A 288,358-nucleotide genomic window follows, 5' to 3' on the forward strand; every position below is an offset into this window, starting at 1 on the left:
CTGCTGCCATTTGCTTACCATTTCCTCACTGTTCCCTGGGAATTGACAGACCTTCCGGCTCCATTACGGGTGGTTTGGGTTCCTGAGCGATCTCGGGAGGCTCCGCTTCCCCTGCGTCTTCCAGGGCTCATTCCTCGGGAGGAGTCTGAAAAATGAAAGGATTCACATACCTGGGTTTAGTTTATGAGTGGCTTTAAGTGAATCCTTTTGTAAATGCACACCAAAAAGAAAAAAAAAAAAAAAAGAGAGAAAGAAAAAGAAAAAAAAAAAGAAGATGAAATCTCTTGCTATTTGGTAATATTTCCCCACAGTATTACATGCACGGTTTTCATTAAAAAACACTATCTAATACCCATTTCACTCTCTCCTGCTTCTAATTAGCTACTCATTGATTATTACATTGCAAGCCCTTGATAATTAACCAAAGGAAAAAACAATTCTGAAACAACACAAGCAGAAGACATCTCGCGGGGCGCCTGGGTGGCGCAGTCGGTTAAGCGTCCGACTTCAGCCAGGTCACGATCTCGCGGTCCGTGAGTTCGAGCCCCGCGTCAGGCTCTGGGCTGATGGCTCGGAGCCTGGAGCCTGTTTCCGATTCTGTGTCTCCCTCTCTCTCTGCCCCTCCCCCGTTCATGCTCTGTCTCTCTCTGTCCCAAAAATAAAAATAAAAAACGTTGAAAAAAAAAAAAAAGAAGACATCTCGCAACTGCTCATATAGGTCTTCTTCCATGAGTTTACATACTGCATGATGATTCAAGCAAAATAGCCTAATAAATGGAAGGAGAGGAAAGAATGACAATGGGTTCATAAATGGGTGAAAAACCCCTACTCATTGCTATTAAGAGAGGTGGGAAGGAGTTATTACAAACCTGTCCTGCAATTCTTTTATTCTCATACTCTGTAAATATATTCCAAACTACTGTACCACGCCAGCTGGGACACTGGAGCCAGCAATCTGCCTAAAGCCTTTCTCTTTGTCCTTTTATGGTATTATCTTCAGTTAGCAGCTTAGTAATCAGAATAACTGATGTACCTATATAGTTTTTAGTGTGTGTGTGTGTGTGTGTGTGTGTGTGTGTGAGAGAGAGAGAGAGAGAGAGAGAGAGATTTTCTCTGGTTTGGTTCTTCTTCATTTAAATGCATTTGCTGAGCACCTACTATATCTAAAGCACAAGCTAGCCCCTAACGGGGTCTGGGAATCAAAAGGAAACACATCTAAAGGCAAAAAACATGGGGTCTACCATTAAACAATGCATGATGTATTTCTACTTGTCCTTTAAGATTGAGTTCAGACATCACCTCTTCCAGGAAGCCTTCCCTGCACCATTCTGGGCTGGACAGCGCTCTTCTGCTACCATCTAGCAGAGACCTTATTATTTTTTTACTCTTTTATTATTTTAATAAAATTTATTATTTATATTTTTAAAAAAATAAGCTCTACTCCCAACGTAGGGCTCAAACTCACAACCCTGAGATCAAGAGTCACACGCTCTACCACCTGAGCCACAGAGTCACCCTGTAGAGAGCTTATTGTACGTATCTTTTATGGCTGTCCGTCCTCACTGGACTGGGAATACCAATTGTCTCTTTCTAGAGCTAAGCACTGGGTCTAGCCCATAAGAAGCATTCAACAAATGTTTGGAGAAGGAATGAATGTTAAGTCCTTGTATATATCCATAGTCATATCTGCCATTATCCCACTACCTTGAACAGCCTTGGCAAAGGACTCTTCTCATCCCAGTTCTGGTTTCTTCCCCCTTGTCCAATGTCTCCATCCTGTTTACTCCCATTTGCTGCCGTCTTGGACCAGCAGGCTGACTTGACCAGACTTCTACTTCACGGTGGCTCTGGATGGTTTTCCTCTTACCACTATCAAACCCTCTTGTCTTCTGTCCCGTTCTCAATTAGGGGGCTGTTATTTACTGGGAGAGAAAAGGGAATCAGATAAGAGAATACATGTTAGTGGGGGTTAATGTTACCTCTCCCAAATACATTGTTTTTTATGTTAATAGTAACATTTTATGGACAATATCTTCCTGCTGCAGGTCTCAAGCAGGGCCCAGGTGCTCCCTGGGTCATGCACAGGTATACCAGGAATCCTATAAGCCCGAGTCTGGTTAACAATGCACAACCTGAAGGTCTGGGAAAATAATTGCATGTGAAGGTAAAAAATGGATATCTTAGGGAGAATGTCAAATTTTCATGAAAGTACAAAGTTAAAATGAGCCCCTGAAGGCCCCAGTCCCAGGGCATACAACTTTATTCCCATTAGTGTTGGGGTGAGTTCTGGGGAGAAGTTTGGGAAGCACTAATGGGGTTCACCTTAGGCTATACGCTGGATCTTTAAGTCCTATATTGAAGACTGGTGACCACACATTTGCAAGGGGGCAGGGCTAGCACCTTCGGCGGCTCACGGCAAATCCTGGTGTGCTCAGCACGGTCCTAGATCAGTGTGTCATTTGTAGGTCAGCCATTTGCCCCACTAGACGTCATCACCCACTTAGCCACCATCCATCTATCCAACATCTACCATCAGCTCCTCAATGCTCTCTGTGCAGGGAGAATGATGGTGGACCAGCTAGGCGTTACCGTTCCCAAGGAGTTCACAGTCTGGCAGGGAAGATGCATGAAAAGGAGAGTCATATTATGAAGCACATCATTAGAAGAGTAGTAAGGATTCTGGAAAGGAGCACAGAGTTCTGTCTGCTGGGGGAGCAGTTGTTTCTCCCTGATCACATTCCCCTTAGAATAGTCCCAGCCAAGCTGGGAAAACACTTTTTTATTCTCAGTCCTCAGAATCTTAAAAATAAAGGCATATCTTCCCCCTGCCCCCCATGGGATTCTGAATATTCTGCGTGTTCAAAAAGAATGAGGCATGATTTAGGAGTTTATTATGAAACATTTCTGAAAATATAGGTATATATAAATTATGAAGGTCTATTTGATATTTCAAAGATATTAAAGATAGATACACATTTTTCACTGTTTTCTTCTCTTGCGGTTGTAATCTATTTTTGAGAATTAAATAAACATATATTATTGGCACTTTCTTGTTAAATCTGTACCCCACAATATCATTTTTAGAATAAAACATTTTTGAGCTTCCTTTCCCCTACCCCCAGATTATTTTTTTCTCTGCTTCCTTCTTCCCCCCTCTCCCTCCCTTTCTTCCTTCCAGCATATATTCTGGACAGCATAACCGAATCCCGACAGTATAGGAGATAGCGGTAAGAAAGGCAACAAAAGCCATCTAAACCTATTAAAATACACTTTGGGAACAAATCGACCAAACACCGTTTTATCCAAATAGAACTTGTTAGGAAATGCCCATTCCGTCAAGTGAGGCTCTCTTGCCCTGTGCGCTGATGCAAGAACAGATGACATCCTAAATGCAGGAGGTCTCTGTATCCTGCTGAAAACCTTACCTTCTTTCAAGACTCCTGGAAGAACCATTCCAATTAGTGCAGTATACATTCTTAAGGTCCCATAGGAAATTTCAGATAAAATTTTGCAGCTCCAACGCTACTAGAAAAATCCTCTGGTGCCAAGATTTAGCCACAGGAGGATTCCTGTCTTTCTCAAGGCAGGTAAACACCCTCGGGCACTTGTCAGAAAATCTTCAGTAGTGTGGCTGTATTTGAGGGTTTATGAATACCCTTCACTTTTCTTGGGGAACTGCCTGGCTCCCCATACACCTTTCTTTGCCACGACCAAGTCAGAGCCAGATGCATCATTAGCTTGGGTCTACACCCTGACACCCTAACACGCAGGAGGCCCCGCATCCACTCCTGGCTCGCTGGCCCTCCCAGCCCATCAGTGCACCGTGAACAAAGCATCGCAGAGAGCATGAGCCGCGGTGAGCGTGGCTGAACGGAACTCATTTTGTCACATTTACGGTGTCTGAGCTTTGTCAAGTTGCCTTCTCCGGTGGCTCTATTATTTGATTTTTAAGACAGTAAAAAGAAATAGTTCGTTAGGAAGTCCCCCTCTGCAGTCCAGCAATGCCAGAAGCCAGCTCTCCCAAGGGAGCAGAGCGGGCACTTCTTCACTACCAGGTTACTAAAGACAAAACACTTCACTGGCACTTGCTGCTAAGGTACGTTTTGGGACCCAGGCCTACCTCGTTTCATTGCACTTCGCTGAAACCGTGTTTTTTTACAGACTGGAGGTCTGCAGCCACCCTGCATCGACCCAGTCTGTTGGTGCCATTCTTCCAACAGCATTTGCTTCAGACACACTTCACGTGTCTCTTGTCATTTTGGTAATTCTCGCTGGATTTCAAACTTTTTCATTATCATTCTATTCGTTATGATGATCTGTGATCAGTTATCACAGCTCACTGAAAGCTCAGATGATGATTAGCATTTTTTTAGTAATAAAGTATTTTTAAATGAATTGTTTTACAATGCCATCGCCCATTTCATAGACTTGTGTGGTGTAAACACAACTTTTATATGCGCTGGGAAGCCAAAACATTCGGCTTGCTTTAGTGAGAGGGTCTGGGGCCAGAACCTGCACCCTCTCTCTCTGAGGTAGGTCTGTATTTTTCGTTCTGAAAAAGAGAGCTTTCTGGTCAGTGGATTTAGTTTCCTCGCTCCAAACGTCTACAGCTTGTGAGGGACAGAGGCTTCTTGGCATGTGTTGGGAATCGAGGTAGTTTCATTTGCCTGGACTGGTCTACCTCAGGAACATCTCCGGGTAGCACATTACTGTTAGGAAGAAGGAACCTGAAAACATCTCTGATTTCTCTGTATTCATAGCTACATTTTTACTTCTCCACTGCAACCCTACAAAAGATGTTTCAGCGTGCCACGCTGTGTCAGAGTGCCCTGGGGTCGACCCAATTCTCGGGCTTTGCTTCACAGGCGAGAATCCATGACAAACTCAACTGATGAATTAAAGGCTATACTTTGGTTTGAAGAAACTAAGTTTGTTTTCTAGAAGCATCTCTTTTCAAAGCAGGGTATATAACTTTTTCGTTTTTTTTTTTTGTTTGTTTTGAATGACTGAATCAAAAACACACAACAATCCTCCAGAGAATATTTGCCAATTATCCAACCTAGTGGGACGTGAGGATTAAAAACAAAGTTGTCTTTAAAAATATCTCGAACGTGTTAATAAATTGCCCAGTAATGTGATGGTAATTGTAGAGATCTTTGAAATTTTATCAATTTAGCAACTGCATCAATACCAAAAACAATACCATAAAGACTTGCTTGATTAGCCAGAAAATCCCTTTGTTTTATCCTTTTTTTTTTTTAAACGTTGGAAACCCTTACTAAATATAAAGATTATTTCAGCAAAAAAACTCTCCTTGTATAATCCCACGATAGCAGTGATCTTCGAATCACAGGGTCTTAGATCTGTAGGAACCAGCTGCAAATCTCATCCGACCCCTTCATTTCTGCATTCAGGACCCTAAACAGAGGTGCCAGATGGCTGTTCGAGGTCCCACAGTTGAATGAGCGCAGAGCCAGGCCTGGATAGTAGGTGCAGTCTACCCACTGCCCCTCCTACCACACCAGGTTGCTTCCCTGCTTAGCGACATGCTTGCGGATGTAGAGGGCCACTGGGAAAGACATATACTGACTCTAGGGGAACAGTGCTTCTTCTTGAAATTGTCTTTCTCCTACAAGCGGGATACAGAAAATTCCAGTTAGCCAAAGTGTCTGGTAGATGAAAACATTAAAGTATGCTTAATCTTGCTCTAATGATCCTCTGAACTAGCTAGACCACAGCCTAACCCTTCTGGGGGGCGGGGCAGGGCAGGGGGAGAAGTCCCCACTCTCGGTGTTCTTTCTGAATGTTTCTGTCATTTGGAAATCACTGCACAATGGTTAAATTCACCAGGTAGCTCCTTGCCACCTGGCAGGGGGGCAGTGTCACTGTTCTAGTACCTTCCATGATTTAAACAAATGAACAAAAAAAAAAAAATTCAAATGTAAAATGCTCTCTTTTTAATTACTAAATTAAGAAAGTTAAACAATGTAAAAATGTAAACTCACAAATAAATCATAACAAAAAAAGGAATTAAGATTTCAGAGTTGCTACCCAGTATTAAAAACTTAATAGAAATAGGTTTTTTGATTTGTTGTTAAACATGTAATTCAAGGTTGGTACAAACAGCAACTAAAAATGTAGTACTTTTTTTTTTTTTCCTTTTTCTTTTTTTTTTTTTTTTTTGGTGCATCCCCATGAAATGTAAAGTAGTGCATAGTTATTCCACTGGAGACTTCTCGGACATATAGAAAGTCATTTCATTAGCAGTACAGGATGTTTAAACCACTTATTTTACAATGGGAAATGTACAACCCCCCCCCCCCACCAACTTTTAGTTGCATGAGAAAGTTTAGCAGGTTGCCAAGACTATAACGCTATGGGTTTTAGACCATTTAAATGTGGTTACAAGGTTTATTAAATAAAAAAAAAAAAAGTTTGAAACATTTCAGCATTCATATTTTTGTACAAGAAGTATGTGTGGTTATCCACCTTCCAGTTCCCCTGGTGGTATTGGCCGTTGGCTTGCTTAAACACGCTTTTAGGTTTCAAGACCAAATTGCAGTTAAGTCAAAGCAAATACTGGAAACAGAACTTGTGAATCCAGCTCTGGAGCTGCTTTTGAAAAGAATCAAAGTAACAGCCATCTACAGGTACAATCATGAACCAAAAAAGTGCAATCTAAATTAAAAAAAAAAAAAAGATCATGCTTTGCAAAAGCCAAAAAGGATGCCACTGGTGTGCAGAGTAATACCAGGGCTTTTATGCAGATTTGGCAGTAAAATCCTCACTCTGGGTCCCGAGGCTTTATGGCCTGGGTTGGCCATGGTCTCCACATTAGCACCCACGTGGTGTATGTACAGGGACAGATATATTATATATATATTCATATTTATAAAAAAGAAAAAAAAAACAAACACCTGTCCTGATTGGTTTTTGTTAAAACATGAAAAAAAATTTTATTGTTTTAGACAAAGAGGCCACTTTTGGAAAATAATACTTTTTTTTTTAGTTGAATCAGGTGAAGACAGTTAAAATCACATAGGATTTGCATTTTAAAAAAAGGAAAGCACTAGGATTGTTGGCACTGGAGTAACTATTTACACTGAACAGAGGTTTGGCCTTTTACATAACATCAATACAATGCATTTTCCAAAGTCTGAGAAATAACAAGGTTCTGTCTCGTATGCTTCACAGAGGAGGTTCGGATTTGGGGACAAGTGTCATTAATGAGGGCCATGGAAGTTCGTCAGCTTCAGAGTCACATGCAATCTGATCCAGGACGGCTCTCGCTGCTCGGGCAGCAGCCGGCTACGGAACTGAAAGCTAATGGGGAGGGGGCGGGGAAGCCTCTTGGATAAGGCCTCTCTCTGCAGACCCAGGTCTCACAGGTTTTCACCAGGCTGGTACTGGGGCTCTGTGGCGGTGAAGTAGTCTTCCAGGAAGCCCTGCAAGTACTCGAAAGTGGGCCGCTCCTCCGGGTCCTTTTTCCAGCAGTGGATCATGAGCTCGTGGAGAGAGATGGGGCAGTCCTGCGGACAGGGCATCCTGTAGCCGCGCTCCACCTGCTCCAGCACCTCCCGGTTGTTCATGCCTGCAAGACAAGGCAGTGAGTGTGGGCCCTGCCACTCCCCTTCCTTCTACCTTGAGCCTGCACGTGGTTCAAGGGGCACTGCTCCATTCAGAAATAAACAGGAAATGTGCAACTGCTACCGATGAATCTCAAAAGCATTGTGAGTGAAAGGAGCCAGACACAAAAGGCAACATACTGTATGATTCCGTTTCTGTGAAGTTCTAGTAAAAGCAAAGCTACAGTGACAGAAAGCAGATCAGTGGTCGCCAGGGGTAAGGGGAGGGGAACGTCTGCACAGGGGCTGCAGGGCACACTGAGGGGTGATGGGAACCTTCGGTTTCAGGGCTCAGCAATCAACGGCTGTAAAGGCCAGATAGCAAATGTTTGAGGCTTAGTGGGCTGCATACGATCTCTGCCGCAGATTATTTTTCTTAATAGCCCTTTAAAGACACACGAAAGAAAAAAACAGGTGGGAGTTGGATTTGGCCCACAGACCATAACCTGCCAACTCCTGTTCTAGATCTCGTACGCAGCGGTGTGACTAGTTCATGTTTGTCAAAACTCATTGTGCTCCCAAAATGGTTGAATTCTATTGTTTGTAAATTACAATTCTGTGAAACTGATAAAAAAATATGAATGAAGCAGGCAAAGAAACAGAAATCCATGGAATGAAACATACACTGTCCATGTTGATAGCATCTAGAAGCTCCACTTACGAACTTCATAAATTCGTTTTGCTTGTGCCCGGGCAAGCTTCTGGTGCCCCCCCTGCCCCCCCCAGCCCACACCCCCAGCTGAGATCTGCCATCATGTCGGCAAGGCTGGGTACCATCTGGCCCAGCGACCCCGAGGTGCCCTGGGGTTTGGTGACTTTCATGGGGAGACAGGGCGCCTCCGGGGGCTGTGTTTACTGATGACCTTGGACAGGCCATCTATCATTTGAGACCTCTGTGACCCTCTGGGGGAACTGCCTAATGTTGCGAGCTCAGGCTGCACAAACAGGAGACAGTCGGGGAGACTGCTAACCCTTTTGGAGGACGCAGCCTCCCTGCACGTTGGCCTTCCTGACAAGAGCAGGAAATACCATACGTGGGGTGAGGGGAGCGCCCTGACCCTACTCCAATCACTGCCAGACACTATCCTCTAGTTTTCCTTCCTTTTCCTGCCATATCGCTTTCTGCCATCGCCTGCCAAGCACTTGTATGTTTTGGCTGCTCCCTTGGCCCCAAGTCTAATTTGGAATCCTTTCCAACCTCTGACCTGGTTTGTTTGTTTGTTTGTTTTAAACAAAATATGGTTTCAAGCCATGCAGAAACCAAGATTTTTTTCCCCCTATCTCAGGGATACAATGAGAAGACCATAGCATATACACGAAGCAGTTTCCTTTAATTCTGGAGGAGCTGGGCCCAGGGCGTAACCTTGTCCTGACTTCTGGGGTCTGTTGCCATTCTTCTTGTTTTGGTGTTACTTTTGGACCTGGGTTTATCCTGTGGCCGCCAGCCATGGCCCCGTCAGTCGCATGCCTGTACAAGCCCTTTTAGGATGCTTTCTTATTCTCTGCCACTGTAACTTCTTGTGATAAAATCCATATATTATTCCTGCTGTGTTGAAATAGGCCTTCAATTTAATTATTCTCGCATAACCTTGCTCATGTTTTGGGAGTGATGCCCCGTTTAGTGCGAGAGGTTTAATGAACCAATGTGGGCCCCCTGCCTCCATGCCATGCCTGATTTCACAGGTGCCCTCTTCAGTTGGGTGTTCGGTCAGCTCTGTGGCTAATTAGCTTAAATCCTCCTCCAACTGCTGAAAACTCATTTTGAAAACTCGGGATGGGGTGAGGAGCTGGAAGCAAGGGGAAAAACATGATGCTGCCAGGAGAACGTCCTGCAGACCTCTGGACAAATGGAGTGAGGGGAAGGGGACAGCATTTCCTTATCCACTGTCCCTAAATCCCACAGGATCTGCAAACCAGAAGTGCTGGTAATTCACTTGGCAGCAAAACTGATCTGAACTGACCTCATTCTGGCCATAAAACCTGAGGCTATTTACTATTTTGGTTGATTCATACACACTGCTATAGAAATAAGAATGTATTTGAGTACAGACTTCTGCTTCAGACTCTCCTGGGATGTTATATAATGAATGGTCCATGCACTGTATGCATGTTCTTTAAAAAAAAAAAAAAAAAAGTCTGACTCTGAAGCACATATGGGCCCGAGAGTTGTGGCTGGGAGCCTCTGGCCCGAGCGGTGGCAGCAAGAACAAGTACATCCCAGGCCAGAAAGGCGAGGAAGAGAGGGTAATCTCTTGTGAGGACTGGCATTCTCTAAAGCCTCTGCTCTGTGTTTTACTACGATCCTTGGTTTCATAATCTCTCAGAAGCCATATGACCCAAACCTGCAGAAATGCCCCCTTGTCTCTGCCCCTGCCAGGAACCTGTAGGAACTGGGAGGAAAGACAGGCAGAAGGTCTGAACGTCAGAAGGCCTGACAGGCCCCTTCCGGACATGGTTTCCCCACTACCCGCCCCCCCCCCCCCCGCCCCCAAACGCCTTCTAATGCTTTATTCTGGCATCGAGACTGTCCAAAATGGCACCACAGAGTTTAATTAATCATTCTCCAATTGCTCTGTGGGGTTTAGGTCAGTAAATGTTTCGTTTCATTAAAAAACAAACTACTCAAATGGAAAGATTTCATGTATTTCTTTAAATTCTTAATCCAATCTCTGCCAATGGAAAGTTTAATTGGCCACTTGGGTCAGGCCTATTTTTCCAGCGCTCTGCCCAAGTCCCAGACACAGCAGATAGAATAACTTGACCCGGGGCGCCTGGGTGGCTCAGTCGGTTAAGCATCCGACTTCAGCTCAGGTCACGATCTCGCGGTCCGTGAGTTCGAGCCCCGCGTCGGGCTCTGTGCTGACAGCTCAGAGCCTGGAGCCTGTTTCAGATTCTGTGTCTCCCTCTCTCTCTGCCCCTCCCCTGTTCATGCTCTGTCTCTCTCTCTGTCTCAAAAATAAATAAACATTAAAAAAAAAAAAAAAGAGTAACTTGACCCTATACCTGTAGCATCCCCTGAGACAGCCTGCTTCCTGGGCGGCTGTAGCCAGGGGACCCACGTAGGCCACCAGCAGGCCCATGCCGGCAGTCATGTGCCTGCTCCTTGTCTCGCTCCTCCTCTTTCTTCTCTTCTCATGCCTCCTCTCCCTAGGCCTCTCAAAGCGCAGGGACCATATGTAACCAATTCCACACACTGGGCCAAAGTGAAACATACCAATGACAGCTTTGCCAGAAAAGCGGGAAACAAGACAATACACCGGCTGGTGACGACAGCGTGAGCGGGATCGGCTCTTTTCCAACCGTCCGTAAGCCAGAGCCCACACGGCTGACCTGCGGACGGCACCTTCACGACCCTGCACAATCGAGAGCTTGCCCGCCAAGCAAGGCTTAGGCTAGTTTTTACTCTACAAACAACTGCCGGATTAAGGGGGTTCATATTGAAAAGAATAGTTTCCTCAGCAATAAGAATAATTTTGAAAAATCATCTCAAGAATTTGTTTTTCTTTTTTCTCCCTTTTCAGTGGGGAGAATGCTAGCAGAGAAAGAGAAAAGACAGAAGCTTTAAAACATGGCATACGGGCATGTTTTAGGGAAATGCGGTCATCAACAGTTTGGGCATCCGCGTTTCCTGGTAGGGGCTGCAGTACAGACCCTTTTTCAGTGGGAGGGTGGTCTCCACCACCAGTCGTGGCTGACTGTGGGAAGTGTCATATTCACAAAGCAAAGCTGGGTGTGTGCCCTGCTTCCCAACCTCCACATCGGAGGAGGACCTAGGGGCTGGGGCCTCAACCCCGTCCTCTTCTGACCCCGCCGTGCGGCCCCTGTCCTCTCACGGCATGGGAAAATGGGCCACTGTCGCGGCCACCCTCACAGGGTACTGCTTAATGGTCCTCAGTCCACGGAAACCTGTGGGGCCTGCTGGCTGTCCCAGGGTTTGCTTTCAGATTCCTCTTCCCCAGATCCTCCGCCGGGCCTCCTGTCACCACGGATTTCGGGCTTGCCCAGACATGGTCAGGGAGAGAGCATTGTTTCCAGTCGGTCTGCCCAAAGCACTACAGCTGAGACTCTCCAGCCAAGTGGACTGTACTCACTTCCTGTTGTTAGGACTAGATTGTCCTTTCTAAATCATTTTGCCGGCTTCCTTCTGATTTCCGAATTAGGGTCAAGCTTCCAACTCTCACTATCGATTTTCCTGTGTGTGTGTGTGTGTGTGTTTTCTTTCCCTTTGCTCTTTGTTGTCTTTCTCCCTCCTCTTCTTTTAAACTTTCCTATTCTTCTCCTCTAAGCTACATATTAACTGAGTAGAGCCTCCCTTCCTTCTTTTCTTTTAGGTTCTTTAGAGAAGGAAAAAAAAAACCCAACCCTCATTTTCGCTGGCAGAGCCGCTGCACTACTTCTGACTCTGTATCCTCTCACGGGGTCTCTCAGCAGATGACCTGACCTCCCCCGGCCTCAGTTTCTTCATTTGTCAACAAAATTGTCAACATTTGTCAACTGTGCTCTTAGCTGTTTGAAAAAAAGACAAAAAATGGTCTTCTATGACAGAAGAGGGTTTTGCTTTACGGCTTCCCGTTTGTGCAGCCTCCTAATATGGATCTCGGAGGGGCCGTCTCTGCACCATCAGGGATTTTCGCTGTTACCGGATCAAGGCTGCATCTGGATTTGACCATGGGTTGCAAGAACCTGGACTTTTGTGCCATGGAAAAATTAAGCACTTTAACAATGGGCATGATGTTAGGTTATCAGACATCAAGATTACTTTTGCAAACTGAGCTTTTCATTCCAAGGACATTATGCTCTATTGTGCATAAGGCTTTCGTCACTCCCCCTTGCTTCTCTGCATAAACCCTGTAAAAATCTCCTTCTGTTTACTCGTCTGTGTCTGTTGAGCAGTGCTGTGCTAATGCCAGGGGAAGGAGAGCTATGCTAATGGTGCTTGCTCAGCACGAGCCTGTGCTACCAGACCGTCACGTGCTCTAGTTGTCTTACTGGGCGACAATCGGGATGTGTCACGTCAGGTCTGGTGAAGGATCAAAGTACAAATTTAGGGCAGGCAGATGCTGATCAAAGAGCAGAATGAAAATAAAGGAGTGACATTGAGAAGGCACAATAATGAGTGGTTTTGTTTCTCTTGCCCCATTTTTACCAGATACCCTCAGGGCAGCTGCTTTTATTATTTAATTTTTAAAAAATGTTTATTTTTGAGACAGAGAGAGAGAGCAAGCACGAGTGGGGGAGAGGCAGAGAGAGACAGGGGGAAAGAGGATCTGAAGTGAGCTCCACGCTGACAGCAGAGAGCCCAACGTGGGACTTACATTCACTGAACTTGAGATCATGACCTGAGCTGAAGTCGGGCGCTTAACCGACTAAGTTCCCCAGGCGCCCAGGGCAGCTGTTTTTATTAAGTCTGCTATATTAGTAAATACAGAAGTGACAGCTACTCAGGTGCCATGATACACAATTTTAAAGCTGATCACGCAGTGCTGAGAAGAACTCTTTTGTCCCAGAAAAGAAGTGAGGAAGGGGGTGAGGGCGTCCATTGGGAAGGCCATGGAAACACAGCTGAAATGAAGGGCAGCAGAATGCAGCGCTCAGGAATGGAAAGTTCCTCTCCGGCTGCCCTCTCCACCTGCATTTTCCTCCCCTCCTTTCTTCCCTCGCCAGCCACACTGGCTGAGAGAGATCTTGTAAGGATAGGTGGCAACATGACTCCTGGGCATCCAGGCAGGATTGCCTCTCTGGGGGAACGTCATGAGCTGAAAGGAGAAGCCCTGGGGACTGGGGATGGGCATGGAGAGGGCAGAGGGCAAAGCACCCCTGGCTGACAGTTTTCATTCTGCTTCCCATTTTCCTGCTGGAGAGTCTAATCACTTCCTACCCCAAGAAAAATCTGCTCTGTCGGCATGCTGAGCACAGCAGGAATAGTAAGAGTGCAGGTGATGAAAATGGGCTGCTGAACACAGAGGAATGTATGTCTACGATCCAGGGCATCTGAGTGGGGCAGAGGGAGGAGAAGGGCAGGATTTCTAATTCTCTAAGGAAGGTGGCTTCTAGTTTCACTAATTTCCTTTGCCTCTTCGAGCCATCGTCAGGTGACTGGATATAGTCATGAAAGCCAGGCAGCTGTCACTTATTTAAAAGATTTGAAAGTGCTTCAAATGCACGGACAAATGTGATGTGCTTAAGAAAATGATCCTGCTTTGCTAGATCCTGCCAAAGTCACAAAGCAGGTGTTCAGTTGAGAGCCAGGGCACAGGATGGCCAGAACATTCTGCCTAGAACAGGGTGGAACATGGTGTTTCAACTGACCACAGTGTCCATTTCCCAGAACAACTCTGAGGACAGAGATTATCTCGTGGCTGGGACAATACATGCTATATTTACGTGTGGAGATGATGGAATAGAGTTGGAGGCTTTAAAGGTTCTCAGCCAAACTAAAAAATCTTGTTTCAAAAACCTCATAGGCATAATCTGTTTTTTGGATTTTTTTTTTTTTGCTATCCCAACTATCCGTCCATCAATCCATCCATTGATACATCCAGCCATCTACCCATCGATCAATCAATCCATTCATCCATCGCTCCACATGCTTACACTTATTGAGAGTCTACTATGGGGAGACACTGCTGAGCACTGGCAACATATAAAGGAGCTCCTGTCCCTTGGCCGCTCAGAGCTGCTGTGAAATACAGACACACGGTCAGGGGCTCTGACAGAGATGTACCAGGTATCACGGAAGTGAGCACAAGGGGCGAGCCACTTGGTATGGACACGAAGAAAGCTACACGGAGGAGGTGATGGCTGGGCTGGGCTTTGAAGGATTCTGAGGCAGGCAGTGAAGCCGAGAGAGCGACTCACAGGTCAGAGGGAAGGGCTGGGGGTGGCGAGAGAGAACTCACGTCAGATCACGTCACTCCTGCTCAAGCCCTTCAGTGACTCCCCATCTCACTAACGGTGAAAGTTAAAGTCCTACTAAGCACCTAGGAAGGCCCCATCTGATCTACCTGGGGGCCTCTCAGACCTCCTGTTCCCTCAGCTCCAGCTGCACTGGCCTCCTGTTTTCAGGGCCTCGCTGTCTCTGGGATCCTCTGAAGAAAGACTCCCTGCCACACAGCTACCTGGCTAGCCTTGCTTCTTTCCAGGCCTTTCCTCAGATGCCACCCTCCACCCCCTTCCCCGCTTTATTTTTCTCCATACTTATCACCACCCAGCCAATACCAAACATAGTCAGCTTATTATCTTGGTTCATTGTCTGTCTCTTCCAAGAAGAATAAACACTCGTGAGGGCACGAGTTTCTGTCTGTAGGCTGAGTGCTGTACTCCTGGTGTGTGAGCAGTTCCTGGCATACAGTAGGTGCTCAATAAATATTAAGCATGTGGAGCATGTGGAATGACTCCGGGAGATTTTTTTTTCCCCCTCAAGGAAAGGGTTAGTAAGGACTATGCAAAGCTAAGTCTTCTGGAGTTTCTCTGGAAGGTGAAGGGAAGCCACAGACATTTTTAACTGGGAGAGTAAGATAACCGGGTCTCTGTTTTCTAGGATAACAACCTGGTGGTGACAGTGACAGAATGGGAGGAGAAACTGAAGCGGAAGTCCCATGAAGAGGTCACTGCAGAGTGGATGACAGCCTGACACAGGGCAGTGGAGGCAAAGAGGAAAAGGAGGTGGTGAGGGAGGTTTTGAAGGTGACATGACGGCTTAAAATGCGGAACTCTGATTTTATGCATCAACCCCAGAAAACTCCTTTTACGTGCGTGTTTTCATTTCTCACATAAACAACCCCATCGGTACAAAATCCATTCTAATCTTGACGCAAAGAATGGTTCTGCACCTTGGCTCACAGAAAAGCAAGTTATACTGCTGGGCCTAGAATGCTTTCAGGTCAGGCTGCTCCCAGGGAACCTGTAAAACTGAGTGGTTCTTTGCAACCGTGTGCATCTCTGTGGCAAATCTCGGAAGCAACCTTTGTCTGGGAGGGTGGTGTGTGGGACTCCTGTCCGCACCTCCCTGTTAATCTCAGCGTCACACTTCCGTATTTTTTTCTTTGGCTCCAAGGCTGTCATTCAGTTTGAGATTGTCCTTTTAATCCATTCCTTTTTCAGAACCAGCTAACCGACCAGGCGGCCCATGTTTCATTGTCTCCTCAACCCTTCTGCTCTTCATGGGGTCACACCTCACATACTCCATTCTAAGCTTCTTCTCTGATTCTCCCTTCTGGAACTTCTCTCGTGCTGGGCAAATATGCCTGGCAAGCTTTATGAGCCCACAGAGAAGTCATCTCCCCTCCCTTGACCTCATCCTCGTCGTGCAGCCAAAGTACCTTTTCTCTGTGTGAAGGTGACAGAAGGTCATTCTCAGGTGTGAAAGAATTCAGGAAAATACCGCCACCTACCGTTCTTGCAAAAGGAATTGCTTAAAAATATACCGTAGCCAACTGCAAAATTTCTACATTGCGATGTCGGCACGAGGGACAGGCACTGGGACTCTGTCCTCGGGTACCACCGACAGACACGAGGTTTCGGTGCGGCAGAGAAGCCATGCCTTGGCACACATTGACTCGGCCACGCCAACACCGAGGATGTGGACAGGAAGGTCCTTCCTTGCACAGTGACATCTGGATGAAGCTTAATGATGCTGTGCCTTAGGAACTGTTATCCTTCATTAAGGTAATAATCCTGTAATTGGAATTCCTCTGTAAAAGCCTCTCCCTCAAGAAGAGTTTACTGTAAGATACAGAAGTCCAATTAAATAGGATTATAACTACGTTAAAAAACAACAACAAGAAAAACACCCAAGAAGCACCCATGGCTAGGAATGGGCCTGGGAACAATCTTCTGTGGCTGTCTGTGGGCGAGGGGCAGCTCAGGCCACTCGCCTGCTGACAAAGCTCCCCTGGCCACTGCTGCCGACCAGCCAGGCCCCAGAGCCTCCCCGTGGTAGCACATGAGGCCCTCGCCACGGGACTTTCCAGCCACACTTCCAGGCTTCACGTCATGGCCCTCAAATCCCTTATTCCTGCAGCTCCTTGAATAAGCACCGTTGTCCCAGGCTTTGCTGCCTTCCCGCATGCTGGTCCTTGTCTGGAACCTTCTTCCCTCTTCCTTGACTTGAGGAGGAGGCCCTACTTGCTTCCTTCTCCATGAAGCTTCCCAGACAGAACCTGTCCTCTTACCCTCAGACTCGGGGCAGCTCTCCAAGCCTTCCACACGTCAGCAGCTGCTCAGAGTACAGAACTATGCATAATAAAGTACACAGTTCTCGTTTCAAACTCCTTTGCCACCCTCACAGGATTCTGAGGGAAAGGTCCCTCTGTAGATACCTGGATCAGGTGCCCCTGACCCCACTATCAGAATTAAGATTCGAGGCCCACAGGGAGTAAATCCAAGTAATCCACTCCTTGAGGATCATTTCCTCTAATAATAGATAAGTAGCAGGAAAGACTGATGTCTTCCTGGATTTGATGCATCTTTTATCTATCTGACTGTAAATTCCATGAGTGCTGGGACTACATTTGTTTATTTCCTCATTGTTCTATCCTAGGCAACCAGAACAGTGCCTCACTCCAGGAAGGCTTTAATCAGTTTCCTGAGAGTGTGAAATGTCTTATTTGTACTCATTTCCTAGGTAGAGTAAGATGCCCGGTGCAGTTCACACTCACCGACGCTCTGCTGAATGAATGAACCCTAGTCTGAGTTCTAAAATAAGGCCGTTTTCTTTATGCTAGAACCAAACTTGGTAAAAGACTCTCCCTAGAAGCACACACCTGCCTGCCTTCCCTGAGGCCCCAGCCCCTGCGCCTTTGTCTGGGTTTCTGTGTGCAACCCTGAGAAACAAAAAGCGGCTTTGTATCACTGAAAGGAAAGCCTTTACGAAATGCAAAACAACATTAACCTTTTCCCCTTCACTGCATTCAATACACTGGCCAACCATAAACCTGGGGGATTCAGGGAGAAATTGGTTCAAAATTCAGGCCAAAAAAAAAAAAAAAGAAAAAGATGCCTTTTATCTTCAAAATCCCAAGACCTGCACATTTTCCCCCTTGAGAAGCAACTCAAAAATGCCCCTGCTGTGCTCCAGGCCCCTCTCGGGAAGCCCTTTCTTGCATACTGCTTGGCTCTCTTGGAGAGCCTGCCCACTGGTGCATGCTGGGAGGAGCCGCCCCCGCAGCAGGAGAACGGACTTCCACCTGCATCTCGAAAGGCCCAGGGCTGGCGCTTCAGAGACACGGAAATTTGTCCATTTTGTCTCTGTGCCAGCCTGGCTCTCCTAGGAGTCTCAAGGCCACGCCAACCTGAAAAGAGATCCTCTTTGCTTCTCTGCATTCTCTGAAAATGACCAGAAATAATCATAAAAACGAACAAAGGGATTACAAATTAATCTGCCCTCGCTGTCTCCTCTGACTGCAAAGATAGAATTACAAACCCAGGATTTGCAAAAGACCTCAATTCCTCATTAATCTCCACTATCGTTTCTATCTTGGCTATTTTTTTTTTTTTAAGCTCCTTTCTTAGGCAGGGAAGGAGGGGGAGCTATGTTCTTTCTTCACTCAACAGTAACTGAAAAATATGTCCTTAACATTTCAGAAAGCAGATTGTCCATGTGCTGTAATATAACCACTAAAGCGTGGAGGTGAAATGGCACGAGTGTCCTTTATGTCACCATCTGTCGAAATTAATGAATTTAAGTGTGGAAAACCTAAACCTGTGGTTTCTTTGAAAAGCATGAATCTGACAATCCTGAAAAATTCCAGGGCCTAAGAATCTCTAATTTCTTTATGTTGTACTTGTTCTTCTAGGGCATATTTTGACTGTTCAGCACAGGGCAGTGAGTGGCCTCTAAACTGTGTTTCGCATGTGCCTCTGCTCTCTATGGCCATCTGGAGCTGGGGCCTGCAGAGAGAACAGGTCCAGGCATTTTCCCGCCAGGTTCACTCCATGGGTCAATGCTACAATGTAATCAAAAAGCACATCTCTTTCCTGGAAGTGTCTGCAAACTCAATTTGGGTTGAGTTTCTGCCAGCCACATTTCTGCTCCTGGAGCCACGGATGCACACTCCTACTGAGAGAGGAGAGATTCCATGTACTGGGGTGGACTGAAACCTCATAGTAGCTGCTGTTCACATGACTCCTGGCATACAATGCATGGTAGCTGCTTGCCTGCATGATGTCCATGGTGGCTCCCAGTTCTGCTTTCCCATGGCTAAATACCTGTTCGTGTTCTTTAAACTCGTGCACAGCAGAAAGCTGAGGATGGGGCTTAGAAGGCAAACTGAGAAGTGTCCCCAGATGGTGCTAAGACAGCATCCAATCGGAGGCCCATTGCTGCCAGGTCCCGCCCTTACCTGGGTATGGCACTCTTCCTTTGGTGACCAGCTCTGTGAGTAAGATTCCGAAAGACCATACATCAGACTTGATCGTGAACCTCCCGTACAGGGCTGCTTCGGGGGCCGTCCACTTAATGGGGAACTTTGCACCTGCAGAAAGAACATGTGATTGATTACTTGGCAGGCAGAGAGCATATGGCACCGGGTATGGGGCTGGGGAGGAAGAGCGCTAGGAACCACTTTCACAGAGGCAAGTTCACAGAGGAGGAGGAGAAAGTGGTCAATAAGGAAATGGAGTACAACTGACTACAATTGAGCAGCTGTGGGGTCTAGTGCTGGCTCTGTGACCTTAAGCAAGCTAGTTTAATGTTAATTTGCCCACCAAAGGGTTGGGAGTTCAAAGCTCCTTAAAGCTCTGGTTTCTAGAAACTGGAATCTATGATCACACTGAATGTCACAGGTTTGGTCTGGATAAGGGGCTGACCTGCGATTTAGGGAACTCATTTCATATGTCTTTTCTTTTGCTTTGAAATTATGTCATATTTTAATAAATATATATGGTATTAAATCATAATGCTACTCTCATGAATTCTTTGATATAGAAAGGCCAGAGTGTGTTCTTCCGAGGTACATAAAAACCAAATCAAACCACCGTGATTGTCTCAAGGTGAAGACAATTTACTGTAGCCCATGTATTTTGTTGAAATGGGCTGTATTTCCCAAGGCCTCCTATATCCACAGCAGAGAAATGATTTTGCCTTTGGCTACCTCCCTCCACCTTTTCTCCCTGAGAGTGGCCGTCTTTGCTTCTGGGATAGTTTTTTCTTTTGTACTATATGATCTCTTGTTTACCGCCCGACCTTTCTCCTGCCAGCCCGAGAGGGTACTATTTAATAGTGTTTGCTTTCAAAGAGCAGTCTTGCCTCAGTGACTATCTTAGGAGTCTGATTTCTCAAGACCAAGCAGCAAATGCATGCCAGTCAGGAGAATCTTTTCTTTGAAATTTCTCTGATCATTAAAAGAATCTTCTCTCCAATCTAAAAGGAAGGCTGTTCTTTATAAGGCCAGTTGTGTGTATGGGGAATTAAAATTGATTCGGCAGCCTGTGCGCTCACATATTAGGCTCAGCAATTATAAAGCAGTTCTAGAGATCTCATCAAACAAACTGAAAGAAAAACACAAGGAATTTTTGTTACTGATATAAACACAATTATATGTTAAAAGCATGTTAATTTTACATAGGAGCTCCTAAAAAAAAACCATACAAAGGCTGACAGAATCAGAAATTTTTGTGGTATCTTCTATGAAAAGTCACAATGTGCAAAAGTGGCAAATAATTAAAATCTTTAAATTAGTATGGTTTTAATAACCAGAGGTATGATAAATTACAGCAATTAGATTTTTGTTTTAAACACAGTACATGATAACATCTTTAGCAAATCTGCCCTGGCATTTTCTGGCAATATAATTTTCCTCTCCATCTCTTTTATGCCAGTGTGAAATGAAATTAAAAAAAAAAATCCTACTATTTCATTATGTGGCATCTCACATTTACACTGGAGCAGAGAAGTTATTCTATGGTTTTCTTTTCCTTTTATGCACGGAGTTATTTTTAATTAGCTGTGTTTCTCAAGCATAATTATTTCTATCTTTCCTTAAGTGCTGCATGATTCCACACAAGGCCTGGTATTCTCTGAACAGTCATTTTGTTTTTAAAGTTTCTTTCAAAGCGTTCTTCTGTGTGAGAACCTACCCTCGAGCATTCTGTTCATGCAGCTTTGGACTCTGAGCCGCTGGGATTAATGTGATAGATTTTCTTCAGTGTCGAGAACAGACTTTGCCCTGGACCAAACCTCAGCTGGAGTTCTCTTATTTCAGAGAATTAAAGGTATATTAAATTCATTCCTATTTAAACTATCTCTTGAGCCAAATGGCTTGGAAATCTATGTCCATCTCTAAAAGCAAAAAGAACTTTTTTTTTCTCCCTTGTGCAGATACGACTCCCGTAAATAAAATGACAAACAAAAGGAGCCTTTCTTCCCTTCTTGGAATCATTCAACATTCGTGAAGGTGTGTATGATGCTAACAGTAAACCGTTCAAAATTTGGATAAAGTCACTTTGGATTTTCTGAGAGAAGATTTCATAATGTGAGCTTGAAAAAAAAACCAAACCCAAATGTCAATATATCAGCCATTTGTGCTAGTCGGCTTTGTTGTTTTCTCATTACATCATCTACAGCAAGAATTGTAATATGTAAACCTTCAACAAGTAGGTTCAGACAAAGGCTGTAATCGATCTCTGATAGGAAACCATTTGTGGATATGTGCTCTGAGACTTAGTAGCAGGGGCTTACGTAAATAAACTTATTTTGCATTAGTTTTCTTTCTGAGATAAGCAATATGTTTACTTACACCTAATACATTTTGGAAGAAAAAGAAAGAATATCTTTGTCCAATTTCTCCTACTTCTTTTCAATCTTAAAATAGCAGCCACTGTTGACAAAAGGAGCTTCTCTAAAGACAACTCGTATTTTCCTTTTCAAGGCAGACAAAAGGTTAATAAATTAAAGCAGCGATGATCTGTTAGTCATTAACTATGGTTTCAACAAAAGAACTGATTGATGTTCGCTCTTTTACTCAACTCATTACCTCTATTTCCGCTCACCTTGGTTTCCCACCTCCTGAGGGTACAGATGTAGTCCCCAATTGGGGAGAGTTCAACCCCCGGTTTGTGGCGGTGGTGGGTGGGGGAGGGTATCTCTAAGGAGATGCAGCCCCAAATGGGAGAGAGTTCAACCCGGGGTCTGTGGTGGGTGGGGGCGTGGGGGTGTCTCTATCCAGGCAGGCTGCATGTTGCAGACCCCGGCCTATGAGAACAGCATTGCTGGGGCTGTCTGGAATACCACCTACACAATCCCACAGGCGGCCTTGCTGGGGGCTGCGGTAGGCTCTCTCCTCAGGTGAAGTCAAGAAAGCTCAGAAACCTGGAAGGAATTCCCGATCTCCTGGGTATAAACACTGCCTTTCCCTTGAAAATAAAGTTCTGACAGGCAGAAAGTCAGGATCAAAGATGTCTTCTAAGCAGTACAGATTTGTAGAAAAAAGGAGACAGTGTCCAGAGGCCTATACAATGATGAACTTGGCTCTGTTATGTAACCAGCTGATTCGCTCTTCTTGAAATTCTCCTGTTTGGGAGCAGGATTCAGATGCCAATGCAATTTCCTTTCCTTTGCGTTTTATTCGAATAGCAAACTATGGCAGGTAGGATAATCTGTGTCACTGGTATCATGTAACACTCTGTGAACTTGTTCAATGTTTAGATGCACTAAAAAATACAGGAATTATCATTCATCATTGCTCTAGTTTTTACCTCTTACTGAATTTACTCTAACAGTTTAGGATTCTTTTAAGCCAACACACAAAATGGTGCATGTAATATATATGTGTGTAATGCATGGACTTGAAACGCCTTTTCCACTGTTTCCTAGGTAGTGTCTGCAGATTTTGTACCTCTTAGGATAAAGCCCTTGCTGAAAGTCTGACCTGGTGTGCCACTGGGGCCCATGTCCTGGAACCACCTTCTGGGTAGGGTGTCTCTGCACTTGCGCCATTTACCTTCCTGCAATCGTGGTGAGGACCGGTGAGCCTCATGCTGAGCCATCAGGCACCTACCTCTCAATCCTGTTTCTCTAAATTCTGTTGAGATGTGAACCGACTGGTCATGAGCTCGGTGTGACAACAGGGGATTGGACTCCCTCTCTTGGCTTCCACCTCTCTCGTGACCCCAATGTCACCTGCGTTTGTATCACCTGCTGGGCCCTCCCTCTTGAATTCCTGACCTGTATATCGGATTCTCTCCCCAGCCTCTCCACTGGGAGGCCTCAAAGGGCCTTTCAATGCAACATCCCAAATTTACCTTTCCCCACGGTTTGCCTTGTCAACTGCCTAGCTGATGAGACCAGAATGCCGCAAGGCCCCCTCATTCAGATGCTGCGTATATCTGCCCATCGCCATACATCTTCCCTGAGTCCCCTTCCACCTCTGCTGCTTCACCACTTTCCATGTTGAGTCCATTTCACTCCGGAGAGTGCATCTGTGTGTCTTCACTACCCCCACTCTGGTCTGTGCCTGCTCGCTCACGGTCACCTGTCTGGACTCCTGCAATGGCCTTCCCATTGGGCCCACATTTACAGTCTGGTCCCTCCTCCCTATCTGTCCAGCCTCTTCTTGTTATCCTGGGCCTCCCGCTCCTCCCTATCTCCAACCTCTCCATTGCCCCTCTCTGATGGTTCCTGCCTGCTGCAGGGCCACGGGGCAGGCTGTTCCCTTTGCTGACGTCCCTCCCCCATGGCGAACTCTTGCTCCTTTGCTCTTAGCCTAAGTGTTATTTGCACAGGGAACCTCCACCTGAACACTAAGACTGGGGTAGGTTCCCTGGTACTGTGCTGCCAGAGCGTCTTGTTCTTTGTGGCTGCTACTTTTCAAGGGCAAATGAATACGTTTGAAGTACTCCTCTCCCAATAGATAGAGACTGTCCTTGAGGGCAGGAGCAGGTCTTTCTGGATGGCCACCTTATCTCTAGTACTGAGCCCAGTGCCCGGTGCCCGGAAGAAACTAAAGAGGTGGTGAATGACTGAGTAATTGGACAGATGCTTAGTCCTCCCAGCCTTCCTTTCCAGCCTGAACTGACACAGCTCCTTACTTATTATTAGCTCCCTGCTCTCTGGAGGGTCCTCTCCTTGTTCTCAGTGACCAGTGTCACTGTCTGTCTCCATCTGGATGCCCTTATAAGGGTCTAACAACTGCTGACTACTGTAGAAAAGCATCTGTCACAAACTAATGACACTTAGAAACACCCGGAAAAACCTGTGTTTTTAGTGCCAAATGAAGGGTGGAGTGAATCTGTCTCAGACGGAGGGAACCCCAGACTTTGCTCTGTGAGGAGCAGGGGGTCTAGATCCCTGGAGTTGCAACTCCAGGTGGGGGTTATATCAGCAAAAAGACAAGGTGGCCAGAGGCCTTGGGAGCGTTCACAGCAAAACGCAGCGGAACATCTTTTTCCGAAAAGACTGAACAGGAAAGCGGGTAACCGGACGCCAATCGCTCACACTCACAGGCCCTGGTCTTCCTTATGTAAAATCAGGTTAATAGTCTTCTGGGCTTTAGGTATGAGGAAGGAGAGGGTTGTGGATTTATTCGGTTATCAAAGTTGGACCACAAAATAACATCGAAACCCCACTAGTGCTGGCTGGTTTTGTCTTCTCTTGTTTCCTACCATGAGCACTTCTGAGTTCTTCCCCTGTGGTCGGCACCGCACCTCGTTCCAGGGAGCCACCAGTGAGCTCAACCCCTGGCTCTCATGGAGCATGCGGCTTAGTCCGGGAAGGAGACAAAATAAACGAGTGGCCATGATATATGTCAGACGGTGACAAATGCTATAAAGAATGACAGAATGGGCTACAAGGACAGATTTTATGGGGCTCTGCAAGGCCCACTAAGGACGTTGGGTCCCATCCTAAGTGTGATGAGAAGCCACTGGGGCTTGTGAGCAGAACATGATGACATCCCACCTCACTGTTTCTCCTTGTCTTTCAAATGTAGCAGACAATAGAGCATTACCTCGAGAACGATTTACGAGGAGAAAGAATGTGAAGAGCATTTTGACTTTTCAAAACTCTTGAGAAGCATCATGACGTTTCGAGGCCCATGGGCATCTATCAGCAATCAGTATCAGATAAGTTATATTTCTGTTGTCACCTCTGACATCATATTTAACTAGTGGCTCTGGTCACATTTGTGCTATTGTAGCACACTTTTCAGGTTTGAATAATACCAATAATCTCAGCAACAAAGGAGTAAAATAGCATACTCCAAAACTGCAAGGCTCAAACATTTTTATGGGAAATGAATTACTTATCTTCTCTGAGTTTATTCTTCCCCGATGTCCCTCCTTCCTTCCCAAGCCTTTCTTGTGTCTCTGCTTTAGGCTCTTCTTCATACTTCACTTTTTTTATTTTTTAAGTTTATTTATTTTGAAAGAGAGTGCAAGTTGGGGAGGGGCAGAGAGAGAGGGAGACACAGAATTCGAAGCAGGCTCTGCACTGTCAGCGAGGAGCCCCATGCAGGGTTCAGACTCATGAACCGTGAGATCAAGAGTCAGACACGTAACCGACCGAGCCACCCAGGCGCCCCCATCCTCGTTTTCTAATGGCCTCGGTGTTGTGGACTCCTCCCTCCCTGCTTCCTCCCTTGGGGAACAAACACAGGTTCTCACGACTTCCGCTGCCCATCATCTCTGTATGAACAGGGCTGGAAATACTACACAGACTGTTTCTCCTTGGAAGTCCCAGTTTTTGATTCGCAAACATCTAAGGGACAAAGCCTCTAGGCTGTCTCACCTTTATCTCACATGTGGCAACTAACTATGAATCTAAATTCATCATTTTACCAACTCATCTTACTATGAATAAGATATTTTATTATAAAGGATATTCTTGTATTAGGTAAAAAGTTTTACTAAAAGACTGACCTGACTTAAAAAGTTTATTCTCACTATAATATTTTAGGATGGAAATGGAGTATCTTTTTTTTCCCTCCTACTATCCCTTTTCTTTTTTTTTTTTTTAATTTTTTTTTTTCAACGTTTATTTATTTTTGGGACAGAGAGAGACAGAGCATGAACGGGGGAGGGGCAGAGAGAGAGGGAGACACAGAATCGGAAACTGGCTCCAGGCTCTGAGCCATCAGCCCAGAGCCCGACGCGGGGCTCGAACTCACGGACCGCGAGATCGTGACCTGGCTGAAGTCGGACGCTTAACCGACTGCGCCACCCAGGCGCCCCCCTACTATCCCTTTTCTGGGGGCCACATCATCATTCTGCCAGGCTGCAAAGCAGAAAAAACCTGAAAGCCAGCTGGGACTTTTCCCTTTCCTTAAACCTCTGAGCTAATCCATCACCAAGGTTTGTTTGTTTGTTTGTTTGTTTCTTTCTTTTCTTCCTTCCTTCTTTCTTTTCTTACTTTCTTTTCTTTCTTTTCTTTTCTTTCTTTCTTTCTTTCTTTCTTTCTTTCTTTCTTTCTTTTTTAGTAATCTCTATGCATAACATGGGGCTCTAGCTCATGAGTCACATGCTCTACCAACTGAGCCCGCCAGGCACCCCATATCACCAAGGCTTCCTGTTTTCTTCTTTGAGATGTCTCTCAAATTTTCTCTTTCTTATTTAAGCTCTTTGCTGAAACCTGTCTTGGGTCCTCATCCCTCTGATCAGTCCTCCTGTCACGGTGCCCTGCCTTTGGATCACTGTCCTTTCAATGAGTCACTTAAACCAATGAGTTCATAACCCTCTCCTCCCCAACCTCATTGTGCCCCCCTCCCCCCCTCCCCCAATTGCACGAAGGCAAACTCCTCCACCTGTTTTTCATACCCATGTATCTGTTCCACTTTGGCTCTTGCTACCCCAAACCCATCTTCTAGTCTGGTTTGCTTTCTCGGAACCTATACCCTGCACTTGGCATAACCATACCTATTTCTTGTTAGCTTTTTCTAAACATCTCCTCTCCTTCCACCTGCATAGCTGAAGCCTACTCATCTCAAGTCCCACCTTCTTCATAAAGTCATCTGTGATTACGCCAGCCTTCAGTGATCTCTCCCATGCACTTGGAGCCGATGCTATGAGTAACGGTTTAATGCTTGACAATAATATCCACCATAATGGCTAAACATACTGAGGGCTTGCTAAGTGTCAGGCATCACGCTAAGTGCTTTACGTGCAGGAGGTGCATACCAGTAACAGTCCTGTTCTCCAGATGAGAAAACTAAACAGAAAGGTAAAATGAGATGCCAAAGGACAGGTGGAAATGGTGAACTGCGATTTGAACCAGGGAGCCTGGCTCCAGAGGCCGAGTGCTTAAACACTATACACCGTACGGCTGTGTCCACATCTCCAGCATGTCTTTCTGCTAGTTCTGCATGGGTTATTTTTTTATCTCCTTAAATAGAATGTAAACCCTGGGAGGTCAGAGACCATGTTTTATACTTAGATTCCTCGACAGGACCTTGCCTAAGGCTAGTTAAAGAGCAACTGCTCAACAAATCTTTATCTGGCTAAAGGGTCAACCTAGCAATATATCTAACACTGTGACGGCCAAAGAAATTCTCTTCCTTTACACAGATTCAAATCAAACCCAAACAAGAGAAGAGTAAATACACGGCAGTGTAACAAACTAATAGTTGTTTCCACCCTTAGTGTTATAGGAATAAAATCATCCTTACCATACTCTAGGACAGTCTGACCAGATGCTCTTGGTGTGTAAATGAAAACAGGAAGGCCAGCTAAACTCATTATGTCAGGATGGCGCATCCTAACCCCGGGCTCCATTCCAGTTAATGACGGTCCTATATCCCTAGTGGTCAGGCAGTCTATTTTCTTTGTCTCAAACAGAAATAGTTCTTACTTGATTTGGTTACTTACTATACTGTATGCATCTTCATGCATTAAGATGACGGCAGTGGCATTAGAAATGTTCAAATGAAGATGGCAGAGACTTCTGCTCCCAAGTCTACCTCCTGCACTAAGTGTATGTAAGCTGGCCAGGGATCAGGGAGAAAATGCTCTTCAGTGACAATGCAAAGGGGCCCACCTGTGGGCTGCGCTGGGATTGAGGGGTCATTTGTGGAAGGCCCAGGGTGGCCATTTACGAAAGTAGTTTCTGAGTCAGCGTATCTGGGCTTGCACATTCAATTTACTGGGTGACCACTTAAAACCTCCGCCAGTCTCAGTCTCCATGGCTGTAAATCGGGACAATGATAACCTCATGAGGTTGTGGTGAGAATTATAAACAATGTAAGGGGTCCAGCACAGCATCTGGTGCCTGAATAAATGCCAACTATTATTTTATTTGGACAGTAATGCAAAGGCACTGAGTTGCATCAGGTTAGCCAAAGCTCTCCAAACTTTAAGAGAGGAAAAGAGGATGAAGAAAACCCAGTGTGCTCATCAATCAAATACTGAGAACTTACTGAGCCTCCAGTTAGTCCCTAGTGCAGTGGGAGGGGCTCCTGAGACAACCAAGCATGGGTCCTGCCGTAGGCCTTTCTAGGCAGCCAGGGAGACAGAGCTCACAGGCAAATCCAACAGAGACTAAATAGACTGTGGTGCTGGCTTTGGGAGAAAGAGGGCTCAGGAGAGAGGGAAAGAATGCACAGAGAATGGGGTCTCTGGGTAGAGGTGGCCACGTTGAAATGCTGCAGTGTGCCCCATGTTGCTCCCTGGGAGAGGCTCAGCTCAGGGGCCAGGACAGGCCTGGGTGGGGCCCAGCTCACATTATTGGCTCTTGGTGGAGAGTTGGACTGTTAAGCCATGCCCCCCCCCCCCCCCCCCGCCCCCTCCCCCAGCTGATTCCATAGCCCGGTTTCAGAAAATTTCCCCTCTGGCTAAAAAACTGGGCCAAGGTAGAAAAGGCAAAGCCAGTGTGGAATAAAAACAGCCAAATCCTTCCTGCAGAGAATACATTGGTGCCCTGATAGTGTTTTCAAGGGGAAAAGGCATTAGCTTCAACCACAGACATGGTTTTTCTGAACCAAAGATCCATCCAGCGTCTTCTTTAATTATGAAGTCACAAGCTCTGCAAATTATGGCGTTCAACGTTAAATAATATTCGGTACTTCAACTTTAAAGTTACCCTGAGGGATAACGGAAAAGAAATCACAAATCAGGCCAGTAACAGGAAGCTGATTACATTGGTGGGGAAGGGTTACAAGGCAGGACTAGGACAGGATATCCTGTAGGAGAGGTGAAATCAAAGCTGACCCGACCTGGAACTCAGTGGTTATTCAAACAAAACAAGGATTTCAAACCCAATAAAACTGGGCAAAGCCAAAACTCAAGATTTTTCATACTAGGCCAAAGGAATGACTTTCAAATTTCCCAAACGTGTCTGGAGTAATACAACTGTGTGTTTTCCAGCTATTCCTGCTGACACATGCTGTTGAAATTTCTACTATAGATTCATAAGGTCTTATCACCATGTTTTAAAAGTAAAAGTAAAGGAGAAGTAAAGGGTACAATGAATTCATATGATGTAACCTCCGCAATGCATACAGTGAGCAGGGAATTTCAGAAGGAAGGAGGTAAGGAGGAGGGAGGGGAGTGCTGTCCCATCAGGGGTGTGGGTGGAGGAAGGAGGAGTTCGGCCCAGGAAGACATGCATCAAGGGCCAGCGGCAGCGCCTGAACATACCCCAGAGACAAGGCTTGGCTGGCTGGGCACAGATCCAAAGTCTGGTGTGGCTGCCTCCACGGAAGGGATATTCAGGCTGAGAGGGGTGAGGAGAGTCCCAAGGGAAGCCCCAAATGGAGGACCAGACAGAGAAGGGGTACAATCAGAACAACTAGACAGGGGGGAGCAAATCCAGCCTCCAGAGACATCGGGTTTGAGGTTGCTGCCAGGGCAGGAGTCCTGGCATCTTGGAGTTGAGGAAGGAAGGGCAGGCGGCTAGATGGACTGGGAAGGACGGCAGAGCCTCGTGCGGAGGAGAACAGAACGCAGGCTGTGACAGTTCTTTTACCATCTGTGGGGGGGGGGCAGCCAGCAGGGTGGGGGCCAGTGGCAACCCAGGATAATGCTCACTGGGGGCACAAGAGAATGAAATTCACTGGCCTCTCCTGAAATCACGGGCATTTGGTCCTCTTACTCTCAGGAAGGAAATCTAAGACCCATCCAGAAGACTCTGCTTAAAGTACAGACCGGGCTGGGCCAGCTTGTGGAAGTGGTTATCTTGGGTGGAACTGAGGAAAGAAGGAACCTTGCTAGCTATTCTAGAACACCAAAGCTCTGAGTAATTCCAATGATCCTTCCAGCTTTCTGAGAGCCAAATGAGAAGCATCAGAATAAAAATTCTGACTCACAATTCCGATAGGACGGACACTACCCTTGTGGACTTTTACTCGGAGTGAAAGACAAGAAAGCTGTGTGTAGGGCTTTGGAACCACCTGTATGCTGCTGTTCAGGGTGGTGAGAACTCAGACCTAAGTAAGAAACACGTGTCTGGGATGCAGCTCAACCCAGAAATCATTCCAGGAATCCAGCTACCTCCAGAAGGGGCAGTGGGCCTGGTTCAGTCTGACATCATTGCTGCAAAGGCTGTGTGCCTTCCTTCAGCGGGAAGAAACGGAGGCTTCACAATGTGGGGCAGTTTTCATCTGCACTGCCCGTCCCTGATTATCCAGATGATGCAAATGAAGGAGTTCCTTCTGCCAGCAAAGCAAGATGAGGAAGCCAAGTGACATTTTTGATGTTTGATGGCAGTCTGCAGTTCCTATTTACACACTTTAAAATCACAGAGGGTGACCATCTGCTTCCTTCTTGCTGATTACTAAGAAACGTGGGATGCAGAGACTAAGGACATGCTCTTGACCATTCAGAAACAACCGCCAAATTGCTCTGCCCAAGACAGCACAAAGGGGAAGACACCCACACGGAATACAACACGTGACTGCCCAGTGTGGAGAACGAGGACAGATATTGAGGGGAGCGGGCTCAGTGATCAGGGCCTATCGCGGTACCATCTGAACCCCGCCCCCCCCCCCCCCCCCCCCCCCCCGGGACTGTCAGGGAGTAGAAGGAGTGAGAGCACCCCCTTCCTGCAGTTTTAATCTTGAAGGAGAGTCCGGGGTAGCCAAGGGTGCGTTAAAGTGCCTTTCTTTTCACTGTAATCTTTGGCTTTCCGCAAGTCCTTTCTACGAGGAAAATGGACGGTCAGATCCGTCTCCCTTTCCCGGGCAGAATGACCCACGGTGGCTCCGCAGATAAACAAAGCACCCCTCTCGGAAATGCCTCGGAAGCCCTAGGCTGTAAGCGGCAGAATACAAATGAAGGCGCTTTTCTGCCTAGTGACAGAAATGTACCAAACTAGGCAGAACCGGCTCGGTGCAGGCAGCAGGGGTGCGGGGTGGGGGGGCTCGGCGGGGAGGGCTGGCTCTGACCCGGCTGAGGGCCGGACGTTCAGCCCGGAGGTGCCCCAGGCTCTCCCCAGACAGCCCCTCGGGACAGCCCGTAAACTCCGGGGGGGGGGGGGGGGGGGGCGGGGGCGGGAGGGTCAGTCCAAACAAACAAGTTTCCTGCTCAGTCCTTAAAACAATGGCTGCTTTGGAAAGGGTTTGCTTTTCGTCAAAGGATGGTTTGCTCCTCTCGTCTGGGAAGAATTAGATTAAATTCAGTGATTAAAAGGGTTCCCCGCCCACCTCCCCTTCCCTGACATTTGCCGTTCAGGTCACGGCACACTGTGTGGGAATTGCAGTGCTGTTGTTGACGGAGAACAAGAAACGCATGTGCCGACGGGGGCAGAGGGAGGGCATCTCATGGCGAGATCAGCCTTCATGTGCCACTGGATTACAGAGGCCTCAGATGAAGCTGATTAATAATTCTGCAGGAGCCCTTGAGCTGGAAAGCTGGTGTTCTGAGTCTGATAATCCCCAGTCATTGTGATACAAAGGAAGGACAGAAATTGAATTCACAGTTCTGAATTGTGAAATTCAAAATTTGAAAGAAACCGGGATCTGCTTCTTCCTGACTGTGTTTGTCAACCTAGCTGCCTCCTTGTTTGTGTTAAATGGCTACTGTGCTTTTTGAATCCAAAATCTGATTATATTTAATTAGTACAGGCATCTGGGATTTCTAATACACAAAGAGTTATTAAAGTAACAAATCTTTCTAAAATATGTTCACCATGAAAGAATGTGTTAATTTATGCAGTAACAATTTTTTAACATGAAATAATTAACATGAAAACTGCAACAATTATGAATTCTTCGCAGTCTAATTTATATGTGAATTTTCCTCCAGATAATAATCTATTCAACTTAAACCCGCAATACTGGGAGCATTTGAACAGACGCATTTTTCTTCTTCTATTTAATACACAAACCTAAACTCACAGCATGTCTTACACAAAGTCACGAAAGCCCCGGTTTCTACATACATCCCAAAGATCCAAAGATTAAATTGCCTTGACATTAGCTTCCTCAACAATGATCCTGTCATTAACTTACACCTTAAAAAAAAACAACACAAAAAACCAAGACACGGAGCAATTCCGTATTCTTGTCTTTGTGATGATTCAAATCAGGAGAGGAGAGGGCTAAATAGGCAGGCGACCTGGCTGGGAGCGGTTAGGGAAACATCAAGTGGGTGTGTGTGCTGCATGTGATATGTGTGCCTGAGTGAGGGGTGGGTATGAGGAGGACGGAGGGAGGGAGGGGCAGACACACACACACACACACACACACACACACACACACACAAACAGCTACTATCAACCCACTGGATCAATAGTAGTGATATTACTATCACTACTAATAACTACAACTATACAACTATCAGCTTAGCATTTTGCTTTGTGCTAAGTGCTTTTTATGTATTAAGCCATACAATTCTGTGATGTAGATAACTATTATTATCCCTGTTTTCAGAGGAGGGAATAAAGGCTTAGAGAGGTTAGGTAACTTGTCAAGGTTTACAGTTAATTAGCAGCAATGCTAGGATTCACACCAACATCAATTTGATTTCATGGGCTATGTGTTTTGTTTTGTTTTGTTTTTTAATTTTAGACAGTGCAAGCTGGGGAGGAGCAGACAGAGAGGGAGGTTGGGAGGGAGTGAGGGAGAGAATGAGAGAGAGAGAGAGAGAGAGAGAGAGAGAGAGAGAGAGAGAGAGAGAATCTTAAGCAGGCTCCACACTCAGCGCAGAACCCCACACGGGGCTCCATCCCAGGACCCCGGGATCATGACCTGAGCCCAAATCGAGAGTTGGATGTTCAACCGACTGAGCCACCCAGGTGCCCCAACATTCGTTGTGCTCTTAACAATCCAGTTCCTCCTATCTTTGGGAGGGCGTGTGTGTGTGTGTGTGTGTGTGTGTGTGTGTAGAAGGAAATCGGTCTGGCTATCCAGAAAGACATAAAGCTAAGTGCTTCCAGGAGCAGCAGGAAGGAGTGAATAATAACAGCTTCTTCTCTATTCTTCTCTAATTCTCATGACCTCCTGAAAGGTGACCAATACCAACCCGACTTCAGGATGTGAAAGCTGAGGCTCACTGAGGCTAGAGCTTATGCAAAAATCCACGAGCAGGAAATGGCAGAGCCCGGATCTGAACACAGACCATCTAGCTCAAAATTCTGGTGGTTCCTATTACCCCAAAGACAATCTGTGCAGGGAGTGCTAGTGTAGCAAACCATCCTCTCCGGAGCGTCCTGCTGTCACCACAGGATCTGATTTCCAGAGAGCCGTGACCGGTTCTCAGAGAGCAGGAGAGCATGTGAGGAGTGTGGAATGGTGACAGTGATTTGGGCTATTTTCACTCTTGTACACGAGTATCTATTAAATACCTACTACTGCTCTGCGCTGTTCTTTGGGCCAAATCACCTCTACAAGGAAGCAGCAACACTGGGTCCATAGGTACTTGGGAGAATTGCCACAACAGTGCTTGTCCATGTATGTGTGTGCACATGCACATGCAAACACAACCATCCGAGACACTGCGGAGAATGCCCATCAGATACTCAGGTTTGACAAGATTAAAAACAACAGAGGCAGCATGGAGGCAGGGACAGTTCTCAGCAGAGAAGGCAAATAGGAGAAAAAGGAAAGTCGGTGGGGGCCCTTGGGGCATGTAGGTGATGCTAAGTGCTGACTGCCTAGACAGAGCTGGCTTATAAAATAAGGAACTAATTTTTTTTTCTCTTAGAAGATTGATTCTTCTTTATTGATTACTAGCAGTCTTTTTCCTAAAAAAAGTTTTTAGGCAAGAAAAAAAAAAGATACTTTTCAAGGAAAATATACATCAAACATGAAAAGTTTGGGTCATAAGAATGGCTTTTATATTCCACAACCCGCAAAGAGCTTTTATAGACAGCCCATTTAATCCTCACACTAATTATGTGAGGTAATTATTTTCATTATCACCATTTCACAGATGCTAAAACTGAGGCTCAGAAAGGTTAAATGATTTGTCTGGGAACACCAAACTTGTAAGTGACAGAGCTCATTCAGATCCAGGCCTCATAACTTCCTCATAACTTTTTTTTTAATTTAATTTTTTAAATGTTTATTTTTTAGAGAGAGAGAGACAGACAGACAGACAGATAGAATCCGAGGCAGACTCCAGGCTCTGAGCTGGCAGCACAGAGCCCAACACAGGGCTCGAACTCTTGAATGGTGAGATCATGACCTGAGGCGAAGTCGGACGCTTAACTGACTGAGCCACCCAGGCACCCCGAGGCCTCCTAACTTCTAACCCAGGTTCCTCAGTCTTACCAGGCTCCCTCAGTAGCCCAGAGGGAAGTATACCACCAGCAAATAACACAGTAACCATGCGTTGTACCTTTAAAGATACACCCACAAAATACGCTGGGTGGTATTTATAAATGCTAACCACAGGCTTGCCTTAAGGGTAACAGTTCTAGTCCTGGGATATATCCAAGAGACAGGAGGACATATGCCCACTAACCACAGCAGAATTCATAATGGTACCAAATGAGAAATACCAGTAGAACAGATAAACTGATATATTTGTTTAACAGAATGATGGGAAAGAAGCCAGACACAAAAGGGTAATACTGTATGATTCGCTTATATGAAGTTCAATTATAAGCAGAACGAATGGCTGGTGACAGAAGTACAAACAATGGCTACCTCTGCAGGTGACTACTGGCTGGATGGGGGATGAGGTGGTCTTTAGGTGCTGGCAGCATTCTGTACCTTCATCTGTGGGTGGTTTCAGGGGCATATACATATGTAAAAATTTACTAAGTTGTGCCCTACAGATCTCTTCATTTTAGTGTTATGTATATTACGGCTCAGTAACAAATAAGTGTCCCCCCAAACAAGTCATGCTTACACACAAGCCAAGTCTATCTGAACTTGCTAGGTTTAAGTCAACACTAGTCAGCACTGAGCTTCCTGAAAGCTTATCAAGAAGGCAGTCTATCAAGAATTCTCCCACTGCTTCCTGTTTGTGTGAGCTTTGAAGGAACTGATGGTTGCAGGGGCTGTGGGTTTTGGAAAGCAAGGCTTGGTGACAGCCGTCCATGCTGGTGGTTCTTGGAGGCGAGGTGTGGATGTGTGAGGACAACATCCAGACAGTGGACCCTTAGGGTGCGGTGTCCGTGGCACAGGCAGGGCTGGACTGGCTCTGCAGCAGTGCTGGGGTAGGGAGGTGGCTGACATAGGACCTCAGGTGAGGGTGCAGGTGGGGGTAAGCTGACAGGAGGGAACGGGGGCACGTGCCTGGAGGCGAGGACCCACGGCAGTGGTACTGGGTGAGGGCTTGCACACCGAGCTTGGATGCACCAACCACAACCTCCTCAAGCTCAACAAATCTGAAACCAAACTCACCCTCTTTCCTCTGGAAATGAGTTCTTCTTCTGACTCGCTCATTTCTGTTGCTGGCCATTCTGTTCTCGCGATACTTGCATCTGACTACATGGGAATTCTCTTTGCCTCCCCTCTCCCTTATCAGAACAGCGTCTGAGCCTTTCCATTATGTCTGCAGTCCATTCTTGCGTGTATTTTTATTCCCCAAGGACTTAGTCTTGTACAGGACACAATAACAGCAGTATTTATATATCACTTGCCATGTGCTGGGCACCGTGCTAACCACGTCACATGTCTTGTTGTTAGGTATCTTGGCAAAAATTAAAGCGCAAAGCAGGTAAAATGTATTTCCACTTTAAGCAAACTGAGGTGTGGGAAAGTTAAATAACTTGGCCAAGGCCCCGAGGCTGGCAGGCCATGGTTCTATGTGGCTTCAGCGCCACTCGTGTGTGTCCCTTTGCACGCTTGCAGACCGCCCCGGTGCAGTCTCAGGCTTCCTTAGGTCAGGAGCTCCTAGCAAAGTCCCTTTCCCAGACAAGGCATTCAAATAATTAATGCTGGCATTACTTGGAGACCCTGATTGGATACAATTTAGCAATGAGTTTATGACTAAAGAAGATGTGCTGGGATTGAGGGAGGCGTACAGGCAAGAGAATGAGCGATAACAAATAATTTCTAGCTGCCTCTAGAGTGCTGTTGACAGGGGACCACCCTCACAGGCTCTGACCCTGGTCTTGACCTTCTCCCCGACAGGGGCTTCTGCTTACAGTCCAGTGGGGTAGGGGGTGGCAGGAGGAAAGGAACACAGGGAGGGCTGTTTAACACATGTCCAAATTTCAACTCTACTTGTGCCCTGGGAAATGTCACCGCATCTACCCAGGGCAGGGGGGGATGGTATCAGACATTTGTGTGCCCGTAGATGGGAAACCCACAATGGTGTTGAAAAACAACTGTCACTCACAGTCCCAAAATACCTGTGTTGGGCACTTGCTTCTGAACGTGGCCCACACTTCCATAATCAAGCTTTAGCCTGACCGTGGCCTCTGGGTATCATAAAACCCGACTTGTAAATATTATCAGGCACATGGCCCAGCTGTCTGGAGGAGCTGATTAATCCCCAGCAGAAACTTCAGCACGCAGCACGCATGCCATCTGTAGAGCACACTAGCAGATACATACCAGGCCTTTCTGTCTCGTTAAGAGGCCGGGGCAGGGCAGACCCGCGGGAGGAATTTTATAAACAGCTGGGCTGTCCCAGAACTGGAAAATGAAGCTCTTTCAAACTCCCTCACACATGCACATTAGAAAGTGCCCCTTAAAAACTTTCCCATAAAGAGAAAAAGGGGCGTATGACTAACCTCAATTTTTATTTTTTGTTTTTAAATCACTGTCTTGGTAAGAGGCCACTGGTGTAGCTTAAGAGGGATGCAATGGTGCCGGCCACACCTGGATTCAAATCCTGCCTCTGCCCTTGTACTAGCTGTGTGACTTTGTACAAGTTACTTAACCCCTCGGAGTCTATCATTTCCTTCCCCGCTCCTCACATTTACCCTCTCAGGCCTGGCTCTCGGTAGGTAAGCGCCCCAGCTCCTTCCTTTCCTTCTGCTGCAGGACAGCATTCTTGTATCCTCCTTGTAAATGCTGGAGCTCCCAACCTTTGTGTCTTTCTCCAAGTTCAGTTCTCCACTTCATTTACTTCTCCTTACTCATCTCTTTCCAGTGTTTGTCATGGATAGGTAAATATTTGTGAAAGGGAAGAGAGAAACAAAAAGAATTTTAAGAGGGAAGGGTGGGACCATTTGGAAGTTAAGCAGAGGAAACACGGTACAAAGGGTATGAAGCTGATCTGAAAGGCGTCAGGACAGCAGCTGGGAAACTGATGGTGGGGGGTGAGGAAGCCACCAGAAGTGGACAGACAGCTGAGTGGGGAGGAGGGTGGGACTTGATGCCCAGGACTGAGGGTGGCCACCCGTGGCCCTGCTCCATGGTGGAAGCATGCGGTCAGGGAAACCAGTGAGGGGCTCTCACACGCCTTCCCCTATGGCGCCAGTCACCTGGGCCACAGCCAGAGGACCGGACCCCAATCCATGAACTAAACATTCAGCCTTGTCAACAGCACCTCCATGAACATCTTCAGTTTCTGCCCTGCAGCCTTCTCGTTTGTGGATGGTTCAAGGCGCGGATTTGTAACCACAAATTCCGTGGAGTCCAGAGTGTGGGAGAAGGGGAGAATCAAATCCTGGACTACCCCAGTCGGCACCAGGACTCTACTCACACAGGCAAGGACGCTTACATGATGGATTGCCAAGACCAGCTCCAATCTCACCCCTTCCTAAATCAAATATTCATGTCCCCAAACCTTCACCTGCTCCCCCTCCTTCTGGGTCTGTGAATTGGGATCTGAAGGGTTTGCCTCAGGGTGAAATCTCTCATTTAGGGCCAGGTCTCAGACCCCAGTGGCACTGCAGACCCTCTCAGCTCACGCGGACTCAAAATCATGTTCACATTTCTCTCTGGACTGCCAGTGCCAATCATAGCTGCCCGTGTGCCTCTGATTAGGGACGTGGCCCGCCGTCTGGCCCCACAGGAGTGTGTGCGTGCTCATGCGTGTGCGTAATGTGTGGACATGCTCCCTGTGTGGGCGTTTGGCTCCAGGACAGGAACTGCCATGTGTTGGGGAAATTCAAATAGCCGAGCTGTCTGACCAACATGGAATTGAGCACTTGGACAGTATCTGCACCAGCCAGGGTCTCAGTTTAACTGTTTTCCTCGTCACTTGAGAATGATAAAAGGAGGGAAGAACTGGCATGAAATGACAGAATTTAGAAAGAAAGGACAGGAATTCCAAGGTGGCTCTTACAAAACCCAGTAGAAAGCACTGCCCTGTAATATATTCCAGTCACCGCTCAGCCCTGCTCAGAATGCCTAGGTTTGGTTAAAAACAACAGTCATGAAGGCTACCCATTTCCTTCAGACGTGAACATTATATTCTACATGAGGAGCCTACATTCGACTGCAAACGGCACACTCAGTTTCATACATTTACCTGTTGACTGCTGTGTGCAGATCCAGGAAGATCAAAAATAACCCTGGGAATTCCCTCCCTGGCATCTGGTGCTCTAAAAAGCATCCCAAAAGCTCCCCACTGGAGTGGTTGCTCGTTTGGGATGTATTTAATCTAGAGTCTAATTTCTACAAATCTGTGGAGGAGGGAGAATGGAGGGAGATGATTTAGAGGAGGTGGGGCTGCTTAGGAGACGCCGCTATTTTCTGTCCTCTTGCTACATGATCCCCCTTCTGCTCTTCTCCCTGCTCTGGACCCAGCTGGACCCATCAGTGGGCTCCCCTGACCTCTGGCTTCTTGCTGGGTTTGGCAGGATCTCTGGAGGAGGAGCTAAGGTATGAAGCCCCTGATCCGTGCCTGGCCTCTGTCTGCCAAAGGTGGCCTCTGGTTCTTAGCTCTGGTGCCTGCCTATTCCCTTCCCCACTGCCCTTCTGGCCTCGGGTCAGGTCCGTGGCTGTTGCTACCTCTGGGATATCACCTCCTGCCTTGTTGGCTTTCCTAACTCTGCCCATGCCTTTATAAAGAACTCCTTTATTCAAGTCTCCAATGAGCGTGCTTTCTTCATTCTGCTGAAACTCTGATGGAATGATGCGCTATTATTTGACTTCTCTTTTGGCCTTCCACAGCCCTCTTTCTCCAAAGGCAAAGCGTCCCAGGCCTGGACACTGTGATGAGGGTAGCATGAGTCAGGAAGACCACATTAGAGGACATTCATTCACCAAAAAGCAACATTTGTCCATCTACTGGACCCACCACAGTCTCCCATCTGCAAAGCTGTCAGATTCCCGCCAGGTTAAGAAGAAAGCACTTGGCCAAAGAAGGCCATTTCAAGTATTTTCTGGAGGAAAGGAAGGGAAGGGGAGAGGAAAGGTCCTGAAGAAGCTCCTGTTCTCGAGGCTGAGGTCACAAGCCCTCCTATTTAAGTGCCCACCTTGTCGTGCTGTGTACTCATTGTCTTCAATCAATCTGGCTAGTCCAAAGTCAGCAATCTTGCATATGAGTCCGTTCCCCACTAGGATGTTTGCTGACCGCAGATCCCTGTGGATATAATTCATGCGCTCGATGTAAGCCATTCCTGCAGCAACCTGTGGAAACCGATGAACAGGACACGTTACCCCACGACTCGTACTGATGTGGCAGTAAACCTGAGGCAGGAACCAAGGGACCATGCGGCCTACCTGTGCGGCCATATCCACAAGATTTGGTAATTTCAGAGCTCTTCCTTCCCCATCTTTTAAGAAATCAAGTAAACTTCCTATGAACAAAAGAGAAAACCATTTCAATTTACTTTGAAAGATAAAAATGCCTGACAAAGGGTTGGGTTTGGTTTTCTTATTAGAAATAATGAGGTGATTGAATGAATGCCATCAATGAAGAAAAGACTTATTAAAAAAAAAAAAGGCTAGAAAAAATTCTGTTCTTTGAAAGGTAGCAGTTTTATCTTTCAGAAACAAACAATAGTGACTCCATTTCTAAGGACAACAAAAATCTGACAAACCTACAAGAAATGGGATGCAATTCTCTTTATGTCATAAAGAAGGACATATGAGGAGCTGACCACTTTAGCCTCATCTCCCATCAGCCCTGAATGAAGGAGTGACATAAGGAAAATGCCACCCAGGCCAAGTGGCTCCCAAAGTGTGGTCCTGGGACCAGCAGGAAGAGCTTCCCTTAGGGAATTTGTTAGAAATGCAAGCTCTCAGGCCCCACCCTAGAACCAGAATCAGAGACTCTGGAGGCGGGCCCAGAAAGCTGTATTTTAAGAATACCCCTTGGGAATGCAAGCTGGTGCAGCCACTCTGGAAAACAGTATGGAGGTTCCTCAAAAAACTAAAAATAGAACTACCCTACGACCCAGCAATTGCACTACTAGGCATCTATCCAAGGGATGCAGGTGTGCTGTTTTGAGGGGACACAAGCACCCCCATGTTTACAGCAGCGCTATCAACAATAGCCAAAGTATGCAAAGAGCCCAAATGTCCATCAACTGATGAATGGTAAAGAAGATGTGGTTTACATAAACAATGGAATACTACTTGGCAATAAGAAAGAATGAAATCCTGCCATTTGCAACTACGGGGCTGGAACTGGAGGGTATTATGCTAAGTGAAATTAGTCAGAGAAAGACAAAAATCATATGATTTCACTCACATGAGGACTTTAAGAGACAAAACAGATGAACATAAGGGAAGGGAAACAAAAATAATATAAAAACAGGGAGGGGACAAAACAGAAGAGACTCATAAATATGGAGAACAAATTGAGGGTTACTGGAGGGGTTGTGGGAGGGGGGATGGGCTAAATGGGTAAGGGGCACTAAGGAATCTACTCCTGAAATCATTGTTTCACTGTATGCTACTTTGGATGTAAATTAAAAAAATAAAAAATAAAACAAGTTGAAATTAAAAAACAAAGACTAAAGCCTATAAAAAGAAAAAAAAAAAAAAAAAAGAATACCCCTAAATGATTCTGATACACAGTAAGGTTTGAGAATCATTGGCCTCGCTTATTTACAGATTTTAAATCAAGAAAAGAATATCTGAGGAATACAGGGTGGGGCAGTTAGCTCCCCTTTTTAAATCATGGCCAGCCAGGCCTTGAAGATATCGGAAACAAAACAGCTGAAGCTTCAGAGCCACTGTGATAACAGCCTAGGGAGCTCAGGACCAACACCAGGGTGGAAACAATCATGTGCCGAGGCTGGATGGAGGCTCATGATGGTCATCGGTGACTGTTTCCATGCTTTAATCACAAAGTTATTTACCAAATAACCCTGGATACAAGGGACAAACAATCTGCCAGGGAAAAAAATTTCCAAGTGTATTTAAAAAGAAAGTATACGGACAGGAAAAATTATGCTGGTGCCCCCTCATGTACAACATATTACCTTTTAAGGCCGTTTCTTGTTTGGTTTGTCTATTTTTCCAAAACAAAGTGATTCTGGGCCTTATCCTTGGCAATAGTGCTTTGATTAGAAAGAGGCAGAGAAAGAATGAAAATAAAACGGGCTCTTTAAAAGCACGTCTTTCTTCGTCTGATGTTTAAGAAGAGAACTGGGAAAGAAAAGGTGCTGAGAAGATGGAGACTAAGCTGAGCCCAGAGACCGGTGTCCGATACTAACTGTTCAGCCCTGAAAAAGGAAATTTAGCACAAGCCATGGCATTCAAAGTAGCAGCAAATGATCATAGCCCTCCAGATCACCCCGGGTATTAAATATGAATGCTTTAATTATGGAGAGGAGCTGGGACTCCTGACATGTGCAGCGTGCAAAAGGTGTTGCATTTCATAAGGATCTGGGGGGCAAACTCAAGGTCATGGTCTGTTCTAACAATGCTTTCATTAACGAGCACATGATTTGTGCTTCCTGACAGGAATGCCAGACTCATGCAGAAAGCAGAACAAAAGCAGGCAGGCACCTCCATCTCCCTCCCCGAAATAACCCCTGTGGGTCAACCGCGAGGTGGGGCCTGACCTTTATTCATGTACTCGGTGACAATGTAGATGGGCTCCTCGGACACCACTGCGTAGAGCTGGACCAACTTGTCATGTTTCAACTTCTTCATGATCTGTGCCTCCTCAAGGAACGACTCGGGGGACATTGTGCCTGGTTTAAGAGTCTTTATGGCTACTTTTGTGTTTCCATTCCAGGTACCTGCACACATCCCACAACATTAAGTCAAACCGAGGATCCTCTTTTGATGGGAAAATAAAAAAGCTTTTAAATCAACAGCTACTTGCATAAGGTTAGATTTTAACTTAGAAAAACTTAATATCCTTTTTTGTTGAACGAAGACAAGCGAAAGTAATAAGGACTCTGTCCAATATCTTCAACGGGAAACATGAGTTTACTTATAGCTGTGTTACGGTTTGTAATTCTTTTAACTTTTTTCTGATTTTGATACATGCCACTTTCCTTTTCTAGCTCGCGCATGTGATTACAAATTGGTACCCAAAGTTTTGGATGCTTCTTTAACAAGGCTGAAGGTTCAAAGGTTAGAACAGGCCTGGCTATCCCACCGCTATCCCTTAGACAGTAGAGCAAGCATGGAAGAAACTAGGATAGTTCTGTTGTATGAAGGGTGCCATTTAAAAAAAGACGGCAACACACCGAGGAAGTCTGGAAGTTACCTTTCGACTTTCCACCGTGTGCGGTGGGTGAGCTACTTGACAGAGACCTTGAACAGCTGATATATAAGTGAGATTACAAGTATGCCAATGGGCACTGGCAAGAAGCTCACGGTCTACTTGCCCCAAACTTCAACCAGGTAAGGACAACTCCTCAGGTCAGCCACAAGAGCGACAGCCTCTATCGGACTGAAAAAATCAAACAGCAGCTAAGAGGGAACAGAAATATTTAGGCTTCACAGGTGGAGAAAGTCAAGTAGATACAGAGACAGGCCTGGTTTATGATCATTTGTTGCCTCATCTGTAGAATATAGGAGTAGAAATGGATTATCTTTTGAATCTCTTTCAGCTGCGAAATTAAAAAAACAAAAATCCAGGTTCTATGTGTATTCTGTTATTAGTCCTACAACTTCGGATTAAAACTCTAAGGGAAACAGAAAAATCTGCTAAGTTAGAGCGTGCTTTTTCTGTTTGGAAAAGAGAGCTGGTTTAAATGAAGATTCATTTTCATATTTAATGTAATTGACTTCAGAATTAAATATTTCTGTAAACTTTTGTTACCCTGTTCAAAACATGGTTCATACGATTACAACATGAAGCTTACAAACATCTAAGTCATGAAAGAACAGTGGCTTAAAAAAGAGTTCATTCAAACCTTATAAAATATCTGACCACTAAATATAAATGGAAAATCTGATAATCTGGAAGTGGTCTTTGCTATTTGAGTGCTATTAGCATCCCAAAATTTTAATTTTTTTTTTCAACGTTTATTTATTTTTGGGACAGAGAGAGACAGAGCATGAACGGGGGAGGGGCAGAGAGAGAGGGAGACACAGAATCGGAAACAGGCTCCAGGCTCCGAGCCGTCAGCCCACAGCCCGACGCGGGGCTCGAACTCGCGGACCGCAAGACGGTGACCTGGCTGAAGTCGGACGCTTAACCGACTGTGCCACCCAGGCGCCCCAGCATCCCAAAATTTTAAATAGAGATTTTCCTGTCTAATAACAACCCAGTTACTCTCACTGGCATTCCATCCTGATCCCGAACTACCACGACATAATGTTTTATGCTCAGTGGGCAACAAATTCTTAATAATGTGGTATAATGATTTAAAGTTGATAATCATAAAATTTGAAAACAAAATTTTGTAGAATGTCCAATTCTTCCTGATGGTATAAATGACTGAATTGAAATTCTTGGCACCCACAACTTCAATTATAAATTGGGCAGATGAGGGAGAGGAGGGCTACATGAAGATATTTTATGATACTTGAGTTAAAGTACGGAGAGAGACACAATAATGTGGACTCGAAAAATGAGAGCACTTATTATATAGTAGCTTATACATACACAGCACATATAGGTGTATGTTTGAATGTCTATCTCTAACCTTATCGCTACACCCATATCTATGTAATATTTATTCTTTGCCAGGCTCTGTTCCAAGTGCTTTCACTGTACTAAATCTTTTAATGCTGACCACCCCTGCACACCTACAGCTACAATGTAAAAACAGGTACCTATCCATATTGTTTTAACTGAACCTAAGAAAGAAGGTAGATTCCATAAGCACCAACACTGCCTCACTGACAGATGTCTTTGGGTGGCACCAAACCCATGGATTTTCTCCAAGCAAAGCTGTAAATGACCCAAAGGGTGTTATAAAAGCGGTGGGACGGGCCCAGTGCAGTCAGCCTCATCAATGAATGACATGACAACCGAATTAAGAGAAGTATGTGTGCCTACTGAGCACGAACTGCGTGCAAGGACTCTAAATATATTGTCCTATGTGATCCTCAATCCTATGAAGTAGGTATCATTCCAATTCTACAGACGAGGAAACTGAGGCTCAAGGAGGTTAAATGAGCCCCTTGGATATGGTTAATCAGCTAGTAATGATTCAAACCCTGGCCCACTGAGCATAAAAGCCCATGGTCTTTCCCTATAGTAACCCATCTATAGTATCTTACCTTCCTATGTCTCAGGAAGAGGAAACAACAGACACTTATTGTATTGGTGTTTCTTCTATGTGCGTCTGCTTCACCAACCATATGAAGAAGTATAGAAGAGCACAGCAAGGTATCGCCGTATTCTCAAAATCTAGATGGCCTGCATCTGTCTAGCTTCAGGTTAAGTGTCTTGGTCCCAGTGACTGTGTGTGTGTGTTTGTTCAGACTGTCCTTTTAATTGGCCTTGAGAAGTAGCCAAAATGAAATGTGCCCTCTGCCTTACCAAGCCACACTTCAGCGAAACACCCCTGACCCAGCTTCTTCTCCAGAGACAATGAACCACGTGCAACTTCCCAAGCATCTTTAGCCAATCCAGAAGTTTGTGGGGTACAACTTGATGCAATCACAGTTAAGTTAAAACACAAACCATCAGCTTTCTCTACAGGAAAGGGAATTAATAAAGAAAACACAATCCTTATAATCCGTTATCATGCATGCACTAGGGAAGATGGAAGGTGACTTACCCTTTAGGGCAACACTGAGTTCACTGGGCAAACGTTTGCAGTTGTAAAGGAAGGGCAAGGCATTTGTGCAAGCTGGAACATTCCTTGCACTGTTTTCTGGCTTATGAATTGAGATTCATATAACGGCATAATTTGAGCCATCTGCCAATCTTGACCACTATCTCTCTTCTAGAAATTCTGGAATTTTGAAATCAAAATCAAATGTATAATTCTCTACTATGAGTAACTTAAGCCTTCTCCCTGGTCATAAAGTCTTTATTTTCACCTTCCATCTTCGCTGTTTGGGACTTCCCAAACGAGAAAGCTAGTAATAGAATAATTGAGTCTCAGCATACCCATCCATACTTCCCCAAACTGCCCATTTCCCAGTCTCTTGATCAACTGCAGGGATTCTCGAGGGATTTCCCAGACATCTTTGGTTTTGACAGACAGATCGGTAAGCCTTGGCATCCCTTTATGACAGGGAACTACGAGACGGCAGCAGAGGCCTGCGGCTCTCTCTGATGGAGCGAGGACAGCGGCAGGAGAGGGAGAGAAAAGCACAACACGTGAAACAACACTTACAGTTGCACAAACCCAGCGAGTGCACAGTGTTGCTGAAAACAGTGCTACGTCGGCGGAGAGCTGCGCACATCTTGGAAGATTAGACACCACACATTGAAACATGGTCATTGGAGGTAGAACAGAGGACATTTTCAATGCGGACTGCTCCATGCCTCCAGGTATAGTATAGTTTACACATATATACAGGTACAGGTATGACTGCTTTGGTTTCTAATACTCGCTAAGGAAGAAAAACATTTTCAGCAACTTGTGCTAATAACATGTCTCTGGAACCCTGAAATACCTCCGCTGATTTCAAAAGGTACATCTGGACTACTGAATGTCAGCACGACTGTCCTTAACCCTCTCTAATGTCAAGGGTTTAGGGGCTTTCTTTGGTCTGAATATATTGAAAATTGTAGCTTCAGTACAGGATTTTTCTCTTCAATCTTAGACTGTTATAAACTAGTAGGGCTGAAGATTCTACCTGGCAGGGGGAAAAAAAGAGGTCACATTTCTCTAGTGATTTCTTTGGCATTTTAACTGACTCTATTCTACCAGTCAGATGCTCTCACTTCTTTGATATTTCCCATTAAAAATAAATCTTTTTAACAGTCTCCAATGTATAATTTAGAAATCTGGTTTCAAAGCAGAAAGACAGGAAACCGAAATCTGTACAAATTCAAGGATGTGAAAGAACTGTTTCTTATGAAAAAGACAAAGGAAAAAAGTTATCACTTATAGGTTATTTGGATTTTTTTCTTTTGTTCTCTTTCTTTTCCTTCCTTCCTTCCTTCCTTCCTTCCTTCCTTCCTTCCTTCATTTAAAAGAATATACCTTTTACACTTTTTAGCAATGGTAAGGGGGAAATTGCCTAAATGCCAAGTGAAATCTCTGTCAGGTAAGAAAAGGTAACAAAGAACAAGGAATCAGGGCAGTGACAAAAGCTGTAGAAAGCCTGGCTTGTGAGGCAGAGCCTCTGCCCCACCACACCCCCTGAAGGCCCCTCGGATCCAGGAAAATCACATGTAGTGCTCTCTTTTCTCTAGGAACCAGCTCTTAGTTTCTTTTTATTCCTTTCTTTTTGGTAGACTCAGGTTCTGAGATGTTTAGGCAGGAAATTATTTATGTGTCAATATTGCAAAGGCATTTTATTGTGTGAGAGAGAGGAAGGGGGGAAGAGGAAAAGCCAATATAAAAACAAATCTAACTCGAGATGGATTTTTTTTGAGATTAAAAAACGTCTATTGCTCTTCATATCCCTTCTCTCCTTCCAGCTTTACGATGTTATTAAGGTGCCCTTTCCAACACAATATTTTCAAATGATCCAAACCCTGGGGATCCTGCTGATGTTTGCCTGTAATGAAATATATTTTGGCATTTGAAAAATTCTGACACATGCAGGCATTTTGAGTGTATCACTTAAGCTCAGGGAGAGATTCTGCTCCATTTCTCCCAAATATTTCATTAGAATCACGTAAACTAGAGCTATCCAATGCCCTAATCAACGAGTACTCCAAGTGTTGTTAATTTTCTCACTTTTTCATTAGTGCCTGGGATAAATCAATAGGCATTTCTTATTTCCATTTTCAAAAGACTGCTTTTTTGGGGGGGAGGGGCTAAAAAATTATACACACATTTTTTTAAAATGAATGTGCATAGAGCAAGTCATGCACTATTTTGGGGTTTTGTCATTGTCCTGAAGAACACACATATATAGGTCACAGAAAAAACTACTGGGTTTAATGGGATACAGATATATACCTGTATATGTGTATCTATATAAAAATCCACCTGTGTGTGTATGTCATATAGCAGGGTATTCTTGCTAATCTTGGAAAGAAAGAAATCATTTTAACACTTGTGTATAAGACCACAATCTTTACTAGAATGTACCAACTGTACACCTAAACACCTCATAAGTGCATATTTCTAGGAACACACTGATAGTGACAAATGGGTGTTAGGACAGAGGCTGTTCCACTTACTGTTCACAAGTTTAACACAATGGCCCTAACAGATCTAGGAGGAGCTGTGGGTCACAGAGTCTACATCTAGTTAGGAAACAGCAGTATTGGTGGATCAGTAGAACATGATAGATGGGTTGCAAAATTCTTCTGGTCATGAGAATGAAAAGCACGTGTGGCTATTCCTGTGAGTACTGAGTGAGAACTGGGGGGTCCCCTACACGATCCCCCAACACTCCGTGTGTTCCCGCCCAGACACTGTTCTCTCTCCTGTCATGGTTTCTGATGACAGACTCCAGGGGAACAGGAAAAGATGACAACTTTTACAATTTAACCTACTGCTTTGTATCTGGGGAACAAGAACGTTACAGAATTTTTTGACAAACGTATGGAACTAATAATAACTATGATAGAAAAACATCAACAGATCCTATGCAGCAAAGTCCCACGTTGAGTGGCGAGCAAAGAAAACTGTCACTGCTGCCTTTGTGTGTGCTTGTATCTCTCCCCCCACCCCCTACTCAGTGCCTACCCACTCCCTCCAGTGTCCCAGTGGTTAGTAGCGAGTTGGCATTAGGGTTACCTGAGTAATGTTGTACAAGCTGCTGAAGTGTTTCAAACTGGGCCCGGGTGGTAATATAGTATCCACCATTGTCAAGTTTGCGAATTTTATAATGTTTGACATGGTCTCCTTTCATATCATCCCAATCTCGGATCGACAGTGAATAGGCACCTGGTAAATATGCAAGGCATTAGCAGCTCCAATCATTCTGAGAGCTCATTCGTTTCTTCGGTCTCATTTCACTTGAGTATTCTGATTAATAATCATCAAGAGGACACACACACACATGTATGTGCGTGCGTGCACACAAACACGCTCTCTTCCACTCAGGAACAGAAGAAGAAAACACCTCTTTCCCACAAATGTCAGAAGATGTTAGCAATAAAGTGATTTTACTCGTGAGAAGGAAAGCTTTCTGGATTTTTTCCTATTCTCTTCAGTACCGTCACCCGCACGTTGCCTAACACGGGGTAGACCCAACTCTCCCGCAGGCTGGGGGCGCTCTCCTCGTCTTCCTCACCCATGGAGTGTCGCAGAGGCAGGGCAGCGTGTGCTACAGAAGTCGAAGGAGTGCTTCCCTACAAGGGAGCCTCCTGTTTCTGATTTGCCACACTTTCTCGGGAGCAGATAACCATGTCTGGTAGATCAAGGTAGAAAGTCCCTTCCCTTGGCCCGGCTCCTCTTGTGGGCTCTAATGAGTGTTTCAATGATGAAAGGGCCAGCAGTTGGAGGAAGAGCAGTGCTCAGTTTTGAAAAAATAAAAGGAATGCAAAAACAACCTGTAGGACCGGCGCCTGGGGAACTAAGAGAGATTCAGAAAATCGTAATTCTAAAGAACAGCTGAAAATTCTATGATCTTGTGCGCCTGCAGGAGCGAAGCTGCCCAGCTCCCTGTTTCAGGAAGAAGGGCTTTGCTTTTGAGCCTCTGTAGTCCTTCCGGAACCGTGTGCAGTTCTAGAGCCTGGAGGGAAAAACTGAAACTCGGACTCGCTCACGAGGCAGGGAGGGTATGTGCCATTTAAAAATCCTTGCACATTAGAGATAAGCCTTTCATCCCCTCTGACTAATCCACGGATTTGAATGACAACCAACATCTTCAACTCCTTATCTTACCTTTGGTGGTTTCACTCTCACGGATAAGAAAGGTACCTCTCGGGTTTCCAAAGGACAAAAGCTGTCGCTCAGCATCTTTTCGGCCAAGTTTTCCAAAGTACCACCTTTAAATGAAATCAAGGGAGGGGAACATTTTGTAATGATCATTTACAAAAATGGAACAGCAACCCCCCCTTCCCTCTGATTTCATCCTTAGCCTTCCCCTATAATATTTTTTCCTAGCTTCATCTAGCTCCCTTTCAGTCTGTTCCTGATTCTATCCCTAATCCACCTCTACCATTCTTCAAAGAAAAAAAGTCAGATTTGAACGGTGGGTGACTTTCCTTCCCTTCAGAGGTGACAAGAACTGGTCTGTGTTAAAACCGCCACCTGCATTTATGAGAAGAGAAATCTAAGACCTCGTTTTGAAATGGCAACTGCAGGAGACCCTTCCCACACACATCTATGAGACCCCGGATTTCTGAGCATAATTACACCCCCTGGGAAATAACAAAGCACAGCCTTAGTCTATACACAGATCATTAATCAAGCATTAAAAAAAAAAAAAAAGCCAGTCACAATGGATACAGAACAAAGACATGGTATTTTCAGTCACTTTGTACCTACGGCAACTTTGAAAACAATTGTCAAAACCACCCCCGATTTGAGATGGCTGTGGACTGTGGATGTCAGGTTTCAGTCTCTTCCTGTCCAGCAGGGTGATGACTTAGGTGAGCGAAAGGATCTGCCTCGCGGGTGGGTGGGGATCTGCACACGTGTGTTTTGGTGCCGCTGCAGGAACAGGTCGCTGTGCACAGTCAACGAGCACGTCCTGAGAAATGACTGGGTGTACCGTGTCCCACTCTCCCCGTAGTGACACTCCAGTGCCATGAGGAAGGCATCGTGAAGTCATATCACAACCTCTGCCATTCACCTTTTACCTTCCCCTGCACTCTCCAGCCCTAACCGTGGCTTGGCAGGGAGTTAAATGGGTCAGCACGAGGTGCTGCAAGAATTCGCAAGCATTCGTTTGGAATCTGTGCGTAGAAACAATTTTAGAATATTCAACTGTGAAATAATCCAGTTTCTAAAATGAAATTTTAATTCCTTATACTTGAACATAGCTATTATGCGTGCGCTGTCAAATTCTTTTGTGAATGAAAGAGCTTCACCGATCGTAAGAAAAGACACACTGCAAGTTAGCTCCTCAGTGACTTTTAAAGGCACCAGACTGTGCGACAGTCCTAACCTAGCACTAGATGGTATGAAGAGAATTACAGCAATTATTTATGAGAAATGACTTTCTGGGTTGGCATCAATCACCCAATTAAAATGCAGTATAAACACGAGCAGTGGTGAAGAGAGAACAGTTAGAACAATGGATTGAACCAAAACAATGGCATTTTAAGATAATGGCAATTAATTGTCTGTGTAAAACCATATGCGTTATCTTTTTAAAACGCTAATTTATTCTTTAAAAACAAAGTAGTTTAAAAATTGATCATTATAAATAGAACTTCAATATATAGTGGGTATGTTCCCAGTTAAACCAAAGTAATGCTACCTTTTAGTGGTACCTTTTATTCTGAAAGAACACAAAGATGTTTGCAAATCTGCCCTAAAATAAAAATTCAATACAGATTTCTTTACTCTTTGATGATAAAACACACTCACTAGGAGAAAAAACGGAGTGCAGAACCACTGAGTATTTGAGAGTGGGGAACAAAACAGATCTTCTTAGAGAAAATACAAAGGAATTAAAGGCAAGACAGTGATCCAGTTGGGGATTTGGCTGGGGTGTGGCGTTGAATCTTCCTTGCAGTGCTTAAACAAATCCAGGGCAAAATGCAATATCAGAGCCAAAGGCTGGGCTTCATGGCTGACTCTTCTCGACTCCCTTATTGGTAAGGCAAGACCACTAGGAGAGGCAGGTCCTCAGGGTGTCAGGGAGGAGGGCAGGTCCCCAAGTTCTGGAGTCACGGGCCAGTTTTCTTCCCCTTAGTTCAGAAATGGGGGTAACCACACACAAGCCACTCTAATAGTTCCCCCTTTTGAAAGTGCCCATGAATCCCCACAGGTCAGGAGGAAGAACAATGGTTGTCCCTTCTAGAATCCCCTCGGCCTACGGAGCAACTTCCAAAACTGGAGCCAGTGAAATCCTTGGTCCAACTAACTGCGAGTCACGATTTCCTATCAAGGAAACCAACCAAGAAGACCCCAACTCAACGGAAAGCAGCATTTGAAATGCATCACGAGAGCTTCCTGAGTTGTGGAACATGCTGTATGTGAGACACTTCTACCTGGCACATGGAAGGTAAGTCTTTTCGGTGCTCCTTTAATATTTCTGATTACACTGAGAAAGAAAATCTCCATCTCATCTTTAATAGTTATTTGGCCCCCTTGCCCCTTACTCCCCGCCCCCCTTTTTCTTTCCCTCCCCACTCCCATTCTTTCTCTCTTCCTCGCTCTTTTTTATTTCCCAGCAGACTATAGGCTTAAAACCTTGGGTTCACATTACTAAGATGTGCCCTAGCCAGAACTTCATCACGTTTTTCTGGTTACTTTCGGTCTACGGCAACTAATATTGGGCTTTCATTTAGGGTTCTGATACAAAGTTCCCTTTCAAAATCAGTATGTTTTTAAGATACAGTCATAAAGAAAAATATTAAGTTAATAACAGCACAAGTATTACACAGGTATGGCAAAACGCAGAGCACAGTGCCTGGGGCATGCGGCATCACTTATCTTCTCTCAACCCTGAATCGCTCTAGTGAGTTTCTTGTCCCTCCTGCACAAGGTTAGTAGCATGTTACTGTGACAACTAACTTTTAAAAGCAAGTAGTTGAGCGAAAACAACAAAACCTACTCTTCTGCCTGGATAGAGTCAACTGGAGCCACATAATTGCTGGGAATGTAACCAGTCTCTCCGGTGGTCAAGGAGCGGGCTTCCCACCAATCTCCTTCCCTGCAGAGAACAAAGAGAAAAGGAAGTGAATGTGTTGACCATTTCAATGTTCTGCAGTTACAGACTCAATATCTCCGACTCATTCCACTGCCTGATTTCTTCAAACTCCAACCCAGCTCTTTGTAAGGGTCACATGGTTACTCTCTGAGTCAAGTGTGAGTTGAATCCAGTGCGGTCTCTCATTTCTTATCTTACTTGCCAATTAACAATGTAGGACCCTGGCCACGAGAGAACTCTCTTGGGGCGAGGGGGCATTTTGCTTGGTAAGTGTCCCCAGTTTGGACAGAGGGGAAGGGAACCCAGCCTCAGGCTACTTTAGAAAAACCCTGTGACAACAAAAAGAAAATGGTAATTATGTGAAGAGAAGAATGCATTATCGTGGTAAACATTCACAACATATTCGTGCGTCCACCCATCACACTGTCGACCTTAAACTTGCAGTGTTACGTGTCGGTTACATCTCAGCAAAGCTAGAAGGAAAATGAAGCATGTGCTAATACTGCTAATTTAACCGTCTATGTCGTCTCACATCCTGAGGTAACAACATCCTTTGGTACTGCTGGAGAGAAGCAGACCGTTTGTTGGCTTTAGTGTCATTCTGTTAGCCGTTACAAGATGCACCAAAAAAGAAAAGGAAAACATTAGAGCTGCAGAGCATCTGAGAACGGAAACCTGTCAGGAGGCCCAGTAAGGGATGAAAGCCTCCTCTGAATACCTGTCTTGCTTGTTCTCAAGCAAGTGGGTAGAAGAATAAAGACAACAGGTTAAATCTTGTTCAGAAATTTTCAACCTCAGGTTCCTTCATCAACTTGACCCGAGTCTGGTGGGCAGGAGAGGAGGGCTGGGGGTAGCTGTGTGTGTAACAGTGTGGGGAGAGAACAAAAACTGGCCAGGGAATGGGATTCTGAGTCTCACCACATGGTATATAGCCTGGTGTTCCATGCGATCGCCTGTCTCAGTCTGGGGTGGGGGTGGGGACTCCCAGAACTGTGGGCAGGAGGACATGGTGGGGGGCTTATATAAGCACCACTCTCAGCTGAAAACACATGGGTCTATCACATGGTTAGAGTTCATGTGCTTGAACCCATGGCGCTGCATCTGTGACAGAGAGCAGGGGTGGAGCGTGTGCTTCTCTGCACACATACATGTGGGGCTGGGGCCCCAACACGCACGGTGCCCATAGAACCCTGCACCAGCCCGTGGCCAGGAACGCGAGGGCTGGGGAGGATGCTACTGTCCTTGAGCATACGGAGACCTCTCACACTGCTCTTCGGCAGGGGTCCAGTACCTTTTCTCCTTCCTGTTTTGGTCCTTGGAGGCAGCAAGAGGAACCCCAGGACTTTTTTTTTTCTTTTTTTAAAATCACTGTGGCTGGACTCTGTCAAAGCCCACAGTCAGGGAAGAAAGAACCCACCCCAGACAGCAAGTAATGAAGCAGCCAATGGTGACAAGCCCACATATGCTCTGGGTGGGACTGTGGGGGAGTGTTCGGTGGCACAAGTGACACAAAATAGCCCATGAGAAAATGGGGTGCTGTCAGAGGCTTTTCACCCTATTAAACAAATGTGAACAGATAAATCAACCAAAAGAGGAGATAACTGTTCTCATACGTAGGAAGTCCTATCTATCTATCTATCTATCTATCTATCTATCTATCTATCTAATGTTTATTTTTGAGAGAGAGAGAGAGAAAGAGAACGTGCAGAGGAGGGGCAGAGAGAGGAGAGAGAGAGAATCTCAAGCAGACTCTGCATTATCAGTGCAGAGCCCGATGTGGGGCTCGAACTCACGAACTGGGAGATCATGACCTGACCTGAAAACAAGAGTCAAATGCTCAACTGACTAAGCCACCCAGGTGTCCTTAGGAAGTCCTTTATTAATAAATCTTAAATTTAGTTTGTGTCCAGATTTTTCTTAGGAAATAACTGACACATACCAAAGAATATATGTGTATATGAACACCTGTGCATCAACCACCCGACTTAAGAGCTGGATCTTTACGGATTGTGTGGAATTTACTCTTGTGCTGCTCCCCTATTTTCATTCCTCTGCCTTTTGGACTCAAATCATGAAATTAAAATGTTAATGTTTGAACAGTTTGCATTGGCTTCATTTCTGTGTCCTCTAAAAGAAATACATGCACTTGTTAAGTATATCATCTAGGAACATATGTAGAATTTTTTTTTTTCCTCTGAACACATGCAAAAGAAATGGCTTTGGAGACTAAGATGGTGACAATGTTCACTGCTCTGAAACTCCACTAGATGGAGACATTTCATCATAAAAAAACAATACCCACTATCTCCCCGCCTTCTTTCTTTCTTTCTTTCTCTGTCTCTACCCCCATACCCGACACCTGGGAAATGCTCCAAAATGGTAAAAAATTAAGAGTTTTCAGCAGAAGCTTATCTTTTACTGCAAGATAACCTTCATCAAGTTAGTTCTAATAGAATTAAAAATTTTTTTTTTTTCATTTTAGTTATTTGAGACGGAGACAGGGAGGGAGGGAGAGAGAGAGAGACAGAGAGAGAAAGCATGTGTGCTTTTGAGCAGGGAAGAGGAGCAGAGGGAGAGAGAAAGAGAATCTTAAGCAGGTTCCACAGTCAGTGCAGAGCCTGACTTGGGGCTCAATCCCATGACCCTGGGATCATGACCTGAGCCAAACAGATGCTCAACTGACTCAGCCACCCAGACACCCCCAAATGATTTAAATTAAGATGAAGAAAGTCTAGTATCAATGGTGGGGTACAGGGAAATGTCACCTGGGCAGGAAGCCAATACATTTTGCTGCAGGCTGGGACAAGCCCAGTCCTATCCAGACGATCTGGGATGAATCAAGTCTGGTTGACCCTTGAACAACATGGGTTTGAACTGCACAGGTCCACTTATGTGCAGATTTTTTTTTTTCAAAAAAAATTTTTTTTTTCAACATTTATTTATTTTTGGGACAGAGAGAGACAGAGCATGAACGGGGGAGGGGCAGAGAGAGAGGGAGACACAGACTCGGAAACAGGCTCCAGGCTCTGAGCCATCAGCCCAGAGCCCAACGCGGGGCTCGAACTCATGGACCGCGAGATCGTGACCTGGCTGAAGTCGGACGCTTAACCGACTGCGCCACCCAGGCGCCCCCAGATTTTTTTTTTCAATAAAAACAGTACAGTAAATGTACTGTCCTCCTTATGATTTTCTTAATATTTTCTTTTCTCTAGCTCACTATATTCTAAGAACACAGTATATAATATATAAAACATAAAATGTATGTTAATCGAGTGTTTATGTTATCAGTAAGGCTTCCAGTCAACAGTAGGCTATTAGAAATTAAGTTTTTGGGGAGTCAAGGTTATATGCAATTAAAAAAAAATTATTTATTTTGAGAGAGAGACAGAGTGAGAGAGAGAGAGAGAGAGAGAGAGAGGGAGAAAGTGACCGCGTGACCAGAGGAGGGGCAGAGAGGCAGAGAGAGAGAATCCCAAGCAGGCTCTGCACTGTCAGCACAGAGAGAAATGTGGGGCTTGACCTCGTGAACTGTGACATCATAACCTGAGCCAAAATCAAGAGTGGTATGCTTAACCAACTAAGCCACCCAGGTGCCCCTCTATGCAGATTTTTGACCCCATGAAGTTGGGGGAGCTGGCGCTCCTAATCCTCTCCTTGTTCAAGGGTCAACTACAATTTCCATTTCAAAGCCAGCATCAAGTATCTCATTTTGGTGCTGGCACCTAAATAGTTTAGAACAGATTAGAATCCAGCTATGGGCTCATTCTAAAGTCATGTATCAGGAATTCATGATTTTCTCTGAAGTGACTCCATTAATCTCACAGGGATTTTCAGTTATTCATGAGAAAGATAAAATCCTTTTCTCTTTTTCTAGGCCATCTAGGGTCACTTTTTCCATCAGAGGAGATATGAGGTGACAAGGAAACAATGTATTGTGTAGTAAGCCTCACAGGTTTGCCCAGAGAGGCTGGTACACACTCAAAGCATCTATCAAAAAAATCTTTTGAGCAAATGAGTAATCATCTCTCTCTTTTTTTTTTTTTTTTTGGTTAATGTTTGTTTATTTATTAGGAGAGACAGAATGTGAGTTGGGGAGGGGCAGAGGGAGGGAGACAGAATCTGAAGCAGTCTCTAGGCTCTGAGCTGTCAGCACAGAGCCCGATAGGGGCTTAAACTCACGAACCGTGAGATAATGACCTGAGTCGAAGTCAGACGCTCAACTGACTGAGCCACCCAGGTGCCCCTTTTTAATACACTAGAAGCTCAATTCACCCATAGATAAATAATACTCTTCTTTTAATTTTTTTTAAAGTTTATTTCGAGAGAGAAAGAGAGCGAACGTGAGCATAAGTGGGGAAGGGCAGAGAGAGAGGGAGAGACAGAATCCCAAGCAGGCTCCTCACTGTCAGTGCAAAGCCTGACTCGGGGCTTGAACTCATGAACCGTGAGATCGTGACCAGAGCCGAGATAAGAGTTGGACGCTTAACTGACTGAACAACCAGGAGTCCCGATAAATAATACTCTTTACGAATCATTCACCTTGATTTAGGAAAACAGAATTTTTACTATGCTACTTTTTATTTCTTGAATTATTGTGGGTAATTAACATTATTAAAGCTGCACTTAAAAAAAACCAGTTCTTACAGTTCAGATATTTCATTACTTTAGAGTTGGTGAGATTTTCTTTAATGTTATCAGGCTCTGGTCTAGAATAACTTGTGAGTTTTTATAACAGCTGCCCCTATTCCTCCCGTTTAAAGACTTATTAATAGAGCCTGTTGTCAATCCCCAAAATTGCTTATAAGGTTTGTTGGTCCCAAGAGCCTAGAGCCCTGATGCAGCCAGGAAGTGGCATTGGCAAACAGAAGTAAGGCTAGATCTGTTGAGCTCTGGAGCATTTTTTTTTTTTTTATTTTAACGTTTATTTATTTTTGAGACAGAGAGAGACAGAGCATGAACGGGGGAGGGGCAGAGAGAGAGGGAGACACAGAACCGGAAGCAGGCTCCAGGCTCTGAGCCGTCAGCCCAGAGCCCAATGCGGGGCTCGAACTCACGGACCGCAAGACCAACTGAGCTGAAGTCGGACGCTTAACTGACTGAGCCACCCAGGCGCCCCAGGAACATTTCTATTATAAATGCTGTATTCTTTCTAAATTTGGTTACTGCCATCTTACTGTCAGAGAGCATATCCATAACAATTTTATCACATGCTTTTCTAGGGCTCTAAACCAGGATTTGTCCTTACCAAGATGAAAAGAAAGTAGTCACTACCCTAGACACTATTCCAGTCTGTGTAACATGTTTATTATATTTTAAAGAGTCACTGTTTCTAGCTGGTAAATCACTAGTCGTGAAATGTGAAAATGGGGTATAAAATAGAAGAATTTAAACCTTTTGGAAAATGGGTTCAAGTTTAACCATGTCCAAATACACTACACTGAGCACCTATAACAGGTCAGTGAAGAACCCTTGCTCCCATGCCGGGCAGCAGCGCCGCTGGCTCTGTGCACACGCGCGTTCATGCACTCGAGGCCCCCACGCCAGGCAGCAGCGCCGCCGGCTCTGTGCACACGCGCGTTCATGCACTCGAGGCCCCCATGCCAGGCAGCAGCGCCCCCGGCTCTGTGCACACACACACACACACACACACACACGCGCGCGCGTTCATGCACTCGAGGCCCCGATGCTGGGCAGCAGCGCTGCCGGCTCTGTGCACAAACACACGCACATGCGCGTTCATGCACTCGAGGCCCCGATGCTGGGCAGCAGCGCCACCGGCTCTGTGCGCGCACACACACGCACACGCGCGTTCATGAACTCGAGGCCCCGACGCCGGGCAGCAGCGCCGCCGGCTATATGCACACGCGCGTTCATGCACTCGAGGCCCCCATGCTGGGCAGCAGCGCCGCTGGCTCTGTGCACACGCGCGTTCATGCACTCGAGGCCTCCACGCCGGGCAGCAGCGCCGCCGGCTCTGTGCACATGCACACGCCCGTTCATGCACTTGAAAACCCAAAGACCACTCCTGCCGTCTCCTGTTTCTGCCCCCTGACAGGGGAAGGAGTGGGAGGGCACACACGCTAGGTGTGGCAGCTGCCCCAGGGAGAATGGGGTGCCATCCCCCTCCTCTCTCAGCGGATGACAGCCAAAGGCTGGGAGAGGCTGGCAGAGGGGGAAGGAGACGCAAGCCATCTGGTTCTGTATTACTGCTTTGTTTGTCCTTCATGATTTCCCCTTCCCGGTTATTACCCTTGACTTCAAGATATTGCATTTGTTATAAGAACCTTATCTTTTCCCCCATAACCTTGAAAATGGGCACTTAAATGACATGTAGGTTGAGGAATTCCACCGGCAAGAAGGAAGAACATTAAAGGGGAAAAAAAAAATCTTTGTAATACTTTCTTCTAAGAGAACAGGGCCAGAGACTCGAACCCGTAAACACTAAAGGCCATGCATGCAATCGTAAAATACTGATTGAGATAGATTGGATTTTCTTGGAATGTTTCTCCAAAATTTTAACTGAATGCCACTGTAGATCCTATCCAGGTTAACAAAGGAAGAAACCATGAATGTGACTTTGGCAAGGACCGGCTGTGCAAGTGGCCTATGTATCTGATGCACAGATCCCCTTGCAGTGTGGAGAAAACCTGCAGAGGAAGAGCTGTGTGTGGTCCTGCCCACTCCTTAGTTCTCACCTTTTACAGGTTGGTTAACAGTTCTGGCCAACTTCGGGACTGAGGGAACATTACACAGAATGGGGACGGGAAGTGGTGGGTATTTCAGAATTCACATTAAGTAGACTCTGACAAGAAGGCTTCATGTGAGACTCCAACTAGCAATGAGGAATCCTCCTATAAATCGGAAGAGATCAAAGCCAAATTCCCTTCTCCCCACCTCGCAGCCAGCGTTCCCAACCTTCACGTATCTTGAAAGGTTCGGTCCCCTCTGAGCGGCGTCTCTGGGCCTTTCCACGACCAAACCTGACACTGTACTCAGGATGCCATCGCCACATGTCACCCCTGGCTCAGCCGCCTGCTCGCTCCGCTGTGCACCTGGGCAACTCCCGGACTTGATGAGCCCCCCGGCTCCTCGTGTGTCAAACAAGGACCGTGAGACACAGCTCAGACAACTGCTCATGGCTGGCACACAGGAGCCTTCAACAGATGGCAACTGTGTGCTATTTAAAAAAAATTCCTGTGGCTATGAGGGGGGCGGGCTTACAGGGGGCAGGTAATGTTCTTCTTGAATTGGGCGGTGGCTGCACAGGCACATACAGTTTGCGAAAATACAGCAAACCATACGCTTTTAAAACACTGTGGTAAAACAAGCATAGCAAAATTTACCATTTCCGCCATTTTTAAGTGTGAAGTTGAGCAGCACCAAGGACATTCACATTGTTGCGTGACCACTACCACACACACTTCCACTACGTGGAATTTTCTGCATGTATTGGAATAGTTTAAAAAAAACCAAAAACCTACCCACACCCATTAATGATGACAATACACATGATAATTAAAAGAAACCCCAACAACCCGTGGCTACTATATAGAGCCTGTCTTCTCATGTCCGGAAGAGCTACCGGCCCCCAGTGGGAAGGATCCAGCTCCTGCCCTTCTTGAAGGGTGGCGAATTCTGAGAGTTGGGGGCGGTTTTGATGCCTGAGGGAATTTCCTGTTACAAGGACCGCTTCTCTTTTCTGGGACATGGATGCACTGGCCCACCTCCCACTCCTTTCGCTCGAACTCTCAGGAAAGACAAAGAGCCAGGCATGCCGATCCTTCTGCCGTCACAGTTTGCTCAGGGGACAGAGTCCAGAGCACGTGGCCCTGGAGACACAGGAGAACGTGCTGGTGGGCCCTCATCCCTGGAGTGGCGCTCTCCCCCAGTCACTTGGGAGCACTCACAAGGAAAACTTGAGGTACAGTGACTTGCTGACGGCACGCTACCTTTTTCTCCTTCTCCTATCTATCTATTTATTTATTTTAAAGTAAACTCTATGCCCAACGTGGGGCTCGAACTCACCACCCCAAGATCGAGTCGCACGCTCTACTGACTGTGCCAGCCAGGCACCCCCACCACCACACCACCATTTTCTTCGAAGCCTGAAGTTTTCTGGCAGGCAAACTGCCTTAACCTAATAGAGGCAATATTGAAAAACTACAGGGAAAGGGAGCCTGGGTGGCTCAGTCGGTTAAGCGTCTGACTTCGGCTCAGGTCATGATCTCACAGTCCGTGAGTTCGAGCCCCGTGTCGGGCTCTGTGCTGACAGCTCAGAGCCTGGAGCCTGCTCCAGATTCTGTCTCCCTCTCTCTCTGTCCCTCCCCCCACTCAAAATAAACATTAAACATAAAAAGTACAGGGAAGTATGTTTCCCTATATATGATGCCACATAGACCTATAGTTACTCTTCTTAGTGGAAGTATTAAACGTAGAATTTGAAAAGTGAGTGACTCTTACCCTTGACATTTCCCCACTGTCTGTTTAACTATTGCTCTTACTGGTCACATTTAAAATGCACACATTGCAGCCATTCACAAGTGGGCGAAATAGCTTCTCCTTCCCATCTCACAAAGATTTCAGTCACTCGCAAATTTTCACTATGGGGAGACGCCTCCACAGGCTTCTCCAATCGGAGCAGTTAGCAGTTTTGAAAACAGAAGGGACTTGTTGCCAGCCGTGAGTGAGGGCTCGGCTAGCGCAACTTGTAAGATGCAAAAAAAAAAAACAAAACAAAAAACCCAAAACCCAAAAACCAAAAAACCCTCAAGCAGAGAGAGGGTAATGCGAACGGCCAGCCACGCTTTGTGCCAATCGTGTGAGGATGCAGCTCTGTAGAGGGCGATACTGGATCTTGGCCAACCTTGAAACCCCAAACACCAACGCTGCTACTACGGTATCCTCCAAAAAGCTCCTTGGACCCCAGAGCCATAAAATACTGTCCTGGTTCGTCTACCCTTCATTTCTTAAGTTACATTGCCACAAATCAATGAATTTAGCAAGTGCTCTTTTAGCATTTCGGGTACTGAAAAGGCACAGACTGGTAACACCAGTATTCCTTCCCAATCTGAAAGACACGCATATTTCCCCTTCCCTCTCCAAACTTACGAGCTGTTCAATATTTGGAATTTTTCTCCTTTGTGAAAACTCAGGTCGTCTTCCGTCCGTGCTTCATAGTCATAAAGGGCTACAAACAGGGTCACTCCTGACAACACGAAATCAAAAGGGGAGAGATTATTACACAAGGGGAAAGTAATTCCAAGAAATTAAATCTTCACTGAAGTCTCATTCTGAAAACCTACATCTAATCGGCACTGATAACAGGATGCGGTGATGTGATTCACGTGTGAAACCAGAGTTGCGGGGCTGAATGTACGCCTTGGTCTTTGTAGGGGAAGCATTACGCGATCCGACTAAAACCTAGAGTTGAAGGTGCACTTTTCTCTATGCGCCTCTGAATGAGTCCTCGGGAAAAGACACGTATTAATGTCATGTGCACAGTGAAGGGGCAGCAGTGGTGGTATGGTTCACATTTGCAGAGGTCTGCAGCAGTTACAGACACCTTTTATCTGACACACATTCTCCTCCTCTCAGGAGCCCAGGAACAGATCACTCTTTTCCCATGGTGAGAATGAGATAGGAAACTCCTTCCTCAGCCTGGGATTGAGAAGACCCTGTCCAGAAATGTTCACCCCAGTTAGAGGATGTCTTCTTGCTCTTGGTATCTGCTATTGCTCTGGGCACTCCCTCTCTCCTATCACAAATTTGCCTATCTTTGCATTGACCTATAGTACTTACCCTTCCTCATGCCCGCCCTAGGTTTTCTCATCTGGTGGACTCCCCACAGAGGCCTTTTCTGCTTTGCAGAAGTCTGCTATCAATAGTAAGAAATGGCCAGCATCCCATTTGGCCTAGGACCTCCTTCACATAGTAAGCAGAATTCTAAGATAGCATCCTCAGTGATTCCCACCTCCTGGTATTCATGGCCTGTGTCATCCCCCTGCCTTGAGTGCGGAAGAACCTAGTGACTTGCTTCTAACCGAGAGAACATGGCAAAGGTGATGGGACGTCCCACAGGTGATTAGGCTTCCAAAGATTGTGACTTCTGTCTTCTAGCCACTCTCTGAACTGCCATTTTGGCTTGAACACTCTGATGAAGCAAGCTGCCATGTCGGAGAGGCACACACGACAAAGAACTGAGGGTGGCCTCTGGCCAACAGCCAACGAGGAACTGAGTCCTGCCAACACCACATGAGCTTGGCAGCAGATCCTTCTTAGTTGGACTGTGAGATGACTAAAGCCCAGCCAACACACCTTGATCGCAGCTGGTGAGAGATTCTGAAATAGAGGACCCAGTTAAGTCATTCCTGGATTTCTGACCCACAGGAATTGTGAGACCGTAAGTATGTATTGTTTTAAAGCTGCTAAGTTCGTGGTAATATGCGGCAATCGTTAACTGATACATCCCATTTCTCTGCTCTTTGGTTTCTTACTTTGCTGTCCACACACTTCAAAGTACCTGATATGGTCTAAAGAATGCACAACATGGATTCCATTCTTCACCAAGCTGCCACTTTGCTGTGTCCGTAGTTCCAAGGGAACAGATGTGCCTGTGGGACCACTCAAAAACCAGAGCAGGAGGTGGGGGCTTGTCTTTCCACCTCATCCCAAGTGGGGTTTCCCAGCAGGAGAACTGGTATTCAGAAGATCTGACCATGCACAGCAGCAGGGCTCGTTTGGCAACTTTAGATTTCTTTGAAAGGTTGGAAGAGAAGACTGGCTTAAAACAAAGAAGTGGAAGCCTGTAGGTCATGCCTGTTCTCACTGAACACTCCGTTAACAGATTCCTTTTGTTACATAATTTGAAAACAAACCCAAGCTCCATTGTGTGGAAGACAAGGCACAGGAGGATGGATACTTCCATTCTCCCTCTCTCTCCCTGCATCAGCCTGCAAATTTTCACTGGGACTTTTATCTTCTAAGGGTGGAGGGGAGAGTCAAAGGAGGTCACCAGGGCACACAGACATTAAAGCACTAAAAGCAGTGGTGGAGAGACAGACCTGCACATGTAAGAAAGCCAAATAATACAAGGTGGTGGGGTGGGGTGGTGGGAAGCTGGGTGGCTCAGTTAGGTTGAGTGTCCGACTCTTGATTTTGGCTCAGGTCATGATCTCACGGTTCATGAGTTCGAGCCCGAGAGCCCCACGTTGGGCTCCTGGCTGATAGTGTGGAGCCTGCTTGGGATTCTGTCCCTCCCTCCTTCTGCTCCTCCCCTCTCTCAAAATAAATAAATAAACTTAAAAAAAAATAATAATACAAGGCAGAAAAATCTACCAACATTTGGGAGTGCCATGTTTGAACTTTGAAATTTTATAAGGTGGTCTCTTATATATATTGTCCCTGACGATAGTATAGACTCCTATGTTTAATGCCAAGTATCCCCTCCAGTGACTTTATGAATGATACCTGCAGGCACACGGATTCGTACCCAGCATTCATGAATGAACAAGGTCAATGTCTGCGTCAGTAGAATTCAGTCTGGTTGGCAAAGAACTCAGCAGGCACAGGAAGTGTGTGTCGGTGCATTTTTGGCCCTCCCCCCCCCCCCTTTTTTTTTGCTCCTGCATCCTCAGAGACAGACTTCCATAGAATGCCTCTTTCCTTCCTCCCTTCTTTCCAGGTACCTTCCGGGAAGGTAGGAAGGATGGGTGAGTGTGCTAACATTGATTCACTCATGCAAAGCCTACCTTAAAAGAAAGCTGGATCCCTTACAACACAATGCTATAATGCCCAAGGCTCTGGGTCAGGTCCCCTGGATATAACTACACTGCCTTGTTGCATGCAGAGGAAAAAAAAAAAAATCCCTGCTAATGCCTCAGTAGTGCCAACTCCCCAGGTAAAAAGGCACAGTGGTTCCTTATGTAAGACATCGCTTCCCAAATAAGCCAAAAGCATAATGGTTGATGTATATCTCCTTAAACTTTTGCAATAAACAGAACAATCTTAGAATAATGTCTAATATCTAGTTACCATGATTCACATGCTGGGAGAAGATTTGGAAGGCTAAGGATGCATGAGATAACTTACAAATATTTTGCAAAACATATGTCTGAGAACGTATGCCAGACATTTTACAAAGTATTAGCTAAGTCAGCAAATGTACATGGCAGTAAAACAGAGTCTTGTGGTGGGAAAGAGAAGGAAACTTAAAAAAAAAAAAAATGAAAAGGATCCCTTAAGGATACATAAGATTTTATTAAAAAAATTTTTTTTTTTTAGTTTGAGAGAGAGAGAGAGAGAGCACGCAAGCAGGGGAGGGGGCAGAGACAGAGAGACAGAGAGACAGAGAATTTCAAGCACAGAGCCTGATGCAGGGCTCGATCCCACGACCCTGGGATCATGACCTGAGTCAAAATCAAGAGTTGGACGCTCAACTGACTGAGCCACCCAGGAGCCCCAAGATTTGGCGCCCCAAGATACATGATACAATTGAGGGTTGGTAAACTCAGTCATATGGAAGGTGGTGGGAAGGTCAGAAAGAATTAACGAAGATCAATGGCCATAAACTAATGCTGCCAAATGTTCCCACTAGCTGGGAGGTGACAGGCAGGCTGACGATCAGGAAGATGAGGGAGAAGGTTCTACCCATGCAAAGTGGCTCCTAACTGGGCTTTGGGAGGAAGGAGTGCATTGATATCTGGAGAACTCAAAATACACACTCAGATCTAGTCCTGGAGCTTCTGATTCAAAAGATCTTGGCTGGGACTCAGTATTTTGAAAAGCTGCTCGTCATTCCGAGTCAGCCAGCCAAGCCTGAGACCACTGGTTGGCAGAGAGTACCTCAGTGGAAGCTGTACCTCCTAACCCACGCAGGATCCGCACAGAGCAGCACTTGGGGGTCACCTCATACCACTGTGGCCAGCATTTTCATTTGCCCATCAAGCCTTATGTTCTTTGTGTGTTTTTTGTTTTTGTTTTTTTTTTCTGTTTTCCAGCCCCTCATCTGGCAGCAGGTGGGTGGACACTGATGAAAAACTTAACGCTAAGTCCTTAGTCAAAGGGAGCTGACGGGAACACAGATGTTCAATTGTCAAAAGAATTAAGAACAGCTCGATTCTTACCCGTTCCTCCCCTGGTACGCAAGGTCCCAGTGTGAGATGAAGAGTTCACACCCCCAAAGACAGTGAGTCCTTGGCCCCCGGCTGCATGGAAGTTGTTGTAGTTCGGGATGGAGGTCACGCCGAAGCTGGGGTAGTGCTGAGGAGTGGGGTCTGTGCCATAGCGGTACCCGGAGCTCTGGTTCAGGCTGCCATCCCTCTCCTCCGTCAGTTTTGTTGCTTCTTTATCCTTACATTGCACACAGCCCATTATCTAAATTCCTGCCGGAAACAAAAAGGAGGCATGTGAACTTGGATGCTCCTTAGTTGCTGGGTGGTTGGATTAAAGAGGAATCATTTATAAGGCTCATCCCTGGATGCTTCAGGCCTGTAAGGGACAAGAAGAAAAGCAGCGGCTAGACTTTACGGTTAGAAGCAATCTCAGTGCCCCTGACAACCACATTTGTTCCCCATGTGCTCTGGGTGATGGGATCCACCCAGAGTATGGTCACGAGGCAGCAACTCCCTCAAATGAGGTCTACACCCCTTAAAATTCTGTAACACTACATACCTGCCTAAAGATAATCTAATACTACTTCTTATGCTTTTCTTTAGTCACCTAAAAGAATAGTGTACACTCTATAAAGTGAGCTTTTGCAGTATTAGAATGAAAACCTATATCATGGCCCCCCCCAAAAAAAATCTAAGGAAGAGCAGGGAGGAGTGCTGGGAAAGCGAGAACACAGCTCCTACAACAGCTCACCATACCTCTTCCCTCACGGGTACCCATTCTTGAGACACACACTTGGTAAATTTTAAGCAGGAAGAGTGATATGTATCAAAATTAGGAAATAGTTGCCGGATGAAAAAGAAAATTGGCAGTAATTAAGAGGTCCGAGTATATTTGCAGGATGTCATCATAGCCTACAGTAACAAAATCATTTACAGCTGCTAATTAACTTTTCCAATTTCCATTAGCTTTTGACATCTTTCAAATATTAAAAAAAATCAATCCCATGTTTGAGAGTTAGTGGTAGATTAAAAACTCAAGTTGCCGTTATCCCACACTCCTCCAAATCGACTTCTCCTCTGCTCATCTCAGACACACACCACCAGTGACTGACTTGCTCAAGTCAGAATCCTGAGAAGCGACTTGATTTGCTTCCTTTTTACTTCTTACTCTCCCTGTCTCATGCCCTACTATCTAAACATGCCAAACTTCTCAGTTCCTTAAAGGTTCCATTTCTTCTGCTCTCCTTCAGGCCTTGGAACATGGCCTTGAACATTCTTTCCTGATGTGCAACAAAGCCTTCATGTTCCAGGTGAGACCGCTTCCTCTGCAAAGCCTTCTCTGACCCCCGTACCCACCCTCCACATCTGGGGTGATGCTCTTCCTAAGTGCTTCCACGGCATCCTGATTTCCCCCATCATGGCACCTCTTGCGCCATATTGGAACATGGTCTGTCCACCTGTCTCATTGCCCAGTGGACTGTGGGTTCCACCAAAGCAGGGCCCTGTCCATTTTTGTCATAGCTATAATGCAGTGCCTGACACGTAGTAGGTCTTTCTCCAGTCCAGTATGTTTCTCTTTCACCCTTTCTCTCTGCATCAAGACCAACCCTTCTCTCAGTGGCCTACACTAGCACTTGACCTTGCAGTTCTGAATCTATTGGCATGTGTGACAAGTAAGGAGGATTCAGAAATACAAGGTTAAGTTGGTTGAATGGTCCTACTTTGGACTATAATACCCTGTCAAGTTGATGGGGGTAAGTACAACATGCAATGGATGGCCCTGCCACAACTCTGAAAAGTGGCCCATATGAAACCAAAGGCTCAAATAAGAAACACATTGGCATCATGTGTAATTACACGTGTTCACTGGGGAGGGCAAAGCTGGTACAGGAATGGAAGGGACTTGAAGTAGTGGAGGAGAATGAAAGAGCCAGTTTTTCTTAGTATCTTGCAATCCAAAGTGGGAAGTGCCACATCAGATATAGACTCTTGGGAGGGGCGTGGGGGGTGGAGGGGGGCACTGTTCTGAACACTGCTTTTCTGGGGAACAGGGTCATGAAAGCAGCATCAGACTGCTCTAATGTCCTCTCACATTACACATTTCAATAAATACCTATTGAATTCAATGAATTCAGTTGAATTCAATGTCAGTTCCTGAGAATGGAAACGTCTGGAAATGAGCCGCCTACTGCTTGAGCTGAGATCACCAAATCTGGAACACATTTACACGTAAATCATTCGAGATGAACTTACAGTGTACTGTGTCCAACACGCTAACTTATGGTAGATGGATGCAATTTTAACAAATTTCCAATAGGAAATGCAAACGCTGTCCGAGGCATGATTTATGGAAGGAATTTCATCGTTTGTTGTTGCTATTGCTTCATAAGATTGATAAATATCTTGCTCGCTTTATATTAACTCTTTCATGGCAGAAAGTTCAAAGGTGAGACAGAAGACAGTTCTTGTTCCAGGCGCCTTTTTCAGGGATTTCAATGATCTACTATAATTAGAAGATGTAAGACCTGAATCACAGAAGCACATCATTTACACCAGTGGTTCTCAGCCGGGGGTGACTTCACTCCCCTCACCCCACCCCCTTTACTCTCCAAGGGACATATTAGGCAATGTCCACAGACATTTTCGGTTGTTACAACTCAGGGATAAGAGGTACTACTGGTACCCAGTCGGTAGAGGCCAAGAATGCTGCTGATAAACATTCTACAATGAACAGGATAGTCTCCAATAACAAAGAATTAACTGGCCCCAGATGTTAACAGCATCAAGGTCAAGAAATCCTGCCTTATGAAGGAGAAAGAACTTACATCTATATCTTTGAAACAGCATAACAGCTGTTTCCCTTACATGTGTGCGATCGGCATGCAATCCAGAATGATAGGCACTCTAAGTAGAAGGAAGCCATTTAAAAAACTGACACAAAATGCTGATTCTTCTCTAGAAGCTTACTCCTTGGGATAGAGAAAAGAAGCTAGAACCAATGAGAACTCCCATTACAAACTACTCTTCCAACTCCAACAAAACAAAATGCTACATCAGAACCCCACTGAAAACAGGACTAAGGAAAAAACCAATCTTTCAAAATCTGCTAAGAAAAGGTATTACCACTGTAATAAACAACTAATACTGTCCATATAACTCTATGAAATAACGAAAGGAAACAAACAGTAAGCTCCTTGCAGGCAGGGATACTCTTCAGTTTGGTTTTGTTATTGCATCCCCAGGGTCCAGAACAGTGCCTGGCACGCTGTAGGAGCTCAATAAATATTTGTTAAATGGTTAGAATGCTAAAAAGCAACACTCAGTCAAAAATCATTTGGAAGAAAATGATTCTTTTTTGTAGAAGGGGCAGCTCTGTTACCACTTCATGTATGTGCAGTTTTGAGTAGGAAATGTTTCTGCACGGATCTTGCTTACTCTCTTCCTTTCACTGACAGACATGAAGAAACCAAAGTAAATCAGTAAATGCAGGCTCAAGACATTAAAAGTTAATTGCAATGAAAATATTTTTGTAAGAACTTGTGGTTTTCTTCCTCCCACTTGGGGCAGTCAGACCAACCATCTCCTGATGGAAGAGTCAGAAGGTGCTCCATGAGCCGTACTCAATATGACTTCAGGCTCCTTGCCACAAGGCAAACCTCTGAGCATTCGAGTTAAAATAAAAACATCCTCTCCACATATACAGTTCTGTGGTGTGGCATTTATGGCCAACGGCCAAGGCTGTAGGTCCATTATGAACATATAGCGTACTAACAGACTTGCCCTAGGTCTGTGGGACACTGGGAAACGCTGAATACTGCCATCCCAAAAGTGAGGCCCTGGAGTTACTCTGATGAGTAAATCATATACTATGAACTCATGACCATCATTCTCTGCGTGTTGCTATACCTAGAGAAACTGACTGACAAGAACTCTGACCAATAAGATCCTATGACTGTGGTCGAGGTGTCTGGATTGTAGCCGTGAAGCTGCCCAACCCCTGCGCCCCCCTAACTCCTGCCATTCTTCAATCCTTTGGCAAAACTAAAGGGCTCTGTTTCTATTATGCAAGTAAAACCCGATTTACATAAAATTTCCTGAGTGCTGTGGATCTTGTATGCGCCAACGGCATTACGCAACTCAGGAAAGAGTTGTCGAAGAGAGAATCCAAGGATCGTCACACCCTGTTCGTGTGAGTCTGGCAGACATTGTCAACTGATCACAGCACTTTCTGGTGCTATGCCACGTGTGGCCTCAGAACCCTTCTCCATATAGCCCTTGGGTGATTGACTGAAGCTGCCATAAAAGATGGAATCTATCCGCTACTCTGGGCATAGGCTGCTTTGATCCAGAATGAGTCCGGTTGAACATCTATTCCCTTCACTGATGCCACAGACCATAGTCTGGTTTGCTAAATGCACGTTAAACACAGATAAGCTCACACTTCCTTGTATGCCAACCAATAAAGCAACACCTGTATACTCAGGACTTCTGAGAAGATTTCTGGTGTGTACGAGAGCTACGTACCAAAAAGGGGAATAGGCTACTGGCAGTTGTCTGCAAAAGCAAATTACCTTCTCTTTTTTAAAAAAAATTTTAAATGTTTATTTATTTTTGAGAGAGAGAGAGAGAGAGACAGACAGACAGACAGACAGGCAGAGAGAGGCAGGCAGAGAGACAGAGAATCCAAAGCAGGCGCCAGGTTCTCAGCTGTCAGCACACAGCCTGATGCAGGGCTTGAACTCATGGACCACGAGATCAGGACCTGAGCTGAAGTCAGATGCTTAACCAACTGAGCCACCCAGGCGCCCCACAAATTACCTTCTCTTGAGACACATAAACTCGAAGGCAGAGGAGAGATGGCAGGAGGAAGAGAGGCGAAAATAACAACCAATCATTTTAATTTCAGCAATGTGAGCACTTTTGCCCCAGAAACCAACCCAGGTGGATGTGGAGAAGTGAGAGGCCTGAGGCAGAAGTCCATCCTTGCTGTTGACAGCCCCGACTTTGAAGAGTGACAGGTGGAGCCACACTGGCCTGTACTTTCAGGTGGCATGTCTCCTGGTGGTATCCCTCACCATCCCTAGAGCTGGTCTCCACTTTGCCTGGGTGAAAATCATAACACAAGCGAAGGAACAAGGAAGGGCACCTAGAAACCAAACAAGCAATGGAGATGGGGACAGCTGAAAAAGAACTCAAAGCTGCATTGTAGATCAACTGCACAGTCTCATACACTTCTCTGGGAACACAGCAACAACTATAGTTTAATGAGCAACCATCCTTTTCTGGCCAACAATAATAACATGAGGCAAAAGGAGAAGATGTGGCAGAAAGCACTGGAAATGACTTCTGGATAGAAGATTCATGACAGGGGGTTCTTGATCCTTTTCAAATTGGAAACACCCACAAGAATCAACCTGAGGTATCTTGTTACATTCTCCATAGAGAAAACAAATCCCTTGAAAGTCTAAAGATTGGTCTATTTTATTTGGCATGGTTGACTTTAACAAAGAGTATCCCACGTGGATTTGACCTCATCAAGTGAGCCCTTGAAAAGGACTGGGCTCTCTCTGGAGAAGTAGATACAAAGTGTAAGAGGCATTCCAAGGAAGGGATGTTCTCCAATGCTGGTTTTGCAGATAGAGGGGGCTATGTGGCCAGAAACATGAGTGGCCTTTAGGAGCTGAGAACAGTCCCCAGTTGGCAGAAAGCAAAGAAATGGGAACCTCAGTCTTAAAACTACAAGGACCTGAAGATAGATTCTTCCCTAGTCAAGACTCCAGAATGCTGTTGGCCAACACAGCTTTGGGAGCAGAGAGAGGTCAGCCACACCATACCCACACTCTCAGAACTGTGAGTTAATAAATGGCGGCTGTTTAAGCTGCGACGTTTGGGGTAATAGTTACACAGTAAGAGAAAGCTAGTATATATTTTGGTGGCATGGGCACCACTGAGATGAAGGCTCCAATCTTGGTAGTGATGACCAATATCAAAGGAGGGCTCCCTGCCAGCCAGGTACTATGCTATGTACTAGAACATGCCATCTCACTAAATTCTCATGACAATCCTAAGACGGAGGTATTATTTCCCCCCACTTTACAACGGAGGAACGGAGGGTTGTGAGACTTTGCCCGCAGCTCGGTTAGGGGTGGAGACGGGATCTGAAGCTAGACAGACTGATCCCATGGCTGGCACATGGAGCCTGTAGACCAGAGTTGCTTTCTGCCCCATGGACTCCTGGCGGCTCCATGCCAGGGTTTGGGTGTGAGGTAAAAGGAGGGGAAGAGGGAGAGGCCTGTGGGGATGGCCCCCTGGTTCTACAGAACCTAGCTTCATGTGTGTGACCAACAGGGGCCCTGACATCAGAGACTGGGCCACATTCCCCACATTCACACGCTGCCTCAAAACTGTGGACTCTGTGAGGGTGCCGGGCCCATGCCAGGCCTGGTGAGTCACCAGCTTCCTTCAGGTGGTGTGTGTGTGTGTGTGTGTGTGTGTGTGTGTGTGTGTGTGTGTGTGTGTTGGGGGGGGGGTGGTTCTTAATGAACGTTTGAGCCAATGCACTGAAGCTCCCCTTAGTTTCCTGATTACTTCCTACATGTGGCGAGTGTTTATATACACCATGGAGGAGTGAGCGAACACCGATTTCCTTGCTATAAGTGAGCTTTCCTACCGCATTCAAAACATGATTTGCTTTACAGGCAGAACTTTCTGGAGCATATTTACTGCATAACCAGAGCACATGCAACGCCTCCTCCAAGCACAACATAACAGATTTCTGCTCTTTGTGGCACCGTGAGGGAGAGCCTCCCCCACCAAACACGAGCAATAATATGTCACATCTTTGAGGTGAGAAAACTGAGGTGAACTCAGGAACATACACAGGGTGGATGGGGCAACATGCAACGGTGGGAGGAAGGAAGGAGCCCATCTAAAAATCAGATCGAAGCTTTGCTTTGGAAATGAGAAGAGGTGGTGTTGGATGATCATTTGTGCATTCTCACAAGTATCACATTACTTTAGGAAAAACACCGCCTTCCTGGCACCTAGAATATTTTCTGGCTGCCCCCTCCCCCACCGCCCCTATGGCCTGTCTGGTCCGAATGACCCCCGAGACGAGAAGCAGCGGCTCACACCCCTTCGGCATGTTCTCTTTTCTTTTCTGTAAAACCTTCCATCCCCCCGCGCCCAGAGATGCAAAAACACTTAAATAAAAAAGAGATGGAAGCATTAGACCCCAATGGTGAGATTTAACACTGCAGTCAACGAAAAGCTGGAGCCGTTCCCAAACCCAAATGGCCAAATGAGGTTTTAACACCAAACTGTGGAAAGGCTCCAGAAGGAGGAAAGAACATTTTCTTCTTACAGTCACTTCACTTTAGATCTCAGGGCTAAGACAAGGGTGCAATGGTGATAAAAAAAAAATAAGGATATGTTGTAACTGTCTACGCCAGAGGGTTCAGAAAGAATTAGAACACAGATTGTCAAGTTTTTCAGACCTTCTCCCACCCTTTTTGGGAGGGGAAAAAAAAGTTCCTTTGTGGTTACTATTAACATTTTATCTTATTTTTATTGATACATCATTCACATACCATAAAATTCACCCTCTTAAAGCCTACAGCTCAGTGGTTTTTAATATATTTATCGGGGCGCCTGGGTGGCTCAGTCGGTTGAGCGTCCGACTTCGGCTCAGGTCATGATCTCACAGTTTGTGGGTTCGAGCCCTGCGTCAGGCTCTGGGCTGACGGCTCAGAGCCCGGAGCCTGCTTCGGATTCTGTCTCCCTCTCTCTCTCTGCCCCACCCCCACTCATGCTCTGTCTCTCTCTGCCTCTCAAAAAAAATAAACGTAATTAATAAAAAAAAATTTTTAAATGTATTTACAAAGGAAACCATTGCCACTGTCTACTTCTAGAATATTCTCATTACCCCTCCAAAGAAACCTGTACTCCTTAAACAGTTATTCCTCATTTCCTTCTCAGCCTTACCCTTGGCAACCAATGATTTTAGTTCTCTATGGATTTGCCTATTTGGATCTGCCATAGGAATGCAATCATATAATATGTGGCCTTTTGTGACTGGCTTCTTTCGCCTGGCGTAACGTTTTCAGGGTCCATTCACTTTGTAGCATGAATCGGTTACTTCACTCCTTTTTATGGCTTGAAACTATTCTGCTGTGCTGATATTCCACTGGTTGTTTACCAATCGTGGGCTGATGGACATTTGGACTGTTTCCACTTCTTGGCTATATGAATAATGCTGTTACGAACATTCATGCACAAGCTTCTGTGTGGACACATGCTTTCAATTCTCTTGGGTTAATATTTTAATATGTAAGGAATTTATATAGATAAGAAAGACCCTAAGATTAGGTAAATGGGAAAGCATGTTAATTGGCAATTCAAAGAAAGGAAGAAGAGCTTGTGAAACTTACAGAAAATGTTCCCTTCAGGAGTAATCAAAGCAGCACAGGGTAGACTAACGAGATACTTTCACCTCTCAATTAACAAAAATTTCAAAAGGAAGTCTGCCCAGTAGTGATGAAGGTCCCCTGGAATGCCTGTTCTCATATACTGCGGATTGAAGACCAGAAGCTAGTGTTTAACCTTTTCATAAACCAATCCAACAATACTGTTACAGAAACCTTAAAAATGGGCCTGTTCTTTGTGAGTCTGGGCTAAAGAGATGCTTTTTGACAAATGACACAAGAAGAGGTCCTATGATGTATTTATAATTTGAAAAGTTAGAAAACTTGAACAAGAAGGTAATGGCTAAGTAAATTGTACGGCATGCCATGATGTAAAGTAAAACAGAAATGAGAACTTACGTTTACAGAAAATTATTAGTAATACGGAAAAATGCTTGTATTATATTAAGAAAGATCACATGATTGTGACTATATGACAAATGCCTAAGAAATTGGAAGGAAAGACAAAGATGCTTGCTTGTGGTGTGCAGGGGACTCTTCTCTCTTCTGTTTTTCTTTTCTTTTTTTTGTTCTCAGATTTTTCTTCACTGAGAAAGCACCATTCTACAAGAATACATCACTTTTTTCAAATAGGAAAGATCCCTTTAACCTTATCAATCACTGATTCAATTTGTATGTAAGTTGACCACAACCACACATTGAGGAGGTACGCTTTGTGAACTGAAGAATTAAGAGAGGGAGAGAGAGTGGCTGATTCTAAAATCTGTTAAGAAGTAACCTCTCCTCCTGGGAGGTTTAAAAGATGGAAGTCACCCAAAAGACAGAGATTTCTGAGTGGGTTTTCATAACGTCGGGGCAGTGAAGGCACGCTGATGGGCAGCCACAGAAATCTCATTAAGGGCACAGATTAAGCAAAGCCATAACCTACAATCAACTCAGAGGACCACGTAGGTGGCAAGTGGCAGAATCTGGGATAAAAGAACCAGAAGTGGGGTGGCTGGATCAGTGGCTTCTTGAGAACCTTCAGGCTCCAAGCTGGTAGGTACCTGGGGAAATCCAGTAAAGTCGGAATGACAGTGCTCTGAACAAGTCAACCTTGGAACACAACCCACCAGCTCTGGTTATTAAGGCCCCTGCAAGACCTCTCTGTGGGCAAGGGCCTGAAGACCACACACTGGCACGGTGCTAAGGGGGTGAGGAGAATGAGGCAAAGCATTTTTGTTCTCTGGATGCTTGCTGTTGGTGGAGACAAGGGGACTTACTCAAGGTTACCAGGCAGAAAAATTCTGTACTTCCCTCTCGCTTTTCTTCTCATTGCCCTTACCCTTTTCTGTTGGAACATTCAGCCTGGCCATTTTGATGATCTGACTTCTGACTCTGACTAGAATTCCCCGTCCCTAGAATTTGGCACAATCCAAGCAGGGCATAGAATAGTAACCAACACTGGTTTATGCGACCTAAAATTTTTCAGGAACATAGAAGACACAACAAAGATGCTTCTTTCTGATGTCGGTATTTGGTCAAGCATCTTTCCACTCTCCTTGGCCCTGTTACATTAAAACAACTAGAGGAAGACAAAAATAAAAATGTGGGCTTCCTCTCGTGAACTGGTAAAAGGAAACGGGAGAGTCAGTGTCACATCTGGGCCACAGTGGCAGAGAGTGGCTTTCTGGGCTGAACTGGCCCAGGGCCCGAGGGTCAGGGTGTCACCTGGCAGAGCCACAAGAAAGCACATTAGCACAAAGCAGCTGTGTGAACAGGCGTCATCCATGCCCCCTGCCCACCGATGTGGAGAATGAAAGCTGAGGAGGTTCGCTCTCCAAGTCCAAACAAAAACCCTCTCTGCCAATCTTTCTAGTCTCTGTGGAGGTTCCTTGCCAGATGATTCTGCAAATGTGGCCTCATCCCTTCAGAAAACAGTGAATTCTCTTTCCCTTGAATTCACCAGTTCCAGTCGAGAAGATCTATCCATTCCTTTAAAGAAACAGAATAGACTTTGAATAAGGAAATTTTGCCTTTCTTCTTTTTGCCCTCAAGCTCCTGTTTGTGTTCCTGTCCCCACGAGACCTCCTTTCCACTGAGAACTTCTCTGGTTATGAAGTCAGAGCCCATCAAAATCTACTTCCCTGAGAATTTGGTTGTAAAGCCATGTGCATTGTGTTTTTGGCACTGAGGCAGATGTCTTTTCTTTGAAGACTGACATGAAACCCCGTCCGCCCCTCCCCTGGATCTTTATGTTGGCACTTTCTCAAGTTGCGAGGAGGAATCGGTAACACTGGCAGACATAACTTTTGCATCCCTTGCAGTGGTTTAGAATTTCAAAGCTTCTCAGCAGCTGTTTTGGTGTGAATGCTGATAAGAGTAGGCCTTCAGAAAACATGCCCCTAACTCCGTGGCCTTTACTGGGACAAGGAACAACAGTGACAGTGATAATGGGAACAAAGGGAACACAGAGGCCGGCTGCCTCTAGCCAGCCTCCCCCTACCACTTCCTCCCCGAAAGGGAGTGATGAGTGTCTCCGCCTTCCCTTCAGCTCACTTTCCTCAGCCCTGGTGAGCCCAGGTCAGCTGCCTAGGCGGTGGCTGCGTCAGAGAGCCCCGCACAAGAGCTCTGCACTCGTGAATGCAAGCTGAGGGCCAGCAGAGACGCAAGGACATTAAGGAGGGAGATATCGTAAGCAAGAGGAAGAGAGCGTGGAACTCACTGAAGGCCGTCAGTGATGCCTTCCCCAGCAGCATGTAAAAATGGCATCTGGAATGACAAACTGTGGCCACTCTGTGTGGGAGGAACACGTGTTACTAGACCACGTGTTGACGACCTACTTGGCACCAGACAGAAATCCTGTCAACAAATCTGAAACGCAAAGATGTGGTTTATATACCAGTACACATTTTGTAAACACTAGTGAGTTTTCACTTGACATGTGAATGAGGCAGAGGATGATTTTTTAGCGTGTTGTCTTGCACAGTAATTGGACTTGAGGTTTTCTCCTTAGAGAAGACAGCACAGCAGCTGACTGTCCCCTGGCAGATTCTGGTATCAGATAGGGCTGTCCTTGGCCTGAAGGGCAAGGGACGCAGCCTTGCAACCTCGAGGCCCAAACCCACATCACTGAGAGTGAGTAGTGGGAGGATGAGGCATGTGAAGGGTGTGGCGGAATGATAACTGTGCCACCGGATCCACCCCCTTCCTCCCGGGCAGGGCCTATGGCTATGCACCTGAAGATGCCACTTTCAGACTCCCTTGCAGCTAGGTTTGGCCATTTTTCATTCTGGCCAACTGGTTGAGAATGGATGTGATATATTCAACCCCCGTGCCTTTAAAAGAGAGTGGGCTGCTCTCCATTCTCCTTCCTACTTCCTGTGGGTTGGAAAGTGGACGGCGTGCTGCTGAATGGGCTTCAACCACACGGAGGATGGTAACCCAACAGGAGTGGCAGAACTGTAGGACAGAGGACCCTGGGCCCTAGATGGTCTTGTGGGGCACAGCTGCTCACTCTTCCTAGAGTGTTGATCTCTGACCCAACACGGGAGAGGCATGAATGTGTACCTTGTGTGAGCCACTGGTTTTTTGGAGGGAGGAGTGAGTGGGGTCTTTTTGTTACAACAGGTAGCCTGTTCTCTAACACAAGGAGAAAGTAAATTTAACACAGAGGTGAAGGACGGCTCTGATGGTCACTTGTTTGGTTTTTCCCCCACGGCCTCTAGAACCAATAAGAGCTTCTGACCTCCTTGGATACTGACAGTTAAACTTGTATTAAGATAGCTTAGTAGTATAACGACAGTAACAAATTGCAACAACAGCTACCATTTATTGAGAACTTATTTTGTGCTTGGCACTTCAAAGATGGTACTTCGTTTAATCCTCAGAACAACCTTGAAAGGGTATTTCACAGTTAAGGAATCTTAGGCGCGCAGAATTTAAGTTAACTTGCCCGGGGTTACCCAGTCAGTGGGACCTGGATCCGTTTCTAAGGCAATCACATCCTCTTCCTACTACCCCATGCTTCCTCTTGAGAAGCATGCCTGCTCCTAGCCATTTTCTTTATTCTGTTTGAAAAGAACAAAGATTGAGAGATTTAACAGTGTGATAGGAGCTGGGCATTGCTGTGTCCTACCGTTATATTATTGTTCACACTAGGGCTGCCAAGTGCTCTTTATGTGTTTTTTTTTTTTTAAGTTTATTTTCTGTGAAAGAGAAAGAGAGCAAGCAGGGGAGGGACAGAGAGAGATGGAGAGAGAGGATCCCAAGCAGGCTCTGTGGTGTGAGCACGGAGCCCCATGTGGGGTCCGAACCCACAAACCATAAGATCGTGGCCTGAGCCAATACCAAGAGTCAGATGGCTAACCAACTGAGGGACCCAGGCGCCCCTAAGTGTCCTTTTCTTTACAGTGATCCAGCTTAGGACTGGCTCCTAAGTCTTCAGGCCATTTCCATCCTGGAGTAGCAGGGCTCCTGGGTTAGAGAAGGTCTGGGGGGAGTGGCACGGCCTGGGAGAAGGCTGTGAGTAGCCACGTGGTGCACAATCTATCACCTGACGCCGTGGAGCTCAGCTTCCTTCTCGCTTGAATGAAAGAAGGCCTCAACAAGGAGCTCTCAGGAGTCATACCAAGCCTAACACTCCTAAAGGAGCCCAGGGCCCTCCTGTACACATTCGAGCAGAACTGAGTCTATACACACGCACAGCCCGGCTCTCCACTCTCCACAGCCCTCGATGAATGTTATCAATCATGAGGACTCACTGAGTGATCTGACCAAGTGGTCAGGTTTGGCTATGAACGCTCAGATATCCCCCCTGCTACTACCAGAGCCTGCACCATGCATATTATGAAAGCTTTAACGATGGGATAGGACCTAGGCATTACTACACCCTACAGCTTTGATTTCATTGTTTGCACTATGGCTTGAAGTGTTCTTTCATACTATGGTTCTCAGAAGACCCAACTCGGCCCTCCACTTCCCTTTGCTGCTATGGTGAAGAACAACTTATGGTATGGCACAACCAGCTCGGGTATTTGAGACCTGCTTTTGACCCACTTCCCCCTCCTTACAGGGAGGCTCCAATTCTGAGTCTTCCCTTGGATTGCTAGGTATAGCTGTTCTCCTGAGTTGCCAGAGATGAGGAAGTTACAAAACAACAACAACAAACCAATAATAAGAACAAAGAAGAGTCTCCCACCCCTCTCAAGTAAAAGTTAATCAGAAATCACCATAGTAACAAATCCCCAGTTTTCAATGATCTCATTTTCCTCGCATTCTTGTCTTTCTTTTTATTTACAGTCAGCCTTACCTCCAGCCTTTATTCAGTAAACATATTTTGCTTATCTCCTCTCTGTGTGACAGGCACTGTGCAAAGGGTTGTGAATATGGAGTCAAGTAAACAAGCCCTGCTCGTGAGGAGCCTCTATATACTTAGGAGGGAGACAGCCAAATCTGCATTTGGGGTGGGGAGGGAGCACAGAGGACCCTGAATTCATCCAGGCCAGCAACCGTGAGATAACTGGTCCAGGTGAGGATGGGATGGGACAGCACATGAGAGCATAGAGGTGTGATACAGCATGGTTCCATGTGGTTTATTGGATTTGTTCCCATGCTTAGAGAGCACTGAAACACGTGCATGTCGCAAAGCTCTAAGAGTGAAGGGGCCAGGTTCCTGCTCAAAAGGAGCTTGTAGTTCAATGGAATGGATATAAGCACCAGGAAGGTGGCTGGAAAGGAAGCCAGATCATAAATAACTGTGGGTCCACTCTCCTGAGCACTCACCATAGTGCCTGAACTGTGCTATGCACAATAAGCAAATGATCTTTGATCCATCAACAACAGCCTTGTGAACTGGGTATTATTATATTTTACAGATGGGGGAAATGAGTATAGGGAGGTCGAGTTACTTGACTAAAGCCCCACAGCTAGGTTGAGCTGGATTTTAACCCATGCCTGGCTGAGTTGAAGACATAATCTTAACTATGCGCTAATAGGCTAAATAAAGTACTTGCACGTTATCTAGCTGATACTCGGTATTAAGTAGGAGTGGAACTAGGTCTTGATAGACACATAATGAAATGGGGAAGGGAGAAGAGAAGTGTGGGGTGCCAGACAGTGAAGCCAAGAGTGGGAAGAGACTGCACGCAGGTGGATGGAGGCATCTGAGTAAGATGTGACTTCTTCAGCTGGACAAACAACTCCATCCATTCTAGCTACCTGTCTATGCCTAATTCATACCTCATAAATCATCCCCAACTGTGACAACACTGTAGCTTTTGTTGCACGTAAGGATAAAGATCTAGAACCGAATTGCTGCAGAGGTGATTTACTGTGGGACTACGTAAGTTACATTTTCAGAGAGCCCTGTCATGAAAAGAAGCCCAAGATCTTTTGAGGCTGGTAGGAATGGGGGATGTGTAGCTGGGTAGATGGCTGCCTAAACACGATAAAGACAGACAACAACAGAGACAGACATCTGCAACGCACCACACCCGGAAAAAGATAACTGTCCACTGAACAGGGCGCGTAATAGCTAATACGCAACAATGGACTGATGACCGCTGAGGTCTACAAGAGGAGCCTGAAGAAGGGACTGGGGTGGAGGTGCAGGTGGGTAGAAGACGAGCAGGGGCCTGCTAATGGCAGTTTACTCCATCAAGCCAAACAGGAATGACTTTTGGCAGAAGCAGCACTTACACTGTGGCTTTGCACGGAATACGTAATACTAACCAATTCTTTACGCTAGTGCCAGAAGACGGCTTATATTTTAGTCCTGACAGCTCTGCTCACACTACAGGCTTATCATAGTCAGAGGGTGGAAGCTCTGCCCATCTACCAGCACGTCGTCAGTCAGCAGCCCTGAGCAGCAGCCATTTATTTGTGCCAGCACTAGGCAGAACTGGCCTGTCCCAAGGGCTCATGCAGAGCTCCTGTGCAGCTGCCTTACAGACTCCGGGTGACAATGACCCAAGCGTGGCTTCATACTCTGCCCCAGTTCTGGTTCAATACAACCCCAACTCACTGGGTGAGTAACAATGATACATACTTGGAATGAGCCTGGGCAACAGCTTTGTCATAATTCTTTTTGACAAAGGCTGACCTGACATGTTGATCATCAGCCCAGGCAGGAAAAAAAAAAAAATGTCCTGTGATTAACCAGCCTACACGCCCTTGGTTTCTGCCAGGTCTCATCTTTAATCTGGACACACATTTCCCGAATGCACTCTCCACTAAGCCTCCCTCTTCGTTTCCCATGCATCTTGCTTTTCTCTTAGGATTTCCATTTTCTACACAGGTTCCATTCCTAAAATTAAAATGTTGCTAAAAATTAGTGGATCTCTGTATCTCTTATAGAAAATTGGTTATTTATAAATAATATATATATATTTCCTGCCTTTCCAAACCCACTAAGCTGTTTACTAAGTTTGTTTTTCTTAACCATATCTCAGTTATTTCAAATCTGTGTCTGTCTTCACATGCTGGCTGCTTAGTCTTCCCTTTCATTTTTTTCATTATTTCTTTTGTGCCTAAAAAATTTGTCTCTTCTTTAGCTTACAATAATGGCTCGACTAAATTTCTCTTTTTCACTTTTGGCTCTGTTTGCCCGTGGCAAAACAAACAAACAAAATGTATCACTTTTTTTGGGTACCAGAGCATTTTTGCTTTCTCAGTTAGGCCAAGTAACAAAATATCATTTATTTTCAAACCAAATCAAAACAAATCTACCCCAAACTCTCCCCCTTCATTTCTCTGTTGTAATTCCAGCATAAAGAAGTGATGCTATTTATTGGCAGAATTTTCAGTCTGCCAGTACCAAGGACTGGTAAAAACGTGGAACAACAGAATTCCCAAATACTGCTGGTAGGATGTAAATTGTTACAGTTACTTTAGAAAAACAGTTTTAGAATTGTTTGTTCTAGCTTCGAGAAGAATGCTGGTGCAATTTTGATTGGGATTGCATTGAATGCGCAGATTGCTTTGGGTAGTATTGACATTTTAACAATATTTGTTCTTCCAACCCATGAGCACGGAATGTTTTTCCATTTCTTTGTGTCTTCTTCAATTTCCTTCCAAAGCTTTCTATAGTTTTCAGCATACAGATCTTTTACAACTTTGGTTAGGTTTATTCCTAGGTATTTTATGGGTCTTGGTGTAATTGTAAATGGGATCAATTTCTTGATTTCTCTTTCTGTTGCTTCATTATTGGTATATAGAAATGCACCAATTTCTGTACATGGATTTTGTACCCTGCGACTTTGCTGAATTCATGTATCGGTTCTAGCAGACTTTTGGTGGAGTCTTTCGGGTTTTCCATGTAGAGTCAGTATGTCATCTGCAAAAAGTGTAAGGTTTGACTTCTTTGCCAATTTGGATGCCTTTTATTTCATTTTGTTGCCTGACTGCTGAGGCTAGGACTTCCAACACTATGTTAAACAACCATGGTGAGAGTGGACATCCCTGATGATGTGTTCCTGACCTCAGGGGAGAGAGCTCAGTTTTTCCCCATTGAGGATGATATTAGCTGTGGGCTTTTCATATATGGCTTTTATGATGTTAAGGTATGTTCCTTCTATCCCGACTTTCTGAGGGTTTTTATTAAGAAAGGATGCTGTATTTTGTCAAATGCACATGTACCCCAATGTTTACAGCAGCACTTTCAACAAGAGCCAAATTATGGAAAGAGCCCAAATGTCCATCAACTGATGAATGGATAAAGAAGGTGTGGTTTGTATCTACAATGGAATACTACTTGGCAATGAGAAAGAATGAAATCCTGCCATCTGCAACAACGTGGATGGAACTGGAGGGTATTATGCTAAGTGAAATAAGTCAGAGAAAGACAAAGATCATATGTTTTCACGTACATGTGAACTTGAGAAACTTAACAGAAGACTATGGTGGGAGGGAAGGGGAAAAAATTGTTTCAAACAGAGCGGGAGACAAACCCATAAGAGACTCTTAAATGCAGAGAACAAACTGAGGGTTGATGGGGGGGTGGGCAGGAGGGAAAAATGGGAGATGGGCATTGAGGAGGGCACTTGCTGGGATGAGCACTGGGTATTGTATGGAAGCAATGGATCATGGGAATCTACCCCCAAAACCAAGAGCAGACTGTATATACTGTATGTTAGCCAACTTGACAATAAATTATATTAAAAAAAAAAAAGAAAGAAAAACAATTTTGTATTATTTAGTGTGAAAATGAAGATGCATCTATCCTAGGAGCTCCACTTCCACTCCTAGGCACATATCCTAAGGAAACATGCATAGACTCACGTAGGTGAGCCAGAGGATATGTGTACCTGCAGGTCTGGGAGAGGTCCTGGAATCTGTATTTCTTATAGTTCCACAGGCGATGTGGGGGCCTGACTCCACAGCAAGGGTCTGGGATTAAAGGCTTACAGTATCAACTCAGATCTGTGTTTGGAGCTGGGTCCCCTCCAAGGCCTGCGGTCACAGCCACAGGAAAGTTCACTGAAGAGGAGTGATTAGAAAAGGTACAAGCCTGCTAGCTGAGTAACTATGCTCTGGGTGCTGATCTCTGGTCAAAGAGAACCAGTGTGAGGACCTGGGAAAATTCATGGTCATTTCCTCTTCTTCCTTCTCTGTCACCCCTGGCTGCCCAGGCAAGGTTCAGCTTGTGCGTTCCTCATGCAAACTCAACCTCATCTCAAGAGGTGCTTGGGGTCGGCATGATCACCATCCTTATCTTTAACTCAAAGCCCTGAAAGTGCCCACCCAGACAAGTCATCGTTCTGAATGCGGTGTTCCCCTGCCAGGAATGAGGAAACATCTAGGTGAAGCTTCAGGAGAGAAGGCTGAGCCCTAGTAAAGAACCATGGTTCTTCTCTTTTAATAAGAAACATATTTTCTTTGGGGCGCCTGGGTGGCTCAGTCGGTTAAGCGTCCGACTTCAGCTCAGGTCACGATCTCACAGTCCGCGAGTTCGAGCCCCGCGTCGGGCTCTGCGCTGATGGCTCAGAGCCTGGAGCCTGCTTCCGATTCTGTGTCTCTCTCTCTCTCTCTCTGCCCCTCCCCCGTTCATGCTGTGTCTCTCTCTGTCTCAAAAATAAATAAATGTTAAAAAAAAAAAAAGAAACATTTTCTTTAATGTTTTAATGTTTACTTATTTTGAGAGAGAGAGAGAGAGAGAAAGAGAGAGGACACGTATGAGAGAGGGGGAGGGGCAGAGACAGAGGGAGACAGAATCCTAAGCAGGCTCCGTGCTCTTAGCACAGAGCCCGACGTGGGGTTCCATCTCACTCACCAGGAAATCATGATCTGAGCTAAAATCAAGAGTCCAATGCCTAGCCCACTGAGCCACCCAGGCGCCCCTAACCACAGTTATTCTTTAACACACAGGTGGTGTCTCTTCTCTGTGTGAGCCTTTATGTGGACACGCACGTTTTGTGATTCGTGGTATCCTGAGTCCAACATAAGTACAATGTCGGATGCAACTTGGCTTTTAATAAATACCTTCAAATGGCAATGAGCAGAAAGTGAGATAAGAAACCTTGTCTAAAGAAGTGAAAGCAGCTTTGTGCCTTCCTTAAAGGTGCCCTCCACCTTCCTGCTGCTGTCTGCCCTCATTCAGGGAGGCTGTATAATGGTGGCTCCCTGTCACCCTCACTTATGTTCATTTCTCCTCCTGATGCCAAGAATGGCTTCCACCATCCCCCCCCCCCCCCAATCTCTAGGTGAACAAATAGGGAAAGAACATGAATTGGTCAGATGACCTCCCTCCGTTGGTCCATTCCCATAATCCTCCTATTTTGAAACTGAAACATCCCTGGGGCAAAGTACCAATTACCATGTGGCCACTGTTCTTTTAGGTTTAAAAATATCTTCAAGGTGTCAAAAGCTCTACAGATTCCACTGGGCATCTGAAACCTGCCTTGTTACTCAGCGCCAGTAATATACTGAGGGTGGAGGCAATTTGTCTAGTTTAAATATTAACTCATACTAATACGCAGTTCTGGCAAGATGCATATGTGTGGGAGATGATGATGTTATGTTGGGAGGAAATGAAGATGATGATATGATGTAAATATAAATGGACTTTGGGCTGGATTTCAGGGAGGCCACACAGAGCCCATCTCTGCATGACTTGGCCTTATTCCCACAGTCCTGCCAAGGTTCTGTCTCTCACTTAAGGCCGTGGTGGTCCCCACTGGAGCAGCCTGCTACCCACCCGGCCAACTGTCTCAGGAGAGGCCCCGGCCAGGCAGTTCATTGCCTGGGCATGTAGGAGAGAGACAGGAGTGATTTTCCTTTTAATGGTTTCAATTCCACTCCTTCAGTTCTAAAATGGGTTGCCTTCTCACTCTCTCCTCTTTGCCTCCTTTCTCATTGCCTTTGGGTGTCAGAAGGGTAGAAAGCCATGACTGGGGGGAAGAATTTACATTTTGAGTAGGTGGCTAAAAGTACTCTGGTTTCTTCCCTGTAACATGTGGATTATGCCAATGCTTAAAAGAATAGGCATTCTACCGTTATGTACTACTAGGATGTTACTGATACCTGACCATCTTCGGTATGAAAAAAGGAAACATCAACTTCATATGGCTCAAACAAATTAGTAGATAACATCTAGACCACTGACTGGCCACATAGTAGGTGCTCAATAAACCACAGGTTTAATGGGCATGTGTATGTGAAGAGAGGAGGCATGCTGGAGCCTGGGGGTTCTCCTGGGGAGCTGGCTTTCTATGTCAGGCACAAACGACATCCAGTGATGTCCCGTCTGCCCGGGAGATAGCCGATCTGCCATTAAGCGTCCATAGTGTCCAGCTATACTACCAAACTTATCATTATGGATTCCTGATAACATTTAATGAGTTTAACTGAAGAGACAAAATGAGTTATTTGGATAACAATTAAGAGGAAATAAAAAAGAAAATAAAGAAGGGGGAAAGCTGCATTTGTCTAATCTTTATTTGGTTTCAACTCAAGAAAGAATCCACTGCTTAGAGTTTTCAAGAGGAACCACAACATTTGTATGAGAATCATGTTTTTAATGTATTAGCTGGAAGATGGGGTTGGAGGGTTGTTTACTTTTAGAGAGAAAAAAGGAGCTTTTAGTGTAACTCTTGGGTTAAAAATCTCCGTATGAATCACACCATTGAAGAGCCAATTTCAGGGGTCACTAAAACTATTTCACTCCTGTCAGACAGCATTTCTGCACCTACTAAGCTTAATTTTCACCTAAACAATAACGTTTGAAGCATAGACTACTCAGAAGCTTTACTCTGATGACTGATAACCTGGAGGGAAGCACGTGGGTCTCAGGCAGAAGGGGCTATATTTAGCTCCATGACTTCCTCACGGCCATGAAGAGACAGTGAAAAGCCCTGGCTTTTTGGCACAGTCCTCTTGGCCTGGTATGATCAGAAAGCCCAAAGGGAGTAAGGAACAGATGGGTTTGGAGCAGCCACATTCTGATTCCTCACAGATCACTTCTGTGGCCCCACGAAGTATCATCAACCTCTCCTATTACACTGTCTATGCCCACAGGGCCTGAGTCACCTGAATGCAGGACCTCTCCTTCACGCTCTGGGACTTCCACGAACCAGTGGGGCTGCTGGGTCCAATCAGGCGTCAGATGCTGGGAATGGCCACTGTCTCAAAGTCACCTGAGCAAGGTCACCTGGGCCTTCTCCTTTACCTGTGCTGGAGGGAGAGCCGGGGACTCTGCCAGCCAGATTAGACATGGAGCCTTTGATCAGAACTGGATGGTCTAGAGGGATGTGGCTTTGTAACATTTTGGGTTAAGAGTTTTTGGACTTGTGGCTTTTTGTGATGATAATCATTCTTGCTAGCCATCTACCCACTGACTTACATGCCCAACACTTATTTGTTTGCTAAAAACAGGCTCACCGGATTCAGTAAAGAAAAGGAATAAATGACAGAGGAGAAAGATAGTTTGGTTGGTAATGCCTGGAGAATCTCCAGGGTGCCAACAGTGGCCCTGGCTTTGTGGTGTGATGGGCCATCTGGAATTGTGTGTGGCTGACACCAGCCATGGGACAGAAGTCTGAGCATCCAAAGGAAACAGTGCCATGAACACTTAAGTCAGGTGGTTGAGGAGTGGGAGGGCAGCTGCTTCTATAGATACAAAGATTCCTTCTTTGTCTTCAATTATTTGCCGAAAGGAGTCTAAAAGTCCTCAACTTCTATGTGGGGACCACGTGCTGGGGCGATGCAGAGAAGGAAACCAACTGAAAACTTATTTGGTTACTCGGGTTTTCTAGACTCTGCCTACTTTAATAATCTTGAAAGATGTTCATGTTAAAGTCAAGGGAAACATGCAGGTTACAAAACACTAGGTGGAAATATGAGTCTACTTCCTCTGTTTCCATTCTTGCCCTTTATGATCCATCTTCTACATAGCAATCAGAGTGATTTTTTTTTTTTTTTAAAGTTACTGCTAGTCTTATTATGGTTTCCTATCACTATTTAGAATAAATTTAAACCACACAGCCATTCCCTGCTCTGGCCCCTGCTTATCTCTCTGACCTCCTCTTCCATGGCTCTCCCTTCCATGCCTCTTCTCTACCCAGACAGGCTGCCTTTAGGGCCTCGGCACAAGCTTTTCCCTTTCCCTTTCCCTTTGCTCTCCCCCGCAAACCCCATATAGCTGGCTTCTTCCTAGGATTCGGGTTCCACCTCAGATGTCACCTTTTCAAAAACATTGTTCCTGGCACCAAATCTCAAATGGCCACTGCCCTGTCACTCTATCATGTCACTCTGTTTTATTTCCTTCATGCACCTAATACTCTCAGAAATGATCTTATTTATTTAATTAGTTATTTGTTTGCTGCCTCCCTCCCTCCATGAGAATGAAAGTTCCATAGGGGCAAAGGCTTTTTTTGACCATTCACTATACACCCATGAATGCTGAAGGACTATGGGGAGCTGTTTATATACATACACATAGGTTAAGGTACACATTTGCATTCACATTAAAAAAAAAAGAAAAAAAAAAAGGACTGGGAGAGCACAGGACAAAAGATTATCCCTGGATGGGGATACTGAGTTTCTAGATGATTCTAAGTTTCTTCAATTTTGCTTATTTTCATCTTTTACAACAAGAATGTACTACTTTTGGAATAATGAAGACAAAGTTTTCCCTCTGTTTTATAGTATAGTCACTAGGAAAAGGTTGCCTGGGTACAGCTAGACTGAGACTAGAAACACAAGATGCCAGAGCTGGAAAAGAGCATAGGGAACATTTGGTGCAATCCCACCTTTCACATCAGAGATGAGGAGGTCGAGGCTGAGCAGGAAATGACTACTAGCTCATAGAGCAGAACATGTAACAACTACTCTGGGGTTCTTCTCACCACGCCAGTGGTTCTCAAACTTAACACACATGAGAATCATCTGGAAAGGCTTGTGAACACAGACTGCTGGGCCTTACCTGTGGTTTCCAAGAGTGGGTCTGGGGAAGGGCCTGAGAACCTGCATTTCTGACAAGTTCCTGGATGATTCCAAAGCTGCTGGTCTGGGTCCACACTGTGAGAACCACTAGGGGTTAGGCTATCCCACGTTGCCTCTCATGACTCCCTCAGAAATGTCTTACTCTTTTTGCAGGAATGGTAGTGATTAAAACAATACCTTCAACCAAAGAATTCATAGAAAACCCAATCTTTTAGGCTCACTCTCCAAAGTTCCTAGCAAAAAGAAGGAAAGGAAAAAGAGAGAAACAATTTTGAGAGCCTATTCTATCCCAGGCATTGTTCTAGATGCATCTACATTTTGTTTGTTTAATCTATTTTACTGCTGGAAACCTAAACTACTCAGAGAGATAAAGAAACTCGTCTAAGAGCAAACGGCTAGGGAGTGATGGAGACATATTTCAAATCCATGTTTGAGTATATAAAGTCCACGCTCCTTCTCCAATCTTCAGAAAAGAACAAAAAACTGTCACTGTGGCATTTGGAGTGGCAAACCAATGTCTCCCAATGTGAAACACACACCCCTAAGAAATATTAATATGATGTCATGCTCCCAAAGACACTGAAGGTGTGTATACCAGTATTAACATCCAACGTTTTCTCTGGGCTTGAAGCCAAGGTTTATTCATTTACATGATATTCAGCAACTTCTAATCCCAGACCGTCAGAGTAGAGATGATTTGAATCAATGCCTAGCTCACTGCAAGTCACATCTGTGAAATAACTGGGAAGGGAGAATTCATCAATCTCAGTTTCTGACAAAAGGAAGAAGAATTCACACATGCTTTGTGGGAATAGAACCAAACTTTGCAGCTGAACAGAACTGTCCCACTATTTGAAGAACTAAATTTGAATTCAAAGGCCAAAAGCCAAATATGAGAATGTATCATTTATCATTTTAGGTAAAAGGTAACCTAGACATTAGTTAATACTCCTTTTTTAATTTATTGATGGGGAAATTGATGAGAGACAGGAAAATCTAGGTGACAAGGTCACCCATACCTATAGATGCCCACACAATCAACGAGTCACAATTTGTCCTACTACTGTGGCCACACTCAATCCAAGTTGGAGAAACCTCTGTAAATACTGTAACGGCAAAGGGCCTTGATGACATTCTTATCATTATAGTTTTCACCGGAATCCCAGGTTAAGTGCAAGGTTAAATATTAGTGGGTTATTTCAGGAGCAACAGCAAAAAAAAAAAATAAATAAATAAAAAATAAATGTGGTTTTCTTTCTTGGTCTCTTTGTATTTCTTATTTCATGTCACGAGTTTTCCCCCCATATGTTTTATTCCAGATCCCTGAAGCAGCTGTATAAATAGGTTTTACATGCAAATAAAAGGAAATACTTGCTGTGTAATTCTGGCTATAGAATCAGAGGAATGAGGGCTTCGACCAAGACAGCTCACATGATGAGTTCCTTCCTGTGCCCTCCCCAAGTGTCCTTGGAGCCTCTTCTTTTAGAAGCTCATTTTCTAATGAAATGGTCAACGAAATGTCTGTACATTTTGGCTAGCAAAGCTGGCCAGTAGAGACCTTGAAAGAAAGATAAGAGGGAAAGAGGAAACAGGGCAGAGTGTACATGAAAAAAGGACAAGAGGGTGGGACTGGGTGGCTCATTGGCTTAAGCGCTGACTTTGCCTCAGGTCATGATCTCATGGTTTGTGAGTTTGAGTTCGGTGTGGGGCTCTATGCTGACAACTTAGAGCCTGGAGCCTGCTTCAGATTCTGTGTCTCCCTCTCTCTCTATCCCTCCCATTCATGTTTATGCTCTGTGTGTGTCTCTTTCTCAAAAAATGAATAAACATTAAAAAAAAAAAAAGGACAAGAGGATCCCAGAGATGGGTACTCAAGGGTGGCTAAAATTTGATATCAAAGGCAACTTTGCTCTAAACACAATTATGCATATGTCTGGAGTGGCTGTGGTCTTCTCTGTCCACAAATCAGTAAGGCGGGTCAAATTCATGGCCCCTCATTTGTTAATATCTGTAAAGGTCTGGCTCTTTCACTCCTAATAAAATGCATGGAGTTTTATTTATTGTAGAAAAACAAAGGTCTGAAAGATCTTGTAGAACGAACTCTGCGTCTCAAAGCCAATGAGCTGTGTCTGCAGTCAGCTTCTGAGCTAGGCCTCTAACGCAAGACATGAGATTGGACTGTGCAGCATGAAGTGTGCACAAGCTGTTTTTTCATTCCCGACTCTCTCCCTTTATGAACAGTCTGGAAAATGGCCATCTTGGCTTTCCCAGAGGGCATGCTGCTGCTGCGGCTGCACATGCAGTGTCAGCCTACGGTTATATGTTTGCTTTACATATTATACTGGCCCTGCAGGAAGAACTGTCTCCTGTCTCCCTTTCCCCTCCGCCACCCTCCCCCGCCTGCCTCTCTCTCTCTCTCTCTCATACACACACACACACACACACACACACACAGTCACACACTACATGGAACCAAGCTCCATATCTACATTCCCCAATTTCTATCCAAATGGACATTTATTCCATAAGCTGCAGATATATTTTGGCAGTGTGTGGCTGCTGTTGATTCTCCTAGATTCCTCAGTGGCCTTCAGCCTGGGGTAGTTCATGCAGAAGACAAAAGAATAGCTACTTGGCAGATAATACTCTTCAGGCCTTAGGGAGGGCACTCAGCTGGAAAGAGCTGTTTTCGTTGGAGATCGGAAGTGCTTTTCCAGCAATTATTTGATCTTTCCTGGGAACTTGTACTTTTGAAAATCTCCCAGCCTGGTGGAGCACATGGACTTCTATTCTGGTCTCAGCATTATCACCAACCAGACGTGTGACTTTGGGCAAATCATCTGGCCTTTACTTCACCTCAGTTTTCTTACTTGCCTGCTGGAATAATTATTCTTACTCTGCTTAATTCGTGAGATTTTTTGTGAGGATGAAATGAAGTGGTGTATGTGAAAGTATCGGGAAGATATAAAAAGCGAATGCATTGTTAGGTGGTATTTGTATTAGGTTTTTCATTCCCCCCCCCCCCCCCCCACCCGGCTTGGCTTATATTATATGGGTATGTTCTGGTTTTCTTTCTCAGAACGAGGTAGGAATTCCCTCAGGCCGAGGAGAGGTAATAAGTGCAGCTCAGGGAGAGAACATCATCGCTTCTTGCTATCACTCAGAAAAAGCAAGAAAAAGTGCAGGACCAGAACACTGTAACACTATCCTAGAAAGTCTGCTTTTGCTAGGGGCACACACCATTCTGGTCCTTATTTGCGCCCTCTTCAGAAGTCCATACTAAGAAGGCTACCGCTGCAGTGTTGAAGGAATGAACTAATGAATCCATCCACCCACCCACATACCTTTTACAGACCAACACTATGTATCTAGCAGTGCGCACAGAATACAAACATGCAAAATACTATCCCCATTGCTGAAGAGAGATCAGCCAACGAGAGTGTGAACACGGGAAGGATCTGTCCTGGTCCAACGTGGTCAAGTGTACCCTCGAGAGAAACACACATGTGCTCTGGGAGCTCAAGCATATGGGTCATTCCTACCCCGAGGAGGCTCGGACAGGTTCTCAGAGTATGGGCATCTGAGCTGGGCCTGCAGGAAGGACTAGTGAGGAGCAGGGTAGGCCAAGTGCTCCCTCGCTCTTACAAAGGTACAGATTCTAGAGGGAACATTCCAGAGAGCAGTCTTGTTTGGTGTGATGAAAGCCAAGAGTAGAGATGGGCATCTACAAAGTTGGGCAGGGGCCTAAAAAAAAAAAAAAAAAAAAAAAAAAAAAAAAAAAAAAAAAAGCAAGAGCAGGCCATCAAAGCTTTTGAGCAAGAATTACACAATAGATTGGTATTTCAGAAAGATTACTTAGCAGCAGGGAGGACAGACTGAAAGAGAGGGTAAGGGGGTAGGAAACAGATTTAAAATAATCTAATGTAAACATCTGCATTTCACAACACTGAACTCTTTACAGCAAGTACTGGTGGAAGAGCATTCCTCCGAATTCTAAATTAATAACAGCCAATCACCAGTTAGGGAGGTGAACAGTCAATGCCTTGCAGGAACTACTCTTCAAGTAAGAAAGTTCCCTTGCACAATTTGGGAAACACAGATTTCCCATTTTATCTGGAGCAGTCTTTGTGAAAAGGGAGTCGATCCCTGCTTCTGAAATGTGGCGGACCATTTGTGTACTGTGGTACCAGGAAGAGTCCAAAAGAAGCAGGAAACGATGAACAGCTACCCGGGAGCGAGCTTTGGAAAAAGTATCTCAGAAATGAAAAGAGAATTTCTAATAATGTGGGGAGGTTCAGCAAGTATTATGGACTTTTCAGTTCCCTCCCTCTTTCTTTGTAGTTTCTTTCCTTTTCAAGTTTAGGGATAATTCACATACAGTAGAAGGTATAGATCCTAAGTGCGCAGTTCAGTGAGTTTTGACAAGTGTATGTATCTGTGTAGCCTCACCCCCTCTCAGGATAGAGAATATTTTCATCACCCTAGAAAGGTCCATCAGTGTTCCTTGCCATCAGTCCCATGCAAGACAATCACAGTTGTGATTTCTACCACCAGAGATTAGTTTTATCTCGTTCGGGACTTCATATACATACAGTCTTAGAGTAAATACTTTTTTCTGTTTACTTATTTTTGACATTTATCCACAATAAAGTGCATTTCGTTAGGTTATTATTGCTGAATAGTACAGTCATTTTTATTGTTTTATCCATTACACTACTTTTACTGCTGAGCAGTGCTGCATGGCCTGAATATACCACTATGAGGTATGTTTTTAACAGCTCTCTCTTTTGCTGGAATGTGCAAGTGCCTAGCCGAGGCAAAGCAAAAAAGAAAGGCATGGTGTGCAAGGTCAGGTGAAGTGGCCAACTGTTTTCTGTGTGGTTAGGGACTGACCTCCTGAGTCAGCTTCGTCTTGAGGACCTCTAATGGCAACAGGGGCTAAGACTTCAGGTAAATCAAGAAAACTAAGAGAGAGACCACCCTTTGCATTTTCTTAGTGCTATATGTTTGGATCACAGAAGCAGATTGAAAAGTGGCCCCCAAAAGGGAGATGTCAACTCACTGCTAATTTGGGTAGTCAGGATGGTTAGCCAAATAATTTTGGCAACCAAAGCATTCTCTAAAAACTCAAAGTATGTCCATGGAGTCCTGCACAGAGCCTAGGATTCTATGTTGTTCCTACCACAGGTGGTACTTCAGTAAGTGAACTGAGGGAGTTCAGCAGAGAAAGGGAGTGATTCAGAAACACCGCCAGGATTCCCCGTTTCCAATGACAGAATTGTTCCCATGAGCGCCGAGCATCTATGTGGCGAGACTGTGGATGTGTTCAACCAGGAGACGATACCTGGAGGCCTCGAGGAGAGCTGAGGAGCTGCAACTAACAAGGTTATTGGGCAGCACAGGCAAAAGTCCTTACTCTGGGGAACTGGGTGAAGGAGCATCACAAAAGACTCCTAATGGCATCCCAAACGCTTATTCTGCCTTCTCCTGTACATCTGTCGCAACTCACTGTGAAAGTCAGATATGAATACCGTTCTGATGACTTGAAACGCACCATTTGGGTCAGCTCCTCCCTCCCGTCGCTATACAATGCCTGTCCTTTGAAATGGACTCGTCGTTTTGGCTCCAACATTCCCATCAACATTGGAAGAGATGCTGGTTTGCAGTCGTGCTGAAAACACACTGGAAGCAGAAAGCTCTCAGCTCTGGGTGGAGCCTGGTTTGATTCCAAGAATCATGTGGATAATGTCCTACAAAAAGCTGGCAGGCTCCCTTTCCATTTTTCAGACTAGACACACCTTCTTGCTTTCTATTTTGCCCAACCATTTTTCCGAAGCAATTGCGAAGTAAATAATCCCAGCTATCATTTTTGTTGAACACTAACTACGTGTCAGATACGGGGCTTCACGCTTCATTCTCGCAAGCCTTTGAGGTAGGAGCTATTATTATTCCTACTTCAATGGGGAGGAAAATAAGACATAGCCTCAGCTTCTACAGTCATTCATTACTATTCCGTGTGTTGCCTTTGCCTGTCTGGTTGGCGGTGGGGGTTGGAAGATGTGAAAGATGATGCTGAACAAACAGAAAGCAAAATGATCCTCTTCTTTGATCTCCCTCCTTACATATTTTAACATTAAGTTTCATAATTAGGTCAAAGTGAGAGATATCACTGTGGAGAGCTACAGCTCAAGTTAAACAATCATTTCCTAGAAGATCGTTAATTAGACTGACTTGGGGTACAGGCTTTGGAATACATATTCATTCTGATAGCAGTTACAGCACAAGACATCTCATAAATAAAAGCCATTTAGAACATTATCCACAGGAAACAGCTGCAGCTGGTAAGAGAACTTCTGACATTAAGGAAATGCAGAACTTCACGGAATCAGAGGAAGGCAGGAATCGTATATCACACAGTAACACTATCTTAGCAAGAGCTGGACCATGTTTTCAATAGACACACTCATTTTACAGCAGTTTGTGCTTGCTTACCTCTCTGGGTTTTCAGGAGACAAGCATGGCATATCAAGAGCAAAAACTCCAAGGGAATGTGAACTCAGCTCAGAGATACTTACAACAACTTACAACTTACGCTAGGGGCCTGCGGCTTGGTGCAAAGCTTGGGCCTCTCAACAGGTATACACCTGTGTATACACCTGTACACAGCTATATACCCCTGTGCTTTCCAATGTGGTATGTGATCTCTAACCACATGTGATCGGTCCAAACTGAGATGTGAATGTAAGCGTAAAGTACATAGCCAGATCTCAAAGACTCAATGTGAATAAAAGGATGTAAAATATGTCATTAATAAATTTTGAAATATTGACTGCATGTTGAAATGACAATGGTTTCAGATACCTCATCTTAAGTAAAAGATAGCGGGACAATTACTTTCATGTGTTTCCTTCTGCTTTTTCATCATGGCTACTAGAAAATTTAAAATTACCTGTGTTGCCTGCTTTTGTCATTTGCATCTATCGACAGCGCTGGTAACATACTTGGTAATTGAAAAGATTAACCCAAGCGGAAAATGTGGTGGATCTGATCAAAAGTTGTAAACCATCTGCAACGAATATATTTCCCAACAGGTGAACAGAATAATTGAAAAGGCAAACATGTGCCCTGTTGTTCTGCTCCACCCACTGGTGACCTCATTCATGTAAGCCGTTCACTCTTGCTGGTGCTAGCCTCTGCAATGGTTCATTCGGATCATCCTGAGCATTTCTTTTAGTGCTCACAGTTGGAGTGTGTGGCAAATTCCTAAGGGTTTGGTAACTCATGGGTGAAGGTGAATAATAGTGATAATAAACCCCAAATATTTGCAGCGCCAATGTCGTCTGCTGCTCTTTCACAAGAGACACAACTTTGACTGTCTTTCTGGAGCCACAGCTAAAATTTAATGGCAATAATAATCAAGTTTACAGTAGACAGACTGGGCCACCCTACAGGAGGGATGATGCCATTTGCCTGTGCACCCCAATAAGTGGGTTTTATATGACAAGGCTAGAGTCCTAACATGGAAAAACTTAAGAGCTCCTTAATAACCCAACAAACACTAAAAGGCGAACCCAACATCTTATAACATATCCCAGGAGAGGGCAAAGAGAACTAGTTATTCTTTTAGTTCAGGTTCTGCCCTATTTCTTTTTCTTTTCAAAGCATCTAAGAATCTGCTGGAAGCCATTCTGCATTTCTCAGGCAAATTATACACTTTTTTAGATGATTCCAGTTTTTCCTTAAAAGGCAAAAAGTTTCAATTTAGATAACTCAATTATAACTAATAGGGTAAAGTCTCAGTACAATGAAAGATAAATAGCATTCATGACCCTGTGAATATTTTAAGCAAACATATGCTCAAAATATATGTGTGGAAACAAATTTGGAATTAAGAAATTGTAGGAATAAATGCCCACACTGTAGGGATGGAAATCTTACTTATCGTGAAGACCTCCAGAAGTAACGCATGATCTCCCCTAGAAAGAACTCTAGAATTTACATCTCCATTTTGTATGATTGCCCTGGTATAACTAACTTAAACCTGATGCCTTTAACTTCTAAACATACAGTGACAGGGTGTTCAGTTGCCACTAAGATACTTGCCCATTTGGAAGCAGACCCGGCCTGTATTTACATGGCTCCAGATTCCTTCAATCGTGACTTTTCCGCAGCATGACCCTGACAGCACTAACACTGATGAATCTTGTCTGTTCTACAGGTAACCCAAGAAATACTTGGTGACAAAAGGAATGTTAGACATGCAGGCTCTTCCCCCTCCTCCTCTCTTCTTTCTTCCTTTATTTCCTTCCTTCCTTTCTTTTTTTCGTCTATCCATATCATGCCACTGGAATTTGTATCTTTTTTTTTTTTTTTAACTAACATTGAAGGCAAATTGGAAATTTTGACTGAATTGCTGAAAATAAATGACATGTGCTTCAGCCATTCCAGATTTTGGAGGAATTTATTTTAAAAAGCAAGAAAAAGGCTCCAAAATCACAGAACAACAAAAGGATAGATCGGCCACCTTCACTTTTGAAATTGGTGGGGTGGAAGTTGGCCAACCCATGAAAGAGAGCAAGTCTCCGTGGGCCTATTGTGCAAGATAACAATTTGACTTGGAAACGGAAAAAATGACCCTGCGTTTCTTTCCCTTTGCCACTATCTACAGAACCACATTTGAAAAAGAGCAAGAGAAGCAGATTAAAAGGAATAGCTTCTGGCTGGCTTTTCCTCAGCATTTTATACTTTCATTCCTTTGTTCTTTTCTCGTTCAACCTCATTCCCAATTATTGCACTGTTTTGGGGGCACTGGGGACAGGACGTCTGGGAAACAACACATTAGTCCATCTGTTTTCTCTGTGAGTTCTTTTCAGCATCTTAGCGTGGCAACAGGAAGGATGTGGGCTCCCTTTCAGATTCAAATGAAGCTAATCAGCCCTAGCTCAGGTTGACAACATCGTGCTTTTGTTACACTGTAGCCTGAGAAAGCCAGAACCATGGCTCTAGTGGGGTAACCATTTCATCCCTGGGCTTAATCTCTTACTTTTAACATCACATTCCTAGCCCACTCTTCACTCAAAATAAAGGCAAAACTCAAACACAAAACTGCTGACACAGCGACACTTAAGTGCATGCTTCCGTTAAGAGAATTCTGATTTTTAGAGTTGGAACGATCAATATTTCCAATGTATTTGCAGATGTTTTAAGTTGTGTGGCACAAATGTCCCAAAGTGGCAATGTCTCCTTTCAAATTATTTATGAAATTTGAAGAATGCAGTAGGAAAAGCCCACCATGCCTCTTTCCCAAACATGTATTTCTAAACGTGCAAAAACAAGAGGTATTATAATCAGATGTGGAACTTTTGGTCTAATTCTTAAAATTGGATGTTTTATTACTAATACTTCCACAAAAAGATCAAAGCAAAACCATGGACTGGGATGTGGAACAGTGTTGGACAAACACCTTACCACTGAATTTGGGGACTGACTCTATTGTCAATTCTGTTACTCAAAACTTGGTGATCTTGACAAGTTATCTCTTTTGAATCTCAACACCATCCATCCATCCATCCATCCATCCATCCATCCACCCATCCATCCAACAAATATGTCCCATCTACTAGGTGCCTGGCCCTTGGTGAGCTAAAAAGGTGAATAAGCTATTATCCCAGCAACTGGGGTGGCTTTTGATAAAGCAAGTATACAAACAATTCTACACAGCTGTCACATAGAAGTTACAGAGTACTAACAGGAGCTCAGTAGAGGAAGAAATCACGTTCAATGTAAGGATCAGTCAAGACTCTATTAAGAAGAAGCATTTAGTTTATTGCTTGAGAGAGGAGCAAGATTTCTAAATTTAGAAATGGATTGGAACATTCTTGGCCTCAGGAACATTGGTAGCAAAGACGGCACCAGGGAGAGCAGACTGCCAGACAAGGGAGGAGGACTAGACCTAGCCTGGACAGCAAAGAGAGCACCCAGAAGAGGGTGCACAGCTACGAGGCAGTTTTGGTGGACCAAGCCAGTATTAATCTTGATTTAGGGAGGAGGTGGGGAGGGTGGGTAGAGGGACAGACAGGGTTGTTGACTGGTGCGATTTCATTGGGGGCTTAGTTTATCTCTAACGTGCTAGCTGACATACTCTAGTACTTAATAATCCAGCACAAGTGAGGAAAATTGTTAAACTGGATGCCCACAAATAGGGGTAAAAATAGCTTGGGATAAAATTCAGTCCCATTTCCATATTTGAAATCTCAACATTAATTGGTCTTATTAAAATAGATTGGTCTTATGGAAAAAGTATCAAGAAGTGATGGATGAAAAAAGCCCAATTTGGGTAATCCTATTAAAGTGTTTCAGCATTTGGTCTGATCCCTCATATAGGATAGGGATGATTAGCTCACTTCTGTTTTGAAAGGGATCAGAGGAATGTGGTTCTTTATGGACTTCAGCAATGCATCATCCAAAAAAGCCTCTCATATCTCTATGGGAGTGAGACAGGAAAATGTGGCTTGGATATCAGGGCAATGAAATGAATGATAATATTTAGATGGGCCTGATCAGTGAGTTCATGTCCATTTAGAAGGTGGACTCTGGGGCGCCTGGCTGGCTCAGTCGGTTAAGCGTCCGACTTCGGCTCAGGTCACCATCTCACGGTTCATGGGTTCGAGCCCTGCGTCGGGCTCTGTGCTGACAGCTCAGAGCTTGGAGCCTGCTTCAGATTCTGTGTCCCCCCCTCTCTCTGCCCCTCCCCTGCTCGTGCTCTGTCTCTGTCTCAAAAATAAATAAAAACATTAAAAAAAAATTAGAAGGTGGACTCTAAGGGGCATAAAACAGGGCTCTGAGTTCTTCAACAACTTTGCCAATATCGTTGATGAAGATGTGGAAAATCTGTTTGATAAAATATTCAAATGAGACAAACTTTTGGAGGGATAGGAAATGTTGCAGGTGACAATGTCAAGACACAAAAATATCTTGATAGGCTAGAGTAATAGGCAGAACTGAGATAAGGTTAGTGAAGGAAAATGTGAGGGCCCGAACAAAAAAATGTTGCATAAGTACAGGAAGGTGGGCGTATGGTTTGAGCAGCAGCACATGTGAAAAAGATTTGGAGGGTGTTAGTTGAGTAATTTCAGTTTGAGTCAATTATTTGACATGGCTGCTGGAAAGCCAGTGTGATCTAATGCAGTGGTTATTGAAACATAGCATAAGTGACCTCATTTAAGACAAGGTTTTAGAAACACTTAGAAACACGGGAGCTTTTGATATAAATGTGTTGGGTAAACTTCCTAACAAACCTAGCTTGGCTTAACCAACCATGCTGGTTACCATGAAGGTGTTCCTCTTAGTTAGGCTGAGCTAAGGAGGTTAACAGATAGCAATGATGGAGCTATCACACTGGAGGTTGCATTTAGCCATTCTTAGCAAATCTGAACTTTGGGTCTTTAAATTGCAATCATGAAATTTTAGGCACCGAGAGACAGAGACCATTTAAAAGGGCAGTGTCGTCCCCTTATTCCTCATTAACCACAATGCTGAGAAATACTAAGATACTACTTGCGTTGTCTGTTTGAAGGTGGAACTCTTTAACTGAATAGTTCTGGGCCCAAGTTGGAGTTTGCTTTCTTGATGGGTGGAGAGGATCATGAGTGAAAGGGAGAGGAGTGCCCACAACTTACAGTCAACCCCCTGCAAGCACAATAGGGTACTATTCCCATGAGGGAAGAGATCTTGTAATAACTCTTACTGTTCCCTCAGTGTATAAATTGTGAACTCTGAGCTTCCAAACATAACACTTACTTTTATGTCAGCAAATAAAAGGCAAGTTTCTCCCTACGGGCTATTAGATACATAGAAAGCAAGCCGGCATAATTTTTATTTTTTTTTAATGTTTATTTAGTTTTGGGAAAGAAAGAGAGAGAGCCAGACACAGAATCAGAAACAGGCTCCAGGCTCTGAGCTGTCAGCACAGAGCCTGATGCAGGACTCAAACTCACGAACTGTGAGATCACGACCTGAGCTGAAGTTGGACGCTTAACTGACTGAGCCACCCAGGTGCCTCAAACTAACATAATTTCTTCTTCCTCTTCTTTTTTAAAGTATTTATCTAATTTTGAGAAAGAAAGAGAGAGGGCAAGTGGGGAAGGGGCAGAGAGAGAGGGAGACACAGAATCCAAAGCAGGCTCCAGGCTCTGAGCTGTCAGCACAGAGCCCAAAGCGGGGCTTGAATCCACAAACTGCAAGATCATGACCTGAGCTGAAGTCAGACGCTTAACTGACTGAGCCAGCCAGGCACCCCAAGCTGACATAATTTCTTCTTTTTTCTTTTTTTAGTATTTATTTATTTTTGAAAGAGTGAAAGAGACAGAGCACAGCGGGGTAGGGGCAGAGAGAGAGGGAGACACAGAATCCAAAACAGCCTCCAGGCTCTCAGCTGTCAGCACAGAGCCCGATGCAGGGCTCGAACCCACAAACTGCAAGATCATGACCTAAGCCAAAGTTGGACGCTTAACTGACTGAGCCACCCAGAAGCCCCAAAGCTAGTATGATTTCTAAACAAAGTTGGATTTTTTAAAAAATAGGATATTTGTTGCTATATGTTGTTTTCCTTCCTCCTGTAGTTGGTGTTGATCTTCAGGACAAGGATTGAATGGATCTTGGTGTATACCTTAAGAATAACAGATGACAGCCATTGTTTCTCATCTCAACTGTTTCTCTTGAGAGAAAGAAATTCTTAGATGATGGGGTCAGTGGGTTTTTGCCATTTTTCTGAGGGGTTTTCCTTAGTAATTATCTAATAAAATACTCTTAAAACATATACATAGATAAATACATATCTCATGTGGATATGTGTGTGTGTTTACAATTTAAGTCTCTCAATCCATGACTATATAGAATCTAGAACTTGTTCAGAAAATAACAGATACTGAAAAGACCTGGAATTATGTTGGGAAAAGCTAATACAAAAAGTGAAAACTGTTTTGCTTAGGGAAGACATTTAAGCAGTCTTCAAAAAAACTTACATGGTTCTTACATGGAAGAAGATTTTCTTATGACTCGTTTTAACAATGAGAACTTCCCAAAGATGGTAGAAACCATCTGACAATACAGATGTTCTTGTAGAATGTAGATAAACAGACACCGGTTGGACTAGATTAACTTTAAGTCTCCTTCAAGCACCAGCTCTCCCCTTCCCCCAAATAGCCCACACTGTTAAAGCTAACAACGTAATCTGAAGATGAATGCTTTGAGGCCAGGGCTTCTGAGAAACTAGATTCATAGTTACTTAGAAGCTGAAGAAGGGAATCCATGTTCTGAGAGAAAGAGGACAATGCCAGAGAAAGGCACGTTGACACTCTACCATGACTAAAGCAAACTGTCAGAACTGTAAGGACAGAATAACAAACATAGTAAGAGATTTTAATGACACGTCTCTAATAACTGATGAATTAATAAGTATATAAAAGATGTGAATAACATAATTAAGAGGTTTAATCTAATGGGTTAACCTAATCTATTTTTTAAATGTTTTTATTTTTGAGAGAGAGAGACAGAGAGAGAGAGAGAGAGAGAGAGAGAGAGAGAGAGAGAGAGACAGGCAGACAAAGACAGCAGGGGAGGGGCAGACACAGAATCCGAAACAGGCTCCATCCAGGCTCCGAGCTGTCAGCACAGAGCCTGACTCGGGGCTTGAACCCGTACCTGTGAGATCATGACCTGAGCCGAAGTCGGATGCCCAAACGACTGAGCCACCCAGGCGCCCCAAACCTAATCTCTTTCTAAAGCTCTATCTCCCCGGCACCCATCAGAGAATATACATTTAAAAAAGAACATTCATGGAATGTTTTAAAAAATTGATCACACACTATGCCAAGAACCAAGTCACAATAAATTTTGTGGAACTGGTATCAATCATACAAACAACATTCTCTAATTACAATAGATTTTTTTAAAATTAGACTACTAAACAAAATGATTACTAAAAAACTCTCACTTGGGCGCCTGGGTGACTCAGTTAAGCGTCCGACTCTTGGTTTCAGCTCAGGTTATGATCTCGGGTTTGTGAGTTTGGGCCCTGCATTGGATTCTGCGTTGACAGTGTGGAGGCTGCTTGGGATTCTCTCTCTCTGCCCCTTCCTCTCAAAATAGATAAACAAAAACAAAACAACTCTCACTTGTTTGGGAATTTAAAATGACACTGCTAGTAACTCATCAAGCAACGAAGAAACAATTATGGTAATGACAATATTCTTAAAACTGAGTGATGATGAAATATTCTGTAATGAAACTGGTAAGATTCCACTGAAGCTGTACTTAGAAGAAAATACTTAAATCTTATCCTAGAAAGGAAAAAGTATGGAAAATTAATGAGTAGCCAACTTAAGAAGAAAGTGTCTAAAGAAAGTGGAAGAAGGGAATAATAAAGGGTAGAAACTAATAAAATCAGTAAACAAAGATACATTAGAGAAGATTAACAAAGTAAAGGCTGTTTATTTGAAAAGGTTGATAGGCAAGTCACCAAAACTGATCAAGGAAAACATAGGGAACACTCAAAATAATATTAGGAATAAAAGAATGTAACTACAGATTCAGCAGAGATGAAAAAATAAGAGTGTCCTATGAGCAACTCTATGTCATTAGGTTTGAAAATTTCAATGAAATGAGGAATTTCAGAAAAACAAAGTCCTATAACCATTAAAGAATGTGGTGCATCAGTTAAAAATCTACTCATCCTTCCATCAAAGAGAACAAAACCAATAAACACGAGGTTCCGATGGTTTTAGAGAAAAAAAAGATGCAAGTTTCAGAGAGAGAAAATGGGAAAGCACCAGTATAATCTCAGTATCAAAACCAGACAAGGACAGTAGGGAAATGGGAAAATTATAGGCCAATTTCAGATATAAATACAAACAAAAGTCCTAAAAATATATTAGCAAATGAACCCACTGGTACATAAAATATATCATGGCTAACTTGGATTTTTAGCAATGATACAAGGATGATTTAACTCAAGAAAGTTGCTGACAGCAATTTCCCCATTATCAGATTAAAAGAGAAACACCCTCGATCTTGTCAATGGACACAGAAAAAGGACACTGAGTACAATTCGACACTTGGTTGTGATTTTAGAAAATAGGAACTCTTAGCAAACTAGGATCAGAAGGGAAATTTCTTAACCTGAAGAGTATTAGTATTAACCAAATCCCAACGGTAGGCGTCGCATTCAATGGTGAAATGTTAGCAGCCTTCCCCTTAAAAGGAAGACAAAGCCAGGGAGGTGTGCTGCTCCTACTTCACTCAACACTGTACTGTGGGTCCCAGGCAGAGGGGTAAGATAAGACAGATCAATCAATCAATCAGTGTTGGAAAGGAAGAACTAAAACTTGTAATTATTCATGGATATCATTGGTTACACAGACCTGAGAGAAATTACAGATAAATGATCAGAATTGACACAAGGCCTTAGCAAACTGCTATTAGTTCAATATGAATCATCCTGTTCCTAGGTACCAGCAACAGTTAGACAAAGTCTGTTTTTTTCAAAAAATAGAACACTTATTTTTCTCGACCTTCATTTCCTGCTCTTTGACACACACCTCACTCAGGTAAGCATAGGATGATAAAAAAATAATTAAGAAAAACAAGTAACCTAATTATACTGTAAAACTGTGAGAGGAAACAATTTCAGGGAAGACTTACAGGATTCCTTTCTATTCTATGGTTCCCACAGAAAAATGCCACTTGAAAAAAATGAGGCTCTGTCGATGGGGTTACCTTGAACTGTGGTGAATCACATGTCTTACTGGAAAAGAAACACAAACAGGAAGTTCCAGGCCTTTGCAAATCAAACTCTGTCTCAAAGGAAAAATAAGGTTGCCACCTTCTCTTCCACACAGCTAGCTCATAATAAAGTCAGCAGGAACCAGCCCTTCAAATGGCATCCCACATCGGGAAGGAGTCAGGTGTCGTGAAGGGAGAGGCGCTAGACAAGAGGTAGGTAGGGACAGAGGGTTAAGGAAGTTCTTCATGTATGTGAAGACAATATTGAGGGTTGCTTACAATTTTTTTTGTTGTTGAAATTTCACTATACATGGGGCGTCTGGGTGGTTCAGTTGGTTGAGCATCCGACTTCGGCTGAGGTCATGATCTCGTGGTTTGTGCGAGCCCTGTATGGTGCTCGGGCTGACAGCTCAGAGTCTGGAGCCTGCTTCAGATTCTGTGCCTCCCTCTCTCTCGGACTCTCCCCTGCTTGAGCTCTGTCTCTCTCTCTCTCAAAAATAAATAAACATTGAAATTTCACTATATCAAGAACAGGATGATACTGACATTCTGAGAACTACCTGGTTCAATGGAGACCCCGAAATGTATTCTGTATTTGGGTCTATCCATCAGCATGGGCTTGGTGCGCTTATGTTTTCAACACTCTTAGAGGAGCATACTATGGCACATACAATTCTTTTCCACTTGGCAGCTGATTATGATTTCGATGAAGTGACAACAAAAATGAGATAAAATATCATGAAGAACTTTTTATATTCCTTTGGATCTGACTGGGCAATTTGCTCAATGAAAACAAGGTTATCTGAAAATACTACATTATGATGTTGTTTTAAACAATGTTTAAAACCTAATTCGCTGGGGCGCCTGGGTGGCGCAGTCGGTTAAGCGTCCGACTTCAGCCAGGTCACGATCTCGCGGTCCGGGAGTTCGAGCCCCGCGTCGGGCTCTGGGCTGATGGCTCAGAGCCTGGAGCCTGTTTCCGATTCTGTGTCTCCCTCTCTCTCTGCCCTTACCCCGTTCATGCTCTGTCTCTCTCTGTCCCCAAAATAAATAAATGTTGAAAAAAAAAAACTTAAAAAAAAAACAAAAACAAAAACAAACCTAATTCGCTGAAAACAACCAAAATAAGCAGAAATAGAGGCTGGGTTTCCTGTTTGATTAAATAACCAATGTATGGTACATTTCCATAGTGGGATAGGAGATAGCACTAAAATCATATTGTAAAATAAATTTACTGCCATAAAAATATTCATGCTATATTGCCGAGTTATAAAAATAAGATACAAAACATTAAGTGCAATTTGAAATCACTTTAAAACTTCCAAATTTGGACACTGAACAAAAATACTAACAATATGTGTGATTCTTTCTGAGTGATGGAGTAACAGTAATAGTGACTTTTGTCCTTGTGCTTTTCTGTATCTTCTAAGTACTCTACGCTGAGGACATGCATTAACGTGGATATTATTTTTAAAAACTCACCATAATGACATTTGTTACAACACGGACGGACATTATGCTAAGTGAAACATGCCAGACACAGAATATGATTTCACCTGTATTTGGAATCTAAAAACAAAACAAAAAAATGAACAAAGAAAAAGAAATGGACCCATAAACACAAAGAACAAACTGACGGTTGCCAGAAGGAAGGGGTAGGGGGGTGGACAAAGCAGGTGAAGGGGAGTGGGAGATACAGGCTTCCAGTTACGGAATGAATAAGTCACAGGAATAAAAAGTACAGCATGGGGAATATAGTCAGTGGTACTGTGATAGCGTTGTATGGTGACAGATACTTGTGGTGGATAAAGAAGTTGAATCACTACGTTGTACGCCTGAAACTATGTAACACTGTCAACTACACTGTGATAATTAATCAATGAACAAACAAAATCCACCATAACGAAAATACCTAGAGCTCCTATAGCACAAACTTCTGGAGCTCTTCAAGAACATTTTGTCACAAACATTTTTTTTATTCTTAAATTTTTAAGAATGTTTTTCAATCTATTTTTGAAAGAGTGAAAGAGACAGAGCACAAGCCGGGTAGGGGCAGAGAGAGAGAGAGAGAGAGGGAGATACAGAATCCGAAGCAGGTTCCAGGCTCTGAGCTGCCACAGCACAGAGCCCAATGCGGGGCTCAAACTCATGAGCCGTGAGATCATGACCTGAGCTGAAGTCAGACACTCAACTGCCTGAGCCACCCAGGCGCCCCCATTTTGTCCCAAACCTAGTACAGCTTTGTGGCAGCCAAAACAACCAACGGTAACAGTGTCCTACTGACAGTTGCACTAGAGGATCTTTTCTTACTCCTGTTCTACCCGAGTGGCAGTGTTTGGGCTGGAGTAGACCAGTGCCCTCAGGAGACACTGAAAAGGCTCAGCGTCCACCCCAAGGAGGAGCCTGCTTCCCTGAGCTTACTCTCGCACCGTCTGCAAGGGAGAGTGCGGAGCCCCTAGCCCAGCGTCTGGGACAAAATTCCACTTACCACACTTCCTAATGTTGCCTTCCTGCTCAGCACCTTTCCTCAGGTCTCCAGCTTGGCTTCCAAGCCTTCCACGTTAGGGCCCCCACACCTGTCCCACCAATCTCCCACTGCCGCGGCATGATCTCCACCCAGGATGGGACATATCTCCACACGACCGTCCGTGCAGTTCCCACATCTCATCCATGTGCCTGGCCCCATGCTGGTCTCACCCTCCAGAAGCCTTCATTTTAGCTCCTCAGGCTCACATTGGTCTCCCGGTCTCTTAGTTCCTTGGCTTATCCCCCACAATCACACTGAGTCACTGTTTGCTGTGCATGGCAGGGTCTCTACAGGGTTGGGGCCAAGTCTTGTATTGCTTTGAACCCCCACCCCCACCCCACTGCCTTCTCCCAGCTCCTAGCACAGGCCTGTGGCATGGCAGTCTCTTCCTTCCAGTCTGCCTGTTAGCCTGCTTCCTTCCCTCTTTCTGCTTGTCCCGTCCTGGAGAGCAGAGAATGGCATTTTCCCTGCTCATTCTTCTTAGTTTCTATCTATATGGCCTCCTCTGATGTCTTCAGCTCTCATTTAGCTGCACTAATGGATGACAAATCACAATCCACGAGGGTGCCTAGTCGGTCCTCTTGTCTTCTCACTCCCAGGCACCCACAGGTGCTGCACCTTGTGTGCCTGCTCCCACTGAGGACTATGCCTCCTTCAGTTCCTTCCTAGCTCTCCTCCTTGCTTTTCAGGGCTTTGGTAGGTTACATTATCCATTCATTTCTTCACCACCTAGTCATGGAGTGCCTTCTGTGTGTTGGGTACTGTTGCTTAAACTCACATTTAAAGGTCTGTTTCCCCAACTAGATTGGAAGCTCCCTGATGGCAGATGTTACCTGTTACAATTGTTTAAAGGTCCAGACAATCTGGCAGTATGCTGATAAAGTTTGGAACATATTAAACTGAAGCTAGAGAGAGGAAAGGAATGAAGCAGAGGCTACAGTTTCATTCTGTAACTCTCCCCTTTGTGGTTTGACTACAGAGATGGTGTAAAGACAAGGAGAAACTCCCACTCGAGCAGAGAGAGTAGAGCCTTCGTGTTTTTTCCGAGTTCAGACCAGACAAAAAGTGGGACAGTGATGTACGTGAAAGCACTCTTTAGATGGGACAATATGTCACAAATATGAAGCACCATCATCAGCGTGATACGCATTATCTATGCCTTATGTGGAAAGTTTGATTCCAAACAATAAGCAACCAAGTCATCCCATTTTGCAAGTTCCTGCAATGGGCAGCAAAATATAGCCTGAAAAGAAAGCTGATAGCCTCACAAAACCCAAACGAAAGATAAAATGAGCAAGAACAGCCACATACCCAGAGAGAGCAAACCCACACCGCTTGGAGCAAGAAATCCTCTAATTGCCTCCACACCCCTGCTCACTTCCATCTGCTTGCATTTAAGGAAGCCCAACCACAAGGCTCCCTGCAGCTGCAGAGAAGAAGGGAAAGGCATTTGGAGCGTGTGGATGGCTGCAGCAGGCAGGAGCCAACAGTAAGGACGGAAGGTCCCCAAGCAAGACTAAACAGGGAAGCAGACAACAGACTCGATGTTTGTCACGCAAAAGTGAGCAAACAACGTCTTCTGGTAGTGAGACCGCGTGAAATAATAATGGCACTCATTCCTGGGAGGAAGGCAGCAGTAACACGCGTGGGCAGGAATGCTGCAGTGGAGGACAGGACTCATCTGGACCAGGGAGTCGCAAGGGGCCTAAGCTGCAAGAGGTTTCCTGTGGGGAAGTAATCCCTGCTTAGTGTGCTGTAACTCAACTTTGACAAAACTCCCAGGTGGCAATCTTAGTTTTTAGCAATGCCAACCTTCTGACTTTGGTGTCATTTTGATCATTCCTCCCCTGCTGTCCCTACCTCAATCTCACCCATCCCAGTCCTCACTCTTTCTGGGCTATCCCCTGCTCAGGACTTTCCCCTCTGCCCCCACAATCTGAGGGAGCCCCCCAAGGAGCAGTTAGATAGTATAGTTGTTTTGTTTTTGTTTTTAAGTCACAGCAACTTGGAGAACAGGTGGTCCATTTTTAGATGCTGAGACTGAGGTTTACAGAGCCAGAGACAAGATGTGGTCGTCCCACCAGCTGGTGGCAGGGATATGAGTCCTCACGTCATACCTTACAACATACCACACACGAGAGAAAAAGGAAACCAGTGCTTAGTGACCCGGGGGCCTGACACCATGTGAGGTGGCTTCACATACGTGATCCGAGTTCGAGCCTTACATGGGTTGGGCTCAAAGAAGTTAAACACTTTTCCTCAAGTCTCACAGCCAGTAATGGCAGACGCTGGGGTCCACATCCAGTCTGATTACAAAGCCATCTCTTCCTTCTAGCCTGGATTGCCTGAAACCGTTCAGGGTGAAGGAAGCTGATGGCGTAGTTAACTCAAGAGACGGGTACCTCTTGAAGGCTTTCAATTCTGCCCAGGGTATAGTGGAAGGAGAACAGTATAATGGTGTAAGCATCAGTGAGTCACATGGCTTGGACCAAGGCTCCATCAGAATTTTGGAAATCGGTGGGAAAAGTTGTTGCCAGAAACGTTTTGGTTTCCTGGCGTGACCATAGTGTTGCAGTCTGTGGCGACTAGAGGATACTAGAGAGGTGGCTTTCCTTTCTCGAAACAGCTTCGTCGTCTAGAGCAGGGTAGAGCTAGGAGGGCAGAGCTTTCCCTGGACCAGGAGCACGGCCTCAAGAACTAAGGGCAGGCTGGGTAATAATGCCAATGGCAGCTAAGTTTGGGCCGCCGGGATACACGGAGCCCTCCGTGGAAGTGGGAGAGGGCCTGTTGGGCTGTACTGTCAGCAACAAAATGCCCTCCGGGATCCCTTGGACAGAGTGTCTTTGCCTCCAACCATCATTCCCAACAGAATATAGCAGAGCAGACCAGGCCAGGTCGCCATCAGAGCAGGGCCTGTGTTACACAGTGGAGCGGTGTGGGTGGCTTGGTTTTTGATGTCTGCAAAAAAAATTCGATCATGGCCTTCCACGAGGAGGAACAGCTTCAACATGCAGGTTGTATGCATGCAATATGTTCCTGTGGGTAAATGATGGAATCCCACCTACATGGCCAGAACTGGAAAAGAGAACTGTCCATCATCACGGCCAGCTCTCGCCTTCCACGAGCAGCAACAGCGAGGAGGCGGCCCGAGCTGTTGGCTCAAGGCACCACCGCTGTTTCTGCATCGGTTTTCTGAGGTCTCTCAGACCTCAGCAGTTGATGTTGATTAGGTACACCTCCAAGTAATTTCTATCCCTGGCTGGGTATGCCTAAGATTACAATTCTACCAACTCTCAAATCTGTCTCTTTGGAGCAGACATCAGTAGGATAGGTACGTGAAAATAACTTGTGTTCTGTCCACTGCTTTGATGAGTTAGACAAAGTTTGCTTTTGTTGGAATTCCACTCTGCCAACATTTTATTGTGAAAAACTTCAAATACATAGCTCTAATAGTTTTATGTTGAATATCTATCTAGTTCTAACAATAACATCATATCGTATTTGCTTTATCATACAGCTATCCACCTACCGTACTGTAAAACCTTTTACCTACACATTTAATAATTTTACATCGAACATCTACCTAGCTTCTAACATTAACATTATACTATAGGGGCACTGAGTGGCTTGGTCGGTCAAGCGTCTGTCTTTGGCTCAGGTCATGATGTTGCAGTTTGTGAGTTCAAGCCCCGTGTCGGGCTGGCTCTGTGCTGACAGCTCAGAGCTTGGGAGCCTGCTTCAGATTCTGTGTCTCCCTCTTTCTCTCTGCCCCTCCCCCACTCTCTCTCGCTCTCAAAAGTAAATAAACATTAAAAAAAATTTTTTTTAATTATATTTGTTTTATAATATAGTGATCCATCTACCCAAACTGTAAAACTTGTCTAGGCATTTTTTTGTGGTCTTGATTCTTCTAAGCTGCTGCTTGGGGGAAAGCATGATTTTCAGACACCTCTTGAGAGTGAGAATCCCTGCTTGAGCACTTACTAGCCGGGAGACTTTGCACAGGTGTTGGATTTCCTAGTGCTTCAGCTTCCATAGTTATAAAATGTGAGGAACAATGCCCAGGGGCCGTGAGGATTAAATGCAATATGGTCAGGGAAGCACCTGTGAGGACATGTAACCAATTTTTAATTCACGGGCAGTGCAGGCACTGGCTGGCTCTCTCACTCTCTTCTCTATGAAACAAAATTGCAGTAGTCAAAAAATAGTAACAATAATCCAATCCAGGTACCGATGAAACAAGAATGGCAGAATGTGGATAACTGTTGCAAGCTGGGTGAAGGATACCCCGGGGTCCATTATGCTCTGTTTACTTTCTACAGATTTGAAAATTTGCATAAAAGAATATTAAAAAAATGAATTCACCACTGGATTTTGTCAAGAAAAATAAAAGGAATCCTGTATTTGAAAAATTTCGTAAGAAACCTCGGAGGAAGTAACAAGATAAGAAATGATGACACGGGAGGGCCTGGGCCATCTCACTCTCACAGATGGGGAGGAAGCACGGGGTTTAGGTACTTTGTACATGCTCCCCAGTGACTTGGTTCACTACTGGGTGAGAACCTTTGTACTTGGCAGAAAAGTGTGAAACCACACTTTCCAGCATATTAACTGTGAGAATAAATACTTTGCATAATGCAAAGCTTGTGCCTCCAGCTAATTTGCAGGCAGAGGACAGCGTGCGGAGCCTCTGATTTAGCAGAATAAAAACTATTTGTAATGGAACAGCCTCCCTCTGTAAGTCAGGGCTGGGTCAGCAAAGGACTCCATTAGACTGGATTCTCCCACATCACTTATCAGTGGTCTGGACTAGTAGAGATAAAGGGTTCCTTAGCCACTTTCAGAACTGGAGAAACCTGGAGTAAAAAAACAAAAACTGCGGACAACGTTTAACTGAGAAGCGAAAAGAGAGGCTTCATTTCTTTCCTTTAAAACAAAAATGTCACCTTCCTGTTCCAGTCACCTGATTCCTTCCCTTCCCTGCTGCGGTTCGTTCTCTCTCGTTCACCTCTGCTGGCAGTCAGGGGCAAGGAGGGGCCGCGATGGAGCGGCTCCGCTCAGCGAGATGGTGTGTGTCTCTTGGGGCCCTCACAGGGGCAGTAGAAGCAAGGTGTTTGAGGGGTGGGGCAGCTGTACTTCCACAGGGAAGTGACAAAGCCATGCTTTCTGCATGAGGGCCGCAAAGAAGAAAGCTAGTGACAGGGGGGACGTGCACACAGGGTGTGTGCACACGTGTGAGCACAGACACGCACACACACTCCTTCAGAGGATCTGGCAGTATGTGTATACCCGTGTGTTACTGCCTCGTGTCTCCCCCAAATTCACATGCTGAAGCCCTAAACCCCAGTGTGACTATATTTGTTGATAGGTCTTTTAAGGTCATTAAGGTTCAATGAGGCCACAGGATAGGGCGCTAGTCCCACAGGTCTGCTGTTCTTGTAAGAGGAAGTGATACTAGGGATGTGTCTGTGCAGAGAGGCCACAGGAGAACACGGTGAGAAGGCGGCTATTTGCAAACCTCTTTGCAGAAAGGAGAGGCTTAACCAGGAGAAGAGGCCTCTTTGGGCACCTGTGCGGAGAGAGACCCAGTGTTGGACAAAGAGGTGAATTTTCCAGCCTGAGAGACTGGGAAGAAGTGGTATTTAAGACAGGCCTTGCCGCAGACCCTAAGAGATGGGAGGAAGGCATTCTAGCGCAGGAGAGTGAGTCCCTGAGGTCCAGTTGAGGGCACAGAGGTGATCTGGTTTTGCTGTGGGATGAATATGAAGTGTAGGTCGGACAGACGGATCGTGAAAGGCCTTGAGAACGTTCACCACGTTTATGCCTTTCTCAGAGGCTAATGGGAGCCTGCAAAGTTGTAAACAGAGGATGACAAGACTGATACATATGCTAACAAGGGCAAAGTCAGGAGACCTCACATGGAATAAGCATTTGGTAGTGCCAGGCATCATGTTAGCACCACATCTTATCTCCCGTAATTCTCAACTACCACTTGGGAAACTAGGATGGTGAGTTCAAGAGGTGGAGTCACTTGTCCAAGACCCCACAGCTGGTTTCCAGCAGGGAGCTCCGATTTCAGTCATAGGCCCAGCACCAAAGCGAATGCCCTGCCCATCCTGCCACTTAAAAGCTTAAATCCAGTTCTCACAACTTCGCCTACTTTCCTTGCAACCAGAATGGCTATTTAATGGAACAGAGACTGGAATGCACATTTTGTTTAGGCTTAGGAAGCAGGCAGAACAGCAGCAAAAACTTCCAATGCACAGGGCACGTCTAGAAATATTATTCAGCCTTCCAAAAGAAGCAATATGTGGGCCGGTTCTCGTCCTTCCTGTCACAACACAAAGTTACAAGTTTTCCTGTTACAGTTCAGGACTGTATCAAAGTAACCAATAATGGTAATTTGCATGTAAGCTGCAAAAATGCGTAGGGAGAGCAGTTGCCCTGGGCGCGCTGACACCCAGCGCTGACTATATATTTTTCGGGGCAGTGTCGACAGCTACTCTCAAATATTCTTTGCCCCCCCCCCCCCACTCCTGAAAGAGCATCCAATATCCAGGGGAACACAGTGCTGTGTTCTGGGTCCACTGGAAGGACAGACTTAGTGAGGGATGCCATGATCATTTCTCTTGGCTCCGTTGCTTATCCACAACCTCAGATATATTTAAGAATGAAAAAAAGAGTAAAAAACTGGGTTAGAAACAAGAGTTAATGTTCCCGAAATACAAAAATCAAATCATACCGTGACATGTACCAGCAGGAAGCACTTAAATATTCTTAAATGCACTCTCCTCCAAGGGCAAACATTTTTAGTATTTAGGAAGCAGTACTTACAGAGGTAACTTGGGTGCTATTTTGAAAATTACACACTACTATTATTATCCTAAGATATAGTTGTGCATGTATAACAGTTTGTCAGGGGAAAGGCAAACTACTGAGAGCATCAATTCAATTCAGCACACCTACCGTGCTGGATGTCTTACTGTGTCAGGCAGTGTAACTAGATAGATCAGGATAAATGAACTGAATAGTATCAGAGGTTGGTCAAATCACTCTAAAAACAACTGATGTCATAATGACCTTTTTTTTTTTTTTAACTTTAGAACCAAATTTTGAGAGCCATTCCTTTGAAAAACAGGCATAATATTTTCCACTTCCTTGCCTAATCATGCCCCAGGACTCATGTTCAGTGGCTTCTCTGTGAAATTTTCCTAACACTGCCTACCCCATTCCATCTTCAAGAAGACAGTGGGGTAGAACTGGGAATGTGTGTGTGTATCCGCATGTATGTGTGCGTGTGCACATGTGTGTGTTTGTTGGAGGGTCTTCCTTTCCTTTTTTGCTCCACAGATATACAATACTCATATTACACTTTCCACATTGCATCCCAGTTGTTGGATCCTGGTCTCACCCATAAAACAAAACCCTCAGGGTCATGTACTGTGTCTCAATGTACCTCTGTTTTCCCAAGATAGGAACAATGCCTAGCACTGCTCCTTAAATGTTTTCTGAATGAATGAACGAATGTTTTGACTATGAGCTTTATCGCAGACTCCAGAGTGTTTGATAGTCAAAATATTCTCCATGGTGGGTGTCAAAAATTTCAATGCATGCATATAAATACACTTCAGGATAATAAGTTTGTTAAAGTATAACTTACATCTAGTAAAGCTGACCTTGAGTTTTGACAAATGGACACAATTGAGCAAGGGTAGGTGGTTCTTATGTACTTGCTTGGATCCTGTCCTCAGGACTGTGAGGCTTGGGTGCCAGGGTTTTTAACAAACTCCTCTGGTGATTCAGAGAAGAATCCTTGGAGTCGATGATGCTGTGCCACTGAATTCTAGATTTCCTTGCCCTTCCTCAGCCCCATCCATCACTCTCAGTCAACTATTAATATTGAAGATGAAACCAAGACGTTTCTACTCAGCATAACACTGGAAGCAAAACCTAGGTAACTCAGCCACTTGGCTGGAGTCAACTATAATTTCTGGTTGCTTAGCAGAAATACAGCTACTATATGATATTTTTAAATGAACATGAGATATCCACCTAAAAAAAAATGCCTTTGAATCAGAGTGAATAAAAGGACTATAATTTAATAAATGAGGGACTAATCCAGAATTACTGTAGGGAAGGGATTGGGGTGAGAGAAGAAATCTGCCCTGACAACACATTGTTTTGATTCCAAATGCAACCTTCCACCTAAGTTCAAGGGGCTTTGTGAATGAGAGAGACTGACACAAGGTCAAAACTTAAGGAAGGCAGTGCTGAAGGAAAATAGAGGAAATTCATTTCATCCTTCCAATACTGGAGGAGGCCACAGGACAAGAGGGGGAAAAAAAAAGGTATTATTTTCTCTAGCCTTTATATAACTGAGAATGTTGGAAGATATGGAACCTGGCCTCTAATTAAGAATATGGGAGACACCTGGGTGGCTCAGTCGGTTAAGCATCTGACTTCAGCTCAGGTCGTGATCTCGAGATTTGTGGGTTCGAGCCCTGCATCAAGTTCTGGGCTGTCAGCCTCTAAGTGCAGAGCCTGCTTCGGATCCTCTGTCCCCCTCTCTCTGCCCCTCCCCCACTTGCACTCTGCCAAAAATAAATTAAAAAAAAAAAAAAGAGTATGGGAGAAACTTTTCCTGATTCAAATTTCCATTTTTATAAACTAGGGTCTCTATTTGGGTGAAGTCCATCATAACAAACACCAGAAGCCCACCACCATTCTTCTGTCATTCCCCCCCGCCCCCCACTCATGATTATATTACAATTGAATACTTCAAGTAATAGGGTCAATGGCCAGAGACTTGACATTTAGTGGAAATGGAATCTGACCTTTACTAATGTTTCATTGTGAACAGTGTTCTTGGTTTCATTGTGAATAATGCTTAAGATGGGAGTGATGTATTGACTAGTATTTGACTAGTTAAAAAAAAAAAAAGAAACCATCATGAATCAAAACAGAGACATACTTGGTATAAACACAGCTAAAAATTGTATACTATGCATACTTGTTCTGCTGAGGTCCTGGGACACTACTGGCCTGCATGTGTTTTAAGAGTTCATTGATTAGAATAGATTTTTCTGAAAGGGTGAATTAAAAAAAAAAAAAAATCACCCTGGTTCTGCAAAATGCCACTGAGTTACCCCTAAGAGAAAGGAAATCATGGAAACTGTGGTGGAGACATTTGGAAGTATGCTTCACACTATCATTTACAAGGCAGGGTATGTCGGTCTCACCAGCTGCCAGGACTGGTGGAAAAGTGCTGAGCTAGGGGTTAGGACCAAACCAAGCGTCTCCCTGTAATTAGAGTTAGTTGGGGAAAATGTGGCACACAGAAGACAGAAACATGTGGCCTCAGACTGGGGCGGAGGTGGGGGAGGACAAGAAAGCTGATTAAGTTTCTCTCTCAAGAGATTTCAATTAAAGAATCTAGTTGGGTGTGGCCCTGGACCGCTCTGCTGCCCGTACTTGTAGCTGTGAGCCACATGGAACACTTGAAATATGGCTTCTCTAACTTGAGATGAGCTGTTGAGTATAAAATACACGCTGAGATTTCAAAGATTTAGTACCGAAATGTTCCAACAATTTTTAATATTGATTGCATGATGATATAACAGTTTAGATACATAGTAGGTTACAGTATATTGTTAAAACTAATTTCACCTATTTCTTTGTACTTTCATTTAACATGGCTACTAGAAAATTTTACATTATGCATGCTCCTTGCCTTCTATTTCTATTGGCCGGCACTGATTTGGACCCTCATTTCTTCACTTGTTAAATGTTACTGGGAGTGGAAACCTGGATCGTGGAGGTTAGCATGGGAAGAAAAACATTGCGGACAATGAGTGACAATGTCAGGGCGGAACAGTATGGTTATTACTTGCTGACTGAAAACGTTAACTTCAGGAAGCGTGAGGAGGAATCACAAGAGACCCAAGCTAATTAGGTCTGACCTGGGTCCCGTTCAACCTGCCTGTGCCTCAGGTTGCTAACCTGTAAAATGGGAGGGCAGGACTAAATTCCTACTGGCTGAAGTAAGACCAGAGAGGGCCTCTACCTGCAATTGTTTCCCGTTGCTTCAAGTTCAAGGATAATTTCTGCTAAAAAGAATTAGAAGTAACCTAATTGGTCTGTATCCTTGGCCAACACTGTGACGCCAACACTGTGGCCCATTCTGAGAAGCACTGCTATTTATCTTCGACCGTTCTTCTCCTGGGAACAAACTCACAGTTTCTTCTGTGACTCATTAAAACAGTTAAATATACACAAAGAACAAGGAGTGCAAGGTGGGGAAAACAGACTTCATCTCCCTGATAAGGGCTCAGACAACAACTTGAAAAAGAGAAGTCCTAGAGATGATATTCAGAGGGAAATGTATTTGTTTTCTTTCTTTTTTTTTAATTTTTTTTAAGTTTATTTGTCCATTTATTGACAGATAGAGAGAGACAGAGAGGTAAAGAGAGCCTCCCAAGCAGGCTCCATGCTGTCAGCACGGAGCCTGATGTGGATGTGGGACTTAAACTCATGAACCATGAAATCGTGACCTGAGCTGAAATCAAGAGTCAGACACTTAACTGACTGAGCCACCCAGGCGTCCCATATTTGCTTTCTTCCCAAGCTACAGATGAAATATCTACTATTGTGCTCTTAACCTACTAATTAAGAAATACAAGGTTTTATAATATATCAGTTAACGACTTTCCTCCATAAAACCCAACCTTCCCCCCTCTTCAAAAATCAATCACCCCTCAAATCAGATTTCAAGAACATTAATTTCTGTTTAAAAGAGATGTTAAAAACAAGCAAGCAAAGCATTCCATTTCTAAACCAAGCCTTGGCTGATGTGCGGGGGCCTCGGCTGGCTGCGGCCCAGGTGCTGGAAGCTGGTGATTCTGCGGACGAGCGTCAGAGTATATAAATCAGTTACCCACATGGAAAAGTTGGGATGGTTAAAATACAGACTGAGATTTCTGATAGTACGGGCCCACATCTGTCTGAGCCCCAGTAGCACCTGCAGCTTTTAGGTATATGTGGCTTGTGTTTCTCCAGCTGCACAGCCCTGTCCTGGCTGACTTTTCCTTGTTCACAGACTTACCCAGTCAGGTAGGCACTAGTCTAAGGCAAGCACTGTAGGTGGGAGACAGTGCCAGAGGTCAGGGATCAGAGGGAACATGGCAGAGTGGAAAACCTTGGCTCGAAGCCTGACAGATCTGGCTAGGTATCAGCTCCACCATAGGAGCTGGGTGACCCTCAGCAAGTCCCTTTGCTTGCCAGTCTGAACTGTGGCGTGTGGGGGAAAGTGAAATAAATTCTACAGTTAAGGAGCCTATGCGGTACCCTGGCAGGCAGTAGTAAACGGCTCTGTAAAGTTACTCCTTCTTATCCTAAAGGCAAAGAAATGTGTTCAGCATAATCTATTATCACAGCAAAATCTGGCTGACTGCCAGGGCACTGGCTAAAAAAAAATCATCATTGTAAAAATATGAAGGTCATTCACTATAAAGAACTGAGGAAGAGAAAGCAAAGGGTAAAAAATATCACCGTCCCAATGTAATAACGGGTACAGGTGAGGATTATCCATTGATACTCAAGGCACTGGGCAAAAGGTAGGTGGGTGACAGGATGTTCACAAAGGATCCATGCACCAGCCCACAGATGCCTTACTGACCCAAGGTGTATGTGAACATAGGGGAGGTCTGGTTACCACTGTATTCAAGAGATCAAGCAGATCACTCTGGATGGTGGGACACGCTGATACCATGGACCTCCTGCTGTGATAGAATATCAAGCATCTATCACTATGTGTGAGGTATTTTTGCCAAAAAATGTTTCACCTGCATCTAATCCCAAGCCTCTAGATCTAACTATTTTCAGGAAGAGAGAAAGGGCAAGTTGAACAACACCATGAAGAAACAAGCAAGGCCAAAATACAGGACATTCTACACTACATGTAGCCTGGACAACTGGGGAGGTCTTAATATGAAGTGGATATTAGCTAATATCATGGACTTATTGTGAATATCTTAGCTATAACAGTATTGTGATTATGTGGAAGAATTTGTATTCTTAGGAGATACGTGATGAAATATTTAGAGGTAAAGTGTTAAGATGTTTGCAATTTTCTTTTTTTTTCATAATTTTTTTTAATGTTTATTTATTTTTGAGACAGAGAGAGACAGAGCATGAACGGGGGAGGGTCAGAGAGAGGGAGACACAGAATCCGAAACAGGCTTCAGGCTCTGAGCTGTCAGCACGGAGCCCAACGCGGGGCTCGAACTCACGGACCTCGAGATCATGACCTGAGCCGAAGTCGGCCGCTTAACCGACTGAGCCACCCAGGCGCCCCGATGTTTGCAATTTTCAAATGGTGCAGAAAAAATTTATGTAATATATGCTATATATGTTATATATAATACATATAAATGTAAATATGTTTAAATTGGAAGAAGGAACAAAGAAAGCAAATGTGGTGAATTCAGAACAATTGGTGAATCCAGGTAAAGGACACATAGGTGTCAGTTTTACCATTCTCCCAAACAGGCGGCTCTGAAGTTTTTCAGAATAAAAAATTGGGAAAGAAACTGGAAGAGAGAGAGAAGCAAAATATAATAGAGAAGAAAAAAAATCACATGTCACTACCTCCTCTTTTCTTAATCCCCTCGACATTTATATTCAGGTCAGCTTCACTGTGTCTCTTCATTCAATACGGTTATAGTTTTACCACTTTAATAAATTTCACGTGTGCTCATTCAGACTGATGGAGCTACTGTCTTGGCTGTTTTTTTGGCTGACATCAAAACCAAACTTTAAACAAGGCTCCAATACCAGGCTCTGGAAGTGCAGCAAGTAGGTATGAAGCCTAAGATATCGTATCAAAAACTCCTGAAATTGACACCTAATTCCCTATCCAGACGGCTTTTAGGCCAGGAAGACTGGATCAAAGGTGGAACATCCTCTTCGGCTTTGATCTTTCTTCAAAGATGGCACTCTCTCGAGGTGCCTGGGGGGCTCAGTTGGTTAAGCGTCCGAGTCTTGATTTCGGCTCAGGTCATGAACTCATGGTTTGTGAGTTCGAGCCCCACATCAGGCTCTGTGCTGCCAGTGTGAGCCTGCTTGGGATTCTGTCTCTCCCTCTCTTTCTACCTCTCCCCCGCTTGTGCTCTCTCTCTCTCTCAAAATAAACAAACTTCTTAAAAAAAATAATATGGCACTCTCTCCACCTGCATTGGGCATTGACAGAGGAATGACAGGTACAAGGTAAGTGGTCAACCCAGCCACAGAGGTCTCAGACACCACATATGGCACGCTGTGCCTATGTTCAGGCGCATAGAGCAGCAAGGGCACAACCCAAAGAACCGTCTCTCAGAATTCAAACTTTAATGCAGTGAGAGCTCCCAGTGATGTGGGAATTAATTCTGTGATGCCTTTAAGATGGAGAGGGCCATAAAGGGTCTGGATTCAAACAGCGTAGATACAAGCTCAGTTCTACTGCACAAGTTAGCCGCACAACTTCAGAGCAGTTCTTTGTGGGGGTGCAACAAACACTGTGCCGGGGACAGCTCTTCACTGGGCAGAACTGTCTTAGGCACCGTAGGACATTTGCCAACCACCCGACCCCCACATCACCATATGCCAACAGTGCCTCCAGTCTTTGAGAGGGGGACAACAAAGACTCCCAAATGCCTCCTGCCTCAGTCATGGGCTAAATTTTCTGAGTCGCAGATTTTATCTGGGGATAATACCTGTTCTACCACCTAAGGAGGGATTTGGGAGGACCAAATATGCCACAGCTCCTTATAAACCTGAATTATCTCTACAAACGATACCACGGACAGCCTTGCCAGTCAGAGGCAGGTCTACAGAGTGGGTCCTAATACCTGTATCCCACATGGGATCTATTGCACAGGGTGAGCTGTCCAGTCACGTACTAGAATATGCAACAGCTACTCATTCTGAGAATGTTTCCCCTCCTTGAGTGGGAGATTCTGGTTTTAAGCATTGCCGCAGACCAACCCCACACTGCTGTGTAAATTTTAGAGGGAGGGCTGTTGGCGGATTTATGCACCACTGGAGCAGACAAGAAGGATGGTGGTCTCATAGTAGCTTCAAAGAATCTGCCTTAGGATGGCACCCAAACTAAACTGGAACGAGGACACTTCTCTTAGTGAGCAAGAAATGGCTTCCAGGGTCAAGAGAACAAGGTAGCAGGATATGGTGCTCTACCCTCCCATGCACAGCAGAGCAAGGAGCAGCATGCACTGGTCTGACCTTCAAAATGCCTGATCTGTTCTTTGCATCTTTCAGCCATGCTTATGGGAGGGAATCTTTTTTTTTTTTTTTTTTAATTTTTTTTTTCCAACATTTATTTATTTTTGGGACAGAGAGAGACAGAGCATGAATGGGGGAGGGACAGAGAGAGAGGGAGACACAGAATCGGAAACAGGCTCCAGGCTCTGAGCCATCAGCCCAGAGCCTGACGCGGGGCTCGAACTCACAGGCCGCGAGATCGTGACCTGGCTGAAGTCGGACGCTTAACCGACTGCGCCACCCAGGCGCCCCTATGGGAGGGAATCTTAGAGGCTGGGCAGGGCTTTCTATCAGTGTGCACAACAGTCACTTGGAGAGTGATATGAAGAAAGCACCTGCCACAGGGGTTCAGATTCTGTCCATCTAGAGTGGGCCCAGGCACCTGTACTTGTAAATAGTCTCTCTGGGTGATTCAGATGCAGGCCACAGACTGCCTCTGGGAAAACAGGGACACCTCTCCAGAGATTTCTACAGTTAGGAGGCTTTGCCTTCAACTCTCCCCCATGGAGCATTCTGGCTCTCATTTTATTGCCTTCATGACTTAGAATTTAGGTAAAAGTGCTTCTCTGCCCTCAGATGTGGTTATTTTGGGGGGCTAAAAAACTGTTCTTCCTCTACCTCTGTTCCTCCTCCCCACCCACCTACCATACACATTGTGTAAAGCAAAAGCTGATTTTATTTTGTTGATCTAATCTCTCCTTTATCATTCACTTTCAAATGAGGACTAGGAAACACTGACTGGGCAGAAAGTTCCGACCCTTCCTTTAAGGAAGGCCAAAGGCCTCAGGTATTAATGGGGAAGTGAAGGAGGTCACCAAAGGCAGAGTTGGGAAAAGGCACAAGTCCTTTTTTTTAATATACTTTTTTTTTTTTTTTTTTTAGAAAGAGAGTGAGAGAAGAGTGGGGGAGAGGGGCAGAGGGAGAAAGAGAGAGAACTCAAGCAAGCTCCACGGTCAGCACAGAGCCTGACATGGGGCGGCCCTGGGATCCTGACCTAAGCCCGAATCAAGAGTTGGGCGCTCAACTGACTGAGCCACCCAGGTGCCCCAAGGCACAAGTCTTGAAGAGCAAAGTACAAGTGGGTACCGACTCCAGCTCATTAGCTGTGGTAAAGGGCACTGAAGTGGCCTCCAAAAATTACCCGGGAGTTGGAGAGGCAGTGTTGGCAAATAAGAAGCTACACATGTGTAGCTTTTCCATAGTTTCTTACATTAAAATATTTAGCACTGACATGGTTTTAGTCTCACCTGACACTGCTTACTATTTAGCTTTGGTACATTCCTCCAAATTCTATTCATCTTAAAAAAAACAGCAGACTGATGAAAATGCAAAATCTCTGGGCTTGGCCATCTGAAATGAGATCTTTTACCCTTGTCTTCTCCAACGTTCCAGAATGCATTTTTTTGCAAAGGGAAAGATTATCAGAAAAGGAAAAATGCAGAGTAGTAAAGTCGAAAGAATATTATACTGAAGGTTTTGGTGAGAAAATATTTATGTCCACCAGCACACGTCACACCCTTTCTGGGAAGATATTACTAGCCTTGAAGCTGGGTTCGTAGATCCCAAAATATACCTCACAAAAAGCACAGTTACCCTCCCAAAATAAGCCCTATAATTAAAGTCCTTTCAAGTGGATCGTCCTATATCACAACTTGACATACGTTGCTTTAATCTCCCTGCTTTAGCAAGTGTAGCCATCTTGGGCTACAAAAGCTCTCAATAACTTACACTTAAACCAGACTGTGGTGTCACTAGGAAATTGATGCAAATAAACAGCCCTGTGTACCAAAATACCCAATCTCAATCATCTGTAATGAGATCTCTCTCCTCCCTAAGCACATTTTCATCACACCAGAATCGCTGCCCTTGATTTAAAAGGAAGGACTAGCCCAGATTGAAATACCATTACATCTCAAAGGCTATCTAGAGACAGGCACTTGTGAAGAAGCTGGGGCCGAAATTAAAATATGAGACAACCTCTTTTGTGTGAATGTGAGGATCATGTTGTGTGAGTCTCATTTTCAGTTTACAGTCATCAGTATAAGCCTTCAGATGCCCATCTGTCTTGCTGAAGTCACATCTTGCTTGGAGTCAGGGGCAATGTAAGAGAGAGTCTCTTACGAGACCTTTCAGCCCTATGATTCTCTGACCAAACCTCTCTACGTTTTCTGGTTCTATATTGACCTCTAACTAAATGCCAAAATATCAAAGATTTTATACCTTCAAAATAATAAGTACTTTGGGTATTAAATTTTAAAAATTCCTTCTATATCAGGTTTCTCAGTCTCAGCAGTTTTGACACCTTGGGCCCGATCATTCTGCATGAGGGGGTTGCTGTCCTGTGCACTACAGGATAGTTAGTAGGGAGCAGAATCCATGGCCTCCACCCACGCGATGCCCATAGCACACAACTCCCCACCCCCTGCTGCGACAACCAAAAATGTCTTCAGACATTGACTAGTGTCCTTTGGGAGAACAAAATTAATCTGGGTTGAGAACCACTGCTCTCTGTTTATATATTTACATATCTCCCCCAGGTATGGCTGGGTGGGCAGGGGAGGGTGGTGGGGAGTCTAGATTTTTCAAGGCACTCACAAGTTTTAATTTTAAGAATTTCAAACTTCCTATGACTCATAATGAAGAGTCAGGACATGTGATACAGTGCTACCTTGAAAGATTTATAAAGAACACTACTGCTGTCTTAAACAAAGGGTGGTGAGGCTTGCCCTCATTTCGGTCAAGACGTGTAAGAAGACGGATTTGCCGTCACCCTATCTCTTGGATGGCTCTTCTCCCTACTTTTAACAGTTCCATTCTTTGAAGACTACTGTTAACAAATCCTTCATGTTCCATTACCAGGCACTCAGTACTGACTGCAAAAGAAGAACACTGGGGTTGGTGTCTCCTCACATCGTCTATAGATGCAATGGCCCATGGTACCAATGGCCCACGGTACCGCTGGTGGACCAACCACCTCAGGGGCAGGGTTCCCAGCGCTGGGCCACGTATCCAGGAGGGGTGTGGTAAAGCAGATGCTTCCTCAAGGAGAGGCAGGGTGGGAGGGAGAGGGAAATAATATCAGGAGACAAACAGTACAAGAATGGAACACGGTAAGTTCAGCCCAGAGAGGGGAAGATGAATGATGGAGAGTGTCTCCAAATACCGGAAGGGCTGGTATGTGACAGAGTGGAAAGACAGGTCTCTACTTAGAAAGTGACTAAGAGCATAGGCGGCTCAATAATATTTATCACAGGCCTGCCATTGTGCCAGGCACTGTCTGGGCACTGAGACCAGAGGAAGGAAAAAGACCAAGGTCCTGCTTCATGGAGCATATGTCATAATTTACTGTAAAGACTAGAATGCTTTCCTTCCCTCCCTGCTTCCCTTCTTTCTTTTTAACAATTTGAGCTAAACACCCAGGTATTTGCTCATTTTTTTCCCCCATTGTAAAACTATGGTTTAATTAACATAGAGCAAAATTCACCCTTTTATTGTAGAGTTCTATGAATTTTCAGGAAATATACAGTTGTATCAATATCACCACAGATGGGGGCACCTGGGTGGCTCAGTCGGCTGAGCATCTGATGTCCGCTCAGGTCACGATCTCGCGGTTTGCGAGTTTAAGCCCCATATTGGGATCGCTGCTGTCAGCACAGAGCCTGCTTCAGATCCTCTGTCCTTCTCTCTCTGCCCCTCCCCTGCTTGCCCTCTCTCTCAAAAAATTAAACAAACAAACAAAAAATATTGCCACAGATAAAGATCCAGAACAATTTCATTACCCTCTAAAATTTTCCTGTTTCCCTTAACTTTTTTTCTTAATTGGCGCAAGCTACTCTTCACGTAGCAAGCTCCCTACCCCTGAGAGAATTTGGACTGCCCTTTGTCACGGGTTCTGTAGAAGAGATTTGATTTGGGCTCGAGGGAGAATGGGCTGGACAACCCCTGAAGCTGTGTCCATCTCTCCAATTCTATGAAACAAAGGGGTCCACTTAGGGACACCTAATCTTAAACACCAGCCCATCTGCAGTGACACAGTTGATTCCCTCCCACCACAGGAAAAGTCCCATCCCAATGCCAAATTCTTGTAGTTAAAGCTCAAAAATTTAGTCTGATAACTGGATCTCCAGGAGGAGTACATAATAAGCACAGACAAGAAAGTAAATAAATAAAAATAAAGCTTTGGAAATGAATGCCTAAATACGGTACCCAAGACCCAAACCACGGGGACCATCTATTCCCGACCCGTCTTTTCCTTCTCATTATTTTGGTTCGTAGTAACAATGACTCCAAAACTGAATGGAACTCAAACGAACTCCAAACTCTAACTGCACTTGGCTCCAAAGGTAACAGGAAGGTAAGTTAAATTAGTCAAGCACATCTAAGAATGGGTAGGCAGAGGTGGAGAAGACAGCAAATGTCTTGGGGTTCCCACAAGGTGTTACAGAGTGGACTCTGGAGGACGGACCGTGGTGACCAGCTGTGACATCTCTTGTGACAGCAAATGTGGTGTGACCAACCCATCCCCAGTGGCCCTCCTGCTGGGAGATATGTACACCTTTTGGTGGTCTGACTTCAGTGGCAAATGTCTAGTTTCCAAACGACGCTGTCCTGTTATCAAGAATAACTGCTTTATTTAACACCTACTATGCCCCAGCACTACCTAGCTCATTTTATTCTCATGACAACCTTATGACGGAGGTAACATTACAAGCCTCATTTTACAGATGAGGAAACTGAGGCTCAGGGAGGGTATGTAACAGCCAGTTAGTGTAGAACTTAAACTTCAACCCGGGTCTCCTGATCTCGAAGACTGTTCTTTTTACTACTGCTAGCAAGGTCTTCTGGGTGGTTGCTGAATTTAATGTTCTTGGCCTCTCCGGCCACTGAAATGCTGGGACTGGCTCCCAGACGTGCTGAGTTCTTGCTTCCCTTCGACTTTCCATTTCCCAAGCAGCTAACTGACTATTTCTTGTTTCAACAGATAGGCCATAAGGATCTCTCCGCAGCGGAGAATCTTTGTTGCTGTTGTTATTCTATTAGTCTGCAGTTTATTACTCTTATAGTCCATGTTAGACTATACTCATATAGTCTAGGTTACCTAGACTACAAGCTCAACTGTCAAGGGTATTCTTTATCCTGTATTCAGAAACTTTCCTAAATCTAGACTTCTTATTAAATCTTAGAAAACTCCATATTTCTAATATTACTTAATTACATATCAGTAACAACAAGAAAAAAGTCATACTGTTAGAAAGTACCAACTGAATGTTACATCTAATGATAAAATCCCATTTTGTCTAAATTTAGTGCAGATGTAAAAGATGCACAAAACAAGGCATTGGCTTCCCTTTTGGGCACCATTTTACAACAAAAGATATTAGAAGTAAATGCAGCAACACTTACCAAAATTTCCCCCGACTATCACAAACTTCATACACACCACATGTCTTCTAATACAGCTGCTGGACCAGTCCTGAAAGACAAACCACAACAAAAGGAAAAATGCATCGCTAAACAGAAGTAATTTACCCTTCTGGAAACCACAACATTTTCCTTGTTTGGGGCACTCATCAATGTACCAAACTCTTACTGCCAGATTCCTTTTTGTTTTTCACAGGAAGATGAAACCAATTTACAAATTAACTCAGCACCCACTAATAACAAATAAATTAAAATCGGGACAGTGAAATAAACCAGAAACTGTGCTCATACTTTGTTTGAATTTTTAGCCCTTACTTAAAATAATTGAAGACAGGGGCGCCTGGATGGCTCAGTCAGTTAAACATTCGACTTCGGCTCAGGTCATGGTCTTGCCGTCTGTGAGTTCAAGCCCTGCGTCAGGCTCTGTGCTGACAGCTCAGAGCCTGGAGCCTGCTTTGGATTCTGCGTCTCCTTCCTTCCCTGCCCCTCCCCCACTCTTGCTCTGTCTCTCAAAATAAACAAATAAATAAATAAAAATTAAAAAATGTAAAAAATAAAATAAAATAATTGAAGACTAAAGAACTATGCAAAAAGACCTAAAATTGAAGTCATAAAAAGTTTCTCCCTCAAACCAATTCCTCTTCCCTGTTTCTTTTAATAATATACTCTCTTCTCCCCTGCTGGCTGAGAGACCCTCACCTTTCTTTTCTAGACTTCATTTTCTTATCTGTAAAATAGGGATTATTGTATTGACCTCCCAGGGTGGTTATGGAGATTAAATGATATAAATTTAGTGACATAAATGTCACAGAAAGGCTTAAAACAGCAGCTGGCATGCAAGTAAACACTCAGAGCATTCGAGGAGCTATGATCTTTCTCCTAATCACCCAGGCCTGAAAGCAAACACGGCCTTCCTCACCTCCACTGGACACCGTGGTCCTGGCCTGCCCTTCTCATCCTTCGGGCGTGCAGGACTCACCGCCTTCCCTCTCTCTTATCATCACACTGGTTGGCATCACACCTTGCAGAAACTCAATTCCTGGCCCCCAGTTTCTTCCCTTCAAATCCCACTCTCACGGTTCTGCAAAGCATCCTTCCTAAACCGAACTTAAAGCCTTGTGGAAACACCTTCCACCGCTTCCCATGACCTTCGAATTTCTCTGTGAAATTACATTAGCCTGGGACTCCAACTTCCCTCCGCTTTGTCTCCACATCTTCCATCGGAAAATGCAGTCGCCAGTCCTGCCTGAGCCTGTGGGTCTGCTGGTTTCTTCCGTGAGTGTCTCTGCCCCACAAATGCTGGTAAGGGGCCTAGCCATTTTCTGAGGCAGGGGATCTTTATTCTTTTTGTGCCACTGCAGCCTAGAGACATGTTTCTCAGAATAACGTTTTTATTTATTTTTATTTTTAAAGTTTATTTTTGAGAGAGAGTGCGCATGTGAGTGGGAGAAGGGGAGAGAGGGGGAGAGAAAGGGAGGGTGGGAGGGAGGGAGAGAGGGAGAGAGAGAGAGAGAGAGAGAGAGAAAGAGAGGGAGAGAGAATCCCAAGCAGGCTCCATGCTGTTAGTGTGGAGCCAGACATGGGGCTTGAACCCACAAACCATCAGATCATGAGCTGAGCTAAAAGCAAGAGTCTGATGCTTAACTGACTGAGCCACCCAGTGCTCCTCAGAATAATGTTTTTAAATGCTTGAAATTAATACATGCAATGAACAGGATTCAAAAGAGGTATACTGATATGCAGTTATCAAAATATATAAAACAGATTTTTTTTATATTTAAATAAGGTCCAGCAAAAGTCTAATAATTACTGTAATCTGAAGTACTATTGGGCATAAATGGTATTTTAGAGTATCTGTAACTATAAAGTAATATGAAAACACCCATAATTTCTATTGGTGACAAATAGCTAGTGCTACTTTCATAATAAAAGGAAATGTTAGATTTCTTTTTTTTTTAATGTTTATTTATTTTTAAGAGGGAGAGAGAGACAGAGTGTGAGCAGGGGAGGGGAAGAGAGAGAGGGAGACACAGAATCCGAAGCAGGCTCCAGGTTCTGAGCCGTCAGCACAGAGCCCAACGCGGGGCTCGAATCCACGAACTATGAGACCACGACCTGAGCCAAAGTTGGACGCTTAACCAGCCACCCAGGTGCCCTGGAAATGTTAGATTTTGATTAATGGTTAGTAAAAATAAATTTTTTTCCACCATCCAATTTCACAGACCCCTGAACTCCATCCACGGACCCCCAGGTCATGAGCCCCTGCTCTTAGGCCTGGCCTACCTACTTCTCCTCTTCGTGAGCTCTAACTTGATTTTCCCAATGTGCTGTTATCTTACCCTGCTTTTCTGTTTTCAAAAATTATGTTTTATTTGATATAGATACTTGAAATACACTTCTGTATCCTACTTTTTAAGCTGTAAAGGAAGGCCCTCTTTTTTTATTCCTCGCATGGCAAATACTGCCCTGCCTCATAGCACACACACGAGGGAAGGCACACAGCCAGCACTGTTTGAATGAGTGAGCTCAAGGGCTTGCTTCCTGCCCCACACGGACTCAGCTGATAGGACTATTATGTCACCTCTCTCTGGCAGCTTGTGAGCTCCTAAATATGTAGACAGGACACCTAAACACTCCATATTCAAATATAAACTACTGAAATGAGGCAAAAAAATGTTCTCTTCTTTTACTTCCCTTTAGAGAGGATGCTCAGATCTTCCAAGAACAGGCTGGACATCACACCATTCTGTCACACAGGGGGCTCCTGTGTGACACAAGCACAATCCCTTCCTTCATGGAGCACCAAGTCTAGAGCTTTCCCCAGCTAGTGTAGAGTAGATGGGATTCTCTCAATCTTTCAGGGCTTTTGCAAAGACAAGAAATATCCAGTGATTTCCTAAGTATGGATACCTTGGTGACCTATAAAGACAAGGCCAGTTAAGGTTGCTCTGGCTTCTCACTGGTCTCATGGATATGAGCCCGTGGTCCCAGTAGATGGAGGGGTGAAATGTCACCTTCCCTAAGTGACGTTGTCCTTGTATATGAGGCCGAAGATAGCAACTCAACAAAGAGACCGCTTCAGGAAGGTCTACTCCATACCTGGCTGCGTACTTCACTCTGAGCCCCCTGGGTCTGTGATGAATCTGCCTCAGGAGAGACCAGTCCTTTGGTCTTACCAGCTTTGTCCCTAAACAGCTACAGCTCACTACAGTCAGAAAAGCATGTGACTCTTGACCTTGGGGTTGTGTGTTTGAGCCCCACATTGGGTGTAGTCTTGAACTTAATAAACTTAAATAAACTTAACAACAAGAGAATAGCTCTTCCTTTTCAAATGACAAAAGTATAATGATTTCCTCCACTCATAAGGGCACTGTGACCATTTGCTTTGGAATAAATTCACCACTGGCAGCATCTTCCATGCTCGCCATTATATCAAGTGACACTTAGGACAGTGAGGGTATACTCTCTCCCCCCAGAGAACCACAAAGGATGAGATACCTATTCAAAACAAAGGCTGGCCTTGGCATACTCTTTTTAAACTTAAGGACGCTTATATCCATCTCACTTGAATTTGTTCTTCTTGAGACACACTAGGTATACGGTATTAAATAAAAACAGCTTAATGATAACGAACAGGAGCATGACTGTTTAATCTTTTGTTTCAAGAATTATGACATATACATCCTCATAAATAAATAGTAAGATATTTACAGGCATTCCCACACAACACACTGCACTGCATGTACTTTTTGTTTCTAATACATATCATAGACCATGTGCGGCTCCTGATTAAAGGTAAGATCTCATTACCACTGGGAACAAGTATCTCTAACATGGTTCTCATCTGCATGGGTCATCCCTTCTCCCTTCTTCCTAACAAATCCCCCATATTCCTTCAGCCACGGTGCCTCAGGGGCAGGCGACAACACTCCCAGCTGGAGGGTGGGGACTTTGGGTCTAAGGCTTTGCAGTGTGCCAACCAGCAACATCGGCATCACCTGGGAACTTCTGAGAAATGTCAACTCTGAGGTCCCATCCCAAACCTACTGAGTCAGAATCTATGTTACAAGATCCCCAGGTGTCCACAAGGTTTCAGATGCACTGATCTAAGGGGAACGCATTCCTCTTGCCAATGACTGGTTCAAGACTAGGCATGCGACCCAATGCAGGCCAACAAGATGTGAAGAACGGTTTCCTGGGAGCTTCTTCTCATTCTGAGATAAATTCCTCCTTTCTGAATGTTCCATGGGATGTGATGCCTAGGGCTTCTGTAGCTACCTTGCTCAGTCTAATGATAAAGTTGGCCCAGAGAGGAAGGTAAAGACAAAAAACCCCAGAGAAGCAGAGTTGGGGTGACTACATTAGGTCAACCCTGAAGTCTGTGGAACCAATGGAACTCCAGTAAATTTCATATTGTTCAGGCCTCCTTGAGTTGGGTTTTCAATGACCAGTAGCTGGAAAGCATCCTGTCCACTCAGTGCCCAATAAAGCATTATACAAGGAACAGAACACAGAGGCACTGGGCTCAGCCACATGCTGAAGAGTCCAGACAAGTTGGTGCATCGAGAGGCCACAGCAACAGTTTAGAGACTTGTTTTGTTTGGGGAAGTGACCCAGGAGTATTTCTGGTTCTGACAACCTTTGTTCACTTTGCACATTTCCAAGAGCTTTCTAAATCAGCCAGTTTAAATGATCAACCAGAGGAAGTGCTGAACACTTTCCAAATTATTTTAGCCAGAGTGGTCAACAGTTGCTTTCCCCAGAAGCCACATGGATGTCATTTCCTGTAAAGACAATGGGAGACTAATTGCTCAGCCTCAGACTCCAGTAGGGAAGACAACCTGTGACATGTAATTACTGGCAGGGTAAATAAGGAAAAGCTGGAGGATCTCAGAATCTGCTTTTGGATCCACTCCAATAACTTGGGGGAAAGTAAAAAAGAGCCAGCTGGTCTAGAAAAAGATTTGAGGGGCCAGGAGCTTAGGCAGTTGCTCTTAGCATTTTTACATACCACTGGTACTTATTTAAGACCTTTCTGAGGAAACCAAGTAGATCTGCTCTTATATAAAACCATATACGGCTTTGGTGTAACTTTGCTTCATGTACAGGAGTGATGTGGTCAAGGAGAAGTGGGTGTCTAAATGGACATGATCTCTTCTGTGTTATAGCTTCTTAGCCCCAACAGGATATTTTGAGGGATGGGTTTGTCATGTTGGCTTGATGAAAGATGTGCTTTCCTTTTTTTTTTTTTAAGTTTATTTATTGTGCGAGAAAGAAAGAGAGAGCATGAGCAGAGGAGGGGCAGACAGAGAGAATCCCAAGTAGGCTCCAGAACTGTCAGCGCGGAGCCGGACGCGGGGCTCAAACTCACGACTGTGAGATCATGACCTGAGCCGAAATCAAGAGTTGGATGCTTAACTGACTGAGCCACCCAGGCAACCCCAAGAACGTGCTTTCTATCATGGAGTGAATATTAGTTGGTTTTCCACAGAATTTTCTATATGTTCTATCACCTCAGATCTCTTTTTCTCCCCCAAAGCTTTGTGCCTTCTCTTCCCTGGTATTTCATATACTTCCATAGTTCCAACCATTACCCCTTGTCACGTGTTTTAAACTATATCCCTAGATCTATCACCCATGCTACCTCCTAAATATCATGTACCTTAAAGGTGGGGACCTCGTTTTGGTCACTGCTAGTGTATCAATGTTTAGCACAGTGGCTGGTGTTGAGTGTTGTATGTTTGTTGAATGAGTGAGTGAAAGTCTTCACTCAGAGTCTTAGGATGACTCACAGAAGCTCTTGCTATGACCTCCTAACTGGCCTGACTTTGGTGTCTCCTTTTCCCACTCTATGGACACACATGAAAGCTCTGAATTACAGCTCTGATCATGTCAGTTTCAGAATGCCCCAGCTGGGAATGACTTATTAGCTGTATTTTCCAGGTGAGAAACTGGTCCCAGTGAAACCAGGAGACTTGCCTTAGGTCTTATGAATAGTAGGTGGCAGAGGCAGGATTATAACTCAGGATGCTAACCAGTGGTTCTTGCCACCATGCTACTGACTGGTTTGAAATCTTCAGTGATCTTTCAGTAGAACCTAGTACAGGGCTAGGTATGTAGAAGTCACATAATAAACATTTGTTAACTGACTGGGTAAATGAGTGTCTCCCTTTTGCGTATACCAATGGGTTTCAGTTTTTCTTAAAGTGGAATACTCTTTAAAGAAAGACGATTCTCAGGGCGCCGGGGTGGCTCGGTCGGTTAAGGCTCCGACTTTGGCACAGGTCATGATCTCACAGCTCGTGGGTTTGAGCCCCGCATCGGGCTCTGTGCTGACAGCTCAGAGCCTAGAGCCTGCTTCGGATTCTGTGTCTCCCTCTCTCTCTTCCCCTCCCCTGCTCACACTCTGTCTCTCTCTCCCTCTCAAAAATAAATAAACATTTAAAAAAAAAAAGAAAAGAAAGACGATTCTCCAGTATACAACATGGAGAAGAGGGGAGGTGCTCTGGACCTTTGCCCCTGCAGTGCCTCTGAGCCACCTCCTAAGAACCTCAGGGCTTGGTGGCACTGCAAAACAAAACAAAACAAAACAAAACAAAACAAAACAAAACAAAACACGGATGACTTACACAAACTCTTCAACTTTGTACTTAAAGCCACCATTACTCCAAACCCACCTCAACCTTATCTTCCATTTCTTCTTCCTCCTTCACCCCCAGTCTTACCAAAGCACTTGCTGTTCCCAGCATCTGCCCCTTCCCCAGGCCTTCCTGTGCCGTTTCTTCCCTCTTATGTGTTCTTACTTCCACTTGCAAGAATGGAGAACCAACCTGCCCTCAGGCCCAACTCTAATATAAATCCCTCCCTGAAGTTCCTGCCCAATTTCCTCCACTAGAATCAATCTCACTCTATTTGTACCTCTCCTATAGAACTTACCATATCATCTACTGCAAGGGAAAGAGACAGCTCCTTGAGGGCAGGAACCTACTCTAAATTTATCTTCGAACCACTGGCACCTTGCTTGGCCCAATGCCTTGCACAGAAGAGGCACTTCTAGTCATTTTGTTGCATTCAAAGGGCTTTATCCTTTTTAGTTCACTTCTGTGACCAATTATATAAATTCTCCAATGGGGATTCCTAGTCTTCCTCTAGACAATAGAGGCTGATGATAAGCCAGCACACACTTGTGGAGCCCCCTTACTAAGAAACAACTGTATGAGTCTTTGCTGAGTCTTATTGTCAAAAGCAAAGAATGTGGGGGCAGGGAGAGTGACTTCCCCTCCCCTCCATAGCTCTCCTGTGGCTGTGGCTGCCCTGCACAGCGTGAGGTACAAGCTGGGCAGCCTGTGCACAAAGATAACAATAGATTTCAAATACAGTCCTGACTCCTTCCATGCTACAATATTCTCTGCGAGTCTAAAGTCAATTGTCTGAAAAATTAAAGCGTTCCAAATGGCGGGATAATGCATTAAACAAGCCAGTGCACAAAGCCCAATCACAAGGGAGGAGGACGGGAACCAGAAAACACAGGGTTCCCTAGGAAACCAAACCCACTTTATGACTACTGTGGCCTTCGCTCCCCTTGGGGGAGGAGGAGGGGTGCTCTGAGAAGGCACCACTGACCCATCTGCTTCCCTTGCCTGCAGGGCTCTATTTCTTCTGGCTTTACTCCAATGAGTTGGGGAGACTCAACTGAGGCTTGGTTGTTGCTTGTTTGATTATTTGCTGGAGGGGGAGTAAAGAGCAGAAGAAAAGAGGAGGAAGACAGACAGAAAAAGAGATGAGCACAGAAGGCACTTGGCCAGCAGAAAGAAATTACTGACCACAGAGTAAGAGGGCAGGAAGGCAGAACTACAAAAGGCTGGCTCAGGGAATCAGAGGCTCCCTGTGAGCAAGGCACCACCAAACCAGCAAATGAGTTTACCCTCAGCTGCCCAAGAGGCCAGCTCTGAAGTCAGACTAGAAAGGTATATATTCTGGGCTTAACAGCACAAATGGTTGGACTGAGTCAAGCAAAGGGGTGGCTGGAGGGCTCGGGTGGGGCTTTTAGGGCTCCCCTTTGCCCCCTGTAATCTCCATCAGCCCCAAGCAAGCATAGTAATATGATTCATAATAATAATAATGAATTATTAAGTTTAAACTTTTAGGCTGAAGATGGGGAAGAAATAAATGCCACTGGAATAACTAATTAGTTGACTTTCAGAAGGAAAAAGATTCTGTTATTCTATAAGACTCATGGAATGAAGTTTATATTTATAATAATCATGTCTTTTCTTTAACGAGTTAAAGAATGAGCAATGAGTTTCTTTCAGGTGATCACATTACTTAGATGTCAGGTAAAAAGAGAAACTGTTTTGTAGTATACTTGAATTATTTCTGCCTTGCCCTTATAAATGAAGCTGTTTCTAGGGATCTGCTGTCCAGAGTCTGAACAACTTATGATGCAGGTACAGTTGCTGGACAGGTCCCTGAGCTCTGCCTGATTACTACTCCTGAGACCTTCCAAACAGATACTGTGCAGTGGCTCCTGGGAAGGTCCGTGAAATGCACACAGTATCACAATACTGCCAAGATCAAGATTAATAATGATGTGTGTAGAGCCCTTGGAGTGTAGGCTGGCTACAATATTATAATCCCAGAATCTTAAGGATGAATGAAATGTTGAAGAATATCTAGTCCAGTAGTTTTAGTGCTATGTTTTTAGTACAAGAACCTTCTGAATTCATACACGTGCACACATTTTCAAGGTTGATACCGAATGCCAATATATTAGATGAAAGTAGAACAGAACAGTCTTGGTTCAAGGGTAAAAGGACTCAAAATGCTACCACCTGGGCCATCCTTCTGGCCCACTTGGCACTTCCTTGGAACCCTAATGTTCTAAGAACACCGAAAATCACAAATCTAGTCCCCAACTCCCATCCAGCCTCTTGTCTCCGTCTCTTCTAGCCCGAGCACAGGTTTGCCATGCGGCAACATGGGTAAGGAAACACCTCTACCTTTTCTCTACCAAGGATCTATTTTACCCACACCCAGGACCCAACATTATGAGGATTTCACCTCTCATAAAAAACTGCATTTTTGAAGCAGTAGCTTATTTATTTGCCTAGGTCATATTTGGAGTCAGTGACACCTCAACCTAAACCTTAGCCCTGCTATGCTTGGTAAATTCGGGAAAATTCCTGGATAGTGTGAAGTGAAAGTAGAAACCCAGCAGATGCTTGTCTTCTCTTCCTCTGCTTCTTATTTATTCAAAACAAATCTCCATCCAAAAAAAAAAAAAATCAAATAACTAGGAATAAATCCAACACAAAATACTGAGAGAACTTAAAGGCCTAAATAATAGAGGGTTATGCATGTAAATGAACTGGAAGTCTCACTCTTTTTAAGATGTCAGTACCCCCCCCCCACTGAATCTTCAATGCATTTCAATTAAAAAAAAAAAAAAAGATAGGTTTTTTTTTTTCCAGGTGGAAATTGACAAGTTGATTCAAAAACATATATGGAAGTGCAAAGAGCCACAAGCCAAGATAATGTTGAAGAAGAACAACAAGGCTGGAAAACTTACTCTATCAGTTTCAAAATTCATTATAAAATAATAGTAATTAAGACAGTGTGGCATTTGTTTAGGATAAATAGGCCAATAGAAGAGAAAAGAAGGTCCCAAAACAGACCTATACAAAGAGTCATCTAAATTATGACAAAGATGATGCTGAAGTTCAGTAAGTGGTGTTGGGTTCACTGGGTATTGTGGGTTGTGCCTCAGAAAGATACAATGAAGTCCTAACCCCCTCAGCGCTTCAGAAGGTGACCTTCCTTGGAAATAGGATCTCTGTAGATATAATTCATTGAAATGAGGTCAGAGTGGATTAGGGTGGGTCCTAAATCCAATATGACCGGTGTCCTTATAAGAAGGAAATTTAGACACAGGGTGACATGAGGGGAACGGGGCCATGTGGGAATGGAGGCAGAGATCAGATCAATGCAGCTGCAAGCCAAGGAGTGCCAAGGAGCTACGATGGATTCTTCGCTAGAGCCTTCAGAGGGAGCACGGCCCTAGCCACCCCTTGATTTTTAACTTCTAGCCTCCGGAACTTCTGAAACAATCATTTTTGTTGTTTGCTCCAGCGCCGAGTGTGGAGCCTGATGTGGGGTGCGATCCTGTGACTCCGGGATCATGACCTGCGCTGAAATCACGAGTTGGATGCTCAACTGACTGTGCCGTCTAGATGTTCTGAAAAAAAATTCTGTTTTTTAAAAAGTTTTATTTACTTTGAGATAGAGAGGGTGGCGGAAGGCAGAGAGAGGGGTAGAATCTCAAGCTGCTGACAGTGCAGTGCCTGCTGTGGGGCTCAAACTCATGAAACTGTGAGATCAAGACCTGTGCCGAAATTAAGAGTCAGGCACTTAACTGACTGAGCCGCCCAGGTGCCCCTGAAAAGAATTATTCTTAACCTCTACTTTATACCATGCAAAAATGAACTCCACACGGATGGTAGAACCAAATGTGAAAGGTAAAATAATACTTTAAGAAGAAAACAGAATAGCTTCACACTTTGCGAGAGGTAAAGATTTTTAAAGAACAGAACACAAGAAAATGCTAACCGTAAAGGAAAAATATGATAATTTGGACTATATTAAAATTAAGTATGACTTTGTCAAATGACATCAGATCAAAAGGCATGCACACAGTGGATGTTAACTGCGATGTTAAATCCAGCAAAGAACTCCTGTCAATCCATAAGGAAAAGGCAGACAACCTAATAAAGAAACAGGCAAATACTTGAGAAGAAATTTCACAAAAAAGGACATCCCAATGGCCATTAAACAGATTAAAAGCTGCTCTGGTCATCAAAGAAGAGTAAAATCACAATGCATTGTCTAAAACAACAAAAACATTTGTGAGGATATGGAATAAATGGAACTGTCATACATACTGATGAGAGTGTATATTGATAAAGACACTGGCAAACTCGCAGTATCTGAAAGCTGAACACACTCATATCCTATAACTCAAGGTCTCTCCATCAAGGAATCTATCCTACACAAATGTTACACATGCTCACATGTAGAAGAGTGTTCTTAGCAGTATTCTTTGTAATAGCCCTGCACTGGAAACAACATAAAAGCCCATGTATAATAGAAGAAGGGTTAAATAAATTTTGGTATAGTTATACAATACTATACAGCAATGAGAATGAACAGACTCGTAACAACGTGGAGAAATCTTCCAAATACAATGTTAAGGGGGACACAAGATTACATAGCACAATTTTATTTACACAAAGTTCAAAATAAACAAAATCAGTGTTGTTAGGAATAACGCTATCAGTTACGTTTGGAGTGGGCGTGGTTAGGGACTGGGAAGGGGTGCAAGGGGCTTTAGGTATTTGGGGGACACTTTCTCCATCTGGCTGCTGTTTTCACAGGAATGTTCACTTCATGAAAAGTCAGTTATCGGTGCACTTAATTTCTGTACTTTTCTGTGTGAATGTTATACATCAATTAAAAAAAAATCTTGGTGGTTAATGCAGTGAAACCAGAAACAAAACAGGGCTCTTACAAGTACTGAAAGAAGACAGCACAGCAATCTAATTTAAGCGAGATAATTTAAAAATTTGCTCTGCTAAAAGCTTCAAAAATGCCATTTCATTAAATTGTGTTTTTTATTCACTTAAGATGACTCTCATGCCAAAGCTCTTGTATTGTCCTATGTCGGGATTGAATGAAGCAAACAGTTTCCAAAATAAAATAATACAAATCATTTTAATTTTATCTGATTTCTTACAGCAAAAATTTAGATATTAAGACCAATATTTTCAGGTCAATTAAAAAAAACAATTTTCTGGGTCCTGGTTCTGGTTTACCATCTGAAGAATCCCTAACCGAGAAAGTCTTGGGGATAAAGGTGTTTTCTTTCTGTGGCACTCAGTATTTCCCTTCCAGAGTCACCACGTGAGATTAGCTCATTCCTGCCAATGGAAGCCACAGCAGTTGTGTCTGCCTTCACAACCTGGTTGTGGATAATTTCCCCCTGACCATCTAAAATACTGAAAATAACTCCCCGGACACCACTCCAGCCTTTGCCAATTTCTATGGCTCTTCAGATTCCCATTGTGCAATGTCCATGGTCATCAGGTAGAGTCTTGACCTACCTCAGAGCAGCATTATACGGTTGGAGAGAGAATTCTGTCACCTAGTCCTGGGGGCAGCTCACCCCCCATCTTCTGCTAGGCCCTCTCCCCCTTCTGGTCAGTGCCTGGTGAGAGGAGAGCTCACCGTCATTCGACACACGCTCTGTACAACTGCTCTAGCTACCATTGAAAGAAATCCCTTGGAGCAAAAAAACCATATGGTCAGACTTTTGGCTTTCTCAGACAGCTTTGTTCTCTCGGATCCTCCAGTAGGGAGATTTATTTGGGCACTTACATGGCATCCTGAGGCTGTAGGCAGTCCCCACAGGAAGTGAAAGATGGCCACACCCACCATGGCCTACATGTTGAGTGGGGAAAGAAACCTCATGAGAAGACTCTGGAGGATGTGGGGCTCCTATGAAGGAAGGAAACCTCACTCACTCTCACCTTGAGAGGAAAGCATGGGGACCAGGGCCCTGGAGCTGTTATCCTCCAACCATCTTGAAGAAACCTGGGCCTTTCTCTGGCCACTACATTTCCCTCAATAGCAACTTCACAAAGGAGACTCCTTTTTAGATTCAAGCTCTGTTGTTTTTGTGCAGACTTTCTGTGCTTATTCTATTCCTAATTTTGCTGCCTGACAATGATTTTGTGGGCACTTTAAGAATGTTTCCACCTCCCCAGATAGAGATCCCTCTGGTTAAAAACAAACAAACAAACAAACAAAACCCTTGCTTTTTAGATATATATCTTTTATCATGAGTAACCACAGAGATTTTTCAGCACTTACATGGACTGAAGAAAACCATCCAGGCCAAATTCCTTGAGAGCCTCTTAGCTAAATGACTTGGCTTTATCAGCCAGGGAAGGGATAGGCAAACTATATCCTGTGGGCCACATCTGGCCCGCTGCCCACTTTTACACAACCCATGAACTAAGATGGTTTTTACATTTTTAAGTTCTTAGGGAAAAAATGAAAAGAATATTTCATGACATGTGAAAATTACAAGAAATTCAAATTTCAGTGCTTATAAATGGAGTTGTGTTGGAACACAGCCATACCCACTAGTGTACCTATTGTGTCTGGCTGCTGTCATGATACAACAGAGTTGTCTGACAAAGACTATATGGCCCACAAGGCCCAAACTACTTACCATTTGGCTATTTACAGAGATTTGCCAAGCCCTAAGCTCAGGTAACTGTTATGTATTTGTGGAAGGCTGTCCCCTCTGATCTCACTCTCTGTTCTGAGCTTCTGAAGCTGTCTCTGCAATCAGTCAAATGCAAGTCCTAATGCTGGTGCCAATTTCACACTAACCTACTAAACCCGCACAACCCACTAGAGCAGGGCCTTTTTCAACCTGCGGTCTGGTAATCAGTATAATGGGCTGCAAAAACCTACTCAGTTTGGTTGTGCCTAGCATTTCTTTGATAAAATAAAAGAAAAATACCGAGGGCACTGTTAGGGACTGAATTATTTCCCCCTTGCCATTTCATGTGTTGAAGTTCGAACCCGCAACACCTCAGAATGTAACTGTGTTTAGAGACAGGGCCTTTAAAGAGGCAATTAAGGTAAAATGAGGTCTCAGGGTGGGCTCTAACCCAATATGACCAGTGCCCTTATAAGAGGAGATTAAGACATGCACAGAAGAGCGGATGTCCCATGTGAGGGACAAAGGGCAAAGATGGCCACCTGCAAGCCAAGGAGACAGGGAATCAAGCTTGCCAACACCTTGATCTTGGACTTCCAGGCTGTGAGAAACTACATTTTTGTTGTTTGAGCCACTCAGTCTGTGTGGCAGCCTAGGCCACCCAATATAGGGGTCATACATAGTATTATTTGGTGAGAAAAAGTTTTTTTCAATCACATATGCATGTGATATGGCTGTGATGTAAAAATGTAGTATATTCTGTGTGTTAGGTCAAAAATAAATTGACAAGCACTACACTGGAGAGACATATACACGCTTGGTACAAAATCACAGAGGGATGCTCTAACTGAGCCAAGACAAAAAAGGGGGAAGAGCCCTTACTGGGCACATGACAGGCACTCTGTGTACATTATTTCATTTCATTCTCACAGTGGCCCTCTGCATGGCTTAAGCTGTATGTCTCCAGCTGACCAACTTAAGTGCAGGGAAGTTAAGTGACTTACACAGCCAGGCCTGACTCCAAAGTTTATGATGTATTACTCCTCATCATGAATCAGTTTGTACTTCCATGTCCCTGAGAACAGGTTGCAGTGTGATGACATTAAGGGATCAAAAGGAAGGGGAAAACATTTGTAAATTATCATAGCTGGCACTTACCAAACACTTCCTATGTGCCAGGTACTGTGCCATGCTTTACATAAATGACCCCACTTCATCCTTATTAACCACCCACAGAGTAGGTTCTGTTAATCCGCGCTTTTCAGCTAAGGAAGTGTGGAAAAAATTAATTAACTTGCCCAAGGTTACAAAGCTGGTAAATTGCAGACCCAGGATTTGAACTCCCATTGATCTGACATTTAAGCTAGAACTCTTGCCCACCCCAACCTCTCCTTTGGCCCGACCATACTTATTGTCAACCTAATATATGTTTGCCGATAATCTCTGCTTGAAGAAAATAGATGCATACTTTCTGTTCATATGTCCAATAAATGCCAACTGAACACATATCACCTGCCAGGCCCTGTTCTGAGGGGTAGGGATACAATAATGAACAAAACAGAATTCTTGCCATCATGGTGAACATTTGGATAAAACCTTAAAAATACAACCACAGCACAGTGACTGAAATCACCCCATGTGCAGGGTCACGAGGAGTTGAGATTCAGGTGTGTTAAAGGTGTAGGCCAATGAAACTGAAGAAATGGTAGAAAACAAAGGAAGGTGGGTATGGTTTACTACATGGAAATTTCTGGTAATTGTATTCAATATCTCTTGTGTCCACCAGGTTAACTTATCATGTGGGCATGCTGAGTCTCCAAGCCGACTGGAAATGTTTCAATGGCAGGGGCTATGTCATATTTTAAAATGTCCCCTTTAGTGCTTGACATAGTGCACAGCAGTTTGAATTTATTTACTTGTTTTTAAGTTGTTTTCTTTTTTTTAATTTTTTTTTAATGTTTATTTATTCTTGAGAGAGACAGAGACAGAATGCGAGGGGGTTAGGAGCAGAGAGAGAGAGGGAGACACAGAATCGGAAGCAGGTTCCAGGCTCCGAGCTGTCAGCACAGAGCCTGATGCGGGGCTCGAACTCACGAGCAGGGCTCGAACTCACGAGCCGTGAGATCATGACCTGAGCCAAATTCAGATGCTCAACCAACTGAGCCAACCAGGCACCTCTTTAAGTTGTTTTCAAGAGAGATGTACACAGGTTACTCAGGGACTTTCAAGGCGGATGTAATGACAACGTTCAGACAGTCCGTGGGTAGTCCCAGTGCAGGATAGATACGGTCATGTGGTATTAAGCATGTGAGCAAAGAATTAAATATCGAACTGGAAGAACGTAAGCTAAACCAAATGAGATACCAGTACAATGGTTAAGAAATTAGACTGAAAGCCTGGTCACGAGAATGTGAGAGAAAATTACGCTGAGTGAAAGGAAACCAGAGCACGGAGTGTGAAGAATGTAGATATATTAGCGGCAAATATTTTTCTTATGGTTTGTCTTTAATTTTATTTAGGATTTTACATGCACAACAACTTTATGTTTTTAAGTTTGTTGATTTTTTTTAATTATGAAATAATCAAGGAGGTAAGCAAATATTCAGATGCTGGGACATTCAATACATGTTATTTGTAATATCAAATGTGAGGAAATTTAATTCCTCACATAGGATGGTGAATGTTTAAGTAAATTATGTCTATATGTACAATGTAAAACTCTATAGTTGTTAATGAGAAAATGATCACAATTTAATATTAAGTAAAATCAGGATCAAAACCATGTAAATGTATGTATGATGCACATCCTCGAAACCAAAGAGGGAAAAAAATACCGGCTTAACATTGTTTTCTCAATACAGTGTGATTAAGAGATGTTTTAACTTTCTTCTTTACAGCTCACCCAATTTTCTACAGTGAGTTCAATTTTAAAGTCAGGAAAAAAGAACCATTAGAAATAAGCTTAAGTCAAAGAGAAAGTTTGCATATAGTATCTTCATTTGCACATCTCTGACTTGCTGATGGTCTTGGCCACCGGAGGCCTTTGGCCACGGTGGCACAGATGGCAAATTCTGGTAATGTTATTAAAAAAGAAAAAAAAAAAAGAAAAAAAGAAAGAAAGAACGAAAGAAAAAATATTTTTTACTCACCTGCAAAGAGGTTTCAAAACAGATTTGGCAGTGGCCAGGGTAGTCACAAGGATGTGATGATGAATTGCAATGAATTACTTGGCTTTGACAATACTTTCATTCAACAAGCATTTATTGAGTGCCTGTCATGCTCTAAGCACCCTGCTAGGTACTGGAAGGTCAAGTTGAGTCTCTGGGAACAAGTGACCCATCGGGCTGACAGTGAGCCTACACACCCCGACTCTAGCAAGATCCAGCAGCAGGCAGGGCTGGGCAGTAATTGTGCAGGCCTGCCCTCAATCCTCCCACCTCTTCTGGGCCGGGATCTGTGGCCTTGAGAAAGGCTGGCCTGGCCTCCCCAGCGCCAGCCGCCTCATTTGTAAAACAAGGATAATCCTGACCCAGTTCCCAGTGCTGTGGTGAAGAATAAATAAAAAGCATTCTGGGCTTGTTTCTCTCTATTCAGTGCCAGATGGGTTCTACCTGTTAATAGCCAGCATTGCTTCCTTCCTTTGGAAACTGTGTATTTATTCTTTTTTTTTTTTTTTTTTAAGGGGGGTTAGAAATGAGGTTCTGTGATTAAAGGGATATTCTGTATTTTTCTCCCTCCGAATATCTTAGATTAACAATTACAGAAATGAAAACTTGTTTCTCCACCTCAGACCAAAGCAGAGGAAACTCAAAAAGTTCTTAGAAGGTTTGATGACATTCCAAGGACAGAACTAGGTGAGATACTGCTGGTCTTTAGGGAAATAATACAATTATTGCCAGCACTTCAAAACCTAATAAAATTAACTTTTAAAAGAGCAACATTTAGGCTAACCAAGTGTTCATCTACGTGTTATAAAATTTAACAGAAATTTCTAAGAAAGACTAAAGGGTACTGAATGGGTGCCCGAATCAGACATAAATATGAATACACTTCTCCTCTCCCATCCAAACTGAACTCATTTTCCAAACATTGAGAATGTCCATCTAATTAATGCCCTATTACAGGCAGAAGAAGAGGTAGGGAAGGAGCAGAGAAGACAGAGGGTGAAACACACAGACCTAAAAATGGGGCACGCTGGAAGGCTCTCCTTTTTGGCTTTTAAGATGAACAAATAAGCACTGTACAAATACATTCAGCGAGAGAGAAAGCACAGTTCTAACACCTAGTGTGTGAATTTCACGTGAAAGGTTAAGGCTATTTTCAGTTGTTTCTACAACGTCTTCCGATTCTTTGTGTTTCTTCTACCATAGTAAGGACTGGTAAACGAAGGGTTTCAACAGCTTTAGAAATATCTGGACCAAATCCTATCACTTCTCAACTGTTTATTTCAGTGATGTTAGCTGTCGATAACCACACAGGTAGGGCAGGGCACAAAGGGCTCAGATGAAGCAAGAAACCTCTATTACTTCTCTCTCCCCTTCCCGCTGCTCTGGCGCCTTGTCCAGTGTTGTTATGCTGAGTCCCAAAGGCTCCAGCGGTTCCCCCGACGGAGGGGAGCACGCAGGAGCGGCAGCCAGAGGTTATATCTTCAACGCAGATACTGCCTACGTCAGACAAAGCTTGCAACGTCTAGCCTGGGTGGGGCAAGGCTGTACAACTGGCAACTGTCATTTATTCCAAAGGACTTGAGCGTGCTATGATGACGTGTTCAGTAATTGCTCTATTTCTTAAAAAGAAGTTGTAACGATCATATTTAAAATGCTTGTTGATGCCCTGTGGGTATGAGTCACTTTGTAAAGCAGGATCAAAATGGATCCTCTGTTACGGGCTCCTGCTGGTTCTTTGATTCTAAACAGTTTTATAAATGTTAATGGGAGTAACGCACACATCAATGAGAGAATAAATTCCTTGGGTTTGGTGGGGCTTCAATTAACGATTTATAATAAGCAATGTAAAATGCTTTCTAATTTTCTTCCAAGTAATGACACACTACCCCAGAAGAGCTGAAAATAAGGCCCAGGTTTCACCACAGGGTGGAGAAGACCGGCAGTGGGTGGCAGGTGGCAGAGAGAAGGCTCTCCGGCTGGTTGGAGGCATGCTGGAGGCTCTGCAGAAGTCCAGGGCGCAGCGCGTGGGAGCGGAGCAGTAGGGACAGACACGACCCACCCAAGGGATGATGGGCATGATGGAGGAAGAGAAAACTCACAAGAAGCGAGCCTGACACAGAAGGAATTTACTGTAATCTAAAATGGGAACGACTGCAACCGTGCTTCTTAAATCTGTCACGGGATCATTCTTTTTTTTTTTTTTTTTTTCCCAGAGCATACTATTCATTGACTTCCAAAAATACCCACCAAGATGGAAATGGGAATTTAAGTTCCAGGGATGATGCAGCAGGATTCCTAATGAATAGGTTGGTTTGCAGTGACACAGAGCTCTCTGCCTTGAATTCCTGGAAACCTAGCTTCGGATTTAACCCTCTCTTGCTCAGGCCTGCAGGCCTCTTCTCACACCTTCTCATGGGAAACCAAATGCCGATGATTGGTACCCTGTGAGGATGGGGTGGGATGCCATGAGGGCTAAGGCAGAGTCAAGTATAAATTGCAAATGCCTAAATTCCATCTTTTAGGAAGAGAACAGATTAAAATTTTAATCCAAGAATGTCTTCAGTGTTTTCAGTGTTTGCTGTTCCATACTTAAATCACCTTACACCTCCTTACATTTTATCCTAATGCTTCACTGATACTGAGAACACCGCTGCCAACAAATAAGACACCACAGCATCAAAGACCAGTGACAGATGCAAGGGGCATCTGCTCTTAGCCCCAGCAAGTCTGGTGTTAACATCCAGGCTCTGGCAGCAACAGGGCAGCACCTTGCTTGTTTAGCTCAGCGGTCACCTTGGTAGTTTTGGGACCACTTTGGATTTAAAGGGTTTTGCATCTAAGCATTCCATTGTAAACCACTTCCGCCATAACCGAGGTAGGGGTCCACACATTGTGTGCATTATATGCAGGGTTACACAGCCTTTCAAGGGAGCTCCCCATTTTTCCTGTTAACAGCTGCCTGTATGGAATACAGGAAAACAATTCAGAAATGCTTATCATGTGTCGTTTAACTGAATATTTATAAGGAGAGAAATTTGATGGCTAGGGAAATGAATACCAAAATCCAACAGCACTTTTATACCAGCCACTTAGACGTATCTGGGAATGGCCTCATTCACGCTACAAGTTATCAGAACACTGAGGGGGTCTCTGCCAGTGGTCCAGATCATACTAGAAGAACATGAACCCATTACAAAAATTGCAAGTGAAGAGAACAAAGTATCAGATACCAAGTTAGCCTTCCAGACATTACCCGCGTGCCAAGTTAACTTACCAATGCAATGCTTAACCAGTGACTATCTGCCAAAATCAATGCAGAGTGGGTTTTGAAGAAACTGGGTAAAACTCCTAGATTTCTCAACCACACATGTTTTTCTTGGCTAAGAAACTGTAAAATTTTGGAGAAGATGACCAGAATCCAGCTGAAGTTCCTCTAAGTAAGGAAAATGACAACTAAGGAGCCTAGCTGTTTACCCACTTTTCTCCAGAAAAAAGCCCCATCCGCTTTGAGAACTGTTTTCCGGATCCACCATCTGCCTCAAAAAGGCAAGTTCCCACTGACCTTCGGAGGCCACTGGGAGTTCCAAGGACACACTCCCGTTTCATCCTCTGAGCACTGTTCTGGGTTAATTCACAGTTTTTCAGATTTTCTAAATCAGGTAACTTTCAGGGGTACACATTAATTTGGCTGTTTCAAAAGTATTCATTCAATCACTTTAAATATTTGGGCTTCATTAAAAAAATTCCTTTTCCAAATGATGCTGCTTTTGTGCCTTGACTCTGGACATGAGGTTTCTTTCACCCTGTGGATCATTTTTTGAAGTCAACAAGTAACATTAATAAATGTCCAAGAGCCTTTCTTATCCTCAAGCCACCCTGAACTGAGGACCACAGTTTACAAAGCTGACCAGCTCCTGGCCAGTCTCATCAGTCTTCAGCTTTTTAGTTTCCCATTCTCCCATCGACAAATGGTCAAGCACGATTCTTGTTGACATCAGGGAGGAAAGTAACCCACTTCACAATGTTTTCGGCCGGCGTGGGTATGGGAGGTGGAGGCCACAGAGGTAAATGGCTATGGAAGAACCTGAATAACAGGTGTGTCTGCCTAAGGCTCTAGCTGGTTCACCTTGAACATTATCACTCCTGAGATAACAAAACAACAATGTGCTGTGGATAATTTCACTTCTGCAGCAAACAGTGCAATCTGTGGAATTATCTGAAAAAATAATCTGTGAAGGAGCATGTGGAATTTCAGCTTCCCAAAGAAGCCATGCAACATTAATGTGGGACATTTTGCTTTCCAAGAAAACGTTGCAAATATCCGCCATGTCAGGAATGGAGCAAACCACATGAATAGAGAAGAGGGAAAGCATCTTCTTTCCCATAAAATGACCTTCTCCCCTCTAAATAGTTTCCCATGTGCTAATTTGCTGAGAGGATAAGACAGTGTGGACACAGCTACTGGTTCACTGAAGTATTCTTATCCTCATATCCTCAGTTTACATCAAAAGCTGCTAAAGTAAACCAAATAAACTTAAAAAGTACATTTCATTCCCACGTGTTTAGATTTATTTTTGAGACAGAGAGAGAGAGAGAGAGAGAGAGAGAGAGAGAGAGCGCGTGCGCGCACCAGAGAGCAAGCACAAACAGGGGAAGGGCAGAGAGAGAGAGAGAGAGACAGAGAGAGAGGGAGAGAGAATCCCAAGCAGGCTCTGCACCATCAGCACAGAGCCTGCTGCAAGGCTCGAACTCATGGACCATGAGATCATGACCTGAGCCAAAATCATGAGTCAGCCACTTAACCAACTGAGCCACCCAGGGGCCCATCATTCCATGTGTTCAAAAGCCAGGAAAAGGCACTGTGGTCCTGAAAATACAGGAAGGCCAAGCTTAAGGATTCAGAAACAAAAGCAAAAACAAAAACAGGGTAAAGTCAGGCTTTGGGGAACATCTACATCTCCTGTTACCATAAAGCTCTCAGTCCCTGGAGGATGTGGGGGTGATGCTTTTCCCCAAGTCAGAAGAGACCCTCCCCACTCCACTCTACCCTGAGCGTATCTTTCTCCCCAACCGGGCACTGTGGAGGGCTCGGGGAGCTCATAAGCAGACCTCTGCTGACGATTCCCCTATCACATTTCAGTCCAAATAGGAATAAATGTGATTCATCGCAAAACCACCAATAGGTATTTTTAAGCCTGAAGGAAGCACAACTTCAGGTTTTTCTTTCATTCTACTGAGTAGCCAGATTTTGGAAACATACATACCTGCCCCAAATAGCATCTAATGCAGTGAATGGCACAACCTGGATGTTTTGGTCCCTGTTAACTGGGATATAAAACATAACCCAGCCTCTTGGTAATAAGGGGCTACCGAGGCAGTTCTCATACCAGCAGAAAAGAAAATGAGGGCAGTGACTCATAAGCAGAACGCAGTCCTTCCCACCAGGTTGGCCCAAGTGGGTACAGCATATAAAGTCGCGCTTGTGTGGAAACTTGGAGGGCTGGAGAAGAATCTGCCGTGTCAGCATCATGTAGTGGAAAGATCTCAGGACTTAGGAAACCTGATTCTGCTACCAGCTTCACTGATTTTTTTTTTTCTTTTCTGTGACCTGAGTGGTCACTTCACCTTGTTAGTTCTCAGCTTCCTTATAAAATAAAAAGGATAGACAGACTCTGATGTTCCTTCCAGGCCTCGACCCAACCCTACCGGGGGTTCATCTCCTGGGGTCTCGGTCCTCCCAGCTCTCCACACCTTTTGGAAGAGCGTCTCAGACAGCAGAGCCCTCTGCCAGCCTCACCGCCCTCCAGGGCCCTTTCTGCCACCCCAAGATAAACACCAGAGGGCCCAGAGTGTGTTTGTGAGCCCACTGTCTGGGGCTACAGTGCATTCATTCTCCATGGATGGTCCTGGGGTTACGAACACCAGCTTCCGGAGGCTTGTCCATCAGCTAAGAGGCTGTAAAACACAATCCCTCCTAGCCCCGGCTTTCCCATCAGTAAGGTGAAGCCAACAGCATCTTTCTCACGGAACTGCTGAATGTCAGGTGCTCGGCCTTTGAGTACCACCAGATAAAATTCAGGACATCCAGCTAGATCTGAATTTTGCATAATTTGGGGCAGACTTATACTTAAAACATTATTTATTGCTTATACGAAATTCAAATTTACTTAGGTATCCTGTATTTTTTTTTTTTTTTTTTTTTTGCCAAATTTGGCAACCCCACACATGACAGATGCTGCTGTTGGTGGTATTGGGTCCGGGCTGCCCCACCAAATCAGCCTTACACAAAACCACTGCTGGCCCGACTTCTGGGTCTTAGGAAAAAGACTCCATGTGGGTGAGGGTTTTTTTCTCCCTAACTCTCTCACTGCTCCTAAACTACTGCCTTCTAGTCCTGCCATCAGCTTTACACCACCACATATCCTACCTGGGTCTCCCAGAGGTACCCAAACTGTCTACTGACCACTTTCCAATCACACTCGCCATGCCCCAGGCTCGGAAATGGGATCAAATTAATTCGTACACATATGCCACTGATCATTTCATGAGTCATCAACCTCCCCTGAAGCAATTTTTCCTTCTTAAAGGTCACTTATAACCTCAAATTAAAATGATCGAATTGTAGGCCATCCAAAGATTGAAGTGAAAAAAAGTAGCCTGTGTGAAAAAAAAAAAAAAAAGCATGATGGGGCTGTTCCCACCTCTTGCTGGTTCTCACAGCAGTTCCTCTAAAGTGTTTCTGCTTTTTCTAGCCTTTTCCGTTTGCCTTTTTCTGAACCCACAGCAGCTCTCATGGCAGCTGAAGACCCTGTGGATGAGGGGCAAATGGAAGGACAGAGTGGAATGGGGTGGAATAGGAAATGGGGGTGTTCTGTCTACTAGGAAATGGTCCCCACACTCTGCCCCTGCCTGCAGCCACCCTCTCAGTCACCAGGGCAGGTCCGGGGGCTCCCTAGTGCCAGCATTAAGACTAGAAAACACAAAGCCTGCCCAGTCTATTTCCTTTTTGAGCACCTTGTGTTCAGAGATGAAACCCAACTGCATGCACTTGTAACTCCTGGCTCCTGAATGCTGGCCAAAGTAACTCTGGGGGGCATTAAGAATGACCTAACTAGGCCTAACTAGGAGAATGGACCCCTTGGTCCAAGCAGGATTTGAACCTGTGTCTTCTGGACACTCCCCATTGTCCACGATACCATTTTATTCAGGGTCTTGAGCCCTGATCTCACTTTTCTTTTGGGACTGTGAATGCTGATACTTTTTTCAGAATATGGTCACTGACAAGGACTGACTAAGCATTTCATGGGCTTATAAATAACAAGTGTTCTACTGAAAGGATTTACTTTAATACAGGACTTTTAATTTTTTTTTTTTGTAAGAAGTGTCCAGTATTTAGGGAATTATATTTCATTATCTTGAGTCACACTTTGGTAGTCAATAAGCTTCTTTTCTTAACAGATGATGGTGAGGAACTCCATGGTCCATAGCAAAACAGATACTAGGCTTTCCTCCTGGATAAAAGGCAATGGTCTTTTCAAAGTCCTGCACCGGAGCCAGGAGGAATCTGGCCATTCCAGCTAATGCATCAGTTCACTGTGGTTAACAAGGAGTTGACAGAACAGTTATTCCCCTCTCTCAGATTTAGTTTGTTTTTTTTTTTCCTCTCATTAAACTGCATTTTTCAGGAGAATTTATATTTACAACCATTAAGTGTTTCTCTCTCTCACCTTCAGGTAACAGTAAAACATGACACAAAAGGCAGGGGTCCATTGCCCTTGAACCAGTTATCTGTTCAGAAGGCCACTTGGGTTTGGGGTAATATATTTATCATATTCTGTGTCTAGTGTGCAAAACGTCAAAAGTGATGAGGGCCTTGGAGCCATCTTCAGCATTCCTAAGCCAGGAGGTAGAGGGCTGGGGCCCAGGAACCTGCATTTTCACAACCTCCCCAGTTGATCTTGAAGTGCCTTCAAGTTTGGGGAACATTCTGGTACACAACACATTGCTATTAAAGCTGAGGTCAGAGGTCAGTCCCTTTGGAACCAGTCAGCTTGGGGCTGTATTGCAAAGAAACCTGCATATGCCCACTTTATCAGCCAAGGTTCCAGCAGGAAGCAGGCAACACTCTTGAATTATGGTAATTTGAAGGAAATTTAATAAAGGGGTGATTTACACAGAAGTGGGTGGGGTGCAGGAAAGCCACAAGGTACAGTACAGTCCCCTGTGCTAATAACACAGGGGAATTGGGTAGGGCAGGCTCTGTCACACCCCAAGGCCTGAAGGGGCCAGAGGAGAGGGTGAGTGCCTAAACCTGGAACAGAAATGTGGGTGGATAGCACTGCATGACAGGAGCTGCGTCCATCCTTTAAGAGCCACTGCCTAGCTGAGAAATCCCACAGAAAATGAGGATCCCGACCTCACTCCTGCCCTCTGGGCTCAGGTGCTCCCCCTGCTGGACCCAACTGGGAACCAGAGGCAATGGAGCCCACCGAAGCACCGCACAGGTCAGTTTTTGGGGGGCACAGAGGGAGGACAGTGCCTGGTCCTCCCTACAGACACAGTGCCAGGGAGTGTCAAACCTTCACCACCATCACAGATGACAGCGTCCCGTGAGCAAACACTGAGCCTCTGATGCCTCCACCAGGCCCACTCATGACAGCACCTGATGGCATAGGTAGCTGGAGGACACGGGAACAACTCTGTCCAGGTAAGGATTTCAAAAATCAATTCACAAATGTACTTCTCAAATATCTACTGAGCACCGACTCCAGAAAAGACATGATGTTTCACATTTTAGTCTTGTAGTAAAGGCCTTGGTGTCTTTCATGTTGAACTCAATAGGGCTACTGCTGGGAGATGTGTTCATAGGGTTTAGTGAAGCGCCTATTGCTACTTTTTCTAAAAAAAAAAAAAAAGGCATTGAAATAAATATATTATAGAAAAGGAAAATATCTCAGAGTTTTTAAAGTGGAAACATTGAACTTTTGCATGTACTCATAGCTTATAACAAAAGTGACTCTTTTTTCCCCCTTTTAATATATATGATTTTCCAACTAGGTTTTACCTGCAAGTAAGCAGGCAACTGAACACAGAATGTGAGGTTGGGGGGCCTGAAACAAATAGGCTGAGAAACGATTTATCCCATCCTTCAACTTCTCCCCAACTCATGTTGGTTCCACTGAACTTAACAAGCTCTCAGGAGGCATCATGTCTGATCACCATTCTCTACGCTCACCTTCACTGGGTACGCAATAAACAACTTGTAAGTCTCACTGTGCCCGCATTTGCCCGGCTCACTGGCAGCAGTGAAGGAACAGTCTCGGGGGTTCTCTGGGTTAGCGGCCCGGTGCAGAGGCGTCTGCCACCACGGGACGCCCCAGGTAACTTCAGAGGCAGATCACAGACTTACAAACTGAAAACCTTATTCCTTTTTCAATGCTTTACAAGTCTTCTCCAACATCCAAGTCTCAGCTGGATGCTACACGTCTACACGGCTCTCTCTGTCACACCTGCCAAGGCCCCTCTTTCCCACTAAGGTATGGCCTTAGGCCCTAGTCTTCTACGGGAAAGGGCATGTATGAGATTGTGGCAGCACTCTTATTTTCATTTATTTATCTTAATGGTGACCATTTATTCATATGAAATGATAGTGCTTTTCTACTGGAGGTCACAAAGTTTCCTTTTTTTTTTTTTTTTAAACGTTTATTTATTTTTGAGACAGAGAGAAACAGAGCATGAACAGGGGAGGGGCAGAGAGAGAGGGAGACACAGAATCTGAAACAGGCTCCAGGCTCTGAGCCGTCAGCACAGAGCCCGACGCGGGGCTCGAACTCACGGACTGCAAGATCATGACCTGAGCCGAAGTTGGCCGCTTAACCGACTGACCCACTCAGGCACCCCACAAAGTTTCCTTTAAAATAAGGCTGGTTTAGTATAAAAAATTAATTTAAGGGATGTTATATAAATAATGCAGGTGCTACACAGAAATAGAGGAGGTAATACAGGTGGTATACAAATGACTAGACCCTGGGAAACACTGATCTAGTGCTAAGTATGCCTCATGACTCAGAGAGACCTAGGTTTTAGTTCTAACAGCCATCAAATAGCAATAACGATTAATTTTATTGCCTTGTAAACAAACAACTCTTTCACTGAAGGCAGTAGTTCTGGTCAGAGGGCTGCAGCTCAAAGAGAGCCATAAAAATTTCGTAAAATTGCTTTGTAATCTGAATCCTATCTTGTTCTTAACAGAGATGCCTGTGCTAAACGTTAAACGTTTACACAGTATACTACTGGAGGATGAAAATACGGCATAATAAATTACCAAGGGAGAGGACGAGAGCTGAACGCTGCTCTCATCAGGTCTGACAGGAGGGCCTGGGGCACGCCCCTTGCAATGCGAGGAGAAAAACCTTCTCATTCACCTAAGACTCCCTGACAGGACTCCAGGGCCGTCCAGGCAGAGTAAATTACAAAAGCAATTTGTCATGGTACGTGAGTCTTTTTGATGTTTGGTGAAAATACGGCACACTCTGTGTGGTGCTGCTCAGGGAAGACATGGCCATCGTCCCTTCCTACGTGAACTGTGAAGCTCTTAAGGCATTTTACCTCTGCCCTGTTTTGTTTCAAGTCAGCCCGAAGCCCAGATGCTGACCTCTTGAAAAATTTACATTTATGTTCATATTCCTTTCAAGTCAAGATCTCGGGAAACATTAAATCAACCACTGTATGGTGACTTTTTTCTTCTCACTGGCACGAGCATGAGGAAGCCGGGGGGTAAGGTGCAAGCACCCCTACTTGTGTGGACTGCGTGTGCCCACCAAGCCCCTATTTGCACTTGCACTTTGCTAAATACCACATATCAGCAGACACTCTGGAGCTGGGGCCCTTTCCCTAGGCACTGTCTGCTGTTTACTTGTTTTAAAAATATTTCTACAAAGCATCTATTGTTCTCCATTCACTATATAATTGTATGATACGTTGGCAAACAACTGTTCCTCAGTGAATAAAAGTGTGTTTACCAAAGAATAATTGGCATTATTTGGCACAGCGAGCAGACCTTGCCCAGCACCAGCTGATGTATGTTGCAGACATGGAGTCCTCGTCCTTCTGCCCTCGCTGGATGTGCAAGTAAGTAGTCGGGACTTGTTAATTCTGGGATCTTAGTTTTAGCCACGTAAGACAAAGGGATGCTGTTTCATGCTGTATGATTTCATTTGTAAAATGTTTCTAATTACTCTGTTGCTAGAATTATAGGAAATAAATAGACTTCAATTTTACTTAAATCCTAAAATTTAGATTCAGACAAAATGGTTTAAAACATGCCATAATACTTAGTACCTTATTACTACTTATTACTACCCATACTGGACAGTATGGGTAAAGATGCTACCGTGCTCCTTATTCTAAAAGAATCCAGTTTCACAGAGACTTGAGGACAAAGGGCAAATACAGTTTTCAGTATGAGGGCTCTCAAATCGTATCTGTACCATACATGTTTTTGGGTGTCTGCCCCATTCTTGTCCTGTTTTCTGGGAATCCGTCCTGCCAATAGCTCGGCAGTGAACCATGTGACTATAGCTAAGCCAGCAACATGATTGGACAGAAGTGTACAAGTGAAATTCCTGAATATCATAGAACAAAAGGAGCTCCTTGGGGCACCTGGGTGGCTCAGTTGGTTGAGCGTCCGACTTCGGCTCAGGTCACGATCTGGTGGTCCGTGGGTTCGAGCCCCGCATCGGGCTCTGTGCTGACAGCTCGGAGTCTCGAGCCTGCTTCGGATTCTGTGTCTCCCTCTCTCTCTGCCCCTCCCCCACTCGTGCTCTCTTTCTGTCAAAAATAAATAGACATTAAAAAAAAATTTTTTTAAAGAAAAGAATAAAAGGATCTCCCATCGCAAATACTAAAGGGATGTGAATAAGACTCATCAACTGAGAATCTGATGCCCTCAAAGGAAGAAACCTTTCTGATGACATTTACATAAGCTGGTCTTAAGGAAGACTCATAAATGCCTCAGTAAATCCCAAGTGACTACTGGACTGGTGTTCCCTAATAGTACACACCAGTGGCTACACATGAAGTTTTCAGACAAGAAGATAAAGTCCATAAACCAAATGCCAGACATAAATGTGGTACAGCATGTGAGTTCTACTTAAAGTCAGTCACAACTGCTGCTTTGCTATAACTCCCCCATATAGTAATTGTCAAACATTGTGGCAAGACACCAATGATCGTCTCAATCAGACAACACAAACACACTTCTTTCCACAAATTTCTACAAAGTTAAAAAAAAAAAAAAGTCTGATACTGATGCTTTATGCACACTCAAGGCCAGCTTATAAATACTCCACTCAGTGATGACATAATTTTGCAACAGTGAAAAGGAACTGGCAAAATCCACCTCTTGCCATTCAACTGAAGGAAGCCCACCCACATGTACCAGCTAGGAACCTACAGGGTGTATGGCTTGGCTTAAAAAGATAAGTCAAGCCAATCCGATTGCTCTGCCAGGAGGAACTAGAAAATGGAGAAACTGTTACTAGTTCGCTGTGGGTTGCTAAGCTAACAGATCATTCTGGTCAAAAGGCTTTTTTTTTCCCTTTCTTTTTCTTCTTCTTTCTTTCTTTTTCTTCCTTTCTTCATCACAGCTCTTTAAATACAATTCATAATTATTCACCTAGGGAGAACATTTGAGAAGGAAGAAAAGCATGCACATAATTCCTCGGTGAGAGGTGCAGAAAGCAGGGGCTACTGTTTGGTTCATCTGATGCGTGAAGTCTTGCAGGCCAACAGCTGCTGGCTCTCCGGGCATCACAGGTGATGAGGAAAGCGGCAGCTTTGAAATTAGAATACAAAGAAGAAACATATGTGCCAGCTCTCAGGGAATATGTCTGAGGACCCTCTGCACCCCAAGCCCCTGCCTGGCGAGCGCAAAGTGCTCAAGGATGTCCGTGGAACTGCGTGGCACTGAACTTGGCTCAAGAGCAGTCTTGAGTGGAAGTCGGACAGGCCTTGAGTGACACACAGGTTTGAGCGAAGAGCAGCACGGCTGCTATCAAGTGCCACGTCTGACCTGACAAAGCGCGTCGTGAAGAACCAGCCTGTGACTGGCTGGGCAGGAGGGGCGGGTGCCAGGGCCTCCGAGAGGGGGCAGGGCAGATGGTGATGCTTGGGGGGAGCGAGCGAACAGAAGTGCCCAGAGCAAAACCCCGAGACTCCTCCATCTAAACGGATGTATTAATGGCTCCCATGGAGCGGGTGTAAGAGGCCTTAGCACATATGCCTCCGTCTACTGTACTGGCTGTAAATAAACCATGTGCTTGTCTGCACCATCTGCTTAGTGTGCACTTTGTGGAACTGTGTGAAGAGAAAAAAGTGTTTGGGGCCAAATGTCTAGAAATTCTTTAGTTGTATACTTAGAAACCAAATGCGCTTACACAGCTAAATTATTACATTTCCTTTAAAGTGGGTAATTAAATTAAAAATGCTCCCCCTTTTTAATGGGTGGGGGGCAGTGCTGGACAGTAGGGGGCCACACAGCCCTGAAAGGTCAAATAGTAGGTCGTGGGCGCAGAATGAGGCTGGAGACAAGGATCCTACAACTGGAGTTCATCAGTCGTTAGTCACACTTAACCAGTCTTAACAGCAAATTCTTCATCTATAAAAGAGTGTGTCAACCATCTTCCTCAGAGTGTATTCTGAGAATTAACTGGATCTTTAGATAAAAGATACTATGCACATACAACATGTTTTTATGGAGACGGGTCATGCCCTCTATAAAATACCAAGTATATACATCATACATGATCACTCCTCAGATACACACGGAGATTGCTTATCGCTCATTATTTTTACTTCTTCAAAATTATATAAATAATGCAACTAATTCACTCAGGAAAGAATTATTTACTGACCATTCACTATATTCTAAACCGTGGAATAATTTTAATCAGATGTAAGACATCTACAATCATGTTCTAAAATCATAGACTTAGTGTGTTGCAAATAATTTTCAAAACGGTTGGATTTGTGTTTTCAAAACTAAACAGTTTACAGAATTTAACAGTGGTGTATTTTCCCACCTCTGTATTTGTGATGATCTAGAGTTTAGTGATTTCAAAGAGTTCAAAGAACACCCTCACTTAACCTGGATGGCCTATTCCCCAGGCCTAATACAGCAGCAATTTTAGGCAGATACTACATACGTTCCCAGAGAACACAACAACTTTATGGAAAATTCTCTAATACAGCATGAACAAACACCCTGGTTCATGAAATGCAACCCTGTGAGAATAATCATACTGTGTTAGCCTCATTTACAAACTATATCTCATCTTGACAGAACCCCCAGAGATAATGTAGGTCAAATCCTGATAAAACAAATTCCCAGGATTGCTCAAAACTTTTTATGGAGCTGAACTTTGACTCTATCAGAATTTGCTTGGAGGAAGGAAGAGGTAATGAGTATAGAGGTTAGAGCTAGCGCTCTGCACTCAGGCAAAGTCCCAGACCACAGTGTAGCAGCCGTGGTCTTAGACCAGCTACTTTACCTCTCTAGGCCTTGGTTTTGTCATCTATAAAATGGACATAATAATAGCACCTATCTGAGAGGATTTCTAAGAATTGTCAAGTCAAACAGGTTAGCACACCGTAAGGACTCCATGAATATTAGCTAATACACAGATCTTCGTTGTGTGGAAACAGAATTGGCATGGAAACCAGAGGGTCATCAAAGAGGTGTTACTGAAACTGGAAAGCGGGTTGAGGATGGGGAGACCCTGCTAACTTCTATGTTCCCAACAGCAGCTGTGTCGCCCTTGCTGGGCAGACAGCACAGAGGGGCCAAGGAAATCAAGGGAGATGGATCTTCCTTCTAGTTCTGTCCCAGCAAGACTTGAGCTGGAGGAGAGAGTACAGGATGTTCTGGGAGCAGCACAAGTGAACCTTAATTTCTCATCATGTCCCAACATGGGAGTTGGGACATTCTGATGTAAAGTAATTCTGTAAAGAGAAAGCACAATGTTTGCTCTGGATGAGTTTTAAAACTAAAGGGGGAAATCCCATGCTAACGATGTATTTCAACACTGGTCTTATTAAAAAACTTTACAGGGGCGCCTGGGTGGCTCAGTCGGTTAAGCGGCCGACTTCGGCTCAGGTCATGATCTCGCGGTCCGTGAGGGCTGTGAGTTCGAGCCCCACGTCGGGCTCTGTGCTGACAGCTCAGAGCCTGGAGCCTGTTTCAGATTCTGTGTCTCCGTCTCTCTGACCCTCCCCTGTTCATGCTTTGTCTCTCTCTGTCTCAAAAATAAATAAATGTTAAAAAAAAAAAAATTAAAAAAAAAAAAAACCAACTTTACAAACAGGTCAAAATGGCGGGGAGAAAACAAATCCTAACCACTGGGTTAGTTTTATTTTTTACTTTTTTTATTTTTTCAATATATGAAGTTTATTGTCAAATTGGTTTCCATACAACACCCAGTGCTCATCCCAAAAGGTGCCCTCCTCAATACTCATCACCCACCCTCCCCTCCCTTCCCTCCCACCCATCAACCCTCAGTTCCACTGGGTTAGTTTTAGAAGTGGCTTTGGATTTATAAACTAAGTTGTTGTTTTTTTTTTATTTTTTTAATGTTTTATTTATTTTCGAGACAGAGAGAGACAGAGCATGAGCAGGGGAGGAGCAGAGAAAGAGACACACACAGAATCCAAAGCAGGCTCCAGGCTCTGAGCTGTCAGCACAAAGCTCGATGCAGGGCTCAAACTCACAAACTGTGAGATCATGACCTGAGCCCAAGTCAGACGCTCAACCGACTGAGCCACCCAGGCGCCCCTATAAGCTAAGTTTTGATTCTCAAGACGAAAATGCGGAGGAGAATGAAAAAGCTGCATTACACTGACAAGGTCCCAGATTCTCACCAAAACCAGAACAAAGTAAAGCCTGAAGCATGAAAAGATCTTTTCTGCAAGCTTTTGGAATTTCCTGGAAGGATAAAGATATTACTAGAGCTGTGAATTTAACACAGGTAAATTTTATCTTCTCTTCTGCCGAAAGGTTGGAAATAATTAGGAACTGGAGACAGAAAAAGGTTTATGCAAAATTTGTATACACACAGTACACAAAATGTATACTATGTGTAGAATTAAGAAAACATATACCTAAGTTATGAATTTCACACAGGCAAGAATATTTCAAGGAGTAATCCTAAATAAAATATTTTTAAAACATCTATTTGGTTTAAGCCTTTGAAACAGTCCCATACTTGTACTAGCATTTTTACTTAATTTACTAGCAGTAAAATTAAGATGATTTTTCACCTAAAATGAATTCACATGGAAATCCTACGGGGCAGAAATTGAAGCCAGGACTTGACTGCAGACCACAGAAGCATGAGTACAGAGTATGTGAGTTCCCTACATACAGAAAATTTATGAAATGTAATTCCTGGATAATCTCAACATGCAAGGCAGATAAACTGGTGAGTTCACAGTTTTGCATCTGTGTATGTGTGTGTGTGTGTGTGTGTGTGTGTGTGTGTTTTAAAAAAGATTCACAACGAGGCTTCTTTGAAGAACTGGCTTCAAAGGAATGTGAAGACCTTAAAAATGTGTGGTAACAAAAATTTAATTTTGACACTGTAGTAAAACAACTATCTCGTGAAATCCAGCTCAGTCACATGGGATGAGACACAGAGAGCTGAGAAAGATTCAGTCCACATTAGGTCAGTGCAAGATTGCTTCACTGTTCTCATGGGAGCGGAAGCAGTGTAGACAGGCTACAGCTTTGGCCTCCTACAGTCTGTAAACTGTTTAAACATCTTCAGAAATAACAGAGAAAACTGCCACATTATTTTTGATTATAAAACAAGAAACAAATCTGAATGATGAATTAGGAGGAATTGCAATGTTTATAGTTTTAATTGTCCAAAATGTCTTTCAATTACACTTAATCTTCACTCTAATAAAAAATCTATTACAAATAAATAGCAACACACAAAAATTCCCAATTAAAGCACAAGAAAGAAAAAAAAAATCAATCTTGCTAACCACCCCCTCCCATTGTTGAAAAAATTAAGTACACACATTTGCTGAAATTCAAAATCCTGTACAATTTTAATACGGTCCCACTTTTGTAAAACAGGTATCTAGAGAAAAAAAATACTGGAATTAAATACACCCCCAAACCAGAAACACTGGTCATCTCTGACTGGTGGAATTTCAGTATAGGAATTAGATCCTTTTCTGAGTGTTTCTAACTTTTGCAAACATTTCCTACAATAATAAATGTAATATTCATTGAGCACTTTTAGAGGCCAGGCAGTATCCAAGATGCTTTCTGTTATCTCACAGAGTCCTCACATCTTCACGAGGTATTACTATTATCTCTGCAGATGTGAAAGTGGAAACCCAGGCAACCAACACTGGAGGGGTGTGGACTGGAATTCAGACATGCCTGTCTCATCATTCTGTTACAACTGAATTTCATTTGTGGCCAGGAAACAAACAAACAAACAAACAAACTTAAAAGTAAATTTAAGTGTTACATAGCCAAGTGAAGGGTGAAACGGAGACAATACACTTCCAGGCATTCACGTTTAAGATTTTTATTAGGTACTCCTTAAATTTAGCCTCTGTGATTTTTTTTGTTGTTGTTGCTATTTAAAAGTATGGCATCTATTTGAAAATACAAGGAAATTAATGAAATCTTATATGATCTAAAACCAATGAACTGGGTTTTGATCAGTTATATTATCCAATATCCTTTCAGTGAGGATTCTATTATCTAAAATAGACAACCTCTTCACTGATTCTAACCTGACCCTGAAGAAAGAAAGTAAAAAAAGAAGGGACTTCCCTTTTTAGGAGTCATAAAGTTAGGACTCAGAACATAGAACTCCATAGACCATCTTATGGAGCCCATGATTTCTTGGTGGCTAAAACTCCAATCCCAAGCATACTAGAAATCAAAGAAATAGAAGGTAAAACAGTGCAGCATCATTTTTCACCTCTAATATTGACAAAGATAATAACCAATGAGAAGTATTATCATTAAGAGTACTGAAAAATTCACACCATTGTAAACCTTTAGTAGAGAATGTTTAGGCAATAAATACAGATTAAACTTCAAAATGTGGGAACCCACTGCCAGCCAATGCTCCTTGTAGGGACTTACTCTAAGGAGAAAAGTTAAGTAAGCAAAGGTGTATGTTGCAGTAATGGCTGTTCAATGCAGTACTGCTTATAACAGAAAAACCAGTAATAATCTAAATACTCTTTGACAGGGGAGTTTGCTGCTTATCCCCAGAATTTAGCAGTGTCTGCTGCATGGAGGCGTAAAAATAAATTATCTGTGAATGAATAAATTAGTAGGATACAACTATACAAGCGAATTTTATTCTGTCATTAACATCCTTGATGTCAAGCTACATTCAACATAGAAAGGAGTCCACAGCATTTTGTTAAGTGACCAAAACAGATTACAGACTAGCCTATACAGTAATATCCCATTTAGATAAAAGCATATGTATGCCCGCCTGTGTATGTATGTCTGTAATGACACTATTGGTAGGATTTGTGAATGTTTCATTTTTTTCTTTATACCTTTCCGTATCATTTGGATTTCTTTTAAATAAATCTTTTAATAATATTAATAAATATGTACATATTTCCTATGTGGTTGAGGACAGCTCTATTCTTTGAATTTTTATCCCAACCACTCAAGCTATGGAGGAGGATAACGCTACTAACAGATAACGTTCAGAGGATATAATTTAAGACAAGTACTTTTCCCTTGATTTCTCGAATATTGCTGTGCTACAAGTTCTCTTTTCTGCAACTTACTGCTGAAACATGCCTGAAGCAGAATGAACACAAGGCGCATCTGTTTTAAAACAGTTGCAGTGGATGTCCTGGTAACCATTACACTGAAGAGAAAATCTCAATGCACGATATTTCACTATTTTGACTTACTCTGCCCACAACCCTTCTGAACCTACCCTTGTTAACTTTCTGGCTGTCCTCATAGCCCAAGGGTGCTCTCTGTGGCTCTGTGTGCATCCAAATGTATTCACCATCAATGGACTCCATCTGTCAGCTCTACATACAAAGACCTCCAAGTTATTTGGCAAAGAAACACTGCTTTTCTTGAATGCTGGATTGAGTTTAAAAGTGGGCAGTTTGTATTAATAACTAACGGCTTCTGGTAATTTTTTTTTTTCAGTCCAAGAGAAAATACAAGCATTCCTGATAAACAAATGACAAAGTGTCTCTCTTTGGATTCAAACAAGAGCAACGTGATTCCTCCACTGGGGCACTGTCTGGTTACAACAGTGCCCGGCTGCAATTCTGGCCAGCCTCTGAAAGCAGGAGTCAGGGCCAACAAACACTGCATCTACGCACATGTGCCCTGAAGAACCAGCCAACTGTGAGAATGGCAGACAGAGCACATGAGCTGATGACTGATAAGCTGCCTCCTCTGGATGCCATTTATCTGAAAGTACAGAAATCTGCTGATGAAACATGCCATGCCAATGCACGGGTTCATCAAGTCTAGAATAAGCTACATATTTTGGTCTTGTAGTATCTCCTCCCAAATAATCATGACCACAGTAAGAGCAAGATGGAGGGTGCAGAGAACAGAGACAGAACGCTGGAAGGTGACATACATCTACTGCTTCCTCCTTGCAGTTCCCGGGTACACTCTCAATCCAGGTGGCTGCTGGGGACAGCAACAGCAGAAACTCAACATGAAAAGCATTTGAAACCTCACGCATGAGGGTGACTGGCATGATCTGATCAAGTGGACCATGGATTTAATTATTGCAAATCCGCTTTTTTAACAAGGCACCACTGTATATGAAGACAAAGCCTAATGGCATGAGCTCTGAGTACACGTTCAGTGGCAGTGATAGTTTGTAATCATGCCTGTTGGATGCCAGAACCACTCATTTGTAAGGTGCATGGACAGCCTGGGGAGCCTGTGCTGTTCAATGCCTGGAGCCTCCTGAGAAAGGAGCCCAGACCATGGCCTACCTTGGGAACCAGGCTCCATCATGGTGACAGGTACTTGATCTTTCACCTGGCTGTTGCCGCTGACTAGTTTTCTCTGATGCTGCTGTCATGGGCCTCGTCTACCCAGAGCTGTCAGCATCTGAACCACAGCTATTTCCTGAGGGATATAAAACTCAACAAACTGCAAATAAACAATACAAAACATGATTTCATGCTGTCATGCTGCTGTTTCTCTAGATTGTAGCATTGTGGCAGCTCCCTGATTTATAAGTATCATTTGACACTCACTTTTCCCTTCCAGTTACTTCTTTCTCCTGCTTTTACCCTTAGTCCATCAGCTCCCTCTGTGCCTATATTCTTCCCCAGCCCCACTCCCAGGATTCTGGCTCTCAAGGTCACCAGGCTATAAAAATCTTTCTTGTAAAGTTCAGCAGCAAGTTAACCTTCCCTGTTCTCAAGAGTTTAACACTGTCAGTGGCTCTCCCCGCCAGTGTTGGCTATGCTTGATCATCTTCTCTCCCAAACAAGCTCTATTTGCTCGCTTTGGTCAGAGGCAGACATCCTCTCAGTGTTGTCTCGTTTCCCTGATCTCATCCCCTACATTCAGGCAGCCTGCCACCACCAACCCTAGAGATTCAACCTTCTAAAAGGCTTGCAATTCATCAAGATTTAATACAGATTTAATAAAATAACATTCCTAAAAGGAGTCTACAAGCCATAGTATGATTTACAAGTACAAGATATCAGTATGGGCATAATCATTTTATTTCATTTCTGTTCCCTGTTGAACAGAAACTCTTGTTCAAACTCTTATTCCCGTATTTAAATCCTTCTATAATCTGGACTCACTTTAAATCTCCAACTGGATCGTGATTGCTGTTTTATGACAGTCCCTGGAAATCGAATATATCCTTTCATCTAAAAATCTTTCTTTAAAAATGCAGCACTTGAACCACCTTCCCCAAGACCTTGACCCAGATTAAACGGAGTTTTAGCCATTCCAGTAACCCCTTGGGCAGAATTTTAATTAGTTTAACAGACACGTGCATTGCAGAGATCTTTATGTCGTTTCCATTTTCCTGCTTCTTTATTTTCTAATTTGTGTTTGCTTACTTCCCAAATTAGCACAAGTAGGGTTCATGTCTTAATATGGATGTCAGTGACCAACAGCTCACTACTGATGACAGATTAGTCCCACCTCCCTCACTTTTTAAAATATACAAATATCAGAGTAGTATTCCTATACACTCACCCTTGGTGTCTCCTCCAGAGGGTCCAGTGATGAGAGAGTTACTAAGAGTATTTAAGAGCCTCATTTCGACTCAGGAGCAAGAAATTCATCTACCACTGACAAAAACAGCTTCAGAATAAATTCCAAACACCCAAGTGTTATTTTCTTCACCCCACAAACCCACGAACATTATGTGACCATGACACAAGCTTGGATGACATCCCATGGTGATCAGATGATAGATGTTTTCATTGGTTTCTCCTTAAATCAGGGCTATTAACAGCAGCATGATACTGAATGAACACCATCAGCAAAAGAGCTCAAATTGTATCTGACAAGGCTCACTTCATAAACCTCAACTATTTTCCTACTGAAGAGATGTTGTATTAAGTCAATTCTGTTTATACAACCATTATGTATTTATGTTCTCTTTAAAGATAAATGATTCTTTTATGAAGAATGAATTGCACACAAAATACTATCTGCCTTGTAAAGACGCCAACATACACACTTAAAATACACAAGCCAAACACAACCAGTTATCAATACTTCTTCCAAATATAACAAGTGGTGTACAGAATTCTCTTTTGCATAGTAGGGTGATTTTAGTGAGGAAAGCAAAATTAATAATACTACTGTTGGGAAATGACCTGAGAAATAGGTTAACTGTACCTTATAATACACTAATATTTTTATCACAGAGCTTAAGATATTTTAATTTGAACTTAAACTATACTAGTGTATATAATATAAATTAGAATGATCTAACTGGGCAAAAAATACCAATGTTCATTCACTCACTGAATATTTATTGGCAGGTGCTTTGATAGACAAGGGAATGTGAAAAGACACTGTCTCTCCAATCTCAAAGTCTTAGGGAAAACAGATACACAATCATAAAGACAACCACATGTTAACTACTATAATTATTCAGTAGGCTTTGCTTGGAAACACCCATAATTAAAATTTGGCAAATCATAAAAAGGGTATGATAGAGATCTATTTATACTGACTGGGGTCATCTCCAAATCAAAAAGCAGTATGTATAAGATGATCCTATTTATGTTGAACGACAACAAACAAACCAGATTACAAGGAAAGGGTAAGGAAAAAAGACCCATCCAGAGGTTAATCATGGTTATCTCTGGGATGAGTAGAAAGGAACATGGTAAATAAGAAAAAAAAAAAGACTATTTACATGCTTTTTACTTTACACATGGATTTTCAAAGCAATCTATACATTCCTGTAATACTTGACAGCTAAGGAAATAAATGATTAAAGCAGGTAGCACAGGAGCAGCCAGCAAAGCAAGCTGAGATGAGCTACCCATAGAAGGAAATCCAGAAAAGGGTAGAGTCATAGAAGCCACTGGAGGACAGTGTTGAGAGAGAGGGCTGGTCGACCAAATCATGAGACTGCGTAACGGAAGTGAAGGAGGACAAGGACGCCAGAAAGGACAAGCTACAAAGGAGGAGGAGTCTCTAACTTGGAATATGGCTGTTTTGATGGCACAGTAGTGGAAATAAGACTGCAGCGGGGTAAAGTTGGGGTGTGAAGATGGGGGGTGAACAGCAGCTGTAAATCAAATGCCACAGGACAGGAAACACGCAGGAATAATGCGAACTGGGAGCAAGCTGCCCCATCTCTTCCATGTTGCCAAACCGGTACCAAAAAATACTTGTGGGCCACCTCCAGCATTTGACCCTTTCAAGATTGGCATTGAAGAGAAAACGTCAAGTAAAAATTCTGTTCTTAGTTTCTTTTTTTTTAAAAGAGAGCATTTCACATGTTGCCAGGCTCAGAGCAAAGACCTGATACATAAAAACCATCCTCTCATTTTTTAAACATTCAATATTTGAACAAAAAAGTGTTCACCTTGCTTTCCTTTAAGAGTCTATACACTCACATACTCTAGTGGTAAACGTTTAATCCAGACTCTTGTATCATGCTAACATAACAGCCCTCAGCTAAATATTACCAGTGGTAAAATATGTGTTTGGGTGGGAAGCACAAATTAACTGGTAATTTCTGGAAGGAAAACATTAGGAAGGACCCAAAATTCTCCCAGAAAATATATAAACACTCAAGTTGACTTTCAGTTTATCAAATTTCCTCAGGAAAGAACTTCCCATTTGCAGCTGACTTATATTACAACAACACACCCAATAATTTCGTTAGAATGTTATTTTTAATCAGTTCATCATATCGCTTCGCCTCAGGAAGTGGAAGCAAGGAGTACATAAAGTCACCAACTATGGATACAGAACATTCTGAAGTCAAAAAGCATTTTTCACTGGGAAAATAGTTAGAAAGGCACAGCATCTCCACAAAAGAAAGGTATCAACAGTTGATACTCTTACATGAGTAGACGGTCTTTGAAAAAAATCTTCATTGCAAACTTTTGCAAACTGAAAAGCATCTATTGCAAGATGTGAAGAATCTATTTGGTAATGACTCATCTGTGATAACATCATTGGCTGGGTCATTGCCATAGAATCTATTTTAAGCTCATCTCACTTTGCTCTGGTTCTCATAGTTTATTAAGAGGCAATTTGGAAGATGATAAATATTAGCGCTCTACTTTCAAATGATTTTCTCCTGACCCGACAAATACAGCCGCAGGCATGTGCAAAGAGAACTCATGTGAAAGCCCTCTGTATACTAGGCTTAACTTTTGACTGAAACTTAGGGGAAAGCCTCACCACCACCACCACCCCTCCATTTGGCATCCTATTAACACTGGGTGACATTCTTGCCCGTGTCTCCATGTCTTTGTCTTTCCATTGACAGTACATTTCTCTGTCTAGTGTCCTTTGTCTTCAGCTTATACACAGTTTTGCTCTAGCGTGCCTTTCCTAGTTCACTCCGTCTCCTCTATTTTGCCTTACCTGCTCTCATTATTTTGTATTTGTATTTGTTTACATTTAGCTATTTTGTTTCTCTGGTCTCCTGTCTCTTCTTCCATTTAGGGCCCTTTCCCCTTGCCTGCCCAAATAAGGCGGCCACAAAATGCATTCTTGTGTACCCTGACCCCTAAGGTTCTTATTTGTATCAAGTTCACAAATTCACAGGCTAAACCAGCGTGTTTGTCGGAAAATATCTTTATTTTATACTTGTGACAAAGGAACTGCTTACAATTTCCTGGATTTTTGAAAGCTCCTTCCAGCTCCCCATCTCTGTGCACTGCAGGCATTTCCTTAGACTGCCAGGCCCAACATTAGCACTCTGTAGGTTGTAAGACCTGCTAAAAGGCTGAGTCAGGAAACTATGGCCTTTGATGCGTAGGACCAGGGGTCCAGGCAACTTACTGGGATCGCTCTGGGCTGTGAGCAAAGAGGCCCAGACCATTCTATGTTCAAGCAACACAAAGATTCCACTCCACAAGGCTTTGGGGGAACATCCACTTCTCCATTTAGCTACTACACTTTCAAGATCTTTGCTGAAAACAGATTTAACTGCCTCAAACAAACACCAAAGACTTAGTTTTATAATTGTGCTTCGCACCCAAACAAATCTGCAACTGAAATAGCATGAAGCCTCTGGGATTTAGATTAGAGGCAGCACCATATAGACAAAGAGCACAGTTTTTATAATCAGACAGAACTGGGCTCAAATCCTAGCATTCTCTACATAGCATACCGGGCAAGTTATTCGACTTCTCAGGTTTCAGCTTTTCATCAGCAAAATGAAGATATCAATACCTGCCACGTAGGATTTCTGTGAGGATTAAATTGTATGAGGTAGGGGTGCCTGGGTGGCTCAGTCGGTTAAGGTTAAGTGTCTGGCTCTTGGTTTCGGCTCAGGTCATGATCTCAAGGTACGTGAGTTTGAGCCCCGCATCAGGCTCCACCCTGACAGCTTGGAGCCTGCTTGGGATTCTCTCTCTCCCCCTCTCTCTGCTCCCCGCCCCACCCCCGCACGCTTGCACTCTCTCTCTAAATAAATAAACTTAAAAAAAAAATTGTATGAGGCAATATAGGAGAATGACTAGCACAGCAGTAAACAGTGGTGTGAGGAGAACAGAAAGCCTGCATGCTTTCAGGCTCTCTTCTGTCAGCCGCTAATGTGAATCCTGGCTTTGCCTTCCTGGTTCTTCCCCTTGACTACCCTTCTGGGAAAGTCTTGATCCTGGCCTCTTTTGGGGTATTTTATGATGCAGAATGAGGAAGGAAGGGGGAAAAGGAAGTGGGTCCTGGTTAGGAAAAGTCAGTAAGTTGGTCAGCGCCATAGGGCGTGAGGAAATCTGGTGGGAGAACAAGGGATTTGAAGCATTGCTGTAGACGCTATATCCCCACCATTGCACTGACAAACACAAGTAAAGAATTTGCTGTTTGAAATTGTCACCGCTGAACTGTATTTGTTGCACTCTGACATCATCCTGAGGAGGGATCATGTAGCTCTGGATGCATAAGGGTTAGAGTAAGTACTATATTAGTTTTATTATTATTTAATTATCCAGACTTGGAAGTGGAAGTGGTTCATAAGCAACAGGGAAGGGGAAGTAAAAACAACCACCGCCTGCCTCATTGTAAAAGGAATGTAGGGAGGCGCTGGGAGGCTGGTGACTGATGGTTAGAGGGCTGGAGCCAGGTCCCATTACCCATCCCCGATTCATTCTGATTCTGGTGAGTCATTAGCATTTCTGTGTTTCAGTTCTTCCCTTGTAAAATGGCAGGGTGGGAGGGCCATATTATTATGGCCCAGCAGTTGACCTTTAAAAGTTTGCTGGGAGATATGCCAACAGCTGGGTCCTCCCAACTCGGACTTGTTGTACTCCTTGAACAAAAGTACGTGTGTGTGTGTGTGTGTGTGTGTGTGTGTGTGTGTGTGTGTGTAAACACATTATCTATATGTGTGTGCATATGCACACACACACACACACACACAAATTCTGCAGCTGTCCCTGCACAACTAATCACTGAAAAAGAAAGGATCATCTGGTTAATCCTGCTACATCCAAACAAGAATATCACTGAATCTAAAAAAATAAGGAGAGTTTTCTTTTCCTAAAATCTCCAAGGGAGAGGTTTACAGCTTCCGATTAATGATGTACTTGACTTTCTAACAACTCTCATAATGGAAAAGTTCCTCTTTGCTACATTTTTAAAATTGCACTCCTGCCTGCATTCTCCATCCCTCTTAACCAGACTATTTTGTTCTTGGACAGAGCATAGCACCTTCCAACAACTATATAATTTACTACGCATTAACGTTTACTGCTTATTGTCTCATTTCCTTGCCCCCAACTGGAATAAGCTGCCCTGTTCAGCGATTTATCTCAAGTACCTACAACAGTGCCTAGCTCATAAAAGGCACTTGATAAACATTTATAATTTGAAGCTGAATTCTTTTGTTTAATCTTTGATGAAATCACAAATCTACAGAGCTGGAAGGCGCCTTAGAAGAGGGCCGGCAGCAATGAGAAACGAAGGATGAGAAAACTAAGGCCCCGTGAGGGGAAGTGGATTGCCCCAGGTCATACATTTTCATCAGTGCTCCTTCAACTCGGCCTCAGCACCTCCACATGGAACTGTGATCCTGGGGAAGCAGCTTGGCTGGAAGCTGGCCAATGAGCAAGGCCAAATCTGAACTTGTTTAAAGCAAAAGAGTCAGAGAGAATAAGCTACAGTATTTATTTACGGAACATAAAGTCTCATATAATGATAATAATTTGTGCATCAGTAGCTGCTTTCATCTAAGGATCTCAGCTTATGAAATTCTCAACCCACAGGGTCAGGTATCATTATCTGCTCTTGGACAATGGTGCTAAGAGGTTGGCTACCCTATGGCCTTATTGCAGGATGGTTCAAGGTCTTTGGAACTACATATCCACTGTGTGGTTTTATATTATTCTCTCCATGTCCCCATCCTTATCAATATCACAAACAGCTTGACAAAGCTACAACAGCTACAGTAATCTCCCAGCTTGTTCTCTTTCTGGTGCCCCTAAAACCATTTAGGTACATGCCAAATTTTAAACCAGCGTATAGAGAAACAACACTGGGCATTTCGGGTGTTTGATCCTGTAGTATCTCCTTCAGGTCACCCAGGGCTAGGGCTTCCTGAGCTTGTGCTGGAGAAAGGCCAACCACAAGGACATCTGAGGTACACAGCAGCTTTGGGGGTTGGGAATTTTCTTCTTTCTTCACTTTACTGCCTTTGCCCCACATACCCCTTTCCATCTGTGGAAAGCAGATGAACTCTGTTGGAATTTTTACCTACCCACACAATTATAGAACTTATAGCTACCCCGCAATTATTTAGGAATCACATTAAGGACCAATTAGATTGAGTCAACACAACAAGTCCTGTGGGGGAGTCCATTTATAAATGGCTTTGACCAGGTGGCATTCCTTTGAGGAATGAGGGCAACGCGGGATTCTGCATTCCCACACTGCTCGCCGTAAAGCTCTCCCCAGGTCCCTTCCTGCATGTAAGCAGGGGGCTGGCTCTTCTTTACTCCCTTGTTGAGCAAAGGTACCTGCCTAGCCAGTGCTGCCTAAATGACACCAGCGCTACAGCAGCCTCTTCACCTGCGCCAAGCTTACAGCACCAGGTCCAGGCAGAGGAACACCTGCTACAGTCTGTGGTCTGTCCTATGAGCTTCCTCTGCTTCGGCAGCCCCTGGGACCACACGGCTGACCTTGCCCGTGGGCTGGGAACTTTGAGGCTGAAATGCCCGGCCAGCATCCTGATGCTTGCTGGCACCTTGGGCTTGTGGAAACAGGCCTAGACTCAGCACTTCTCAGGGTCTTCCGAGAGGCCTGTGTTCTGTGGGATGATCTAAAGGTAAAAGCGGAAAAAGAATTCTGCGATCAAATGAATCTGTGAAACCTGGGCAGAAAAATATGTTAAACAATGGTGGTTGCACAAAGAAACTAAAAACAGAATTACCACACGATCCAGCAGTTCCAATTCTGGGTATATATCCTAAAGAACTAAAAGTAAATTCCTGAAGACATATTTGCACACCCGTGTTTATAGCAGCGTTATTCCCAGCAGCCAGAGGATGGAAGCAACTCAAGTGCCAACTTGGGCTGGATGGAGAAACAAATGCGGGATGTACATACAATGGAATGTTACTCAGCCTTAAAAAAGAAGGAAATTCTCACACATGGTACATCATGGATGAGTCTTGACAACATGATGCTAAGTGAAATAAGCCAGTCATAAGAAGACAATACTATACGATTCCATTTATAGGAGATATCCAGAGTAGTCAAATTCATAGAGATAGAAAGTAGAATAGTGTTTGCCAGGGATTCGGGGAGGGGAGAATGGAGTGTTATTTAAGGGGTGTAGGGTTTCACCTTTGCTAAGATGAAAAGAGTTCTGGAGACTAGTTGAGCAACAAAGTAAATATACTTAAATTACTAAACTGTGCGATGAAAATGGTCAAGATGGTAAATTTCATGTCATGTGTATTTTACTGAATTAAAAAAAAATACATTCAACAGCCATCTTTGCAGTAGGACTGATCAGAACCTTAAATGCTATTATGCATGGGGAATCCCTAAGAAGGGCATATAGCAGACAGCTTTGCCCAGCTTATCTGGCCTCGCAACCCAGTTTTTGCTGAGCATCTCATGGGACCAGTGTGCTTCAGAACAGACTTTAGGAAATGAGCTACTAAACTGGAAACTGTTAAAAAATAAGAAATCCTACTTTTTTTTTTTAATATTTACATCAAGGAAGGCAGGATTCCAGAGCCCGAAGCCAGATTTTCAACACAGCTTTAAGTTGCTATCATCCTCTGATTGAGGAGCACTAGACTCTATGTTCAACCCTGTCACTTATTAGCCACATGGCCTTGGTCTCAAACAAGTCACTAATTTTATCTCCTCGGATGTATGAGAATAATACTGGCTCAACCTATCTTACTGCTTTGTGGTGAAATCTAGGGAAAGAACTTGAAAAGTACCAAAGTGCTATTCAAAATGTAAGACAATTATTTATTATTTAAAAAAATGTATTTTGATGTTTATTATTTATCTTTGAGAGAGAGAGAGAGCGCGCACAAGAGCAGGGGACACAAAATCTGAAGCAAGCTCCAGGCTCTGAGCTGTCAGCACAGAGCCCGACGCAGGGCTTGAACCCACCAACTGTGAGATCATGACCTGAGCTGTAGTCAGATGCTTAACCAACTGAGCCACCCAGGTGCCCCCTGAGATAACTACTAAGTATTTATGCTTACTGAAGTGTAACAGACAACTTATGGCAACGTGAAAAGCTAAGAATAATATCTACAGGCACCAAACAGGCACTATGAGCACAGAGATGGAAGAGAAGGGAAAAAGGAAGAATGGTGGATTGAGCACTTGTAGTATAGCAAATAAAGAGTCTGGGAGTCAGAAAACATAGGTTCAAAAGCTGATTTTATTGCTGTCTGACCTTGGACAGGTCACTTAACCTCCCTGACTCTCAGCTTGCCCAGCTGTCAAATGAGGTGGTGGGAGATCATCTCAGAGGGCACTTCCAGCTATGATTCTATGAAATGCTGACAGAGACGTCACCACGGCACCTGCACGCCTCCTCCACCAGACACTTAAGCCTGCCCTCGCCTCGCTCCATGCTAGGATACAAAGATGAGCAGGCCACTGTCTGTGCTCCCTGGTGAGCCAGATGGGGCTGCTGGCCTGCAGACCAGTACGAGAAGATGAGACGGCACATGTGGGGGATGCCATGGATTTATTTCTTTCATATTATTCTCCTAGTGCCTTGCTCCAGTGTTTTTTTTAAAAAAAGGTGTTTCCAAAGTATCTTTAGTGCAGTACTGACTCAACTGAGCTAAGCAGATGGTGGGGAAAAGTTGCTAACTGAACAGAAGTAAAGACTTTCACAGAAGTAAGGCTGGGCAGACCGGGGGACCCACCTTCCTGCCGGGTTCAGTGACTATTCCCAGAAAATGTGAGATGCCCAACCACTGCAGGTCAGCAGATGATAACCTGTCCCAGGCACCCTCTTGGAAGGGCAGAACGTTGGCGGTGCGGGAAGGTGGGAGAGAAGTGGCTGGATACGGACAGGCAAGGGGCCCAGGGGAAGCATCAGTCTTTGGGAGGGGGAGGGGAGGGATGTGGGAGTAGGAGAGCAGGCCCCCATAGTGAAGGAGCTGGTGGGTTTTGATTTCCTGTGTGTCATGACAGAGAACCCCCAAAGGTATCCAAGGGGGCAAGTAAAAGTGTGCCTGTGTGAGGGAAGATGGAGTCCCAAATGAGTGGCAGGATGGAGGGAGTGCAGGGGAGAGGAGGCTGGGGCAGTTTAAAGGACAGGCTTGCCCAAGGGCAGTGTTGATACATGCCAGAAGGAATGAAAGTGGTGGCTCGGCGGGAAGAACATGTGTGACCAAAGTTTATCAATATATTAGCCGTGCGGAGTAAGACAGCATGCTTCTTCCAGCTCTTGGGGAGACAGGGCAGAGGGAGAAGCCGATGACCAGCTGTAATAACTGAAGAAATTACCAGGTGAGCTGGAAAAGAGTTCTCTGCTTCTGTCACATTTAGACTGAACTGGTAATGAAGACGTTGAATAAAAATGTCCTTTGAAGAAAAGGTAACAATGAAAATGAATTTGCAGACATGGGCAGGGGAGAGACTAGACATGGGGGATGTGCAAAACAGAAGGGGTTATTTATTCAATCTGCTTTAGATCAAGGACTCATCTCTTTGGGTCCATGAAGAGGTGCCCAGGAAGTCCACAGACCTCCTGAAGTATCACACTGTATCTCTGTTTGTGTGTATGTGTGCACACAGTTTTCTTGATGGAGGATTTCCCTAGCTTTAATCTGCTCTAAAAGACCCCCAATCAGTAGGTTTAAATGGTCTTAAGATCCTCAATATCATACGGAAAATTTCTCTCCTACCTGCTTGACAAATCTGCCATGTCAGAGCACATTAAGAATAAGGTGTTAAAACTGTATGTATTACAAAACTTAAGAACCAAGGAATACGGGGCACCTGAGTGGCTCATTTGGTTAAGTGTCCGACTTTGGCTCAGGTCATGATCTCAGGGTTCATGGGTTTGATCCCCGCGTCAGGTTCTGTGCTGACGGCTCGGAGCCTGGAGCCTGCTTTGGATTCTGTTGTCTCCCTCTCTCTCTGCCCCTCCTCTGCTCACGCTCTGTCTCTCTCTCTCAAAAAACTAAAAAATAAACAAAATAATAATAATAAAAAAAGAACCAAGGAATAGTCGCTCTCCTATCATCTTATCAAAATTAAGGTACATTATAACACTCTAAAGACCATTAACACTGGCAAATATATTTAACTTAAATATTTTAAATTGGCAATGTTAAAAGTACATTTAGAATTTTGCAAGTGCATTCCTTGCAAAAGGCTTACTGTGTCTATACTATTTTAATATGAAAGTACCTGGATCTTTAATATTCACAGCTAGATTCAAAGACCTGCCAAAAAACAGTTATTAGAACTACTTTTAACAGTCATGACCCCTTTTCCCCCCAAAAGGATGTTATCAAGTACACTGTGCAATAACGACTATAAATACATGACATGCCTGTTACTATAAATAAATATTGCACATTCTCCCAACCCATTTAATTACCATTCACCTAAAGCAGTGCAATTAAAAACTGTTGAATTCTGAAAATGGGAAAAGCCCTCTTGTCTCTCTTAGGTAGTTTTACAATCCTAACAATAGACTTAATGAAGCCTTTTAAAACAAGGACGATTACATTAAAATGACCGGGGCATGTAGAAATTCATTACATAGATCCTCCTGCTGTCTGATGGATTAAATGCCTCATCACACCCTAGAGAGAAGAACAAAGAAAAAAGAAAAATCACAACTTTCTGAGTGAACATCTTATGCCTGAGATTTAATCCGGCCCCGTTAATCACTCAGGACCACTCTACACCCAAAGTGCAAAGGAGATATGCTTGCTATCAGATAAATTATGAAATGGCCCTAAGAGTGCTGTACGGCTTACTGAATACAAACTGACATTACAATCCACATCTTGATGATGCCAGACAACAATTATCCAAGTTGATACAGCTTTTTCCCTTGAGAAATGATAAGAGCTACAAAAACAAAATCCACTCCCTGGGGAACCTTCAGGGACTGTTAGCACCCATTACCCTTAAGTACCCTCAGAGATAGCACCAACTGACAGTTTTGTTAAATTTATCTCTAAGTTGTTTTAAGTTTTCCTGTTACTATTATACATAGAATTGTTTCTTTGGCTTCATTTTCCACCTATTAGCTGCTAATATATAGAAATACAATTGATTGGGGCGCCTGGGTGGCTTGGTTGGTTGATGAACGTCAGACTCTTGATTTCAGCTCAGGTCATGATCTCAGGGCTGTGGGATCGAGCCCTGCATTGGCCTCCACACTATGCATGGAGCCTGCTTAAGATATTCTTTCTCTCTCTCTCTGCCCCTCTTGTGCTTTCTCTGAAAATAATATTAATAATAGTAATAATAATAATTGATTTGTGTGTATTGACCTTGTATCCTATAACTTTACTAAGTTCACTTATTTGTTCTTTCTAGAAGTGGTTTTATACATTCCTTAGGATTTGTCTATGTAAACAGTCATGTCACTATAAGTAAAGAGAACTTTACTTCTTCCCATCCAGTCTGTGTGCCTTTCATTTCTTGTTCTATCTCTATTCTCCTTCTTAAAGGACTACAGTGGCTTGTTTCACAGGCAAGGAAACTCCTGCCACTGTATTCCAGTTTGCTTCATGCCATTTTTGACCTTTGTAGAGCCATGAAGACTGCACCATGGGAAGCTGTGGCCTTACCAGAAAGATCTTGATCCCACCAAGCCATCCATAGAAAACAGGGGCTTAGATTCAGAGCCTCAAACTTGAAGGAACAAGAATTTATAGTTGATTTCCTATAGTTCAATTACTTGTACCTCTCAAGATGCTGACACATTAAAAAAAAAAAAAAAAAAAGACGAAGAAGAAAGAAAAGAAACACCAAAAGGAATTAATGAATTTTTGGACTTTTGAGCCAGAAGGGTCCTTACAGATTAAACCTCTCCTCTTATAACAAAAGTCAGGCTCAGCATGTCCAGCAACTAGTACAAAGCCAGCTGGAGGCAGACATAGAGTCTGCTATTCCAAACAGGACATGAATTGGGAGGGCACAGTCCTGGATTCTAGCCTTCAGTAGGTCAGGAATGTATTCCTGTCTATAGACTGTAAGTCGAAGAGTCTAGAGGAGATCTCAGATAATCTGAGTACTGGTCCAAGTAGATGGCATGACTTGGGCCCACGTGAATACGAGCATCTTTTTTGGACCTTTGCTAAGAGTGTACCCTAAACCAGGGCAAGATGACATTTTCCAGTACCTGGCTAATCTGTAGCTAGTTATTACTATTAAGAAATGAGTTAAAAAAAAAAAAAAAAGAAAAGAAAAGAAAAAGAAATGAGTTTTCAGGGCAACTGTCTGCCTCAGTTGGTAGAGCATGTGACTCTTGATCTTGGGGTTGTAAGTTCGTGCCTCACTTTGGGTGTAAGGATTACTTAAAAATAAAATAAAATAAAATAAAATAAAGAAAAAACTGAGCTTTCCTCTTCCTATCTGAATAAACTTACCCTGAAATAAGTTAAAAACTAGGATCTTATACAGCATATCTGACCCTGTTTAAACCAACTGCTGAACATGATCATCTCATATCATCATAACATCTTAGGGCTCACAGATAGCCCCTGGGGATCCTGCTAAATCTTCTCTTATATATTTTTTGTATTTTTCTCTTAGAAGAACTCGGCAGAGTCAGGAAAATCACCAGCCTGTGAGCAAGCCCTCTTTGCTAACCAAGGGATGTTATGAAGGATGTCCTCGGAGCGCCTGGGTGGCTCAGTCAGCTGAGCGTCTGACTTCGGCTCAGGTCATGAGCCCGTAGGGGACAAGTTTGAGCCCCACATCGGGCTCTGTGCTGACAGCTCAGAGCCTAGAGCCTCCTTCAGATTCTGTGTCTCCCTCTCTCTCTGCCCCTGCCCTGCTCATAATCTGTCTCTGTCTCAAAAACAAATAAACATTAAAAGAAAAAAATAAGGATGTCCTCAAATTAGCAAGCATTATTTCTGTCAATCAAATATATATCTTTGAACAGCTGAAATTCTAGAACTTTTAGGAAGTCCAGTTCTTCAAATTTCCCCTCCTGTCACGTAAGGCCAAGCATTCTTACTCACCAATCACTTCTCTAAAATAACCATCAGTTGTCACTGCTAAAACAGAAGTTCCAAGAGGTCAAAAGTGTTTACTGACATCAGAATGAGGCCCCAACTGGACAAAATAGAAATGAGATAATAAAAGAGCATCACTCATGGCTCTTGGGTGTGTACTGGGCAAAGCTTATTTCACCAGAGAAGGGGAAGCTGAGAGGGTAGGAACCACCACACTAGCTACTTGCACTGGGGACAGGGCTGGGGCTTGCTTGGGAATATTACCTCATTTGACTAGCAAAAACTGTAGGGGGTGGGGGTAGATATAACCTCTTTAGCTCCTGAGGAAGCTAGTTAAGTAGACTGCCCAAGGTCAAACAACCAGTTAATGGCAGAGTGGCAATTTGAATCCAGATTGATCTCTCTCTCTTTTTAAATTATTTTAAGTACATTTATTTATTTTGAGAGAAGAGAGAGTGAAAGCAAGCAGGGGAGGGGCAGAGAGAAAGAGATTCCCAAGCAGGCTCCATGCTATCAGCACAGAGCCTGATGTGGAGCTTCACGAACTGTGAGATCATGACCTGAGCTGAAACCAAGAGTCGGATACTTAACTGACTGAGCCACCCAGGTGCCCTCCGATTGATCTCTCTTAAGTCCATCCTTTTAATTAATTTTATTATAAAAGTAACATAAACATATTAACAAACACTGAGACAAAAATCCCCATGATCCCATAACCCAAATACAATGTTAGCATTTTGGTATAATTTTTGAAGGCACTTCCCACACATGCATTGTGCTTTGCAGAACTATGATCATCATATTCCACAATTTGGTATCCTGCATTTTTCTACTTAACAAGGTAGCCATCTAACTTATTTGACAAATTTTCTAATCATTTTCATTAATATATTATATTCCATGGGTAGACATGTCATAGTTTACATAATGAAACCTCAAACTGTGGAACATGGAGGTTCTTTCCAGTTTGGGGGGCAAAGCATGGTGTTATTTTGAGTATACCATGCTGCCTTCCTAAATATGTATGGTCACCACTGAACGTTTCGGATAGACAATGCCAATCAGCAGATGATAAAAACTGTGATTAAAGGGGCGTCTGGGTGGCTCAGTCGGTTAAGCGTCCGACTTCGGCTCAGGTCATGCTCTTGTGGTTCATGAGCTCAAGTCCCGTGTTGGGATCTTGTGCCGACAGCTCAGAGCCTGGAGCCTGCTTTGGATTCTGTGCCTCCCTCTCTTTCTGCCCCTCCCCGACTCACGCTCTGTTTCTCTCTTGTCTCTCAAAAATGAATAAACGTTAAAAAAAAATTTTTTTTTAAACCTGTGATTAAAATATTTTGAAAATGCCACCATCACTGAGCTCTTAGCCCTAGAGTCAAATAAATCTGATGAATGCTATTAATGAAGGGTGACCCAAAAATAACAAGTTAAAAAGAGCCACACTTCTGAAGCTCCAGAGAACATGTGCTGTGAATGGTTTCTGCTCCACTTTCAGTTTCCTAGGAATGCCAACAAAAGAAGTTATCCTCACTAAAATCTAGATTTGGAAGAATGAATTCTTTGAAAACAAATCCGATCACCTGTATGTGTCAGAGTGGTCAGAACTTACAAATGAGACCAACATGCTCACCCAGGGCTGTGTCATATTTCATAGTTAATTTGCTACTCAAAATGCCATACACCCATTTTTCTCAGGTCAAGTGAGTAACAGCAGAGCAGCTCTGAGTTTTCATCAAATAACCCTCTGAAGTAAAAGAAACAGCAATGTCAAACCCTGTGTAAATTTACTGAATTTATAAAGTATAAAGTATGGCTGTCATAAAAATCGCCTATGTTTGGGGGAGAGTAATATCCAAAACATTTGTGTGCCTCTGTGTGGACGTCTGCTTTGAAAACTTTATTAGGATCCGTGCCACCCAGTTTGACATTAAAAACAGCACCCTTAAATGCCCGGAAGCATCTATCTGCTCCCCAGATATAGCACTAAAGATTACTGCTGATCAGGGAAAACTGAGTGCAAATGGAGAGAACTGGGTAATTCATTCCTACTGAGATGGGATATACCACTTAATGACAACTTGACTACAGTCCATGCAAGATAATCTTCCAGCCTTTCACTGTACCCACAGTGGTTATTTAAAACCTAAACCTTCTTCTTCTTCATATCCCTAGCTCTCTCTACCCCACACTTAGATGGGAAGTTGTACTTCATCAGCCCCTAATGATATCCCTTTCCTCTGCAATGTTTAGCTAATCCTGCATTTCATCTTTCCTTTAGACTTCCCCTTCTCTTAGAAGTTAATCTGTTAACTCATGGGAATGTCAAATGGAATGTACAAATATCACCACTTTGGAAAACAATTTGGTATTTTTCAGTAAAGTTGAAGGTGCGCATACTCTAAGACTCCAAAATTCTTCCCTTATGCACTTATCCTAGAAAAACTGTTTGCAGCAGGATGCACATACAAGAATGTTCAAAGTAGCACTGTTTAAAATAGTGTAAAATTGGAAATGACCCAAATGTCCATTGAGCAGTGACTGAATACTGTCATAAAATGTGGCATGTTCATACAATGCAAGACCAGATAGCAGTGGAGATAAGTGAATTTCATGTATGTCACTTCATGCACCAACAGAGATGAATCTTTAAAAAGATAATCGACTCGGGTGCCTGGGTGGCTTAGTCAGTTAAGCATCCAACTCTTGATGTCAGCTCAGGTAGTGATCTCACGGCTGTGGGATTAAGTCCCCTGGTGGGCTCTATGCTGAGCGTGGGGCCTGCTTGGGATTTTCTCTCTCTCTCTCCCCCTCTTCCTCTCGTGCTTACGCTCTCTTTCTCTCTCTCTCTCAAAATAAATATTAAAAAAAACCCAAAAACAATTTAAAAAAACCCCAAAAACAATTAAAAAAAAAAGCAATTGGTATAAGAATTCCACACACACACATATATACACACACACAGCCCAAGACAAATAAAACTTAATAATAGATTACATAGGGAAACACACACAGAAAAGGCGGGAAATGACAAACACAAAATTCAGAACAGTGGTACCACAGAGAGGAGTATGGCCAGGGAGGAACACATAGGGATTTGCAAAATACTGGTGATATTCCAGTTCTTATGCTGCAGGATGGGTACCAGGTGTTGTATTTCTCTTACTCTCTCTTTCCCTCCACTCCACTCTCTGTGTATGCATATAATGGATGGACACACGCGCGCGCACACACACACACACACACACACACACACACACTTCTTTGTATGCATATATACATATTCCTTTGTAGACATCATCATCATCATCATCCATGTTACTCTGAGCCCTGGACCCACCTTCCTTAGCGCCTCCTTCCTGGCATTCTGACCCTGTGTGGAGCCCTCAGCTCAGACCTTTGTCTTAGACTTGAGTGCTTTCTCTGTCCAACTCCAATCAAACATGATGACCACTGAAGACCCAACATGGTGTCCTTTATTCTCTATACAGACTCACATGAGCATTCATCCAGGCCAACCACTGATGGTCAGGTAAGCTCTGAGGTAATGCCTCGCTCAGAAGGTGGTGTCAATTGCACTGCATTGACAGGGGGACCTGAAACACCACTCAGAGTGCAATGGCTCTTTGTTCTGTTACAGCAAGGAGTTCAAGGCAGTTCTAGCAGTGCTCACCTCGATCTCCTACACCTGACCCAACCAAAGGGTGTCTGTGTTCCTGGGAAGCTTATCAAGTTTCCCCCACTGCATTACTGCTAACCGGCCCGACTTCCCCAAGCCAAAACCCTTTCTTCCTTCCTCCAAAATAATTTCAATTCCACCCATCTCTCAGACACCCAGGCTCCCAACCTTAACAATAGTTCTGCATCTTCTTACCTCTTTTAAGGGTGGGCTCTGAGATTACTTTTCTGCTCTAACTGCAGTTAGAAGACCTCCTCAGGAGCCCCTGATCTTGGTACCATAGCCTTAATTTAGACAAAATAAGAATTCTTATTGAATTTATTCTACTTAAGTAATGTTTAAGCTAAAAGTTTTACCTATTTCCTACTCAAAAATCAAAACTGATAAATTATTTCAAAAGCAATTGAATTTGGCAAACAGTTGTTTTTGTTTTTAACACTGGTTTTTCTCCCTTATTTAAGTAGACTACTTGTGGAAAAAATACCTAAATTTTAACCACTGTCCTAGAGATCTGAGTTTAGGAGACTTGATTTTCTTCAGAAATGTTTCATACCATCTGTACTGTAACATAAAAAAAAAAGTCTCCATTTTCACTTTAATGGGACAATTTTCATTTGATCACAGAAAACATGCTAGGTGCGGAATGAATATGAAAAAAAATCACAAGAAAAGTCAGGAAAGGTTGGTTTATGCAAAGAGGTGCTTGGATACCGTGAAGCAAACCCTACCCTCAGCCCATGAGGGGCACGACACTATGATACAGTCAGGAGGCCGAGCTCCATGGATGTCTCAACAGCGGATGCTGAATTCAGCAATAAACACTGGAACTGAAACACAGGTCTGAACTTCCAAGCCAACGAAGGGGATTCCAAAGTGAAAGGTAACAACCTGACTCAGATCTGATTGTGGGAAAAGAGAAACAACAACAAAAAAAGAGTCCCTTTGGAGAAAAGCATCAGAGTTGGCCCAAGTCCATCAATTTGGGCAAAGAGAGCTTTCAATAATCATGGAGCCAGGAGATACAGTGATATAAGAGAAAACACAAAACTCTGTCATTCGCCACTCGAATTTGAATAGAGATACAGCAATGGATACTTATGGGTTAAAGCATCAGGTAAAATACCGGCTGCCTAAATTTACATACAAACAAGCCGATGGCATGCAGTGATTTGGGCTTTTGCCCCCAAAAGAAAATATAAAACAATTTCTATATTCCAACAAAGAGCAAGTGATTTAAAAAAATTTTTAATGTTTATATATTTTTGAGAGAGACAGACAGAGCATGAGCAGGGGAGGGGCAGAGAGAGAGGGTTTTTTAAAAAATTTTTTTAATGTTCAAAGAGCAAGTGATTTTATTTTATTTTTTTTTAATTTTTTAATTTTTATATTTTTTTAAATATATGAAATTTATTGTCAAATTGGTTTCCATACAACACCCAGTGCTCATCCCAAAAGATGCCCTCTTCAATACCCATCACCTACCCTCCCCTCGCTCCCAAAAGAGCAAGTGATTTTAATCATGCTCTATGGTATTTACCCAAAGGAGCTGAAAACTTACGTCTATGCAAAAACCTCTACACAGATGTTTATAGAGTGTCTTTATTCATAATTGCCAAAATTTAGAAGCAGCCAAAATGTTCTACAGGAGGTGAGTGGATAAATAAACTGTGGTATATCCAGACAATAGAATATTATTCAGTGTTAAAAAGACATGGGCTACCAAGCCATGAAAAGACTTGGAGAGAATTTAAATGCATATAACTAAGTGAAAGAAGTCAATCTGAAAAGGCTACATAGTGTAGGATTCCAAATACATGACATTCTGTAAAAGCCCAACCACAGACACAGTAAATAAAGATCACTGGTTGCCAGAAGTTAGGGGCAAGGGAAGGATGGACAGGCAGAGCACAGAGGATTGTTAAGGAAGTGAAAATACTCAGTCTAATGGTGACTACACATGATTGTACATTTATCCAAGCCCATAGAGCATATAACACCAAGATTGAACCCTAATGTAAACTATGGACTTGGGGTGATAATGATGTGTCTATGTAGGTTTATCAACTATAACAACTGTACCACTCTGGTGGGGATGTTGACAGTAGGGGACACTGTGCATGTGTGGGGGCAGGCGTATATGGGAAATCTCTGGGCTTTCCCTTCAATTTTACTGTGAACTGCTCAAAAAAGTAAAGCCTATTTAAAAAAAAAAACCCGAAAAAACAAAAACCAAAAAACAAAACAACAACAACAACAACAAAAAACCAAGTGCTTTTTCCTGTCTTGATACCTCTTACCCTGTTGGCTCTGAAATTGTTTCTGAAGCTTTTTCGTTCGAAAAACATTACATAACGTCTTGTTGTTTCATTTACCACCTAGAAAACATGGAAGCCTAGCTATATTTTCCTCTAAGCCACTGTAAAAATAGAAGAAAGAAGTTACGGGGCACCTGGGTGGCTCAGTCAGTTAAGCGTCCAACTTTGGCGCAGGTCCTGATCTCACGGTTCATGAGTTCGAGCCCCACATCAGGCTCTGTGCCGACAGTTGGGAGCCTGCAACCTGCTTCGGATTCTGTGTCTCCTTCTCTCTCTCTGCTCCTCCCCTGCTTGTGCTCTGTCTCTCTCTCTCAAGAATAAATATTCAAAAAAAAATTTTTAAAGTTACATGATTGGCTAGTAGCCAATATTTATTAATACCAAATATGAGAAATTATTATGGTAACTGTCGAAAGTCTTTTTGTTCTTCCAATTCATGGGTCATACATGAAAAACAGCACTCCTGACATTTTGTCAGTGAGGCCTCTCCCATCCCTAAAACTTCACTGTGGATCACCGTGAGGACTTCCAAACTTTGTGAGTAGGTTTCACAAGTTATTTCGTGTTCAATACCTGAGGGCTGTTCAAACTTTTCCCAATGATCAAATTTACTTTTTTGCAATAAGCATCACCCTGATGCACCTCTCTGGTAAAGGAAACAATGTTTTTCTCCCTTATTTAATAACTGTATAATAGGCAAAGTTTTTTAAACTACTGCTTCCCATACCACCCGTTTAGGACTACTTTTCAGAACATTCCTCCAAAGATCAACAAAATCATCTCCCCAACACGCACGCACGCATACACACACACACACACACACACACACACACACACACACAGGTCCCATCTGTTTCAAATTACTGTGGCACTAAGTCTTGATGAAGAGCAGTAGAAAACAATAATGTCGTGGAAAGAAATGGGGCTTCCCTGGCCCATTCTTCTAGCCCAAGTCTCTGCCCCATGTCACACCTGGAAGTGACCCGATCCTTGGCCGGTACTGCCCGAAAGAAAGAGGGGACGACAAAAAGACATTGCTCACTCCCATCTGGGACCCTCCTGTGTCACCCTCCCTGCGCCCCGCGGCCCCCCTCAGACACTCACCACTGTTGCACCTCTTCCCTCGACCATCTGCCTCCCGTGCAGCCAGCATCACACGGTTCTTCGGTGGCACAGCAGGACTTACTCAGGCCCCTGAGGCCCACACACTCTTTCCACTACATCATGCTACCTCGTGACTGACCCTGAAACCACCTCACTTGGTCTTGGCAGTCTAATGTGGAAGGACTATGCAAATAGATGAATTGTTGTCTCATCCCCTTCTTCTGTTAACACAAACGATCCACAGAGCATCCCACTTCCCTTCCCTCACTTTACACGCGGACTACACTCAGTCGTGGTATGTTTCACAACTTAATGAACACCCCTACATCTTCCAAGAAGCAGCCTTATGCACCCGACAGCGGGGCCTGCTCTTCGCAGACCACATAATCGGCAAAGGAGGCCTCTTTAGTAGAGGCTAACCCTAGAAACAAACATTAGGGCTCCACATCTGAATTCGGGCTTCTGGTCTCACCTCAAGAATCACCCACGGGCTAACACCCACAAGCGTGTTACGGAAAGCGGGGCTCAGGACTGACACCCACTGACATCAGTGAGAACAAGCGGGGACCTCCGCCCTCAAAGCTGTGAATAACCAAGCACCCTACCAACTCTCCCTTCCTGAGGCACTGCCCTATCTCAGGGCATTTTCACAGGACTGTCAGAGGAGATTATAGACACAGAGTACCTGGATGTCAGCAAAGCATCTGACAGTCAGCCATTCAAAGCATAGCTGAGTGAGAAGGGAAACTCTGGGCCAAGTGACAGTTCGGTTTGAGGGCCTCAGAGGTAACTGAGCAACCACACCCAGGGGTGCTAACATCACAGAAGAGCAACACTGGCTTGGAGGGAGGTCCTTGCACAGTGGGGCTTTGTAGGTTTATCCCTGGTAACGTTTTCATCAAGATGTGCTTAAGGGGATCACAAATAAGTCACGGCTGAGGGGACAATTAATGAGAGGAATGAACAGAGATTTGAAAACATTTCAACAGGCTGGAATACTGCCAAAACTGACCAAAACAACAACCAAAAAAGAACGCAAAGAATTAACAGAGATAAAGCCCTACTTTTAATGGTAAAAAATCATTTGTGCATATATAGGAGGGTGTCATCGCCTGCCCTACACCCCCTAATCTGCTTAGCTGGGACGACTCAGCCCTATTCACAAGTTCTGCCATGGGCCCCTGACCCCAGGCTCTGAGTGGGTGAAGCTCCAGGCCTCAGATACACATCAGTCCTGTGACTCTTGACTTCAGACCGGGGGCTTCCTTTTACTCTCTGGTCTCAAGCTCCTGTCTTGGGCCCTCCCCTGTTTTGGCAGTGGACTCTAACTCGTCTTTCTGGACTCAACTCTTTTCATCAGCTTCCTGGCTGGAGTCTCATCCCTGTACACCAGTGCTCCTATCTACCCCTTGGCCTGCTCAGCTGGCCAGTTCCTCTGCCAGACATCTGTCCACCTAGACTGCCACTGATGGAAGACCTTCTCCAGTTTTATGCCTCACCTAACTGTCTACGTCCTAAGTGCCCCCTGTTTGCTGCTGGTCACATCTCCATGAGCATGCCCCAGCCTGTGGATGTATCTGTTCTGTGAATCCCTATCTGGAATCTACTCCGGGTCCCAAGCTGATCCCATACCGCTACTGATAGAAACTCGGCTCTTCTATCTGGTAGGGGCAAAAGGCAGAGGTTGGAAGCAATTCGTATTTTAAAGTCTTAAGGATTTTTGTTGAACCCACGTTCAGTGCAAGCCGGAAGTGCAACAGAGTGGAGATGTGACCTTGATTCGCCTAAGAGTAACACCTAATGATGCAGAAAACACATGCATCTCACAAGATCCAACAGTCAGGGGTACAGCCCTTACCCTATGCTGGGCAAGTTACCTCAGAAGTACTGTTCGTGTCTGAGAGCTATGTTCTTAGAGAGACAATGATACAAAGGGGATACCTCCAGGGGGGTGTAACCAGAACAACGGGATTTCTGATATTAAGTAATGTGAGTACTTGTAAGAACCAGGGCTGCTGGCCGAGAAAAGGGGGATTTGCAGGGATGGAGTTCTCAGGTGCTTCGAGCTGCCACATGAAGGATGGCTGAGGGGCTTATGTGGCGAGACAGCTTGGGGTCAGCAGCGGAAGAGGTGGACTGAAGCAGTAAGTGCTGGTCCCATCTCCGCTCCTGACTTGAGTGACCCTGTATCTTGGGCCTCAGTCTCCCCCTAAGACTGGAAGGCTATGATTTTGAAGGCTCCTCCCTGCTCTCAGAGCCCATGATTCTTCATCCTTACATCAACCCCAATCTGAGAAAGAAGATAGGCATGGCTTTGCCTGTTCTGAGGCCTGGGAGACCAGATGGGCTCTTAGGTCTCCTGAGGGGCCCCTTCTAGGAAAATCAACCCTACTGAAATAATGTGTGAAACCAGTGGTAATAAGCTTTATGTTTCAGGAAATGAAAAATGTAGAAATTGTCAAAGAGAAGACAGAGGCAGAAAAATGTCCACTTCTCCTCCCCAAGACATTCACTTCCCAATCCCTGCAATCTGTGACTGTCCCCTCACACAGCATGATAGAGTATGATAAAGTTAAGGATCCTGGGAGGAGCAGTTTATCCTGGATTATCCAGTGAATTCTAAAAGCCATCACAGGCATCCTTACAAGTGGGATGCATGGGAGATGTGACACAGACACACACAGAAGAAAACAATTTGAAGGCAGAGGCAGAGACTGGAGTGATGTGGCCCCAAGTCAAGGGAATGCCTGTAGACACCAGGAGCAGGAAGAGGCAAGCAGTGGGGTTCCTCCAAAGCGTCTGGAGAGGATGCACCCCTGATACCCCCATAGTGGACTCTGACTCCTAAAATCATGACAGAATAAGTCTGTGGTTTTAAGCCATCAAGTTTGGGGTCACCTGCTACGGCAGCCACAGCAAACTAATACTAAGGTTTTCTGCTTGAACTTTTGTTGTAGCCCAGTGTGGGCAGTAATAACCTTCTTTAGGGGCAAAGCTTGAATTTTTATGTATTTTTGATGGCCTATTCCATACTATCTCAAAACAGGTGCAGCTCTGCTTTTAAAAGTGTTTAGGGGCAATGACAAAGGTATCTTCTAAGCCATTCTTTACACATATTTTACTAATAATGTCTCCTTCACAGGAGACTGCAGCAGACAGTATGTCTATGCAAAAGGCAGACAACCAAATGATTCCAGCCTCTACCCAGCAGGCCTGGCTGCAGGGCAAGATATTATGCAGCCCCTCGTGGCTACAGGAGAAAGCCTACAGAGTTGGGGGGGGGGCCCGGTCTTGCTTCTCCATTGTAATGCGGGCTGCTTTTCTCCCAGCAGTGTCCGGCTCCCCCCTTGCAGATGATGAACACTACTAAGATGAGGACAAGAAAATGAACCCCAGCCTAGGGACAGGCCACAGAGTGAGTGTCTTGCAGGCCTCCCTCGGACTGCCATCCCGTAAGTCACTCTCAGGCTGTCACCCCACAGGCACCACCTGGTGGGACCAGGTCAGGTTTAAAGAGGTGGTTCCCCTTTAAGTTTCTAATTTCTTTTTGATCAAAGCATCGTTCCTATTTTTAAAACCACACATAAGGGTGAAAGTCCTTTAAATTTAGAGAAGAGAAAATGAAAGATGCGTATGAAATTACCAGTTAAATTACACGAGGCTGGTGATGATTCATTTGTCTTCTGCTCTTTTGGGCTTCAGTACAAGAGAACATCCACTGTGGAGTGGAAACAGAAGGGTGCTCCAGGTCTGAGTGCCACTTGTGGATCCTGTCACTTCTCGATGTGAGTCTGGGCAAATCACATCACTTCTGTTGAGCTGCATTTCCCTCACATGTAAAACAGGGCAACTGAGGAAGAGAACATGTGGCCTAGGACACTGGTGAGCCCCCGGCTGTTTATTCATGTTCAAGGGACAAATGAATTATGTGTTCTGCATCCAAGGCTAGACAATTCAACCCTAATGTTTGAACTCTTTCCTTGAATCACAACATAAATTTTTTTATCTGTAGCTCTCCCAATGGTCATCACTGCCTGCCTGAGTTCATAATGTCTAGCAAGAAGGATCTTTTGTGATCTTGGAAATTCAAATTGGCAGAGGGCGTGTTGTTTCTTCTACAGCGGCAGTTTTACAAGCCAGAGATTTATATAAAAGAAAGTTGGTCAGTTATCATGGGTGATGCATAACAACTGCTTTTGGTGCACGACTAAAACTGTTTGCTCTTCAACCTAAAAGAGAACTCTGTGCAAGTTCCTCCCTCCCAAACAACCCCCTCCCTCGCACCCAAGCCATTCCCTTTTCCTGATCCCTGGTCACCCCCAGCCTTTCCTTGGGCATAGAGAGGCTGGTCTTTCCCCATGCCCAATCTCCTCCAAGAGAATGGGTCAATCTTATGGAGGCTGGGGCAAGGCATGGCTATGGGAGCCAACTGGGCATCCCATAGGCCCTGGGGCTGGCAACCCTAAGAGTGTGGATCAGAGAAGGCCAAAGAGGGGGAGGGTCCCATCTGTACACCTGGGCTGCCCTCTCCAGTCCCCACACCCACTTAAGGAGCCCTCCCACTCCATTCAGGAAGCAATGGCTTCTACAGAGGGCAGGAAGTTCTCTTGATGGCTGTTCTTCCCTCTTCCTCTTTACTCTTTCTGCCTCCTTATCGAAAACGTGCACAGTGAGACGCTACACCCTGACGCCTCCGCCATACGCATACGTTCTCCCTGAAGACAAATCCTCATGCCTTCCCAGCGACCAGCATTCTCAAGCCTTGGGACTCCCCATGAAGCACAGCTGACCTGTTGGCTCCTGGAAGTCCTATTCCTCTTACTAAAGAAAAATCTTATATTAATTAATCTTTCCACTTTTCTCAACCAGCTATGTAGGAATTGCATACACATGGCTTTAAAGCTTGGTTCCAGATGCAGTCTCAAATTTTGAACCCTCAGTTGTTTAGAATCACTTTGGGGTTTTTTGTTTTTGTTTTTGTTTTTTTTACAAAAACTATTAGCTCCACAATAAGAACCTAGGATATTGTTATGACTTCTCTTCGGACTTATTAAAACAAAAGAAATATTGAAAAATGGAGCAACTTCTATACATTCTACATTTACAGATAAACACATTTCAAGGAATTCACTGGGGAGAAGGAAATGTTCTAAAGCATTCTACTTTCTTTTCTTTTGCATGACAATTTTTACTTGGGGAGGCCACTCTATCAAACAGACAGCAGTATTTGTCGCCATATTTGTGGCCTGAAGGCAGTTATCTAAACCCTGCAAACAGCGGAATAGCAATACAGGAATTCTTGGTCTCACTGAAACTACAGAAAGGACAGGTCTCTCTCAAGGCAAGTGCCAAATACCTTCAATTGTGCAGAACAAAGGCCATGCAGGAAATGTGGAAATCAAACCTCTCTCCTTAGCCCTTTGAAAGTCATTAGGAGCAAAGTGGATGTTATTTTAATCAAAGCCATTTAAATCATGATTTAAATTACCAAAAAAGATAAGCCAATTTAATCAGTTTTTCTTTTTAAAAAGTACATTTTTGTCCTTCTGACATAACCGGATTACACATTCTTTAAAATTCAGTTGAGTATGGGTTTTACTTTTAGAAGATAAACTGTATATATTTAAATCAGTGATTTATGTAAATCAAACTTGGAAGTGTATCCCTTAATAATTCAAGAAGATTCTCTGCAAAAACAAAAACAAAAACAGTATTACTGTTTCCCTTGTGCTCTTAATGCTCCTCCCTCTTTTATCTTTTGACTGTCTTTGCTTGCACGGAGACTTCATTCTTAAGAACTATCTATTCCCTTGTCTGCTTGAGACTTTGTACTTTTGAAGAGAAAGCCAAGGAAGTCTTATCTCCATATAATGCTATTAACAAGCATGGTTTCCAAGATAAAACCTAGAGATGGAGAAGAGAAACGCGATTTCTGGAATACAGAGATTTTTTTACTCTGCCACTTACCAAAGTGGCTTTCAAGGACTCTTATTACCCCCTAATTTGGTTATGTGTCATTCATTCATGCCTGTAGTCAACCTTTTAAGAGGGCATTCTAGAAACCAGGCATTAGGTTTGGCACATGGAAGGATTCAGACCTGACAGAACTTACAGTTCAATAGGAACACAGATACCAGACAGTTACTGCACAAATAACTATACAACAATAGCTATGAAGAAGTGCATGGTAGCAGGGCAACCCCATCTAGAATGGGAGAGAGTGTCATGGAAGACTCCTCTAGAAGGTAACACTGCTTTTTCGTTACTCACAAAACTTCTTAAAAAGAGGTCACACAAATATATTGTCTCAAATAGTATCACTTCCAAGGTAAGGTAGGGTATGAGAAAAAGAAGCTCTGGAAACAGATATGATTAGGACCCTTACTATTACCATGGTGCCTCAAGCAACTCATGGTAAGCGATATGGCTGCCTCACAAGAGTGCTGTAATGGTCAAGTGTGATGCATAGAAAGCACTCAGTATGTAGTAAATGCTCAATAAACCATAGATGATAATAATTACAGACTTCATGTTGATTTAGCTTTGAGCTTTGACACATCAAGATAAAGCATATTTTCCATTCATAGTTCTATCTTCACAAAAATGTTCAACTGAAAGAGAACACTCAAAAATACATTTAGAAAAAAAACACACCATGACTTCTGTAATTTTTCTTTCTTGGGTTGGCCAGCAGATATCACTTAATTATACAATGGAGGTACACTCTATTCTAGATTCTTCTTGGCAGATACATAAACACAAGCAAAAAGAACAGTTTATACATCTGTGCTCAGCAGCCTTCTATCAGCATTAGAAAAAATTCTGGAATTGGAACTTTTGAATTAGAACTTTTAAAATAGTGAACTCCCCTAGGGTGGTTAAGTGTTTTCCAGGTCATTAGCTACATGACCGAGACGGTACAACAGGCAGAGTCCTCTGCATGCAGCTCAAATTCACTCAGTCCAAGAAGCATTTCCCACCTCACTTTTAGCTTCTCTCAACCTGAATTCCAGCAGTACTTACAAACACCCAACTCACACGGCAGGGTCCATCACACTGTTCACTCCTTCATCAGATGCTCACTGCTGCCAGTGTTGTGCTTGAGGGTACATTCAACAGACAAGGCTGTGCCTTCAAGGAGCTCCCAACCCCCGGTGGGCCTTATTAAGCATCCTTCAGACTCGTGGCTAACAGCCCTTTATCCTTTTTGGTACAAAGCCCAAGTCAGAAAACAAGTATGTGTGGTTTGTGTTTTTAAGTTAAGAAATGAAGAATTTTACTTGATCCTGGAAAAGGGACCATGTTACTAATGAGAAAAATGAGGCTCACATAGGAGAGAAGATTTGCCTAAGGTCTTAGACCAAGTGAACAGCAGAGCCAAAGCGAGAACCTAATTCATACCACTTAGGACTTCCCACCCCATTTACTGAGCCCTCTTGTCTGCCTGGCATTGGGATGTACTGAGAACAGAATTAACAGACCCACCTCCTCCATTCGCTGGCCCTCCGGGATTCACCTCCGCTTGAGTGGCACAAGGCAGGGCAAGCCCTAAAACCTGGAACAGCTCCAGGCATCTCTTAAACTGTCCCCCAGGTTTCTGGCTATTATAGCTGGTCTGCACTATACCACCCTGAGGTGGCTCCTGGTACCCAAAGGCTCTGTGGCCCAGGAGGGCCGCAGTGCTGACCCCCCACCCCACTTACGGAGTGCCTTTGCCAGCCCCTGGCTTCCACAGCCAAAATGCAAGCACACCAGGATTTCAAGAAGGCTCCCCTCCAATCTAGCCCTGAGTAGAGCCTTTCAATTTCCCTGAGTCACGTTGGTTTGTATGAGCTGAAAAGGCCACCACTGATCACAGGCCATTCTGTAGAAAGTAGGGGGCTACGCGGGTCAGAGGTCAGGGGTTGCTCATAATTGTTCTAGAATAAGGTTTCAGTCAGTATACTTCCTCAACTTAAAGGTACACTGACTGAATACAGAATGGCTCTAGTTCAGGGAGAAGAACCTGTCTTACACACAAATTTAAAACGAGAACCCCAAGTCATTCCTAGATGATGAAGTAGAGCCCCTGAATGGCCAGGGGATGGAAGAATGTAACGCAAACCTGCTGAAAAATTACACCCAAGGCAATGTGATTGGGTAGGGGAGATTAGGGCAGCAAAGGATCCCACAGGTAGCTAGTGAGGCCTGTTTAGGTCCAGCCTTTCTTGGAAACCCAAGGCCTCTGGGAGACGAGAGAAGTACAAGCAGAGAAGACTCAACCAGTGTTTACAGAAACAGAGTGCGTGGCTCCTTCACACATGCCCTTCATCAGGGAGCTTTTCTGGATGGCCTGGCCTCACTCTGCACTCCCAGAGCCAGAGCCCCTTCCACACAGTTGTATCACACTGTACAATAATTGCCTGTGTACTTGTCTGTCGAATTCATTTTTGTCTCAACAGATTCCAGCATGGTGTCTAACACCCAGCGGGCATCAAAAAAATGGTAAGTGAATGAAAGAATGACCTGTGACACAGTGACTGTAATTCGAAGGTACAACTAGGGCAGAGGAAAGTAGCAGTCATCTTAGAGGGGAGAAAAACCAAAACCGGATGGACTGAAGGGGACCTTTCCAAACCAGGCTGAAGACAGAGTGCCACCCACCCCTCAGCAGCCCCTGAAGGCTCTCAGCCACAGGACACCTGTTCCATCCTATTTCTAGGGTAAGGAGGTACATCTTCTAGCTAAAACACATGTTCCCGTAATTATCAAAACTGAGTGTTACAACCAAGAGAAGGGAGAAAATAGTAGATTCACCTAAGTGAGGCAAGACTTTCTATTTCACATACCAGCTCGCTCCATCTCCAACTCAACCTCTCTTAGAAACCTACAGACTCAAGAGTCACAATCGCCAGTTCAGAGTCACTGAGTCTAGGGTCCCAATGGGACACGCTTTCTAATGCACAAGGCATGTGCTCTCAGTGCAAAACTTGTCAACTTACTTTTTCCACGTCTAGATCAGCATCCTGCTTCTTCAAAAAACTGTAGAAGAAAAAAAAAAAAATAGACATCAAAAGAGAACGGAGCGCTCTTTTCCTATAAACCTCCCACAAAGTACCACCATAGAATTTTCATTTGCTGCAGACAATCAATTTGCCCACAACTTTTCTCTCGTTCACACAATTGTTGCTATGTCACAGTTGCCACAAACACCTGCCTGCAACTGCAAAGACCTGGCCCTGTACCATCAAAGGAAGCCAACATGAGATTTTAACTTTCTGAAGCCAGGAAAGATACAGATGGAGGTCTTACACACACACACACACACACACACACACGCACGCATGCACGCACACACACACACACCTTCTTTCCAGTGCCTATAGGTCATCCATAGTTGGGAAACATTAAAAAAAAGAGTCTTCCAAGATCTTGTTCAGCTCACCTCCTGGCTTAAATCTTCCCTTAGCCCCCAACCCACATGTGCCCCACTTCCTGTCTGACTGTGGGTGGGCCTCACTGTCAAAACAGCCTTCTTAGGATGGCCCCTCTTTCCCATCAGCTGGAGTTCCCCTCTCTGGGAGATGTGCCAACCCAGCAGCCTGCACCGACTTGTCCACGGAACTTAGGCCCCAGGAATACCTTAGAACCTTGTGCCAACCCCTGGCAAAGTAGAGTGCTGATTCTGTGGCACCCCTGCCCACTTCACATTAATCTTGAAAGTGCCAGGAGCGGGATGGCACCTTTCCAGTTTGCTCATGCACTCTGCCTGTAACCTGCCAATATTACGGTTCCTCGCTTATTATTTGCAATTTTAGCTGTTGGAACAAAGCTTCAGTTTTAGTATGATGATAAAGAATCAAAATGGTTGAATGGAATTACGTTGACAACAATATGTTAGGGCAGAAAGTAAAAGGTTTGAGGAATGTGAATAAAAAGGCAGCAACAATTTTTCCTCTCTTAGTAGAGACTCACACTTTTTGTCATTATGATTCTTAGCATCCTGGTCCATGGTTTAAAAGACTGCCATCATAAATTACTATCCCCATCAAAACCACCCCTCCCCCCAACACACACAAAAGAATTTTTGCAAAGAATGCATAATTAACAGTAACATCTTTGTTTTGTTTAATCAAAGATGACTCAGAATGAAGGAAAGAAAAAATGACCATGGGGAAGAGCATGAGAAACTCATATATTGTCTTCTGCAGATGGGTATTCAAATCATGAACTGACTGCAGACATGCAGGAGAACCAGCACGAGGTTGCGGGGAGAGAATGTGCTAATGAGCATGCCACTACAGCCCGTACCTTAGCAACCCACATCACCCCATCTCTTCCTTGCTTCTGACATGCTGTCCTGTCCTAAGCAAGGAGATGCCACGAGTCAATATGTGCCTTTCTCCTGGCTAACCCACTAGGGATGCAGACACTGCTGAGCTGTAAAAAATGGGAATCCCCATTGTCTAAAAATGTTAACTAGCCTCCCTATCACCAGCAAAGAGTAATTCAGAATCGGGAGAACTTTTCACCAAAGGGAACAGATATACAGTGGAAGTCTGACTTCCATTCTTTTTTTTTTTTTTTTTTTTTTTTCCAACGTTTATTTATTTTTGGGACAGAGAGAGACAGAGCATGAACGGGCGAGGGGCAGAGAGAGAGGGAGACACAGAATCGGAAACAGGCTCCAGGCTCTGAGCCATCAGCCCAGAGCCCGACGCGGGGCTCGAACTCACGGACCGCGAGATCGTGACCTGGCTGAAGTCGGACGCTTAACCGACTGCGCCACCCAGGCGCCCCAGTCTGACTTCCATTCTTGAACACTTCCCTAAAGAAGTTTAGGAAGGCTGTCATTCTGATTTACAGAATGGAATTTTTCTGTTTGCAAGGTGGAAGATTCCTTCATCCACCACAGAAAAAGAAACACCTGCAGAATCACTACCCTTTCCCAAAGTAGTAACGAAACTTAACCTCTCTCATGCACACAGCACGAGTGCAACCACATGAGATACCCCGTTCAACAGCAAGCTCTTCCAGAATGAGCCTTAGTGGGGCGCCTGGGCAGCTCAGTTAAACGTCCGACTCTCGGCTCAGGTCATGATCTCATGATTCGCGTTCAAGCCCCACGTTGGGCTCCGCACAAGACAGCACAGAGCCTGTTTGGAATTCTCTCTCCCTCTCTCCTGCCCCTACCCCACTCATGCTTTCTGTCTCTAAATAAACAAATAAACGTAAAAAAATTAAAAAAAAAAAAATGAGCCTGAGCTCCATGACACTTTAGCAACTGGTAGGTAGCAAAAGGAAAACTGAAAACCTGTTTGGAGCTGCTAGCTAACTACTGCAAAAGGAATGTTATCCATCCATACATATATGCAGCTTCATCCAATTTCTTTTTCAGGCTTACAAAACAGATGGAGTTAATTAACAAAGACAATACATATATGCATCATCCTGCAGCCATAAACCAGAAGGATGTCACAGCTTTAACTTCAAAGCCTCCCAGCAAGCACAGCCTGAGATATTTTTAGGCATCAGCTCCATTGTTTCAAAGAGGATATGGTTTGGTGAAATAAAATTGCCAAAAAGTAAAATTCACAGGACAACCTTGCTAGGATGAAGAGTGGCATTTGATTTTGAAACCAGTTATGTCTGTCTTAAAGGGTGTGCTTCTGCAAAGCTGAGAATAAATTTTGTCATCAAATGTTTAAGTGAAACAGAAGTACCTTTTATTTAAATGTCTTACATAAAAAAATCATTCTTTAAAAATTGACCGATTATTCTATTTTATCTTTATTCTAAATATAAATTTTTGGAATATTCAAGCTTTAAATTTTCAAAGCTTAAGGCAAAAGAGACCGCCCTCCTCCTCTGTGTGTGTGTGTGTGTGTGTGTGTGTCTGCGTATAGACCGATATACATATATAGTTATACAGACATTTTCAATAGTTGACTTTGTATTCAATCGTGGGTTTGTGGCCATTAGGGCATTTTCCATGCTTTTATTCTTCCTGCTGAAGCAGTGCTAATGTTTTGTTTGAGAAACATGACTGAAGTGACCCAGATTCCCAAGCGGAAAAGGCTGATCCATGAATGTTGCAAATGTGTGACCGCCTGCAGGAATGAAAGCCAAAGCATGAGACCTTGGCCAAAAATGAACTACTCCCAACTATTTAGATCAGATCAAATCCTCTATCTTTGGGAGAATACACAGAGACCTTCATTTTTAGAGGAAAGTCTAAAACTAAAACTGAGAAGGCTTTGACTTTGAGTTCTCTTGATGCAGCCATTCCTGTAGCCCCCCAACTCCCTGCTCTCCCATTTCCAAATGCCCAGGGGACGTCCCCCCTGGTACTCACCACAGGGACCTTACAACCGGACAGTGCAGGCAGAATAAACAGAACCAAAGGGGGTGTCAGCCACATGTTCAGAGAATGGCAAGAGGCTTAGTAGTCCTACAGGGCAGAGAGGGACTTACGAGTGTGGAGGTAGGCTGGTGGGAGAAAGGTGGGAAACTGAGGCAGAGGCCAGCTAAGAAGTCAGCCTGTGAGAGGCATACTCCTGCACTTACCAGTGTATTTTCTACACGCCTCTATCCCAGGAAGGGGGAGGAAAATAGATACAGCCCCCAGCATCTTCCTGGCACAGGACTAAGCACCGTCATTCTGATCTCACCAACTCTGCTGGGTAAGTATAGTTTTCTCCTAATTAGCTGTCAGGGCCCAGGACAAAATCACCTTTTCACTCCTGTTTTCCTCTGGTCCCACTTCCGTGCAGAACTAGATTTCCTTTCCTCTGTGTTCTTACAGCACCTTACACAGTTCCTGCGTCCTGGTCTTCCCTGCTCCAGAGCAGCGCTCAGCCCAACAGGGGCTTCAGCTCTGCTGATGGAGGGGTGAAGGGTGAAGAGAGCCAGTGACAGAGTGACTGATGAAGAACTGACCAATAGAGCTGACTCAAGCTGCACGTAGGGTAGGGGTGTGTGTTGGGGGGAGGGCTGGAGGACAGAAATGCAGGGTGTGCCCACATACCGCACATGCCACATAGATAACCAGAAGCTGACCTTTCTTTCAATTTCATCCTGTGTCTTTAGCTATAAATAAGTGACAAAGATCCAATCTGGAGATTCTGTTATTATTTTTAATATTAGCCAGTGTTTCCTTTCCACTTAAAGAATGTGACTGAGAAACTGACGCTCAATATGTTAGAGTCATAACCACAACTCCTGTGTGAAGGAGACTTGAGGGATATGACAAATCCAAGACTTAAATCATGGTTCTGGGTTTTGTTTGATTATTTCAAGAAAAGGAAGATTGAGAGAGAAATGAAATCTACTTTTCTCTTGCCACAGAATCTTCTCTATTTCCAATTCAAACCTTCTTACTACTTGCAAAAGATTTAAAATATTCATCGACCTGCCAAAAAACATCTGCATGCTACTCGACACATCTATTCACATCTGAATGCCTTCTTTCTGCTCCAACGATCATTGCTGTATTCAGTCAAACTAAAGTGAGAACCTCAGAACTGTACGTGGTGTGATGTCAGTGGCACCGAGGATAAAATGGCCATTTGACAGCAACTTCCATATCAAGTGTGTCGACAGGGGCACTGCTCCTTTGGTTATTAACTTAGGATCCAAGGCACAAAAAAGACCAGGCAGGGCCAGACTCTGCCACAATTCCAAAGAAAGCTAAGACACACACAGAGCGTACACAGAAGCTCCTCAATGTTCCCCGGTGAAGGGGCGGCCCCTGGCTCCCTGCCTGCAGCCTGGGAACAGGCCCACTCTCTCAGTGGGCTTCCTGAGGCCTTCACAGCTGCACACAGACACGCAGTGCAGTGTTTGGGACCATCTACGTTCAAGGTCACCACAATCTTCTGTGTGCCCAACAGCTGGGGCAGGCCCCGGAGACAGGAGACAGCTCAGACAAGGCCCTTTGTTGTGGGGTATTCCTCATTGCCTGGTTTCCCCAGGAAAAATGTATTTTCCTTTAGCCATTCACTCTGGCCCTACCTCATTCTCCTGCGTCCTTCTCCACACAAGAACCTTTTAACAAAGTTAAAAGCTAACCTCCCATCTTACCTCCCTCCCACCCTAGTAAAGGCACAGTGACACAATGGTGTCCATGTGCACAATGGTTAAGAGCAGAGGGCCTTGACAATGTTGGTGACAGGTCAAGACTCCTGAAGAGTTTAAAGGAAAGGGTCTAGCCTGGGAGAGGACAGTAAAGGTGGCTGGGGATCGCCTTTGGGTATCCTATGCTAGGAAGATGTACTTTGTCGTATAATCTCATTCTTATTTCTTTTATACAAACATTGATTTACTTCACTGAAAAGGTAATATACGCTCAATGAAAAATCTGGAAAATCTGGAACCCCTGTTATGATGTTGGAACTTTCCCCTTCTGGCCAGTATTTCTATGCTTATGTAAATGTTAACCGCTACTACAGCACCTCCAACTTGCATGTCACAACTGACAGCACATACAACTTATTTTGCATACAGGCAAATAGTGGGGGGCAGGGTACCCTCAATATGAACAATGTACCTAGTAAAATTAATTGCAGGATCTATTTCAAGTAGTAAGGCACAAAAGGGAGGCTACATCACCTAAGGATGCTTCTCACCACGGACCTATGAATTACTCTCTAAAACACAGAATTTTGGTCCATAGCCAGGGAGGAAGTGGTTGGATTCAGTTTTGTTTTGTCTTTTTTTTTAGTCTTTTAATGTTTATTTTTGAGAGAGAGAGAGAGAGAGAGAGAGAAAGAGACGGAACATGAGCAGGGAAGGAGCAGAGAGAAATGGAGACACAGAATCCAAAGCAGGCTCCAGCTCTGAGCTGTCAGCACAGAGCCCGATGTGGGGCGTGAACCCACAAGCTGCAAGATCATGACCTGAGCCAAAGTTGGACACTCAACCAACTGAGCTACTCAGGCGTCTGGGTTGGATCCAGTTCTATCTCTAGCTCTGTTATTTATTTGTTCTGTGACTGGGTGGGGGCAGGGGTGCAGGAAGGGTGACATTAAATAACCGATGGGGCCAGGCAGGTAAAACAAATGAATGAAGCAGGTGAGGTGGGGCTTGGGTGACCTGAAGAGCCCTGAGGCCGCTGTCATGAGAGAACACAGGCTTGGTTTTGTCAGACCTTCCAATTTTTTTCAAAAGAAACAGGGAATCTCAGTTTTTATACAAAAATGCCCCATTTAAAAATGTTCATTTAATTTTTAAAATGCCTCATGTGGCCTAATGAAACATAATAAACAAGGGTATAATCCGGCCCATAGACTGGTTTGCTATCTGTTTAAGTCATAAGATCCAGCCCTTGGTTTCTCTTAATATTAAATAGGAAATTGGCCGCTATCCGCCCCTTGGGGTTATTTAAGAGCATGGGGGAGGGGGGTTATTATCACATAACAAAATAATCCAAGCCCATTCAGATGCACAAAGCAGAGTAACATGATCCCTTGGTTTTATGTAATGTTAATAGATGTGGCTTCATTTTTTGTAGAATTATTTGAAATGTATAATTATACATGTTAGCTTCCAAACAAACAAAAGAGGTAATTGTAATAGCCTTGGAGGACGAGGGTGTGACCAACTCGATCAAGCAGTGGGGTGGAAGTCTGAGGGGGAATGGCTTTGATTTTTTTTAAACAAACACTGTGTAGAGACAGGTGGTGTAGACAACCCTCTCAAGAAACACTGCATTAAAGGGCAGCACAGCAACGAGGTGGTCTCTACGTGAGAATGCAAGGTGAAAATAACTTAATCTTAAAAATGGATGAAATCACAAATGTGGTGACAGAATGAGCATCATGTTAGAATAAACAACAACAAAAAAAAACCCCAAGTACCAACTAAAGCAATTATGTCAGCAAAATACTAGACAGTATTGGGTGCAGTAAAAATTTTATTATTAAGAGTGAAGAAGTTAAGATCTAGTTACGCTGGTTTTCTTAAACAAGAAGTCGGGGAGGGGGGGAAGATCTTTACTACAACACACATTGCCCCACATTTTACACTGTGCCATTTCTGTATTTGTCCTTTTTAGCCTACTTCTAGCAGTCTCTCTTTGCTAAAATACATTAGTTGCCATGGAAACAATGTCATAGTGTGTAAAACCACTCACTGTCCTTGGAAAGGCATTCATGATAAAAACTGAACAGTAGCATGTTTTAAAAAGCGATCCCATAGACAGCAGTTGTGTAAGAACACCACAAGATCTCAAAATTGTGACCTCGAGGTATTCCTCCACCACCATCATATGGTCCGGTTTCCCCCAAGTCAACCAGTGAAGCACCTTTCCTCCTCTTGTACACCAAGAGTAATTACAACAAAATCTCCCATCTAATGTTGGTGAAAACAATAGATTCCCTGTGAGGCACGCTCACTTCTCTCGATGGGGTGGGGCTGGGAAACTGTAGAATCAGAAGGTTTGTAGGCATGATAATACCTCTGCTAACGACAAGGATTTAGTCCTGTGATACCTGCTGCTGTCCAATTTTGTTTTAAGAGAGGGAAATAATACTTAGGACATAGAGATTTACACTTGCTTTTCCCTATTGTCACAGATTAGCAAGACACTCTTTCTTTTTTCTTTTCATCAACACAAAGTAGACCATATTTATTTCTCTGAGATAATACATTGAGCAGCTTTCATGTGCCATGTTGGCAAAGGAAACAGGCAAGATATGGGTCCCCTGGAAGCTGAAAATCTGGTGGAGCCAACTGGGCAAGGGTGGGAGCATAAAAGGCCTCCTGGGCCTTGGTGAAGAGCCGGATTTTATTCTAACTGCAAATAGGAAGATAATTGAGTGGTGTTCCCCAGCAACATGATCTCACATAGATTTTTAAAAGCTCACTCAGCTATGTGGGAAGTGGGATTGGAAGTCAACAGTAGAGGAGCGCAGAGCAGTAACGTTATCAGAATCGTCCCAACGAAAGAGGGCAATACAAAGCAGATGAAGAAATGTGATCTCTAATTAGGGTGACTTTGCACCTTGGCTCCTCTGTGAAAATGCTAGATGATATCTACTGTCCTGGGCACTCGTCAGATTAAACATTTGTGTAAATGATTCATTTTTAAGCCAAGTATTATTATTATTATTAGTTGCATCAAAATGTACCAAGATTGGATTTGCATTTCCAGCTTCTGCCATAGACAGACTTGCCTGCCAGTGGGTGAGATAATCTCAAGGTGAAGAGAATTTTCTGAAAGGTGACCAATGACAATCCATCTCTTTTCCTGTCCTTTTCCAATCTTGGCCTAAGTAAACACCTCCCTCTCAAGGAAAATAGACAGGATGCTCACCAATAAAATAAAGAACACTTGGACATGAGCAGCTCAGGGCAGCTAACTCCTCCCAGTCTCAGAGGGCAGTGCCCCTGGCAGACGCTGGATGCAGTGATCAGTTGTGCTGTGAGCCATGCTGCAGCTAGAGTTGCACAAGACACCCATCACAAGGGTCAGTGAGAAACAGAAGATTACAGGTTAGGTGTACATGAAATATATTCAGGACATGGCCCTTCTCAAGAATGGTGTAAATGCTTTCATTACAGTGTTCTTGTCATTTATCGATGGCTATTCTAATTCACTTCGTAACGTGCCTTTTGGCGATAATGAAACAAAAAGGAAAAAATGGCAAATTTAGTGAAAAATTAAGTACTATATTTCTATTTTTCGAGAAAGCTGATGATGGAATGTTAACGCATACAAACTGCTGGTTAATATTCATTATCCACCATGGGAGCCATAGTGATATCATTCACTCCATAAACCACAGCCACAAATCTACAGAAGCACAGATCAGCAACTACTTCAAATGTTAATCACTTTTGTAATAAGGTTGTGTCCGAGGATGACAATCTAACACATGCCGCTATAGAAGGTTCACTAACATAGCACTCTAGGAAGTATGACTTTTCTTTTAGATCAAATGCTTGCTATTCTAAGTTGATTCTGCTTATTTCTGAGTAAATAAGTACATATATGAAAAGCAAAGTGATAGCTTTTAATGTGTTGGCTTCATTAGCAAAAGAAATTTAACAGTTAAATGATTCCAGTTCTAGGTAGTATTAACCAGTGGTTTAAGTAGAAAATATCAATGCCAACAGTGGTTTGATTTTTTTTTTTTTCCATCTATTTCCTGGGATCAAATAAAGCTTGTGGAAGTTCATTCTGTCACAGGTGAAATGTGTCCTGTTACTGTGAATGCCACTGTAAACTGTAAAAAGTTTAACATGAGGGGGCGCCTGGGTGGCTCAGTCGGTTAAGCATCTGACTCTTGATTTCAGCTCAGGTCATGGTCTCACGGTTCATGGATTCAAGCCCTGCATTGGGCTTTCTGTTGGCAGCAGAGACTGCTTGGGATTCTCTCTCTCTGCCCCTCCCATGCTCTTTCTCTCAAAAATGAATAAATAAAACTTAAAAAAAAAAAAAAGCTTAACATGAGAGAGGAAATTATTTGTTTTTGCAGTGAAATACACACATAAATTTTATAATGCTAAAAAACAACTGCCCTTACTAAATCAAGAAACCTATGGAACAGAAAGTCACTTGGAATTGCGTATGCATATGCATAACTCACAACTGCATTCAAATAAGTGGCTATATCCTACCAAATGCAAAAAAAAAAAAAAAACTACAGATGTAGAAATTGACAAATAATAGGAAAACATAACTACCAAATTTTTGTGACAAAGTGTTTTGTGAATATTATTAACATTTCAGCACAATAATATGTGCCTTTTACTTTGCCACCTGTCATCAGCAACCAAGTTTTAGAAAAAATGTTTGAGGGGCTCCTGGGTAGCTAAGTCAGTTAAGCGTCTGACTCTTGATTTTAGCTCAGGTCACGATCTCACATTTCGTTAAGTTCGAGCTCCCTGAGCCTTGTGAGTTGGAGCTTGGGATTCTCTCTCTCCCTTTTCTCTCTGCTCCTCCCCTGCTCATGCTCGCTCGCTCTCTCTCTCTCTCAAAATAAATAAACTTTAACCAAAAAAAAGAAAAAAATGTTTGAGAAACGATTCTCTAAATCAACCTAGTTGTTGCATAATGGTATGATAGATGAATCCTGTAAAGTTTGGGTGCGTTCTGTTCCAAAACAGTTGGGAATCTTTCATTAAAGCAGTGAATGAAGCGCCAAAACACTTCAGTTCTTTAAAGCTTTTAGCCAATTGCAGTTATTGAAAACAAGGCTTGCAAAAAGGAAGATGTTGAAATTTATCCCGACAAAGCAAAGGAGGGACTAAACACAGTGTCCAAGATTTAATTCTGAAATTGTATTATGATGTGTTGAAGGATCTCGACTTGAGGTGATGTTTTGATGGTGCTCCTAGTTTTAATTGGATACATTTATGTTAGGAACCAGAATGGAGCGAAATTATGAAGATCTACAATTTGTGTCATCTAAATGTGACAAGACATTCAAAAGGACCACAGAGGAATTTATTTTCATGAGTTTTGTAAAAATATTTATTAACGATATAAATCCTGAGGGTAAAAGACCTGTGAAAATATTTGGGCTAAAATATTAACACATTTCAACATGTAAAAAGTTAGCCCGAGGAAAGCCTCCATTTAGCAGAATTTGCTCTGAGCTCATGTGCATCGGTAGAAAGAACTATTTTCTCTGCGAAAAAAATATTTTGATGTATACCATGAATGCCAACTGATGACAGTAACAATTTCACATAGTGACTATAAGACACAACTCTGAAGACGACTAGAGGCAAGTCTATGAGAACATTTAAAACAGTTCATTCTTCATAAAAAATATGTGACATGGGTATTAGAGACATATAGCTAGAAACTGACTAGAGTGAATGTATACCCCAAATAATTATGGTCATATGTTCTTTTTAATGCTTACTCAGTATAAAAAGGTTTTTTTCTTCTAATGTACATGGACATGTTTTTAAGTTTTAGAAATTTTATTTTTCCGATTTTGAATAGAACCATTTCAAAGGCCCAAACATGGTATCAGTTAATAAATCAACCTTTAAAAATTCTATAGTATTGATTATTTTAGTGACTCCTTTCCACAGTGTTATGATCCCACATCTCGAGTTCTCTTGGCTCCCACTGAGAGATGAGGAAAAATAGGAGATGCGTGTATATTTTGAGAAGATGTGCTCAAAGTGCCACCATAATTTTCTAGTAGAAAAGTATATAAGCAGCATCCTCAACACACCACCAAATACACACTTTTTAAAGCAAGACTAAAGATTTCCCTTCTCAAATTACTAGGCATTTCAAGAAACAGCAGGTTTTAAAACATCTTCTTAAATGTAGCATCATCCTTGTACGAATGTCAAGTTGGGATGAGACATAATTAAAAAGAGCTAACTGGTTTCTGCGCCCGCCCCCCCCCCCCATTTAGTGTTCTGGTAACTACTTATGAGTTATACTCGAAAATGAATCCCTCCATATACTCATGCTTTATTTAGTACATGAGGACTGAATAAAAGTGAAGAGTTTCTCCCATGATAATCAGAGATTGAATACAATCTCTAGTATTCACCCTGATTCCTTTAAAACATGGAACTGAAGGATCACACCCAGTAAATCTTCTCTTCTAGTCTCCAGTATCACAGTAAATTGATTAAAGAAAGTCCTGAAATTCTAATAATTTCCACTGAAATGAGTCTCCCTGGCAACTGAAGTCCTCCCTTCCAGGGCACTCAGAAGAACTGCCACAAGCTAAAAACAGGAAGCCCAAATCCCCACTACATTTGGGAATATCTGGTAGACAAGCCTGCTCCTTGAGAGGGCAGATCTTCCCACTTCTTGTCCAAAGTGAACCTAATACACGTATGCGAAGACATGATTTACTCAAAAGAAAAAGCATACTCTAAGAATACAAGCCAGTGAATATGCTGTCATCCTTGTTACCATCATCATCATCATCAAGATAAAATACAGCTCAGATGCAATGTGGCAGGAGTGAAATTTACACTTATTACTCAGCTGTACACACACAAAAAATGTTACTTAAGGACACCTGGCTGGCTCAGTCACTGGAGCATGCAACTCTTGATCTCAGGGTCATGAGTTCCCACCCCATGTTGGGCCTAGAGCTTCCTAAATAAATACTTTTTTTTTTTTTTATTTAAAAATTTTTTAACGTTTATTTATTATCGAGAGACAGAGCATGAGCATGGGAGGGGCAGACACAGAATCCGAAACAGGCTCCAGGCTCTGAGCTGTCAGCACAGAGCCTGACATGGGGCTTGAACCCACCAACTGGGAGATCATGACCTGAGTCGAAGTCAGACGCTCAACTGAGCCACCCAGGCACCCCAATGAATAAATACTTTTTAAAAATGTTACTTCATTTCTCCAGTGTTTAATTCAAATTGATCATGACCACTGCATTTCTGATGATAGTAACAAAAACAATCTTGCCACTTCAAGATAACTTAATCTCTTCAGATTTAAAATTCTTAGTTGCTTCAGGGCAATTAGTCAAATTAAACTTCTCTAAACTGCCTCTCAGGGCTGTGTTCTTTTCCCTTGCCCTTCTGCCCCCACCCCAGGTTAGCAGGATGGGGAGAGGACCTAGTCTAGGCACTGCCCTCCATGCCCTCACTGGGGTCCCTGGGATGTTTCATCCCTTTGTCTTTGGGTGTTGGCCTGATTCTGCTGATGTAACTGGTAAATTGAACCCACCCAGTCTCCAGGAGTGAGACTGCACAGTTCACTCTGTGCCGCCTTCATTCTACCTCCCAGCTCCCTCTGCACCTCCACGTGTGCCTGAGGGGGCCTACAGGCCCGTGGGATCGCTCCTATGCCACATGCAGGCTTTGGGGAATTGAGAGGGCTTGCTTCTGCCTAAACACGCCCCCCTGTAGAGTACACTACAGGTAGTTTCCTTCCAGGGTTCCAGACCAAATGCAAGGTATGGGTGCTCTCTGCAAGCAGATTCTCCTCCACTCTCCTGAAGTGGGGGATCTCAGCCACCCATTCATTTAGCTCTAGTCTCCTCCTAATCTCTACAAGCTCCATGCTCCATCCCAGGAAGGTATTTCCTCCTTCCTGCATGGCTTACTACACAATATATACCAGGCCTTCTGAGATCTGCCTCCTTGGAATCCACAATCATTTTTCTTCTAACAAAGCCTGCCTCTTTTGAGTGAAGGCCTGGGCTAATTCTGGTCTCTGAAACATGCTTCAAGGGCTTGTTTTGAAAGTCAAAAGCTGAACAACGTCTTCTTTGTCCTAGACCATATTCTGTCCTCCCCCTGAAGTAACGGAATCCTTCGCCTCAATGGGGGAGATTCCCAGGGAAACAAGAATTAGAAGGAAAGTAAAGTAAATTGAATACTAGTTTAAGATTATCCCCCACTAAACAAGGTCATAATGTAAGGTTTCAGGGAGCCCAGAACATTCACCCAGGATTTTTAAATTTTAATTAAAAAAATTTTTTTTTGAAGTAAAGTCTACACCCAACATGCGGCTTAAACTGATGACCCTGAGGTCAAGAGTAGCATGCTCTGCTGACTGAGCCAACCAGGCACTCCATTATCCAGGATTTTTTTAAAAGTGCAACATACTGACATGTCTTTCTTCTAGAAGACATCATTTACAGCCAACCCTTGAACAACATAGGTTTGAACTGCACAGGTCTACTTACACCTGGATTTTTCTGGATAAATACTGTACAGTACTGTAAATGTATTTTTTCTTGTGGTTGGTTTTAATATTTTCTCACTTTACTGTAAGAGTATGGTATATAATACATATAACATACAAAATACGTTAATCAGCTTTTGATGATCAATAAGGCTTCCAGTCAACAGATGCCAATTAACATTCAAGTTTTTGGTAATTCAAAAGTTATACATGGATTTTCGACAGCCCAAGGAGTCAGCATCCCTAACTTCTGTGTTGTTCAAGGGTCAACTGTACACATATTTGAACCAAGAGCAAAAGAGGCCTATGGATTTCAGTTTCTTGAAGTATTTATACCTAATGTCCTTAATCATTAATCTACAGTTGAGCAGCTATCCATTCAACAAGGAGCCACCCTTATTCGGCATCATTTTAGAACTCTACACTCCCCTAGGTTTCCTCTTCCGAGGGCTTCCTGCCTTTGTTTCCCCTTTTCCATACCTGCTGTGTTCACGCATCATATCCGTAAGACTACAGATCCTTCCTTACTGCATCTACCATCCCAATTCCAGCTTGCTCCCCTAGCCAGCCTAAATCCTACTTGCAGCTGATTCAACCGATATTTTCCTTAGTCTCTAAGAATATCCTCCTCACTTGATGGTTCAAATCAATTCTCAACTCTAGGTCACCAAATGGTCAGATTTTCCATTCCAAAGTAACAAGTACTACAAGGCCAAATCACAAAACTGGGCTAAAGCGAGCCATTAAAAAATACCTACAAATTCCAATGGGGCCTCGCTATTTCTCTAATACATTTTTGGTTTTTTTTAAAGATTTTATTTTTAAGTAATCTCTACACCCAATGTGGGGCTCAAACCCACAACCCTGAGAACAGGAGTCACATGCTCCACTGACTGAGCCAGCCAGTCACCCCTCTCTGTAATAATTTCTATCCATCTATTAAAATATTACTCTATATTTTTGTGGCTGTTTGGACTTCTTCTAGATTCGCCAAGCTGTCCTCCTATCTTTGAACCTTCCAACCTTGGATAATGGCTCAGCCTCCAATTTTACTGAAAAGCTTCAGGACATCCACACCTTTGAACTTCTTTCTTTTCACATAAAAATGTCAGGGGCGCCTGGGTGACTCAGTTGCTTTAGCGTCCAACTTGGGCTCAGGTCATGATCTCACAGTTTGTGAGTTTGAGCCCTGCATTGGGCTCTGTGCTGACAGCTCAGAGCCTAGAGCCTGGAGCCTGTTTCGGATTCTGTGTCTCCCTCCCTCTCTCTCTCTGTCTCTCTCTCTCCTGCCCCTCCCACACTTGCACACATGCTTTCTCTTAAAAATAAATAAACATTAAAAAAAAATGTTTTAAATGTCAGTATCTTCATCTGCCTCAGTGATAGTTAGAAATCACACGCGTAAAATACTGTGCCTGCCCCTTCGTGGGAATTCAGACTTGCAAATACCCTTCTCATGTGTTCTTTCTCACTTCAAGTTACTGCTAATTTTTATCCTGTTGAGAGCTATAGTGAGTTGAACGGCAGCCCCCTTCCCATTATAAAATATGCCCATCTGAAATCCCCTCATGGGGAAAAGGGTCTCTGCAGATATAATTAATAAATTAAGGATCATGATGGGGTGCCTGGGTGGCTCAGTTGGTTAAGCGACCGACTCTTGATTTTGGCACAGGTCATGATATCATGGTTGGTGAGACTGAACCCCATGTTGGGCTTTGTGCTGACAGCGTGTATCCTGCTTGGGATTCTGCTTCCCTCTCTGCCCTTCCCCTGCTCACGTTTTCTCTCTATACAAGCAAACATTAAAAAAAAAAAATAAAAAAGAGGAAGTTAAGGATCTTGAGATGAGACCATCTTGAATTAGGGTAGGCCCTAAATCCAGTGACAAGCGTCCTTATGAAAGAGGAGAAAGCCATGTAAAGATGCTCAAAGGAAAATCTCATGTGAATTGGTGGCAGAAACTATAGTGATGGGTCTAAAAGCCAAGGAACGCCCAGGCCTGCCAGCAGCCACCAAAAGTTAGGAAAGAAGCATGGAAGTCTCCAGAACAAAGTGTCACTGGGATGTGACACCTTAATTTCAAGACTTTTGGACTCCAGAATGGTGAGAGAAATTTTTCTGTTGTTTTAGGCCACCTAGTTTCGGGTAATTTGTTGCAGCCACAAAAGACTAATACAAGGGCTCCTCCTATACCCATCATGATCTTGCCCCTGCCAACTCTTTGTTGATCCTCTTCCATCCGTTATCCCCCCCTCCCTCCAATCTCACCAACATCACCCTCACTAGTGGATCATTTCTGCATGTTCTAGCTCATCTAGAAGGTTCTTAAAGCCCAGCTGAGTGTCCTGGTGGGCAGCATAGAGCAGGGCTCTTCCCACACTGGCAGTTCTGGATCTCAAGTGCATGGGAGCATTGTTGTGGGGATGGAGGCCAGGGTACTTCAACCCCTACACACAGAACCTCTGTCACAGCTCGGGACAGGAGATCTGGGAAGCGGAGTTTGCCTTGGGAACTCTAGATCGGGGACTCTTAAACCTTCACACACTGCACCCTTCCTCATTTGGCATATTTGGGCCAAGGTACAAAGAACATCTGCAGTTTTCCAGTGCCAGTCCTCCTTATATCACATTCAGGCATAAACTAACCAGAACTTCCCTGGAGCTACTGGCACTCACAGAGGCATCTGGCTCAGCTCATTGTTCTGGAGTCCTCATAGGTCCTTGCCAGCCACACCTCACAGGCCTTCACTGAGCAAATCTCAGTCTCTTGGAGAACTACCTGTAACTCTTAACAGTCTGAAATCAACAATGTGTTGAATAATGACTACAAGACGGTGGGAATTATATGGACAACCACACCTATATGAAAAGAAGGATGTGATATGGCACATTATCTACCTATGCCTTGCCCCTAATTTGAAAACAGGATTAGAAGTTGGCATCACTGGCATTTTCACCCAAGAAGTTGAACATAAGGGGGAACCTAAGACACTGTGCAACCAAAATCTGGGTTCTGAGCCATGATTTTGAGGACCTACCAATGCAAAGGACCTGATGTACTACCTACAAGAAGAAAATATATTCAAGATGCATCTCATTCCAGAAGTACTGAAAACACTTGTAAGACCTCCCAGCTTGGAAGCTCAGAATCATAATCAACAAGCATTTAATAAATGCACAGCTCAGTGTAGTGTTACATAGCACAACGCAAATGAAATGAGGTGTGCTTTCAGCCTTCTAGAAGCATGCTACTGAAAATGGACAATTCTGACAGGGAGATATACCAAAATGACTGAACATGAACAAACTGGATAAATGCATGAGGTGGTGACATTACATGCCAGCCAAGGAGAGAGTGTATTAGGACACTGGCATGTGATCTCCTGCATTTAAGGAGGTGGCTGTGGAAATGGGAGGGGGGTTGGGGGTGAGGAGGTGCTCAAATCATGGACCATGTATGGTTAAGGAAGGGAAAAAAGTTCACTACCGCTTTCCAAAGACCATAATGGCATTTCAAACAACAGTGAAGCACCAGGTACCTCCCCTCTTTCTGGCTGCAGCAGAGTGGCTGACAAACACTGACTATTATGCTGTTGTCATCTTGTTACAGAAATGACTCGAGTAATGACCCCTAACCATGGAAAACATTTCATAAGGTTTATTTTCAGTCATTCTTTTGATGGAGATACAGAGGCTCTGGTTGGGGTACAGTGTTAGTCATGACTTCGTAGGACCTTAAGTCTAGAAAAGAACCTTCCTCCCCTGCCAGGGAGATTCTTCAGATGCTGATACTACCAAGTGAACCAAATTAACACAGGGAGAGGATGGCACTTCCACAGTCACGGTTGGGTGTCACATGGCTGAGGGACTCAGGTAAATGCTACTTGGAGAGGTGCAGATATGGATGGGCACCGGCTTCCCCAGTCCTCTCAGACTTCCAGGCACAACCCTGGTGGCCACTCTGCACTCTTCCACCATCCACTACTGTTTTCTTCCAACTTCCTCCCAGTGTTGAAACATTCTGCATTTCTCCTGGTCTTGGATGTCACTGCACCACTGGTAACTTCCTATGGTTTTTAGTGAAAATCTTATTGGTGAAAACCTGATGGCAGAGGGCAAAGAAGTAACTATTTCCCTGACCACTCTAAATGTTTAACCAAAAGCTCAAGATTACGAGGGCAAGATCTTTAAACACACACCATCCTCAAAATACAACAGTGGTTCCTGAACCAGTCTGGGACAATCATTGACCCTAAACCATGCGGGCTGGTAGAGAGTCAACCTGGTGCCATCAGAAACTACAAAAACTACACAGGCTCAACATCCAAGCCCCACAGATGGCCAGGAGAGCAGCTACATACTCCGGGGCCCTGCTCCAGGGCCTCTCCAAATAAACATCCACTGAATATCTACACTACGAATGACATCGTGCTACCTGCTATAGGGGGGCCAGCAAACAACATTTTTGCACACAAAGGGCCAACAGTTTCTTGAGAATACAGGACCCACACAGATTCCTTGGAGACCTAGATTATAGTCTAAACTAAATTAGTAACTGGATATATGACCTTGGGCAAGTCACAAAATCTCTCTGAACCTTAGATCTCTCCTATGAGAATTTAACTAACAACATAAGGCATCATTTATTAGGAGACAACTGGTCATAAGTATTCAATGTAAGAGGATGAGGAGATTAGGGGAAACTTCCTAAAGCTGGGATTGAAAAATGGGTAGAATTCTGAGGGAAAAGAAGGGCTAGGGGATTTCAAGAAGGGAAAACAAAGGCCAGAACACATTTTTCATATTAATGAGATACTAGACTGACATCTGGCTAATCAAGTGTTAGTACAGTGGTAAATGAGGTGAGCCAAGTATGACTAAGAATGTGGACATGGAAGGTGTTGAATGCCAGCCTAAGGAATTTGGTCTTTGCTCCTATTCACTGGGTTGTAAGTAAAGGGACAAGGGAAGAGAACCAGTATCTACATCAGCTGGCACATCCATTTCACATGGATCAACATCCCCTCACTCAATTTAGAAGGTATAGGAGTGAAGCAACTGCAATCATTATTTGCAAACCACAGGAGAGCCTGAAGGACGTAACATATCAAGAGAATATAGACTGGGCAACAGTATATATAAAGGACAGCCACAGAATTGGCATTTTCAAGTAAAAGGAGATGATAAAAGATAGAGAATGACAGAATGTTAGCATTCGTTGACAACTCAGCTCCTACAACTGAAAACAATGAGGTGCTCTATATTTGTAGGTTAGACAGTAAACTCTACAATGAAAGGCGAAAGCCTCCAAACTTTGAGAGCAAATAAGAGAAACCATGAACAGAAATCAGCACTTTTCAGGTATCCTTGTGTGCATGTGCCTAGTTATAGGCCACAGATCACACAATTCTGGAATAAAATGAAAACTGAAATGAAAATCAAATTTTATAAGTGACAATATTTGAAACTGTTATTGCTTTTAAATAGATATGACAACGTATGGAAATGAAGAAACTTGTTGGTGTTTATTTGGCTTTTGGGTAGAATTTAATTTGGAGGGTGGGGGTGATCCCACAGAAATACAGATTCAGTAACTTTTGCTGGGGATTAAAAGAAGAAAGGATTGGGAAAAGTGCCCTGGGCTTTGTTGTGGGAAAGGCGATCTGGCTCATTTTTAATTTTCCATTAAAGCCCTACTTTTCAGTATAAAGCAGATGGAATCCTTATACAACTCCATGAAAAGCCTACTATTTTTGGGAACCTCAAAGACGGAAGATCTGAGAAAAATGAAAGTGTTTAAATTCATCAGATAAAATCCCACCAGCACATTCAAAAGAAGCAGGTACTTAGAAATCTTAAAAATACAAAGTAAGTGGTCTTTCTGTGATTGATTTCTGATCCCCAGCCTCCCCTGGGCGGCTGCTGACTCGGGCTGACTGATGATTTTCTACCACTTCACGGCCTGCTCCCATCAATGTGGATGAGACTCACTATGCTTGCTTCATTCCTTGTCTTTCAGAAGCTGCCTCCCTGATGGTTCCATCCCTACTGCCATTCTCATATCCAGAAGGGAGTTCGGTGCTCAATCCTGACAGCCCCAGACCTACTGACTCAGAAGATGGCCCGGAGATATGCACTCTGTAAGATCCTCAGAGAATATTCATGTAACCATGACCCTAAAACTCTCTCCTTATTATTATGAGCTAAGACCTAGTTCAATATATTGTTTGTTGTTCTGCCAGGGTGGATGGAAGAACAAGAGAGCTGCTGTTTACAGAGCATGGACTGTGAGGTACTGGGCTAGGAGATGATATCCACTGTCTCCATACTCATGGCTTACAATCTCATTTGAAAGATGGAACAAAATTAGTGTTAGGAGCATAGATTTCTGGAACCAGACTGTCCAGGTTCAGATTCCAGCTCTAATGCTTACTAGCTGTGTGAGCCTGACTAAATCGCTTAACCTCTAAACCTCAGTTTTCCCATCTGTTAAGTAGGAATAATGATAGTATACCATGGAATAGTGCTGGGTGTTGTGTTGGCCAATTGACCATGAATATGATATTGTCCCTGACTTCCAAAGAGCTCATAAGTCAATGAAAAAGACCAGTATTCACCCATTCTTCCACCCAGCTGATTCCATCTTGCTTTACAAGTCCAACTATGATGATGGTGATGATGAGGTAGAAATCAAGTGCCATGGGGGCCCACAGAAAGGACCAAAGAGGGGGCTTCCCAGAAGGTGAGTCTTGAGAGGAGTAATGAAGTAGTGAGGTTTCCACTGGGGGGAAAAGGTGTCTTTATATCCTCTAACACTTAACACAGAAACAACCGCAAAGCAAAGGCAAGGTCATTTGAAAGTAGGCAGGGAAAGAGGAACCACAGCTTTGGAGCAAAAGCAGGCATGAGCCTAGGAGCCAGACAGACCTGGCTTCTTTAGTAATTAGCTGTGTGACAATGGGCAAGTTACTTTACCTTTCTGAGCCTCAGTCTTCCCATTTGATCAATGGGGATAATAACACCTGCCTCATGGAGTTGTTATAATTAAGTAAATTACTGTATGTAAAGCACTTAACAAGGCCTCTGGGGTGCAATAAAAGCGGTAGGTATTATTATTTTTATGGTGTATTTAAGGAGGGGTGAGTAGCTATGGTGTGCTACATGGTTTTTTACATTATCACAAGGCCAGAAGTAAGCAGTCCTCAGAAAAAGCCTTATGAATTGAAATGAACAATGGGCTAAAACTTTCTCGTGCTGTATTTTTTTTCTCCCCCAAATTTATAGTTAATAGACATTCAATACACATTTGCCCAAACCAACAAGGTGCTGTTGAGGTCATGGGGTCTACAAGGGCTGAATATATGATGACCTCTGCTTCCTAAAAATACCCAGGAAGGACCCAAGTCGGCTTCTGATCCACAGTGAGGCCTCACGTGGGTCACCCTGGAAGCACGGAGATGAATGGGGAAATGCTCTCATCCAAACATTACGACAACTCAGAGCCTTACAAACGTTGTTAAAGTTTCATGAGTCAGTAAGCATTATCTTTCCTTCCCACGTTTTTATTAGACGATAAATCCAGTTCAATTTATATCCTTCTAGGATTACTGTGTCCTAATCAAGTCCAGAGTGCCACTTATTCCTAGGCTGTCTGTACTGCATGTCACCCAAGTCCCTCCAGGTAATACGGTTTAGGCTACTCATGTGTTTTAGTGGCTAAAAATTAGATTTGCTCAACTAGAAACACTGAGCACTCTCTCTCTAACCCAAATCACCATTTATTCATAGGAACCAAGTGCATGAAAGTCATAACTCAGGTCTTCTCCCCCTACTCTCTAGTTTGTTCTGTCTTCAGGAGGTATGGTGACATTCTGAAGTCAAACTCAAGGGATTTACATTGTTAATAGGTTAAAATTCTGGTTATCTGACTAAAACCAAGAAAGTCTTTGATAGGGCTAACTTCAAAGTGCTTTTGTTTTTTTTTTTACTCTCAAGAATAAAAAAGGCTCTGCATTTCTAACAAAGACTTGCTAAGTATGCTGTTTTCAATCATACTATATAAACTTTCCAAGCTTTCCAGTAATTCTTGATCCAGACCTCACAATCCATCACCCAAATCTCTGCCTAAAATATTCAAAATTTCCTTCTATGCAGACAGTACATCTTCACCTTTCCTTCCCTAAGGGATATATGTATTGTATGTATATCTGTTACATGTATGTGTGTACACACACACACACACACACACACATTTTAACAACAGCAGCAAACTCATCACTTTTCCCATATGTGGGGTTTTACGTTTATTAACTCACTGACTCCTCACAGCAAAGCTTTGAGGTAAGAACTATTATCTCCAGGTTAAAGGTGAAAAAAGGGAGGCACGGAGTTTAGGTAGCTTGGCCCCGTTCACACAGCTGGAAGGGGCTGAACCCAGCCCACACCTGAGTCCATGCTCTTGACCACATCCTTCGCCTGGACTGAATGGCTTGACAGTGGACCTTAAGTGGTGACTCTGCCACCTTGGACAAGTCACCTAGCCTCTCTGGGCCTCATTTTTCCTCCTAAGTAAAACAGACGTGTTGGACTTTGTGGTCTCTAGTCCCTTAAGGTCCTATGTTCTGCAGTTTTGATACATGTTTCTATCTTGGTCTAGGGAGCAGCAGAGTCTTAGACCTCCACCCCTTATCTTCCTGATGCTGCTCTGGCTGGATTCGGAGATCTTTGGTGCTAAATCAAACTGCACTTTTCATTCTTAATTTTGCTTAATGTCCGGGGCATAACCCTCGCCTCCTGGTGATCAAGGAAACCTCTCTCCCCTGGGCCTGCTCAACACTCTGGCTCTTCCATTCAGGGCTCCTCTAACCTCCCCCATTCCTGGGCTCTCCCCCAGCCCTGTCTACAAAGTCCCTGAGTATACTGCCCATGTCCATTATTTCAAGTAGTTTCTAATTTGCTGCTAATAGACGTATAATTAAGTCTTACTCTTCACTCCTATGACATACCTCAACCTGAAAGCCCTAAGTGTCCATGATAAAGTCATCATTTGACATACCTGTCCTCTCTTACTGTATTACCTATCTGCATGTTTCTCTCCACCTAATTTCCCAGGACCCCTCTTCTTCCCTGCCCCTCAATATACTGTCTTACCCTCTCTTACTCTGTTTTTTTTTTGTTATTGTTGTTCCATCTCCACTTCCATTTCTTCCATTCAGACTTTTATATATTGCTCATCTGAGTTTCCATAACTACCTTCCCCGCATTGGTCTTGACTGCCTCTGCAACAGCCTACACTGTGACCAGATAATCTTTTATAAAATACAAATTAGATCAAAGCATCATCTCCACTTACAACTGTTAAATGGCATTCTGACATTCTGGCCCTTGAACAATGCAGGAGTTAGGGGTGCCAATCCCCATGCAGTTGAAAATTTGTGTATAATTTTTTACTCCCCCAAAACTTAACTATTAAAAGCCTACTGTTGAGACTGCTGCTAACATAAACAGTTGATTAACACATATTTTATATGCTATATGTATTATATACTATATTCCTGACAATAAAGTAAGCTGGAGAAAAAAATGTTAAGAAAATCACCAGGAAAATACATTTCCAGTACTATACCATATTTATCAAAAAAAAATCTGCATATAAGTGGACCGTGTGCAAACCTAAGTTGTTCAAGGGTCAACTGTACTTACAAGAACACTCAGATTTTTCTCTATCCTATCTTCTTCCTCTGTCTGTCTCTCTACAATACCCCCCCGACCCCCTCCAAAAACTACTTCCAATTTCCTAAAAGTGCATTTGCCTTCCAGGGCAATGGCCTTTCTATAACACTCTACTAGCTGACTCCTACTCTTCACCTCAAAGACACCTCCTCCAACCTTTGCTGCCTGGCTGCCCCACTTTTCCACCTCTTTGTGTAGTTCATGCTCCGTTCTATGTGCTCTCTTCCTCTTGTGAGGGCCCCTAGAATCACAGCAGGCAGAGACTTCCTTTGTCCAGGTAAGTTCCTTAGAGCAGGATCACACCTCTGCCCCTGAAGCATGTAGCTCAGTGTCTGGCAAATGGTAGATACAATGAATGAATGTTGCTGAATGAGGAAATATGTATGACCATTCACATTTACCCACCTATCTGTGGCCCACAGAAGGACACAGCTTAAAACAGAAATCACACAGAGTAAAAGTATTTCCAGTATCAACATGCTTTGCTTTCCCATCTTGAACTTTTTAAATTTAAATATAAGGTTGTTTCACAACAACTAGAAGTATCAGTTTCCAAAGTATTTAGCTATCTTCCTCTTATGGCATGTAACGTATTTTAATTAATGTTATTATATCCATATATAGTATTTTGCATATTGCCTAGTGGCTGAGAGCAAGGGATTTGAAACCAAACTAATTGGGCCTGAACTGTGACTGTACCACCTAATAACTATATGATCTTCAGTTAGTTACTTAACCTCCCCTGCTTCAATTTCCCACCTGTAAAAGGGAGAGAAGTGAAACCGCTTCAGATCATTATTGCTAAGACCAGAACTTCAACAGCGCTTGACAGATAATAATGCTCGATAAAAATTAGCTATTATTTATTTACTTTTATCTCCCCTGGCAGACTGTGAGCCCCTGAAGAAAAGGACAGCAGAAGCATTCATTTTCATGACCCTATCTCCCAGTGCCTTGCACACAGGAACACACTTGGCTAATGTTTCCAGAACAGATGAATATAATGAACCGTTTGTAGCAAAAATATATGCATTATTAACTATGATGAATAGTATGGACAGCATTGCTCCAATGGTTTGGAGGCCTGTGGAGAACAGAGACTATCCAGAACACGAGCAGTTTGCCCTGCTCCTGGAGGTCTGGAAACTCACTTAGTCTCCGTGGAATATGCAGATATCACAATCACCAAGTCAGGACAGCTGTGTGGTGAAGGGGACCCAGGCAAGACTGAGCCTGGGCTGGCTAGGGCTCCCTTCTCATTAGCATGGCCCCAGGCAAGAAGTTTCTCCTGGGCACTCTGCTTAATTTCCTCTTTCAGTTAAGAAGGTAGGACTGTGATTTCTAAGGACCCTCCCAGCCACTTTGGGAGTCTATAAAATCAACAAATAAAAAAAATCTAGGCCAAGAAAAGTTCTACTAGAGTAAAAGAACCATACCAAAGTCAACATAGGAGGCATGAGATCACTGTATTACAAGTAATCACTGAGTGGGAACTACTTGAACCAACAAAAAGCAAAGTTTTATGAAACATGTTTAAAATAAAAAGATCTGAACTTATGAAATCAAAAGAATAAAAGAAATGATGGGTTTATGCTCCAGGTTTCCATACAATTTAGTTTTCATCAGCCTACAAACTCCTTGAGGGCAATGACTGTGCCTTGTTGAATGGCAACATATGGCAAGGCTGCTGGCCCAAAATACATTTCCTCTTTTTTCTTAGTCACATGGCTAACCTACATTTCCCAGGCTCCCCTGCAGTTAAATGCGGCCACCTAACCAGCCCTTGCGTACAGAATGTCAGTGGAAGTGATAGGTGTCATTTCCAGGCCAAGGCATTTAAAAAGTGGACTACTGCATGAGGAATAATAAATGTCTATTGCCTTTGAGCCATTACGTTTCTGCAGGCCTATTTGTTACAGCTGCTAACGTTAGTTTAATAAATCCAAGTGCCTGGCACATACCAAAGACCTAACTCACATTTACTGAAACAGGATAAGACCAGGTTCCTTCTCTCAATGTGCTGACCAATTAATGATGGAAACAGAGACAGGCCAAACGTTATGCCTGCTGCTGAGGTCTGAAAACAAAATTGGAGGCGTGGTGATTTGTTTGGTGGGGAGGATAAAGAAAACATCAAAGACTTTTGAGCTGAGCCTAAAGGTTAAACAGAATGCAAGCAGATCTGATGGGATTGGAGAGTCCAGACCCAGGACAAAGCATAAAGTACAGAAAGCAGAGTGTGCATTTGTTCACATTCAACCTTATCATTAAGTCTCTTTAGCTCGGTCAACACAGTGTGAGCTTATTGTGCACGGACTTTCCTTCCTGGGTCTGGCATCAAACAAACAACCCTTTGTTTTTACAGCATACCCATTAACCCTATTGCTTTTTTTAAATATAAAAAGTTCCATGATGAATGTCCTTAGAAAGTACAGAAGTAAATGTTTAATGAATCATGACTCTTTGCTAATAAAATTCTTGAAAAATGACTCTTTCCTAATAAAATTCTTGAAAAACAAACTTAAGACAAGAGTCAAGGAGCCATGCTCTTAGGAATCAATGGGTTCAACCTACGTTTTCATATTATCAATTAAGCATGTAATAGCCACTGGCTTACAAAATGGAACATTAAGCCTCCAGATTTACATTAACATTTCCTCCTTGAGAGGAACACCAAACAGATGGTTCAAAGTTCAATCAAAAGATTCTCTACATCCTTGGCTCATAGTTAAGTGCCCCCCTACCCCCAAACGTTAGATAGTTAACAAACCACTTCCTCCAAAAGTCTGTGAGTCCCTTCATCTGAAAGCACAGTACCCAAGGGGCCAGGACTCAGGAGAAAGAGCACAAAGGGTGGAAAGTATTGCAGTCGATTGGGGTGGTGAGAGGAAGGATGTGGGTGTCTGAAGACTCCCCTGAAGCAAGGAAGAGACACAGTCTCCCACGGCCTTCCAAATACCAATTTGAATGCTGTGTTTTTGATGCCCCCGGAAACTTGTTTAAATATAAGGGTAAAACAACACCAATGGGCAGACAAAATTTCAAGACTTCAGCACTTCTTAGACTTGAGGGAAGAAGCAAATCTAGCTGCCTCACTCGTATCAAATACTAATTTAATTATCTGACTCAGAAGCCAAATTCTTCTGCTCCCACACCGATTTATCCTACCCCAGCTTTTTAGTACCTATCCTCAGAGGAGAGGAGGTTCAAACAAGGTGGAGGAAGGCTATCTTGATAAGAAAGCAACTCTTGGGACTGCTGGAATCATTTCCCCCTTAAATCTAAGAAGTACTGCAGCTGCCAGTCAACGCTACTGGGTCCATGAATACTGCAAAATGACAGCACCTGCCACCCTGCAGCATCTGGGGCCTTTTATGTTTTGGTAAATGTGGCAGGAAAGACTCTCAGAGAGAAAATCAACTGCTTTATCTGAGAGAAAGGGAAGCCCCAGTGAAGAGAAAGAAGAATCATCGTGCCCATCCTTGGGTACTTTGTGCGTCTCCTCTCTGTACACTGAAAGGGCTCTTTGTGTCACACACACACACACACACACACACACACACACACACACCCGGCGAGTCTGTGTGATTTATTAAGGGGAGGAGGGGCAAGAAGGGTGATTTTATTATCCCGCTTCTCACTGAGTCCCAGCAAATCTCCGCCTGGGCCCAACCTCGGTGGCCTCTTTCTGGCCCAGTCCCCTCCGCCTGTGGCCGCAGAGATAAGAGAGGGGAGGCGACCAAACAAAAAACAGTCATCGATCTGGGAAGTAGAGAGGAAATTCAGCGGGCAGGGAAGAGAAAGGAGGTTGAGGGAGCAGAAGGGGTGGGGAGGCAGAGGAAGAAGAGCGAAGGCTCCAGCAAGGGGGACAGGGGAAGGTTGGGCGGGTGGTGGCACAGGAAGAGTGAAGGGGAGGATGGGGGAAGTGCTAGGGAGGTGCCAGAAATAGGCAGGAGGATGAGCTGAGGAAAGCGACGACCGCAGAAGGAGGCCGAGAGGTGGAGGAGTGGGGCAGGGGTGGGGTGGGGTGGGGAGGGAAGCAGCACGGGGCATCAATTATTAAGTGATTACATCATCCCTGACATTAAAACAACACACACAGACCGAGTCCCCGCGGGGGGCCCCCGAAAGGAGGGCGAGGGTGGAGTCTGGGCCAGCCTCGCCCCCCTGACAATTCCTATTCTCACCCTGCGCCCGCTCGCAGGCGAGGAAACGGGCCCCCCATCCCTGCGCTACCTCAGGGCCGCACCCCGCAGAGGTGTCCTCCCGCGCGGCCGCGGGAAGACTCCGAGCGGGGCCAACTCCCCGGCAGCCCCGCGGGGCGCCCCGGAGGCAGCAGCGGCGACCGCCGGGAGACTGCAGCGCGGGGCCCCGCGGCGGGGGCGGCGCAGCGCGGGGGCGTCGGTGGCCCGCGTCTCCGCAGCATCCCCACCGCCTCCCAGGGCGCATCCCCGGCCGCTTACCTGCGCGGCGCTCAGGCTCCGGAGCCCATTCATATGGTCTTCTCCCCGCCCTCCTCCCGCGCGGCCGAGGCGGTTCCGGGGGTTCCTCGGCGGGCCCGGCAGCCGGTGGGCCTTCCGAGAGCGCCGAGGGGGCGGCGCCGGGTGTCCCCGGCCCGGCGGCCGGATCCCTCCCTGGCGCGGACGGCGGCCGCCGGGCGGTGCGGCGCGGGCGGCGGCTTTGTGTGTGCCCAGAGAGCTCTCGGTGCGCTGGCTGAAGCGCCGCGCGCCCGGACGTTGGAGGACGCGCGGCTCCGAGGGCAGCCTGCTTGTGCTTTCGCGGCCGGCCGGCGGGCGGGTCTCGGCGGCCTTTGGTCACGACGACCCCTCCTCCTCTCCCGCGGCAGCCCCCTCCCCGCCGGCTCCGCTCCTGACAGATGGCGCAACTGCAACAACGCGCCGCCGCCACCGCGGCTGCTCGCAGCTACTCACGCTGATGCTCCGGCCCCTCCAGCCCCAGCCCCGGGTGAGGAGGGGGCGGGACGCACGCTGAGAGTGGCAGGCCCCGCTGCCCTATCAACGCACCCTTCGGGAGCTGCGGGCGGCGACCATTGGTGTCTGGGGCGGGGGCGGGACCGAAAGGGGTGGGGCCACCGGGTGGGTTGAGCGTTACTGTGGCAGCAGGCATCCTGGCGTGCGTGCGGTGTGGGGTGTAAGAGGGGATGCGAGGTTGGAGGAGTTTGTGTGTGTGCTTTTAAGGATTGTGTGGACTTGCGAGGTAGTGGGTTTGGGCGGGGGAAGTAGGGGAGAGTGTGAGCTGCAGTTTCTGCTTTGCGGAAGGTTGCGGCTGCCACTGCAGAAAGGCATCTGCCATTCCCCCCAAACCATGGGAACCTGCCTCCAAAAAGGGCTATCTTGCCTTTTCTTGTGCCTTCTCATTTGAAGGTGGGAGGATAAATTGGGAAAGTGTTAGGTGGTGAAAACGTTTTTTCTAATCGAACTTAAGAGTGCCGAGCAGCCCGGAAAAACCATCACAGAAACCTGGAAAAACCAAGAGAACCCTGGAAACGCACAATTTGAAAGTATTATTAACAATAAAGAGAAAGAGAAGGAGGAAATTGAGATTATTAGTCTCCTATTTTCGTGGACACACATTTTCAAGCAAAAGTCTGGAGGAAGTATTACTAAAATAGGGGGAGGGGTGGAGAGGGCAAGTGTGGACTAAGGAATCTGAAATCAGAGTAGAGATTTGTTTGTATAGTTTTTCCCCAACTCATGTTTAATTGTAGCCATTGGTTGTCTTTGGTTTCTCATGACATGTAAGCTTCTCATGTTTTTTTTTTTCCTTCACTGAATCTGAGCTTTTGCTCAGATTTTCCTTAATGAAATAATAACCGGTTTAGTATACAGTTGGGAGCGCATCAGTCTTTATTTCCTACCCAGCTTTTCTATGGCAGGATGTAACTTCATAAAAAGAAACACTTTGGCTTCCTGATTTTCTTTATAGGTAATTCCTGTTTACTGAAAGTTCTCCTTTAAGGCATGCTCAGATTCATTCTCCTCAGTAATTTTGGTAAGAACCCTCCCCTCCCCCCTCAGCAAATCTAATGTTCTGAGATATAGAAGTGAATTAGCTTCTGCTTCTATGCTCAAAATCTATATTACCTTCCTGCCCACTAGTTTTTTTTTTAACCATAGTTTAAAAATATCAGCCACTTTTGCTGACTTTTTTTTTTGTACACAGTACTTTGAAAAAAGTTTCCTGGGGCACCTGGGTGACTCAGTGGGAAGAGCATGCAACTCTTGATCCCAGTGTTGTAAGTTCGAGCCCAACGTTGGGTGTAGAGATTACTAAAATAAATGTGTTAAAAAAAATTGCCAACATTTATTAAAGGATTCTCATTTTATGGATGAGGAAACCGAGGACAAGAGAACTTAATAACTAAACTCAAGATAATAGTATAGGGTGGTTAGTGTCGGGTGTTTTTTCCTCCTTTAAACAAAATGATAAATTAAACCATGTTTTAAATTATATGTCTGGCAATTCATTCCAAAGTCCCAAGAAATGGAACTACAACAAGGACCAGAGGACTTCCGCACACAAGAATACCAACTTCATCTAGCCAAGAATTGTTGATCTTAAGAGAAGGGGCTTCTCTTCCTTAGTACTAGCCTGCCATGGCTGTCCTAGATTTGAAGTGGGTTGGAGAGGCAATAGTCTAGAGCAATGGTTCTCAAACCATAGCATGTATCAGAATTATTGGAAGGGACTTGTTAAAATGCGAATTGGTGTTCCCCACTGCCAGAGGGCTGATTCAGTAGGTTTGGAACAGGGGTCGAGAATCTGTACTTCTAACAGTTTCCTGGTGGTGCTGCTGCTGCTGATCTGGGTATCACATCTTGAGAACCACTGGTCTAGAACCAGGCTGTCCAACATGGCAGCTGCTAGCCACACATGGCTGTTAAGTACTTGAAATGTACTTGAGTACTTGAAATGTGGCTAGTGCAAATTAAGGTATGCATGCTGTAAATGTAAAAGACATATTGGATTTCAAATATTTAGCATGAAAAAAAGAAATGTAAAAAAGAAAATGTTATTAAATTTTATTTCACCTATTTATTTATTTAGTAATTTTTGTTAAAGTTTGCCATTTATTTTAAGAGAGTGCGAGAGGGGGAGGGGCAGAGAGAGGGAGAGAGAGCTGATCCCAGGCAGGCTCACAGTGCTAGTGCAGAGCCCAGTGTGGGCTCTAACCATGAGATTGTGTCGTGAGCCAAAATCAGGAGTCAGATGCTCAGCTGACTTAAGTCACCCAGGTGCCCCTATTTATTTTCATTTTTACATGTAGCTACTAGAGAATTTTAAATAGCATATGGCTCATATTATATTTCTATTGGATAGCAGTGGCCTAGAGTTGTTTTTGATTCCAGCTCCATAGCACACACTGTTAGCACCTTTTTTTTTTTTAAATCTTTTATGTTTTATTTTTATTTTTATTTTTGAGAGAGAGAGACAGAGCACGAGCAGGGGAGGAGCAGAGAGAGAGGGAGACACAGAATCCGAAGCAGGCTCCAGGCTCCAAGCTGTCAGCACAGAACCCAACGTGGGGCTTCAACCCACAAACTATGAGATCATGATCTGAGCCAAAGTCAGTCACTTAACCAACTGAGCCACCCAGGTGCCCCTACACAGTTAGCACAGTTAGCAACTTAATAAGGCAAATCACTTAGCCTTTGTGGAACTTTGCGTTCTCATACATAAACTGACCTCATACTGCTTTGTGAAGACTAAACGGACATGCAAAAAGTTTATGCATACCTTCCTCCTATTTAAAGATAAACTGTCCTGTACTCTCAGAAAAAAATACTCGTAAGACATGGACCTCCTTTGGTATCCCATGTTGGATTCAATTTATCTTACGTGAAACCTGGAGTTGGTGGGGTAAGACATCTTCTTGTTTAAGCTTTCTTCAAAAAGAGTCACTTTTTAGCGTCTGTAACTCTAATAGCTTCTTGATCTAATTAGTGAACAAAAAGAAGGGACAATGCAATTAAAATGACAGATTAACCTGCTTCCATCACGACTCCATCCTGTTTTTATAATTCTTTCCTTGCCTACCTTTTTATCTGTTGCCCTTCTTAAAAGTCGCTTTAAATGGATTTGGCTTCCTCTGGAGGATTTGCTAATGGCCTGAACAAGTGTAAGAGTACTGTGAAGGATTTGGATACCATTCCCCATTTTGATCTGTGCAGGTCTCTGCAAACACCCTGATTAAAGAAAGGTCCATGACACTGTCCTTGGCCTACTTGGGATAAGTCATTATTGTTCTCTGCACCCCTGATTTATTTTTATTTTCTTCTGGACAATTTATGTTATTATATTATATAAAAATAATATATATTATATATTGTTACATATATAAAATATTATGATGTATTATTATATAATATTATATATTATAATTATATATAATATAAAATATATTATATATTAAGTATATTATGTTATATAAATTATGTATGTAAATTATGGTAATTTATGCTATATATATATATATATAATGTTTTATTTTTCCATTTTTATTTTTCTATTTCTTTACTTACAGTTTCCTGTTTCTATCTGGGGTTTATTTTGTCTCAACAGAATTTCTTATTATCTCGTTTTTAAAGTAACATTTCCTTATTTTTTATTTTATTGGTCAAAATATTTTCTTGCCTCATTACATTTTAGTTTTCATCTTCTTTTAAATGTTAACTCAGTAGCAACATGTATGACAAGGGTAAGAATGCTTAATATAGAGTTCTCACAAATCAACAAGAAAATAAAATGAACACTCCAGTTGAAAAACATGGGCAAAGGAAATGCATCTCAAAATGGCCAGTAAACATGCAAAGAAATTCAACTTCACTTGAAACCAAAGCAGTGCAAAGATGGTTTTTTCTTTTTTTTTTTTTTTCCAACGTTTATTTATTTTTGGGACAGAGAGAGACAGAGCATGAACGGGGGAGGGGCAGAGAGAGAGGGAGACACAGAATCGGAAACAGGCTCCAGGCTCTGAGCCATCAGCCCAGAGCCTGACGTGGGGCTCGAACTCACGGACCGCAAGATCGTGACCTGGCTGAAGTCGGTCGCTTAACCGACTATGCCACCCAGGCGCCCCAAAGATGGTTTTTTCAACTACCCAGTTGGCCAAAGACATAAAAGGATTTAAGGAAATGGATACCCACATCCTTTATTTTATTTTATTATTTATTTTTTATTGTATTTTATTTTTTAAATATAATTTATTGTCAAATTGGTTTCCATATAACACCCAGTGCTCATCCCAACAAGTGCCCTTCTCAATGCCCATCACCCACTTCCCCTCTCCCCCACCCCCCACCCACATCCTTTTTAAAAAAATTTTTAATGTTTTAATTTACTTCCCCATTAGTTAGCCTATAGTGCAATAATGATTTCAGGAGTAGATTCCAGTGATTCATCCCCTACATATAACACTCAGTGTTTATCCCAGCAAGTGTCTTCCTCAATGTCCCTTGCCCATTTAGCCCATCCCCCCACCCACCTCCCCTCCAGCAACCCTCAGTTTGTTCTCTGTATTTAAGAGTCTCTTATGTTTTGTTCCTCTCCTGTTTTTATTTTTGCTTCGCTTCCCTTATGTTCATCTGTTTTGTATCTTAAATTCCACAAAAGAGTAAAGTCATATATGGTATTTGTCTTTCTCTAATTAATTTCTCTTAGTGTAATACCCTCCAGTTCCATCCACATTGTTGCAAATGGCAAGATTTCATTCTTTTGGATTCCCAGGTAATAATCCATTGTATATATATACCACATCTTCTTTATCCATTCATCTGTCGACGGACATTTGGGCTCTTTCCATACTTTAGCTATTGTTGATAGCGCTGCTATAAACTTTGGGGTGCATGTGCCCCTTCGAAATGGCACACCTGTAGATACCCACATCCTAATGTTGACTGGCATAGCACTCTGGATGACAATTTAAGAAAAGTTTAATAAATAAATTAATTAATTAATTTAATCAATTTATGAAAAGTATTTTGAAAAGTATGTACCTTTCAGTCAGCAAGGCTACTCCTGGGAAACAATGGAAGAAGTTTACAAGGATATACCTATGATGTGAGTAATTACAACATTATAATAGTGAACAATTGAGAAAAATCCACTGGTAAGAGATTGGGTGTGTTAACCAAGCTATGTCTATAATAGAACACTACACAGCCATGAAAATGATGATAAAGCCATTTATTTATTTATGTGAAAGGATTTTCACAATAAATTAATGTCTCTATATTTTTATGCATACATATCCCATTGTTTTAAAATTTATCTACATATAAATTTTCATAGAGAAGTATGCAAGTTCATACACAGAAATTTTAACAGTGATTTTCTCCAAGTTATCAAATTATAGATCATCTTTGTTTTTTATCTTTTTTAAAAATTTTTCTGAAGTTTTTTGTATTGGGCATCTATTCACTATTTAACAGAAGAAACAATAAAACTTAAACCTTTTCCTGTCTTTGCTACTTTAGTTTTCCCTTTTATCTTCCTCTTATTTTCCCTGCTGATTTTCTTCCCTTTTGAAGGAGCCTTGCCACTGGTTTCTGGTGGATCTCCTTGGGACTTGTAAGAATGATTCTCAAAAAGCTTTACTTATGTGTCTAAGAGCAGGACACTACCAGGAACTGGTCCCAAGGCTAACCTCTCTGTACCTGGCACACCTGGTTTACTGTCAAATTCTTGCTTCTGATATCTCATATCATCAAGTTCTTGAAGAAAGAGCTACATACTTGAAAATCCATGATGTTCAGAATATAGCCAAAAGCAGGAGATGGTCCCGGGAAAATCTCATATGGAAAGGGAAGGACCCTCCATGCTACACCCCAGCCTGAGCTCAGGAAAGGGTAAGAGTAGATGGTGTTAGACCTCTTTTTGGAAGAGGTCCAGCAAAGTTGCTGTAGCTGGGATTCTGCTAGCACTTCATTCCAGCTCTCTCATGTTAAATCTTATCCAAACTGGATAGTTGCTCCCCTTGGTGGGTCACAGCAGAGCCTTCTTGGCATGTGGCTTTAGCTCCCTTTCCTCTTAAAAAGATAGGAATTATTACGAATGTGGTTTTAGGGCCCAAGTCCACTGACCTCTGCAACATGCTCTCATTGTGTCAGGGTCATTACTGGACAACCCAGGCCTGTTAGAAAGAAAAAATTGGGTCGATAAAGGAGGAGAGCCTATATCCCAGCCAAACCACAGGGAGGGTGGGAAAGATGGTGATAATCGAAAATGGTGTTTTTTGATTCATTGCTTGACTCCCCAAGGGAAGCCTGGATCATTGTCTGATGTGGTTCTAGTGTGTGAGGATGGGACTAAGTCAATCTTGAAGGTCTCAATGAGAACACTTCTGATTTCATATATAGTATCTATTTTCCAACAGATCTCCTACCGGAGACCTTGCAGGAGTCTAACAAGGGAGGCTCTCTTATTGTAAGATGGCCTGTCCCTTTCTCTTACAGCCTGATTAGCTGTCCCTCCCACTCTGACCAGTCTTGACTAATCAATTTTTTCTATTTCCTGGTGCCACTCTATGCAGTGATGGTGCTTGAGGCTCATCCTGTGTGGCTAAGCCACTGGTACAGATAACTGGATCAGAAGCTTTCATATTTCCCAGTTTGCAGGCATAGGATGATTAGGCCTGACCTTGGGGGAGCTATGCTCCCCATTCAAGACCTATGCAGTGAGGCCCAACATGTGCTGTGTGCTGTGTGTGTGTGTGTGTGTGAGAGAGAGAGAGAGAGAGAGAGAGAGAGAGTTTGATCTGGTAGAGCTCCAAGTATCCTTGATGATTCAGATATTTTTTTCTGGTCATAGCCTGATGTAGTCCTAAAGAAAAGATAATGTCTCGGCTTTCTAATTACTTTAGTGATCTACATCTGTATGAGATGTAGATTTTATAACATTCATCTTGCCACTTTCAAGTATTCAAATATTCTATGTGTCAGGCTGTCAAAGGAAAAAAAATGAACAGAAAGAAGAAAATCATTGTTATCAGTCAAGGTTCTTGGTTGCGAGCAGTATGAACTATGTCTAGTTTCAGCAGAAAAGTAGTTTATTAGAAGGATGTTGTATAGCTCAGAGAATCAGTGAGAGAACTCGAAAAGTAGACTCAGCAAATAGGCAGGAATCAGGAACCACCACCCAGGGGCACATCTGAGGCCTGGTTAGGATGTTCTGTTGGGGCCGTCACACCGCCAAGGACCTTCTACCACTACTGGAAGTAGATTCTACACTCTCTCTTCATTCTCATTTCACTTACTGAAGCCTCAAATTCTTGGGTGGTAGCATCTTACAGGCGGGCCATACTGTAGCTTTCAGGGTGGTTGGAGAGCGGGAGGCAGAGGGGAAGGGGTATCTGGCTTTCTCTAGCTTCTGTGGAAAATGGTAAGACCTTGCCCCCAACCAACTCAGATAATAGGGCTCTCCCCAAAATAGGAAGGGAAGCGAGACATTGGGCCAGAATTTAAAAAATGACAAATGCCACCCTGCAACTGTTCACCCATATCTCTGTGAACCTCGGATTGCCATGATTGAGTGTCATTGCTCATTTAACAAAAATTTCTTCCTCTTCAGTCATGATTCTGTTTTCTGGTGAGAGGGTGACAGGCTAGGTCCCACACTTAAATTTCTTTGGCAAGGTACACAATATCTTCTTGAACATAATGTCTCACATGAATGATCTTTAACTTTCATTTATTCTACATTCAAATGGGAGAGTTCATTGTCTCTGGGAATGAAGGATTTATGACAGGTCTTATAGGGATGTGGAACTTCTGAGGAATGGGGACATTGGTAGAATTTTTACCCTGGCAGCATAAGAGGCTCAGTCGGCTCTAGTCTCTTCCCATTTATTATCATCCTTCATGTAAAAGACATTCTTGTAGTGAGTGGCTTCCCAGCTCACAGTGAATTCCACTTTTGGGGAATAGCTACCAAAACCCAGAGGTGGGCTTCTAGAGACCATGTCTCTATGAACTGACCCTCAATAGCACAGGCTAGCCATTGCCATCAGGAGTAGGCACTTTTCCCATTGTCCCATAAAGAGCCAACTATTATTTACTGCGTATTTGAAAATTGGATCAGAGATATACAGATGTGAGTGTATTAGTAGGAAAAGCCAACTGCCCTTAACAAACATCCCCAAATCTCCGTGGCTTTACATAACAAAGATTTGCTTCTCTCTAAGGTCATGGTCTAATTGGGTTTCTGTTGAGCAACTTTTCACAAAGTGATTCAGGGACAGAGGCACCCTTCAACCAGGATGTCACTGGGGAACAAGGGAAAAGAGAATTGCATGGCCAATTTTAGAAGTCAACATAAAAGTGGTTTATAGCATTTCTGCTCACATTCTATTGGCTAGAAATAGTCACAAGGCTACACCTATAGACAAAGGAGCCGGGAAATGTAATCTAGTGATGGCAGCAGGAAAAAGAGGAAATGGCTTTGGTGAGTATCTTGCCACACTGGGAGATGGTAATACTGAGCAGTGCTCCGGGGGGATGATCTACGAAGTCCTGCTGCTGATCTCCCTTCAGCATTTTGGTTTCTCTTCCTTTAACTTGATTGGTCAACTACTTAGATCCACTAAGAAGAGGCTTCTTAGATCAGTGTCCGTCCAATCCATATCTCCTTATGTTCAATGTAGCCAGACGTATTTACATACGTACACAATAGTGTATGTATAAGGACAATAAGTTCTGCATTTTTGTATCACAATAGATTGGAAACATGTCTTAAGTGTCAATAGGTGACTAGTCACATCAATTATGGTACTTGCAACTCTTTGTGCCTTAAAAAAGACTAAATTTTTTTAAGAACTTGTAGAAAGTGTTTATTTCCCTTTCACCTTCCACTTTAGCATAGCTGACCCAGAACCTGCCATCGCTGATCTGGGGAAAATAGGAGTTGGGAAAAGAATAAAGTGAACTGTGGAGTTATCAAAATATATCCATGAAGAATAGAACTTGAAAAGTTTTGAGGAATAAAAAATTGCATCTAGGATTCCTCAAGGAAGAAGTTTGGCCCTTCATACACCATCAACAGATATGGATGCTAACTTAAAATTGGTGCCATCTCACATCTGCCCTGGCAAAACCATCTCTTGCCCTCCTGCTGTCCAGCTTGATAAAGAGGGCCAGGCTCAAAACAAACAAAACAAAATGCTGACCAAGTTAGTGAAGCAACCCCAAAAGGAAACTTAGAAGACCATAGCTGGTACGACTTCCAAATTTTAAAATTATCTTAAATTTTTGTAATTTGTGTTTATGTGAAAACACCTGAGTCTGTCAGAACCAATAATAAGGGCAGAAATAGTTCCATGGAGTGTGTATTTGGCAAGTGTGGGTATGGAATCCCAGGATCCCTGTTTCATTTTAGAGGCTTAATTGTTCTAGCTTACTATAAATTGAGGTCAACTGTCTTGAACTTTGGAGGCCCCAGACAAATCTGAGGAATCAAGCCCTCTTCATATGATCCATGGAATCAAAAGTCACTGAAACATAAAGCAGCCAGAGAAGATCTCAAACAGACTTAACTGATAGACGAGCTTATAGAAATTATACTCTTTTTTAATTAAGAGAATCAAGTTTATTAGAAATGGTCTATTGAAAAATTAGAAAATATTCATGCTGGTATAAACTGAAAGGTATTCATTCCACCCTGGATTCAACGTATCATTTATTTTAATTCAGTTTTATTTGTCACTTATTTAATTGCCTTTGGATGAGCTGTATGCATTCACCACTTTCTCGCACATACTGTCTCAATATGAAGAGAAACATTCTATTTCTATTCAAATCTGAAATTAGACAAGGACATTCCTTTCACCACTAATACTTAACATTGTTCTGAAAATTCCAGTAAATGCAATAAAACAAGATGAAGAAACCAAAGGTATAAATAATGAAAAGGAGACAAAATTCTTATTATTTCCTGTTGATGTGATTGTCTACCTGGAAAGGCTAAGAGAATCAATTGAAATGCTATTAAAACTAAGAAATGAATTCAGTAAGGAAGCCAGTTCACAAAGATCATGAGGCTCTAAAAACAGTGAGGTAAAAATTAGGCATAGCCGAAATCACCCTTTAAATTCTCCAAATTGCCCCTGAAATACTATATACATGGAGGTTGTATATGCAACTCTACATACTATATCTGTATAGATATATAATATCTACAGTAATTTGCAGCACATTTGAGTATATATGTAAAGAAATTTAACAGTACTCATTTTTTCATGGTAAAATTAATGTTTGAATATATAAGTATACGTACATATATTTCTGCCATAGACAAAACAATCAATACCTTTCTTATATTGTTAGTTAAAAAGTATACTTTTTGAAAGTCCCATTTACAGTAGCAACCAACAATAATTAGGGGTTACGTCTTGGTTTGGGTTTCCCTAGAAGCTGACCCCGAGACAAGGATGAGAGTTAGAGTTGTTTATTGAAGAGTCATCCTGGGAACCCAGTCTGGGAATGAGAAAGAGAGGGAGGAGGGAAGAAAGTCAATAGAAGATGCATCATCAAGCCATTTTCTGGGGGTAAATAGAGCATTACTACACTGGGTCCCTGTGGAAGACAATGTGAGCATATGTCTAGGGACATAAACTCCAGATTTCCAGCTGGCCCTGCCAATGGGCCTAGTGTACTCTTAGTCCCAGAAAAGACCCCTTATAGAAAAGATCCCTCATTCCAGGGATGCCCAGGAAGCAGCCCTTGCTTGGCACATAGACAGGAATGCCAAAGTTATTTGGTAGGCAGGGCATTGGCAGTGTCTACCACATGTAACCTGAAAAGGAATAGGACCTATATATAAAACCACACACTTTTACTAAGAATCATAAATTGTAAAATTTAAATGGAGAGATGGACCATATTCTTGGGAGGAAAGACTTAACAATGTTAGGATTTCAGTGTCCTCCAAATTAAACTATAAGTTGAGTATAATTCCAACGAAAATTCTAGTGGGTCTTTTTTTTTTTTTAATTTCTCTGGAAAGAAAAACTGAGTACGAATGGTTTAAAATGTTTGAAAACTTTCATGTAGTCAATATCACCCTTGAAAATCTTTTAAGTAATGGGAGCGTATTGACCTTACCAGATAATGAAAGAGTGGTACGGGGGCAGGGATAGATAGACAGACAAAGGGAATATTCTAAAGACTGTAGGAACACACTCAAATGTTTATTAGCACGTAATTAGCATTAGCATGTGGGATTTCAAATCATTCATAAATGAAAGAAATAGTGAATGAATATTATTGGTATAAGTTAAACCCTACATCATATTATACAGCAGAGTGAACTCCACGTGGATTTAAGGTTAAAATGTAAAGAAGTCAAAACAATAAAGTACCGGATAGAACAAATGAGGGTAAATAGAATGAGCAAGGCCAGCCTATGCTTGACACCTGAGATAGCATTTCAGAGGACAGAAGTGATGGAATTGCGTACATAAACGGAAAAAGCATCTATTGACCTAAAACATCACCAACATCAGAGCAAAAGATAAAAGAGAAAGCATTACTGTACTTAATACATAAAAAGTACTTGCAGTTCTTGAAACTTAACACGAAAATATTAAAACACTAATAAAAATTCAACTGGGCAAAGTACCCACTCGTCCATTGTTCAACAAGTGTTTCTTGAGAGCCTGTTCTATGGGAGACACTGTGCTATGAAGAGAACAGGGAAGGCAGAGTGGACGTACTTAGAAAGTGCCCAGGTGAGGCCTCTACAAGGAGTCACCTACAAACCAAGACCTTTAGGATGAGCAGGAGACTTCTGGGTGAAGAGGAGAGGAAGTGGAAAGAGCATTTCAGTATGCGGGAACAGCATGTGCCAAAGGCCCTGGGGGAATGGAGAGGAGGCCAATGTGGTAAGGGAAAGGGCAGGGAGAATGGTGAGGAATGAAATGGAAGAGGGAGACAAACATCATGCAGAGTCTTTTGGAGTGTGATAACTAGTTTGGAATGTATTTGAAAATTTATGGGACCCCAATGAAGGGCTTCAAGCAGGAATAACATGATCAAATTTTCCACTTAAAAAAAATGTCCATTTATGAACAACAGATCAGAGGGATGCAAGAGAATATACATCGTGACAAGTTGGGAAGTCATTGTAATGGTGGAGATGAGGCTAGATGATGTTGGCTGGGATTGGGGTTTATGGAGGAGGGAGAGGAGAAGAAGGGTCAGGATCTATTTTGGAACGAGAAACAATAGGACTTGCTTAAAATAGGGGAGGGAAGGCCCAGTGGAGCATGAGAAGGCAACCAAGAATGACCGTGGTTTCTAACCTGAGTAGCTCTGAAAACGGTAGTGACATTTTTAAGTCAGGGAAGACTGAGGGAAGAGAAGAGGGAATCAACGTTTCTTTTGAACATGTTAACTTTGAGATTCCTGGGACACCATCAGTTGAATGTCTGAGTCTGAAACTCAGGAGGGAAGTTTGGGTTGGAGATATGATGAGTATACGTGGTAATTAAATGGAAAGTGATGAGATCACATAGAGCCCAGGACTAGGCCATGAGGGGTCAGACAGAGGAGAATGAGGAAGAACAGCTAGAGAGACAGACCGATGTGGTATCTCAGAAGTTAAGAGAGGAGAGTCTTTTGAGAACATGGTTCATGGGGTCAAATACTACCAAAAGGTTTAAAGAAATGAGATCAGAAAAAATGATCCCCAAGTTAGGTGAAATGGAGGTCATTAGCGATGGGTGGGGAGTGGGCTGAGAGGTCAGTGAACAGAGGGGAGGTGGAGACCTGGTGTATACAGACCTCTGTAAGAAATTTGGCCCCGCAGAAGGGCTGAACAAGTCCTAAGGCACTTAGGACAGGCAAGTCCTAAGGACAAAACACAAGTGTCCACGAACAATGAAAAAGCAGTTCACTTCAGTAGTAACCCACGAAAAGAAATTAAGCAGGAAAATCATATAATTGTTAAACTGCCAAATTGGCAAAATACTGGATGTTCTCTAAGTTGGGGTGGGGGTGGGGGACACGTACTACTCGAGGAATTATAAATCCATGTAACATCTCTGGACACTTAGCTTTGCGTTAGCATTTTGACTCAGCAATTTCATTCCTAAGAATACATCTGAAGGAAATCATCAGGGATGTGTGCACAAATTTGGCTGTAGACATTTTTGTCACCGCATGAGTCGCGTAAAATAGTGGCATATTGGAAACAACTGAAATGTTCACCAATAAGAGAGTGGTTAAGTTATAATATATAGTTATAATTCAATTCCTTGCAGTCACTAAAAATTATTTTGTAGAAGACTATGACATAACATGAAAGAGATGATAGAATATGTTATAAAACTTACGATGGCTCTCCTTTAGTGCTTAGTATGTACCAGTGTTACCTATTATTAATGCTTTACATAAAGTAATTCATTTAACGGTCAATAAAAAACCTAAGGAATAGGTATTATTATTATCCCACTTAAAAACATTTTTTTTAAGTTTTATTTATTTTGAGAGAGAGAGAGAGCATGAGCGGGGGGGGGGGGGGGTGGGGGTGTGGGCAGAAAGAGAGAGAGAGACAGAATTCCAAGCAGGCTCCTGTCAGAGCAGAGCCCGATGTGGGGCTCGAACCCACAGACTGCGAGATCATGACTTGAGCCAAAATCAGGAGTTAGTCGCTTAACTGAGCCACCCAGGCGGCCCTATTATCCCACTTTATAGGAAAAGAAACCAAAGCCAAGATGGTTAAAGAAACCTGCCCCAGGCTGTGCAGCTGGCACGTGTTGGAAGCAGCACTCTGGGGAAAATGTGACATCTTGCAGTGGAACTTATGGGTTTTTTTGTTGTTGTTGTCATTGCATTCATTTTGTTTTCTTATGTGTAATTTTTCAGATTTGCAACAAAAAATATGTATTCCTTTAGTAATAAAGTAACTTCGGAGAATACGTGAGGGTTTTTCCATGTGTAGAGGATGAGGCGTTAATATCATGAATTGTGACATACCTTAATAGACAATGGGACCTGTGGACTAATTTCTGCCAGAAAAAGAAAAAAGTGGGCATAATTGATCATAATTTCAAAAACAAAGTCGTCTTTTTGGTCAGGGTCTCCTCGCTTGTCACTGATACAGTTACTACCCGTGTAGTCAATAGTCCATTCATTCCGTTATGTAGAATGGATTATGCAGTTTATTTCGGCTGTGTACCAGGAAAGACCAATAATGACAGACATTCAATGTTTGGGTGCTTTCCTGAGAGGTCTCTGCGTGATGCACGTAGGCTTTGATTATTCCTGCATTCAAAGTTCTTCCAAACCCAAATTGTTACTTACACCCTTTATGGCACACAGCTCAGTGCCTCAATTAATTGTTTGTGTATGTATCAGAATAAATTCAAAATCATTTCCTTGGGAGAATCTTGATCGTCCCGTGGATAGTCTCAGCCCATCTCTATATGAAGATAGTGGGTTGGGGTAACTATGACATGGCTTTGTTTATACCGTAGGTCAAGTCTTATCTCTTGAAATGTAAAACAACAAACATCACCTAAGTGCCCATAAAGCTTTAGGCCTCACTCATAGCATTGGTGTATTTGCTCTAGGTGGTGAGTACATTCAGATGCAGAAAAGAGACCTCATGTGCATCTTGGTTGTGCCACTTAGTAGCTTGTGTGACCCTGGACATGTCACTCAGCTTCTCCCAACTGCAGTTTTCTCATATTTGAAGAAGGGTTAAGAGCACTCATTGTAAAGGATTGTTGGAAGGCTAAATGAGATAATGTAGACTAAACCCTTAGCATGGGGCCAGGAAAGCCTTCAAAATATATTAGGCAAGAGCTCAAAATATGTGTTTTTAATTATTTCAAAAATGTAGACTGTCTTATTTATCTTGAAAATATCACAGTGATTATTTTGGTTCTTATTCCACATTTTATAAATAAGGAAACAGGATTTGAGCGGTCCTTCACTGTATTTTATTTTTTTAACAAGGTCTTTTTTGTTGTTCAATGTCATGCTATGGTTTGGTTTTAGAACCGAGGCTATAATTTCCTTAGTAACTAGGAATGCTTTCAGCGGCAAATAACATAAAAATTGAGGAACAGTGGCTAAAACAAATGGATTTATTGTTCACATATCAAGAAGTCTAGAGATCGCCAGCTGGTGGCATTGGCTCATCATCTCAGTGGGGTCCTTAAAACCCCAGGTTTGGGGCACCTGGGTGGCTCAGTCGGTTGGGTGTCCGACTCAGGCTCAGGTCATGATCTTGCGGTCCGTGAGTTCGAGCCCCGCATCGGGCTCTAGGCTGACAGCTCAGAGCCTGGAGCCTGTTTCGGATTCTGTGTCTCCCTCTCTCTCTCATGCCCTGCTCATGCTCTGTCTCTCTCTGTCTCAAAAATAAATAAATGTTAAAAAAAAAAAGTTAAAAAAAAAAACCCCAGGCTCTTTCTATTCTTCTGTTTTACCATCCATAGCGTGTTGGCTTTTCATCTGAGGACTCCTCGTCCTCTCTTGGTTGCAATATGGCTGCCACAGCCAAAGCTTTACAACAAAGACCAGAAAAGGCAGAGGGTGGGTGCATGGGGTTGGCCTGGGAACAGCCAGGCAGAAAGACCTTCTTTTATACCTGTTGCTTTGTACCCAGAGCAGAACCCCCAGCAGACTTCCCCGTATACATCACTGGAAAGAATGGGATCACATGTTCATCTCTCCCCAGAACAGAGGCCAGAACTATGTTCTTTATTTTTATTTATTTATTTTTTAACATTTATTTTTGAGAGACAGAGTGAGACAGAGCATGAGTAGGGGAGGGGCAGAGAGAGAGAGGGGACACTGAATCTGAAGCAGGCTCCAGGCTCTGAGCTGTCAACACAGAGCTTGACTCAGGACTCGAACTCACAGACCGCAAGATCTTGACCTGAACCGAAGTAGGCCGCCCAACCGACTGAACCACCCAGGAGCCCCCAGAACTATGTTTCTTGATATCAAAGCCTCTCTTCCTTATATCTGAACAAAGTGGGGGACCTGTTGGGTAAACAACTATAGTCTGCCAGAGTCCCCATCTCATGACACGTGAACCATTGTACCTTCCCCCTGTCCCCGATGCCTCTCTGCTCCGATCCCAGGGTGTTCCCCACTGCAGCTGTCTATGCTCTGTCATCCTGCTTATTTTCCATAGCATTTCTGACAGGGACCCTACAGCTGGATGGTGGAGTCTCCATTTTAGACAAATCTATTCACTAATTAGTTAAAAAAAAATTATTGTTTTGTCTGCTGTATTGCTCCCAAAGTTCCAAACATCAAAAAGCCAGTAAAACCTGAATACTTGATGAGTGCTGTTGGTTTGCAGCCAAGCTCTTAAACTTTTAATATAACTTGAAGTTTATTGAAACTTGTATATTGGTTACATACATTCGTAAAATGCTCTTATCTTTGCAACCTTTAAATAAAAAGCCAATAAATCCAGATTACGTATTAAAAGCCCTTATATGTTGTCAGAGTCCACACTGGAATGAAGAAAATGTATACTTCTGAATGCAACTTATTTCTCTTGAGGCATCTTCAGGTAGATTCTTATTATAGTTCAATTTCTAGAGCTTACTTTGCTAAGAATGTATTTCTTGTGAGTTCATAAGACAGGATAATTACTAAGGACACAGCTGTGGTCCAGTCAAGTTGTAGATTTCAGTATTCCTGGGAAAACATAGTCAGAACTTGATAGGGGCACCTGGCTGACTCAATTGGTAGAGCATATGACTCTTGATCTCGTGGTTGTGAGTTCAAGCCCCATGTTGGGGGGTAGAATTTACTTTAAAAAATTAAAATTAAAAAAAAAAAGAACTTGACAGACCAGGTGATATATCGATAGGAAATCATTGATTTAAAACAAATCACTTTTACTCTGCACAGAATTTGGCTACCTGAAAGGCCCAGAGGACACAAGGTTATTTTAGAAATAAGATGATACAGATTGCTTTAGCAAATACTACATCATATTCAGTCCAGCTAAGAGAGTAATGAGGTTGGATCTTACAGTTCTTGATTGGACCTTGTTAACAAGAAGCCATACATGAATTTACTTATTAAATTATTTGGAATTTCTCTTCTCCTTATCTTCTATCTTACAATACCCAATATTGTAATTTTTTCCAGCAACATGGTCTTGGAGTTCTGCCTACACTTCTGGTAAATCTTTTAAGACTCAGGATTGCTCCAGGATTTATTCTTTTGAAATCTATTAAGAGGGTTTCCTCTCCGCTAACTCCATGGTGTGTGTTCTTTCTTTCTTTGTGTTCCCATAGCTATTTCCACTGTGTCTTTCAAATAGCACAATGCAATGATGAAGAGAGGGAAACTGGCTGAGAATTTTGAAGATTGGAAAATTGGGTCGATGCCAAAAAGTATGAGCCAGGCTGTTTTCCCCCTTTGCTCATCTACTTGCTCAGTTCACTGAAGACTGGAAAGTCCGAGGCCAAAAAAGATAGGGATCTTATCTTGTGTCATTAGAAGCAAGCCAACCACACAGGTTTGCGCCTTCTAAGCAGTATTATAACCATTCAGTATGAAGGAAGGGAGCTCTCAGGCAGATCCATGAAAAATGATATGTGTGGAAATAGCAATTCATTCTGAGAATTAAAAATATTATTATTATTATTATTACCAAAATTCGGAGTCTTCCTCATTTACTTCCTAGTTCATGGTGTTTTCATTCTCAGGTCTCTCATCTTCAGAGAAGAGCATTTTGGCTTTCTCTTTAATTGGATACTTATTAAAGCCAAGGCAGCCGCAGGATGCTTCCCCCATCCGAGGAGGAGGGGCTCCAGCTGGGAAAAAGACTGAGCTTCCAGAGAGAAGCCCCCCGGAGGGAGGCAGAGATGGACCTCAGCAGGAGCTTAACTTTTCAAAGCTGCTCTTCCCTTTTGGAGGAGAAAGAGGAGGATCAGAGGGTTGAGGCTCCCTCACGGCACTTCTAAAACCTACTGAGGACTCATCACTACCCAACCAAGACTGCCATGTACAATTGGTGTGCCAGCTTCGGTTAATGCAGTCGGAAAGAACAAACAGGCCTGCCTACTTGCAGATTTGGAAACGAAAGCCCAGAAAAGTGACAGGGTAGGGCCCAGCTGATTACTACCACTATCATCTCCTTTTCAAATGAAATGTAATCATATTTTTGCTCACCCATCATTAGGGAATTCCTGGCACAATACCCAATAACTACGGCTAATGATCGTGGCCATGGGACAATAACAGGCTGGAGGGGGTTTCATTGTGTGCTTAATATCATCTGTTCTGTTGGAGCTTCTTAGAGTCTTTCTATTTAAAAAAACTAGTAATTCAACTTGTCAGCTATTGAGCAGATACGTTTGAAATGAGCTGCTTTACTATATACCATGAAGATGAAGAGAGGTAGAAAGAAGGAATTAAAGACATCCTTTGTTTTCTAGAGTACCCCTCTCCCAACCCCAAGACTAAAATACCAGGCCTGTCCATTCAGATGGAGAGATGGAAAATAAAAACTTTATTTTAAGTTTAAGACATATGGTGGTGGCCACCCAGTGCCAGGGAAGTTGAACTTTAACGTAGCGTGGCAAACATAGCTACATTGGGCTGGATTTCTTCTTTGTTTTTGTGTTCAGAGATTTCTTCATTTGCTTTTGATTGGTGGTTCAGTCTTCCTACAGCCAAGAGGAGGAACTTTGGGCCCTGCTCTCCACAATCCCATTGTCCCGCCAGGTTCCTGAAGCATTCTTCCCACAGGACTGCAGGCGTGGTTTCGATGGGATTTCTTTTTTTCCGTTTCAGTTTCAGCATGTAAATTGAAAACTTAAAAGCCCATGGGTTGGAACGAATGAAGTCCGGGAATAGATGCATCTTCTTCCATTTGGAGCTCGAATACAAATCACTGCTTCGGCATGGGGAAAGAGAGGCAACCAGGGCGGGAGGGAGAATAGATGGAATTAACGGGCCTGATCTCACTTTATAATTAAAAATAGGAAACTTAGAAACACGGGTATTTATCATAGACAATACAGCGATACCACAAGTATTTATTGATTACTACAACCAAAGTACTTCTTACAAGAGATGTGAACCTATTCCTTTTGCAAATCACCCAACAATTTATGGGCCCATGAGGAACTTCCCATTTAGAGGACTCCAATTAGGAATACTTTCATAAAACTCATTTTATTCATTCTCTTTTCTCTTTTATAAAGCCCTCAGCCTTTTTTTATTTTAAGTTTTTATTTATTTTGAGAGAGAGTGTGAGCAGGGGAGGGGCAGAGAAAGAGGGAGAGAGAGAATTCCCATGCAGGCTCCACACCATCAGTGCGGAGCCCGACGTAGGGCTCGAACTCACGACCACTTGTGAGATCGTGACCTGAGCCAAAACCAAGAGTTGGATGCTTAACCAACTGAGCCACCCAGGCACCTCAGCCTTTTTTATTATACTACTTTTTCCGTCTCATCAAATAGACTTAATTATGGCACTTTCATCTTAAAACAAGAAGGAAACTTCCTCACTAAAATGCCCCCCCCCACCGACCCCCAGTGACTACTCTTTCTCCTCCCCTGCACAGCTAAGATTCTTCAGAAGGATGATCCCTCCTTCGCTGAAACAGCCCTGCTTCCCTTAAGTCACCAATTCCTTGATGTGAAATCTAATACACATGCTTTGGATCCATTTTATCAGACCCTCCAGTATGCTTTGCCCCCGTTGGAATGGTCTCCTTAAAACATTTTCCTCCCCGGATATCCATGACTTCATTCTCTCCCAAGTGTCCTCTTATTTTTCCTCTTGCTTCTTCTCATCTTCTTTTGTAGGCTCTTCTACTGACCCTCAGCTTCAAATGGTAGCAATCTCATGCTTGCACTTCAGTGTTCCCGCTCCCTTTGGAATTACATTGATTCATTCAAATATTTCTTGAGCTTCTACTGTAAAGAAGGCAGAGTTCCTGCTCCCTGAGCTTGCGGTCTAGTGACAGTGACTTTTGCATAGGTGCTAATGACCACGCCACCAGAAGTCCAGGGCAGATCTTTCGAGTCCTAGACTCATCGACATTTCTGCTTTGCACACAGCAACATGAGCAAAGAGGTTGCTGACACATTGGAAAGTGGCCAAGAAAACAACAATGTGGGTTAAAGGGCATATGTTTAAGAAGCAACGAAAATAAGTTGGCATGCACACCCTAGAAGAATGGCAGGAAAAGAAGGATATGGTGATTTATAAATAACTAAGAGCCACTAAAAAGAAAGGGAGGAATGATACATTAGAAGTGGTCAAAGCCATCAAGGCAAGAGAAGAATGAAATAAAAAAATACAACGTGTGAAAACTATGTTGGGAAGTAAGCTTGGCCAGAAAAATAAGAAACTAAGCTATAAATATGGAAATCTTACTAAATTTCAGGCTCAATTTTCAAAGTGTTACACACATTAACCCATTACATTCTTGTAACAACCCAGTGAGGGAGGTATTTTATGATCTCAGAGGAGGAAACTGAGTCCTACAAACATCACACACAGACTTTGCACCCAACGGTCCTTTTACTATTTACAGTAAAATAATAGCACGAGTAAAATGTTTATACTCTTCGAAAGAATGTCCAACCATGATTTTATCCATCTTCACAACAGTCCTGTTATTAGTCCTACTTAGAGATAAGGGACGACTTAGAGAGGTTAGGACATTTCCGTGGTTGCTTCATCAGTAAATGGTACAAGTGGTTTTTAGGCCAGGTTGGCTTATTTTGCTCCAGCAGGCAAACTTCTAAGACAATGAATCATAACTATGAATCGATGGCATTCAAAAAGACAGGCCTGACCCCCTTCCATTTAATGTCTTTCTTCTTCTTCTCCTCTTTTTTTTTTTTTTTTTTGCACAGACATATACTTGTGAATGGCTTTCTTGAGATATAACTCACATGCTATAACATTTTCCTATCTGAAGTTTTACTTCAGTGGTTTTTAGTATATTCAGAGTTGCATCTCCATCACTGCAATACAGTTGGGGACAATTTAAAAAAAATTTTTTTTTTCAACGTTTATTTATTTTGGGGACAGAGAGAGACAGAGCATGAACGGGGGAGAGGCAGAGAGAGAGGGAGACACAGAATCGGAAACAGGCTCCAGGCTCTGAGCCATCAGCCCAGAGCCCGACGCGGGGCTCGAACTCACGGACTGCGAGATCGTGACCTGGCTGAAGTCGGACGCTTAACCGACTGCGCCACCCAGGCGCCCCAAGTTGGGGACAATTTTAACAAAAAAGAAACCCCAAACCCATTAGCTGCCATTTCATAGACCCCACCCCCCCACCTCCAATCCTTAGCAAACACTAATCTACTTTCTGTCTCTATGGATCATATATATATAGAATACGTGGCCTCGCATGTCTGGCATCTTTCCACTTATCATGTTTTCAGGGTTCATTCATGTCATTGCAGTATTTCATTCCTTTTTATGACTAAACAATATTCTGTTGTATGGCTACACCACATTTTATTTATCCATTAATCAGTTGACAGACAGTTGGGTTATATCCACTTTTGGACTCTTACAAATAAGACACTATGAATGTTCATGTATGAGTTTTTGTGTGAAAGACACGTGTTTTTAAACAGCTGCTTTCAAAAAGGCCCTAAGCTCCATAGAGGACTGGCCCCATGAAAGGCTCTGCAAAACAGACAAAACAGATTCTATGGTCAGATAGGTGCGGTTAGTGCTTCTTCTCTCTGCTCTTTTAAAGTCACGTTACTCAGTAAAGGCACCAAGGAAACCGGCTCTCAGAAAAACTGTTTAACTCTTTTGCCTAGTACTCTTCCAACGTCTGTAGTGCTGGAAACTTCTTTCACAGAACACATTAACATTCTGAAAAACGAGTGTGCTATGGAACACATTATGAAAAATGCTGCCCCAAATGTTTAGCAAAGAGAGCGTTTCAGGGAGCAGAACGCTTGGAATTCATTCTGGGATTCTCCCTTTCCTTAATCCAATCCAGCATCTTTGCATATGACATGCAGAGTATAATAATAGACCCAACGTTATGGCCCCATTTCTATTTCGGGTTGGGGAAAACAGGTTAAAATTTCCTCTTAAAATATGGCTTTTCCGGTAAAAATAGTAGGTCGCTCTAACAGCACTGTCTCAGGAAAGCTCAATGCCAGCCAGTGATCAGCTGTGTCAGGAGTACAGATTTTGTGACCACATGGCTTATGCCTTCATCATCTGTGTGATTTCCCTGGTACCCAGCAGAGGGTTCAGCACTCAGTAGGCACCCAAACTATTAGCGAAGGACTGGGTGTTGATTACAGAATGTATTGGGACCCACCATTTTACAGGTGAAAACAAAGGACATAGAGGCTTGCCAAAGGGGACACAGCCACCAGCTGCAGCACCAGGACAGGACTCCTATCCCTTGGCTTATAATTCTGTATTTTTTTCTGACATGTACCACGGAGGGTGAGAAACTTATTTTTAAGATCCAAATTTCAAGTGAAACAATGTTTTAGTGAATGGGGCTTGAACTAGGCTAAAGGGAATCGGGCCAACAACTGAAAGTCTGAAGCGTTCCTTCCTTCCTTGGAAGGGTGGAATCTGGGAAAGAAAGCACCGTAAGCACTGGTCCCAGTTGGAGGCAGAAACTGCCTCGGCGTGAGCAATGAACAGTTAAGGGAAATACTAAGACCACAAAATGAGAGCCACACTGCAAACATCATGTGGAGTCTGGGTGTGCTGCCATGCATTTTCAGCACTAATCTACACACCCAGTTCTCAGAGTGGCAAAACTATTGTAAGAATATGTGTCTAAATACAATCTGTACTAAACAAGCCTTGCAAAGATGAGCCGCCTACTTCCCCTTTGTGGTTTTACTGGGTCATTCCGCCTTCGCCATCGCGCATGAATCTGGTGTGCAGCAATGGAGAAAAGTGTCATTTATGTCTTAGAGCAACCCAAAAAGTAAGAGTTCTGCTTCAGTGATTTGCTGATATTCATTAAGACTATTCTAAAAAATTACTTAGTTTCACATTTTTTAGAAAGATGCCATCGCATTGGAAAGTAAATGTAAACTCAACAATACCTTTTCTCTCAGATTTATCTTGATCCCCTTTGCCATTTTATTTATTTATTTAAAAAAATTTTTTAATGTTTATTTATTTTTGAGAGAGAGACAGAGAGAGAGAGAGAGAGAGAGAGAGACAGAGTGCGAGCAGGGGAAGGGCAGAGAGATGGGGAGACAAAGAATCTGAAGGAGGCTCCAGGCTCTGAGCTGTCAGTACAGAGCCCCACGCAGGGCTGAAATTCACAAACTGCGAAATCATGACCTGAGCTGAAGTTGAACGCTTAACCGACTGAGCTACCCAGGTGCCCCACCTTTGCCATTTTAGATATACTTTTTATATCTTTACATATGGAGAATTTCATGTCAGTTGACCTTGTTAAGGATTCTTTAACTCATTTTGCTCATTTTCACTAGAAGTTACGAAGGTGCCAAACAGCTCTTCTGGGTCCTTTCCTGGGATCCCAAATTTGCCCTCTTGACTTATTTTCTTGAATTACAGTGTAAGCCCCTGGCTTGTTTTCTCTTTCACAGTGTGTTTCCCTAATATTTAATTCAATATTAAGACACTGTACATTCATTATTTCATTTACATAATAACTACAATAGCAATTCCCCCTAACATTAGGATGATGCTAACCCCAGTGTTCAATACAAATACTTGTTGAATACAAAGGAATCCCCAAAATAGAAGTTCCTTTTCTAGGAATAGGAATCAAGTGTGAAAAGGGATCTTTCTACCAGTTGTTTGCAGGAAACTGCCAGCCTAGAGGCTGTGTAGATCACAAACCAGAGGTCAAGTGCTTTCCTGGAGTACAGGACCATTACTCTCCCATCTCTTACTCTAGCCCACCCACCCACAGGGAAAAGGGATTTGGTCCTCACCAGCAGAATTAGCTGGACATGACCCTGGCTGTCTGGCTCTGGCAACAGGGCTGCTTAAATCCTGTATCTGGCCTCCTGTACCGCTGTCCCTGCACATTTTCTCAGCAGTGTGAGACCAGTTCCCATCCTTTTTTTTTTTTTTTTGCTTTCCGTTGCTAGGTAACGGTCTTTATTATTCTGATACCTGATAAATAGATACAGGTAAAAACACTTCTGACACACAATATATTGGCGACAGCAACATCCTTAATGCTGGACTGAGGAATGAGGAGCTTTGCAGAGGTGGAGGCACAGCAGGTTCTGGAGTGCGGCAGTTTTGTTCATCAAAACAAAACAGTGACAGCCTGTTCATCAACTCCCTTGTGCAAGTCACTTCGCTTCTGGGGGTCTCCATTTTTCCGTAAGGTCAAACAGGTTTAATTCCACCATGAGCCAACTCATGGGATTGTTGGGAAAATAAGAAGAAACTTATAGACTTGAAGACCTTTAAGAACATGGACAAGAGTTACCTCACATAGCAGATGTTATTGGTTACCATGTCAAAGTTTTTTGATCATGCCCTTACAATGTTAAGAAGGAGATCTTCAGAAAATAGCAGTTCCTCTTCTGTATGAGCTGGAACTTTAGACACTCAACCAAGTACACTGACATTCAAGAGGGTATGGGAAAATTAGGGACTTGGAAAAAACACAGACCTGAGTTTGAGTCCAATCTGAGTTACACTGGGCAGATTAGGAAATCAGTTAAAAAAGAAGTTAAAAATAGAAGTTAAAAAGTTAAAAATAGAAGTACCCTACCATCCACCAATTGCATTACTGGGTATTTACCCAACACTAATTCAAAAGGATACATGTACCTCTATATTTATTGCAGCATTATTTACAACAGCCAAATTATAGAAGCAGCCTAGTGTGCATAGACTAATGAATGGATAAAGAAGATGTGATACACACACACACACACACACACACACACACGTTGGAATATTATTCAGCCATCAAAAAGAGTGAAATCTTGCCATTTGAAATGATATGAATGGAGCTAGAGAGTATAATGCTAAGTGAAATAAGTCAGAGAAAGACAGATGTCATGCGATTTCACTCATATGTGGAATTGAATAAACAAAACAAAGTGGGGGGCGAGGAGAGAGAGAGAGAGAGACAAAACAAGAGACTCTTAATTATAGAGAACAAACTGGTAGTTACCAGAGGGGAGGGAGGGGAGAGGTTAAATAGGTGACAGAGATGAAGCAGTGCACTTGTTGTGATGAGCACTGAGTAAGGTAGAGAATTGTTGACTCTATCGTATAACTGAAATATAACACTGCATGTTAACTAGCTGGAATTAAAAACTTAAAGAAAAATTGGGCAGATTCCTTAAAATGTTTCCTCAAGTGTAAAATGGGGAAACCTATGTCTGCTTGACATCCCTCTTGTGAGGGTTAAGTGAAATAAGGTATATATGGCACCAGCCTAGTTAGCTGGGTCCTCAGGCGCCCTTTGGCCCTGGAGATAGAGGTGTATATACCACCTCGTGGAGTAGGACCAGAATCCAGTAAATGTTAATTTCTTTCCCATTTTGCAGATTGTTATGAAGAGTCAATACTCCTGACTAAAGCACTGGCTCTGCCTGCAGGAATCCTTACTACCCACTCTCAAGTTCATGTGGGCTGACCTTGCGTTTTGACGGAGAGTATAATACTGTTTGTCCTTTTCATACCCAACATCTAAATTGTTTGGTTCTGACTTTGCCAACAAGAGAAATTTAACACTACAGACCCTTGTTGGAGATTTGACCATGAATTAACTCTTCCAGCACGTATTAAGGGCTTCCAGCACGTATTAAGGGCTCAACGTATAAAGGGTGGCTCAGTTGGGTAAGTGTTTGACTCTTGGTTTTGGCTCAGATCATGACCTTACAAGCCCCACACTGGGTTCTGCACTGACAGTGTGGAGCCTGTTTGGGCTCTCCCTCTCCCTTTCTCTGTGCTCCTCCCTTACTTGTGCTCTTTCTCTTTCAAAAAAAAAAAAAAAGAGGCTCAACTGTTTAACTTAGTATTTCAAAAGGAGCACTTTAAGGATGGATTCACTATAAAATCTAATGAATATATAGTTCTATCCTTCCCTCCTAATTTAATCATAAGTGAATGAATTCAAGTGAAAATGTATCTTTCCAATATTCAGTGTTGTCTTTTTTTTGCAGATAAAAAAGCTGATAGAGAGCCCCGACCCAACTCCTGGTCAGTTTTATACCTGTTGAGTCTCTAAGTACCTGGGTCATCTACTTAGCCACTCTCTTTCCCTTCTGCCTTTCAGAAATTTGCTATTCAGGGAAGGATAGATACTTGCAGTGAACCCTTTTCAAGTTTTTGTTTCATGAAAAAAGCAGGCATCTTCTGGAAAAGGGTGTGCATTTTTGAGAGTCTAAACTTAAGAAAAACTCAGCGCCCGCTGGAGAACCCATAGCCTACATCAGGGCCTATAGAGACCAGCTGACCTCAATGAATGGAAGCATCTATTTCTTCCAGGACCTTTGGTGGTCTCTGTTTTGATTTCCTAATCATATGCTTTAGCTTAGTCTGATAAGCTAGTTCAAATCCTTTTGAAAGTAAACAGGTTGTAAGTTCTAAATAAATAAGACTATCACTGCCAAGCTTGGTTTCGGGCTCCTGTCAAGGACAGTGATCTGCAAACCATTCTCTAATACCCATCCTGTGGGCTCACAGTAACTACCTCCCTGGGACCCCCTGAAGCTCTGGCTTTATCCCATTGACAGCTGTGAATGCAATGGGGAGAAGCGGTGTTCCAACATTTTGCTCTCCCTAAAGATGGAACAGGTGGGGGACAGGCAGTGTAATAATTAGAAATATGTTGCATTATTAGCTTAATCAGACATCCCAACTTCTGTCCTCTATACAATGGAGGTTGGCTAAAAAGTTACTTGCAGCAGTATGAATTGTCCCCTAAACATATTCCAAAGACTGAAGCTCCATCCAACACATTAGCCAAACTAGAAATTTGGTGGTAGTTCTCAATGTTTTTTGTGCCCTCTGACAATCACTGGGCCAGTCCTGTGACTTCTATCATCTAAACTAGTGGTTTTCAAGCCTGGATGCACAATGGAATTACATGGCAGGCTTTACGAACATGGATGCATGGACCCTATCTCCAGACACTCCGATTCAGTGGCCTGGGTGCAGGATCTGGGTGTCAATATTAAAAAAAAAAAAAAAAGCAAAAACAAAAACAAAAACCCAACAATTCCCCATGAGATTATAATGTGCATCCAAGATTGAGAACTACTTGTCTAAACCTAGCTATAATCAATCTCATCCTGTTTACAAACACTGTCACTTTTTTGATTCATGGCCTTACCACGTCTCTCCTAGACTATTGCAAAAAGACTTATAACTGACTTCCTTGACTCCTGTCTTCTCTGGGTCATCCATAGCTGACATAATACCAATTTGACCTTTTTTTTTAGCCTCATGTCCCAAAGTTATTCTTTCCATCATTTGAAAATCCTTTCTTACCTGCGTAATGGCAGTCACTAACATTTAAAGAGTCACTGACTTCAGGCACTGTGCCAAACATAAATATTTCATTTGATCCTTATAGCAACCCAATGAGGTCAGTAGTAGAATTATCCTCATTTTCCACAGAGGAGACTGAGGTTTCAAAAAGTTAAGTAAATTAGAGACACTATGTGATGAAGGCAGAATTTAAACGCAGGTCTACCTATGCTCTTAACCATTAAGATGTTTTCCCCTTGTTCAGGTTAAAGATAAACATGCGAGTTTATAGTCTCCTTCCAGAAACCCTGCTAAAATCTTTGAAAGAATAAAAGAGGCTTAAACTCGCAGGCACAACAAAAGTAGGAGAAAGGACATTAGTTGACAAGATATTTCAATCATACTTTAATAGGCAGAAAAATGGATAGAGGAGAGGCGTCTGATACAGCTGGACCGAGGGTTCCATGTTTTAAGGGACAAGAACAAGGGCAACAACAAGGAGGGAGCAGATTGGTTCGGTAGAACCCTGGAGTAGTAGCTCAGGCTTTGAGGAATCCAGTACAGCCGAGAGTGTGCAGGAAGTTGAAGCTCCACGAAGAAGTCTATGGCCTTGTTTACAGCCCAAGCATAGAATACTAGCTAGTGTCTGTATACTCGCTACTGAGGCAGGAGGTGGGTTTATTCTCTGAAGAAAGGGAATGAGAAAAAACTCTTAGGATTTGGCGACAATTTGTACAGCATGGGCAGGAGTTAGGCATAGGAGTATAAATGGAGGAATTAACTGAAAATCTTCATACGGAATGGTCAGACTCCTCAAAGCCTTTCCCTCGTAGACTGCTCCTCAAAATGCAGGTAGTTTTTCAGACAAGACTGAAGATTCTTTGTTGGAAAAACTGAGCAGTTCCTGAGAAAAGATGGCCACATACTAGCGTTTCGGGGTTCTCCAATGAAAGGATAATTTCCTACCAACGTGAAGTCCATTTGGAATGGCCCGTGAGGGAAGCCCTGCATTAGATTTCTATGGCTGTTGTGTCAAATGACCACACATTTAGAACTATACTAAAATAAGAAGGTTATTAGAAAAAAAGATAAAATGAAGGTTACCCCTGGGGGCCAAGTAGGAATGAAGGTGTGCGTGAGGGGCTTCTCATTATAATCCCATCTTGAAAATTACATATGCAGGGTTTTAAACCCTGCATATGTGTTCATCTGATAAAAACATTAAAATGTCTAAAAATACATATTGCTTCTCCTCTTTGTGATATTTCCTCCACGGAAGGCCTTCTTCTCATCTCTGCCTGTGAAATCTTTAAGTCTTTTTTTTTTTAAATTTTTTTTTTCAACGTTTATTTATTTTTGGGACAGAGAGAGACAGAGCATGAACGGGGAAGGGGCAGAGACAGAGGGAGACACAGAATCGGAAACAGGCTCCAGGCTCTGAGCCATCAGCCCAGAGCCCGATGCGGGGCTCGAACTCCCGGACCGTGAGATCGTGACCTGGCTGAAGTCGGACGCTTAACCGACTGCGCCACCCAGGCGCCCCTGAAATCTTTAAGTCTTTAAGACCCAGGTCACATGCCAAAGTTTGTGCCAGCTCCCCCAAGCAAAATTAATCACTCTCCCACTTTGGGCTACCCTTGCATTTTGTACATGCCGCTACTGTGATGGTAGACATATTGCACATCATTATTATTTGTTTAGAATCTATCTCTCCTACCAGGATGTGAGCCCCTTCAGGGCGGAAATTGTCTTACTCATCTTTATGTCCTCAGTGATAATATGGTACCTGGCTCATAATGGATACTAAGGAAATACCTATTGAGTTAATGGCTGGGAAGAAATGAATCAACAAATAAAGTAATGGGAGGTGCAATCCTCTGGAGAGCCATTGGTTTACTGTCTGCCCAATGTCTAAAACAGAAGAGAGAATAGTACGTAATATTCCTGATAACTACAAACGTTATCAAGCCTTAGTCTGAATATGAGATCAGATCAAGACAATTGCTGTCTGGGCACACACAGAGGGAACATAAGCTGGTGCCTCAACAGTGAATTTGTCTGCAAAGAAAGGTGTGTGTGAGTTTAATGTGGGCCAAATATAAAATATCCATAAAACACCTATAAGAAAAGAAGATAATGTACTCACTATAACTGTGAAGAAAATTTAGTCTTTTGTCCGTTAACAGAACGAATAAATTACCTGTGACAAAGGGGACTTATGACATAAAAATATGCTTAACATGGATATTTATAGCAGTTTTATTCATAATTTGCCAAAACGTGGAAGCAACCAAGATGTCCTTTCGTAGGTAACTAGATTATAAATAAGATGTGGCCCATCCAGACAATGGAACATTAGTCAGAGCTAAAAAGAAATGAGCTATTGAGCCATGAAAAGGTATGAAGGAAACTTAAATGCATATAACTAAGTGAAAGAAGACAATCTGACATACTGTATGATTCCAACTCTATGACATTCTGGAAATGGCCAAACTATGGAGACAGTAAAAAGTTCAGTGGTTGTCAGGCGTTGGAGGGTGGGGAGGGATGAATAGGCAGAATACAGAGGACGTTTAGGGCAGTAAAAATACTCTGTATGGTACTATAATGATGAATACATGTCACCGCACATTCATCCAAACCCGTAGAATGTACATCAGCAAGAATTATCCCTAATGTAAACTATGGACTCTGGGAGATTATTGAGTCAATGCAAGCTCATCAGTTGTAACAAATGAACCCCGCTGGTGGGGATGTTGATAGTGGGGAAGGCTGTACATATTTTGGCACAGGGGTATATTGGAAATCTCTATGCCTTCTTGTCAATTTTGTGATGAACCTGAAACTTTTTTAAAAAAAGTATTTTAAAAAATATATTTTTAAAAATTATGTAAACATGTTTGAATTATATAATGAAATGCAATGAATCTAATATAGTATATGGCAGATCTAAACAGGAAATAGGGGTTTTGCACAGCATTTGAAATCTTGCTTTGCCCAATCATATATTTCTTTTTTTAAATGGTTATTTATTTATTTTTGATAGAGAGAGAGCACACATGAAGAGGGAGGGCAGAGAGAGAGAGAGAGAGAGGAATCCCAAGCAGGCTCCACGCTTAGCGTGAAGCCGGACACAGGGCTCGATCCCACAACCACGAAATCATGACCTGAGCTGATATTAAGAAACAGACACTTAACCAACTCAGTCACCCAGGCGCCCCCCACCCCAATCATATATTTACTCTATAATGTCTGACTTCTCACTTCTTATGGAATAAAAATTTCCGTCTTCACTGCGGTCTCTAAAAGTATCCAAGATATGGCCCCCGCTTGGCTCCCTCTGACCTTACGTTCTCCTCCCTAACCTGCTCTTCTCTTCCTTGACCACCTCCCGCCCTTTCCTGTCTCGGTAGCCCAGGGCTTGCTCTCTCTCACTGACATGCTCTTCCCTGCTGTTTGTGTCGTCTATCATCCTTACGTCTTAGCTCAAATGTCCGCTCCCCAGGGACACCCTCTCTGACTATCTTATCTCAAGTAGCACCACCCCAAGTTACCCTTGCTTGCATCATCCTACTCCTTTATTGCATGTGTCACAGTTGGTAATTGTCATGCTTATTTATTTGCTTGTTTTTAAGATTTTAGCTTTTATTTGTTTGTTTGTGTTTTGCCCATCTCCCTGCTAGAAAAGAGATACCACCTCTGCCCTAGATAACCAGTGTGTCCCAGAGTTCAAGTGTAAAGGCGAAGGGCATCATGACCCTTTGCTAGGGCCTGGAAAGGGGTGCAGACAAAGGGGAGATACTTGACTCAATAGTCTCTCTTCAATCCACTGGGTAGTCCGGCCCTGAGAGAGGCGGTGCCTCAGGGATCAACAGTTTGGGATTCACTATTTTTCTTTTCTCTTTCCCCCATCCATAACACACGCCCTAACATGTGACTTCCAGACATTCAAATTCAAATGGCTTTTCAGGAATACTTCACATCATGTGCAAAGCGAGGAGACCACCTGGGAGGGCTGTAATATACCTGCCACTATGCGCTTAGCATGTCTGGAAATGCTTGCTTCCTTTATTCATGTTTCGTTTTGGGTTCCCCCTCTGCATCCCGAGTCCTGCCATCTCTGTGGGCAGCGGAGGCAACTTCCGAGCCTGCTACTCCTAATAGGAAACATCCCTCTGACTTGGGCCCCAGCAGACAATGGATTCCCAGTTGAGCAGAAACATGTGCATCATCATGCCTTCTAATAAATATTCTTTTTAACCCTTTCACCGTCACTGGAGCTGCCCTAAGGGGAGGGGAAAACACCAGAAGGGAAAAAACCATGTATCGTAAAAAAAATGATAGAAACAAATTTAGGATTCAGAAGAACGGGTGCAAACTTACAACACCAGTTTCTTGTTCTAGTTTGATTGCAAAAAGTATGAATGGGCATGTGATTCAAGGGGATTAAAAACATAAGCAAATAAACACGGACAATGTTCAGCTAAAAAATATTTACGGATACTTAAGTTCAAGTGATCTATTGATATTGTTGCATCTCCAGTAAACTGGAAACTATCAAATGTGGTACAAGTTTCCGATCTCCCAGGGTTGCAGCCAAACAGCTTCACTGAATAGCGTAGACATCTTGAAAATTAGAGAACTTTCTGGAGAGACTATGGTTCATGTAGGAGCCATCAAATTGGTCATAGTCCTTGCCTTGATAATCCTGAGTGTGGAAATATATTCTAAAGAAATACTCAGAAGAAAGAAGTGTTTACCTGCACTAAGATGTTTATAGCTAGTCTCTTCGTAGCGACGACAAAATAACACAATGCAAGCTGGAAATAATGGAAATGTCCTATAACTGGTATTATAGGTGTAATTGGCATATTGGTTCTAGATCTTGGCGTCAAAATGGTGGACATGTGGACAATATGGACATGTGAGGAAGTTATTTTAAATAACATTAAGTGAAAAATATCATGTCACATTCAATACACAGTGATTATAATTCTGCACATATATCTTAAAGAATATAATCACATAAAAACATAAAAAATCACATAAAAAAGTATCAGAAGAGGTCACAGAAGCGTGTAAAAACTAGATATTTATGGAAAAGGGATGCTTTAGTATATATATATCTGTATACAGTATACAGATATATATACACACAATATTGTCTTGATGTTTGCTTATGTTTTACTGTAATATTGGCTAAATATATTCTAATTTAAAATTCTAGCAACTCGAACTTGAAAATAAATTCCATATCCAGAAGTGCGGTGATTTTCCCACTCTGCATGCTCAGAGTGAGAGTTCTGGTGCGCTCCCCTCCGCAGGGAAACGGGCATGAGAGAGAAACTCCAGTCCATCTGTTGCCCCATTCCTGCCGGCAGTGAGGCACTGGCAGAGACACAGAGCTAAACCCTCGTATTTTTTTTTTCCTCTTCTTCTTCCTTACTAACAGGACTCCAAATTCTTAGCTGAGCAGCGTCACACGCAGTAAAGAGTGTGTTTCCTAGCTCCCTTTGCTCTTTAAAAAAAAAAAATTTTTTTTTAACATTTATTTATTTTTTGAGAGGGAGAGAGACAGAGCGAGAGAGGGAGACACAGAATCTGAAGCAAGCTCCAGGCTCTGAGCTGCCAGCACAGAGCCTGACAGGGGGCTCGAACTCATGACCTGTGAGATCATGACCTGAGCCAAATTAGGATGCTTAACCAACTGAGCCACCCAGGCTCCCCTCCCTTTGCTTTTATGGGCAACTGCAAGTGTCCTTAAAGACATAGGGTAAGTTTTCTTTTCTTTCTACTTCCAGCTCTCTGGAAGGCAGATGTGATGGCTGGAGCTGAAACAGCTAAGTTGTTGTTAGGTGGCTGCTCGCCACAGAGGTTAGTGGAGCAACAAGATAAAAACCTACTCCCCGAAATACTGAGAACAGACTTCAGCCCCAGCTGCTGCTGAACCCTAGACATGTTACTTGAGTGAATAAAATCTTGTGGGCTGTTATTTGACCCGTTGTTATTTGGGTCTCTTTTATTCCCAGCCAAACTGAATCTGAAGTAACAAAGTAACAAAACAAATTCTGTCAGTTTATTTAATGTCTTTACACTCGCTTTTTTATTTTCAAAAAAGTGAGTTGGACTCAGTCTTTCCTTAGTGCTTTGACATTAAAAAAAAAAAATCTAAAGTGGACATCTCCTGTTACGGGCCAAGGAATGATTACAGTCTTTTCCTCAAAATTCATCTAGAGGTTTTTAAAATTATTTTTTAAGCTGATTATTTTTTGATACAAAAGTAAACCAAGTATCTTACAAAACAATAAAGATAGAAAATACAGATAGATGAAAGGGAGAAAAATAATTTATAGTTCACTTTCTTCCATAACGGCTGCTAATATTTTGTATATACTGCCAGTAATTTTTCAATGTATGTATGTTGCTTCTACTGTTTATAACCTGCTTGTCCCATTTGCTGCATTGGTACACATTTCCTGTTCATTTAATGTTCTTCTAAATGTCGTTTCTAAAATGAGTTTTATTCCATTTCATGGATGATGTACCATTTTAACCAATCCCGTGGTTTTGGACGCTTAAGAAGTTTTCATGTTTTTGTTATTCTTTTTTTTTTTTAATTTTTTTTTTACATTGATTTATTTTTGAGAAACAGAGTGAGACAAAGCGTGAGCAGGGGAGGGGCAGAGAGAGAAGGAGACAGAGAATCTGAAGCAGGCTCCAGGCTCTGAGCAAGCAGTTAGCACAGAGCCTGATGCGGGGCTCAAACTCACAAACTGTGAGGTCATGACCTGAGCCGAAGTCAGACGCTCAACGGAGGCGCCCAGGCGCCCCTGTTTTTGTTATTCTAAGTAGCACTGTTAGGGATAATTATTAGCTCAATCTTTGCACATTATATATATCTAATAATAAACTTTCTAATTAAAGGGTAGGAAAAATTCTATTGCTATATTGTCCCAAGAAATTTGTAATAATTTTCTCTCTCCTCTAATTCTCACTCACCAGTGTACAAAAGTGCTACATTCTCTGTAACTTTACCAACACTGGATATTATAATTTTTATTTTTATCAAAAATTTTTTTTTCAATGTTTATTTATTTTTGAGAGAGAGAGAGAGACACAGTGCAAGCAGGGGAGGGGCAGAGAGACATGGAGACACAGAATCCAAAGCAGGCTCCAGGTTCTGAGGTGTCAGCACAGAGCCCGACACGGGGTTCAAACCCACGAACCATGAGATCATGACCTGAGCTGAAGTCAGATACTTAACCAACTGAGCCACCCAGGCACCCCTGGATATTATAATTTTTAAAAATTAGTGCAATTTTATAGATGTGTTAACTTGCATTACTTTGATTAGTGAAGTCGAAGCTTTTTCATGACTCTATTGGCCATTGCATTTTCCTTTTATGAATTACCTTTTCCCCCTTTGTTCATTTTCTGTGAGTTCGATTGTGTCTTTCATGTTGATTTATAAAAGTTTTAGTATGTTAAGCTTATTTGCCCTTTGCCATACTTAGAGCAAACATTTCCCCCAGTTTATAGTTTGCTTTATGTGTGTTTATTTTTTTAACAACAGAAGTTATAAACTTTTTGTAGTCCAGTTTATCAGTCTTTTATTTCGTAGTATATTTGTATTTCTAGTTAAACACATCCTTCATTAGTCTCCCTTTCTTTTTGAAGTTTATTTATTTTGAGAGAGAGAGAGACAGCACAAGTAGGGGATGGGCAGAGGGAGAGGAAAAGAGAGAATCCCAAGCAGGCTCCACACTGACAGCGCAGAGCCTGACGTGGGGTCCCAAATCACAAACTGGGGAGATCATGACCTGAGCCGAAATCAAGAGTCAGATGCTTAACCGACTGAGCCACCCAGGCGCCCCATCCCTTTTAAAAATATTATTAGCAGGGCGCATGGGTGGCTCGGTTAAGTGTCCGACTTTGGCTCAGGTCATGATCTCATCGGGCTCTGTGCTGACAGTTCAGAGCCTGGAGCCTGCTTCAGATTCTGTGTCTCACCCTCTCTCTGCCCCTCCCATGCTCATATTCTGTCTCTCTCTCAATAATAAATAAACGTTACTGAAAGTCTGTACCCATTAAACAATGACCCCCTCATTCCCTTCCATCCTCCCTTCCCCCAGGCCCTGGCAACCACCACTCCATTTTCTGCCTCCGGGTACCTCATATAAGTGGAAGCATAATGTACAGGGTTTGTCTTTCTGTGACTGGCTTGTTCTACTTTGCCTACCATCCTGAAGGCTAATCCATGTTGTGGCCTGTGTCAGAATTCCCTTCCTTTTCCAGGCTGAGTAATACTCCATTTTGTTTATCTATCCATCCCCCAATGGACACTTGTCTTGATTCCACATTTTGCCTGTTTCAAATAATGCCGTGAACACAGGGGTGTTTCTAGCCTCCTCTCTAGTGAGTCTTGCTTTTGGAGTCTCTGCTTTCAAGTCTGCTGGGCAAATACCCAGAAGTGGGATTGTTGGATCATATGGCAAGTCTATTTTTTATTTTATTTTATTATTTTTTTGAGGAATTGTCCTACCGAGTTTCATTAGCAATTGCACCATTTTACATCCCCACCAACAGCGCGCCAGGGCTCCAAGTTTTCTACATCTTTGCAAATTCTTGTTATTTTGGGGTTTGCTTGGTTTTGCTTTCATAGCACCAATCCTAATAAGCGGGAGGTGGTATTTCATTGTAATTTTGATTTGTATTTCCCTAATGATTAGTGATGGTATTTTTTTTTTCATGTACTTGCTGACAACTTGTGTATCTTCTTTAGAGAAATATCTGTTTGAGTCCTTTGCCCATTTTAAAATCAGGTTGTTTTATTTTTTTGTTGTGGAGTTATAAGAGTTCTTTATACATTGAGATATTGACATCTTACAAACCTATGATTTGTAACGATTTCCTCATTCCATGGGTGGCCTATTCACTCTTCATAGCGTTCTTTGAAAAACAAAAGTTTAAAAATTTTGATGAAGTCAAATTTATCTTTTTTTCTGTTGCTTTTGCTTTTGGCATCATATCCAAGAAATTGCCAACTTCGAAGTCATAAAACTTTCCCTCCATGCTTTATTTTAAGAGTTTTAAAGTTTTAGCTCTTAAGTTTAGTTGATCTATTTTTTTTTTAAGATTTTATTTTTAAGTAATCTCTACACCCAACATGGGGCTCGAACTCATAAGCCAGAGGTCAAGAGTCACATGTTCTTCTGACTGAGCCAGCCGGGCCCCACTGTTGATCTATGTTGAGTTAATTTTTGTATATGGCATAAGGCAATGGTCCAACTTTACTTTTTTGCATGTGGATACATACACCTTGGTTAAATTCTAATCTTGTTATTTTATTCTTATAGTTCTTGCATATTTTGGACTAAGCAAAGCCTTAGGCACTTTGCAATTTTTTTTTTAAGATTTTGTTTTTAAGTAGTCTCTACACACAAAATGGGGCCAGAACTTACAACCCCAAGATCAAGAGTCACATGCTGTAGTGACCAAGCTATCCAGGCACCAGGTACTTTGTATTTTGGTTGCTATTGTGAATGAAACTTCTCTTCTTTGCCCTACGCCCACATACAGTTAAATTTTCTAACTGCTTCTTACTGGCTTATAGGAAATCTATTTTTTTTCCCTATCAACAGTTGTATGATTGAATTCTCTTGCTAATTCTGAATTTTTCAGTTGCGTGTCCTAGAACTTCTAGGCAGGCAGAAATATTCTTTGCAAATACCTCATGAAATTTGGAAAAGATGTCTCTTTGTCCATGTCTTACTGACAAAATGAACCTTTCAACTTTCAATATAAAAGAACCATGGCCAATCTTAAAGTCCACGACATATCTCTTTAAGTTGTATAACGGTTATCTTGGCACATCACACAGCTCCTCTGTCTGTATATACTTCTAGCACCTGTTCTACTCAGAGTGTGGTCCTCAGACCAACAGCATCAGCATCACCTGGGAGCTTGGTAGGAAGTGAAATCCTTAACTATACTGTATTTAAAATGAAAAGCTTAATAAAATAAAGAAGGATATTAAAATCCATGGGCTCCACCCCAGACCTACTGAATCAGAATATGCACCTTAAGATCCCCAGGTAATTTGTATACATGCTAAAGCTTGAGAAGTACAGCTCTAGAGGTTCATGAAATAGCATCTCTTTCTTTCCTTTTAAGCTTTCCTCCATTTCCAACCACAACTCATTAGATACTATTAAATGCTAGCAAAAATCTTTCAAAAGGGCAATATGTCATCGAATCTTGGGCAAGAATAATGGTGCTGAGCAAACTGGATACCCACATGCAAAAGAACGAAACTGGACCCCTATCTTATATCATATACAAAAATTAACTTGAAATGGATTAAAGACTTAAATGTAAATTCTAAAACCATGAAACACCTGGAAGAAAGCATACAGGAGAATTTCTTTAACATTGGTCTTGGCAATGATTTTTGCCAACGGGGAAAAATATTTGCAAACCATCTATCTGATAAGGGGCTAATATCCAAAATATATAAGGAACTCCTACAACCCAATAGCAAGAATAACCTGACTGAAAAATGGCAAAAGACCTGAATAGGCATTTTTCCAAAGAAGGCACACAAATGGCCAACAGGTATATGAAAATGTACTCAGCAACACTAATTATCAGGGAAATGCAACTCAAAACCATGATGAGATATTGCCTCACACCTGGTACGATGGCTAGTATCGAAAAAGACAAGAGATACTGGGCGCCTGGGTGGCTCAGTCAGTTAAGTGTCAGACTGTTGATTTCGGCTCAGGTCATAATCTCATGGTCGTGAGGTTGAGCCCTGAATCAGGCTCTGCACTGACTGTGGAACCTGCTTGGGATTCTCTCTCTGCCTCTCTCTCTCTGGCCCTCCACAGCTTTCTCTCTCTCTCAAAATAAATATTTAAAAAAAAGACAAGAGATAACATGTGTTGGTGAGGAGGTGAAGAACAGGGAACCCTGGTACACTGTTGGTGGGAAGGTAAATTGATGCAGCCATTATGGAAACAGTATGGAGTTTCTTCAAATAATTAAAAATAGAACTACCATATGATCCAGCAATTCTACTTTTGGGTATATATCCAAAGGAAATTAAATAAGGATCTTGAAGAGACATCTCTACTCCCATATTCATTGCAGCATTATTTACAACAGCCAAGACATGGAAACAACCTAAGTGCCATCAATGGATGAATGGACAAAGAAAATGTAATATGTATGTATGTATGTATCTATATCCATCTATCTATCTATCTATCTATCTATCTATCATCTGTCTAACTATCTATCTATCTAGGAATATTATTCAGCTATAAAAAAGAAAGAAATCCTGCCATTTGTGACAACATGGATGAAACCTAGGATATTATGTTAAGTGAAACAAGCCAGACAGTGAAAGACAAATACCTCATGATCTCACTCTATGTAGAATCTAAAAAAGTTGATCTCACAGAACCAGAGTGTAGAATGGTAATTGCCAGGGGTTTGGGGACGGGGGAAATGTTGATCAAAGGGTATAAGCTTTTGGTTATGTATGATGAATAAGTTCTGGGGGTCTAATGTGCAGCATGGTGATTGTAGTTAATAATGGTGTATTGTACACTTGAAATTTGCTAAGAGAGTCGATTATCATTGTTCTAACTATACACACGAAAAAAAAATGGTAACCATGTGACATGATGGTTAAGTTAATTAACTTGATTGTGGTAATCACTTCAAAATGCATATTAGAGCATCACATTATACCCCAATAATTATGCCGTACAACCTAAATATGTACAATTTTTATTTATCAATTAAGCGTCAGTAAAGCTGGGGGGAAAAAGAGCAAAAGTAGACTAAAAATAGGATGTTAGAAAGGAAAGCAGGCTTAGGAAGCATTCTGTTTGAGTTTCCAAAAGTCCATCTCAGCAGTTCCATGATTTTGGACTTAGTGATATAACTTTATACAATCATTTACTAGTATTCTTTATATGAACTTATCTTCAACTAACATAATGAAAACCTATATACTTGCCAAAATAGAGCATTACTGTACAAATGAGTTAATAAAAACAAAAGAATTTTATTCAAAATAAAAGTAACAATGAATTACAAGTAATAGTGAATCTATTCATAAAAATATATATTGGGGTGGCTGGGTGGCTCAGTTGGTTGAGTGTCTGACTCTTGATTTTGGCTCAGGTCATGATCCCAGGGTTGTGGGATTGAGCCTTGTGTTGGGCCCACCTGAGCGTGGAGCCTGCTTAAGATTCTCTCTCTCTCTCTCTCTCTCTCTCTCTCTCTGCCCCCTCCCCCATTCATGTATGCTCTCTCCCTAAAATAGAAAGCATCTAAAAAAAATACATATATATATGTATATATATATATGTGTGTGTGTATATATATATATATATATATATGTATATTTAGGGGGCTCCTGGCTGGCTCAGTTGGTAGGGCATCTTGATCTCTGAGTCATGAGTTCAGGCCCCACACTAGGCATGGAGCCTACTTAAAAAAAAATATATATATATATAAAATATATTTTATTATTAAAAAATATATTTTTTTAATAAACTGTTTAAATATATAAAAAAGCAATGAGGCCATTCATGATTTGCTGGTAACTTGATGCTGCTGAATGCAAGACTACCTGAGGTTCTACATCAATGAAAACATTTAAGAAGTTATTTAAAAGCTAACAAGCACGTAGGGCTTACCATGTACCAGGCATGGATCTTGAACACATATCTATTCTTCACAAGGCCCTCCCAAGGCATTTAGTAGCATCCTTCATGTTTTACAGGTGAAGAAATTGAGGCTATAAGAGATCAAGCAATTTGTGAGAGGCCACAGAGCTAGTCAGTGGCAGAGTGAGGCTTTGAATCCAGGCATGTCTGTCTCAAGGGTCTAGCACCTGCCGCTGCTTAACCAGCACGAAGAAACCCAAGTCAGGTGTGTATTTAGTTGGAAAGAGCAAAGATATATGATATACCTTCTCGAATTATTTTTATGTCCATTGATCCAGACTTTTTACACCAATCAGTTGTCAATTTTTGAAGGTGTTAGCTTGACATATTGCTGACAAAGTGCAAGGATGTGGCTAGGAATTTAGGAGCTAAGAATGCAACTCGTTGATGCGCAGCACCTGCTTTAACTGTGCCTCTGAGCAATCGTGCCCTCTTCTCATGGCCACAAATAAATTCTTGCATCTTTTACAACCAGCACAGCTGGCTCGTCCTCATAATGGATCCCAGTGTGACTTGCGGGTGGAGTGACTGCTATCTTCATCGGTAGCTTCTATGGTAGAGATGAGTTACAATCTTCAAATTTAGGTGAGGAAGACGTGTAGTTTTGTTAAGCAGGTGAAGTTCCCTCTCTGAGTTTCCCTCCCACCAGGCCGGCAGGAAATCTAACTGCCGTCATTCTTAGACCTTCTCCTCCTCGACCCCGGATGTGCAAAGTTCAGGGGTCAGAAGCAGAAAAAAACCCCGAGCCTCAGCACAGTCCACATGGTTATGGCCCTGCTGACCTTAGGATCCTTCTCTCTCGGGGGCTCTGCTGCTTCTGGGCTGGCCAGGGGCCTGGGACTCTGGTGGACTGGGGAGGCCACTGCCTGAGTTATGACTAACTCTCTGCCTCATGGGAGTGATTCCTTAGAGAGTTGCCCCTCTTTGGTATAGGCTGCATGTGTCTTGTTCTCCGTGCTTTGTAGACTTGGGCTTTGAGAAAGGCACAGTCTTGGACAACAGGCTGCTTCTGCTTTCTGTGAAGTTATGGTACTCAAAGCAAGAAGTCACAAAACCCAGCTTCCTGCTTAAAATGGGGGGAAAGGGAGAATAGAAGGAAGATAGAGTTTAGTAGGTTTCCCTGGCACAAAAGGAACAATTTTTTTTAAGTTTATTTACTTATTTGGGGTGGGAGAGGAAGGAGGGGTGGAGAGAAAATCCTAGGTAGGCTCTGTGCTGTCAGCACGGAACCCAACGTGGAGTTTGATCTCACGAACCGTGAGATTATGACCTGAGCTGAAATCAAGAATCCAACGCTTCACTGCATGAACCACCCAGGCACTCCAGACATATTTAAGTGTAATGAAAGAACACCATGATCTTTAAAAACTCTAGGCGCTTCAGTTGGTCGTCAGTGATGTGTCATCAGTGAGCACATTCTATTAGTTGTTCTCACAAAGGACAACCTTGCCTTTGACACCTCTCTTCCCCAAATCAGCTGGTCACACAACCCTCTGTGAATAAGCACCGTATTTTTGAAGGGGTAAACTCTGCAGGTATACTGTCCATGTTTTATGCACCGAGCTTGCTTAGCCATGACCAAAATCTAGTATCTGGCAATATTGTTTTAAACTGGGAGCCCTACCACCTTCCCACTCAGTGTGAAGCTGGAACGGACACTTGGGCCTCTTCTCTGAGGGCTGGTGAGGGCTGACCGGTGCCCTGGCCTGGCTGAGCTCTCTGCCCACTGAGGGCTGGCTTTGTGGAAGATGGTCTGAGTGCACAGAGGCTGGCCCAGCCCTTCCTCGGGTGGGAACCAAGGATGCAGGGCCTGTTTTCTGCCATCGGGAGAGTGCAAGTGCTGAGCAGAATCTGGCCTGGAACGTAGAGGAGGCTGTATCCTTTATTCCAGCCCCTTCCCATGCCCAGGCCACTCCGTCAGATTCTGTCCACTGACCGAGCAGCCAGGGTTCAGAGCCTCTCTTCTCTCTAGTGCCCCCACAGCAGGCAGGTGGCTGTCCTACATGTCCTTTCTCTGGACAGCTGAGCCACTCACTCTGCCCCTGACTTTCAGAGTAAAGCTACCTTCAGTCATTACAGGGAATCTCCTTTACCCCTGACTCCCCAGAGGCGAAGCTGCTCTTAGTGGGCCCGAGATGATTTTCTGGCACTTTTCTCCCTGAAAAAGTGGGAAAACCACACAGATTTGATCTCTGTGGGCACCCTATTAAATGTTTAAAAAATCAGCCACACAAGCAAACAGATCAGTGTTTTATGCACAGCCCGGAATGATTAAGCATGATAAAGAAGGGGAGGCCTGGCTTGTCAGTCACGGATGTCGCTGTCTGCTCGCTCAGTGATCTTGGTTAGAAAGGTCGTTTAACCTCTCTGGGCCTCAGTCTGCTCATCCATTAATTGGCGTGTGTGGGGGGTGAGGAGGGCAAGTGGGAGGACAGCTAATACCTACCTCTCAGTCTCACAGTAGAATTAAATGGCAATGACGAAATCACAGGATTCCTTTGTGAAGGGTATAGCTCTCCCCAGGTGGAAAGCATTTACTAGCGTTACATTTGGGCCTCCCCACTACAGCGTCTTCAACACTTAACACTGAATTGTGATTTACAAAACAAAATTGACCGAAAGATGGGTGAATGTGTGTGCATTTTTTGACAACTGAGTGTAGCCCCAGAATTCAACCCATATCATGGAAGAGAGGGAACAGGTGACCCCCAGGGAATCTGAAGGTGTATCAAATGGTGACCTCCCCATGGTTAAGCCATACATTCTAACTTATAATGAACATGCTTGGTGGTCTCAAAGACTGCAGGGGTAGCCCTCTCTCCCCCTTTTCAAGTTCTGGCTCTTTTCCCCTACCCCCATCCATCTGTCCACCTAGCCACAGTTACTCCTGCCCCGGAGTCCTGTGGCTCCATCTGTCCTCTCCTTGATGGCCCCAGGGGTGCCAGATGCCAGGAGAAGGCAGAGGAGACCTGAACTGTAATGTCTTCTCAGGGAGGTGAACCAGCAAAATAACCAGTCTTTCACCAGCTCAGATGAACAAGCCTGTAAATTTCTCCCTCAGGCTTTTATGTCAAAACAACTGCCTGACCCAGGCGGAAGGAAGGATAAAAGCCCATCTGGTGGCATAAACATTCAGTTCATGGCTGCTGGCAGTGAGAGGGCTTGATGTACTTGGAGGAAGGGAAGCTGGGTTGGGGGTGTTTGAGGATCAGCTTTGGAAAGGGTCACTTCGAAATTTAGTCGTTAAAGTCAGACTTGCACATGAGTTTAGAAAGATGCACCACCAACCACATAGAAAGACTTTAAAAATCCTTTCACTCCCTGGGTCAATGATCTCCGAGCCATACCTGATTGATCGATCATTCCTTCATTCATTCATTCATTCTGCATTTACAAGTGCCTGAGAGCAACAGGATTGCATTTTTTGGATCCACTCCTAAATTATTTGTGACCTCCGCCAGATGTTGGGTTCCTGTGGCCACTGGTCACCAATTTAGGCCTGGAGAAAAGCATCACATTTCCAAAACTTCCCTGCTCTGAGGTAATTAACTGCCTATCACCTGATGAGATGCAAAACCTGCTTCATCTTGTGTTGACAAGAACTAGCTACTGGTAAGTGCTTGTTTTGTTGTACAAGTGCTTTTTAATTTTGCATTTAAATTCTAAGAGTCCCTTAGATGCTATCATTGGGAAACATGACTCTAAAAATACCAAATTATAAAGAAATTACAGCACAATAAGTATTTTAATCACTTTTTATGGCTTGCAATCAAGTTGACAAATACAAAAATTGCTTGAGTATTATTTTTTCAAACATCCTGTAATTAGCCCTCTTGTTTTCCATCTTCTTGGAACAGGATGAGCTTTGCTGTACATGTTGCTTCACTACCAAGGAACATGGGAGAAGAGTGGTCTCTTCTAGCCAAACAATCTTTAATGTCTTTATTTAAAAAAATCCTTGTGGGGCTCCTGGGTGGCTCAGTCGATTAAGCCTCCGGCTCTTGGTTTCAGCTCAGGTCATGATCTCATGATTTGTGAGTTTGAGCTCCCCATCCAGCTCTATGCCGACAGTGCGCAGCCTGCTTGGGATGTTCTCTCTTTCCCTCTTGCTCTCTGTCCCTTCCCTGCTCACGGTCTCTCTCTCTCTCCCTCTCTCTCAAAATAAATAAACTTTAAAAAATCCTCCTGATGGACTGGTATCTTCTGGAAATAACTTTCTGCCGTGTTTTCTTATGAAACATACTTTCTTAATCATAATATAATCACATAATCACAAAGACACCTAAAGGTGTCTCTACAGCCCTCCCCTGTTCATCTCTGATGGTCACAACGAGATGTATCATGGGAGGGCTTGGTCATCTTCCCAGCGGGGCTGACCCCAACCCACCCTCCTTTCCCTTAACTCCCCATCACATCTCTTCCTTTCATTAATTTTCTCTAAACCTTAATAAAAACATATTTAGATATTCAACAAGAATGATAAACATTCTGGGAGAGTGTCTAGTCACTGTAATTTCCAAGGTTGTAAAAAACACTTTATTTTTACTTTGTTAGGTAAACATTCACAGATCAGTGAAACTATCTGCCATCAATGACATCAGACTTTTGGGAGGTCTATGGTCACAGTCTAATTTGAAAGTTACAGTTAGAATCTGATGAAATCACAGTGGGTGTTGCAAGGGACACCCTGGCTGAAATTTGAAGATTATTTTGAAACTGCTTAGTTAGTATCTTCTTTTAAATATATATTCCTATGTACTGCTCATGAATTATAATTAGCATGGATACTCTGTCATACCGTAAGTATTGTCAATGACTCTTGTAAATACACATTTGCTTCGTAATTACTCCATGTAACTGAATGCCAGCCACGTACAAGGTCACTTTTAATCACCTTATAGCTCTGCTGAAGACTTAATTACAAAGGAAAAGGTGGGATTCTTGTCAACCAGCTCTGTAACCCTCATAAAGTACATTGCATTGTGGGATGCTAGCATTCCAAGAGGTTCATTTCAATTCCCGCTTGCTTCTATGTATATCAATTTTCTTCCTTCCTTCCTTTCTTTTCCTTTCATCTATCTATATCTATCTGTCTATCTATCTATCTATCTATCATCTATCTATCTATATGTTGGACACTATTATAGATTCTAAGACCCTTATAGATATATATAGCTTATATCTTTATAATCACCTTTTAGCTCTGCTGAAGACTTAATTACAAAGGAAAAGGTGGGATTCTTGTCAACCAGCTCTGTAACCCTCATAAAGTACATTGCATTGTGGGATGCTAGCATTCCAAGCGGTTCATTTCAATTCCCACTTGCTTCTATGTATATCAATTTTCTTCCTTCCTTCCTTTCTTTTCCTTTCATCTATCTCTAGCTATCTATCTATCTATCTATCAATCATCTATCTATCTATATGTTGGACACTATTATAGATTCTAAGAACAGGCAGAAGGGTCAGAAAATAGCTTATCCAACGTTTTCAGTCCAAATCCAAACCAACCAATCCAATTTGGAACAATTCAAGATGAGCTATATGTTATTGATGGGGAGCTAGCATCCAATCTTTCAAAAAGTTTATTGTTCTAAAACTTCTATTGTATCACTATCAATGAGCAACTTCATGTAATTGTGGGTGATCACTATTGGCAATTTATTTAAAAAGCAAAACAATTTCTGGCTTCTGTCACCTGGGGGTATGATAATATGTTGTGAAATGTTGTGCAAACTCAGAGGTGCTCCAGAAGCGATAAAATTTTTGTTGTTATTTACCAGCATTGAAATGCTTTGATTTTTGCTATTCCTTCTGACTTTTGATTTTTTTTTTTCAAAGATGAATGTAGGAGCCACCGTTTGGGAATGGAACATATGGATGAAAGTGAATCTGCACGAACAGAACCTGGGCATGGTGACGCCTGACCTTTCCCCTTGCCTTCCTTCTTTGGACAATTATAGTCTCATCCGCATATGCTTTCCTCAAAGATGCTATTTAAAGAGAAACTACATCTACTTGGCTCAAATCATCCCTGTGAAATAGACACTTCTATAGTATTTGGTTTCAATAAGGCAAAAATAAACACAAATTATATCCATTTAACTTTTATTTTAAATCATCTGCTGAAATTCTAGTCTTTTAGAAACATAATTGTGTATCAGATAACAATCCAAGTTAGGAAGATTATAGGTATAATGTAGGGCAGGGCAATAAAATGAATGGGGAACACTTTCCATAATTATAAATTGAAATGAAATCTTTAAAAACAACTAAATGACTTCTGGCAAAGTTAAACCTTGGCTAAGCCAACTGAAGTTGATTGGGGATCTATCTGTGTAACCAGCTCTCCAGATCAAGTGTCTTGTTACATGTTGGGCTCTGACTGTTGACATCTGGTAATCGCCAATGATCTGTTTAGCTACTCTAGTGATCTACCTATCTACCTTATTTTCTGGCATTCTAAGACATTTGTTGGTATGTTTGTATCCATTAGAATATAGTTTGGCTGCAAGTGACAGAGATCTAAAATAACAGTGGTATAAATAAAGAGAGTTTATTTTTCTTTTATATAGAAGTCCAAGATGGCTAACGACTCTCTTTCACTAAGTCATTAGTGGACCCTACTCCTTCTGTATAATCTAAGGTGACTTCTCTCCATTTCTGAATTCCAGCCAGCATGGGGGAGGAGGGTGCACGATCTGGAAGCTGCACGCGTCACTGGTCCTCATAGACCAGTACCTGTAACTAGATCACATAGGTCTACAAGTGACCACTCAGCTGTGAGGGACTTAGGAAATGTTGCATCTATTTTGGTCAGCTATGCGCTCAGCTAAATAACCAGGTCCTATCACTGGAGAGGAACGGGAGAACAGATAGTAGGGAGCAACGAATGGATTTTGACTACATACTGTATCAAATGCCTATGCATCCTCAAGCCCAGTGCCACACACCAGTGGTTCTTCTTTTAAATTAAAAAAAATTTTTTAATGTTTATTTTTGAGAGACAGAGCGTGAGTGGGGGTGGTGGGGTTGCAGAGAGAGGGAGACACAGAGTCCAAAGCAGGCTCCAGGCTCTGAACTGTGAGCACAGAGCCTGACGCAGGGCTCAAACTCATGAACTGTGAGATCATGACCTGAGTCGAAGTCAGACGCTTAACCGACTGAGCCACCCAGGCGGCCCTACACACCAGTGGTTCTTAAAGCGTGGTCTCCAGACCAGCATCACCTGGAAACTTTATAAAAATTCAAATTCTCACCCTCTGTCTCCCTTCCCAAGTCAGCTCCCGAATCATAAACTTGGGGTGGAACCCAGCGATCTTGGTTTCAACAGGCCCTCCAGGTGGTTCTGATGCCTGCTAAGGTTTGGGAACCACTGGTCCGCACTATGCTTTTCCAAAAAGCCAGATGGGAAGTTGGGCATTAGAGGAGATGAATCAGGAAGGAGAGGCTTGAAAGTTTCTGATCCTTGACTGCTCTTGTCTTTATGAAGCCACCCCTTGTAAATCCCTCTTCCTGATCAGTGACCAACCTCTAGGGCCATGCCATACGGTGGGAAGATCATGGGATTATGGATGACCTTTCCCAGGAGGATACTTCACCTTGTCGTGACCTATTTTTTTCCTATATAGAATGGGTTGGGGTGCAGGGGAAGAGCAAATGATCTTGACAATTGTCTCTAGCCCTATCTCAGATCTGTGCGTTGTTCTGACGGCTTGCTGGAGTCCTAGCTTTGTCCTTTTCCACCAACAGTGGAGATGGTGCCATCTGGGGCTTTAAACACAAGGATCCCAGAGTCAGGCAGGTTTGGGTCTGAACCCAAGGCACCTCTGCTTATTAGCTGTGTGATCTTGGGCAAGTTGCTTCACTTCTCTGGATCTTAATTGCATCACCTATAAAGTGATGATAATAAAGTTAACTCACTGGACGGCGTTAGGGATTAAATGAAATGTGTGTATGTGTGTAAAACATACAAACATAGTGCCTGGCATAAAGTAAACGCTAAATATGTGGCAGCCATTACTGTGGTTTGGGACACACATCAAGCGAACAATCGTTTCTTTCCAGATCTCTCTCTTTATGTGGGGAATCTTTGCCAAGTGATTCTTTTCTCTTTTGTGACGTCTGATACACTTCAGAAAATAAGACCAAACTGATACATACCTTTCTGGAAATCAAAAGCCTTCCTTACATAGAAAAGGACACAACACCATTAGTAAAGCAACCTTCCACATCTACAAATCTCTCATGGATGTGGTCTCCCTTGAGCCTCCTATAAAAGGTAAAAGCCTCTTTAGTCCTGTTTTACAGGTAAGAAAACAAAAGCTCAGGAAGATTAGGTGGCTGAAGCAAGGTCACCCGGCAAACCAGCGAGGAGTCTAGATTCAAACAACTGTGTCTGACTTGGCTGCCGCCACAGAAACCAGGGTTTAGGTCTATTGGAAAAAAATCTGTCCTTTTCTGCGTCTCCGATAGCCTATAAACTCTTTTTATTTCCTAGCTCCCACATTATCTTTGGATCCCAGCGGCTAATCTGCACCTGGCACGGAGCAGGTGCCCAACAAATGTTTGTGGAATGACAAAACGAGTGAAAGAAGCCAAGCTGTTCGACTCCCACACCAGAGCTCTTTGCACTCCATGCAAGGCTTCTCTTTTCCAAGTGTTTGGAATCATGGCACAAAGAAAGGCTTCCTCTGCTGCCCTCGGAAATATGGTTCCGTCTGCTCATCGCCATCATCCATCGCTTGCCAGCATGGAATGGAATCGTAGCTCTGGTCAAGCAGCAAATCCCCTGCTTGTGTTTCCTCCTCCTCCCTTCCTCTGGGACTCACCAGCCTCAGCCTGTCTCTCATGGGTGCCGTTATTTTTGTAGACACTCTGCAGAGCAGATGTTCCTGAGAGGGCTTCTGACTTCTCTTGCTGTAGTGTCCTTCACCCGAACAGCCAATTAGGTTGCTCATGTCCCTCAACTCTAAAGATGGGGGAAGCGAAAAAGATGAGTCAATGTAATGGGAGAATTCTGCCTCAGACATTATATGCTCCCCCTCCCCCTCGCCCACCCTCAGATTCCCCCTCCCCACTGTCAACATTGGCGTCTGTCAGCTGGTGGCCAGACACTTGAACAGACTGTGCCAATTAGGGAAGTCACACCTCCGGGTTGGCAGGCACACTATTGTGCCTGGGCCCCCAGCAGGGAGCCATATGGCTTTCGGGGCAAAGGATTTGCCAGAGAGGAACAAGGGAGTAGCCCCAAGGGCAACTCTTGTCGTGTGGCAGGCCCCCTCTGAACGCTGCTCTCAGGTAAACATGCAAGATGATCTGTCTTCTTTTGCAGATGTAGTTGGGAGCCATTGTTGCCTCTCTTGGCAATCATCTTGCTTCATTCGTGGGGAGGTTACACTGGACTTCTCTTGGCCTGATTGAAACCTATCTGTTGTCCTGTTGTTCTTTATTACTCTCCACCACCCCGCCACCCCCTGCAGCCCCTTCTTCAGTGAGCTTGGAGTTTTGCCATTTTATACTGGGTACATTTGAAAAGACGGTCATGACCTCTTGCAGTTGTGAAGAGTTTTGCGAAGCCCTCTCACCTCCCCAGGGTGGTTCTGAATGAATTAGTTAAAGTAGTGGCCTTTCATTTTGGGGATGAAGACACTGAGCTCCGGGAGGATTAAGTAATTGGTCTGCCACATGTCAGAGAAGAAAGAAAGCTGGACTGAGAATCTGGATTTTGCTCCTGGTAGTCCACAGCCTGGTTACGACCGGCCGCATGTCCTCCATCATTCACTTAACTTTGGCATCAACTTTCTCATCTGCAACTCAAGGGAAAAATAATCCCTGAGGTCCTGTTGGGTTCCAAGAGGCTTTATTTCCAAGGTCACTTTGTTTATAAGTGATCTAAACGAGATGAAACCACCATACGGCCATGCCCTGTCACAGAAATTGATCTTTAAGTGAGTTGCTTCCCCCCCCCCCGCCTTATTTTGTTTTATTTTTTTTAATGGTTATTTATTTTTGACAGAGAGAGAGAGACAGAGCATGAGCGGGGGAGGGGCAGAGAGAGCGAGACACAGAATCCGAAGCAGGCTCCAGGCTCCGAGCTGTCAGCACAGAGCCTGACGCAGGGCTCGAACTCACAGACCGTGAGATCATTACCTGAGCCGAAGTCGGACATTCAACCGACTGAGCCACCCAGGCGCCCCTCCCCTTATTTTAACGATGGAAAATTTCAAACACACACAAAAATAGAGACAATAATAGAACGAAGCCTCACGTGCCATAAACCAGCTTGAACCAGACCAACATTTGCCCATCTTGTTTCCTCTAGCCTCATTTTAAAAATGATCTGCAGGGGGCGCCTGGGTGGCGCAGTCGGTTAAGCGTCCGACTTCAGCCAGGTCACGATCTCGCGGTCCGGGAGTTCGAGCCCCGCGTCAGGTTCTGGGCTGATGGCTCAGAGCCTGGAGCCTGTTTCCGATTCTGTGTCTCCCTCTCTCTCTGCCCCTCCCCTGTTCATGCTCTGTCTCTCTCTGTCCCAAAAATAAATAAAAAACGTTGAAAAAAAATTTAAAAAAAAATGATCTGCAGTATTTTATTTCTTTTTATTTTATTATCTTTTTAAATTTGTTTATTTTGAGAGAGGTGGGGGGCAGAGAGTTGGGAAGAGAGAGAGTCCCAAGCAGGGTCTGTTCTGTCAGTGCAGAGCCTAACACCAGGCTTGGTCCCACAAACCGTGAGATCATGACCTGAGCCAAAATCAAGAGTTGCATGGTTAACTGCTCCACCCAGGCTCCCCTGCAGTATTTTAAAACTAAAGCCTGCATATCATATTATTTCACCAGTACGAATTTTAGAGTCTCTAACTAATAGAGATTAAAAAGAAAGAAAGACAGAAGCACCATGCCGTTACCACACCTAACAGAATTAATTGCATTACCCCTGCCATATTCAATTTACCGATTTCCGCACAGGTGTCTTTTTTATAGTTAATTCATCTGAATCAAGTTGAAAACAAGGTCTACCCATTGTATTTGGTGTTTCCATTTCTTCTAAGTCTCTATCATCTACCTCCACCCTCTTTTTTTCTTCTCATGCTATGGCCTGGTGACAGCAAACAAGTCATTTGTCCTGAAGAATGTTCCATGCTTTGGATTTAGCTAATTGCTTCTCTCTGGTGTCATTCAGCTCCTGCCTCTGTCCTCTGTATTTCCTGTAAACGGGTAGGCAAAAACTAGAGGCTTCATGAGATCCACATTCAATTTTTTTTTCCCTTCCAAGGGGCACACGTACTTTCTGTTGCATGAACTTTTGAGGCCCATAAAATCGGACTGGCCATTTTTTTTTTGTGATTCTGAGACTGAGATTGATTACGGGTTCAGATATTATCAAAGAGCGCTCTCCGTTACAAACGAACTCATTTTTTATTTGCATTTGCCTTTAGCCTCCATATTAATAGATCCATCAAATTTAGAAAAATGTATCTGCCTTTATCCTATTCTCTTTCATCTTTTTCAGCCTTTTGCTATTTCCCATGGTAGACATTAATTTTCTTCCTCTCCTACCACTGAAATATTAAAGACAAATGAAAAGCAGTATACCGAAAAAAAAGGAAAACCTCAAAGGTGCGCCCAGACGTTTGATTTGGCGTAAGGACAGTCCGCTACTCATTACAACAGTTTTTTGTTACAAATGAACTTCTCGTTGCTGTTTTCTAAGCCCCTCGGTGGGAATTCTGGAAAGTAATTGAGAATTTATACTTAGGTAAATTATGTAAATGAAAGGCCCGGAGAAAATGATAAACGCCACTCTCAGGAATGCACCTAAGGATTTTTTTTGTAGTTGTTGTTCAGTTAGGATTTTTAAAACGTCTTTTTGCTCAGCAGGCATGCTTCTGCTTTTGTTTCTTTTCCACACCAGACAGGAGCACCCCTCAGGGGCAGCCTGGAGGCAGGCAGGGCAGAGGGTAGGGGGTCTTTGCCACCAGGGAGCATTGCTGGTCTCCCCCCCAGGGGAATGGCACATTTAACGACTGGCACAAAATGGCGTCTGAGTTGTACCTATCACTTGTGTGTGCATTGTCATCGTATTAATTTAGATCAGGGACACTGATAAACGTCGCAGGGCACATGCTATTATAAAGAAATCAGTAGGAGCCTGTCAGAGTTATTTCTAGCTCTCTGTAATTACAGCGGGTCTTACATGCATTCCCACACGTTCACACCCCTATAGAAAGGCAACACGCTTTTGAAAGAAAGTCTATTACAATAATAGATAGTTGAAGTAGGCTTTTAAAATATAATACCGTCCTTTGTGCTGTCCTGCCAAACGGGTTCCCTACCTATCGGTCCTTTCTTTACTCCCTTCTTTCTTCCTTTTTTCTTCTTTGCTTTTAAGCTGCAGCTCTGCCCCCTGTAACCAGTGATTTTGCATGAGGCACAAAAACTCTTGGAGCCTCGGTCGCCTTCCTTGCCTTCTTGCCTTCCCTACAAAGGTGTTAACAATACCTACCTGGGGATGGATTGTGAGGATTAGGAGATGGGGTATCTTTGAAGGCCTGGTAAACCGGAGAGACATTGCAAGGGTGCTGCTGTCATCTCTTACTCAGCCCAAACTTTGGAGTTTAAAACTTTTTGGTGGTTCCTCCTTGCTGTTGGTGTAGCACAGAGTCTTTTAAGGTGCTTCTAGGCTCTGCAGGATCGGGCCTCTCTGTCTTCTCCAGTCTTCTATCTCCCCACCCTGGACCATTTCAGTCCAAGTCTCCCGACATCCTGAACTTTATTTTGGACACTTCATGCGCTGTGTTTTCTGCCTTCCTGCCTTTGTATGTGCTGTTTCCGTGGCTTAGAGCGTTGTTCCTCACCTCCTCCTCCTGGTTGGCTAACGCAACCCCGATGTTCGTGTTTCTGTTTAGATATTGCTTCATCTAGGAGGCTTTCCGTACTCTCCAAAAATTGTAGGGTACTATCAGAACACTTATCACTGATGATGTAATTTTTTGTTTACTTGACTCTCTCTCTCCCATTAAATTGTGAATTTTTCTGGGCGGAATCATTACTAACACATTTGTTTTTGTAGCTCAAGTTCCTAGCCCAGCGTATCACACATAAATGGGGTTCAATTTATTTGTTGCATGGATGAATAAAATACTAAATTTCACCTCTACTTTCTTTTTGGAAAGTTGATGTCTTCCTCCTCCAACTTAGTTTTCGTACTTTAGAATTATCATCTCACTGTGCACAGTCCTGTTTGCTGCAGGATATGCTGTAGCACCTTACTGCGTGTCGACTTGTTCTCTAACTTGTGTGTGTATCTGGCTATTATTCTGAGTCCCCCAGTAGGTAGAACAGGCACTCCACCGCTATTGTATTAGTTATCTATTGCTATATAACAAATTACCCCCAAAATGTAGCAGCTTAAAACAACAAACATTACCTCATACAATTTCCATGGGGTAGGGATCCAGGAGTTGCTTAGCTAAGTGGTGCTGGTTCAGGATATCTCATTAGGATACAGTCAAGGCGTTGCTTGGGATTGTAGTCTCTGAAAGCTTGACTGGGTCTGCAGGTTCTGTTCCCAAGATGGCCACTCACATGGCTGTGGGCCGGAGGCCTCAGTTCCTTACCACGTGTACCTCTCCTCGGGGCTCCTCACGTGTCCTCACAACATGGCAGCTGGCTTCCCCCAGAGAAAGTGAACCGGAGGGAGAGAACACGGGAAGCTATTGCGCCTTGTGTGATCTAGTCTGCGAAATACACCATCACTTTTGCTTTTGTTTCTCCTGTTTGTAAGAAATGAGTCACTGGGTCTAGTCCATACTCAAGAGGAAGGGAATTATGATCTGAGGATACGGTCTGTGTGGTTTCAGTTCTTGGAAAGTTCTTGAGACTTCTTTAATGGCCCATTATGTGATCGATTTTGTAACTCCTCCTGTGCACTTGAATGACAACTATTGGGTTCGATGTTCTATACATGAGCTTCCCAATTGTTTGTTCAAATCTTCTATATGCTTACTAATTTTGGTTAGTTTGCTTGATCTATTGATTACCGACTTTCTTACTTTGACTGTAAAATGTGTCTGTTTTTGGGGCGCCTGGGTGGCTTGGTCGGTTAGGCGTCTGACTTCAGCTCAGGTCATGATCTCACGGTCCGTGAGTTCGAGTCCCGCGTCGGGCTCTGTGCTGACAGCTCAGAGCCTGCAGCCTGTTTCAGATTCTGTGTCTCCCTCTCTCTCTGCCCCTCCCCTGTTCATGCTCTGTCTCTCTCTGTCTCAAAAATAAATAAACGTTAAAAAAAAATTAAAAAAAAAGTGTCTGTTTTTCTATGTAATTTATCACTTTTTACTTCTATACTTTGAGACAATATTAGGTGCACAGATATTTAGAATTATATTTTTCAAGTGAATTTAACCTTTTTTCCCATGTGTAAGAAAATATGCTTTTGCCTTAAAGTGTATTTTGGTGAGATTACTAGCATAGCAAATAGTTGCCTGACATATATTTTTCATTTCTTTACTTTCAACTTTTTTGTATTTTTATATTTTACAAGTAGCTCAGATTAGAAGTATGTAAGTAGAATTAAAAATATATGGTCTTTCCATTTCTTTGTATCTTCTTCAATTTCCTTCATAAGCTTTCTATAGTTTTCAGCATACAGATATTTTACATCTTTGGTTAGGTTTATTCCTAGGTATTTTATGATTCTTGGTGCAGTTGTGAATGGGATCAGTTTCTTTATTTGTCCTTCTGTTGTTTCATTATTAGTGTATAAGAATGCAACTGATTTCTGTACATTAATTTTGTATCCTGTGACTTTGCTGAATTCATGTATCTAGCAGACTTTTGGTGGAATTTATTGGGTTTTCCATGTATCGTATCATGTCATCTGCAAAAAGTGAAAGCTTGACTCCATGTTTGCCAATTTTGATGCCTTTGATTTCCTTTTGTTGTCTGATTGCTGATGCTAGAACTTCCAACACTATGTTAAACAACAGTGGTGAGAGTGGACATCCTTGTCGTGTTCCTGATCTCAGGGGGAAAGCTCTCAGTTTCCCCCCATTGAGGATGAATGGATAAAGAAATTGTGGATTATATACACAATGGAATACTACGTGGCAATGAGAAAGAATGAAATATGGCCTTTTGTAGCAAAGTGGGTGGAAATGGAGAGTATTATGCTAAGTGAAATAAGTCACACAGAGAAAGACAGATACCATATGTTTTCATTGTTATGTGGATCCTGAGAAACTTAACAGAAGACCATGGTGGAGGGAAAGGGGGAAAAAAAAGTTAGAGAGGGAGGGAGCCAAACCATAAGAGACTCTTAAAAACTGAGAATAAACTGAAGGTTGATGAGGGGTGGGAAGGAGGAGAAAGTGGGAGATGGGCACTGAGGAGGGCACCTGTTGGGATGAGCACTGGGTGTTGTATGGAAACCAATTTGCCAATAAATTTCATATTTAAAAAAAAGAATTATAAAAGCATAAAAACAATATGGTCTTGGGGCGCCTGGGTGGCTTAGTTGGGTAAGCATCCGACTTCACTCTGGTCATGATCTCACAGATCGTGAGCTCAAGCCCTGCGTCAGGCTCTGTGCTGACAGCTCGGAGCCCGGAGCCTGCTTTAGATTCTGTGTCTCCCTCTGTCTCTGCCCCTCACCCACTCACACTCTGTCTCTCTCTTTCAAAAATAAATAAACATTAAAAAATAATTTAAAAAAATATGTTCTCAACACCTTTGCCTTTTTATTGGAATATTTAGTCCAGTATTGTAATTATTGATCTATTTGAAGTTATTATTAATCTTATTTTATACTTTATGGTGTCTCACTTTTTCCATGGTCCACCGCCCCTCTCGCCCCCACTTTGTCTTCTTTTGGATTATTTTTTGTCATTCCACTTTTTTTTTAAGTTTATTTATTTTTGAGAGAGAGAGAGAGAGAAAAAGCTGGAGTGGGGGAGGGGCAGAGAGAGAGGGAGAGAGAATCCCAAGCAGGCTCCTTGCTGTCAGTGGGAGAAGCCTGATGTGGGGCTGGAACTCAAACTGTGGGATCATGACCTGAGCCAAAATCAAGAGTCAGATGCTCAACCAAGTGAGCCGCTCAGGTGCCCCTGTCATTCCACTTTTATTGTCTCTTATTAGTTCTGAAACTCTTCAGCCATCACCTCCTCAAATATTGCCTTTGTCCATCCCAGTATTTTCTTTTACTATCTCATATTCTCATTTTTATTAGATGTATGTTAGGCATTTGCCTGTATTTTCCATACTCATACTCAACCTCTTCTCTTTATTTTCTTTATCTGTGTGTTTGTTCTTTCTTTTTTTTTTTTTTAACAGTTTATTTATTTATTTTGAGAGACAGAGAGCAGGGGAGTGGTAGAGAGAGGGAGAGGATCCCAAGCAGGCTCTGCATTGGCAGCCTCGCCTGACGCAGGGCTCGAACTCACGCGTCGGATGCTTAACTGACTGAGCCACCCAGGAACTCCTCTGTGTGTTTTATTATAGCGAATTTTTTCAGCTTCCAGTTCTCTAATTTTCTCTTTCACTGTGTCGTATTTGCTATCGGACCTAATCATTAATACTTTTGGTTGTTATGTTTTTCACTTCTAGAAATTCTATTTACTCTTCCGAAAACCTCCTCAGTTATTTTAAAAGCCTCTTGCTTCAGTTTCAGCCTAAGGATTTTTGGACTACCTTGGTAGTATGAATTGGGGTTAAAAATTCTAGGTTAAAATCATTGTGAAGGGTGAATTCTTAGGGGCTATTTCCCCCATTTTACTCAGTGCTGAGTTTCAGACAGGTGATTTTCCTCTCAGTGTCCTGTATCAGGGATGAGTATATTTCTGGCTTAGCTTGACTGACACCAAAGATATTATCTATTCTCCAAAGCCTTCCAAGCCATGAAAATTAAAGATCAGGTTGACTGGTGTAACAGAAAAAAAAAAAAAAGTGAAAAAAGATTAACTTTCAACACACTTAAAAAACAAGAACCATACACCAACTATTTGCCTAAGCTGATAACAAGGCATTTATTTAAATGAAATAAAGTGTTGCACCCACATATGCATATGCACGCACACGCACGCACACACACGCGCGCACACACACACAAATGCAATGCAGCAGTTGTATATGGCCAAGAGTGATAATTATCAAGATTAACCAAAATGTTGTTTAAAGGAAAACTGACAACAGTCATTGTAGCGACCAAGTTTCTCTTATGAGAAAAAGAATAACATAAGACTTGTTTTCGATAAAGTGCTCAACAAATGGGCAAGCATAAAGTAAATGATTCTGGCACTTCAGGCTTTTTATAATGTGGCTGCCTCTACAGTAGAGACTAATTCTGTTTTGATTCATTCTTTTTGGATTTGCAAACCTGAGTACCACATGTGATTTGAGTGGAGCCAAACTCTCACAGAGCATAGGGGCCATCAGGTTGACCCCTCTGGAGACCTTCAGGAAGCTTTCATTTAGTGGAGACATGGGTGCCCAACATAGCCCTGAGCAGCAGCACCTAGGTGAGGGCCCAGGTATGGTGGTGGGATCCAGGGATATGTTAGCAAGCTCTTCATTAACAATTCTTGCATGTATATGCCTCATAGTTATAGCAGCTTTGTTTTCTCAGCCTTGGAAGAAATGTTCATTGGGCTGATTACTCAGCTAATCCTTTCCTCTGTGACCAAACAAGTGCCCTGACATCACTTAACACTGGAAAGGATATTGGAAATACATTTTTTTGAGTGTTCACCATGTCCCAAGGACTATTCTAAGTACTTTGCTTGTATTAACTCGTTTGATCCTCATAATGCTCTGAGATATTACCTCCTATCTAGATGGTGAAATATACCCTAAAGCTAGGTTTATCCAAGGTCTCCCAAAAAAGGCTGAGATCAAAATCTTAAAGTGTTTTCAATTTTTTTTTCAATGTTTATTTATTTTTGGGACAGAGAGAGACAGAGCATGAACAGGGGAGGGGCAGAGAGAGAGGGAGACACAGAATCGGAAACAGGCTCCAGGCTCTGAGCCATCAGCCCAGAGCCCGACACGGGGCTCGAACTCACGGACCACGAGATCATGACCTGGCTGAAGTCGGATGCTTAACCGACTGCGCCACCCAGGCGCCCCATAATCTTAACATGTTTTCAGATGTATTATTCTTTCCACTACAAGTAAATGAAGCTGCTCTTCAGAGAGTAGCTTATGTACTTGGAGAACTTTGGCCCATATATGTGTGTATCTATTTATATACACATAAATATTAATGCATGACAACTGTAATAGATAAAAACCATAGGCCAAACACTTACTAACATCTGTAAAAAAAAAAAAACATGATAGCAAATACTTCTCAAGTTTACTTGGCAACTGGCTTAAACCCAATAGGAATTACCTTTGTCTTTTCCATTTTTTTTTTTTTAAGACAACTCTGTCATCTACCAAAGATTTAAGTTTGATGGTCTCTGGATTCTATTCTTTGCCTTCCCATTGAAATATTTGTTTTATTAAGCACATATTGTACTTTCTGCATATTAGGTCATTCTTCTACCTTTCTTTTAAAAAAATTTTTAAGTTTATTTATTTCTTTTTTAGAGAGAGAGAGAGAATTGGGGAGAGACAAAGAGAGAGGAAGAGAGAGAATCCCGAGCAGGCTCCACACCGTCAATGCAGAGCCCGACATGGGGCTCAAACCCATGAACCGTGAGATCATGACCTGAGCTGAAATCAAGAGTCAGACATTTAACCAACTGAGCCACTCAGGCTCCCCTTACCTTTCTTAACTTTATTAGCTCTTTAGTAAATACTTTAATCCTCATAGCAGTCCATGAGAAGGCACAATTCTTCATTTTATTGATGAGGAACTAAGCTTCAGAAAAGTTAAGTAACTTGCTAAGGTCACTTGATGTGAGAGACAGAACCCCAGCATCCTGGCTCTAATGGCCACTGCTTAATCTCCTCATCATGTCACCTCTCCCATCTGTTCGGATCAAGAAGTCAGAGTGTGCGACTCGGCAAGTACATTGGAATTCATGGATAAAATGAGCCATGACATCTTACTGGTTTTGATGGGGGAAGAAATCCTTCTCTCTTCTTATAGTGGCAAGTTCTTCTCCTCTTCAGTTAATGTGTGTGCCATTTCTCCGTACACACTCAGAATTAATGAATGAACCATGCTCTGTACCAGCCAGCAGAAGACCCATCAGAGCCACTTGACTGCATAGGGAAGCAGCTTCCCTGAGTTGAACATTAATCCCTTTACTCAACCCCTGTCTGCTGGCCAACCAGCCAGCGTCTTACACTTCCTCTCAGTGGTAATTACTGTGTAGTGTCCTTAGAGGAACTGGTAGAAGTCACTTCCAATACGGATAGTGATAATCTTCCCTTCTCCTTCTGTCTCCTTGCTCCTCAATTATTTGGTGTTAAAAATAGCAATTATATTTACAGGGGAGGTATGACCTTCTGTGTCTATGTCTGCTTCCTGGCTGTTGCAACAAGGGGAAGACTGACTCCTCCAAGGTACACACCAAGACGAACAGTCCCAGAGCTGTAGTTTACAGACCTTTTGTGATTTTAGTGTAGATTCTTCCATTTGTCAATCAAGAGGGTTCCTATTAAGTCAGTTTAATACCATATATGCTCAGGTGGTGGGAAAGAATGACTCTTGGTTGATAGTAGAGGGAAATCTTCCCTAATTCTTTTTTAAAATTTTTATTTATTTATTTTGAGAGAGACAGAGAGAGAGAGAGGAGAGGTGGAGAGAGAGGAGAGAGAATCCCAAGCAGGTTCCTCACTGCCGGTGCAGAGCTGGATGAGGGGCTGGATCTCACCAACCATGAGATCATGACCTGAGCCAAAACCAAGAGTTGGATGCTTAACCAATTGAGCCTCTCAAGTGTCCCAATCTCCCCTAATTGTTTAAAGAAAAAAATTTTTTTTTAATGTTTATTCATTTCTCCAGAGACAGAGAGAGACAGAATGTGAGAGGGAAAGGGACAGAGAGAGGGAGACACCGAATCTGAGGCAGGCTCTAGGCTCTGAGCTGTCAGCACAGAGCCTGACACGGGGCTTGAACCCACGAACCGTGAGATCATGACCTGAGCCGAAGTCGGACGCCCAACCGACTGAGCCAGCCAGGCACCCCTCCCTAATTCTTAATGCAAGCCTATTCAGACCAAGGAGTCATTTTCTCCATACAGTGCCAACCCTGGGAGATTCCTTAGAGATGACCAGAACGAGGCCTTCCTGTGAACAGTAAGGAAGCTGATGTCCAAAGAGGCCAAAGGACTTGGTCAAGGAACACAAATTAGCAGCATAACTGGAAGTGTTGGGTATCTTCTGTTCACCCCTCCAGATTCACTGTCCATTCACCTCCACCCTCCACCCAGCCTGGGAAAACCTATTAGACTGTATCAGCAGACACCCCAGATCCCTGGACTGGCTACTGGGAGACCTGGCAGGAGATTAGGCACATCTGCAGGACGGAGTTAGGTTTTTATCTCCTTGCCCCCTCTACAAGTTTGCCTTGACTTGTGTGTCCTTCCACTGAGGGAGCAGCTCCTCTCAAGGTGGCCCTCAGTGTTCCCAGGTTTTTGTCTCTACCTGTGAATGCTGCTTCCTCACTTGCTCTTCCTCCACATGTAGCTTTCACCCGTCTCTAAGTTTCTTTGCCTTATATGTATCTACCAACTTTTTGTTTGTCACTTCAGTGTTTTCATGCGTATTTCCAATTCCTCAGACACAACTTTCACCTCTATTTCTTAGGCCACACGCCTCACTTGCAGATGCTCCCCTGGTTACCCTCTGACTGTAAACTTGAGAACAGCTAGGGCTCTCCGTTGTGGGGCCTGGGGCTGCATCTGTCTTGTTCCTGGTACCTGGCACAGCCTAGGCACCCAGCATGGATGTCCATGCGTGAATCAGACTTTAATTCCCTGCACAAAAGCCTGATACAAAGTAGAACCGCAAGATATGTCTGTTAAATAAAATAATTGTTCTCACAATGCCTTCAGCTTTAATAAATGGAGACATGGACAGATGTCACTGGTAGTTGAGTGACTTTGAGGAAATTACATCTCTGTGGCTTCCTCAACTCTACAGAAAGATAAGTAATATCCAATCCTGTGTTTTCCTCTTAGGGATGGTGAGAGAATTTAAATGAATTACTTGATGCCAATGGAATGCCTTGAGGTTCTTGGAAGAGAAAGAATCTATTTTTCAGAAAAGATAGAATCTACTGAGAATGCTGTGTTGGGGAAGGAAATGTTGTTTTGTTCAATCGTGTATTTGACATTAAAGTGCCATAATGCAAGTGAAGGACTCAGTCCAGTGGCACAGAGAAAGTTGGTAAATGCCTCTTAGAATTTTTAGTAATTTATTTTGCAAAATTCTACCCTAACATTGGGGAATGTGTTCAACAATCTCTTTGTCATTATGTTATTGAAATGTGCCTGTTTGTAGTGTTGCATGCTTGTCATATTATTGTCATATTAATAATAATCACATAAAAATAATTCATGTGGGTAAGTAGGTATGTGGGTGGGTGTGGGGTTATGGGAATGAGATTTGTTGTAGATGATGGAGTGGGATATAAAAGAAGAAAACAAGTTGAAAAGTAGCTCATTCAGAGAACTTGGCAAATTATTTGCAATCTGAGGTTTTGGAAATTACCACAAAAAAGTCATTATTATTATTTTTGCCAATTTTATTTATTTATTTTGAGAGAGAGAGAGAGAGGGTATGTGAGTGTGTGTGTGTGGGGGGGGAACAGAGAGAGAGGGAGAGGGAGAATCCTAAGCAGGCTTCACACTGTTAGCGCATAGCCCAAGTGGGGCTCAATCTCATGAACTGTGAGATCATGACCGGAGCCAAGATCAAGAGTCAGAAACTTAACCAATGGGGTCACCCAGGTGCCCCCCCTCCCAAATCCTTATTATAAACGCAACACCAGGATGCCTAAATGACTTGGTCTCAGCTCAGGTCTTGATCTTGCAGTTCATGACTTCCAGCCCCCATCAGGCTCTGCCCTGGCAACAGACACTGTTTGGGATTCTGTCTCCACCCCTCTCCCACTCGCATGGTCATGAACTATGATGGGTACTAAGATAGTAACTGGGTAAGTGAGGATAATAACAAATAGGAAGGCAGATGATGGGGATAAAATGCTTCATTTCAGAAACATTTTGAAGACAGGAAGGAAAACACTCGAAAGGAATGAGGGAATACTTTCTAGGTAGGAGGAATGGCTTGTGGAAGGAAGTCAGTGTGGTGAGAAGTAAGTGAAGCACAGAAAATCATTCCCACAAGTCTTGGAGCTACCATATGAACCCATCCAGACCTGTATGGTACAGTGCAGTATACCATATAAACTTTTGAAGAGAATAAAAATCAATTTCATTGTTACTTCGTAATATGAGAGGGTTTGCACCACTTCTTCTGGAGACGCTCTGTTTCATTTTAAGTAAAACACAGTTCCAGGCACAATTAGTTTTGGTCCTGCTTCCTCCACTGTATCACAAAGTCTCTTCGATTCTTTCCTGTCTCTCTGATTCTCCCAGGGAGCTCTGCCCAAAGTGGGCACTTGACAGATGCAGCCAACTGCACATTTGTCTTTTCCCCAAATGAGTCTAACAAGGCATATGATTCAATGAGGTCTTCTTTCTTTGAAAAGTCTCAAGTGCTACTATATACATCGGTGCCTTGTTGAGTCACCTTAAAGAGAGCCATTACTTTTGGCTAGGGGTTTTAGTTTTCAAGTCTTTAAAATCAGGAGGGTGCCCCCAAATCCTAGTTTTCTTGGGAGCAACAAAAAGGATATGACAATACCCTACAAAATACAAGGGTTGTCTGCTTGGTTCTGGATTGCTTTCTACCAACTTCCTTTGTGGCTGTACTGTTTTAAACCCTCTCCCTCAGTGGGAAGCATAGGGGGGCATACACACGCTAACTCCTCAGAGGAAAAAGCAGCTCTCCGAAATGTAGTTGTTAAATAAAATGAGTCACTGTTCTGTTTTGCAGCAGGGTCAACACCACAGATTTTTAACCCAGGAGGAAAATACAAGGACAAAACGTGAGCACGGAAATCTTGCTCATGTTCCTCTTAGGTTCTCTACCTAATTTGGGTGGCTTCTCTTCCAGCTGTGCTGCCTAGGGCTCTCTTCTCTTATTGTCACTTGCCTTATTTCCCTCTTCAAGAAGGATTCTTCTCAGGATCTTAGCCCTTCTCCCCACCATCTTCCCCTGTCCCGGAACAGCCGCTGATATCTAGGTGCTGACCTCTCTTCTGTATGAACCTATCCCCAATCATAGCTGATTGGTGATGGAGACGGACACCTAACCTAAACTGGCCAATCTGAGCTGCTCTCTTGAGAGCTTGACACGTGACACAGATAGACAAGGACTAAAAGTTACCGGAACTGAGTCACGGTGTGGTTGGCAAAATTTCTAATCCCCTCCCCCCCAACTGTAATATGATGAGATGATAAGATATAGCTCCCATGATTGTTATTTTATGTGGCAGAATTGACCTTAAGATAGGGAGATGATCTGGGTGAGCCTGATCTAACCAGTTGTTCTCTTAAAAAGCAGCAGAAGCTGGAGAAATTTGAGCAGGAGGGGAATTTGACACCCCATTGTTGACTTGAAGCTGGAAGGGTCCATATGCAGACAAATTGCAGTGGCTTCCAGGAGCCGATGGAGGCCCCCAGCTGACGGCAGGTGAAGAAGTGAGGAACTCAGACCTACAATCGCAATGAAATGGATTCAGCAACCACCTAAATGAGCCTAAAAAGCTCCCCAGAGCTTCCAGATAAGAGCCCAGCATGGCCAACACCTTGATTTTGGTCTTGGGAGACCCTGAGCAGGGAACCCAATTGAGCCAAGGCAGACATCTGACCTATAGAACTGTGAACTAAGAAATTAGCCACTACACTCGTGGTAATTTGTTAGGGTAGCAACAGAAAACTAATGCACGGGACAAGGACAATGCATCTGGAGAGGGTAGTGGCCCCCTGCGACCCAGGGCCTCAGCACACCCTTGTTGTTTCCTTCCTTCACATTCTTCACTACGAGCTACACAAGTATCTTCCAATAAAATTCCCTCTTGTCGCTTAAGTCGGTAGATTTGGTTTTCTGTTGCTTATAACCAAGTAAGGCTCGACATAAGGAGGGGAGGGCTTGCGTGTCCTGCTACAATGTGTATCACATTGTAAATCTGGTCCCTGAAAATGTGGCTCTTTGGAGACTTATGAGAGATTACATGAACTTTGGGAAGTCTCAGAACCTTAAATGGATTGAAGGCAATTGAAAAAAAAAACAAAACCCTACCATTTATAATCACATTGTAAGGACATTACTTAGATGACAATATCTGCTTTGATCTATAGATATGCCCACCCATATAAACCCAACTATGTTGTTCATTAACAGAAATACCTTGCAATAGGCCTGTTCATTCGGTTAGGGCACACACTCTGAATCTCCCGGAAAGCCTGAAGATTAGTTTACGCTGGTTCAAAAGTTAGGTGAAGCCAGAACATAGTCTGCTGCTTCTGTCAGTGGTGGGGCTGGTGGCCCCAGGAGAGCCCTCCCCACCCCCACCCAGGTCCAGCTGGCTGCCCGGAGTGGAGCACAGACCCCAGCTAGGATCATGCCAAGCTGGCTTCTGGCCAGGCAGAGTAAGGGAGCAGAATGACAGAGACGTCCAGGTGCAGACAGCTGGTTTGGCAGAGCAGAAGGGGCTGATCGACACGGAGGAAGAGGAGGGGCAGACCATGGGCACTGTCCAGAGCCTGGGAATCTGCCTGTGCATGGACTCCCAGTCTGCAGTGGAACACCACCCTCCCTCCTTGAGGGTCAGAGGGGAGGAGGGTATGGACAGCGAGGTCCCTTTCCACTCTGCTGCCCAAGGGTGGGGCTGGGGGTAAAACGAAAGAAATAGAACAAGCCGAGGGTAGCTGTATGCCTTTAAAATTTACCATAGTTGAGAAAGCCTCTCTTGGCGTGTGCTTGTTTGGAGAGGACACCAAAAGTGAGGCCTGCTAGATTTCTTTCAGATGTTTTTGTAGATGCCACCGAATATTAAAGTCCCCCCCCCCCCCCCCCAACTATCCTTGGTGCAGAGAGCATGACTGAGTTAGCTACAGACAATGAAATACAGCCCTTTCTGGGTGGGGTCAGTGGGAAAAGGAAAGGGACAAGGCCAAGGGCAGGGAGGAGGGACAGCATTAAGCTGTGCGTAAGCAGGAGCAGAGTAACTACATCTTGGACATTCTTCTGAAGGAGTAATTCTAAAGAGAAGAATACATTTAGATTTCTGGAAGGGTCTCCTTTGGGCACAAGGACAGAAAACCCAGTTGCTTCTAGAAGGTTGATCTGCTGCCCTGCTACTCAGAGCAGGCTCAGCCTGAGGAGCCTGGGGACAGCCTAGCTGATGTCAAGCTGCCAGCCAAGCCTCATGCATAATTAGGTGGATTTGGATGGAAACCCAGCAAACTGATCCTACTAGCCTATCTTTCTACACTTGGGTTTTGATTTTTCTTTCTCCTCTAACCAGTTTCCTTAGGGCTTAGTGTGTCCATTTATAGTATTTCTTCACAATGGGAAAGAAGAAATTGGCTGGGTTCCTAGCTGGAAGTCAGTCTCGGTATTCCATTGATAGGAAAACCTCTTATGTTCACCTGCTCTTTTCCCAAGAGAGCCTATAGATTAGGCGTTTTGCCATTTTTCAGATCTTTCCCCAGGCTGAAAGTAACTAGATAACCATCATGTAAGATAAAGGCTACGTTCTCTGATGGACAGAGGAGGGGGGAACAAATATTTGGGTTTTTGATTGTTTCTTTGTTTGTTTGTTTTTGCTTCTTTCCGTCTACTTAATAGTGTTTCAACAACTTGCTTCATCTAACATGCGTTCTTTCAGCCGTAAAATGGAGAGCCTAATTCCAAGCACATTCCTCATAGCTCCAGAGACTTAATGAATGTTTATGGACCATATAGACTAATTTTTTACCGCACCCCTGTCCCACCCCCACATCCACATAAGCGTTTCCTGCAGTATTTGATGGAGCCTGAATGTGTTCATTCTGGCTTTAGCCCTAGCATGCTTTGCTCCTCAAGGAAGAAAACAAGTTATTATTCACGGCTGACTTGGGTTGTCTCTTGCTCTATGGTGCCTTTGATCTTTCAGCAGCCCTCCTCGCTGCTGATCACAGCCTTCCCTTAACCATTTACAAGGCTCAATGGGTCTTCTGACACCTGATTCAACTCCGATTTCTCAGTGTAAGCTTAGAGCGTGTCTCCAGGGACATGTTCCTCTGACCCACTGAGTCAACGCTTTCATCAGCCCCAGGGCTCTGCCAGGGAGCACGGCTCCTTTTCTTGCTCCAGCTCTTACCCATTTAATTGAGAACAATGACAATGTGTGTTTAGAGGGAGAGGAGATCTTTTAGGATTTTTTTTTAAAAAAAATGGAGATCACAAAACCTGTATTTTGGCATATAGTATTTTACAAAGCTTTTCAGTTATAAAGGCAATGAGTTTTGAGATTGCTTTACAGATGGGTAAGTAGAAAAGTCAGAGATACATTATCTCTGCTCTTTTTTTGCTGAAGGAGGGGGCTAAGACAGGAAAGTGTGGGAGTCTATATTCACTGCTCCCATGGCAGAGGCCCCACCTCTCCCTGCCTCCCTCCTCTGTCTGACGTCTATATCCGTGGGGGTGTACTACCTGTACATGTGTCGGGGAGCCAGTGAGATTGTGACACCCAGCCCCCATGTTCCCAGGGCAGTCCAGTCAATTGTTAAACATCTG

At 43.4% G+C, this 288,358-nt stretch overlaps 1 protein-coding gene across 7 annotated transcripts; it reads right to left on the minus strand.

The window, feature by feature from the left end:
- Nucleotides 1–6,184: 6,184 nt before the first annotated feature.
- Nucleotides 6,185–221,354, minus strand: FYN (FYN proto-oncogene, Src family tyrosine kinase). 7 transcript variants are annotated; one of them, XM_047858144.1, is made up of 14 exons: nt 220,851–221,354; nt 193,023–193,062; nt 126,079–126,148; nt 65,227–65,484; nt 61,214–61,310; nt 52,010–52,108; nt 49,165–49,268; nt 48,073–48,222; nt 44,739–44,894; nt 41,854–42,033; nt 39,560–39,636; nt 39,313–39,466; nt 18,968–19,099; nt 6,185–7,591 (listed from the first exon to the last, which is right to left on the minus strand). In XM_047858144.1, exons 4-14 carry the CDS (start codon nt 65,471–65,473, stop codon nt 7,383–7,385), a joined length of 1,605 nt encoding a protein of 534 aa, XP_047714100.1. In that variant the 5' UTR covers nt 65,474–65,484; nt 126,079–126,148; nt 193,023–193,062; nt 220,851–221,354; the 3' UTR covers nt 6,185–7,382. The 7 variants fall into 7 exon arrangements, with proteins under 7 accessions (XP_047714100.1, XP_047714095.1, XP_047714099.1 ...); XM_047858139.1 differs by lacking the exon at nt 44,739–44,894 and adding an exon at nt 45,315–45,479 and having other exon boundaries at nt 220,851–221,353; XM_047858143.1 differs by lacking the exons at nt 44,739–44,894; nt 193,023–193,062; nt 220,851–221,354 and adding exons at nt 45,315–45,479; nt 126,223–126,228; nt 128,900–128,909.
- Between the last annotated feature and the right edge of the window lie 67,004 nt (nt 221,355–288,358).

Source organism: Prionailurus viverrinus, chromosome B2 (genome assembly GCF_022837055.1).
Source record: "Prionailurus viverrinus isolate Anna chromosome B2, UM_Priviv_1.0, whole genome shotgun sequence".
Classification (NCBI taxonomy): domain Eukaryota; kingdom Metazoa; phylum Chordata; class Mammalia; order Carnivora; family Felidae; genus Prionailurus; species Prionailurus viverrinus.

Bases quoted from the DNA above. Each gene is read 5' to 3' on its own strand.
- FYN (XM_047858140.1), bottom strand. From the start codon at position 65,473: ATGGGCTGTGTGCAATGTAAGGATAAAGAAGCAACAAAACTGACGGAG. The intron at 49,269-52,009 runs GTAGGTTTTGTT...TTTCATTTAAAG, and splicing joins GACTCTATCCAGGCAGAAGA to GTGGTACTTTGGAAAACTTG. The intron at 42,034-45,314 runs GTATGCTGAGAC...GGATGTGTGCAG, and splicing joins GTTTGGGGAAGTATGGATGG to GTACCTGGAATGGAAACACA.